Source organism: Camelus ferus, chromosome 9, assembly GCF_009834535.1.
Source record: "Camelus ferus isolate YT-003-E chromosome 9, BCGSAC_Cfer_1.0, whole genome shotgun sequence".
Taxonomy (NCBI): Eukaryota; Metazoa; Chordata; class Mammalia; order Artiodactyla; family Camelidae; genus Camelus; species Camelus ferus.
Window position 1 is genome coordinate 47729707 of NC_045704.1, and position 281032 is coordinate 48010738.

Here is a 281032-nt window from a genome sequence, read left to right on the forward strand (position 1 = left end):
AGTGCTCATGATAATCTTTTGCCCATTTTCCTAATGGAACAGGCAAATTTTTAGAAATAATTTTTTAAGTAATGCATAATTTTTAAGTAATAATACACACAGAGCTGAAAAAGATGTACAGTGAAAATTGTCTCCTTCTGACCCTGAGTCCTTCAGTCCTTTGCTCTAGAAATAGAGTAACCTCGTTACCAGATGCTTGTGCCTTTGAGCAGTTACTTAATTTCTCTGTGCCTCACCTGTAAAATGGGAATGTTACCTCCCTTAATAAAGTTGTTATGAGAATTAAATGTTAATTACTGACAATGTTTAATATTATTGAAATCCTTCCAGTGATATTATATGTTTGTAAAACCACATGTGTCTATATATGCTTTATTTTTTACACACATAGTAGCTACTGTACATACTACAGTTTTCCCTTGGTATCAAGAGGGGATTCATTCCCTGAACCCCCAAGGATGTGAAAATCTCAAGTCCCTACATAAAATGTAGTATTTGCATATAACCTACACACATCCTCCAGTATACTTGAAATCATCTCTAGATTACTTATAATACTTAATAAATGTAAACACTATATAAATAGTTGCCAATGTGCAGAAAATTCCATTTTTGCTTTTTGGAACTTTCTGGAATTTTTTTTCCAATGGTTTCCACCTGAGTTTGGTTGAATGAATCCATGGATGCAGAACTTTTGGATAAGGAGGACTAACTATATACTGTAACTTGTTTAGTACTATACCTTGCTTTAGGACATACATCTTAGAGATTGTTCTGTATCAGTAGTTATCAATAATTCTCATTCTTTTAAAGGACTGCATAATATTCCACTATATATGTGTACCATATTTTTAAAATACTGCTCTATTGCTGGGCATTTAGGTTATTTCCAGTATGTTGCCTCTATAAACAATGCTGCAATGATATTTGCCTGTGTGGGTTGTAATTACTGGGCAAATTCTCAGAAGCAGAAGAACTGGGGCAAAGGGTAGGTATATTTTTAATGTTGGCAGATATTTCCAAATCACCCTTCAAAGAGGAAGTATCAATTTACACCACTACCACTAATGTATAAGAATTTCTATTTCATCCTGCCGTCAGTAGCACAGTGTGTTTAGATAACTTTTGGAATCCTTATCATCATTGCAACTTTAAAGAAACCATGAAAATAAAGATGAGCAAAAAGTGTCATTGAGCCCATGTCTTTCTAAAAATGATATGATTCATTTTTAAAAACTGCTTCCTACTTGGCAGTTGCTTGGATTCAGCAATCATCACTTGTGTCCTGTCCTGTCTATTTTGATCCTGTAATATATCAATGTGAATTGTACTACAACCAGCCAGTTACTCAAAACAGTATCTGTACCCCTGGCTGGACAGACCAGTTTCAATCAGAGACTAAACATAATCCAAGAAAACAAACTGACTCACACTGTTTCAATTGAAAGTCCTGTTTTGCTGTACTGTTAGGATAAAAATTAACACATAACATTTCTTTGGCTAAGTAACCAGTAACTCTTTTTTATGTACAGGACTGTAACTAGTGGATGTAACTAAAACCTGATATAGTGCTAAATAAACTCAATAAAATAAAAGTCCACAACAGGCTTACAGACCAAAATCAGTCAGACCTGTCTTTTTACAGCCCTTCCAGCTAAGAATGGTTTTTACATACTTAATGGATTGTAAAAAAAAAAAACACGAAACAAAACAAAAAAGGGAAGAAGAACCCTTATGTTGCCCACAAAGCCTAAAATATTTACTATCTGGCCCTTTACAGAAAAGGTTGCTGACTCCTGCAATAGAGGTACTGCACATTGTGTGAGACAGAAGGGAAAGATGTTTTACTTTTTTGCATTTTTTTCCTAAGTACTAAATTTAGAAAGGGGAAAGTCTCAGAAAGCTTTTAGGCCAAAAAATATAAAATGAAATAAAAACAACTCTGGAAATCTTTCTAAGGCCTAGGGAAAAAAATGAAGAGCATTTTTTAGAGCACCTATGAAAAGATCTTCCAGAGAACTAATTAATATCAATAATTAGGGCTGTGTACAGCAATTAAATATCTCCATGACATTTTACAGTTTACAGGGTACTTACAAGCACATTAGCTCAATTTGAGGCTCACAACATTCCTGTGAAGCAGCTATAGGTCAGAAATGTCTTAGTTTTTATAGGACGAAAGTGAAGCTTAGAGCTACAAAGTGACCAATCCAAGATCAACAGCAGTAAGTGCCAGAATCTTGAACCCAGACTTTGAGACTTGACATCATATAATTTTTGTAATCCATATTTCCATAACAATATAATGAGTTTAGTCAACATAAAGAAAAATACATTAGATCACAGTTATTACTCTGATTTGGGTTCAAATATCAGATCAAAAGAGAGTTCTCAAATCAGATTGTTTTCATGATATTTATCATGACGACAATTATCTTAGAAAACTTATTTTTTCCTTAAATGAATTCAAAGGAGTGAAAACTTATACCTCTAGATTCTAAATGTAAACTTACAAGTTTAAACAATCTCCTTAAAATATGAGGTTCTTCTCAAGACTACAAATCTGGCATCTAGATTTGTAGAAGAGACATATAGGTCAATGGAATAGAACTGTAAATCCAGAAATAAACCCGTAGACTTTTTGTCACTTGATTTTGAACAGGGATAACAAGACAGTTAAATGGGGAAAGAATAGGCTTTTCAACAAACAGTGCTAGGAAAACTGGATATTGCATGCAAAAGAATAAAGTTGAAACTCCCTACCTCAGATCTATACAAAAATTAACTCAAAATGAATCAAAGACTTAAATATAAGAGCTAAAGCTATAAAACTCTTAGAAGAAAATACAGGTGTAAATCTTTATCACTGTGGACTAGGAGATGGTTTCCTAGATATGACACCTAAGTCAAAGCAACCAAATTAGAAATATACAAATTGGACCTTATATATTTAAAAACTTTGGTGCTTTAAAGGACACTATCAAGGAAGTGAAAAGAGCCTACAGAATGGAAGAAAAAAATTTGCTAATCACATATGTTATAATGGTCTAGTGTCCAGAATATTAAAAAACAAGTAACTCTTATAAGACAACAATAAAAAGACAAATAACCCAATTTAAAAATGAAGAAAGGATTTGTATAGATCTTATCCAAATGGTCAATAATAAACACATGAGAAGATGTTCAACATCTTTAGTCATCAGGGAAATGCAAATCAAAACCACAGGGAGAGATCACCTCACACCCACTACAATGACTATAATGAAAAAGACAGACAACAAGCATAGCACAGCATGTAGAGAAACTGGAACCATCATACATTGCTGGTAGAAATATAAAATGATACAGGGTCTTTGGCTAAAAGTTTGGCAGTTCCTCAAAATGTTAAACACAGAGTTACCATATGAGTCAGCAATTCCACTCCTGAGGATACACTTGAGAGAACTGAAAAATATATGTTCACACAGAAATTGCATACGAATGTTCACAGCAACATTATTCAGAATAGCCAAAAAGTGGTGGAAACAATATAAATATCCATTAACTGATGAATGGAAGTAAAATGTGGCGTATCTATACAATGGGATATTATTTGGCCATAAAAAGGAAAGAAGTTTTGACATACACTGCTCAAACCTTGAAAACATCATGCTAAGTGGAAGGAGCCAGAAACAAAGGCCCCATATTGCATGATTCCATTTATGAGAAATGTTCAGAATAGGCAAATCCATAGAGAAAGAAAGATTAGTGACTGCCAAGGGCTGGAAGGAGGGAGAATGGGCAGTAACTGCTAATGGGAACTGGGTTTCTTTTTGGGGTGATGGAAATGTTTTGGAATTAGACATTGATGATGTTGCATAACCTTGTGAATATAGTGAAAACTGATGATTCATACACTTTAAAAGGGTGAATTTCAGGGTATGTGAATTATATCACAATAAATTTTTAAATGAAGTTCTTTAAATTATCCTGCCAATAATGTAGTGTGAAGCCCTAATGAGGTCTTTGTAGGAGCCAATAAATAAAAACCAGAAGAAACTTCAAGGGAAAGTTAATATTGTTAAAGTGGCAAAATAATTGCGTAACTCCTTGAGTAGATTGGGAAAGTAGAAATAAAAGATGAAGCTGAAAAAAAAAATCCCTGATTAACAAAAAAGTCTTTCAAATCCAGAAGAAGTTTAGGTGAGAGCAGAGGAAAAATAAACTAATTCTTTATTTAATAATCTTTCCCTTATTTGACCATAACCCTGAATCACAGCCCCTCAGAGGTACTGCAGGGCACATGAAGGTTTTAAGAATAGCATTATTATGATCCCATTTTATTTGCAGCTCAAGGAGATGAAACAAACCACCTAGTATTACACAGTAATTTGAGGAAGCCAAGAAATTTCGCTGGAAGCTCTCTCCTAATGCTTTACCTGCCAGCTATTTTTCATGTTGAAAATATCAACTTGAAAGTAACATTATAAAGCCATATTTGTATCCCTCAGTCTAAACTAATCAAGAATTACTGTTAAGTATAAAAGCCAATGTTTATTCCAGCTTGTATTCTAAACACTACCTAAAAACCTTCTGGTTGGATGAGAATATTCCATTTTCTGGCTACCCGGGAATTAAAATTTTAAGTGAAATTTTAAAGTTTTCTTAACTGAAGTTAAAGAACAATAATTCCTATCTCATATCCCAGCCACAAAGAATGAATAATGAATGAATGAATGAATTTTTCCACAGAATTGTGAAGGACCAAGATCCTCTCACATTAAACACAAGATGCAGACAATGAAATTATCTCGTTGGAGATTTCGGGAAAGGACATTTTGCAAGAGCATGTTATGCAAACAACAGGACTTGTGGCTTTATAGGCAAGGGTCAGCAGCCTCATTAGCTTCACCTTTGTGGGGCCAGTGATCATAAGGAATATTTGCATAATGATTTCATATATTCATTTTACTTAATCAGCACAACAACCCTACAAGAGTAGATCAGGAATTATTACATTATTATCCATTTTACATCTTACGAAGCGAGGGTTCAGAATAGGGAAGTGACTTGCCGAAAGTAACCAGGCTGGTCAGCCACAGAGCTGAGACTCCAACCTGGATCTTCTAATGTGAGATCCCATCTTCTTTCCACCGCATGCCCCACTTCTCAGCTGAGCTATGTCAAAGACAGGCTTAGATATTCTACGACACGACAGAATAAGAGGAAAGGAAGGAAAGTGGTGAGGAAATAAAAGGGGACGATGTGTGGGGAAGGAGGTATTTTATTAGGAAGTGAGTCTAACCACCCTCAATTGCCCCAAACGCCCCTCAAGTGGTAACAGTGCCACAAATTACCCTTCTCTAAATTAATCCCATTTCCCTAGGTCTACACTTATTTTATTAGTTGAGAATCATGTTGGAGACAATGTCTAAAAGAAATCTGAAGATTTTTCTCCTCTGAGGTTCTAGCAGCTGAATTTAGCCCCTCCCACAAAGGCCGATGGCCCCTAGGTCTCGGTCAGATTAAACGCCGCGGGGGCCGAAGAAACCATAAGGTGTGGAGAAATGAAGGGAAGAGGGTTTGGGTTCGGGGAAAGGGGGAAGCTACGGTTGGGCTAAGGAGAGGGGGAGCCTGCGGTGCAGCTGTGGTTGAGGGATGTGGGTTTTGTGGCTGAACTCGAAGGTGGGGTAGGAAACCAGGATCAGAGCTGACAGTCAGGGTAGAGTTTATAGGTTCAGGAGAGGTTAGGGTAGTTGAGGGGCTCACAGGGCCAGAGAAAGACCTTAGAGGGTGCGAGGCTGGGTGGTCGCCGGCGCGAGGATGGAAGCGAGGCCCCTCTCGAATGTCTGTGATTGGATGCTCCCTTAAGTCCCGCCTTCCCGGACCCCTTTTCCCTCAAGCCCCGCCTACACTGCCGGGCGCGCGCCTGAGGAGCGGGGAGGGGGACTAAGCTGGAGAAGGGGGGAGGGGGAGAGGAGAGGTTCGTGCACGCGCTCCACTGGTTGCGGGTGCGCGAGCAGCGCGCTCCCGCCGCCCGAGTCGCCATCTTTTTCCCCCTCCGTCTGTCTGTCTGCCGTTGGCTTTGTCCGTCTGCAGCGCCGCCCCTCGGCTCCCTGCCACCGGCTAGGCTCGGAGCGCCCTCCGCCCGCCGGGGTCCAGTCTTGGAGAGCCCCGGCCCGGCCGGCCCAAGCTGCGGCCCGGGGCCCATTGTCCGGCGGTCCGTCTGTCCGGAGGCGGGGCCCAGGAACCCGGAGCGCCGTAGAGCGCCGAGGCGCCGGGTAAAAAGACCCCCGACTCCTTCCCTTCCAAGCCAGGCTGAGGATGCAAGGGCTCCTCACCCACCCACACTCTTTGGTCGCCAGGTGTTGGTCCTTTTGTCTGTCTGCGTCTGGGGAGGGGGCTAGGGGCTTGTTCTGGCCTTGGGGGCGGGGGCAGTCCAAGCTCTGACCCTCCGCCCTGCCCGGGTTCCCGCGACGAGGCCAGACCAGGCTGGCTCTCCACGGCGGCCGTTCCTCTTCCCGTCCCCCTGGCGGTCTCGGCCGCAGGAGGAGCGTCCGCGCCGCCGCCCTCCCCGCGTGGGCCCGGGTCCGGCTCGGCCGGGCACCGCCGGGACGGCCCGGGCTTCTGACAGGCTGGGCTAGAGCTGGGGGAGGGGGGAGGATGGGCGTGGGAGTGCAGACCGGGGTATCAGTCCCGCGTCGCGGTCTTACAGAAAAGCTTCTAAATTTAGATTTCTGAGAAGACTATGTCGTCTGAGGGGCTGTCTGAGCCGCCTCGAAAGACCTCTGGCTCTTGTCTGATTATTTCTGGGATTCTACCTGTGCTCCTGTTGGAAGAAGCCAGAGAGACCATCTCGGCTGATTATACACACACTCCAGATCAAACATAAGTGGGAAAAGGGTGAACAGTGAGGCGGCTACGTGACCAGCTTTCTTGTCCTCTCCTTTTTGGCAGATACAAATCACTGAGATTCAGGAGAGTTTACTTTGCTCCGTGGGAACTGCACCAGAGCTGGAGGTGGGAGTGCACCCTCTTTTCTTAAAGCTTGGATTTCACCTTTTTTTTTTTTTTTTTCTTGCTAAAGACTGTGGTGTGTCCTGGAAGCTGCAACCTAACACCTGTGGGAGAGCAGGGACAGTGTTAAGGGGAGACGTTTCCCCCCTCCTCCCAAGGATTCTTAACCTCGTTCTAAAGACAAAACTGCCTTCATTTTAAAGTAGAATCCCTTGTAGACCTGAATCTCACCGGTTACCTTTCTTCCCATCCTGTTTTTCTTCCAGATGGTGATATTCGGGCAGCTGTCTATTTACATTTTCGTGTTGGTTTCGGATTCAGGCTTGGGAACTGAGGCAGTGTTAAAAGTAAAACTGAGATAGTGAACTTTGGGGCAATGTGTCTGTGGATTTTATTAGCTTTTATTGCCTATAAAACAATTTCTGACCTCTGAGATCTTGCTGTGTGATCAAGAATGTACTTCCACTGCTAGTTATTTATCGTTAATTAATTAGTTAATTAATTAATTGTCTTATTTATTTTCAAGATTCCATGACGCCACAGGCTTTTGTTTTGTTTTGTTTAGGGAGGGAAGAGTATTTGCTTATGTTTTCCCCTTAATACCTCAGGTATGAAGTCCCATTGGGTACCATCTGGTGGGTTCCCCATTTGGCCACTAGGAGGATTGTGGACACTGGCAATTTAAATACGCAGATACTGATCTGTTTCTGACTTGTAGCTTTAGTATTGAACTGTTGTCTCACCAAGATGATCTGAATAGAGCCCGTCTCAAATTATTTGGCCTTCCTTCAGAAGAATTTTTATTACCTTTATCTCACAGTTTCAATTTCTGATCTCAATGGAAAGAAAATTTAAAGGTTATTTAAGATTTCTAAGATTTCATTTTTTTCCTTCTACAGTCGAGGTGTAGCTCTGCAAATTTTAGAAAAAAATGATAGGCAATCTGCATTTCATTCAACTTTCCACTTTGTGACTCCACAGACTTACAGGAAAAGATCCAACTTGTAATATTTATTCACTCCTTCCATTAATAAAATAACTACTTGATTAGAAAGAAATGATTTACACAGACAAAACTTAGAGAACACATTTCATTAGCATGAGCACTCAGCATACTGCCCTCTAAATAGTTGAAACTGATTTTTACTGTATACATTTAGAGTTGTTTTTTTTTAATTAAAGGTCTGAAAAAGAATTGTGTTTGATATGCAGATATGATAGAAGACTGCCTGAAAGCTGCTTCCTTTGCCACTTCCTGTGGAGGCCTGTCTTTGCCATTTGCGGTTTCTTTCTTCTCTTGGTAAGGGGAGGCAGGATCTGATTACAGGTCTGAGGTCCTTTCTAGCTACATTGAGGAGTTAGTTGGCATAACAGAAGGCGAGTCTTCACTAACTGGAGTGCAAAGTATAGCTAGTAGTAAGTAGCCTCTTAAGGCAATAAACTACAATTTTATATTTGCATATTCAGTGTGAGTACAGTTTGAGAAAGCAGGAACTGAAGGAAAAGTTAGAGGGTACCCAGATCCATACTCTTATCTTTGCTAGGAAACAAAATATCTTTCTTTTTGATCTGTGTCTGTTTTTTCACTCTGTCTTTCAAAAAAAAATGCACAGTTTCCACTACTAATCCATTTCAGACTCTAACAACACTTAATGCTGGGAAAGTCTTCCTTATAACTAATCAGGAACCTCCAGGCTGAAGTATCTGTTCCCTCCTCTTTCAGGGAAGTAAGTGCATGTCTCTGCAGCACTTCTCATTTGGGGACCTTTTCTCTTTGTTCTTCCCATGGATCTCTTTGCTACATAGCGGCTGGATTGAGAAGAGGCACCAAAGTTATTAACTGTGATGACTGCTCAGAAGCATGTGAGCAGGGCCAGGTTGAAGTTTCACATTGGGGAGTTGAATTAGTACTCCACAATGTGCATGGGACCTGGCTCTTCTGGTGTGAAAGCCCATCTTCAACACTGGAAGTCTGATTTGCTTTAGTGCCCTGTCATCCACAGTGCCCAGCACTGTGCCTGCATCACTAGGTAGAAACTCTATTTCCCATGTTTTCCTTTACAAATGCCTAAGCGTTTTGAGATGCTCCCTGTCTCATAGGGATGTGATGCCTTTGTCACCTCCAGGTGAGATATCTTCTTGGAAAAAAAAAAAAATCTGGAGGTTCCCATTGGTGCAGACTGCAGGGCTTGACTTCCAGAGGGCATGTGACATGTGAGCTGCCACCCTCTTTAGCTTCCTTTTGCTTCCTTTTATGATTCATAGGGGTTATCCCTTTGACCCCACGGTGCTTCTAATGCTGGCTGCCTGAATTTTTTGCTTCCTTTTCTACTCTGTGACCTTGATCATGATCATGTAACAGTATTCTGGATGCCACAGATGGATTTAAAGTGGAATTCTCTAAATCCTCTGGAGTCTCCTCTCAGACTTCTTGGGACCTTGATGTTGTGCTAGAGATTTATTCATTTCTTTCTTTCTTTCTTTAAGTAGTTCAGTGATTTATAACTGGTGAGTTTTATATGCTCAAGAACCATTTTTAAGTCTTTTTATCTTTTAATGTTGTATAATTTCTGGGCAAAATGACATGTGCTAACATTATCCTTTTTATTGTAGGTCAGCACCTTGCAAGGAGGTAGTATCATCCAGTCGTGAAACTGGGAAAAGCCAGAGCTCTTGGATCAGGGAAACATGTCCCGTCGGAAACAGACAAATCCAAATAAAGTTCACTGTGAGTACTGGGCTTTGTTTCTGAAACCTGGGAACGTTGAGGGTTAGAATGGAAGAGTAATCTGAATTTAGGTGAGAGGCTCACACTAATTTGTGGAGAAAAAAGGGTTAAAGATTTTGAACATAATGGATTTAAAGTGTGTCCGTGCTGGAGGAGGTGTTAGAAAACTGTCTTAGGAACAGGTGCACTTGATTCATCCTTAGTATTCACATTAAAAAATCCTTTATAGGATTCCTACTCTGTGCAAAGCCTTGTGCTAGATGCCAAGGATATAAATGAATATAAGGAATATATAAAGGAGATATATATATATATATATATGCACATAGGTACAGATATAGATACAGCAAGATAGTATATGCTAAGTTCCAAATAGGGATGCTGCAGACTGTAGGTACTACAGGAGTTAAGAGGAGGGGCAGAGCTCCATGGACTGAAGTAGCAAGGGAATGCTTGATGGAAGAGGCCCTAGACCATGAACTTGAACTGGACCTTAGAAAGTAGAAAGTCCATTCTTTAAAAAAGAGGAAAGGAGAGGTAAAATCAGGTAGGGAAAATTACATGAGCAAAAATACAAAGAGGGAATGCACATGATATGTTCAGGGGAGACTGATTAATTAAGGAGACTTTGTATGAATCAGAAGTTTCATTTGTCCAGAAGTCATAGAACATGAGGTTGGAGATGTTTAACTCTACATTGTACTGGCCTGAAAGCCAGGCCAAGTTCAAACTTCATTCTGTAGACTGTAAGGAGCTACAGAAGGTTTTTAAGCAGGGAGTGTGGAGTGACATTTAGAATGCAGTGTTCTGGGACTGTGAAATAGTGTGTGGGACGGATCATGAAGGGGAGACTGGTTACAGGAAGACCAACTGTGCACTATTGCCTTGCATTATTAGCAGTTTCATATGTATGTTTTATTTCAGTAATTAGATTGTAAACTTCTAGAGGACAGGCACTGTGTCCCGTATATATTTCCTGCTTTCCCTCTCTACTTCTGACACTGCTTATAGGGGGTGTTCAAAAGTGCCATACTAAATTAACATTAATATATCTATGCAGATTTGAGACAATTAATCAGTTTCCTATGATCTGGAGAGAAAAGCATTCTCATCCAAATGTTTATAAAAGAGTCCCTGTTATTATGGAGGGATTGCACTAACTAAAGTACAGCAGTATTTGGAGGGAATTCAGTGGTCTAACATAGGAAAGTTTTTTTTTTAAGGAAAAAATTCTACATTTGACAGGATAGATTAGTCAAGGAGTTTAGAGAAGAGGACTAAAATTTATTAAACAATGTACAATATACCATGCACTATGTACCTTATCTTACTGGGTAATTTCAAGAGTAGGAGAGAAAACGGTAGGAACAGAGGAATTAAGAAGACTTTAGCATTTTATAGATTAATGAGATTAGGATAGTAAACCTTCATATACAATTAATTCTTCAATTTAAGTCCCAGGAGATTTTTATAAAACAGAGCAATCTGAATGCTTCTAGGAGTGTATTCTTAGGGGGATATGGAAGGCTACTTAATATAAAGGTGAATGATTCAGGAAGAATTTAGAAATTGCTGCTAACACAGTAAAATTTACTGGGCCTGAATGTGAGGATTGTCAAGAGAGAGAAAATGAAGTGTCTTTAGTGTAGGTAATCGAACCTGGGAGTTCAGGAGGATTGTCTTCTCTCTGGTTGAGGATGAATATTGATAAAAGACACAGATATGACCCCAAGAAGGCAGGGCAGGAAAGGAACTCTTAGTAGAGATGATGAGGTCACAAATAAGGCAGTCTTAAGAGTTGGACATTTACCTATCAAATACCTGCCCAAAGAGACTTTGAAGAAAGTAGCTGGCAGGGATGACACCATGATTGTGGTAAGTCCAGAGGAGCCAGAGAAGGCTTGTGCGGCCCATCTCTGTGCCCACATAGCATAAATCCATCAAGCTGCATCTCCTCCCACTGTGGTCAGTCAAAGCCAGGAGAAGCTGGTATTGGAGGTGGACAACAGATGCACAAACAGGCCACAGGGAAGAAGAGAATATCATATCCACAGCTGCAGAAATGCAGTGTCCAGAGTTGAGCAAGTGCTGATTATAGTACTGTGGTGGAGCGGGTGGGACTTTGCAGGCTCTATGGTGGTGACCAGTAAGAGGGCTGTAAACAGTAATGTTCAGATGTGACTAAAAAGCAGACCCCCGGGAGGGATGTTTTCAGTGATACACTAGGGCAGGAAACAGTGAGGGCTTCTCAAGTGATGGACTAAGAAAGAAGAAAGACCGTGAGATTTGCTGGTCTCTGAGGACCTTCTGCTTATTTACTACTTGGGGACTGAAGCTGATCCTACCTTTTTTGAAGTCATCTTCTCATTGCCCATGACAATATTGGCAAGTAGGAATAGGTGATTTCAGGCTTCTGATCATGTAAGTCCCCTATCCCCTTGCAGTGAAATGGAACCAATCAAATGTACTGAATTTAATGCTGCTTATCAATTTAAAGTAAATGGAATGGACTCAAGGACTGGGAGGCAGGAAAGCCTGCAGAAGCTTTGCTTAAATGTCAAAGCCAATCAGCATTTGAGCAGAGTAATGGCTGAGCTCCATTAGATCTGCCTTCTGGGAAAAAGAGGATTATGTGGCATGAAGCTCAGAGCCTGCCTAGAAGAATATATTAAGAATCCCATTGCTGTAGTCTGGCAGCATCTGTCAGATCCACTTCAGAAGCCAGTGTGCAGGCTGCTCTGGCATGTCCTGGGCTTTCCTCAGGACTGTCTCTGTGTCTAAATTACCACCACAATCTCTCCTTTTCCCCCAGAAACATCCAGACAAGACTCTGGTATTTTGCCCAGTTCATTAGTAGATTTAATGCAGAGCTTTCGGAATTAAAGTCTAAAATTGTTAGTCACAGAGGAACTGCTGATGGGTTGAAATCTGTTAGACCTCTTCCCTTCGTCCTTCCTCATCTCACTTTCTTCTGAGTACAAATTTCTATAAACTGTTTCTAGAGAGGTTGAAAATACAGTCCTTTGCACACTTTCATTTGGTGTGTTTGTACCAAACAAACCACTAGGTAAAAGAAAACTTTTTCTTAAGAGACTTTTGTTTTCAGATTGTAGAGTATATACAAGCCTAAAAACTTTCAACTTAAATTAAAAGCTTTTCAGCTTTTACAGAGACTTAGGAAAACAAGCCTTTAAAGTCACTCCTCTTCTAAAAAGTGCAACTTGTTTTGTCTGCATTCATTCTGTCAGCATCCTGATGAGGTAAATGGTTCTGTGCCCAACACGTGATAGCACCTCGGGTTACAGACTGTCAGCTCGAAATGGAATCCTAAGCACCTTCCTCCCAATACTAGCTCCTTTGTTTCTGAAATTGACATCTGCTCACTTAGAGTATGTCTCAGCTGCTTTAATTAATTTTAGTCAGCGAGACATTGCATTTATTTAACTGCACCAAGGACTCAAGAAAGGGAATTGTAAAATCTTTGCCTTTTCAATAACTTTCATCTCAGGCTTCTCATCTATTCTACAGACTTGCTTACATGGCCTTTTTCTTATCTGGTCTAAAAAACGTTAGCCAAATCAGACCAATAGTATCTGGATCTCATACCACAAAAAGGAGAGGTAGCACCTTGTTTTTTACTGTGGAGCTTAGATGACTCTTTCTCAACTATTAACAGACAAATAAATACCCATGTTAAATAAAATGGTTGCCCTACATTAATAACTAGCAACTGGAGGATTTTTTTTAACCTAACTCCAGCAGTCTCAAGATAGAAGGAAACAATAATTCCATGTTATAAAAGCAGGCAATTATATAACACTTCTTAATCACTAGTATCTTTGGATCACATTATATGTAAGTTAATATGATATACTTTTAGCAAGTATCACTACCTTCTTATGAAAGGATAATTCTGGACAGTCAGATTTAGGGATTAGGTAAATAGTGACTATTAGAAGATCATTCACACAGCTTTTTCTATAAGGTCTATCAGAATCACTTCTTTATGGTTTTTATATATTTTGCTTTATGATGATACTTAAAAATAGGAATAGCCTTGAGGAACAAAATTTACCGTTGCCTTTTTCCCAAGTCAGGAGTAGAGTAAAATATAAGAGCATAGCTTTTCTTTCCAAATTACCGAAAAGGAATGACAGAATTAATACATCCTAACTATTGTAGGTGAGACTGCCCCCAAAAGTCCTAGATAGCACAGTTATATTGAACAGACTCTTCTCTGTTCTGTGAAGGCCTAAGTATTTAGACAACTTCAATAGACAGAAATAAGCTTTGAACTCAAGTTGATGGAGACTAGACTGAATTACCATCTGATGTTGAAAGGTACATATCCTTTTAGATGTCCTTCTAATCCAGTGGTGATTCCCCATTAAGAAAAGGGGGGAAAGTGTAGATTCTTAGTATATTATAAACCTAGCTGGTTTCTCGATAGGTTTTTTTAGAGATGTCACTGATGAGAATTGTCTGCCCCTTGGTAATTATATGCTGGTACATAACTTGTTCATTAGTGTCATATCTGCCCCCTGCCACCAGGTCCAAAAATATGCATTTACTGAGAAGAATTCAGTAACTGTTCCAGTTGACCATGGTCTTGTGGTTACAGTGGAGGCAACATGGAGAAATTAAATATTTTACTTCTGCAAAGAGGGAAGAGGAGGTGCTTTAACACAGAATTCAATTTTTGCTCTCCCTAGCAGTAATTTATATCCAGTGTGTCATCTTGAATATTATGGAAATGGGCTTAAAGCAGCTTATTTTTCCTTTACGTGAGGGCTCTAACCACCTCTGCTCCCACTCACGTTATCAGTCAGAGTAGCCATAATATTAATTACTCTGACCCAGGCATGGCAACGCATCACATGCAATCAGAACCATAAAAACGATGGTTTCTTTTGTCAGTACTGGCCCTGAGAACATTACTTTGATATTTGAGTTGTATGTATCAGATTCTCATGGTAGGAAGGTAACACGATAGGATTAGAGATGTTCTTTTCACACAGATACAAGCATCTGTTTTTGGTAAAACTGCTCTAATGAACTGCTTAACCTTATGTTTACATCTCTGCTAGAAAAGCAATTTAAAAATTTGATTATTAGAGTTGGGCATACTGGGATTGAACACTTAGTTCCACCACTGACCTTAGTTTTCTCTTAAGTAAAAATATTGATAGTAATACCCACCACACAATTCTGCAGAGAATTAAGGTGAGGTAGCAACTGTAAAGCACTTAACATAGAGCCTGGAACTAGGAAGTGCCAAATAATCACTATTATTAGTGTTCAGCACTTAGCATATAGTAGATGTTCAGTGAATATTTGCTGAACAAACACCTAAATGAATTGCATGAAGCCTACTTAATGTCAAGTCCTTCATTGCCCAAGGACTTGTACAGGTCAACTGACAGGTTCATTCCTCCTCCATCATGGTATCAGCCTTGGAACCTGAGCCTGTTGACCTTCCTTTCTCTCTCCAGTAAGAAAGCGCCTGGTCTATTGTTAGGCATTTCACTGGGGCATTTTATTATTCTCTCTCTTGGTGGCTGGAGAATGGGGACTGTAGTTTCCACTCTGAGATAATGGAAACCTTGAGAAACTCAATTCTCTTTTCTCCTTATGCCTGGCCTCTTGGAAATAAAAGAACACTTAAATGTTAACCCTTCAATAACCACACAGATGCCAGGCAGAGTTCCTCAGAGTAAATGCATAATTAAGGATGGGTCCAGGGCTTTTGGATACTCCATCCAAAAAGAAAAGAAAAGAAAAGAAAAGAAAAGAAAGGACCACAGTAGACCAAGAAGACTAGATGAAATATTATTTGTTGCAGATTGGTTGGCGTGTTTCAGGAAGTTTGTTCCTCAACAGAAATGAGTTCACATATTATCTGTTTTCCTTTTAAACTATCAACCAATTTTTGATTTGCTTGTGGCTCATTCTGATAGGTGTGAGAAAGAGAGTCAAGGAATAACTTCCAGAGTATGTCCTGGAAGGAGAATGGATGAAGGATGGGATTAGAGATTCTGTTTTTAGATGGATTATTTGAAGCACCTGTTTGTAGTCAGAGGTAGACAGAGTTTATGCAGTATTGCTAGTACACTGAGATTCAGAGATTGTGCCCAGATTTGTTGCCCTGTCTTCATTCCATCACTTTGCCTCTTCTTGCTTCTATCTCCCTGATGCTGATGGAAGGCTATAAATGGAATTTAGATTTTGAAGTTAAATTTGTTAAGTAGCAGTTGATTACCTTTTGAAAGGAAAGATTAGGAGGATTTAAGGAAAGCAAATGATGCTTTCTAGAGCATCTGGCTTACTGCCCAAGAAAAGTAGCTGTGCCCAGAAACCGCTGGAGGCAACAAGCTGACTTGGAGGTGAATGACCGCACCACAGAATACCTACCTGTCTCCTACCTTTGAATGGTCTGACTTTCCAACCAACTTGCCTGGGGATGAGCTGCCCAGCTGGTGGCCTGACTATTTTTCCTTGTGACCACCAGGGGATCAAGTATTTGCTGGGCTAGAAGAGCAAGCCCGCCAGGCGATGATGAAAACTGATTTTCCTGGAGACCTGGGCAGTCAGCGACAAGCTATCCAACAACTAAGAGATCAGGACTCCAGTAGCAGTGAGTTCTGCACCTTCTGGTAATGACTCAGGGCAATGGGAGAAGAATTATCAGAGTGTGTGTGCTCTGGGGATTGTGCATGGGGGTTGGGAGGAAGACATGAAGAAGGAGATTTGTGGATCCTCAGTGTTCCCAAGGTGTTCTAAGGTGTATGCACATATTCCTGTCCAGAGAGAGAACAGATTTGGCATTATGTTTTTTTTTTTAACCCATGGACTGTAGTACTTGGCACACTGCCATACATGGTTATGTTTGTGATGACTGTGATAGATGGGGCATAGGAATAACTAGTGCTCAAGCAGCCCGTGGGTTAGGTCAAAGGGAAAGGGAAAAAAAAATCCCTGTCTCCTAGTATCTATTTATTCATAATTAATAAAATATAAGAGTGGTATTAATGAAAGTTCTGCTTGAGGGCCCAGTTTTATTGTTATACAAGAGGATTTGCTTACTAGTGAGATTATGCAGCATATAAAATGTTAACGTCAAGGTCTTCCCACACCAAGTCCTAAATAGATACCTTGGTTGAGAGATAGAAAAAATAGTGAGGCTCATGGATCTGTTCCATGACTTGCCTGAGCAAATACACTTCGAGATGTGTTATTTCCTAGGATGATTTCCACACACTTACTAATTTCATCCATCTGATACTGGTTATTATTAGTGTCAATTCAGATTGACCTTCCTGATTTTTCTCCATGTTTGGGGTTGAAAAAGAAGAGGGAGAGAGTTCTGCACCCTTCTAGAAACTACATTTTCTACTCAAACTAATACTTTAGCAACCAAAAATAATAAAAATTTAGCAAGTAATTGCTCAGGTACAAAACAGTGAACCCAAATACTTCTAGACAACCTGTGGGAGCTACCAATTTGAGTAATAGGTAGGAATGGCAAAATCTATAAAAGTTGAATAGGTTTCCATCTTGGAGAAGTTGCATCATCCCTCTAGATGGCATTCTTATTTTTTTTAATCTTTCTCATAATGAGATATATTTGGATTTTTGATAAATTACAAAAAGTATTTGATAACAGTATTGTCTTAGACTACAAGTGTTCTGGATAAGCTGGTGAGAAAATATGGTATGATTTAATCTGTGCCAATCCTTTATTACTGAGATACATTCAAACTAAAGCTTTGGACAGGGGAATAAGGTGTACATACTATAGATCTTTCCAGGGCCCAAATCCAGTCCACCAACCAACTGGAGTATCTAACAGAGACACGTGTAACTACCAGCAGATGATTTGGTTAGATTTTCTTATGAAGAAAGGGAATGTAACCAGTTTTGTCCAGTTCATGGTAGATATAGAAATTATTCAAGGGTAAGTAGAGAGAAGATAAGTAGTACTATTAGCTAGGGAAGCTAGGCCTCACTGCTGATGCAGAGAGCTGGTAAAACTCTATCCTGTATTTATTTCTCTTGCTGACACTCAGGCCCAGGAGTCCTGGATCTAGGTGGTGCTGGGATGGGACTGGAGTCTGACAGCTTCCCTAGGCTTGGCTTCCTCTTGTGATCTTCCAATTACTAACACTTTTTTTTTCCTTTCAGAAAGAACTCCCTATATTATTGTGTTTTTTTAATCATTTGTTTCCTATTTTATAAGTAATAAGGGGAAAAAAATAAGCTCACACAAACCTTGCAGACCCCTCAGCCACAGGCAGACCTCCTCACAGCTACATCCTACCCCCTAAACTAAAACAAACTGAATTCTTACTTTAGTCACAAGAAATTATATTTCATCTTAAAGTAAAGAATGGCCTGTTCCTTCCCCCTTAATGCATTCAGTTATCCATCAGATAATCCAAAGAACCAACAGAAACAATGGACTTATTTAGCCTAGAATGCTGAGTTACTAGCAGAGTAAGAACACACTGAGTCAAATACCATTACAAAATGCCCAAGGTTGGTTGCTGTACTAACTTTTCCACTGCACTGAACAGCTTTTTCCCTATAAAGTGATATTTTTACCTAATTTCCTACTGCCTCCTTTATCAATAAGAGGAAAAGAAAAACCTGGTGTTTCTGTAAGTGTGCCTAGGGGTTTGTTGGGAGAGAACAGATTAGTGGGTCTCAGAATAGAATAGTGTATGTGACAACATGGAGAAATTGTGCAGGGAGGTTATGGAGAAAAGTAAGTAATAAAGTCAGTGAGAAGCGTTGGTAAGTCAGGAGTGGTGTGTTGTGGGAACGAGTGTGGAATGAGGTACGTGGGAGGTGTGATTTGAAGTGTGAGATATTTGGGAACCATGTGTAAGACGTTATTATTTTTATGATAATATATAGGGCCTAATAACCATTTTCCAATGCAGTTTTGCCTCAGATTTTCTCTTTAGTGTGTATATGGCATTACAAACAACAGTTGTGGCTTGCTTCTACTTAGCATGATTTGTACCCAAATAAGTACTGGTACAAACTATATTACAGAAGATCTGAAAACGTTTTCCATTATAGCTGCAAACCCTAGTGTACTGGGTTTTGTCAGAATTCATGCAAAAATCAGAACAAGTGACCAGTTTGTGTGTTCCAGGTGACAGTGAGGGTGATGAAGAGGAGACCACACAAGATGAAGTCTCTTCCCACACATCCGAGGAAGATGGAGGGGTGGTCAAAGTGGAAAAAGAGTTAGAAAATGCAGAACAGCCTGTTGGTGGGAACAGAGAGGTAGAGCCTGAGGCAAGTGACAAATGGCTCCTGAGTCTGGGAACCCCTTTACCCTTCTGCTCTGCTCTGATGTGGTTGTCCGCATGTGACACTCTTGCCTCTGAGGGGCTCCTGGGCCTTCATGTGACGCTTTCTCTTTCTTCACAACCAGTTACCCAAACCTCACATACACAATTTTTGTCACACCCAGCTTTCCTTCTCTGCCCACATCACTACACCCACACGCAGCTCTCCTTCCTAAAGCTCCCCACTTCTTTCCAGCAGAGAATCCACCTTTGCAGAACTATTAGCTGACTTCTTGTGGTGTACTCTTGAATATGCTTGCAAATTTAAGTCAGAGTGTTACCTGAGGTGCCATCTTTTCACTAAGTTGTTTCCTGAGGATTCCGGCAAGAGACATGGTGGGAGGGAAGCCAGTCTTCTCTCTACAGAGTTTACCTTAGGGGAAAAAAAATCAATACACTCTCTCTAGATACTTCCTCCTCATAGAAGGAAGCCTTGGAGAAAATGAAAATGGGAGCAAATTTAATTCCCTCTCCCCTATTTTTCCCTCAGTCCACAATGGGAACTTAAGAATAACATGTGATAAGAGGTGGTTTTCCTTTTAACAGGATACCCTTTTAAAAGAAGCTGGGGCAGGAGAGACTGGTAAACAGTCTTAATGAATTGCGTACTTGTTAAATTGCAGGTCACGGAGAATTTGAATTCTGACCCCTTGCTTGGACTCTGCCAGTGTCCCCTCTGCCAGCTTGACTGTGGGAGTCGGGAGCAGCTGATTGCTCATGTGTACCAGGTATGGCGTGGGGAGCTGCGCTGTGGAACACAGGCACCAGCAACTTGGTTAGTCTTTGCCTCCACCTCCTAAGAGAACCTTGAGTTGTTGTTTCAACTAAGGCTCCACTCCACTCTTCAGAACATGTTAGAGAATAAGTGGGATATGTTGGGTGAATATGTTTTGGGTTCCCAGGCAGACACACTGTGAAAATTAAGTATCATTTTTTTTTCTAAATTATTTAATGCATATTTTAAATAGGAAAATAGAAACTAGCATATGTTTAATAATGAGGGTTTTGTTTTAAAGAAGAAAAAATGAGTTAACATAAATGCTCCTGAAATACTAGAGAAGGTTAGTGTAAACCAGGGGGTCAGAACAAAACAAACTCGTGTTTTCTTTTTCTGTCTGATCCAGTCACAGAGCCTTGTGGTCTATCTGTCTTGGAACTGGCATCAACATATATAGCAGCCTGGTTTTACCATAAAGAAAATTGGTTCATGAGGAGAAGCATTTCTTTAGGAGACTGATTTTAAAACATTGAAGGAAAGGCAGTACACTTAAATACCTTCCGGATACTAGTCTTCCCAGCCAACTTCTAGATTTGGCCTTCGACACTCCCTTAAAACTCACTTGTACCTACGCAGTGTGATGCAAGCAGACCATGAGAAATTATCCTGAGCATGATTTCTTCTCAGGCTCTGAAGAGGGCTCTGGAGTCCCATTGTTTGTCAAGCCAGTCACATGTCCCAGAATGTAGTCATAACTCTAACTAATGAAATCTGAGCAGTGGTCTGGACAGCCTAGCCCTTCTGAAGGCCCTTTAACACAAGAGACTCTTACTTTTCCAGGTGCTGAATAGAGAGAATAGTTGCAAGTCCCTTCTTCTGAGACTAAGGAAAGGGGACATTTCTCAGAAAGTAGTTGCTGAGTGGGTGTAGATTGTCCTGGAGATGACATGAGTTCACAGACCAAGGCTCTCTTTTACAGCACACTGCTGCAGTGGTGAGCGCCAAGAGCTACATGTGTCCTGTTTGTGGCCGGGCCCTTAGCTCCCCAGGGTCACTGGGTCGCCACCTCTTAATCCACTCGGAGGACCAGCGGTCTAACTGTGCTGTGTGTGGAGCCCGTTTCACCAGCCATGCCACGTTTAACAGGTTAGCCAGGCACCTAACCCTCTGTGCTGGGAACAGAATTACTGGGTATGAGTTTTGCTTTTCCAAGTCAAAGTGAAGGCTAGCAGTAGGTAATGCAAAGGCAACTGACTCTTGGCTCTTTGGAAATACAAGTAATGAGGCTAATAAATATGCCTGTTCCAAGAGATATCCCCAAAGGGAAATGAATTCCCATTCCTTTCCTCTATCACAGTATATTCATCTGGAAAGAGATGTGGGGAAGTCGAAGAACATTCACAATAAAGCATGGAGTAAGAAGTTACAGGGTGCTGAGAGGACACTCTTGTGAGGATATAGTCTCCATTGTGTCCCATGAAGACTGAAACTGTGTGAATTGTGTTCAAGTCCCATTTGCTAGTGTACAACACAGGGTCCACCAGGGGGAGGTTGAGCCAGTGGACTGGACCTCTCTTGAAAGCAGCCTCCACCTCAAGGAGGACTGCCCTGCACAACTCCTACAAACACCATCCATCTGGCTTGAATGGAACTGCCCGTTGTAAGGGCTCATCTGATTTCCCATGGCTTGCTGCAGTTGTCGGCTCGGTCTCTAACTCTAGGTGAGCATTAAGACTTGATAGACACTGAAGCCCAAAGAAGAGCAAGGATAGAAAGGTAGAGGAGGTCTCCCAGGCACTCAAACTGACCCCGAGTGGTGAACTAGGAGCAACTGACCTGGTAGGACCTGAGCCTTGTGAGATGGTGACACTAACCATGCAAAATTTTTGCTTTCCAGTGAGAAACTTCCTGAAGTACTTAATATGGAATCCCTACCCCCAGCACACAGTGAGGGCCCCTCCAGTGCTGAGGGGAAGGACATTGCCTTTAGTCCTCCAGTGTACCCTGCTGGAATTCTGCTTGTGTGCAACAACTGTGCCGCCTATCGGAAGCTGCTAGAAGCCCAGACCCCCAGTGTACGTAAGTGGGCCCTGCGTCGACAGAACGAGCCTTTGGAAGTCCGGCTGCAGCGGCTGGAACGAGAGCGCACGGCCAAGAAGAGCCGGCGGGACAATGAGACCCCAGAGGAGCGGGAGGTAAGGCGCATGAGGGACCGGGAAGCCAAGCGCCTACAGCGCATGCAGGAGACAGACGAGCAGCGGGCACGCCGGCTGCAGCGAGATCGGGAGGCCATGAGGCTGAAGCGGGCCAATGAAACCCCGGAGAAGCGGCAGGCCCGGCTCATCCGGGAGCGGGAGGCCAAGCGACTCAAGAGGAGGCTGGAGAAAATGGACATGATGTTGCGAGCTCAGTTTGGCCAGGACCCTTCTGCCATGGCAGCCTTAGCAGCCGAAATGAACTTCTTCCAGCTCCCTGTGAGCGGGGTGGAGTTGGACAGCCAGCTCCTGGGCAAGATGGCCTTTGAAGAGCAGAACAGCAGCTCTCTGCACTGAACCACACTCTCCTGCCTGCCTTCCTACTCACCCACCCACCTGAGCTCACATGGATCAGTGCTGCAGCTACCCCAGGGCCCTGTCCTTGCTGCTGGAGGCAGGCCCGGGTTGTGGACCTGTGTACCCCTTGCATGTGGGAGCAGGATGATGGGATCAGGAGGGATCCGGCTCAAGGCAGCTCTGGACAAGGGAGCAGGCACTCCAGAGGACTGGACTCCCTGACCACTGCTGCAGGGCATGCACCTAAGACTTTTGGGCCCCTTTGTGGCCCATGGAGTTGTGAGGGCAAATAAATTAATCTTATCTTTACTGGCCCTTTCCTGCTTTCCTCTTGATTTCATTCTAGCAAACAAAGTGAATTGGGGGAGACCTGGGTGGAAGTTTTCAGGTGGGGACTTCTGGTGGATTGTTCTTTTCCGAGGGCGGGTGCTCCTCAGTGTAGGCTCACCAAGCAGAGATCCCGCATTTGGGCCTTCACATATGATGAAGCACAACTGTGATATTAAAAAAGAACTCAGTTCTTTTTTAGTTTAGTTTCAGAGATATAGCTCAGTGATAGAGTGCGTGCTTGGCGTGCATGAGGTCCTGGGTTCAGTGCCCAGTGCCTTCATTAAAGGAATAAAAATTTAAAAATACACTTTACCCTTAAAAAAAAAAAGAGGACCAATGCTGACTTTACGAGGGTCCATTCCTACAACCCTACTGAAGATCACCTACTGTCCCAAGAGCCAGTTCAACCTAATTTACCTTCTCCAAACTGAGAAGCAGATGTCTTTGCTTATCTCTGGTGTTTGCTAAAGAAGATGCAGTATTTGGACTAAGTGCTGGCTACTTTTCCCAACAGAATTCAGTTTGCCAAACATAAAATTCTACCCCAGACAGCAGTCAGGTGCATTTAGGAATATGGTCATAGAAGCAGCTGCAATATTAAAGTCCATAGTACCAAGGAACTTATGTAGGAGAGAAGAGGTAACCTGTCTTTTCATTTATTCCCTAGAGCCAAGGTAGGATAACAAAACCCATTGAAGGAAAATACAGAACTAAGGTGATAGGAGAGCCCAAGTCAACACTGGTCAAGGCCAGAGCAAAATGACAACTCTGTCAGTTTGTATGGCTGCCAAACCATGGAGTAGACAAGAGCTGAGGTCATTTCTAAAAAGCCTCTGTGATGGTACAGAACAAGCAGAGAACTTTCCTTAGCCTGCACCAAAGGTTGCATACAGTTTAGATAATTATAGATCTTGAGGTCCAGAAGGAAGTGCCCTAGTTAAGTTGTAGCTAGAAAAATAACTATGCCAGGAATGTGGACCTCTTCCAATATCATAACATGGAAATTTGGACTTCTCTCTGACCTCCATAGGTCCAAGGCTATTTAAGAATGTTAACTGGCTCTCCACCAAACGAGGGTTAATTCCTATTAGGCATGCTGAAATATTTGTTTTGAAAAACACTAAAATTTTAATAAGCTTATTACAAAGTACTGGACATTTGAATAAAAAATTAATACCAAATGGCTTTCTCTCACAGCCCTATACTGAAGTCCTACTTGGGATGCTTCAAAATCGCTGAGTACAATGTGTCAAAAGTTGTTCTGAGCACTTCAGTGGATTATCTCATTTAATTTCCACAACAAACTATGAGTTAACAAATTCAGGAATTAGATGCCTGGATTTAACATTCTGTACTCCCAATTAATAGCTGTGAAACTCTCGGCAAGTTACCTAAACCTCTTGGTTTCCCCACCAATAAAATGGAAATAATTGTAAGGACAAATGATTGCTCATAATGCACTTAGGATAGTTTGTGGCACATAACAAGTGCTCATTAAATGGGTCACTATCACGTATCTGAGTGTTTCACCTCTTACTAGTGGTAAGCTTTCTAAGTTAGAAGCAGTAGGTACAATTGGAGCTTACTTATTCCAGAAATTTCTGGCAGTATTCCTGAGAAAAGAATTTGAGAAAACCTAGCAGCAAGGACGTCTACGTGTTCTTGTGACTGACTGTGCTAGTATAGTATCTAAGTCTTTGGGAAGACTCCTGGGCCTCTGAAATACACACAAACAATGTGCAGACCATGCTTCAGGACTAGCTTGTGCAATCTGCCCCCAGCCCACCTCACGAAGATGGGCACCATCTGCTCTCTGTTACAAGCTCTGCCACACAGGGCTTCTATCCCCCACCCAATGGCCACCATCTGAGGCTGGGATAGGAAGAAGGCGCAAACACCAAAAGGAAAAGCTAGTAGTTTATATAGATAGATATATAGATATATATAGATAATGATATATACTGTGTTTACATAGTCCACAAGTTAAATGCAGGTATCCATAAGAAGAGCATTAACAATAAAAAATACAATCTGTATGTGTAGCCAAGTACAGAGACTTAAAATGGTAAAACAGCAAAAAGGATCTCACAAAAGTACAAATATACAGTACAAATTGATTTATTTAAAACAGTTACAAAAAAGCACAACAAAATAGAGATTATCCTTAGAATTATTAATGCTTTGTTAAAGATCAGGTAGGATTAGAGGGTAAGAAATGGTACTGGGTGGGGGGAGCACCTGACTAGTTCTAAGGCTTTAGATACAATGCAGTTGATTACATATTAATTTAGCCATTACATACTGGGGATAGTAGTTGGGGGATCAATAATTTTATCTACAGGGAACTCCTACACAAATCAGATCCAACCATCAGACCTCCCCAGTGCCGTCCTTCTCTACTCCTCAGGACCCTAAAGCCACCTGGATGACAACATTCCCAACCTCCTTTCTCCACCCCATTCCCTATCCATAGATTCTTCCCTCCCCTAAGGTGCTGTGCAAGCTGAGAGCAATCTGCTCTCTGCAGCTGGAACATATACTGTTTTGGCTACAGGGATCCTGTGTGTGACTAGGAAGGTTGTAGGGGACAGCTTTATTTTTAATACTTCAAGTTTGCCATGAGTACAGCCTCTTCCCCAACACAAGCTTCTCTTGAATGTGACTGTCAAGCAAATGAGGGATGAACCCTGCCTTCAGCAACACCAGCGATGCACTAACCACTCACAGCTCACAACTACGTGCAAACTCCCTGTCCGGGGAGTGGGTGTAAAACCACTGTCATCAGCTTGCTCGCGCCCACTCTCTCTCTCTCTCTCTCTCTCTCTCTCAAGAACCTCAGTCCCCATGACAGTCATAAAGACAGAAATAAATGCTTGCAAGTTTGACAACAGGTAAAGGCACATGGGCTGCTGCCACACACACTGCAGACAGGAACCCAATTTGAGACCATCTTCACTGCTGGGCATTTGCAGTTGAATGGCTTGGGGATCACACAGATTTTTGAGTTTGCAACCTACCAGGGAAGGATCTAGACTTAACAGGAGAACTAATAAAGAAATCTTAGTGTGAAAAGTGCATTTATTACTACTGTTCCTGCTGGGGAGGCTCAGCAGGGCAAACCACACCACCACCTCTCCTCCTTCCACCCCAGGCACTGTGCATAGTCTGCAGGTAAGGAGAGAGTGCAGTCGACTCTAGCATCTCAAGGGCCAGAGTCATCCTAAGCCCAAATCAGGCTTCTGGCCCAAAGATGGATCCTAGAGTTGAAAGAGCACTGACAGCTGCAAAGACCCAGATGCTTATTTTATTATTGCATAATGTGGGAGGCCTTCCCTATCCCAGGAAGCTGGAGGGTGAAGGCTTCCCAGCAAAGGGCTAATAGGTTCCTGGTCAACATCCAACCTAGCATGGTTCAGCTCTTCAACTGTAGTGTACACTTTTTCCCATCTGGAAAGTATTGTAGCTTCAGTGTGATTTAGTAAACTTAGCCCTAGGAGGCCATGAAGTCTCCCTAAAACTTGGCCTCTGCCCTATTTACTTTGTTTTTAAGACTGTGACCTAATCTCCCACGGCCAATTCAATCAATCAGGTTATCTTTACTCCAATGGACCCAGGCCCTTTCCCAGTCAACCCATGTTCACCCTTTATCTCCAGTGTGATCACTCAACTCTTCAACATGCCTGCTTGTTACAGGTTTAAATCATACCACCACCCTGTGCATCCTCTATGATGCCCAGGGGTGAAAATAAAGTTAAACCCTACTTGAGGGGCTATTTCAAACTTCAAACCCTCTCCCAACCCCAGAATCCATATAACTGGAGCCATATGAACTTCCCTGGGATGCTGACACAGGCCCTAACCTGGTTCCCCATCATTTAGTTTTTAAATCAGGATACAAAATATCACAAAGGAAAGAAGTTAACACACAGAAAACACCCACTAACAGGACCTGCTTGTCTCTCTCTCAAGAGAGTCAGATATTTGGAGCCAAAGGGCTCCCAACAAGCACTGAAGCCATATCCCTTTGGATTCACCAGCCCACCAGCAGCATTTCATACTATCCCTACTCAACACTACTTAGCTATAATGTAACACTTGCACATGTAAGAATGGACAGAAAGCCTGGATTTCATCTATATGGCCAAAGACATAGAAAGACAGGGAGCTACAAAGGGCAGCAGGCAAGACAGAGAGCAGACAGCAGCAGTGGCAAAGCAGCACAGACCAAAGCCCTTGGCGTTCCGACCACCTGGGACCAAGAGTGTAGAAGGGTCAGTCCAGATCCACTGAGGTCCCTCCCCTTGGGTACAAGTGCCCAGCTCTGAACCCCCAGTTTCCCCTTTCCCACCGCCACGCCACCCCCGCCTCCTTTGTGCACACTAGTCTTGATAGGAATGGTAATCCAAGATTCGGATGTATTACCTGTCCTTTACATGGTTCCCCTACTCCCAAATTGGTACAGTCATTTCTGTTTAGTGCCAGACTCAGCAGTCTTCCTTTCTATCCCTAAACTCGGGACTGTCCTACCACTGGAATTGGCCTTCTTCAATTGTCGATTCCCTAAATGCTTCTCACCAAATGCTTACCCTCTCAAAACTGCTTAGGTCTCTTATAATAAAACTTAGGAAATCTTTGTAAGGAAGAATGGACACATACTCTCATTCCTTATGCCTGGAAGAAAAGACTGAACAAGAGGGAAAAGGTAAGGGAAATGCCATAGCTCTGACCAAGATTTCAAGCACAGAGCTTCTTTCCCTAGGAGACCATACTTTACCAGACACCCCTGCAGCTCAGCAAAATCAAGTATTAACATAATACATATGCATGGCACAGTATTAGGGGAGCTTCTGGAATTGCTTCACCAGCAAGAGACAGAAGAGGAACAGCAGCAGGAAGTTCAGGGCCCAATTTACCAAGGTGCACAAGATTTTCTCTTTTCAGGATTAAGTGGGACTTACCAGGCTGGGAAGTGGAGGGTTATTTGATTTAAACTACTTGGCCTGTATCTGGTTAGATATAGGTTTGCTCCCATAAGGAGGAAGCTCAGTTAGTATCCTCGGTGGGTATTTCTTGAGTGCCTACTGTGTGCCTGTCACCAAATTTAGTTGATGAGCCTTCCTAATGAGGAAGGATTTCTGAGAAACCCATGTAGGAGAAACTAGGAATGAGTTGTTTACGGAAAAGCCAGAAATGAGGCTTTCTCCCAGGGCCATCATCTGAGAGGATTCCTCAAGACTCAGCCCCACAGGCCCCCACTGTAGGAAATAAGCCAGAGAAAGCAGCATTCAGAGAGAATGGGGACAGAGAAGGGAGAGGACATGATCCCAAATGCATACACGGTTGAGTGTTCACCAGACAGGGCTGCTGTCTGGTTCTGAGGTGAACCAGAGACTTAAGTACTGGTGGTCAGGTCAGCAGCTTCCTTTGGACAGGCCTTTCAACGCTGACAGGTAACTGTTCTCAAGGAATTGAACAGTGGAGTGCAGGGCTTGTAGCAAACAAGCCATTCTCAGTCATTTTGTTCCCCCAGGAGAACAACCTTTAGCACCTGAACACTAAGAATGACTCCATTCTCAGAACTTCCCCTCCCCCCAGGAGGTAGGTAAGATTATTTATCCCCATTTGGCAGCTGGGGAGGAAGTGAAAGAGCGAGAGGTCACAAGACTTGCAGAGTCTTTGACAGAGAAGAGATCAGATCTCAGAGGTTTGGGACTCGTGATGACAGGCCTTGGCCAGTCCATCTCGAAAGGAAATGCCAGGGTTATACCCTGGGAGAAGCCTCACCAGAGAGCTGAGTGGACAATACCCTGAGTTGCTTCAAGAGTCTAAAGACCCCCGAAAAACAAACAAAAAACCCACCCACCCACCTGAAAGCTGATGGGGGAGCCTCATTCTCAATACCCAGTGGAATCCCACAGTCCCAGCTGACGCTAAAAGCTGTGAAGAAGTGGGCTTAAGACACAGGGGGGCAAATGCAACTAAGATTGAAAATACTCTTTATAGAGAAATACTCCACCATGCAATGAATCTAGACTTTTCAGGTATTGAAACATTATCAAGACTATCCCAGAACCTCAGAGCTGGCTGTGGGAGGGGACAGCTTAGAGAAGCCGGAATGCTGGGAAAGGGACTGTGTAAAAATGAAGGATGGGCACTGCCCATTCAGCTGGACTTGCCCTGACTCAGGGTATAGCTCCCTTCTTGCTCCACCAAGCAGTTCAGCTGCAGAAGAGGAGGGGACATGATTCTGAGTTTTTACAAATAGAGAATATAACTGAAAGGGAGACCAGAGAGCCCCCTACACACCAAAAACTATAGGTCTTGGTCAGAGTGGACAAAACTAGCTTTGCAGAAGGGGAGAGGCAGCACAGCTACAAATTAGGCCCAGGTCAAGACACCATGCAGAGAGGTTAGGGCAGCAGAAGGGTGGGGGCAGCGCAGGCACTTAGGCACAACATAGACAAGACAGAGGAGGGGCTGTAGGGACCTGGGGAAAAGGGTCCACTGGTTCTTTCAAAAGTCACCATTACCAACTAGAGATTCATATAATTTCAACATGGGTCTGGCATGCTGAGTAGGAGGAGCTTTGTTAGGTCAGCTACCTTTGCAGAAGCCCTGCCTAGAGCCATCGGATTTTTCTTCCATAGTTCCCCAACTGGGCCCCTGCCAAGGCAATACTTCACTCTGAACCCTGGAGGGGCTGCTCTATTCTGGTGCTAGAAGCCTTGTGGGAGGAACGGTAGGGAGAGACAGGAAAGGGCTGAAGCAGAGGATGAAGCAGAGTCCCCCACAAACCCAGCCACAGACATCTGTAACAAAATCACCCTTTAAAGTGCACAGCTCTCAAAAGAAGAGTTCTGGGTGGGAACCCTCTTATTTCCAACCACGGGGCCTCCTGCCCTCCCATCACAAAAAGGAAAGAAAAAACTTCAGACAGTTGAACTGCTACTATAAGCTGTGGATCATCATTTTTGGCTCTTTCTTTGCTCCCTCCCTCTGCCACCTGCTCCCAAAGCCTGACTCTCCCCTTGCAGGAGCTGGGGATGGGGAGGAAAGAACAGGGAGGCCCAGATATTTGGAATGTTTCTTATCCTGCATGCAACCTCTTCCTTCCTTGGCCCAGGCCTGCTGCTGCCCGTCACAGCATCCTTTGGGGCTGTCCTGAAAGGATGCCATGGGGTAATGGGCAACAGACCCTGCCTTGGGAGGCTGCCTTCGTGCCTCCTCTTCCCCCCAGCCTCACTGCCAAGAGAGCCATTCCCTGCTCGGCATGTGCAAATCCTCTGCCTGCTCACGGTGAGGCCCAGCTCTGGGGTAAACCCCAGTCTGGGTCTGGGAGAGGTTCATTTTCCCGCATTGGAACGCCCTTCGATGGACAGCTTTACCTCCTGTGAAATGAAAGAGGGACGGAGCAGCGCAGCCCGTGCCTCCTCCCCTTGCATGCTGTATCTTTGGAAGCTCGGGGCTGGCCAGCAGGCCTGAGCACCAGGCTCCGGCTGTGAGGGCTCTACCATTCGGGAGCCCTCTCCTGACGGTTGGCTTTTCCCATCACTGTCACATTGCTCTCGGGGTCCCAAGACTGTCCTCTCAGGCCTTTCTTGGGGAAGACCCAGCTGGCCTGGGGGAGCACAGCTGGCCTGAGAAACTGAGTTACTGTTCAAGCTCTGTAAACTGATAGAGATGCAGACATCTCCCACCTGTAGCCGATGGCAGGGCAGAGAGAAGAGCTGTGCAGTCCGTCCAGGGCTGCAGGAGGACCAACCCTGGCCATATACAAAGAAGGGGTGCTCGGGGGGCACCTCGATGCTCACTTTGCTCTGCTGCTCACCAACCACAAAATGCAGCATGACAAATCCAGGCCACTGGCTCTCCTGAATGTCCACGACTGTGCTAGAGTCAATCTTCAGCCCCCCGCTCACTTCGGCACTGCGCACAAAATCCTGGGTCTGGAGGTCCTCCACCCGCTTCAGCTCCCCTGTAGCCAGCTGGATGATGGCGCCTTTCATGAAATGGGAGGGCAAGTGGGAGGAGGTAATGGGGGGTGGCGTTGACTCCTTGTCTGGGAAGGTGGTTCTGGCCTGCATGTCCAAATTTGATGCCACCAGGATCTCCGAGCCCATGGGCAGCAGGCCTGGGTCAGTTCCAGTGGGCACCAGGTTGCCATTGGCTACAACCATTGCTTTGGGTAAAGGTCTATGTTTCATGGGTTCCTGATGGGACTGAGGGTAAAACCCTCGGGCCTGATTTTTCTCGGCCATCTCTGCTGGGTTCCTGGCTGACCCTCGCCCTTCACCCTGATGGTCGGGGTTATGATGGGACAGGTTGAGGGGGCTGGACTCATCCTTTCTCTGAGCTGCCACCACATGATAGTCCTGAGAAGCTAAAGCGCCAACCACCCGCTGGACCTCGAGGTCGGTGTCTGGGGTCCCTCGATGTGCTGGCACTGCCACCTCCACCCGTGCAGACTGAGAACCTGAAAATAACTGTCCATCCACCACACATTCTACCACTGGCACCAGTCCCTGGCCTTCACCCTTGCTGTTGGAGGAGTCAAGGGCTTCACTTTCCCGTCTTACTAAATTTCGCTCTCGCTGTCTCTGTCCATTGGCAGAAGCTGCCTCCAGAGCAGACTGGCCCTCCTGAGGAGTAAGAACTGGGCTGGCACCTGCTGTTGGGGTTTCATGCAAGGTGTACCCAGCAGGAAGCCTGGACATCTGATAATATATGGGCATCCGGCCTGGAGCAAGGTCCAGTGGCTGAGTACTCGAGTGATGCGGCAACTGCCCAGGTGGGGAAGTGGCAGAGGGGGCTTTGTTGAATGAATGCGCCGGGGAGGAAGCCTGGGGGGGAGGAGTGGCTCCTTCTGCCAGGAGCGAGGCATATGGCACAAAGTGTGGAAGGTGAGAGGTGGCGAGGTTGGCAGAAGGAGAAAGGAGGGGACTCGGTAGGAAATTAGGTGGCACAGCATAGGGAAGGCTATAAGGAGACCCAATAAACTGCAGAGAAGTGGACGGAAGCTGAGCATAGTGGATTGGGGGATAGTGGATTCCTGGATGTTGAATCAGTGAAGACGCTACATTAAATGTGGGGGCCAAGGGGCTCATGTTCACCACAGATGGGAGGCCAGTTGGGGAGAAGGTGGCAGGTGGCACAGCCACCTTATACAACATGCCATACTGGTCCACTGTCAGACCAGTGATGGCCTCAGCTCCATCACCCCCCAGGCTGACTCTGGCTCCTGACTGGCTCTGCCCGGCCACCACAACCCCGCGGGACCATTCAGAGGCATCACTGGAGGGTGTGTGGTTAGTTGAGCAGCTGGTAGTTCTCCCCATATCCTCGCTGGTCACGGGGAGGTCTCGTTTCTTTGGTGGAAGGCATTCCTGACTCCTCTCATGAACAGGTTTCATATTGCTTTGTGGTGTTCCTGGAGCCTCCTGGAAGGGGTTGGCTTGCTCCTTGGGGCATCAGAAGGGGCTTCTTTGTGGCTCCCCTGCACCCCTCTCTGCTGCTGGCTGGGGCGCCCACATCTGCTAGGGAACAAATCAGAGGCAAAGAAAAGTAACCTAGGGATAAACCAAGTCAAAGGAAAGAGTAAGGAACTGTGCCCCTGGAGGAAGATGTAACAAATGGGAATGCTGGGGCAAAAAGAGGAATGAGAAAGGGGCAGACAAGGATGCTACCCTCTCACTTATCCAGCCTAGGACATGAAAGAAAGAATCACGGAAACCACAAAGAGCTACAAGGACAAGCACTCAACAATTCATAAATAACCTGTGGATTCCACAACCCCCAAAAGACCAACAGTTTCATGATTAGTTGTGCCAGTGATGGGAAGCTTAACTATTCTAAGCCTTCTCCCCAAGGGGGATTTGAACACATAGTCTTTGCTGCTAGCTCCTTTTCCTAAGTTTTTTCTTTTGTACCAGACTACTGTGTTATCTTCTTTCCTGAACGTATGACCTCATCCTTGATTCTCTTCCCCAGCCTAATTTGGGTTATGATCTCACCTATCCACATCCTCCCCACCCCAGGCCTAGCTAAACTCCTTTGCCTCCTATTACCACTACCTCAAGGACCAAGGTGTCAATAGGTCCTGAGGTCTGCTTGTCTTGTTTTTATAAACCTTGTTCCCTAAACATATTACGAAAATCAGTATCTTCTTCGCCCCATGAAATACTACATTCAAACTTGGGCACTAGGAGAGAGTGACTGTATTAGTGTTTTCTACAATTTATTTGTTTCTCCTCCTCCTCAAAGAGCAACAAAACTCTTCCGACCTCACATAAACTTTGTGTTCGCTAGTCCGGCAAGACTTCTTTTTTTCTCACTGATCACCTTTAATTTGCCTTCTTCACTCATTCCCTTTCTTTTCTCCTTTGTGTTTTTCTTTGCCAGTGGCTCCTTTTCCATTGTAGGTCTGCTCTAGGTACTACTTCTTAAAATTCTCATTCCACTCCTCCAAACAAACCAGTTTACTGCCATCTTAGTCTGTATGATTCATAAGAAAGTTCTCTGTCCCCTTTCCTTCACTGTCACCTTTCATCCATTTGCTTTTATCCATTGTCATAAAGTATCTTTTTGGTCTGAACACTTCAGTGAATATGAAATATGTCACCTATTTCTTCCAATCAGGTTTCAGTTCTTTGGATCTGAAAAGAGATTTCTATGCTATTACACTCTGTTCTGTTTTTCCAGGGTTGAATTTCAGATATTTCTCTGAAACAAGGTATCCAAAATGCCTTTATTACCTGAGCTTCCGGTGGTGATTCTGAGCAGCTGTATTAAGAAGCAGTGTCCTCCCCACTGGTTTGGGAGCCTAGAAGGAATAGGAATACAGTAAGCAGAAGCCTAGCTTCTGACCTTCCCCAGGATAATCAAAAAAGGTAATTCCAAAACCACAAAGACATTGAAGTCCAGGAGTCCCCCCCTCATGCTGTTCTCCAGAAATAACAGCACATTTATCCAGGGTACCCAGGCAGCTGAACAGAGAAAAAACCCTATCTTAAGCTCTAATTTGTAGGAATACATCTCAGGAAAAAAATTTTTTTAAAATATATTTTTATTGAAATATAGTCAGTTTACAATGTTGTGTCTGGAAAAATTTTTTATGTGTCAAACTTCATTGTTTTCCTTACATCGCATTCTTCATTCTCTACCTGTACCTATTCCCCAAAGACTAATAAATTTACTTCCAATCCCAATTTCAGGTAAATGCACAAATAAAAATGAAGACTCAACACTGTCCCCAGGTGAACAGAGAAGCACGAAAAATCAACCTTACAGATTTCACTTTTATTCAGGACTGATTAAAACACAGATGTGGAGGTTATTTAAATGAGAAAAGCAGCACTAGAGGAAAAAAAACGATTATTTGTTTCTGGGGCAGAAAAAGAGGTCAAGGGGAGTCACTCAAGGGGAAGCCTTATTAACAGACTTCCAGGGGAAAAAACAACAACAACAAAAACAGGCTCCTGTTTGTGTGTGTGTGTGTAAAATCTTCTAAGTGGCAGCTCTGTATCATGTGCTAAATCAGGTGTGACAGAACTGAAAGCACTACTTTGTCCTTACAAAGCTACCAATGGAAAAACAAAACTCATGCTAAACTGTCAATATCGGAATCTACACACACCAGAAACATTTGGCACAGAACAGAGCCTTAACCTCTGAAAACAAAAAGTTGCACTGACCAATGCTGGGAGAAACTACCCACTGTGGTGTATCAGTCCTCTAGAACACTGCAAGCCTCAAACCAAATGAAAAGATTGTTTCTCTCAAGATCAGCAAGGTGTGAATGTACAAAAAAAGTGACAAGACAGAAAAACAAGGTGGAAAACCAAATTCTTGGTCCCATAAACACAGATTTACAGAGTGGGCACAAGTTGTGCATCCCTTCTTTGCCAGCAGTTCCAGTAACTGAAAAGCAGTTAGCTTTCTCCCTCACTCCCAACAGTAACTGGGGTCACATTTTCAATCCCAGAATGATCCTTGCTCCTTGCAGCTAAAACATTAAAGAAAAACTGAGTCTAGGTCACTGAGAGGTTAGCCAATCACAGGATAATAAAAGGACTGAAAGAGGCAAAAGGTCTGCGGGAATGACAACAAAGAGCCAAACCTGTGCACTAGGTTCCTACAACGCAAAACACATTTCGGAAATCTTAACCTCGGCCTCTGGAGGAGCTCAATGAGGATTTCTCCAGGAGAAGAAGCAGTTTGTGACCCCAACAGAGCTAACAGAGAACGGTTACAATTCCGGAGAGCTGCTAGCGCTGCCATCAGAGCCCGGGATCAAGAGGTTGAACCCAGCTGGAGTCCCGAATGCGCTGAGGGCGAGAGGTGCGCCCGCCAGAAAGAGACTAGGGATAATGGCTTTCCGTGATCCCGCAATCCTTGCCCCAACAGGAGTAGGGCCCGAAATTGGGAATTCCTCGTTTAGAGAGTAGGAGGTCGATCTTTCAAGCAGAGGGGCATGAGCGAGGCCCCGCAGGCGATGCTTCCTTGTTTGGGGGCCCTTTCCCGCCCGGGGGAGTTGGACACCCCGGCCCGCGAGGACACAGCCGCGGGGGCGAAGGAGCCTGAGGCCACTCTCTGGGCCAAGCCGGTGAGAAGAGATAGAGGGTCTAGGCGCGGCCTCTTTCGCTCCCTCGTTCAGCGGAGCAACGGGCTCCGGGGGGCCACTTCCTCCAGAGCTCGGAGCCCAGGCCTGCTTGGCTTCAGTGAGTCTGACTCTGCGGCCCCCAATCCCGGCGACACTCACCGGCCCATCTCACGTCGCTCTCCGGGCTCCTCCCGCTCGTCCCGGAGCCGCCGCAACCGCGGGCGCCGCCATCCCCGGCCCCGGAGCCGCCCCACACCCAGCGCCCCCCAAGCCGGGCGCCCGAAGATGGCGTCAAGCGCTTACCACCCCCGGCGCGGGAAGATTACGTCACGGCCGGGGCCGAATAGCTACGCCCAGGAGTACCCAAGATGGGAAGGGGCTGGCTACCCGCCGGTCACCCACAGCGCCCCCTGTGGTGGGAAAACGAACTCCTCCCTCTGGGGCCGGTCACGTGAATAGGGCTGGGCCCAGCCCCTCACCCTGACCCCACAATGACCCTGCAATCTCTCCAGTAAATTCTGCGGGTACCCAAACAGAGCCCTGACGCGTGGCCATCAGAGACCCTCTTTTCCTGGACTTCGGGGCCTCACTTGTGAAGCTTCCTCTTGGGAACCTCGGGGAACCCAGAGGCGACCCCGGCCACGGAGCGTAAGGAGATTCCCTCTAGAGACCCAGGGTGGAGATGGGGGCTTTTTAAGAGTTGAGAAATGGCTCAGAGGGGGATGAGAATGGGCGGACCCAGAATCTAGGGGCAGGTGAAGCTAGCGACTTGAAAGCCTGTGAGGAATGAGAGGAAGGTGTTTAGTACAATGGTGAAGCAGCTTAGTTTAGTGAGAATAGGGCTTGACCATTCATTGCCAATTACCTAGTCGACTTTATAGTAATATGAATATCTGATTAAGTGGAAAAAATGAACCCCAGTTGAATTTGTGCTTTTGTCTATGTTAAAACTTCCTGCATACAAAACTAAACTGAGAAAAATGAACTGTTGGAGACAGTGGGTTTTTCCCTTTTCAGTTTGTGCAGATTTTGTTCAATACATAGTAATTGATTTTTGTTTGATTTTGAAAGTACTTCTGGCTGGGCTCTAGCTCTCCAGCCTTTGGAAAATCATTTTACTACTTTAGACTTGGGTTTCCATTTCTGCAAAATGAGGAGCTTGAACCAGATGAAGGGATGGGTGTAAAATGTAGATCGAAGAGCTCTCAAAACATTTTAAGTGAAAAAAAAAAAAAAAAAGCAAATACGTACAGTGTGAGATCACGTGTTTAATGGTAAAAAACATATAATGTTATAGTTGCATGTATTTATGTATTAGTACAGAAAAAGAGTGGAAAGCTATGTGACAACTAGTGTTAACTAGTTGGTTATCTCAGGGAAGGAAGGTGGAATCGGGTGATGGCCAAAAGGAACAGAAGGGATTTATGCTATTGTTTGGAATTTTTATGAGAATGTTACCTTAGAAACATTAAAATGAGTAAGTTAAAATACAAATAAAGTGTATGATTGCTAAGATTCTTTCTAGGGAAACCTTAGATCTCAACTTTGATTTTTCTCCCCAGATGGACATAAAGAATTATCAAAATTATTGAACACCACACACACAGGCACACACACTCTCACACACACCTTGCACCAGTGGGTAAAACATAGGAAAACACTACTGATTTGTAGCCATCTAAATCAAGAGAGGGCTTTGCTTTGTGAATATTAATATGATTCATGACGGTTGTCTTCGCTTTCGGTTTGGCCAAGAAGGAAGTCCTGTGGTCGCTCAGTGATTCCATTTTAATGCTAACTAGCAGAATGTTTTCTGGTTTGTTGCTTAGGTCACTCAACTGGCATTAAAACTGCCAAGATAGAGACTTTTGGACTATCCAAGTGTATTCAAGGATAGTCCATTTCTCCCAGATCAAGATATGCACCCAGAGACCTGATTTTCAGGCAAAGTTGAAAGAGCCAACCCTAGTAGTTGCAAACAGTTTTTTGGCTACCAGTCATTAACATAATAATGTGGTGCAAAGGCGTGTCTAATTTTTTTTTTAAAAGGATGTTCTGATTGGTGAAACAGGTGATTTCCTGGTTTGGTGCTGCTGTCCCAAAAGGGTGGGTCATGTCTGCTGTATCCTTTTCTAGAACTCTTTACCCCAAGCAATCCTCATTTCTTTAGTGGTACATATTGACGGTAGGAAGCCCAGTAGTGACAGTTTGACAAGAATGTTAGTGATAAGTAGACTAATAGAGTTTTTAGATTTAAGACACTGAAATAACCAAAAGTTTCCTCATTTCTCTAAAAATCTGTATTAGTCTCTGGAATCTGCATAATGCTCTATTTAAGTTATTTATATCAAGTAAGCCCAGAGTTCTAAATATTGTGACTGGCTTAATAGATAGTTGTTGAATGAAATTTCACAAAGATATCCCAAACTGGGAGACTTTCCTTTGCTAACTCTTTTCCTCCCATTTCCTCATTTCTACTCTCCTCTATTTTGTCTATTTGTTAGTTATCTGTTTTCAATCTTATCTGAAAACCTTTCGTTTTCTTTCACTGAGTTTTTCTTAAATTCCCGCGGAGTTTTAAGAACTGATGAAATGAAAAGAGAATTTTTAAGGTATGGGGTATTTGGGGACTGAAAAGTTAAACTGCCATCTGTTCCCTTTCCATGGATTCCTATTAAATGCCTTTGATATGTGTAGATTGAATTTCTGTGATGAGAGAGCTTGAACTACTCTGTTAGTAGGAAATATATTACAAGGAAAAACCGTGCCACACTGGTTACTCTCCCTAAAAGCAGGCAGGAGTTTCAAAACAGCTCTCAGTGTTTACTTAGTTCCTGGTTGGTGATTTTTCTAGACCTGTAGTTCAGGCAGAGTAAACTCAGACAACCATCCCAACTCTTTCTGACATTAAGGGATCAAACCACAGAGAAGTACTGATAAGTTGGGAAAGCATGTGTGTCATAACCAGAGGAGTAGGTGGCTTTTCCTATATTGCCATGTCTTCCTGCTTGTATGCTTCTGCATGTCAAGGTGTCATTCTGGGGAAGGAACTTTTATCTCCATATCCAATACTAGAAACAACAACAACTAATCTCAAGGATACATTGAAATTATAGAAACAGCTTATTTAGCTTTCCCTACAGATGTGGTGGTACCTGGTATTAGATTATTTTTCAAAAGCTTTTCTAGATGCCCAAATGTAGGAATGTGCAATTTTCGAGCTTCTGTTTTATTTACTTCTCTGAACCATTCACGTTCTTATTTCCATTTGCTTTTAATGTTACACAACCTCTCCAGATTCCAATGGAGATTCCCCTTTCAAATTAATATTTTATTTAGAAGGAGGTCATATTATTTCTCTGTAAGTGACTAATATGTCCTTGAGGGAGGGGAATCTCCCTCTATTGTCTACTTCCTCAGACACTTGCCAAAGGCTTTCATTTTTGTCAGAGACTTCCTGCAGAACTCTCAAAAGTTGCAGTAAAAACACTGACAATTAGAATAAACAAGAAAATCTAACCCTTACTTGAATTGAAAGAGTCATATCTGGGGAAGTGGTCCACAGAGAAGCAAGTGCATTCAGGCCAGTACTGAGCAGCCAGGAATTCCTTACACAGGGTTTGTTGAATGAATAAAGTGGATATGGAAAAATTAGAGCCTTAGATAACTCTCTCTTTGGCTGAGAAACTTGCTCAGCAAGGTGATTTGTGAGTCGCTGTGCCCTTTGTAAAATCATATTCAGCTCTGCCTTCAAAGCTGATCCCCTTCGTGTCAACTTGTAATGGTTTTCAATCACCTAAAATTACCGGAAAAAAAGAGACAAGTGAGTAAATGCTCCAGACAGTACAGCAAGCTGCTTCTCAGGTCACTGTGCATTCTTCCATGCCACCTACCACCCCCCACCCACATGAGGTGACATATCTCTTAAGACCTAACTGAGCAACTCTGGAATTTAAGGAAATGTTTGTGACTTGTGGCAACTTGGGAATGATTATTATAGTCATCAAATCATTTAAAAGTTTCCAAACACTGTTCTGTATCTTGCCTGTGTCAATAGCAATATCTTGATTTTGCAAGATTTTACCATCAGAGAAAACTGAGTAAAGGGTACCCTGGGTGCTTCTTTATTACTTTTTACAAACTGCATGTGAATCTGTAATTACCTCAAAATAAACAGTTTAATTAGGAAAAAAGTTTCCAAAGATTTAAAATGTAATGTTAAGTCCAGATTACTGGACTTCTCACCACCAAAATAGAGAAATTTAGTCAAACCTTTCCAGATGTGCAGTAGGTATTACGTTTGAGCTCCTGGGCAAATTTTTCTGGGAGAGCTGCTTTAGCTTTTTTCAAACACACACACAAAATCCTATTTCTTCAATCAAGCAACAGCTCAAGTAGTGTTACACCAAGGAGTAGGAGTAGTAGCTGATGCATGCTGTCTTCTTTCTTGAAGTCTAACTTATTAATGTTGCCTTTTGCTCTTTCCTTATTCCAGTGAGTCACATGGGCTATTAACCTCTCAATAAACTGAGAAACTGATGATCACTGAGGATGAGGAGAGTTCCAGTGATATTAATATTGCATCTAAGTGCAATTTTCTGAGTGTTCCGTAAATAGCAGTATTTAGTATTGAATAATTATAATCAACTAGATTACAGTCGTAGAGAGGCAGATGTTGTTCAAACTTCCAAACTGACTTTGGGGCATTCTTTAGCCAAGTCTTGCAGAGGGTGCTTGGGCATTAGTTAGATAATAGAGACCTAAGGAACCAAAATAAATGAAATTTAGGGAAACCCATTATTATCACCAGGAACAAAGAGGATGACATTGATGGCGTATACAGAATTTGTGAATTTTAAACTGCATGCCCACATGTTGTTTTATTTGATCCTGACAATGAGTGATACATATTATTCAGATAAATTTTATCCTCTTCTTACAAATGAAGAAATTTAAACGTGGACTGCCTGAGTAGTTTGAGATAAATAAAGCAAACGAGCCCTGGCTTACCTAAAAATACTCCTTTTGAAAGGGATATAATAATCTTGACCTTCTGTCACTCCAGGGTTCTATTTGTAACACAAACTATACAAACACTAAAATGTAATGTTAAGTCCAAATTACTGGACTTCTTGCCACCAAAATAGAGAACTCTTATCTACTCAAACCTTTTCAGATGTACAAAGACCATTTTCCTACTTTGGGACTTAGCTAAGCAACCTTCCAAGCACTGAGCTTTGCATTTATTTCAGATTCAAATTCAGTCTCATGTCAAGATTTTTTGCAAGGACAGAGCAACTCTATTCATGATCAGAAGGTGAGCATTGCTTTTAGGGTATGGTGTCGGACAGACATAATTTGGAGGCTCAGGTTTTCCTGACTTGTGAAAAGCCTATTTCCCCAGGCTCAGTCATCAGTTGAGAACTCAAGGGAGTAAGACTTTCCTTATTGCAGTGGATTAGCCTGCCACAGGTTACATTGGTTATGTCTCCAGCAGTGATTCTACTTGTTTATTCCATGGCATAATGTGGGGAAAAGCATAGGAATTTGCAGCCTGAAGATTTGGCCTTGAGTTCCAATTTAACCAGTTACTTCTAATCATGTGAATATGAGCAAGCCAAATAACCTCTCAAAATCTCTATTTCCTCAGCTGTAAAATTCAAATGACATACAGATCTCACACAGATGTTAATCAGATCAAATGGAACTGTATATATGAAAACATTTTTTCAATGCAAACCATGACATGCACTCTCTTTTTTTAAATAACTAATCTCCTTGTTACAAAAATAATAAATATTCACTATGGAACATTTTAGAACACAAAGGTAAGCTGAAAGGGTAAAATAAAGATCACCTGTTGAAGGACCCCACCAGAGCAGTAACCCATTGTAACAGTCGTCAGAATCCGGAGGCCTTGTTCAAACACAGATCATTGGGCTCCACTTCCAGTTTCTGATTTAGTATTTCTGGGGTGGGCCCAAGAATCTGCATTTCTAGCAAGTTCCCAGATGCTGCTGCTGTTGCTGATCTAGGGATGACACTTTGAGAACGACCAACCTAGTTGGAAACACTGATAACTTTATGCATATATGCTATATCACGTGTATTTTTGTTTGTTTTTATAAAAACATTATCTCATACTATCTGGTAATGTGCACCTTTTTATTCAACAAACTCCTCTTTGCCTGCTAGTCATTCTATATGTGTTCTTTGTGTGGCAGTCCAGCAGGCCCAGAAAACAAGGAAGGAGGTGACTGACCATCTGGCTGCTGGGAAAGATGAACGAGCTTGGGTCCGAGTGGAGCAAATTATCCGAGAAGACTACCTCGTGGAGGCCGTGGAGATCCTCTAGCTGTGCTGTGACCTGCTGCTGGCTCGGGTTAGCTTGATCCAGGCCACAAAGTGAGACCTGCTGAACTGGCATCATTTGTCAGACTCAAAGGAGCAATAAGACATCCCTGCCACTAGTGGTGGGGTGGGTGGGCTCTAACTTGTTGGGACTGTGTCAATGGGTTAGTTTGATCCAGGCCACAACAAACTCTCTCTCTACTTAATAGAGAGAATTCGCCCTGCTTGATAAGAATATGTCAGTCCAAAGGCCCTTTTTAAAACCAAACAGTTGTCTTTTCCCCCCCTGAGCTGTAAAAATACAGTATAGATTTGTAGAAAAGTTGGAAACAGAGACAAAAAAAAAAAAAAGTTGCAAACAGAGTCACGGCCTGTGCCATGACTGTAGGTGAGGGTATCACTAGTGTTACCAGTGAGGTAACACGAAAGTGATTTTTGCTGCTTTGGTGGTTCTTCATCTAAAGCAAAGTTGCTGTGACTTGATGAATTTTTGCTTTTCTTTCTTCCTTGGTGATGGTTTGCTGCAGGTATCTAATCAGCTGGGTGAAAAGTACCTCTGAGAAGATGGTCAGCTGTGTCAAACCAGTGAGATTGGAACTGTCATCTCTCAGGTAGTACCATTTCCAGAGACACACATTTTTTCCTAAACTAAGAAGTCCGGGAAAAGCAAGTATGAGCTAACTCAGAACATATAATTTTCTGCAGACTGAAAGATGTTTAGAAGTAAGTTTTGCATTGGAGGCAGAGCAACTTTGAATAAAGATTTTGGACTAGAGAACTCAGATCTTTATCAAAAAGCTAGAGTCAAGAAAACTGAGCTGATCTCTTTCTGAAGAAAGCATACATTTTCCTAAATGTAACTGGCCTAGTTTTATGAAGACAGTTAATCCAACTTAGAAGTTTCAACTTTTGAACATCTTACATCATCACCACATACATAATTCAGGACTGACATTCAGCTGGGACACAGGAATGTGGCCTCAGTAGTTGTTTCAGGCTGGTAGACGTTATCATTCAGGGTGTCCATTCTGATTGGGTAGTGCTCCTTGCTGAATATGTTGACTATTATCTCTGACATAATTCAAAACACTTATCATAAAATCAGAATTCTTGATTAAAAATATTTTTTCTTATGTGTATTTTCTTCCTCTTATTCTACTTGGTTCCTTCACTCCAGGATAGGGCTCTCTTAAGATATAAGCTGGGCCCTTCCTTGTTGTTGCTAAATTATACATCTTTTAAAAATTATACATCTTACATAACAGAGACTAGAAAAATGAAGAACAATTATTCAAAAGTGAAAGGCCTCTTAAACTCTTTTTGTTTTTTATTCTGTAGGTATGTGTATGACCAAACTTATTATGTTCCTTATTTTGCAGCTAATGTGTAAATTGAATGTGAACCCCAGATTCTAGTGGAACAGTACCTGATAGAAATTGCTAAAAACTGTAGTGTGCCATTTAATCCAAAGCAAGCTTACTGTGAGTACTTTCAAGAAGGGAAAATTGACATAAAGCTGAGATTTTTTACTGTGCACCAAAAGGTTTTTTTTGTTTGTTTTTTTGTTGTTGTTTTTGTTTTTTTTTTTTTAGGAATATGACTTTCAGAGTAGCTCTGGCAGGATTATAAACAAGTGACATTTGCACCTTTTCTCAACTCACATATTTTTCCTAGCAGATGACCCTTTTAAGTTGTTAACAATAGAGTGGAAAGCAAAGATGTCAGTACCTAAAGTGTTATACCTAGAAGTGTATAAAACATTTTTAGTTCTTAAGATTGCAGCTTTATCCTGGGGTTGTTTTGCATTTTAATAAAGAGCTCTTGGAATAAAAGCACAAGGCACTATCATTTAGCCTTGGTTCAGAGTGTAAGTTCAGTAGTGAAACAACCCACGTTCAGATCCTAGCTCCACCATTTATTAACTGTGAGACTTCAGGCAAATGACTTACCTTCTAAAAGTCTCAACTCTCTGGACTGTAAGAAGGAGGCTAATAAGAGTTATTAACAAATCTCATAAGTTTCTTGAGGTGATGAAGTGAGCTAACACATATAAGGAACTTAAATGCAATGCCTGGCACATAGCAAACATAATCAAGTTTTGCTTTTCATCCTCATCATTGTTATCACAGAGGATGGATTAAGCTTCCAAAAGGAGGTCATGAACTGATTCAGGGCAAGAGAAATTTCTCCCTAATGCCTTTGAATTGGCAGCATGTACCATATTGGATTGTGGTTAGGGAGCACACATGTCTTTTCTGATGCTTTGCTCCTCATGGTTTCCTGAAAGGGACTCTTTGACTTTTTTTTTTCTCTCTTCCAAAGAATTGTAGGGTTTGTTGAAAAATAACACATTGTAAAAATTTAGACAATATAGAAAAGGACTATGAAGAAGTAAAAGCCACATGAAATGCCACCAGAGATGTGCCCAAGGGCTCAGTTTCTGGACCTCTTCTTCTTCCCTATTCCCTAGGTGATTTCATCTAACATTGTGGGTTTCCATCCCATCTTTATGTCAGGCTTAGCTAATGACATGGCTAAGGACTCCAGGCTGATGTACTCTTCTGGCTTCTTGATATCTTCACTTGGATGTTTCAGAGGCATCTCAAATGTTAACATGTCCAAAAATACCCTCACCCCTTCCAAGAATCTACTCATTCTATAGTTAATGGTAATTCTATGCTAGGGAAAAATCTTGATATCTTCCTTCACTCTTCCCTTTCTCTCAACCCCTAGCCCAACTGATAATCACCAAATCCTGGTTACTCTACCTTCCAGAATTCTGCCACTTCTCATCATCTCCACTTGAGACAGGCTGGGACCTGGGCCCTGGGCGCCCTTCATTGCACCTGGGCAAACGTCTCCTTGAGCAAAAACATATAAGAGACTAACAGTAACTTGTGCATGTATAGTTGGGACAAATTATGAGCAACAAGATACAACAAGATCAAAACCCAACTGCTACTACTGGGGTGTTGGGGGGAAAAGCAGGGTACTGTGTGTGATCCCTGCACATGCATCAACAAGGGGATGGGCATACCACCTCTGGCTTGACCCACGGATCAGCCCCTACCCTCACCCCATTTAAGGAACCACACACACACCCACCCCACCTCCCTCAGGGAGCAAGGGAACCTGTTACTTGTTTTCATTCTTTTGTGCTGCAACACCAGTCCCAATAAAGCCTTGCCTTAATTTCTTGTCTGGCTGCTTATCAATTTCTATTAATTAAAGAGTACCGACAAGAATCCAAGTCGGTAGAACGCTGACAATACCTGATCTAACCTATAGTAATCTCTGGCCTGCGTGACTGCAATACCCTCCTCACTGGTTTTCCTTTTTCTCCTCCTCTTCCCCAGTAACTGATGTTCAGTGTAGCAGTGACCTGGTTAGTACCTAGGTCAGATCATTACCACCTCTGCTTTTGAAACTATCCAATGGCTTTTTATTTCCCTTAGAATGACAGGGGATGGCTTTCCTATGACTGAGGAGGCCGCCCACACCAACTCTCACCTCTTCTCCCTGGCCTCATTCCCTCTGCTCTCCTTTTGTTTACTCTGCCTCAGCCACAGTGGCCTCCCCACGCTTCTTCAAACACACACTGGTTTCCACCTCAGGACCTTTGTACTTCCGGGACTCTGTTCTCTAGCTGTCTGCCTGGTCCCTCCCTCACTTCCTTCAGGTCTGTCCTTGAGTGTTCTCTTCCCTGAGAGGCCGTTCCCAGCTACCTTCTCTTTCCTTTTCTCTGCTTTATATTTTTTCTCTGTTGCTCTAATCTCTAACACCCTTAGCAATCTTAGTGATCTTGTTTCCTACCTGTCTCTCCTACTGCAATACCAGCTCCACGAGTACAGGGACTTTTGTCTGTTTTGTTCACTGTGGCACCCCCAGCACTGTGCCTGGTTTACATTAAGTTTAGGTCAATAAATTTTGTCAAATGAACGAATAAATCCAAAGTTTCCCACTGCTACAGTATGATAAGCTTTCTTGCAGACATATCTATGGATATTTAGGCCTAATCACCAGTGCATCGCAGTGTCTGACCTCATAAGCACTCAAAACATAAGTCACTGAAACAGAGAAAGAAGTATGTGGGCCAGAAAACCTGAAGTTTGCTGTAACTGTCATTGACTTACACTAGACTCTAAGCTTCATAAGGGTGGAAACCATGCCTCCTTGCTCTCTTGTTTCTTACCCCGGGGTTCTGAGAGTGATTGGCGAGTAGTAGGTATGCAACAAACAAACGTGTAATAAATTGAGCAGCCAATGTGATTCTTGGCTTCAAGCTGAAGCCCCAGCCGACCTGGTCAGTATGGGATTTGCTGAGGATGTCAAGAAAGGTGCTCTTGGCAGTGGAGGTGAAACTGGAGCAGGAACTGGTGATCCAATTGTGGCATTGCCAGTGTTAGCACCAGGGCCTTCACCTGTGCCACCTCCAGCCCCTTATTTCTCATCCCTTCCTCCTGAGAGACAGGTCAGGCTGATTAGGGAAACTGAATCTGGAATGGGACAAGTAGTGCTAGAATATATTTCTAAATGAGCCTTTTGAATGATAAAATGATCTTTGTGAAGTCTTTTTTAAGACCAGGGCATATTTGCAAACATTCAGCTGATAGTTGATGTGTTTTTATGATGAATTCATGAGAAAATAGGACTGTAGTCTTTGATCAACCTCTTGACAAACACAAAACATGTTTTCTAACCACTACCACACTAGTTTATCCTGGCACATGCTTTGAAAAATTGTGCCCTTTTAAAAAGTCCGGATTGCCCTTGAAGAAGATTGCCAACCAAATGTAACCACCACCACCATTTGCATAACAGGGGAATTGTCCAGTTTTCCAAACATCTTATATGCTGCACTCTTAGAAGCAATTGTAGCCTACTTTCTTTGAGGCTGGTATTTTTTTTCTGGAGGACTGTTCTGCTGTGACTTTTAATTACATTTAGAAGTGAACAGGTGCAGGACTCAACCCCCAAACTTCTCCAAAGCCAGAATCTCCAAGAGCCAATATTGGTTTTGATAATTTTATACTGCCTGATTTCCCGTTGTAAAATTTCATGCGACCCTATCCATTGACCCGTACAGTTCTGAGGAAGTTGATTTTCAAGGTCTTAACTGGAGACTTCAAATGTTGATGAAAATCACATAACTCCTTAGTCCTGGACTGACCGTTTGGCAATCAGGGCTCCTGGCACAAATTATAATATGGCCACCTGTGTGTGGGTTCACAGTTTTTCAACTTACAACTCGTTCCATCTCTTAAAGTTTATGGTTCTCTGTCAATCTCTCCAGATAAGGTGCCTCACCCTGGCACCTGTGTGAGTCCATGATTGTCCTCTGGAGTGTGTGAGTGGCTTGGCTGAGGAGTCTGGCATTCTCTGAACTGGGTACCAGGAACTGGCTGCCCCAGTTACTGTGGATGTCCTAACACTTCTTGGACTTCACAGGCTAATGTTAAAGCAACTTGTAGAACTAACTGATTTTAGAGGAACAGGGATGGGGCTATGCACCTAAGGGAAAACAAAACCATTTTTCTTTGTACTGTTTTCCACAATGGCTGCACCAAACTGTTGGGTTATAATTGACATAAGTACTGTATAAGATTAAGGTATACAGTGTAAGGATTTGATTTACATACATCATGAAGTGATGATCACAGTAAATTTAGTGAACATCCATCCTCATATAGATACAAAATTAATTTTTTTCTTGTGATAACTGTTAGGATTATTCTCTTAACAACTTTTATTATCATGTTGTAAATAACATCTCTACTACTGATTCATCTTATAACTGGAAATTTGTATCTTTTGACTGCTTTCAACCCCCCACCTCCCCGCTCCCCCTCCCCTTAAAAAAAAATCTCTGAAGAGCTAAAAGGAAGCTTGGCTGAGCCTTGTATTCTCCAGGCTTTGGTCTTTACTTTGAAGGAACATACAGCAGATTTCCTAATGCTTTTGGTAGGAGGTCAAAGAATGTATGGAGTTGGCTGTTGGAATACTAATTTTTACATCATTTCTGGCTTTTGTCATAACTATAGGATTGATTCCTAAAATCTTTTCTCAGGCCAGGATAAATTGTGATTAGGGACCACCCTTAAAAGAGTTGTAAAAATGCTTTTTGTGAAAATATTACATAAACAACAGAGGGACTAATTTCACTGCGACTTGCAGGCTTATTTATAGATTCGAGTGACTCAAACGATACCAAACAGACCAGTGGCGCTGCCTCTTTGACTCACGTCATTGTATTTCCTACAAGGTTGCGTCCTCTCTTCAGTCTTCTTTCTAGGCTGAGGTCTCTGGCACTTGGAGAAGCAAGAAGAATTCCTTGTGAAAGAAGCTGACCACTTATCTGTAGAGAAAGCTTTCCTCATCTGCTGTAAAGGTCATATGGCTTCAGCTACAATACTGAGTCATTTAAAAACCCTGCTGCATCTAAGTCCAAGAGAGAGGGTCCCCTTCTAGTACCACAGCTTCCAACTGACATGCCATGTCTTCCAAAAGCCTTCTTTCACTGCTCTGGCACCCAGTAGCCTCTCATTTTTCTGCTTTTTTGGGAACTAGGACTTTTCTGCTTAGTAATAATATCACTGATATTTTTATGGAATAAAAAAAATCCAGTTTTCCTCAATGAGATTATAAATATCTGGAGGGTAAGGACTGTCTCTTTTGAAATGTCTATTACAAATTCTGTGCACCCACGGCAGTGTGGTGTCAGTGGAAAGACTCAGGCAGCACATTCATTGAATGATTACTATACAGACTAAAAAATATATCCAAAGTTGGCAAATCTAGATTTGAATCTGGTCTCTGCTGTATGACACAACAAATTATTTGATTTCCCTGAGCTTCTGTTTCCTCATATCTCAGATAGGTATGATAATATTTATCTTAAAGAGAGCTAATATTGATTAAGTCTTTGCTCTATGCCAGCTGCTGTTTCTAAGTACTTTAAATGTATCAGCTCATTTAATGAGTACATCAGCCTACGACAATGAAGCTATTGATTCCATTTTACAGGTGGGTACACTGAGGTTCAGAAATGCTCAGAGATGTTAGATAACTTGCTGTAGGCCACAGAACAAAGAAAGGAAGAGCAAGTTTAAACCTAGGCAGTCTAGTGCCAGAAACTAACACTTTTAACCACTATGTATAATGCCTTCATGGTTCACAAGCTCATGGTGGGTGAGGGAAAAATGAATCAATATAATTTGAAAATATTTTTGTAAATTGTAAGACACAACACATTACTGCTACTTGTATTGGGAGGTCAATAAATGCTTTAGTTCAATTGTGAGGTGTCTCGAGACACTTGATACTTTTCAAAGTGTTTACACACATTTGATCCCTCTGGGGGATTCTGACTCCTGGCTGATGCCTCTTCAGTTTCGTTTTGTTGTTGTTGTTTTTGTTGTTATTATAATTTGTTAAATTGAAGCATACAAGTTATCAATAATAAACAAAACCACAAAAATAATAATCTTTTCTCCCAACCATTATCTCTTCCTAGAAGTTTATTTAATCCTTTCAGGCTGCTGCTGTTTTAAAAACAAAAATCGCCTTTGGCATTTGGATCCATAAAATCATATTATCTTATTAAGGACTTTCCCCTCTACCCTAAATATAAGAGTCTTTTTTCCCTAAATAAAAGTACAATATGTTTATTGCAAAAATAAAATATAATAAAGAAAGTCTTCTATAATCCCACCATCCAAAGGTAATTATTTTTAATTTTAGTTTTATCCAACCTTTTTCTAAGTGTATATACATTTTTTACAAGCTCACTTTATAATACTATTTTGTGATACTTTTTTTTAATTTTAATTTTTTAAATGAAGTTACTGGTTGTGATATGTTTTTAAAATCTGCCATACCCTGCTAATAAAGATAGAGCTATAGCTTCATTTTTTGTTTGTTTGTTTTATGAGGGGGATAATTAGGTTTAGTTATTTATTTCTATTTGTAGGAGGTACTGGGGATTGAACCAGGACCTCATGTATGCTAAGCATGTACTCTACCACTTGAGCTATACCCTCCCCCTATAGCTTTATTTTTACTGGCAGCAAAGTATTCCACTTTACTGATGTGCTATAATTTCTTTATCTGAAATTAGAGATTACGTTTGAACAGATGGGGAATAAGTCTTCCTAAATTTTACCTAGCCACAGAAACCAAAGATCCCAGGATAATGATGATCATGCTGTATATTGAGTCAATTGTTTTTAATTTCCAGTTGCATTAGGAAAGGTGTTTGGTAATTATAAAGATGTATATAGATAAAAAAATATGAAGGGGATTTACATTTTATAATGTCTGTCATTTTCTCTCTAATGTTCTGCTACTTCACATGGTAGAATAGAAGCTCCTTTTTTAAGAAGATAGTTTAACTTTTCTTTTGTGGTTTGCAGCCGTAAACATTTAAAGTCGTCTTCTAAGCAAATTTTTGTGACTTGCAAACATAATACTTTAGTTAACTGCTCTGCAACCTGCAAACTCCCTACTTTTATGGGAACCCCACACTGTATTTTACCATGTGTTCATGCATAGGTATAACTCAGAGGAACCTGTGTAATGGCATTATTCTGATGTTCTAGTTTTACACTACTCTTTACTTGCCCGTGAGCCAGGGCTGCACTGTACAGTTATACATGGAGGGGGTATGAGGCGACTAAATTCCATAAGCATTCTGACCCCAAACCCTTAGTGTGCAGGAAGGAGGGTTGTATATACCTTTTCTAATTTGCAAGTTTGCACCATATAGAAGAACCTCAGTGGAAGAGGGGAAAGGGAGGATCATTGAGCCTGTCTCCTTATTTGTACAACTGAGTTTACTTATGTTTGTCTAGTCTGACTCAGGTGGTTGTCGCAAGGGTGATATTAGATTATACATATTAAGATGCTTTTATAAACAATGTGATATCAGTATTTAATACTAAAATGGTAATTACTATTATTATGCCCTTGCCTTTTTTCTTTCCAGCTACTTAGCATGACCCAGTAGTTCAAGAACAAGATAGTACATGCAGGTCTACTCAACGCAATTTTTGTAAAATCTCTTGAAATCCCTGCATGAAAATGGCTAAGGAAAAAGTGCAACCTCCTGCCCATGGCAGGTCCTAAACTTAAGATGTGTGATTAGTTCTATTTGTCATCCAGCTAGATGCTTTGTTTATTATTCACTTTCTGGGATACTTTATTGCCATTCCACCCAAAGAATGGTAGGTCAAATTTTTCCTTTAAACAGGCCAAGGTACGTAAATGGCCCTCTTTACGTTGACATGGAAAACATTCGTGTCAGGTGTTAGAAATTACTTATCAAGCCAGGTTGGACTGTCTTTGGCTTAGGTCATTAGCAAATAAAGTCACAGTCAGAAAGCCTGCTCTGGAAGGATTTTAGCAATCACTAGTCCAAATCCTCTCTTTTTACGTATGAGGAACTTGAGGCCCACTGAGTTTAAATGTCTTGTTCAATGCAGGAGGTTGAGAGGCGATACTGAACTTGGAATCTATCCTTTTGTGTTATCCTCTCTTTTGATTTTTACAAAATACGTTGAAAAGATACCATAAAAATCCAAGACCATTTGGAGCATGTTCCTGAAGTTAACCTAAAGAGAAAGCTAAGGTCTCAATGGTGAGAGGAAGAATGGTGGGGTTCTAGAGGATCGAGACGGGCTCAGCCTGGCTCAGCATTCTCCGCCCCCACCTGCTTCGTCTCTCCCACTTCCTTCGCTACCTTGTTAGCCCCACCCTTTTCAGGTGGCCCCGCCACTTCCTGGTAACCCAGTCCCACCGCCACCCCCACCCCAAGCGGAACCAATGTCGGTGGGCTCCGGGGTCGACCGGATGTTTCTCGCTCAGACTCTTCGCAGCGGTGACTCGGCAGCTGCGTCTCGCGTCATCAGTGACAGCCCCGGTCCCTTACTACGCTTTGCGTCGCTCTGCCAGGAGCAGTCACCTCCTCCTTGGCAAATAGTCCTCGGCGGGGTCCGAGTACTTGGATAATACGAGAGGGGAGGCACGAGAAGTTGCAGTCAGGGGACGCGCAATCGACAAGCAGAGTGAAACGGGCCGAAGTTTCTGCGATAGTGTGCTAAGTTAGTTAAAAGCTCCCTCTATCCTAAAGATCCCTCCGCCTGCAGTAGCGGTGGTGAGGCTGAGGGAGCCGCCATTTTGGATGTTCGGTTCCTGCTGCCACTGCTGCCGCCGCCCCCGGAGCTGCTGGTTTCAGTCGAGGTTTCGGGCCGGTGAGTGTCACTCGCGGCGCTAAGAACATATTGCTTCTTTTGCCCCGCGCCTGCTGGGAGCGCGCGGCCGGAAGCTTCCTGTCAATCCCCGAGGTCCGATTCCAGGCCTTGAAGGGTGAGAAGAGAGGACAGAGGCTGGGCCAGAAGGGGCCCTGAGCCCCAAGGGCTGCTCTCACTCCTTGAGGGCGACCCGAGGCCTTGGACGCGGAGGCTCTGCGCGCGCCTGCGTTCCGTGCTGTGGCGTTGCCCGCCGGTGCGGGCCTTCTTGGACCCATTGACTTTCTCAGGCGGCTTCTTCCTTTGAGGGCTCATTCAGAGAGCCTGGGGTTAGCGGGGCGGGTCCCACCCCCGCGTGTCTTCTCTGTGCCACGTATCTTGTATCTTATAGCCGGGTCAGGTCTTTTGTAGAACTCTCTTCAGCATTTCCAGATGCTCAGAGAATCGCTGTCTGCACCTGCATTGCCGTTCTCTCAGAACTGGACATCGGCCTCGCCTCTAACCTTCCGACCAACTTCTTTCCCAATTTTCCGGGTTTTTCTTTTTTCTATTTTTCCTTAAATTCACCTGCGAATGCACTGCTTACCTTTTCCTCAAACTCCTGATACTGCAGGCGTCAATTTCTAATAATTCTCCCGATTTTCCTGACTGACGGAGTCGGGACGGTTGGTTGTATTTCCCTGTTAGGGTTTATTCTAAGAGAGCCGTCGAAGCGTTCGCTCAGTGTACTTAAGCAGTAAATGTTTATAAAGCTGATTAAATGGCTTTTGTGGGGTCGAGGGAGGTGGTAGGGAGAGGCTGTCAAATGTTTTCTCGTTTGTAGATTCCCTTCCTGTGCTGAACACAGCTTTGGGGTACTTTTTGACACATGTATTTTTCTTGATGATATATATGCCTGCTCATGGACATCTGTGAAGAAGCATCTTAATCTGACATTGAAAAGAAAGTAACTTTTTTGGCTGCTCTAGCGATTAGTTAACAGAAGAGTGGAGTGAATGAAGATTTTTCAGTGATCTTAAATTTCAGATGGTTTGTACAGTAATGATCTTTGTTGACTGATTATAAAAAATAGTTGGATTGACTTCGTGTATTGAAAGTCAAATCTGGGGATAGTTGGATTTTAAATGATCATTTTAACTGTTCCCCATAAAACTTATCAGACTGTACACCTTAATTTTTAGTTTAAAAATATTCTTACCGTATGTTTGCAATGTAGCATGCTTGAATTAAAAGCATTTCACAACAGTTTACTGATTATTTCCTACATTTCAAGTTCGATGGGTGTGATTGAATCATCTCTATTTCACCTCAGCCTGAAGTTTTACAACTGCAAAAGAAAAATAACTTATTTGAGATTGTAGCCTAGTGGCTGCTGATGCTTATTTTTCTGTCTTGAACTGGATCAAATCTTTTAATACTTCTAATCCACGTGAGAGTGCATTATTCTTATCATCAGGTTATTAGGTGGATAAATTCCTGTTCTAGTCATATGATGTCTCAGTAGAATATTGAATATTTTTATTGTAAATAGTCAGTGTTCTTGTTACTCGTTTTAAGGAGACTTTTCAGAAATATATTAGTTACTATTTGTGTGTTTATTCTGAAGTTAAGGAGTCGTCTTTTTTGAAGAACTGTCAAACACGGAACATCTGAGGAATCCTCGCTCATTTACTAAGTATCCCCTTGAAATTGCTACTGAAATGTTCTATTTATGAGTTACACTTTTAAGACAGGGTATTAGAGGAGCTGTTCAGATAGGTGTTATTTACTCATTTCATTTCATGGTATAATGTAATGGTGTTTAAATGTCATTCATTCTTAGACGGTTTGCATTCAATTGGAGAAAATGTCCTTTTGCCTTACAAATGATAAACAAACTGCTGTTTATTGTAGTGCACCGTTGATTGAGCAGCACGTATTTGAGTGTCTACTTTGTCTAGGGTGGTTAGGTTTATACTTGAAATTCACATTGTTTAGGAAACTTAAGTTTTTTTTTTGGGAACAGTTGCTTGTTCTTTGATATGTTTCACTGACAGCAGTTCTAGATTTGAAGGTGAATTTGAGAGTGAAACTGTATAGTAACAAAAATTGTCAGCAGTGCCTTGGTGATATTTCATCCCACTATTTTAAAAAATAGACTTGAAATCAGTGGTGTATAAAAACAAAAGCCCAAGGGTTTGTTTTTGTGTGTGTGTGTGATTTGTAAAAATTGTGCAGATTGAAAAAGTTGAATGAGCATTTTCCAAAAGATTATTTTTAATTAAAAAAATTTAATTGGGAAACTACATACCAAAACAGATTTTCAAAATGCTTAATCCCCTTATATGCATTTGCTGAGGATTTAAAATTTTTCTGTATACAACAGGATTTAATAGATATCAAAACTTTAAAATTCTTATTTAGATTTAGCTTCAGAAAATCTAAAACTTATCTTTCTTCAAACTGCAAGCGACTCGTTTAGCTGTTTTCTGTGCTGGTAATTTAGTCTTTCTTTGCTGTATGAATTGTTTTCAGTTCTTCATTTTGATTTTCTTTTATCCTTTTGTTACTTTTATTCAGTTTCTTTAATGCAGGATGGTATTTAAAGTAGCAAGCAATTTTAAAATTAAGAGAACATGTAGATTTATCTAAGCTCTTATGTTTCTTAGCTTGTAAGTTTTGAAAATCATCTTTGTCAAAAAGTATTAGGATTTTTTTCATTAGGCTTTTTGTATGGGAAATTTTATTTCAATAAATGTGCCATTTCTACCTTGAAAGTATGTGTAAGGTTTTTCTTCATTGAAGAAGTAACACAAAACACTTTTTTTTCTTTTGCCAGGAGTTCTGGTTACTAGACAATCTCTTGTCAAAGTTTGAAGGGTCCAGAAGTGGGGGGGGGGGGGGACTTACCACACTTGCCAAACTTGTTGAGTCAGTATTACAGTATTAACTAACACTTTTGTAGAAAAGGGCAAGGCTTGGGATAATATGATTAAGAAGAGAAATGCCTTTTCACTAGGTGCCCCTTTTTTTGGTTTTGTTTTGGCTTACTCAGACCACCGGAGAGAGAAAATTAATGAGTTATAAATGTCATGAAAAACAGGTTTAGAAGGAAAAAAAAAATCATTGTTTCTTTAAAAGATGGAGAAAACATACGTGACCTTTGTACTTTATTAATAATTAAAGACATCTTAAAGGCAGGTAGTTTTTGCCCTCCTTTCTCTGTTATTACAGTGCAACAGTCACAGTGTAACCTGATAGGCAGTTGCTTTGCTCACTCCAGCTTTCTTCTTATAGCTGATTGTATTTGTGTTATGCTGAGCATCCTAGGCTTTTAGATTGTCTGGCTTTGAGGTTAATGTTATGGATTCTTGGGAAGAGCAAATGTGAAAAAGACATGAACTTAGAGCTTTGGACCTGAGAAATACTTGCACTCCCCTCCTTACGAGCCTTTGGGTTAAAATTAAGACTGTCATAGCATAGATAATGTACACTATTTGGTTATAAGATCTAACCTTTATAAATGATCACACAGTTGTACAACTCAAAGTAAAAGGAGTTCCATTAGTGTTTTTACAGCTAAATTTAGTGAAGCTATTTACTAAACCTCATAATTGGGAAATTGTTCAGTTTCAAGCTGAAGAAAAGGAAAGGAAGTTACTTTTTTTTTTTTTTATTCCTTTTTAAAGTCTGCACAGAAGAGTTGATTTCCTTCCAACTTCTTGAAATTTTTGAAACCATGATACTTTTAAACTGTGATGAGGGGAGGAGGGTATAGCTCAGTGGTAGAGTGCATGCTTAGCATGCATAAGGTCCTGGGTTCAGTCTCCAGTACCTCCATTAAAATAAATAAGAAGTGAATAAACCTAATTACCTCTCCCCAAAATAAGCTAAATAAAAAATAAATTTAAAAAAATGTGAAAATACTGGTTTGAGATGAATAAGGAAACTAGCTGAAAATAATAGACACACTGTATAAGAGTTCATTGAATCTTTGTAGATAATTAGGGGTTTTTTTTTGGTATGATTATTGAAGGAAAACTATTGTAGAGAAGAAAGAGCCCCCTTTTCTGATTGTACTCAATAATGTGATTTTTTTAAATGTATATTTCTATCAGTGAAGGAATGGACTCTATTTTCTTTAGAAACTTTACATGATGAAAGCTTAATAAATGGTGTTGATTATTTAAGAATATAGAATGAAGAAATAGCTTACAATTTGGTTCTACTAGCATTTGGTTGTATTTTTATTTACACATACTGAACTATTTGCTATTTCTTGAATACTCCATGTTCTTTCATTCTCACTGTACCTGTTCTGCTTATACCTGGAATGCTTTCCTTTCTCCCATCCACCTAATGAACCTATTCTTCCTTCCTCTCTACCCCAGGCAAAGAAGTGTAGTACTTTTTTCAGTACTTGTTGAATTGTTTACTTTTCTTTGGACTTCCAGAGGACAAAAACTATCCAATTTATGACATCCTTAGTACATGGCACAGTGGTTTAGTAGCTTCTCTGTGGAATAGATGATGTGAATGGACATGGAAAAATTGGGAACTTTGGAAAAATTGTTCAGGTACTCAGATATATGGTCGTTGGTCAAGCCAAAAATAATTAGGGTCCTGAGTGAGTTACAGGAATCTGCTGCAGGTCATTTACTTGTGATTGCTACCATTGATGTCAGTGAAGTTTATTTACAGGTTTAGAAAACATACAGTAAACCTTATCTTTGTTTTTGAAAATATTTAGATGTTTAATTCCAAAATTGATATTATCCTTTTTTTTTTTTTTTGGTAATCTACTCAGACTCTTTCTTATGTAAAAGCTTCAAGTGACAGCAAAGAAATCTATTCCTGCCATCTTTTTCTTTCTTTTGAATACCTGTTATGTAATTCATTATACTGGGGAAACTAATAGTAAGTTGAGAACTTCGATCTTTTCCCTCAAAATGGAAATATGTTAATAGTTCAGTGCTTTGTTACTGACTTCTGCCTTGTGTTTGAATAATCTACTTTAATAGTGTTGAGGATTTTTTTTTAAGGTTTTGAAAAAGGACACAAAAGAACTTACTTACAAAACAGAGACAGACTCACAGACATAGAAAACAGATTTATGGTTACAGGGTTGGGGGAAGGAGGGTGGGGAGGGATAAATTGAGATTTCGGGATTTGTAGATACTAACTACTGTATATAAAGTAGATAAACAACAAGGTTGTCCTATATAGCACAGGGAACTGTATTCAACGCCTTGTAATGGCTTATAATGAAAAAGTACATGAAAAGTAATATATATGTTTAAATGAATCACTATGCTGTACACCAGAAATTAACACATTGTAAATCAACTATACTTCAATTTATAAAAGAAAGAAGAAAGTTCTTAAATCTATTTAATTTACAAAGTAATAAATGTCCATTGTAGTAAGTGAAAAAAATCTAAAGACATAGTTCTAAAAAAGCTATTCATTTCCCTAACCCTTTCATTATTACTTCCCAACCTTTTTACCAGGTTATGGGTATACTTCAATATTTCTCTCCATGCTTGGTCACGTACTGTATATACAACATAAATGTACATATATAGGGGTTCTTTGTTTTTACAAAAGGTAGATCATACTTTTTATATTACTATGTAACAAGCTTTTCTTAAGACATCATGGTCAGTAAATATAATTCTGTCTTGTTCTTTTAAATATCCCTGTTATGTCTCAAGTATGGATATACTGTTCATAATTTATTCAGTTGTTTTTCTGTGGACATTTATAGGCTGTTTCTAGATTTTGCCACCACAAACAGTGCTACGGTAAACATCCTATATATGTCACCTTATTTGCTCATTCTTTTATTTCTACAGGCTGATGTTTTCAAGGTGAGATTTCTGAGTTAAAGGAATTATATTTTAAATTTTATTATTGCCAGATTACTCTCTAAACAGGTTGTCATAATTTCCACCTCCACTAGGAGTGGGTTCTCCATAACATCACATCATTGGATGTAATTACTTAATTTTTGCTGGTTTGCTAGTTGAGAAATGGAATGGTTTCTCAGTTTTGTCTTAAGTTTAATTTCCCTGACCATTGCTGGAACTACCTTCTTTTGATTTTTTTTTTTTTGCCATCTGGACTTCCTTTACTGAGAATTGTCTGTTCATGTTCTTGGTTCATTTTTCTTTTAAGTTGTTTTTCTCATTATCTTGTGGGAACATCTTATAGTATATTAATTTTTTGTCCTAAGACACATGTATTTATTAATCTGGAGTTAACTTTTATATGGTGTGAAGTAGGGGTCTTAGGGTTTTCCTTTGTTGAGGGTCAGCTATGTCTGGACTAAATAAACCATCATTTCCTCAATGAATTAAATGCTACCTTATCATATGTTAAGTTCCCATATATGTTTGCTCTATTTCTGGATATTCCGTTTTACTCTTCCTGTACCATTATTTTACTGCTTTGAGTATTATAGCCTATAGAAAGTTACACTCTGCTAAGAAAAACTCTTGTCATTGTACTTTTTCATTTTCTTGACTATTCTTAAACATTTATTCTTACATCTATATTGGTTGAAAATAATTATATTGATTTCAGAAAACCTCAAAAAAGTTCAGTGCTTGAAATTGCACTATGTTCGTATATTAATTTTGGGAGGCCTGATATTTTTCAGTGATGATAATTTTATGATGAATTTCCATTTATTGAGGTCTTGTTTTAGTTTTAAGTCCTTCAGTAAAGGCTTTATAGATTTAATAGTTATCTTCATCTAGTTCATATATCTTTCTTGCTAAATTTATTCCAAATATTTTATAGTTTTTGACACTTGTCATTGGGACTTTTCCCCCATTTCTAACTAATGTCAGAAACATAGGTTAAAAATGAATCTTTAACTCCCTATGAACCAATGCCCCCACCCCCAACCCCTTCTGTTTCCTTCTTGCTGTCCCAAATTAACAGAACTTGGATTTGTGAAGAATATGCTAGCGAAAATTTATTACCTTAGTATTAAATCACTTTCTCATAACTTTCTAATCCTGTAGAAAAGTGCCCTTAGATAACTGTGACTCTGTCCTTTTATGATGAATGCCGTCTTACTATTTTGAAAGTTGCAGTTTTGCTTTATTTACTCACTCTGTGGTTTTTGTTACTGTGTTTGAATCCTCAAAACAAGAATTGTTTCTCAGATTATACATGTTCATTATTTGAAAGATATCAGAAAATACACAGAGATTAAAAAGGCACCTGTATTCATACAAGGCACAGATAATCCCCTTTAACATTTATTATATCCTTTGGGGCATATTTTTTAAACAATTAAGATTTTATTTGGAGAATTTTGTGACAATTTTTGATAGTTGAGGACTCTTTAGGATATTTTTGCTAATATTAAGGTTGGGAGAGTAAAACTTTGCTTTTTACTGTCAAACTAGATGTTGATCATGTTCATCTATTGTTTGTTTGGCCTTAATTGTTTTTCATATGTCTTAGTGTGATTGAATTGTTCAGTAGACATTTACATTTACATACATCTGTTTTTAAAATCTCAAGTTTTGCTGAATTTTGGTTATAGATAATTAAGCATAAAAGAAGATTCCTGTAATACTGTGGCATATTAGGGAGAATTGAGCTGAAGTCCTCTTAAAGGGATGCCACCTGATTGCCTAGACAGGGTGTGATGGTATCTTAATGTGCTCACACATTTCACAGCCTTAGCCTTGAAAATCCAGAAATTCCATTTTAGTATTTCACCTAGGGATGATTCATCCTAATCAAATGCACTGATGTGTAAGGTGGAAGAACAGTGTTGTAATTCACAAGGGACTATGCTTTTCTACTGAATTACCTGTATCTACTTTCCAGGGCACTCTGTTCCTTGTATGGAGGTATTTGGGAGGCAAGGTACTTGAGAAAGGTGATTAATAATCAGAAAGTTGCATTGTGAACCTGAAACCACAGCATATAAAGTTGGATGGTCTTGAGGGTTTCATCATTCTAGGCCATGGTGAAACTTGATGAAAGAACTGTCCTTGTCCCACAATGGTGTTTGCTTCTCCAGTGACCAAAATACTTATCCCCAGATTTAATCTCTCTTGTTCAAACAATGAGATAGTAGCACTGGTCTCCCCTTTTTCTTCACTCTGTAGAGCATTTCTCTTCTATGAACACATTTCTTCATACAGAAGAAATAGATATGCGCTGCCTCCTCCTCCCTGTCCCCTTCCCCCAAAAGAAAGAAAAGCACAAAGACACAGTGAAAAAACTCAGCTAAGTCAGATTAATGACAGGTAGTATCTATAAGATGTATTAGAAAGTAAAAGTCTGATTGAAGCATAATACTGCTAATCAGTTTGATTTAAGTTTCTTAAGTCCCTTATATCAAGCTTTCTTACTATTTTGGTCATAGTATTTTGTAAGTTTTACGTGCATTAAAGCAATTCAGGTATACATATGAGATAAAAATCTAAAGTAGTGATTCTGTGTGGAGCAAAACATGAAAGAATGGAGAGTGTGAGAGAGAAAGCATAGTAATTTCTTCTGGAGGGTTTTGCTCAGTGTTAACTTAGGTCCCTTTAGCATTCTGATCCATACTTACAAATCTATGACTGGATGTTACACAGTAGTTAGTGGTAAAAGTTAACTGAAATCTAACTTCTTATTGTTTAGCAAGAAAGATTTCAAGTATAATGTGTGGATAGAAAGGGAGATAATCTTAATATTGGAAAATTGCTCTTAATTTAGGATCTCTTTTTAGATTTAGACCTCAAAGGATCACATAGGAGGAGGAGCCCCAGCTTTTTCGTTATATGTTTTTGACTGTTGGCTGTCAGCTCAGAGCTCACAGCCAGGGAGTGTGAGCACAGGAGTAAGGGAGAACATTAACTGAGTAGATTAGAGGACTGGGTTGAGTCTTGATGCCTTTCGCATAGCTGTTAGTGAGCAGCCGGTGCACTTTATTTTGTATGCTTTGGAAAGGACAAGTATATTTTCTTTAGATAAGACTGTTCTAGCCTTTAGAATTCAGTAAATACAATGTTTATTGAGTTCCTACTCTTTTAGGCAAGGGGACTACAAGGATAAATAAAACAAACATGGATCAGGCTTTAGGGAGCTTATAATTGAGTGGGAAAAATAAGTATTTTAAAGAAAAAAAATAATCGTGGCTTGGGGGTGGTATTGATGTATGAGGAAAATCTTTATCCCCCAAGGGATTTATAGAAATTTTGGAAAATAACCATTTTCTCCATTTCAGGGATAAAATTTATTTATAAAATTGTAACATACGCAGTCTTTTTTTTTTTTTTTTTCCCCTGACTCTTCTACTGTTGAAAATTTTCTTCCTAAAGAAGCATTTATAATTCTGACTGCTTTGGGTATGTACTCTAGTTTAAGTTCCTGAAACCTAATTTTGTTTAACCATTTTGGATAGAAATTTTTTCAAAATGAATTTCACATTTTCTTTTTTTCCTCTATATTTTCACCATTATTTATCAAATAACCATTAATGAAATAGAATACATTTAGCCACAGCCCTATACCTTAACAAGTCAGACGTTTAAGTTTTCTGTTTTCCCTTTCCATTCTTGTCCTAATAAGTGTTTTTTTTTTTTTTTATTATTAGTTTGAAAAAAGATGGCAGAGAGAGGGACATTTTAGTTTGATAACAAGAATGTAAACATAAAACATACGGACACTTAGGTATTGACTAAAACCACTGACATACTAAATGTAAGTGGTTAGGTATAAAAGGAGAAATTGATAGAAACACAGCCATAGTCATAGACTTTAACATACCTTTCTCGGTATTTGATGGGTTAGGGCGTTAATAAGAGCAAGCAGTATCTGAACTATATAATTTTTAGAAATTGGTTATTCCACAGATAATATTTTATTTTATTTTTGTGTAATTGTTATCTTTATTTTTAAAAAATAACTTTATTGAGATAAAATATACCAGAAATTGCATATATTTAATGTATATAGTTTGATGGGTTAGGATATAATTTTATGTTCATTTTTTTCTATTTTTTACGTTACATGTTGAATGTTGATCTTACTGAACCATTTCTTGATGAGCCAAGGTCTTATCATGAAAACTAATTATGGTACCCGTTTGTAACTTTTTAATACTCTTAGGATTTTAGGGAGAGTTGAATGCTTTTTGCTAGCACACTAAGTAACCTCAGACTTTTTTATGCTCTGTGCGTGAGATAAATAATTTTGGATTTTTTTTTAAATTGTAAATTAAGATAATTATGGCGGAAGTCAAAGGCAGAGATTTACCAGTGATTTGATCTTTTCCTTTTTGATTAATCATTAAAATTTTTTTAATAGGATAGAAATCCATGAAGTAAGGACATAAACTTTAATTTTTAAATTGTGGTAAGAATACAAGATCTATCCTCTTCACAGATTTCAGTTGTACAGTGTAGTATATTATATAGGCACAGTGTTCTTATAGCACATACCTAGAATTTATTAGTCTTGCTACTATGCTTTTGAATGTTTGTTTCTGTTATATATAGGTCTTTTTTCTTTGTTTTATGACCATTTTTGTTTCTTCCATTCCTGTTAGGTGACATTTTAACTACCATAAATGTCCTTTCCTAAAACAACTTCTTTCTCCTCTCACCCTTTTCACTTTCCCTGCCAGTTTTCTAATTTGTTCTGTTCTGGAACAAGCTGAATAAGAATCTGCAAATAGAGTAAAGTAGATGTTTTGTGTATATGTATGTTAATGTGATGCTTTCTGTTGGCTACACAAGATTATAAAAATGTGTTTTGGATTTTCAGCTATGTTCTAGATAGCTAAGTCTCACTATACCTTAAAATATTCATACCAATTTTTTTTAAAAGGATAGAGTGTTATTATTTATGATAGGTGTTAAAGCCTTTGTTTTTTAAGGAATCTTGTGGTCTTTGAATATTTTGAAAAGCAAATAAAAACTTTCAGAAAATAAGGAAATCCTCAACATTGTAATAAAAGCAAAAAGGTTATATACTCCACAACATTCACTGCATGTATTTGAGTCTAATTTTTAATATGAAATATTTTAGATATAAAACATATGGAAAATAATAATAATAAACATTCACTTACCTACCACTGTGTAGTCTAAGAAATAAAACATCACCAACATAGCTGAAACTTCCTGTGTATCACTGTCCCTGATCATTCCCTTCCCTCCCAGATGTGCCACTGTGTTGGATTTGATTGTTATCTTTCACATGCACGTTCTTATTCTCTTAACTGCGTTTTGTAGTATCTCTAAAGAACAGATACCTCCATGTGTTTTAAACCTTTATAAATATTAATACTGTATATCTTTCTGCAGTTTGTTTTTGCTCAAAATTAATGCAAGTATAATTTGTTCATATAGCCAACATTATGGCCAACATTTGTTTAGTGCTTACTATGTGCCAGATACTTTGCTAAGAAATTTATGTGCATTCCGATTTAATTCTTTTAACTGTCCATTGAGGTAGGTACTTTCCTCATTTTACAGATGAGGAAACTGAACCTCTGAGAGGTTAGGCTAATTACACAAGGACACACACACACACACACACACACACACACACACAGAGCTAATACGTGGTGGAACTGGGATTCAAACCTAGGTAATTTTACCCCAGGGTCATCATTTTAAACAATGATAAGAGTCATTGGATAAGGAGAAGGGTACACAATCCCTTATCTGAAATCCCCCAAATAAAAACACGAGTTCTTCATAATTCTTTTGGTGTTAAAATCTGACCGGACCAGACGTGAGGCTGTGTGTAATATTTATTTCTCTCATTAGATGTGACTATTCTTATGTGTTACTGCAGAAATATTATTTGATAATGAACTGCTGCAGACATGGTAGGCAAATTATGACATATAGTTTATGTGCTGTATTTACTTTTCTAAAATTCAGAAAATTCTCAGTTCTCCCCTGAGGGTTTTAGATGAGTAATTGTGCACTGGTACTGTGCTACAGATCTCTTTCTATATGAGATTTTGGATTTGTTGGGCTGATCCAGAAATCACTTAATTTCACAAAAGAAAAAATTTCTAAATACATTGACTTAGTTTGGCCATGACAAAATTTGGCTTACCATAAACATAATTTTCTGTTCTGTCATTGATCAACAGTTTCTGTATCTTTTTATTATATGGCTGGAATTTAAAAATCTGTTGCCCTCAGTAGATTTTGACTTCTTAAGGATAGAGACCATGTCCTTGCCAGTCCCCAGCACCTTTTGCAATGCTTAGCATAGAGAAGGCTCAGCAAATATTTGTTGAATGAGTGATTGACATTTTCTTGTATAACATGTTTCCCTATTACTTAGGTCATCTACAGGGTAGTGTGACTAATTGAATTGGAGGAAAAAGAAGAGGTACATGAAGCTAACTTCCGATTCCATATTTTTTACATTCTTCCTTTACATTTTAAAGTAGATTTAAATGATGGTTATGCTGACATAACTTACGATACAGTATTCTCTGTTTTAAAACTAGTCTAGACCAGAACTGTTTTTGTTTCTTTGTTTTTTTTTTCAGTTTCTGGTTAAAGACCTTGATTCTGCTGGTTTCTGAATTTAAGATTCTCAAACTTAATGGCTATATTTCAGTTAAGTATAGTATATGATGCATTTGCTCCTTATTGCAGTTTGGTTTATTTTTTTCCTTGTACAGATTTAATTGACTATAAAAGCTGTCAAGGGAAGGGGCTACATTTGATTTATGGCAAATGATACTTTTAAAATTAACAAACTGAAAATAGAATATTATGGTAATCAGTATTTTTCCTCAAAGATTTTTATAGCTGATTCTGTACCTTATTTTTCAGTTGATGGAACAGAGTGTTGGAGAAGTCTGGCAACTTGCTCTAGGCAGCTTGACTGACGTGGTTGATTATTAGGATCTTCCTTTTATTGTTTTGACTCTACTGTTTCTTTTAAATGTGTTCTTTTCTTTATAGAAATTGTGTCTGAAGAATATTTAATATGTTTTTAAGAGTATGTATTTGGAAGATTTAAGAACTTTGACTTGTCATTCAAAACTGTACTCAAAATATAAAACCATAATCTTCAAGGTTTATTAATGTAGGAGGACTTGGGGAGGAGCCAGGACTAGCTTACTAAGCCCAATTCTATATACCCCAGTAGTTTTTTCACCCACATAATTCTTTTACTTCAGTTGCTACTACTTCAGTGCATAGTTTGTGTAGTGTGCCTTCTTCCTTTCAGTGCTTTGACCAAAATAGACACAAAATTTTTGTTTTTCTCTTTTGCAGGATTTGAAATGGCTAGAATTTTTAGAATAGGCTTTCTTACATATCTATGGTAGAAAGTAAAGAGAAATATATGTCTCAAAGATTTCTCATTGTCTCTCTCCATGTGTTTAAAGCATTATCGTCTCTTTCAGTCTCAGTTCACTTGTTCAGAAGTCCAAAAGGGACATAACTTAACAGGCAAGTTTTCTGAGCTGTCTGTGTTGTGAAGGCACTTCCTATCAACCTGCCACTCGGGAACTCCTTTCTAGACAACTTGTTGCCTTTGTAGTTCAGATAAGTAGAGCCCTTTTTAGTTCCTTTTTCCACCATAGGTCTCATCCCTTGTTTATTGGCGAAGAAAATGACTTCCATCTTTCAGGTGAGGCCTGACTTCAGCCATCCCTTAAATAAGGGTTTGGTGTTATCTTTTATAGGCTGAACAGTTTTGTTTCACTAGTGGTTAAATGTGCCTTAAAGCAGGTTGGACCAGTTAGTAACTTTTCCCCTCGTCCATTTAGTATCCCAAGTGTGTATTACTATAGTGATTTCAAATAGGTCTAAATTGTTTTAATTGAAGGCTTTTTTGTTTACTTCTTTAAAACTCTTTAGTTTTTAAGTTAACATACAGTAAAATTGACCTTTTTGAGGGTGTACAATTCTGTGAATTTTATCATATGTACAAATTTATGTAATAACCACCACAATTAGCATAGAATTCTGTCATCTCAGAAAAACTTCATTCTTTCCCTTTTTAGTCCCCCCAGCCTTAACCTCTGGCAACCATTGTTCTGTTGTCCATCACTAGTTTTGTCTTCTTAAGAATTTCGTATAAATGGAATCATTCAATATGTAATCTTTTGAGACAGTTTTCTTTCACTGGGCATAATGCCTTAGAGCTCTCTGTGTTATGCCATGTAGCAATAGTTTGTTCCTTTTTTATTGCTACATAGTGTTCCATTTTATGGATTTACCACATTTTATCTCCAGCTTTTGGCAATTATGAACAGAACTGCTATTAACATTCATGTATGGGTTTTTGTGTGAACAAAAGTTTTCATTTTTCTACAATAAATTCCTGGATGTGGGGTTGATTGCCTGGTCATATGGTAAGTGTATGTTTTAAATTCATAAGAAACTGCCAAACTTTTCCAGAGTGGTAGTACCATTTTGTATCCCCACTAGCAGTGTATGAGTTCCAGTTGCTCTGCCTCCTGCCCAGCATTTGGTATTTTAGCCATTCTGTTGGGTGTGTAGCGGTATCTTATTATGGTTTTAATTTGCATTTCTAATACTGTATATACTTGAGCATCTTTTAAATGTGCCTATTTATTATCCTTATACCTTTTTGGTGAAGTATCCATTTTAGTCTTTTGCCTTTAAAAAAAAAATTGAGTTGGCCTGTTTTAACTTTTTTTTTAATTAACTTTTTTTTTTTAAATTGAAGTATAATCAGTTACAATATGTTAGTTTCTGGTGTATAACTGTTGTGTTTTGAGAGTTCCTTTTATTCTCTTTATACAAGTCCTTTTTTGATACATGGTTCGCAAATATCCCAGTCTGTAACTTGTTTTTTCATTTTCTTAATAGTGTTTTTCGTAGCATAAAAGTTTGTACTTTTTGTCCAGTTTTATCATTTTTTTCTTTTATGGGTTGTATCTTTGGTATAATGTCCAAGAACTCTTTGCCTAACCCCAGATCATGAAGGTTTTCTCCTACATCTTCTTCTAAAAGTTGTATAGTTGTATATTTTACACTTAGGTCTATGATACATTTTAAATTAATAAGGTGTGAGGTTCAGCTTTTTTTGGTATGAATGTCCAGTTGTGATGTGCACCCCGTTGTTCATAGTATTACCTAATTATCCTTTTAATGTTTATGGTGCTATCCTCTCTTTCATTCTTTCATTCTTAATGTTTGTAATTTGTGTTGTTTCTCTCATCGTCTGGCCAGAGGTTTATCAATTTTATCGGTCTTTTCAAAGAACCACCTTTTGGTTTCATTGACTTGATGTACCTTTTTTTGTTGTTCTTAATTGATTTGTATTTTTCATTATTTGCTTTTTTCTAGTTCTTTTTGGTTTATTTTTCTAATTTCTAAGTTTCCTAAGGTAGAAGCTTAGATTGTTAGATTGTTAGATTGTTGAGATGTCTGTTCTGTTCTAATACAAGCATTTAATGCTATACATTGTCTACTAAGCAGTGCTTTTGTGTATGTACCTCAAATTTTGATGTTTCTATGCTTTTGTTCAGTTTCAATATATTATTAATTTCCCTTGATATTTCCTTTTTCACCCATGGATTATTGGGAATGCATTATTTAATTTCCAAGTACATAGAAAGTTTTCCAGTTAGTTTTCTGTTACTGATTTCTAGTTTAATTCCATTGTAGTCAGGGACCATACTTTGTATGATTTCTATATATTTAAATTTGTTAACTTTTTTTGTTGTTGTTAACTTTTTTTAATGGCCCAGGACATGGTCTATCTTGGTGAATGTTCTGCAGTTGAGAAGAATGTGTATTCTGCTGTTGTTGGTTGGAGTGTTCTATAAATGTTGGTTAGATTCAGTTAGTTGATGATGACATTCAAGTCTTTTATATCTTTGCTGATACTCTGTAGTTTTGTCATTTACTTAGAGGGCAGGTTGAAGTCTCTAGCTTTAACTGGGGAGTTGTTTATTTTTCCTTTCGTATCTATAAATTTTTGCCTCATTTATTTTTTAGCACTATTGTCATGTATGTTTACAGTTAGGATTATTGTATTTTCTGGATGAATTCACTCTTTTATCAAGCAGTACAAAAGCAGGAAGTGATTTACTCCATTCTCTTAGGATCACAGCTCCTCTGGTCAGCGAGAAGAGTTCCTCTTCCCCAGTTTTTAGGTACCTGCTTGGCTGTTACTGCCATTGCTGTTCTTCTACAGCCACCACCATTGCAGCCACCTGTCTAGGGGCAAGGGTGGAGGGAAGGAAAAAACAAAACAAAAGAGAATTTCCTCCATTGTCCTTTATCTTCCTTTTACTGCTCCTTGGACCAGAAAGAGAGGCTTTTTCTTAGAACTTCTTTTCTGTACACAGTGAGCACTTGGTTTTGGTCTGCCCTTGGGTCTAGGCTGGGCAACACTGGAGGAAAATGATAACTTCTTTCCAGTTTGACCAAACTTCAAGTTCTGCTCTCTTTCTCCAATTTGCTCACTGTTATTTACTTTTCAGAGTCCTCAGGTAGCTGTGGCATGCATTTTGTCCAGAATTTATAGTTGCATTCAGAGGTTGAGAGAGGCAGGAGTCTCCATAGAGTGTGTTTACTCCCATCTTCATTGGAACCAGAACTTTTTGTTTAATTTTGATCTTGGAATGTATTCTGAAATACTCTAAACTCTTTCCTATGTAAATAAACTTTTTTTTTTCAATCCATGCCTATGTGGACAGAAAAAATGTTGCTTGCCGTTTCAGTAAACAAAGAATGTTGCTCGCCATCAAGCATATGCAACTGCATCAGTCTTGTGTCCTGAGGGGAATTCAAGATGGAGAAAAATAGGGTACTGGCCCTAGATAGTTAAGATGCATTTCAAAGGAATAATTTCAATGAGCCCAGACACTTGCATTTTTCCCATACATAGAAAAGTGCTGAAATCATTAACTTAAGATGTCTGGGTTTTCTCTGTGTATGTATATGTGTGTGTGTGTGTGTGTTTAAAAAGAGTAATCTTTTGATGTTTGCATGTTTTTACCCCCAGCAAAAATTTCTATACATCCTGGCTCCTCAGGAACCATCCTCAGAGCGCTAAGAGGCTATAATTCTCAGTAATGCCCTAAGTGAAACCTAATTCTCAACTTTTAAGTTGTGCAATTTTTTCAGTCAACAGTTTTATCTTCTGAGATTGGTTTATTATTTTTTTCCTCATCACGTTTTCAAAAAGTACCACCAGGTACTGAGATGATTATGTTTCTTGGGAAGTTGTTTAAATCTGATAGTTGGTCTTTTCTCCTGATCTCTCATTCTCTTGAGGAGCTTTGATTGTGATCATATTCAGTATTCATCTCATACTTTTTTGAGCTATGTTGAGTTTAACAACAGTTGAGCAGAAAATATCTTTTTTAAGGTTAGGCATAGGCTTTTCTTTAATTACTTTAAGGACTGACTAAAGATTTGGGTTGAGTTAGTTCCTGAAATATTTTGATATTAATGTTAGGCTTTACATCATTGGTGTATTCTGTGTCTATTTTGCTTTAGTTAATACCTAATATTTTAATTTATATTCTTTTCAGAAGTTTACTGAATTGAGGGGTTTGTATGTAATAGTTTTGCTGAAGCTTTGTATTACTGGGCTTAGCAAGTCCTGAATTCTTAAAAATCAGAAATGTTTGTGGGAAGTTGTATGAATGGTTTTGGTAGTAAAAAATATGAACATCTTTATTTAATGTTTTTCCATATCCAGAGGATGCCAGCCCCCATCAGATTGCGGGAGCTGATCCGGACCATCCGGACAGCCCGAACCCAAGCCGAAGAACGAGAAATGATCCAGAAAGAATGTGCTGCAATCCGGTCATCTTTTAGAGAAGAAGACAATACATACCGGTGTCGGAATGTGGCAAAATTACTATATATGCACATGCTGGGCTACCCTGCTCACTTTGGACAGGTAGGCTGGGCTGAGACCATATCTAGCAAGGGTACTCTTGTTTGAGTATCAGTAAGTCAAGGACTGTCAATCTTTTCCTGTCAGGGAGAACAGGACATTTTTGATACCCTTGTAGTCTGATTATTGTGGAACTGAGAGAGCAAGCTGCAGACCTGGGAAGGCATGATATTGCCATCAGTTTTCCTTTCCATTGGGAATCTCTCATTATGTGGGTTATAATACGTTTTGAAGGTGGCAGTAAGTTTAAAGATTGACCAGGATTAACCAGTTGTAGGTTGTGATTGTTCTGTCAGAGAGCCTGGACTATAATAAGTATATATTTAAGAAAAGTTTGCTAAATGTTTTCTTAATTATTTTCTTAGTGCATGATATTGTAAGGAAGAACACTCATGACGTGTTTTTAAGTAAAAGGAATTAGGTGGTTGCCAAGTAATGGCATTTAAGGATTTTGTCCTAATTACCTCATTCCTTGATAAGTAGAGCCACTGTGCAGGTCTGCCTCTTGATTCGCTCCATATCACATATTATTTGATGTAGCCAGTCTGGGCATGATATTCTCGCTGATAAGTGCTTCTTTTCATGTTTATACATGTTAAGGGAGATTAAGTCACAGAGAAGGGTATAGTGGGTTTTTTAATTCTTATTAATGCTATTAGATTTTATTTCACTTAAGAATTGTATGCTAAGTAGTCTTGTTAAGAAAAAGACTGCAAAATTAAAAGAAAGAATGTATGATACTAGGTACAAGGAGAAAAAATACCACCCATATTTACATTATTCAGAGATGTTAATGTTTTAATATATTTATCAGGAAAAATCGCCATCAGTTTATCTTCTATTCAGCTTAGTAATTTCAGTGGAAGAAAATTCCTCCACCTCTGAGTTGAAACAAAAAAGTAATGGGATTGAATCTTAGTAGGCTGACTTAAGTTACTTTTATGCTCTTTTTGTGGTTGGAAATGAGATCAGCCTCTCTAGAAATACATGATTGAGAGTATTAATTCCCCAAAGGAAAAATTGAGATGTTAATATCAGAGAAAAGAAAGACCAGATACTAGGCAGGCAAAAACATTAGCTGTCTCCTGTAAGTAAACATGCTGTATGCCTTTAGCATATCAAGAATTGATCCTGGTGGTTATCTGAATAGTGCGTGACATACTTAGTAAAAGCAAATAAATGTTCATGTAGTCTCTTGGTTGATTTTAAGCAGGCACAGTAGGTAAGATAGTCAAGTAGGGGGAAGACTCTTAATCCTTCCACGCAGTTATTACTCCTGTTAACATTGTGGAAACAGCAGATTTACATACTCCCAAGGGAGTTCTTTAAAAACAAGCTCTCCATTCATTCATTCATTCATTCTCCCTGCCGGCCCTCTCCCAGCCTGCTCCCCAGCCTTCTAAACTCTTGAATTTAAAATCATAGAATAGGTTTAAGACTTTGGTGATATTTCATTTTGTAAAAGAGCTTTCTTTCTCTATGTTTATTTCCAAGATTTACTTCTATAACATGTTTAAAGAAGATAGGCTTTCCAGGTCTGTCTAGGTGGCATTTTTGGGGTGTTTTGGAACTTAATTAGATAAAATGTTTAACTCTTAGGTGGAAAGTGTTACTACTAAAGGAAACTGTACTAAAATTTTGATATTAAAAAATAGCTTTTTCTGAGTGGGAATAGAAATCCTAATTTTAAGGCCCTTATTCTATTTCCTCTATTTGAATAAGTTATGGCCCTATCCATATCAGTAATTTGGTACCCTGCCCACTGGAATTTCCTTTATAAGGACCCACAAAAAGGTTTGTATCTGGATTCTCTCACCTGCATGTATGAATTGCAGTGCTATTTTCATTTAATTATGTGTAAAAACAGCCACCCTTTCATTGCATTCTATTTGTTAGACCTACACTGTTCATTTTGATAGCCAGTAGCTTTGTAGTCATTGGCCTTTGGAAATGTGGCTAGTTCAACTGAGGCGAATATTAAAGGAAAATAAATTTTGGTGGGGGGTTACTTTATGGGGTTATTGGAAAACTTTTGAATATGTTTTGAATAATATGGGTATGTGAATCTATTTTATCAACTGTAAATTTTATGAAATCTAAATACAGTTCAAATATTTCTGGTGGATATGTAGTATGTAAATTGAGATGTGCGGTAAGTGTAAAATACATACTGTATTTAGAAGCCTCAGTACAAAAGAAAGACGTAAAATAGCTGACTAATAATTTTTATGTTGATTATATGTTGAAATGATAATATTTTAGATATATTGGGTTAAATAAAATGTATTATTAAAACTAATTTCACCTGTTTCTTTTTATTTTTTGCTGCAGTATCTAGTATGATGCTGTCCAATAGAAATGTGAATCAGATGTTTAATTTAAAAATTTCTAGTAGCCAAATTTTAAAAGTCTTATTTAAATTTTACAATAAAACCAATAAGGTAGATAGTATCCTTATGGTATAGATGAGGGAACTGAAATTCAGAGTTTAAGTAACTTGTTTAAATTCGCTCAGCTAGTAAATACTCGGGAGGGGATTACAATTCAATCTTGTATAACTCTGAAACCTATTCGTTCTTTGGGTTTAGTTTAAATCTGTAAATAGCTATTTGCATTAAGTTAAGTTAATTAATTAATTGTTCAATTATTTTAGCTCTGCCTTGTTGTTACAAAGGAGTTGAGATGGCATAAGCTACCAGCATCTATTTAAAGAGAAAAAGAATAGTAGACAGTAAGAGGTAAGAGAAGGAAGAATTCAGAACATAAAGTCAGTATAGTTGCTGTTGATGAGGCAGCTCAAGCAAGAAAAATAAAAACATTGTTATGTGGTTGTTATTACTAGAATTTAAGAGCACAGCTGCAGGAACCAGACCGCCTGGATGTGAATTCTGGCCTTGTTAACTTTACTATCTGTATGTTTTTGAGCAAGATCTTTAATCTTTCTTGTCTCCGTTTCCTTGGCTGTAAAATGGGGATGATCCTAATACTTTATAGGGTCATTCTGAAGATTAATTAAATTAAAAGTGTTAAATGATTATGTTTTGTACAGAAAGAACTGTCAGACATTACCGATTTTACCATTTCCTCAGGGACAGCAAACAAAAATTTTTTAAAAAGCATTGAACTCTAAAAGAGATCTCCTTTCATGGGTCTTTTGTTTAGGAGTCTCTTAGTAATGGAAGAGACAGTATCCTCAACATTTTTACAACAAAAGCAGTGATAGATTTCCTATAGAGTTTGTAACCTTTCAAGTGTCTGGTTTAAACACAACCCAGAAATAAAGTTGAGAATCTGAAGAAGTGGGTAGATTGCAAGGGTAGAAAATGGTGGCTCAGGGACCATATTCTTCCACAGATGTGTTTTGTTTGCCTTGCACCGTGCTTAAAATGGTTTTGATTTTGCTGCCAATGTATAAAAATTAAAGAACTTCTCATAGAAATCTGGATTTTTAGTTTCCCTTAGAAAGTCAGGATTTGGCAACACTGGAGCCACATTTTCACATCGCAGTAGTAGCCTGGGGATCTTCTCCAGGCTGGGCATGTGTTCTCTGTTTCTTCTCATTTCCAGCTTGGCCTGCTGTACCCAACTACCTGTCTACAGTAGTCTTCCCCTCCATCAATATAGCAGTCTACTTCCTTCGGTTCTCTGAAGTTTTACAGTGTTCTCCATAAGGTCTTACACATCCTTGGTGAAATTTATGCATAGATTCATTGGAGCTCTTGTTCCTGTTGTAAATAGCATTCTTTAAAAATTTCTATAAGTATGTTGTAGGTATAAAGAAATATAATTGACTTTTGTCTATTTATCTGCCTAACAGCATTTCTGATCTTGGTTCTATGAGTCCCTGTAAGCTCTATTATTTCCATATAGTCAATACTATACTACTAATATATACTAATAGTACTGCAATAATGGCAGTTCCCTTCCTTTTCCATCCTTAAACGCTTTCTTATTTCCTTACTATACTGTGCATATAGTACAATATTGTAAAGAAGTGGTGATAGTAAGCACCCTGGTCTTGAGTACCCTTAAGCTCAGATTGTGGTCTCCAAATACCGTTTCACTCTAAAAGGGTCAGGTCCTTTGGAAAGATGGCTGATCCCAAATTGGGGGGCAGGAAATGTACAAAATAAGTTTGGGCTGTTGTACTGTGTCAAATCTATAAGGACTACAGAGGTCCTATTAAAAGGATTCGGTAGCCACCAGAAGAGGCTGTCATGCCTCAAGATGAGAAAGTTGGAGATTAAATAAAAGAAGAGTAATTGTAATTGTAATTGTAATTGAAACGTACCGAGTAAGTTTATATCGGTGAGTTCATCATAAAATTTTTTAAACTTCATTGGTCATCTTTGAAGGATACTAGGGGACTGACTCATTAATTTGAAAACTGGCAAATAAAAGGAAAGAAACAAACATTTATCCTGCCTTTCCTTACTAGTAGTTCCTTCTAAAGAAATTATTGCCAAGTTCCTCGTGAAGGAACTATTGATAATCCAGTGCTACGTATAAAGAACTTGCTCCTTAGAGGAGTAGTTCAGCTAACAAATGAACAATGGAGGAAATAGAGTATTGCCATTTTGCAACCCCAGATGATCATCAATGCTGCTGATGTCACAAGAGAGACGACCACCAGAAATAATTACATGTCTCCTGATGAAAGTTCATACCACCATCTATGAAGTGTATTTGCTAAATCAAAAGAAAATAGAAAGTGATAAATCTGAATCTGATCAAGCCTCCTTGTCTGTTTAAAAAAAGAGACACGGATAATTGTTCACTGCAGTATTATTTCTAATAGAAAAATATTGGAGAGAATCTGTCCACAAAAAGAGTAGGTAAGTTGTAGTATATTCATATGTGGGATTCTATATAGCAATGAATATGACTTAATTAGAGCTTCTTGTCTGGATGTAATACTCAAATGATGTTATGTGAAAAGAACAGGAACACAATATGATAACTTTATGTATAAAGTTTAAACTGTTGTCTCTACATGTGTAGTTAAGGACCTAAAACATGGCAATGATGAATAGGAATTTTGAGTTTGGGTTATTCCTAGGATGGAGAGAGGGAAATGGGATTGAGGCAGAGTATGCAGAAGGATTCAATTGAATTAGTAATATTAAAAAATTTTAATAAAATAAACAGGGCAAAATGTTACCATTTGGTAAAGCTTGTTCATGGGTCAAATGAGTGTTTCGTGATTTTTGTGTATTTTTGAGTGAAATATTTCATAATAAATTTCCTCAAGAGGAAAAAAAAATGGGGTGCAATAGGAATGTTAATCTTTTTTCCCTCTGCCAAAGAATGAAAAACAGGTTCTTGTCTATATAGATTTTATGTTGCCGGGCTACATAGTAGTAAAGCAATTACAATCTTCCTCTTCAAAAATGTGTATGTGTATAAACTAGAAAGTTATTTCTGAATATTAAAATGAAACAAAAGTAACTTTTTTGGTGGAGAGTCAGGGGAGGTACTGGAAATTGAACTCAGGACCTCCTGCATACTAAGCACCCACTCTACCACTGATCCACATACCCCATGCCCTGCCAAAAGTAACTTTTTAAAAGACCTAACCAATCAGTTGCAGATCCATTAATGTTTATAATATTTTCATTGCATCTTTTCATCAGGGTGATTGTTCACATCATAAAGCTCAAATGTTAAATTTAAAAGAAGTAAATGTATATGTGCATTTGACCTTTTTGGGAAATTCTAAAAGCTAGCAAAATGGGTACAGCTTTTTTCGAAAGGGTAACCAAATTAAATGCTGATAAAAGGCAATGTTTGGGTGGGGGGGAAGGCAGTGCTTGTACTTGCTTTGGAAAAATATAACAAGGCCAGAAACTTGGTAAAGTTTTCTTTTTAAAAAATTCTTTGAAATTGAAACTGAAACAGTAAGAGTCATCTAGAAAAAATATGTAAAAATTTAAATTGTCAGGCATTCCCTCAAATCTACTTCATCAGAATATCCTGGAGGTGACTTATACTTTCTAGAACTCTCCGAGGTGATTTTGGTTAGGTTAGGGAATCGCTTTTTAAGGCACTGTATTTGTTCTAAAAGGGGCTGATAATTTTAGTCCCTGAGGCTTGTTGCTTATGTCTGTCTAGAATGCTTCTGTTGTGAAAAATTCTAAGGCTGCTTCAGGGATCAGCTGGAGAGAATTAGTGACTATTGCCTCGTAGGTAGGGAGTGTAGGACAGCTGTTAGAGCTCTGTCTCCCATGATGTGGCTCAGTTACCTTAGTGATGAGGAAACTAGGCCCAAGTTGTTGAAATGCCAACTTGCTTTGTTCTCTTAGCTAGAACCGTGATTAGAGAGGTATAGCTTCTAACTGATTGGTTTCTTTCTATTCCACTATGTGTTACATGAAGAGGTAGGAACCTCTCTCTGATGTTCTGTTGCTGTTTCTAACCTGAATTCGGTGCCCTTCCTAATTTGTTTTCACAGTAGCTTGTGTATAACTGTCACAGTATATATATCATACTTTATGATAAATACCCAAATGTTGTTTTTCTTTTATGTCCCCTTCTATCTATCAGTGAGAATGACGAACACATCACGTTGTTACACAGTAGTAGCTTGCTAAATTAAAGCAAAACCACACTGTCTCAAATCACTTGGAAAGTAAATATAAAAAAATCAGTGAGTAGCAAAGAGTTACCACAGTCTGCTCTTTGGGATGATAGTTGAGGGGACAGGGAGAAGGTTGCTGTGGATAAGCAAGTATATTAAGAGTGTTGCTAAGGGAAAAATTGATAGTAGGTGAAGAATACAAAATAACTGTTAGCAGAAAAAGGCATAGCCATCAGGGGGATTAGAAATAAAGAAGGAATGTATTTCTTAACAAACTCCTGCAGCATCACAGGTACGTAGAATAGCACAGTAAATGTGTATTCTGAATTTAAGTTATCTTAAAAAGACTGTTTCCATTTACTGAGTTATATTTCATAAGATTCTAGTCTTAAAATTTTCAGAGTCTTTTTCATGAAATGATTCCAAGACTCAAATGCTGTTTTGTTGTTTTTTTGGTGTATATGTTGTTCAGTTTGAAGGGGGAACAAATGATTTCAGTTTTTTCCATTTTAATAATATTATTGTATTAACTTTTCTAACCTCAATTTAGGTATAAATTCCCTTTATTCTGCAGTTTTTCCCCTCCTAGCTCAGTATTATTTATCTTTGAGATAAATAACAGTTCACTGATGCAAAATTTAATAGATTAAAAAAAACTCTTCTTCAAATCACGTAGTTTCCCTCCTTATAAGCAGCTTATGGTGTCCATTTCTTGGCTGTCCTTCCAGAGGCATTTTATACATCTTCAGGCAATGTGTATATATATATATATATATATATATTTCTCGCCACTTCCCAAAATATATTACAACATACTGTTTGCACTGTCCAGTTATTAATCTGTCTTGAAGATTAGCCCATACCAGTATATAAAGAGCTTCCTCATTGTTCTTTTTTCCAGCTTTATTGATATGCTCATGGTAGTGTATCCAGGGTAGTATTCCATTATATGTATGAATCATAATTTATTAAACTGATGTTTTATTAATGGAATCTTACTGTTTAAAGTAATACTACAATTGAATGTTATCCATTATTTTGCGTGTGAATATAAATTCAGTGTAAATTCCTAAAAGTGGTTTTGTTGAGTCAAAGGGTATGTGTATTTGTAATTTAGGTAGATCAAATCTTTCTCACTACATCTTGTGCTAGTTTATACTCCCATTACTGATGTCCCCCCACCGTTATAACACTTTATCTTTGCTAACATAATAGGTTAAAAAGTGTATCAGTATGGTTTTGATTTGCATTTCTTTTTCTTTTTTAATAACTTCATTGAGGCATATTTTGCATATCGTATAATCCACCCTTTTCAGGTGTATGGTTCAATGATTTTTTTAAAATAAATTTACCTAGTTGGGTTTGCATTTGTTTTATGAGGAAATTGAACTTCATTTCATGTTTGAATTATTTTTGTTTTCTTTGAACTGTCTATTCATATTCTTTGTCCATTTTTACATTGGTTGTTGGTCTTTTTAAAAATCAATTTGTAGAATCCTGTTGTATAGGATTTCATATCTGTGAAATGAGTTGCAGATATTTTTCCCAAATTTGGCCTGCAGAGTTTGGGGAAAAAGCAAAAGTTTTCTGTTACTTGATAGTGGACTGTTCATGGTGGATTTAAAACTAAGTTTGTGGGTTAGCAAGTTTTCAAGTAGTTTAAGTGAGGAGTAGTACTGAGATGAATTTGAGGTTGTTATCTAAGGAGTGAATACATTTAATTGGTTCCATGTTTCTCTTCTGTAACTCATGTAAGTGTTGAGTTGTGTTTTTAGCGATTGCTGCTCAAAAATGGTTGCCTGCTCCTCACATTTACGCACACCCCATTGTACTTCCCTCCGATCATCTTTTTAAACATTTGAAAACTTTGATAAAACTCTGAATGATGACACGTGGTACATTCTGAGCACTATTGCTGGCCACTGCTACGTAAGTGTAACTAACGTTTGATCAGAGTTAGTTAATCCTTCACTGGAGGATATATTTCAGATGCATTTCCAGTCATACAGTCTTGTATTTCCCCTCAAATTTGTTGCCCTCAAAAAAAAAATGCTCAGCCTAGAAACAAAACCACTGTACTTTGGGAAATATTAAAAAAGAATTAATTTAGTATCTGTCTCTTTACTTTTAGCTTTTCTTTTTGCTATTTAGTTTTTAGGTAAGTTTTAACAACTGTTGCAAAAAAACAACAAATTATACTCACCAATAACTGATAACTTTAATGTGACTATCTTAAAACTTGACCTCTAAAAATATGAAGTAATAGTAATGCCTAAGAGTATGTCCTTGTCACTAGTTCATCTTACTAAAAAAATTTTGGGTAGTTTATCTGTGTAATGCTTGGTGTTTGCTAGGAGCATGATTCAATAAGGATGATAAAATTTCAGTGATACCTGATTCTTAGAACATTGTCTTTCACTGCTAAAATATTTATTTATAGAATGATTAAATAGGAATACTAGAAGATCTTTCTAATAACATTTTAACTCCTGATTTTCTCATTCACCTCAGCTGTACTTTTTCTGCTGACATTGCAAGAATGACTATAATCATCTTGTATTTCAGAAAATTTTTTTTTGAAATTTAAATTAAATGTGTAGAAGGAAGGGAAAGATTGTTACATAATCTTTGTCGATCTGAGAGGCATTTTAGTTTTCCTCTGGATCCTGGTTATTCTCCCTTGGATGCTTCTTTGACTTTCTCATGATAGAATAGTCATCTCACAACCTTTAGGTATTGTAGGTACATTGAGAGAGCAATTTTTAAATAGCTCGAAACAATTTTATTTGTAAACTCTTTTACCTTCCTCAATTTGACTTTCAAACTCATAGGCAAATTTATATGGGAAGTAGTCTCACATGATCTTGCATTCCTGTGTACACTGGTCTGTGTTTGAGCCCCTTTCCTTGGAATGCAGTGATTCTAAATGGGAGCATAGTTTGAAAAACTCTTGAGGAGTCCAACATGTGTACACCCTTTGAAATCCACTGCCCTGGAGGGACTATTTGGCCTCTTCCATGTTAGTCAAGATGTAGTGATAAAGTATATTAAAGTGATTGTGATGTTCAAGAAAGGCTAAGTAGAGACACAAACTGTTTAACTACAAGGACTTTATTTTTTATTGAAGTACAGTTGATTTACAATGTGTGTTAGTTTCTGGTGTACAACATATTAATTCAGTTACACATATATATACTTGTTCATATTCTTTTTTTTTTGTTACAGGTTATTTCAAGCTATTGAATATAGTTCCCTGTGCTATATATACAGTAGGACCTTGTTGTTTATCTATTTTATGTATAGTAGTTTGTATCTGCTAATTCTCAACTCCTATTTTATCCCCACCCGCTTTCCCTTGGTAACCATAAGTTTGTTTTCTATGTCTGTGAGTCTGTTTCTGTTTTGTAAATAAGTTCATTTGTGTCATTTTTTTTTTAGATTCCACATATAAGTGATATCATATATTTGTCTTTCTCAGTCTGACTTATGTCACTTAGTATAATAATCTCTAGGTCTATACATGTTGCTACAGATGGCATTATTTCATTCTTTTTTATGGCTGAGTCATATTCCATTGTATAATACCACTTCTTTATCCAGTCATCTGTTGATGGACTTTTAGGTTGCTGCCATATCTTGGCTGTTGTAAATAGTGCTGCTATGAACATCAGGGTGCGTGTATTTTTTCAAATTAGAGTGTTCACTGGATATATGCCCAGGAGTGGGACTGCTGGATCGTACGGTAACTCTGTTTTTAGTATTTAAGGAATCTCCATACTATTTTCCATAGTGGCTGCACCAAATTACATTCCTACCAACTGTGTGAGAGGGTTCCTTTTTTTCCACACCCTCTCCAGCATTTATTGTTCGTGGACTTTTTAAAGATGGCCATTCTGACCAGTGTGAGGTGATACTTCGTTGTAGTTTTGATTTGCGTTTCTTCAGTGATTAGCAATATTGAACATCATTTCATGTGCCTGTTGGCCATCTGTATGTCTTCATTGGAGAAATGTCTGTTTAGGTCTTCTGCCCATTTTTGATTGGGTTGTTTGGTTTTTTTGTTACTGAGTTGTATGAGCTGTTTGTATATTCTAGAAATTAAGCCTTTGTCAGTTGTATTGTTTGCAAATATTTTCTTCCATTCTGTAGGTTGTCTTTTTGTTTTGTTTATGGTTTCCTTTGCTGTGCAAAAGCTTTTAAGTTTAATTCGGTCCTATTTATTTATTTTTGCTTTTATTTCTATTGCCTTGCATACCTGCATCTTCTTAAATCAGTCATCTGTTGATGGGCACTTGGGTTGTTTCCATGTCTTGGCTATTGTTAAAAAAAACCCAAAAAACTGCAGGGACTCTTAAGCTTTGAGGATTGTGTAAAGAAGAATTATGTAAAGAAGAAATCATATAAAACACTTTAGTTTAATTTCACTACCGAGTTTTCCTCTGGCTTTTTTCGTTTGTTTATTTCCTTCTGTATTTGATTCCTAAAACCTCATTGTACACTTCCTCATTGTACTTGGTTCAAGCCCTAAATGTAGCACTTTCCACATTCTGTTGATGTTGGTTATTGTCTGTCTTCTCTTCAATTGTACATTCCTGATGTTTAGGACTGTGTTTGGCACTTTGGTATATTTTCAGTTATTGAGTTTTTGATATTCAAAATAGGAACTAGACCTTAAATATACACATAACCTCTGTGCTCATTTAACATAACCTGGGAGGTAATTTAGGAATAGAGTTTATTAATATCTTATTCTAATACTTTAGTAGTTTATGTTTATATGAATCTGTATATCTAACATAAACATCACAGAATACTTGGGTGGCAAATACCATAGGACTGTTGACAAGATGATCTATTCCAGAACTTGATTACTACTATCAAGATAGCAAAAGATTTTAAAATCTTTGCCTTTTATTTAGGTGGTTTGATGATACAGGTTTTATCTATTTACTTTAGTTATCCATTGACTGTGGGTTAAAAACATTGCTTTCCTGATTGTGGTAGCAGATTTTTAATTTCTTTTTTCTTTTCCTTTTAAAAAAATTTATAGTTGGAGTGCCTCAAGCTTATTGCCTCTCAAAAATTCACAGACAAACGCATTGGGTATTTAGGGGCAATGCTGCTGTTAGATGAAAGACAAGATGTCCATCTTCTCATGACCAACTGTATCAAGAAGTAAGTCTTACCTTTCTTTCTTCTAATAACTAGTTTGTACCTTTAGATCTTTTTTATAATATGACATCAAAAGCTTTTATTTGTTGATTTTTGTATTTGCTGTCTAGAATATATTTGAATTACTTTTGATTCTGTAGCTTATATGTAAAGAGGCTAAGCACAGGATTAAAACTTTGGTAGGGGTTAGTTTAACTAAATGAAGATATTGCTGTACATCTTGAGTCATAGGAACAATTTAGCAATGAAATAAGTATTTGAGTTTTCATATTATGGAAAAAGCATTGGTAAATCTGAGTTTCCTTATATGTTTTTTGAATACCATGAATAGTGAAACATTGTATTTGTTAAGTAATTACCAGTGTATATTCTGAACAAATCCATTTAAAGGTGAAAAGGAGAGGTCTTGTTTGTCAACAGTCTAATCCCTGATTTCAGCTGTGTGGAATTATATTTAGCCCTGTGAATTTTTGTAAGTCCTTTTTTCTCTAACAGGTGCTTCACTGATCTACTAGTCCAGTTTTGCATTTAACTTAGAAACTGAGGAATACTTGCTGTTCGGGAGGAATTAGAGGACCTACAAGTAGGGCATTAACAGTTCTTCTCAGCATCCCTCTTATAATGAATTTCTGTTAGAAAGTTATGGAAGTTCTGATGGCCTTATTGGTTAAAGGTACTTTTTGATTTGTTTTGATTTGGTTTTGGTTTGTCAGTTTAATTTCCTTTTTTAGATTTCTTTTTCACTTATAGTATTTCTGTATTTGACAGAAAGAAGCAGTAGGGAGATATAGGTGATTAGATTTGTAGACATTAAACTGATATTTTGCTGTGGTTAAATAGTGTTCTTATTGGAAATTTCCTGATGGATAATGAAAAATTCCAAAATGAGAATTATGATTTGGTTGTAACTATAGAGAGTACCATGTAATACATTGAGTCTCTGACTTAATTTGGGAGAATCTTGGTTTCTTTGGCCTTGAAATAAATGTTGATAATGAAAATACTGTTTATTGATTTATTCAACAAATATTTATTGTATGCATATTCTATGTCAGGAGCTGTTGGAAGCTCTGGGGATGGAGAATGAACAAAAATGGACAGAAATCCTTGGTGTCATGGAGGTTACATTCTAGATGTTTAGCGTGGTTTTGTACATTTACTCTGGACAGGCCTCTGAGAGTTTGACTTATGTTCTTGTATGCTCTGCTGCCCTTATTACTCAAGCCTTCAGTCACATGCTGATAATTTGGCAGTTCTGCCTAACAGCAAGTTCATACTAGAGAGTTAATACCAAACTCAAGCATAGGTTTGTAACTTGATAAAAATTGAAAAATGAGGTATGTAGGCAAAGAAGAAATATTTGTGTTTAATTTTAATGAGATCCAATCAAGCCCTAAGTGAATTTAGGAGAGAACTACTAATAGTTGGGAATTGATCTGGCACTTCAGTATAAGCTCCATTAAAGGACTTCGGATCATTCGGGTTTTTTTGTTTGTTTGTTTTCAGTTTTGTTTTTTTTTTAAATCTGTTAATGAATGGAATTTTTTGTTTATTCGTGGTTTTTTAAAATTTTGTTTGTGTTATAGGGTATTATAGTGTACCAGCAGTTTTTATGTTTAATAACAAATGTTTATCTTGTTGTTCATTGGCCTAGAAGAACCCTAAGATTTTATATCTTGGAATTAAATCTTTAAAAATTGTATATGATATTTTAAGAGCTTACATTATGCAAATATTCTTAATCATTGAAAAATGAATGAAAAGCCAACTAAATATTCTTAGGAAGTAGGACCCTAACTGGTAAAGCCATAGTTAAGTTTTGTTTTACCAGTAATTCTTGTCTTAAATATGCACATTGGTGGAAAGTAGCAAACCCGACTGATTTACACTTTACCTTCTGTTCCTTTCTTTGTTTTATAGGGAAGACTAAAACCATTTATTCAATTGAAATTACCATTAACGAACCTTTTACATGTTAACATAAATAAAATTTTTAATGAAAAATGTACTGTTTTCCAGAACAAAAAACAAAACAAAACAATTCAGTGAGAAGAATGGCATTATTTTACATCAAAAAAAACTCTTTAATGTCTAGCTCAATGGAAGACATTAAGACATATTTGCTTCTGCATTCAGCTTCTTATATTATGTTTTTATTGAAGTCTGTGAAGAAAGTCTAGCCTTTCACAGATAATGTAGTTAGAAAAAGTAAGAAGACTTTAACAGCCTTTCAGATAATTACGGGCAGTCTTCTGTGTACTATACCAAAACGCCACAGGTGGTAGTTTCTTAAGGGTTAATTATAACATGGTGTCAGAAACCGTATCAGTGAAATTTGGTACTTTGTTACATTAAAACCGATTAGTCTGTCTTACTCTTTGAATGGATCTTTTACCCTTGCATGTTTTTTAAACATCTTGCCTAAGGTTCATGATGGCAATGCAAATATTCCAAAATTCTAATTTTCACTTCAAAGCTTGGATTTTATCATTGGCAACACGTATTGCCACTTGTTGCTCTTGAAGTGATAGGCTTACTTGGCTCTTCTTCCAGAAAATGTCTGTCAAAAACCCGTATCTTAATAATTATCTTGTCTGTCAGTTATTTTTCAAATAAAAATGATGTTTATTTTAAAAGCAGCTAGTTCATAGTTTAGCTTGCAAATAAAACAAATACACAAGTGCTTTTCTCTGAGATTGCCACTTCAGTATGCATCAGAAGTACTTTATGCATACTTTCCATTTCATCACACAATATTAAAAAATATGCCCTCAAGAGTCAAGATATGATAAAACTAATCATTTTACTGCTTTGTCATGGACAGTATTAAATGAAATTCCCTTCCACCCTCCCTCACTTCCTTCTTTCACTTTAAGTGTGTGGCAGTGAATTCAGTGACTCCTAGTACAATTTGGTGCCACTGCCCTGATTTGTGCTAATGTGCTAGTGTGGGTTTTCTCCATCACTGCCTTTGTACCATCAGTGCAAATAGTGATAAAGCTGACAAACAATGAGTTAGTACTGTGAAAATAGTTTCTATCTCATGGACTCCCTAATACAATGTTGGGAACTTCCAGAGATTCATTAAGCACAGTTTGAGAACCACTGAACTAAAGCAGTCTAAAATGCTCTTAAAACTTGTAGAAGTAACATAACTCAAATAATAATTCAGCTTCTGAATAGTAAGAGTTGATTATAATATACAGATGAATTTACTGGTTCAAGCTTTTAATATTTCAGCTTTTCTGAAAGTGTACTTTCTGGCTGGTTTAGAAATAATTTTGTGAGTAATCAGTGTCTGTTAGAAATAAGTTTTGTATATCTGTATCCCTAGATAATAAGCCTCACTGTAAACATTTAGCTTAGTTTGTTAAAGCTAGTTTAATTAGCTATTTTTTAGTTACTGTTTTTCTTCTTTTGAATAAATAAAAACGTAAGTTAATATAACATCAAAGTTAATACTATACCGTAAGATCAAAGATTTTTGAGTGTTTCTGTTAAGATGTTTAAGTCATCTTAAATGCTCTAGCAGTAGAGCTTGTATTTTCTGATTTTTTTTTAAGGTTTTGATTAATGTCTTTTTGTGTGTGGTTAGTAGTAGTGCATATTATAGGTCTTTTAAAGGGACAGTTGTGCTTCATATTTCTATCATTGCTAGTTTTTACTTTCAGTGGTTTACTGAGTTTTCTAAAGAGAGTTGTCTTTTGACATCCAACCAATAGCATGCTGTCCAGTTTCTGTTGCTTTGGTATTTGGAAACATTGAGTTGCAAGCATGTAGGATAGACTGTCAGTCAGTTTATTGTATTATAATTTGTAATAAAGTGAGAATAAACACTTTTTCAAAACTAATCCTGTTATTCTCCTTATTGAAGTGACCATGAATCATTCAGAGCTACCTCATTAGATTGTGAAGCTTCTTTATGGGAGCACCAGGCAGGGCATTTTCATGTCTACCTTCTTTTTTCTTTTGTAGTGATCTAAATCATAGCACGCAATATGTACAGGGGCTAGCACTGTGTACCCTCGGCTGCATGGGCTCCTCAGAGATGTGCAGAGATCTTGCAGGAGAGGTAGAGAAACTCCTAAAAACCTCCAACTCTTACTTAAGAAAAAAGGTAACTTTCAGTGAAATCAGATGTCTGCGATTGAATTAGGGACTTTATGGAGATGAGAAGGCAAATTGTTCATTTTTGAAATCTCTAATGATAATGTAACTTATCTTTCTCTGTGCAGTAAATGTATGTTAAATGATTATATATGAACCAACTGTTTATAAATCAAAATCTCTTTTTTTGGTGAGGGGAGGTGTGATTAGGTTTATTTATTTAACAGAGGTACTGGGGATTGAACCCAGGACCTCGTGCATGCTAAGCATGCACTCTACCACTGAGCTATACCCTCCTGCCAAAATCTGTTTTTATACTAATTTTGGAGGTGATTTTTTAAATTGCTGTTTAACTCTCCAATTTATAAGTAATTGTGAACACTTTAATTCTCTTAATTTCTCATTTTTCAAGGAAATGATTTATAAACAAATGTTACTGGGTCCTAGATGGCATACCTAATTACTTCCTAAATTACCTGATTCTAAACAATATTGAACAAAGTGATAATGAACAGATCTTTCCGAATTTTTTTTTAGTGCCCATGTCTTTGTATTAGTGCCTTTGGATCTTGGAAGTGCAGTTCCATTGGGACCTAGATAATTATTAGGGAATGATTTAGAACATACTTTCTAAAATTGGTGTATCTAAATGGAATAGTAATGGAAGACAGTGATCTTATTCTCTTATCTGCTTTTATGTGTTGATATAAACATTTTGTTATTTTATTGTGCTTGATTCCTAAAACCTTCATAAACAAAGGGTATAAAATTTAGAACTCTAAGAAGTGAATACATAATATCGTCCAGTTGGCATTTATTGTGCCTCTGTATTAATGGTGTGAAACAGGGCTGTTGAAAGGGCTAGGCTGTTTTCTAGGATCACACACTGTTAGTGATAGCTACAGGCTGAAGCCAGTTCTTTCTTTTAAAGAATGTGTGGGCTGCTCTTGTTCAGAAAGTAATTATTTCATTAAATAAAATAACCCTGCAGATTAGGGGGAAAAACTGTTTTCCCCAACTGTAGCATGAGAAGAATTAGCTAAAATCTTTTCTTGTTAATGTATCTAAACTTTCATGATATTCCTCCAACAAATAGTAGTTATGGTTCCTTCGGGCGGGTAACCTAAATCAGTCTTTGAATGTCCCTTTCTTTTCTGTGAACAAGCTAAGACCATCTTTTCTTCATTAGAGACTAGCTAAATAAGTAAGATACTAGCTAAGTATCTTTCAGGTGATTTTCTTAATGTCAGTGAGTGAAGTGGGGAAAGTATGGTATTATTAAAAGTAACAGCAGATTTAAAGCATCTGCAGTATATATCTTTCAATTGCGTAATTTTTCTGTAAAACCTTTTGGACTTCTTATTCAGAAGAATGATTATCACAGACGAAAATTTTTTACTTAGCAAAACTCCACATAAGTTATGTTTAACATATTTGATAAATTCATATTAACCATGGCCTAGTCTAGAAAGTTTTTGTCCACTTATTTGGCAGTATATGACCGAAGAGACAGGTGAACTAGAAGTTCTCATTAATGCAATACAATAAATTGGAAAGCCCTAACCAGTTAATAAATAATAAATCTGGTAATAATAAATAATAAATCTGATGTCTGACTCCTTTCTTTTTTCATGTAGATGAACTAGTTGATAAAATTTTGTTGTTTTTAAGATTGGTTGCCCTCACTTAATTGAAATAAATCTTGTCTTTTTTATGTTTTTTATAGGCAGCACTGTGTGCTGTTCATGTCATCAGGAAGGTTCCTGAACTTATGGAGATGTTTTTACCAGCAACAAAAAATTTATTGAATGAAAAGAACCATGGTAATGTGATTTGGATGCACCCATGAAGTACTGAGGTAGAAGGGAGGAGAGAAAAGGCTTCAGGCAGTGTTGGCCTTCTGTCTCATGAAGCGGACTTGCCTTTTTACTGTGCTTGGGACTTTTTCCAGGAAGGGCCAATGGGTTGAATCTCTCATCTACTCTAATATCCTACTTTTATAATTAGAGATTGATTCCTTTATAGGAAACTTATTTTTCACTTTTGGCCTTTTTTTACCACATTAAAAGTATTATATTAAGTAAATATTCATTGTAATTAGAAATGATCCTAGCCTTGATTTTCATGTGTAAAACCTTTTTTATATTAGAAGGAAAAGTTATGTTTTTATTGCCTGCTACAGTACTGTAAGATTTGTGTAACTCCTTTTAGGTTACTTGTAATAGGAATTTGTAAGGTGTGCTCAGATGTATTTATATAAAATTTGAGAGGAATTAAATGGAATGTAGCTGTTCTTTCATGAACATTTTATTCTTATTTTAAAGTCAGTGAAACAAGTTCTGAGTGAAGAAAATTCATGTGTCCTAAATGCTAAGAGAGAAAATGATAATGTGTTTTTAATTTGATTAATGCAGTTCTGTGCCTAGAAGCCTCAAAATATACTTACTGAACAAGTGAATGTTTAGAGTACTTATTTATTATTTAGTGAAAACTACTGTGAGATTCTTCTCACTCACTTTTTAAAAAAAATTGAATTATATAGTCAGTTACAATGTGTCAATTTCTGGTGTACAACACAATGTCCCAATCATGCATATACATACATATGTTTGTTTTCATATTCTTTTTCATTAAAGGGTATTGCAAAATATTGAATATATAGTACCCTGTGCTATACAGAAGAAATTTTAATCCCTTTTTATATATAGTGGCTAACATTTGCAAATCTCGAACTCCCAAATTTATCCCTTCCCACCCCTTTTCCCCCATTAACCATAAGATTGTTTACTATATCTGCAAGTCTGTTTCTGTTTTGTAGATGAATTCAGTAGTGTCCTCTTCACTCACTCTTGAACAAGCAAATTCACTTTGTCATTCACAATTACCTTTTGATATATTTTGATATATTGTATCTGGAAATTTAAAATATTAATAAGATTTTTGCCTCTTGAAATATCTATCAAAACTCATCTAAGAGCTTATTAAGTATGGAGCAGATAATGCCCAGTTTATATTGACTCTGAGCATGTCTTTGTGGATGTTCTCAGAGGCGTATATTAGTTATCATTTTTTAACACTTATTTTGGTCACATAACTGTTTAGAATATTTGGATTTGACTGACTCTACCAGTGTTAAATCAGTAGGCGTCTATTAATACCTTCTTTGTATTCACCTCAATGCTTAGATTCTTTGGGAGATTAAAAAATAAAAGTAGCAGTTACCCTTTTGGAATTGACCTTCAGAACTCAAAGCCCTGTTCTATGAGGTTGAGTAATATAGCCTCATTTTTAGTTTTCATTGGCTCTTTTCTTTCAGGTGTCCTTCACACATCTGTAGTCCTCCTCACAGAAATGTGTGAGCGAAGCCCAGACATGCTTGCGCATTTCAGAAAGGTAGGTGCCATTCTGTACATCTGAGCCTTTTTTGATTGAAAATGATTTTCCTGAAAAATTCACTTATGAATTTTCTCTTGAAAGGAGGCTATGTAGCTGAATAAAGGACTTAACCAGCCCTGCTGTGTGGTAGGGCTGGAAGCCAGAGTTAGTCATATAAGACGGGCAATAGTACAGTGTTTTTTCCCTTTCATAATAGAAGTCCTCTCTCATTGCTGGCAGACATTCCAATCTCTCATGTGCTTTGTCTGCTGTTTTCACAGTGAACTTAAGAAATGTAACCTGAGGTCAGATTACAAACAGGAATTGTGTGTGTGTGTTTAAGGCAGGTAATTTCACTTTTTTCAAAGGTGAAACCTGCAAACTGAAATTTGACATTACTTTTACCCAAACCAGGGTCCACCATTATTCATTTTAGGCTGTGGTGACTCTGGTGATGGAAGTCTCTAGCTTTATTAAGTCCCTCCCTCCCTTTCTTATAGCATTCTAAAGCATTCTAAAACAAAAATTTTCTCCACTTACTTTTAGAAGGCACTAGTAAGGAGAACTCAGAGAAAGACTATTCTTTGGGTAATTACATGCATTTAATTCCTTTTATAGGGTGCTGATTGCTCCATAAATGGGCTTACTTTGTACTTTAGACCTGATGAAGCTCTAATAGCAGCTCTATTTTGGGGCTCTCCCCCACCCTTAGATGTTCGTGTCTTGATTAAATTATTATAAAATAGTATGAGGCCCGTATCTGTCCCTAATGCTTGCTTTGTATGTTTTGTTCCTGTTGTCTGTTTGGAATCCTGCTGTATGTTAGAATGAAAAGGTAAGAATTAACCCTCTTTTAGATGGTGCATGCTGGCATTAGGTCTTTAGTAGCTTTTGTGTATCCATCCACAAATGTGGCTTTTAAAAAATATACTAATGCTGAAGCTGTGCTTAATACTATGAGTTATTTGTCCTAGCATTTTTGGCTAACTCCCTAGTCCAGTTTTTGTCTTGTCACTTAAACTCCTGACTCCAAAGTCAGCCTTGGATTTCAGTTGCAGCCTTTCCTGATTTGTAAGCCTCCTTCTCTGCCTTTCCTTGAGAAACTTAGAGCAGTTTCCCAGTGACACTGGTGATGGCAATTCCAGATCAGTTTGGAGCCTTGACACCAAACACTGCTTCTTTTTGAAGTAGATGTTTTAGAGCCACATGTGCTTAACCTCCTTTAAAGAACCCTATGTGTACTTCTGAGCTTTCCGTTCAGACTTAGAGCTTTTATTTGCCCCTAACTTGCACTCAATCTTGCCTTGAAGTTTTGGAATATTAAAAGTTTTTTGAGGTAGAGTGGGTGGGCATCAACTGATTTTCATGGCTGCAGCCTTTCCCTTTGTCATCTTATTTTGTTTGTCTTGTCACCAGTTGTAGTAACTTGCATTTTTGTCTGAAAGATAAAACTGGATTCCAAGAGTTTGTATGCTGAACACTTAGACATTTGTACTTTTTGTCGCAGGGTGATCTTATGTGGTGTGCTGGTCTTTTTGGCAGTGTATAAAACAATTTCTGAATTTAGTAGCTGAAGAAAGAAAGACTTCTCCAAGAAAGAAACCAGATTTTTAAAAATTATTAAAGATACATACATGTAGTACAAAAAAGTAGACCATTGGGAAGTATACAAGGCAAGCTACTTTTTGTGTAGAGCTTGGTAACTAGATTATCCAGGTTTTATTACATTTTAATGCAGTTTATACCGTTATATTACTCTGACCTCTAATATGAATCTGCCCACAGTTGACAGATTTAATGAGGATTCTGTTTAGAATTTACAGGTCTTTATAACTTAGATTTGTTTTAATCTTGGAGTTGTCCAAATCAGATTTTTGTTTAAGTGATTTAGGAATCCCTTAGTTCTGAAGTGTTGTGGCCAATCTTATTTAAATTCACACAGATTCTATTGTTTTGTATTTGGCAGTAGACTTAATGTTGTGAATGTTTTGAGTGCATACCTTGGGCACAGCTTGGCTTTTATTTCAGTCTTGATCCCCTTTTAGAACTGGAGAGTGGGGAGGGGACAGAGTCCCAATACGATGAGAAAAAAGTAATTGGGTTGCAACAAAGTTGGGACTGTTCTGATTGCCTCCAAAGGAGATGTGTTTCAGTTTGCTTTGGACACTTCTTTTTTTAATTTTAGGTGATTAGAGTTGTTTATAAAGCTAAAGTGAGTTTGTAGTTGGAGACTGGAGAAGTTCCTATTGTGGCAAACATTTTGAAATAAGTTTTAAAAATTAAATGATTAATCAGCAGAATGAAATGAATGACAATATTTAAAGTGTCTTTAAGTTCTGCTTGTTAATAAAATTGCCTCGACTATGTGTTGTGACTCTAATCGGGAGAGTAAAGGAAGGAGAAGGGAATTCTGACCATAAGGAATGTATAATTTCCTCAGTTAAAATAAGACAAGCAACAACTGTATAATTAGGTGCTGAAATTAAATTTTACCAAAAATTGTGTCATATGCATTAAGTGTAGGGAAAAGAGATTATTAATGCCCTGGCAATCTTCCTACGGTGAAAGATACAATTTTTCATATGTCTTTTCCATTGATCAGTGTTGGAGGCTTTTGTATTCTTTGTTGTTTGTTAGAGAATGATATGACTAGTTATGTCTTAAGAGGAGAGAATTTTTTTCTCTATTTGAGATAGTTTGTTTTAAAACTATAATTTTAATAAAATAACCAGTATTTTGGGTGTGATAACATTTTGTATCTACATGTTTTAGATAAAACATGGATAAAAACTGAACATGTTTTGCCACCTTAGAATGTCAAGTTCTGTGGAAGTAGGAATGCCCCATAGGCATCTGTTTTACTTGGTTCTCATAGGCTTTCTTACCTACTGTTATTTGTGGTATCTTTGCATATATAACTCTGTAGTAAAAATGTCTGGTTTGCTTTTAATTCAAATAACATACATATTCCTTCTTGAGTTCTTGGCCAAAATACTCCTAAGTTATATTTAGCAAACATCAACAATGTACTAGTATATTGTGTCAGTAGAATTTGCTTGGACTCAGACCCTTGCACCCCTTTTCTAAGCCAAATTACCTGCCTATTCATGAGAAATTCTTTGATGTTCACTGTTTTTTGATGCATCTTTCTTCCCTGCAGCTCGTGCCCCAATTAGTTCGTATTCTAAAGAACCTCATCATGTCCGGATATTCACCAGAACATGATGTTTCTGGTATCAGTGACCCCTTTTTGCAGGTGAGGATGAAAGAAAAGTTTGCATGTATGATATATTTTGAAATAAATGGTTTCCTTCCTCTTATGTTTGTGTTGGGTAGACTTGTGGTAATTAATTGATTAAACTAATTGCATTAATAAATGTATAGTGATGCAATTCTATATTTGATTAATAGGATAAAATTGTAGTTGTAATAGAATCATATACTGCATAGAAACTTGTTTTAGCAGTATAATACAGCTCTGGAGGTGTTGCTATCCTTTGGCTGTGGGATATTGAAGTGTGGGTTGTCTAGTAACTTCATTGAGACATAGAACCATATATAACTTCTCTAAAGATAATGTTTAAAATTCTTCTGTTTGAATTTTGACCATTTCTAATGGGATCTAAGACTTCATTTAAGTTATTTGAATTTCATACCAAGCAAAGTTCCTATGTGCCAGACAGAATTTGTTGACATTTGTCATATTTTGTACATTAGGTACGAATTTTGCGGTTATTAAGAATTTTAGGACGAAATGATGATGACTCAAGTGAAGCTATGAATGATATATTAGCACAGGTGAGTAGACCAAAGCTTGCATTATAGTAAGTGTTCATTTTAGTACAGCAGAGAGTAGAATGATTGTGGTTATATGGAGCAGTTTTTATTTGTTTTCTCATTGGTGGTTGTAATCAATCATAAAATGTCTCTTGTTACCTCCAGATATTTTGGGGGGAACATTGTTTTATCATTTATGTAACACCCTTTGTGTCTTTTCAGGTTGCCACTAATACGGAGACTAGTAAAAATGTAGGAAATGCTATTCTTTATGAAACGGTTTTGACTATCATGGATATTAAGTCAGAGAGTGGACTGCGAGTAAGTCATTTTAATCTTTTCTTCTCTCTAAACATTTTATTTAAAATAATTGACTTGGATTTTGCAAATGAATTCCATTTGGAAATTAACTTTAGGAAAGAATGATGCAGAATGTATACATACATATATGCTGTATTTTCGGTATCTGAAGTATTTCTTCCTCCACTGAAAGCTTCATATTGATTATAATGAAATTTGGAAGATCTTAGGTATAGTTAGATATATAAATAATGTTGAGTGAAGGATATATTTCTGAATAAGCTTTTATTAGAACCATGATTTGAGTTGGGCTCATCACTTCAAACAAGACAAGACATCATATATGTTCAGTACAATTAGCAAGTTTGCTGTTATTAATGGACACTTAGATGTCTCCTATCATTTGTGATTACAGATAATGTTGCAGCAGATTTTTGTACATATGTACAAGTATATTTGTCAACTAAATTCCTAGAAGTGAAATTGTTTAAGTAGAGGACATATTTTCATTTTAAGTGTTTATAATTATTGCCAGATTTTCCTCCAATGAGGCTGTACCAGTATTATTTTTCTACTAACAATATATAATCACTTTAAAACAACCTTTCAGCAATTACTGTTGAAATAGCATATGGTTATGAGTTTGCCTTCAGAAAAAAATTTTTTTTTTACTAGCAATCTATAGAGGTACCAACTACCACTTCTATATAGTTTTCACCCATCAGAGGCCAGGAAATGATCCTTAAACAATATAGATATTTAATTTTCCTAAATTTTTAACATGTTATTTCTCTATAGGTCCTAGCCATAAATATCCTGGGTCGTTTCTTATTGAACAATGACAAGAACATTAGGTAAGTCAACTGAAAAATATCTTGTATCTTGGTATTATAAACTCACTGTTTTTAAGAGTGATTTTGCTCAAGATCACACATGTATTGAGTGACATATCTAGAACTTCAGCTCAGGATTTTTATTTTTAGTCTAATCTTAAAACTGTTTTGATAAGAATGTGAGGATTTACCTCATGACTTAATTTTTAGTCCTATTTATATTGTTAGCATTAGTAGTCAGCAAACTTTTTCTATGAAGGACCATATGGTCAGTATTTTAGACTTCATGTGTCTTAGAGTTTCTGGCAACTACTCAACTCTGCCTCTTGGTGTAAAAGCAACCATAGACTATGTAAATGATGAGTGTGGCTGTATTCCAATAAAGATTAGTTTACATAACCAGACAGCAGAGAGCTGAGTTTTGTAGGTAGGCTGTAGTTTGCTGACACCTGCTCTAAATTAAAAAGAAAAAGGTAGCATTTCAGTTGCAAACCTGGAACATGTGTGTGAACTCCAGCTAGGTTTTTTTTTTAAGTAGATGAACTTAATAGTATTATCTTTTAATCTTATTGTGTTAAACTTGAAAAAATGTGGAAATAATCATTATGTTACACTGAATTATCTTCTCCAGAAGAAAATACTTGGATCTTAAACTTGTATTTTTTAGGGGCAGTTTTGGTACTGGTATCAAACAAAAGCAGAGAAAATACAAATGGTAAAATTGAAATCATTTCCTCTTACATTTTGGGGCTCAGGCAGCCTGAAAAGACATAAAGAAGTATGCTTATTTTGTTGTACTATTTGAAAGGGTTTGAAAGAATTGAGTTTATCACTTTTAGAAATTTAAATGGACTTGACCATGAATGCAAATCTAAATCCAAGGCTTCTGGTCACCACTGCTGTAGATTATAATGTTTTTTATGCCTTTAAAATGTTTTGATTTTACTCACTATCTCTGTCTTGTCTTTTAAATATTTAAAAATATATGCTTTTCCTTAGTTATTGGACATCTTCTTTGTCATTAAGCTGAGAACTATCCTGAATTTTATATTTTAATTCTGTTCTTCTGCAACTTTGTTTCATCCAGATATGTAGCTTTGACATCTTTGTTGAAGACTGTGCAGACAGATCATAATGCAGTACAGAGGCACAGAAGCACAATTGTGGACTGTCTAAAAGATTTGGATGTCTCAATAAAACGGTAAAAGATTATTGAAAGTTCTGCAATGCCCCCTGCACTCTGCCTGATAAGTTTATATAGTTTTGAGAGGGAGAATCTTGACATTTATGTATTTAGTCATTATTTTCACAGATGAACACTGCAGAATGAATCCTGTTTAAGGAAGGACTGACAGGGAGTTTAGGTCATTGAAGGAGGCCAATAAGGAATGCTTAAGTGCACACCGAAGCTGTCCTTGGTTCTTTGATAAATAAAACAGGCACAGATAAGCTGGGCAAATGTTTATTTAACAGAGGTACTGTGTTCTGTGTGTTGGAGGATGAAGATACAGAGTGATCCATCGGCTGAGTGTTTTATCACAATGCTGAAACTCAAATTGCTGACAGCACACGTTTTCTCACAGTACTTATGCCCCAGGATACTGGAGGCGGCCATGTTTCTTAGAACAGTGCATCTAGTAATGACTCTTAGGCAGCACATAGCACCTTCAAAGAGCAGATAGAGTAACTCTACCATTTCTCTTTTTAGAATAACTGTAGGTGTTTGTAAAAGTTATAGTTGGCCTCAGTGAACTTTTGGTTATATGTTCAAATCCAGAAAAAGTTAAATTTGAAATGATCTCTGAAACCATTCACTTAACAAACATTTATCGATAATTGAGTTCCTTTTATTTACAGAGAACAGGTGCTAAGTGCTTTGGCAAGCTACAGATAAGACCTAGACTCAGTAACAACTTTCACATAGTGCTTTGCAAAGGATTTATAAGTACCCTCTCAGTTGGTTCTCAGAGCAAGCCAGTAAGAGACAAGGCAGTTACTTCTATTATCAATTAACAGATTAGTTACAGTACAGTCCCAAAGGAATCAAATGACTTACGCTAAACCTTAACCCTTGTACATGGCAGACCTGGGAATAGAAATCAGACTTTTCCTGACTTCTGTTGTATTGTTTCTCATGGCTCATTGCTGGGCTTTGCATTTCAAAAGTAAAACCTGGGTCTGTTTGACAGGTTATATCATAGTAGAAACTTAGACTCTGGAGCCAGAAGGCCTCATTTCAAATCCTGCCCTTAATAAACTTGGTCTGGTTACTTAGCCTTTCTATGCGTAAATTGTCCCATGTGTAAAATGTGGTTATAAGAGCACCCACTTCAAAGGTTATGCAGGATTAACTGGAAATGTAAAGTACTTAAGCACTAATAAGAATTAGCTATTACTGCATTTCTATAAGGATTGAATTTTTGTTCCTTATAGATTAACTAAGATGAAAGTATCTTTTACTCATTGAGTTGGTATTTTTGAAAGTCAGTTTGTATGCACGTTTGACGTTATTGACCAAATATAAAAAGATGTATATAGTAACCTTACAAGTTTTATATGTTAAATGTGTCAAATTTGCCAAATTTGATAGGCAGCTATAGAAACTCCTGTTTTCTCATAGCACATACCCTTTTTTCCTTTTCATGGCCCTTAATTCCCTTTCAGTTTTTTTTCCAGCTTTATTGAAATATAATTGTGTAAGTTTAAGATGTACGCTTATCTATAGTGCAAAATGATTGTTACCATAGCATTAGTTAACACCTGCATCATACCACATAATTACTATTTCTTTTTTGTAGTGAGAGTATTTAAGATCAACTCTCTTAGCAACTTAAAGTATATAATACAACTGTAGTCATCATGCTTGTATATTAGATCTCCAGAACTTATTCATCTTATAGGTGGAAGTTTGTGCTCTTTGACTCACATCTTCCCATTTCTCCCACCCCAAGACTCTGGTTACCACCATTCTAGTCTCTGTTTCTGTGCATTTAGCTTTTTTAACTTCCACATATGAATAATACCATACTGTATTTGTCTTTCTCTGTCTGATTTATTTCACTTAGCTCTGAATGTTTTTATTCTGATTTCCTATATACCTTTTGATGTGAACTATGTTACATGATCTTTGGACTGAAGTGGATGTAGAAGAGTATGGTGACTTTATATCACATTTTTAAGGAATGATGCAGAGAGGTATTATCATTGGATAATAAGTTTCTTGCCTCTCTTTTTGAGCCTTTTAAGTATTCTAAATTGCAGCTTCATAGAATAGACTGTTGACCCCAAACTGCATTTTTGGTTGTTAGTAGTGTATCTCTTGACGGTTTTTGAAGAAAAGTATTGAATGAAGATTCAAATAACTGATAACTTTGGTTATCTTGTGTGCAAAGATTGGGATCAGAAGATCATGCAAGGACATCAATACATCCACTAGTGCTTGGTGTTCAGAGACAACGTATCTGGGTATTTGCTTCATTCCCACTCTATATATCATAACTTTTTTTTCCCTCCCCCATCCTGTAAGGCGTGCAATGGAATTAAGTTTTGCCCTGGTAAATGGGAATAATATACGAGGAATGATGAAGGAATTACTTTATTTTCTGGATTCATGTGAGCCAGAATTTAAAGCAGACTGTGCATCTGGAATCTTCCTTGCTGCCGAAAAGTAAGATTAAATTTTACATTTATTGATTAAAAAGCTTGGAACTTTTTTGAGAGCATCTTTAAAACATGGGGAAAATGTTATAAATATGTTTAAACATGTAATGTTTGTTTCAGACTTCCCATTAGAAATGAGCTTTGAGAAGGCCATTCTAGTCAGTCTTTATGTTAAGCATTATGCTAAAACCAAAAAAAATCTCCCTTTTATAAGATCTCCTTCTTGATCTATTTTTTAACCTCTCTTCTATGACACTTTTTTAATGAAGACAATAGAAAGTTAAAGCATCTGAATTGTGGGTCTGTAAAACTTTTAGGGAGAAATACCTGAAGGTTTTGGTTGTATGATTATTTCTTCTACTGTGAATTTAAGGGAATAAGTTTCTAGTCCTGGTGTTGCCTGGGTCTGGGAACAGTCCCTTTATTTCCCTATCTTCTCTCTCCTCTCCTATCCTGACTTTATGGGTTATTTTTCTGAGTTTGCAGTTCTCAACTCAGCAACTCGTATTTATTATGTGAAACATCTGAATTTGACTAAGTACCATTTCATTACCCTTTGAAATGAGATGCTGCTAGTTTTGAAAATGAAATATATCCATATATAAGTACTTAACCAGTAAACCTGAAAAAGACTGTAGGACAGGATTTTTGAAAGTCTCTGAGCAGAGCTTAGTTTATGGGTTCCAGTTTTTTCACCTGCTGCCATTATTTTCTCAGGTATGCACCTTCCAAACGGTGGCATATAGACACAATTATGCGTGTTCTGACAACGGTAAGTAGTTTTTTTAAGTCACCGTGTATTAACTGCTGGATGTGTCTGTTAATGAGGCAGACAAAGCCCTCGTTCTCATGAAGCTTCTGTTCCAGTGGGGATGATAGGAAAGTCATGGGGAAATATGTACTATCCTGTAAGGCAGGAGAAAATGCTATGAACAATACTAAAGCAGCATAAGGGACTATAATGATGGCAAAGGAGGAAAGGAGATGGGGCAATGGGCCAGGTATCCTAGAGTAGTCAGGGCAGGTCACTCAGAGGAGGTAACATTTGAGTAGAGAACTTAGTGAAATGAGGAGCCATGCAAAGATATGGGGGAAGAGTATTCAAATCAGGGGGAACAGCAAGTGTTGCAAAGTCCTAAGGTAGCAACAAGCTTGACCTGCGTGGAGAGCAACAAGAAGGCCAGCGAAGCCAGTAGAGAGAGGTGGAAAATGGTAGGCTTGATGCAGGGACTAGGTTATATAAGGCCTCACAGGAGTTTGGGTTTTATTTTGAATATGGTATCATTGGAAAGTTTTCTTTTCTTTTCTTTTGTTGAAGTATGGTCAGTTTACAATGTTGTGTCAATTTTTGGTGTGCAACATAACGTTTCAAGCATATATACGTACATACATAAATATATCTCTTCACATACATATATCCTTTTTCATATTCTTTTTCATTTTAGGTTACTGCGAGATATTGAATATGGGTCCCTGTGCTATACAGTATAAACTTGTTGTTTTATATATAGTATTTTATATATAGTGGTTTGTATTTGTATATCTTGAACTGCCAGTTTATCCCTTCCCACTCTCTTCCCCTCCAAACTATAAGTTTTGAGGAATGAGGCTCAGAAGCGTCAAGATAATTACATGCATTCATAGCACTGTGGGTGACAGGCCAAAAATTGAAATTTAGACATTCCATTTTTGAGGTTTATTTGTTTTTGTTTTTGTTTTTTACTTTCAAGTAACATTGTTCTTCTAATTAGAGATCAGGAAATCATTGGGAAGTTTTGAATGACTAAATTTATTCTGGTTTTTAAATTCTGTTTTTATATTCTTTCTTTGGTAGCCTTCCAGAGTTTTGGAGCTTCTTCACTTATCATTCAATTAATAGACAGGGATTAGAGATTTAAGAATAAAAATGAAGATAGAGTGGCATATAAAGAAAACATAATTATTTATGTCTAATTATGTCACCAGAAGCAAAAAACATTGACAAATTTGACCACATTAAGTTTAAAACTTGTATAGCAGAAGGAAAAAAAATCTACCGAGTTAAATGGCAAATGACAATTAGGGGAAAAACATTGCAACATATGACAGCATGTAAGTACTTTTAACATATAAATAATTTACAATTAATAGGGAAAATCAAACACTCTAATGGAAAAATTTGAACAGGCATTTCACAAAAGAAGAAGAAATGGCTAGTTAACATTGAAGAATACCCTTACTATTAAAAAGATAGTAAATAAAGTGAAAATGAGGTGTCACTTTTCACTTGTCATATTTTTAAATCTAATTCCTAGTGCTAATTACAAAATAGAGAAACAGGCAGTACTTTTCACTTTATGTGGGTTTAAATGGAGCTATTTTTCCAGAATATAGTTCGCAGACTAAACAAAGGTCTTAGTTTATACCTTTTAATTTATAGTTCTGTTTTTAGGACTTTCTCTTGGAAAAAATAAAAGGACAGTTGTACAAAAGTGTGTATACAAAGGTGCTTGTCTTAATCTTATTTACAACATGGGAAAACTGTAAACAACTAGGAGTGTCCAAACACTAGCAGTATTCTATGTGAGCTTGAAAAGAATGTCTGTTGTGTTGTTGAATGAAGTGGTCTACAAATGTCAGTTAGATCATGTTGATACTTTATCTTGTTTAAAGCACTATGCTTTTTCCCATTAGGTAAGAATGTAAATATACAAGTCATACCACTAATTACCTGCTTTCCTGCTTTTTAGTTTCTCACCTTTCCTTTTTGACTATTTCCCTAAGCTTTTCCCTCTGTCTTTGTGTTTCTTAACAGGAGTGGGTATCCCAGTCACATGGGATTTTTTTTTCCTTTTTTTGCTCTTTGCAAAGTACATATGGTTAGGCTTGGTCTCAGTCTTGTAAATCAGATCAACTCTTCTGTCCAGTAATGGGAGATTGACTAAGGTGGGCTGATAGGAGGCACAGGTTCCACTGTTTGTATGTCCTGTGCAGCCTGGTTATCATAATGCTCTGACAAGGTCAAAATTTAATTTCCTCATAGGTTAAATAGCTTTACTTTGTTTCTGTGGTTATAAATCTCAGATTCCACTAGTCACAAGGACATTAAAGTGATCAAGTTTCTAAAAAATGTGGATAATTAAAATATGAAATACTTCCCATTCCTGGGACTAATTGTTGGTTCTATAATATTTTTAAACTCTAGTTTTTAAAGGACAGTGTGATATTTTAAACTCAGGTTTTTAAAAAGTTGCTATTTATTTCCGTCTTACCTTATTTGACAAGCTGTTTGAACTGTTCACATACACTCCTTTCTCCATCCTCCAGAATATTGTGTCTACTAGAGCTAACATACCATTTACACCTATGTTGGGGAGTTGTGAGAAGGGAGAGGTTGTTGTAATTAAGTTCCCAGTGAATTTACTTCTTAAATTTTTGCAGTGGTAGATCTTCCCTGTCTTGAGTAGAAAAGGCCTTTCTTGAAATTTTAAACCTTTATTTTTTTATTCTTACTTTGGAGAAAGAGTATTTTTTTTATTTTTTATTAAATTTAAGAACTTCAAATATTCACTTAAATAAGTAAGACTTTGAAGTTTGAGCTGCTTAGGAACATAAGAATTGGAAACAGCCTTATCTTTGAGGGTGTTTTGTAGTAGTCTCCTTTGAACAACTATGTTACTAGCTAATGTTTCTTATCATTACTGTATGTTTCTAGGGGTAACTGTCTACGTTTCCTTTTAGGCAGGAAGCTATGTTCGTGATGATGCAGTTCCCAACTTGATCCAGTTAATAACCAATAGTGTGGAGATGCATGCCTATACTGTCCAGCGCTTGTACAAAGCAATTCTTGGTGATTATTCTCAAGTAAGTACTTTTACTGTAGTGGGGAAATTGTCCTTTATTTTCCTGATAAGCTCTTATTATTGTCACTCTAGATGTGCCAGTTTTGACCTTTATGACTAGATGACCTGTGAGTTGCATTTATCCTTTCAGGGATTGAAATCTTTGACAAACAGTGGTTTTCTTTTGACAGCAACCTTTGGTACAAGTAGCTGCCTGGTGTATAGGTGAATATGGAGATCTTCTTGTATCTGGTCAGTGTGAAGAGGAAGAGCCTATTCAGGTACCCTTTGTCACTCTGGGTTAAGGAAGGGAGGAAATAGTGTTTTTGGTGTTTAATGAGTTGAAGTTGATTCCTTGAAAAACCTTTTAAAGAATAATCCCAGAATTACATAGAGTAACCTGTCAGTTTTTGAGTTGAAACTTTTTGGGCTGTTGTGAGATTTTAGAACCTCCTTTTTCTCTCTTTCTTTCTTCCTTCTTTTCTGTAGGGGGTCATAATTAGTTTTACTTATTTATTCTTTTAATGGAGGTACTGGGGATTGAACCCAGGACCCCGTGCATGTTAGGCATGCACTCTACCACTGAGCTATACCCTCCCCTCTAGAACCATCTGTAATAACCACTCCCCATCGCTTCAGACTGATTTACATTGTTTCTCTTACCCTCTGCTGACAAGAAGTAATGAGAGGTGTATCCATGTTTCCATTTGCTCATTAAAGGACTAGATTTCAGAGAAGTTGTGGCAATAACAGTTGAACTTTGTGTATCATTTTCCTTTCTTCCTCTACTTCTGCCACTTGAAGTTATAAAATTCCGCTTAGCCCCTAATAGATATTTTCCACTCTTTTTTACCTCCCTCCTACCTGCTTGTGGTTGATGGGTTAACTTAGACAGTTACCCTGACAAAGCACAGATTGTGTTAGAAGCTTTGATAATGGTGGTAGGATTGTCTTTCTGGTGGCATCCTGTGACTTGATACTGGATTTAGATATCTACTGTTAAAATTCATCTTACATTGCCTTTTTTTTTTTTCTCCCCAGGTAACAGAGGATGAAGTGTTGGATATTTTAGAAGGTGTCTTAATCTCTAATATGTCCACCTCTGTGACACGAGGTTATGCCCTCACTGCCATTATGAAGCTTTCTACTCGATTCACCTGTACTGTAAAGTGAGTATGGAGAAAAAGCAGGGTGAACATGTTGTTTTGTAATTTTAAAAACTTATTATGGGAAATTTCAAGCAAAGGCAAAAGTAGAGAGAATACTAAAATGAATTCCATATACCTATTACTCCACAGAAACAATCATCAATTCATGGTTAATCCTTATTTTGCCTATACTTTGTGCCCTCTCATTCTCCTACCCCACCATTGACTTTTGAAGGTAAAAGGTAGTGTTTTTAGAATTAGATTTTTGATGATTTTTTTTTTTTTAAAGTAGTTACTTTCTCATATAAGCATTCTGGTTTATTATGGTATTTTGAAATGTCTGAATAGGAAGAAAGGTTTTGGTGTTTAAATCTTTAAATTTTGCTTTTTTTTAAATACTATTTTGAATGGAAGTCAATTAATTCTTGGAGCAGTTTCCTAGCCGAGCACATTTAAGACAAACTTAGTTCTCTTAGACTTTCTACTTTAGTCTTTAATGTAAGGCCTCATGAAAAATGATATTAAAATTATTAAGAGAAAGAGCACTGTAAATTTATTCTTTTATAGCAGATTAATTATTAGTACTTTTACCTAGCAAATTTTAATATATGGGATATTTAACAGACAAAATCTAGCATTACAATTAGAGTAAGTATAATGGTAATTGATGGCCTTGAGCTGTATGTCTGATGACCGAAGATAAAGGAACGGTGTTTTGTTTTTGAAAATTTATGTACATTAAGAAAAGATGAGCATTTCAAAATTTTAATGAGGAGGCTCTGTTTTAAGCATTATTTTCTCTGCTTGAGAGAGAACTTTCTTTTAGGTATTTGAGTTTGTTTGTCATTTTATCCCAAAGCCGAATTAAGAAAGTGGTTTCCATCTATGGAAGCAGCATTGATGTGGAGCTCCAGCAGAGGGCAGTAGAATATAATGCACTTTTTAAGAAATATGACCATATGAGGTAAGTAAAAGAAACTAAGCAATGCCTGTGTCTTTTAACATCCCAAATTGTCATAATAACCCATAAGGAGAGTCATTCCTCATGCTTTATTAACTGGACTTCACAACCCTGTTTAGTTCTAATTGTTTGGCTCCTTCATGTTCTGTCCATCTTCTATTCTGTCTAGCCTCTAAAGAAATAAGTGAACTGTGTTCTTTCATTTCTCCTTCTCTTTATTTTGGTATGGAAAGTTTTCTTCATTTTCCATTTTATTTGGTGAGGAAGTGGGAGTTGTTTTTCCTCAAGAGAAACTCGTTCAACTATAATCACTATTAACATTTTGGTGTGTCATCTTTTTTTTACCTTCTGTTACGTAGTATCTTCTTAATTGGGGACTGCTAATACCTACTTATTTACCTTTCTTTCATTCCAACTTCTGTGTCACTGAAAAGTCCCAGTCTCTCCGAATTTAGGTGGACAGTTTGTCCATTCAAGGTTTCTTGCCTGCCCTTAATCCCGCCAAGAATTTAGGTCATATATTCTTGTAATCCAGCTTCTATTTTAGTGTATGTGTTGGGAAATGGGGAGGGGAGAGATGTCTCCATTTTTGGCTTCAGTATAGTTACAGAAATTGTTTTGGGTAGGGAATCTAGGTTAACTGCCTAGAATTTAACCACTTCAGATTCTTCCAGGTCTGCCCTGCTTGAGAGAATGCCTGTCATGGAAAAAGTGACCACAAATGGCCCTACTGAGATTGTGCAGACAAATGGAGAGACAGAACCAGCTCCTTTAGAGACCAAACCACCACCCTCTGGGCCACAGCCCACCAGCCAGGTAGCTTGTTACTCACTTACTGGGGATCCTCAAAACCGTATAGTTCCTTAGAACCTATCTCTTAGCTTATTTTCTTCAGTGTTGCTGGATTGATTGGTGGCTCTCTTCTTTGTATTTTTGTTTGTCTCTTTCTTGTTTTTAAGTGTTCTAAGGGCTTTGCATTAGATATAGATTAGACTAATGACTGAGATACTATTTCCTTGTTTAGGCCAATGATTTATTGGATTTGTTGGGAGGAAATGACATAACACCTGTTATTCCAACTGCACCTACAAGCAAACCAGCTTCTGCTGGTGGAGAACTTCTTGATTTGCTGGGAGACATCAACCTTACAGGTGAGGACAGACTAGAGTTATTTAGTGCTTGACTAGGGATAAGGCCTTACGGAAAAATTACACTGAACATAGACTTTCTAGCATATGGAACAGTTGAAGATGGGAGAGGCTAAGTGAAAAATAAGAATCTCACATAAGCTGCCATACTAATGCTCTAGATATAATTCATAGGGATTCCTTCAAGTCCAGTTTTTAATTTGGGGAGAATAAATTACTCATAGCATTATAAGATAGAAAGGACTGTCTCAGGCTAGAAAATAAATAGATCCCAAGTCACTTCTGCTTTTAGTTAGTGTCCTAAGACATCACTTTTTCTAGTTTTCTTTCTGCTTATGGTTAGTTTTCAAAAGCTATGGCCTTTTGTGGAGAGTGGAGAGATGTTCACCTGTTTTCCTTCTTCCCTCTCCCTCTCTCTTCCTTTTATTAGAGCAGTGGAAGGAGAAAATCATACTCCATGATTCCAGTATTCAAACATAATTTTTCATCTGTGAATATCTTTTCTTATCTATACTTATATGTAGTAGACATTTGTAATTAATGTGTTCAGAAATATTGTGAACATAAGAGTTGAAGAAGAGTCCAGGAGTATCATTGTATCTTAAGTGTCTTCTTTTAAAGTATAACAGAGAGTGACAGCATGCACGACCTTAAGTAGAAGATAGCCGTAGGTTAAGGATGTTTGATGGTCCTGTGGACTGGCGATCACAGGCTAAATGATTTTTTCCTAACATAGCAGCCTCCCAAAACTTACGGTTTGTGTTTGTGTCTTAACAAAATTTCAAAACGTTATTTGTCATGTACTTAGAGTCATTCACAAAGAGTCAATTTCAAATCCTGAGATGCCAGAGCTATCCTGGATATTTGGAAAAGCAAAAACAACCCCATAGTTAAAACATAGTGTGAAGAGGCTATGCACTACTTACTAACATATTAGCATTTCCATGTTAGTACATAATCTTCACAATTGCCTAATATTTCATTAAGAAGTTTGCACCATTATTTACTCAGTTCCTTATTTACTATTAGGCTTTTTTGTTGTTTGTTTCCATATTTTTCTCATTATAACTAATGCCTTAACGAATATCATTATTACATAAATTTGTCCAGATTTATTTTGGGTTTACATCTTAGGCTAAGTTAAGTTAGGCTTAATCTTTTTGAATCTGTTTTTAAAAGGATGATAAATACTTATCATAGGGTATTTTTGAGGGATGGTGACTTTTCAGTGCATGCATGACACATAGTAAACACTTGGTGTTACTTATCTTTTCCTCAATGTATGTGGCCATGAGTTTCACTGTATAGTCATAAATAGTATATATTATCATTGTTAAAAAGCCCTAACAGGTGAAGAAAGATAGGTTCTATTATTTTGTTAATTCCTATTTTTTCAATCACAGGGAATGTTTTATGTTTATGCATATTTGCATTACACATGGATTTCCTTTTTGCATATTCCTTTTGTATCCTTTAACTTATTTATCGTGAGGACTTAATGTTTTGTTTTTGCTCTTGACTTTCTTGTTTTTCTAGTGTTACATGAAAAAGTGACATGATAAAATGTTAAAAAGCCTAGATTTGCCTTTCCTTATAATGTGTTTTAAACACGCTTTCCCATTTTCTTACATTTTTAAGTAAAAAAAAAAAATTGAATTCTAGACTCCTTAAGCCATCATTACAGTCATATCTTAATGTACACTCATTTACATCAGTACAAATTAGGAAATAAATTTAGTGTGTGCTTTTAGAGGAACTGGAGCAGTGAGTTTCTTTTGTCTCCCCAAACTACCTATTGTACCTTTAGGAGGAAAAAGCTAAAATTTGAGGGGCTTAGGGATCCGTATGTTGCCCATATGTCTCAGTTAGTCTGTGACTTTCCATGGAAACACATTTCTAAGGTTTTTTTGAAAACAGAAATTGTGGGAAAATGACTAGATTAGATTTATAAAACTAAGATAACTATGAGTATTTATTTGTATTCTTCATTGGTAATTTGCTTGACTGCACATTCTGTGGTGCTTGCATTTGTTTTCACTCCTTATGCTTTGCTTAGCCATATATATTTCTACCTTGCTAATTTTTAGTATGTCAGTTTTTTCTAGTGTACTTGAGTATTTTTTTTAAAGCTAATCCAGCCTTTATTTCACTTTGTTAATGCTTTTTTAAATGGTATAATTTCAGCTAATTTCATAAGTAGTTTGAAATCTATTTAAACATAAAATGCATTTCCATCTTCCTCCTGAATTTTCTTATGCTGCTTCTTAGAATTTTGGTTTCTCTCAGTTCACGATACTTCATCACTTGCCCCCCTTAACTTTTCTTATTTGGAAAGATCAAATAAAAATGGTAATCTGGTGATTTCTTTCCCCCATTCCATACTACCTCTCCCAGGGTGTGTGTGTTTGTAAAAATATATTAAAATATTCAACAAATTCAATAAAATTTGAAAATTTATTTTCAAATAAAATAGAATTCAATAAATGCCTTGATCTACTTAGCTCATAAAACAAATACTGTTAAGAAAGTTGACATTGCCTGTATACTTCCCCCCCATCTCCTCCCTCTTGATCCCAGAAGTAACTACTGTCTGTCCTAAAGCAATGTTAGCTTTGGTGTTTACTACTCTTGTGCATTTCTAGAATGTCACAGAGTGTAGTAATATTTTGCCATTTTTTAACCTTCTCAGAACTGGTATGTGACAAAATATGTACTTTTGCACCTTGCTTTTTTGCTAAATCTTGTATTTGTGAATAATTTATGTAAAATGTATTTCTGGTGCATTCACATTTTTACTGTTGCATATGTATAGTATTTCATTTTGTCAGTATTCCACAGTTTACTTACTTGTTATCTTAATGATGGACATTTTGATTGCTTCTAGAATTTCATTTGTTAGAAATTATCTTGCTATGCATACTTTTTGTACTTATCTCCCTGTGTACATATGAAAGAATTAATCAAAAGCATTCCTAAGAAAGGCAGTGATTCTCAAGTAGGGGAGATTTTGCCCACCAAAGTTTGGCAGTGTCTGGAGATATTTTTGGGGAAATATTTGGAGAAGATGCCAGTGGTACTGCTAAATATCCTATGGTGGCTCAACTCTATTACTGCCAGATTGTTCTCTAGTTTGGTTGTACCAGTTTACATCCCTGGGGCAGAGATTAGAAGTCCTCATTGCTCTATATTCTTACCAGTAGCTGGTATTACCAGACATTGAAATGTTTATCATTGTGGGGGATATGAAGTCATATCTCACTGTGGTTTTTAGTATTTTTTTTTAGGTTTTAATTTATTTACTTTTTTTCTTTTGATGAGGAGGTACTGGGGATTGAACCCAGGACTTCGTGCTTGCTAGGCATGCACTCTACCACTGAGCTATACCCTCCCCCATTCACTGTGGTTTTAAATTCCAGTCATTACTTGTAAGAGTGAGCATCTCTTCGTAAGATTACTTTTTCATTCAGGTTCCTTCTATGAATTGCTTGTTCATCTCTCTTACCACTTTTAAATTGGGTTATCATTTTTCTTTATTGATTCGTAGGAGATACAGTTCTAGATAACTCATCCATTTGTTATTTTGTAGCAAACATTTTCTCCTGACTTTAGTCTATTTTTTATTGTATTTTTTTAATGAACAGAAGTTGCTCATTTTAAGGGTGAAGGGTATAGCTCAGTGGTAGAGTGTATGCCTAGGATGCATGAGGTCCTGGGTTCAATTCCCAGTACCTCCATTAAATAAAAAAACAAACCTAATTACCTCCCCCGCCTTTAAAAAAAGTTAGAAGAAAATAAAAAAAGTTACTCATTTTAAAGTACTTGAGTTTTTAGTTCTTTCCTTTTACGGTTTATGCTTTTTGTATCTTGTTTAAGGCATCCATCCCCTAATTTGAGATAGTGGTAATTTTCTCCTGTATTTTCTTAGTGAGCTTTGTCATGCTGGCTAGGGTTGACTTAACTTTGGGATGTTTCATTTAGGTGCTCCATCTGCTGCTCCTGCCCCTGCCTCAGTCCCACAAATATCCCAACCCCCCTTCTTGTTGGATGGGCTTTCATCACAGCCTCTCTTCAATGACATCGCTACAGGTACGTTTACTGGTGTTATCATTAGAGCAACGTGAGGTAGTTTTGAAGAAAGGAAGTGATCATTTTGCAAGCATTAGGCTGACTACAATTAGACTGATCTTCCTGTGCTTTCCCAGGCATCCCCTCCATCACAGCATACAGTAAGAATGGCTTGAAGATAGAATTCACCTTTGAACGATCAAATACCAACCCCAGTGTCACAGTGATAACGATACAGGCCTCCAACAGCACAGAGCTGGACATGACAGACTTTGTTTTCCAGGCTGCAGTACCAAAGGTACTGTAATTGTCTTCTTGGCATTTATCCTTTGATTAAAAATTGGCTGATTATTTTTTATGCGTTTAGTAAAAGATAAATTTTAATGTTTAGAGATTAAACTAAATTTGCAGATTTAACTCAAAGAGCAAATAATGTAACAGTTTTCATGGTTCATTGAAGCAAATCATTTTTAGTGAATACTTTTTACTTGTTGATAATATTCTTACAGTTAGTATTGTAGGATAAAAGGAGGACATTCTAATAGTAGTTAATGAGAGAGCAGACTTCTACAGGGTGGTTTGTTAATTAATGCTCAGGGCATTGAGGATAGGTTGGGGTTCAGTAAAGACCAAAAAAACACAAATTCTAACACGGACTTAAAGTTAAATCTAGATAAAGGACTTTATGTGTTTGGTATTCTCTTCTAGTCATTGGATCAGAATGAAAACTTTTTGTCTCTTGGTAATATAAGTGAGAGAAACATTCCTCCTTCACTAACATCTAGTTTACTATTGATATAATGACAGCTTGTTTTTATAAACTGGTGTTTTGTTTATATTAAATCTTAGTTTAAGAAGTGTTTATGTCTATCTTTGAATGATGAAAGGTTTTGAAAAAGAAAAATTTAGAATGAGAAGTGGGCAGAATTTTTCTGTAAAAGACGAGATAGTAAGTATTTTAGGCTATATCCTGTCATAGTGCCAAAACTGCAACAGGCGATGTATAGATAAGGGTGTGGCTCTGTTCCAGTAGAATACTTGCAAAAAAACAGTTGTCGAGTCATTCTTGGCCCATGGGCCATATTTCGTCAACCCCTGGGATAGGTTAAGGTAATCTTTGAAGTGACATGTGAAATACAATATTCAGACAACACAGTTTCGTAAATTAAAGACCTTTTATTTGTGGTTGCTGCTGACTTTGCAATCTTCTTTACTTGCATATTTTAGGAGCCAAAATAATGTAGATGCTTTATAAGCAATAGAACGTAATGGTTTCAATACCAGTTATATGACATTAAGCAAGTTACTTAATCTCTATGCCTCAGTTTCTTCATTTGCAAAGGAAGGGTGTCATCATGATATTTACTTCATAGGGCTCCTTTGAGGAGTAAATGAGTTTTATGTGCCAGGTACTGTTTTAAGCACTTTCTGTGTGTTCAGTGCTTAGTAAATGTTAGCTGCTACCACTTAGGATTTTATACTTACTACTTTAGGCTGCTGTTACAGCAACATACTGTCCCTGCTTTAAAGCATGGCCTTGTTCTTGGTGCTGTCCTATACAGTGCCTGTTTGTGTACCATGATGTGTCTTGAACTTCAAGATACCATATTTCATAGATTCTACTACTACTGTTTTTACTTTTTATTATCTCTGAAATTGAGGTGCATTTTAAAACTGATACCCTTGTCATAGTTTAATTGGCAGCCTGTTTCTTTCTCAGTGGTGTATAAAATAATGGTGTGATTTACAATTGATGGCATCTTACATTTAATGAAATAAATGTAAATAAATGAGTGATATTTTAGCTTACATAATTTATTTTGACAATAGAATTATGTATAAGTCCCAATGTAATAAGGCTGTCCATTGAGACTAAATCTCTACTCTTGTGATTTTTGGCCTTAGAGAAAACTAGGTAGACCAACAGACCTCCCTCCCTCCTTTCCTCACCCTGCCCACCTCGGTCCCCCTTGCCCTTTTCTCTTTTCTCTCTCTCCATCCCCTTCTTTCTCTTTTTCTGTCTCTAATATTTTAGAAGACTAAACTTTCAGGAGATACTCTTTTTTTAATTCTAGTATGTAGAGTAGCTGTATTCATACTATATTTTGCTAACTGTGACTTACCTATCTTGCTCACAGCACTTTTATCTCTCTTTCCTGTAAACAAATCCACCAGCATTCAGCAAATTACGGTGTTTGGCTTTTCCAGGTCTTTTACTGTACAGGCTAATTCTGCAGATAATTTTTCTGTGAGGGCTTTGTATCCCCAAAGTAGATATCCGGATGTGTTCCACATATATATTAACAAGCTGGTTCTTTCCAGCTTTTCCTTCACCTCTGTCATGTAGAAGTAACCCCTGACATACTGCAGATTATATAGGCTTTAGAGAACAAAGGTTCAAGCCTTTGATCCCAGCCATCCAAATACACAAAAGCATAAAGGCCTGTAGTTGGTGACTGGTATGCTGGTTTACTATTTTTAGAAAGCTTTTCATTTCTTTCTAGTTGTTTTTAACCATAGGCACCCCCCCCCCATTTTTTTAAACCTGCATAGTTGATCAATTACTATTAAGTGTAGTTGCCAGAACAAGGAAAGTGGTAGGCTAAAGTTCCTTCTGCCAGAAAGGAGAGTAGTGCATTGCTAGAAACAGTGGGGTTTTATAAATACCGTGAAGTGATAGCCCACTTGCCATGAATTGCTGATATCTGGAAAGCAAATAGAATTTAGTAATAGGTAACTCTGTTAATTGTTAATCCTCTGGGTATCTGACTTTTTTATTGACATCTCTGACATAGCATTAAGTGTATTACTTTTTCTGAAGAATACCCTTTGTTCCCACTAGACATTTCAGCTGCAGCTTCTGTCTCCAAGCAGCAGCATTGTCCCAGCATTTAATACGGGGACCATCACACAAGTCATTAAAGTTCTGAACCCACAGAAGGTGAGTAGCACATTTAAAGACATTATCTGAGAAAGGTATAAGCATAGTTCCTGAAATAAAATTTGTTTTGTTTCTGTAGGTTTTCCTGACTTGTAGCAGAAATCTATTAAAATGTCTGGTCTAACTCCTTGTTCTTTTGTAGATAATAAATGGAGCCCAGACACACTAAATGGTTTAGTGCCATCTTATTAAAATACAGCTTTAAAGACTTCTCTATTTAGAGGGCTAAAGGTCTAGTTTTTTCTGGAGTGGGAGGGAGAAAGCGTATATATTTTAATCTTTAACACAAGTTAAAGTCTGGGATTAAGAGCATTTGTTGAACCAAATATCCACATTTACCCCTGAATTATTAAGTCCGTAGCTAAAGTGGAGACATTTTTAATGAAGTCCATACCAAAAGTGGAGACATAATAGCTTTTAGCGACTGAAATTAAGCTATATTTTTATTATATCTTCTCAAAGAAGTAAATTGAGTCCACTTGATAGTAATCAATTGACTAGTTTTCAGCAGTTTTTGAAAATGGTTCAGAGAATTTCTTCACCTTGAAAGATTTTTAGTAGTGTCTCATAAATACCAGTATGATTTCCTCCTCTTAGAACACTTTGCTTCTCCTCTGCTAGTCACTGTATTTTGGATATCTACCTATAGCACAGGTACAAATTCCTTTGACAGCCTGATACATAGAGTAAAAATTTTTTTAGTGCGTTAATATTTGAAATCTGCCACATAAAGTAAAAAGTACTTAAAATCAAGTTCTCTTAAAACTACTGCTGTTATCATAGGTTAACTTTTTTTTAATGCCTTGGGAACCAAACAAGTTAATGCTCACATTTACTATAGGTTTTACAGACAAAGCAACCAGTATCTCTGAATATAGAGTGTAAGATGAGTATATTTACCTCATTTTTCTAGGAAATTGGATACAAGGGTTGAATCTTTGTGAAAAGCACTCAGCAAATATTACTATGAAAATGCTCTGGGGTGGTTATGTCCTATTAATGGGGTGGGAGGATTGAAGCCAACAGTGTGTTCTGAAGATGCATTTTCTCTACTTGACTGCATGATGCTGGCTGATAGCTTGAGTACTAGGTGGTTTTTGTTGTTGTTGTTTGCCTGTGTGTCATTTTTAAGAGACAGTTTTGCTTTAAAATGGTTTGTTTTCTCTAAGATTAAAAGTCTTGTGAACTGTACAGATTCTAGAGGTTTTATTTCAGTGTGGAATTTTTTATTCTCTTCACAGCAACAGCTGCGAATGCGGATCAAGCTTACATATAATCACAAGGGCTCAGCAATGCAAGATCTAGCAGAGGTGAACAACTTTCCCCCTCAGTCCTGGCAGTGAGGGTCCAGCACCATTCTCATTCTTATCCCACTCAATCAAAGGAACTCTGGGAAGGAGGTTGTGATCGCTGGCAAGTCCCCCCCAACTGTACCGTGGGCATGAGGAGCTGAAGAGAACTGTTGAGGAGGATTTTCCTAAAGTTATTGCCGACCTTGAAGCATTGTTAAAGACTAATCTCCTCTCCTCCGCTGTTGAGGCCGGCTGCTTCTGGAGGCTACTTTGCACTCTTCTTCCTCGTCTCCTTTTTTCGCACTTCTCCACCCCTCCCACATTTACATCCAGAATCGACATTCCCTGGGCCCCTGAAGAAATAAGCAGCTGGTCTGGAGGAGAGGACTGGAATCCATGACAAGAAAACACTCACTCTGTCTCTGCAGCAAAGAGTTGCCCCTTCTTTCTACTGTGTTTCTCTGTGGACTGGGCAAGGTGGGGTATTTATTCCTCACTAGCTGGGTTACCATCTTCAGGCGCTTTTTACATCTGGCTTCAGAATGGAAATGTAACGGTGGACATGAGGGAGCCCTGCCTTTTTCTACTGGTTCCCCCAATGTTTGAAAGAGGCATAAGGCTCCTGGTAGCCTTTTCTGTGCATTGCTGTATACACACAGACACACACGTGTATGTATGTTTGTTACCAAGAACTGGTCAGACCTTGAGAGGTTATTTGTAAACACTGGACAGATGCAGTTAAAAAGAGCTTTTGTTGAGATTTGGCATGAAGGATATGGTGCTCTATTTGTAATAGAAACTTCCAAGGCTCTTCCAGCTCCCCTTTCTCTCCATTCTTTAGCTGTAGTCATGAATACTCTGTGATTTTCAAAATTGATTCCCCTTAAAGTGCAAAGTGGACAACTTCTAAAAGATATATTAATAGTTATTAATGCCCCTATTCCCACAACAGATTTTAAAAGTTTCTCGTAAACCCATAACTTGCCTGATGAACTGTGATAAATGGGTGGAAAGAGGAGTTTGCCACTTTTAGAGTACAAACTCCTTGACGAAAGCATCTTTGCCTATAGGAAGAGTATCAGACTCACTCTAGAGCATATTGGAGTCATCTTCTCCATTACTTCAAACCTCCCTTTTTATTTCCTGAGCCTGGCTTGGACCTTGGCATTCCGTTTGAATTCCTTCTTCTAACTGGATCATTTGTGTTGTATCTGTAACACTGGCACTGAAATAAAGACCACACGGTTAAAGAAATCTTTCCTATATTGTACTTTATGGTGTTGGAATGAAGCCTTGTAGCTTCCTTGCCCCCATGTCAGAGGAAGTCTTATGGACACCATAAGGTAGGAATATCCTTTCTTGAGTCTGAGAAATTGGTGTCTTGAAAGAAGCCAGTCTCATGAATATCTGCATAAAGATTTGAGGTCTGGAGCTTCTTAAACTAGTGAGAGCCCAGTACTTTTAGAAAGGACCCCACCATTATCAAACCTTAACGCTAAGTTGCTGGAAGGATGGTAAGGTGACTCTCCTGTGGCACATGTTGAATGTACTGTGTACTTTCAGGTGCACAGGTGCCTGTCTGATACATTAAAGAAAGGAAAAGTCAGGCCCACCTTGCTTAAAATGTTTGTAATCATTACTGTATTGAGTACAGTATAAGGACTACTTTGGCTTTGGTCTTAAACCCGGGTTCAGATATCTATTTTTCCCCCCTCTATTTCACCAAGCCTTGACTTAAAATCTTCAGTGTCTTGTCAAATCTAGCTCTGTATCAGATGCTAGACTATTCCTAATGTTTTACAACCTGGAGTTGAAGTAAAGGCTCCAAAGGGGAATCTTTCTGGTCTTATTTTGGTGTGTAAGAACAAGATTTGCTAAAACTTACTCTACCAGGTAAATGGTTGACTAAATCAGGAACAGGATATTATCTTGTGCATAGTGTTCAGTAAAGACAGTGTGGACTAGTGTATGTTTCAGACAACTGCTCCGCCTGTGCAATGAAAAATAGCCTTTAAGATTTCTTTGCAGACTGATTTCATTGGATGGATACTTAATGCTGTGAAACATGATAGAGTTAACATAATATTGGTGGATTTCTTGAATAGAATTTGTCTAACATTCCTCTTTGTGGCTGAGGCTTATTTTCTCCCTTACATTTATAGTTAACCAGCTCAAGTTTCTTGTTGAACTGAGTTGAATGTCAGAATTCTGAAGACCATGCTATAAGACAGTGCTAGCTAATGGGGCTGGCAAGGGTCTACTCTAGGAACAAAGCGTCTCCTTGGGTGAAGGTGTTTTGAGGTAGTTATGTGATCATCCACAGCTTTGTCTAGACAGAGTAAAAATCATGGCCTTAACACAAAGGGTGCTGTGTAGAATATGAAATGATTCCAGAGAGAGAACCTGAGCACCATGTTCAAGGACTAGCGGCCAGATAACTGCCTACGATACTTACTGATGGTTGTGAAGACTGTTTCCAGTGATTGGCTCTTTGAAAGCTTCAGCGTGCCTTAGTTTCTAGGATCACAATTCGTTCTCTCTCACTTGGCCTTGCTGCCAAAGGAGAATTCTCTTAATTTCTATGAATACTTGCACATTTCACTAATTTCTTTCCCTAGTTATAACCATTCAGGGGAGAGCAAATTTGGATAGATTTACAACTTAAGAGCCATTGTGAGGAAAGGATGATTTCCATGGCTGTTTTAATAACTCCAGGGTGATAAGCAGTGAGCCTACGCACACTTACTTGGACAATTTCACGTGCACTTTTACCTCATTTTTTCCCCCCTTCCAGTAGTTTGTATCCTATACTCCCTCCCCACCCCCACAGTAATCCTAAGGGACAATTCATCTAAGTAATCTCAAAAAATTGTAGGAAGTGTGCTCTTCCCAAGAAGCTTCCCCCACAATGCTCCGGTGCTGTTACCTTGAGGTGATTTGGGCAGTCGTGGAATGTTTCATGCTGTGTATAGTGATCATCTGTTTATTTTAAGGTCTTTTTCACTTAAAGAAACATTCCTCAGTATAACATTTGGGAGGGGATTCTTCCCTCTCATTGAGTTGAAGCTGTGGTCCGCACCCCTTGTTTGTCACATTCATATAAGAAAACTGTCCAGCACTAACAGGTTTGAGTATTTCCATCTACTATATAACATGCTTTCCATTTTCATGTTCTAGAAGAAGTTGGAAGTTGGGGATGACTGTTGTTGAAGTTCAACTTCATTATCTTATCTTCTGCATTGGGAAATATTTGGGCCTTGGGAACTAGGGGAAGGAAAGTTTGAATGTGTATATTTTTTCCTAGTGAATGTACTTTATCCACATTGTCCTAAACAGAGAGCTATAGGGCAAAAAGTGGATATTTATGAACTTTAGTGCTTGGTAGACAGAGGTGGTACATGTCTGTGTACTCAAGTGTTTGGGAATGGGAAGGATCACTGAAGAGAATTGCTCAGAAAGTCCTTAAGTTTAGAACACTTGTTGACCAGCTGTGGCTCAGGAGGGTGGGGCTGCTTGTAGAACTGGAAGTGAATTAACTTTTTCAAGCAATAGCAGTGAGTGGGTCCCATCTACAGGTTTTCAGGACCTGGAACACTTAGAAGAAAAGGCTGAAGGAGCTTTTGCACAGTTGCTTCATGAACTTCCACAAGGCTGATTCTGGCTTCAACATGGAGCATTGGAGGGTTTTTTTTGTTTTTGTTTTTTTGTTTTTGTTTTTGGAACCTGCTGTTGTGCTTTGTGTGTTTAGTTTTTGTTTTCTATTTGGGGGCCTCATGGGAAGGAGCTTCTGAACTCTTTCCTTTGTGAACTCCCCATGTCCCTGTACAGTCCCTTTTCTTTCATGATGTTGTAAGTTACATTTTCATTAAGCCCCATCACATCTTTACTGTAAAAATATTAAAAGGCTGTTTCCAAGTGGGACAGCTAATGAAGTTCTAATTATTGCAGACATATTTTTGAGATGTAAAAAAAATTTAAAATTAAATGATAAGTCTTAGAGGCGAGTGAAGAATAAAATGGATGTAAACATTTACATGGGATGCATTAGAATTCTGCTGTGTGTATTGTCTTTTGGTTGAAACAAATTATGAAGTGACTAATAATAAAAAGTCAATACTTAATGATTTAAATTTTGCTTCTTCACTTCCTACAAGTGGATTAGAGAAGCCTTGGATGAATTCTTATTCCAGAGCTTTGAGCTAAACTTCCTGACCTGTTAATAATCCTTTTACACAGAAATCTCACTAGGAGAGGAATTTGAACACATTTTTTAAAAACTTGCAGTTACAGACAATGAAAAGTGCAATTGGAAATTTTACCTAGTGATTGCTTCCATGCTGATCTTCTCCACGTGGGTGAATTTTCAAACAAGGCAAAGAAATCATGTCAAGATGAAGTTTATATTAGGGGTGGTCATGGGCCTTTATTACAAGCTTCTACTTGTGAATTGTTGAAGTTCATTTGTGACTGGGAAGAGGGAGGCTTGACCAGCCAAAATAAATTCTATTTTACGATCTATTTTATATGAACTCTTCCATAGAAGTGAGCGTGGTTGGAAGTTGGAAGCTTTATGTGTTCTTTTACTCATATGATCCCTGACAATCCCTTGATTGAGAAGCGGGAGTGTGATAGTCCCCTAATTGAGAAGGAGAGGGGTGTAGGCCTTGGCAATTACCTGGTTTATGCAGAAGTGCCCTTTTGTTGCTATCTGATAAGTAACATTTCTATAATCTTTCCTCATATGCAGCTTAGTTAAAATTCATCTTTGTTTCTAATATTAAATTTAGTTGACACCTTCATCTACATGTAATGAGATGAAAATATAAAGGCTACCATAGAAAAGCTTAGCCAGTAATAGACTCCAGACATTTGCTTAACAATACAATGAATAGTGATCAAATTTGAACTTCTATCCAGAAGGACCAAATTAATTTTTACCACTTTTAAGTGTTTTCCATCCTATTTCCTTCCCTAGTTCAATTTTCCTCATTCAAAAACTATAAAAGTTTTCAAGGAAAAAAATTCCTTCAAACCTGGAAGCCAGGTAAATACAGCCTGTTTATTTGGAACTAAAAAAAGGAATATCAATCTGCTCAGTCTATGGTAGCAATAAAGGATTTAGGCCTAAAGGTGACTTGGTGATCATTGAAGGACTGGCAACTAGCTGTAAATAAGTCAACATAGTAAACTCTTATGGCTCCTCTACCAAAAGCTGATAGACAGGAACTCTGCTTCTCCAGACCTTCCTTCTATTTTGTAGTGAGGATTAGGAAAAGCCCCTGGGATAAAGTGTGTGTGTGTGTGTGTGTGTCCCTCCCCCACCCCTTCCAGGTAGAGAAGGAGAGGTATATACAGCTGCTTTGTAGGAAGAATACAGAGAGTAGTGAGTCAAATGACTTCTCTGTCTCTTGTCTTGATCCAAACAGTGATTTTTGTAATGATGAACCTGCGGTGAGGGCAGATGGATTTTTGCACAAAAAATCCCAGAGGAATTTATTTTTAGGGTTAGTCTCAGCTGTTTACCATTTCCAGAAATTGTGGTTACATAACCCTTGGGCATCCATAATGCACACTGCCTTGAACTGGGGGAAAACATGAATATGTGACCTTTGAAACAGTATAAAATGTTAATGGCAGTACATGATTTGAAAACTGAGAATCAACTGGTTGTCACCACTTACTGAATTGGATCTTAAACCATGGAGACCTAAAGAGAGAGGCTGCATCATAAATTACCCACTGTAACACATGGGCTTGTAGCTTTTCTCCTTTTAAAAGAGGACAAGTCCTCTTGTTGAACAAGTAGTAAATATATAAGTTTTAGCATATGCTTATATTCTGAATTGATACTTTAGGTCACTTTACCATTAACTTAAAAACAAAAAAACAAACCCATCCACTACCTCTGCTAATCCCCAGCATGAACTCAAATAATGGTCCTGGGACAAGATTCTTCCCCTTCAGGGGATAAATTAATAAAGAGCTTTTGCTCATGAGATCTGGAACAGGTAATATGTAAAACCTCAAGGAACAGGCTTTTAGGAACACTTAATTCTGAACTGTATTTTCATTCTTTCCACTGCCTGTCTGCCCTTGGTCTAGTCCACGTCTGTCTCCATATCGGTGCCTATCCCTTACATACCAGTGTTCTTGCTGGAAGAAGTTACCCAGGAAGCAATGAAATGGGAATCCAAGTACTTTGAGTAGATTTCTTGAAAGTAATTTCAGGATATAAGGAAAGTCCAGGAGGTAGACAACCTAAAAGCTTTTTTCACCTTACACCACTCACATAGACAAAGCATTTTTTAATTCATTAAAATCAGGCAAAGAAATGAAGATTACTAGAGATTGGAATTTTGGTATATACAAAGTAAGTCATGTGAAGGGAGAAAGCAGTGACCAAACTTTCAGAGAAGAAATAATTTGTACACAGAGTCTTTGTAAGAGTCAAACTTTGTCTTGGAATTTAAAGTATCTATAAATGGATATATATAGTAGAGAGAGGCACAGACTGCACTGTTAGATCTCAAACTCTTACACTAAACCTATAGTTAAAATAGTCTTAACGTATAGTCGGTCTGGACTAGGCAAGCTGAAGCAATGGATAATAGGTGATACCATTTATACCAATTATTCAAAGAGCAAGAAATTCTTGGTTTTTTTCTACTTAATTCTTTACCAGTTGCTTGAAGATTCAACACCTGTGTAAGAGGGGTAGACCTAAAAATCCAGAGGTCTAGAAGGTTTCCTCGGAAAATTTAGAGCAGAATTAACAAGAAGAGGACTCTGAAGAATTGAGCGTATCTTAAATTTGGAAATTCAGAGTTATAATGTCTACTATGAATCACTACTATGTGTTAAGTAAGCACTTTGTATGTATTCGCAACATCACCATAGTAACTCTTAGATACTAATTTCTATTTCACAGCTAAGAACCAAAGGCTTACTTAGATCAAGTAACTTGCACAACGGTATAGATCTAATAAGAGGTAGAGCTGAAATTTGGTATCAGGCTGTCTGACTCCAAATTTGGTCAATTGGTCGGCCACAAAATTATCACTGCAGGAACTCAAAGAAAATAATTAACTTTAAAGATTTTCTTAACTAGCCTTATAGATAATAAAATAGCTCACAAACCACATTACTGCTTGAAGCAGAGAACAGAGTTCTGATAATTCTACAACATGAGGAGAAAGGGAATTAATATGTGGTTTGGAGGCGAGTTGACTTTTTGTACACGAGGTGGGGTCGAATTTGCTGAAGAAGGTCGTGAGCATCTCTAATAAGGAAGAGAAAGGACCTGGCTACGCTGAGTATTCTCAACAATTCGTTCAGTGGCTTTGGAAGTGAGGGTGACAGGCCAGTTTTGAAGTAGAGAGGAAACGTCTGGGAGAGGTAAGTTACAAGAGCCACCCTCTGAGGAGGACAGCGTCCTCCAGTCACTACTAACAGGTGCAGATGCCCCCCTTGCCCCTAACCCAGCCCATACTTCGGAGGCTGGGATAGCAGGAAATAACCCTCCCTGCGCCTCAGTCCTCCAAACCAAGGGCGGCCGACGGCGGAGGCCCAGCCCTGCGGTCGCCTCCGGCTCCGCCCGCGGGGTCCGTGGACGCCAGACCGCCGGTAGGCGGCTCGCAGCGCTGGTGATGCACCGGGCCCACAGCTACGCAGGGACCGCGGGGCTGCGGGCGGGGCGGGGCCCGGGGCGGGGCCGATGGGCCTCGGGGGGCGGGGCCGCGGGTTGCTCGCGCGCGCAGCCGAGGCTCCGCTCGGCGTCGCGCCGGCTGGGCGTCCCTGTGCAGCCTCTGCCAGCCGCCGATGGGGGAGGTGGAGCCGGGGCCCGCGGGCCCGCTGGAGCCCCCGGAGCCGCCCGAAGTGCCCGCGAGCTGCCGGCCGGGCGGGATTAGGGTCCTGAAGGTGAGGCGGGCGGGTGTACGGGATGGGGAGGGAGCGAAAGCAGGGGGAGGCCGCCCCTGCCCCGCGCGGTGGCTGAGGCAGCCGGCGACCCCTGCCTCGCGTCGGTCAGTCAGCTTCACGGCTCGGTCGCCCCGAAAACCGGCTGGAGGGGCCGCGGCACCCGCGGAGGCCTCTTCGCCTGGCGCCCGCCGAGGCCGCGGCCGCGGCCGCAGCCGCCTCTGTCCACACCGCTGCCCATCCCTGGCCGCGCGCCACCCGCCTCACAGGCCCACGCCTTGGGGCCGGCGTCCACCCGGTCGCCGCCGCCCACCCGGTTCCTTCGGGACCTGGAAGCCCGCCTCGGCCTTCCCCCGCCGCGCTCGGGGCCCCGGGCCCGGCGGCTCCTGACCTGAGAGCGGAGCTGGAAGTACGCAGGGCTCTGTCCCCGGACACCTGAAGACATCACCCCTGCGGGAGGATGGCGGCGATGATTGGCCGGGCGCTGCAGTGTGCTCGGGGCTGCGCCGGCTGGAGCTGGCCGACTCTGCTCTCGGGGCTTACCACCGAAGTTAAGACCCGGTCCCCCGCCCCGAAGAGCCGGCCTGCAAGCTCGAACTGCCCCGCCCGGAGAGAGAATCCCCGGAGGAGCTTAATCTCGGGGAATCGCGGGGCGTGTTGCAGAAGGGAGGAGGGGTTGGACAAAAAGGGGCATTCCTGCTGGCGGGAGCGGGGCTGACAATCCAGGGAGACGGTAATGGGGGAGCAGTTATGCAACAGGCAGCTAGTGGGGCTTTTTGGCAGGAATTGGGGGGAGTAGGAGGAAATGAAGGCAGATGCAGGCAGGGCGGGGAGTGGAGTCTTGAAGGTGATGACAAGAAGTTAAAATGCACAAGGAATGTAAGTAGGGTGGGGAGGGGACAGGGAAGGTGGCTAAAAGGAGGGATTGGGGGAGACTCACTGGATGGAGTTTTCTTCTAGCCTTTGAAATAGTTGGAGAGAAATTTTTCTGTAGGTCAAATAAGTAAACTAGGTGTCCTTCTGGAGGTGGAATTCCTTCTAGAGTGCTAGAATAGGAATCAGCAGGATTTAAAACTTGCCAGAGAAAAGGAAGAGAGCAAAGAAAATTTATATTTGACATGTTTCAAAAATACTTGGCAAAACAATGAAAATACGTGATGTTAAAAAGTACATTAAGTAATAGTCATTCTTTGGGATTGAGTGTGGCATTGTATACTTGTTATTAAGGTTATTCGTAGGACATCACAAAGATGGTAGCACGGAGAAAAACAATAGATTTGAAGCACCTGGTGAATCCACGAAGCAACGTAAAATAGAACTCTGTACGATATAAAACATTTTTTCTGCTACCTCCCAATTTCAATGCAGCGACTTAAATAACTTTTCATAGTTTACCTCCACTTCTGCGTAAACCTTGTACATATTTATTGTAAAATACTTAATCAAATTTTAAGTATAATTATTCAAAGGCTTTTAGATACTTACTTATATAAGATCACAAAAATGTAAATTGTGAGTGAACTTAAAAAAGTTCTACTGGTCTGGCTTATCAGGAAAGGGCTGGTCTGAGAGATAGGTAGTGCCCTCTGGCCTAGAAGGTAAACAACCTTGGCTATTTTTACAACTTTTTTTGTGTGTAGGGGGGGAGCGAGTTAAATTGTAGGAGGGAAGGAATTGGGAAATGTGGATCTTTATTGAAGGGTCTGGCCTTACTACACTTCCAGGAAGTGGTCCAGTCTACCACTAGATCCCTGGGGTTCTAATCTGGAGACCATTATCTTGAGTCTAGTACTGAGCTGGTGGTATGGGGAGGGTGACAGTGTCTAGGGCCCTTGCATACTTGTAAATAAATGGGATCGGCTATGAAGAATAAGTGTAGTGTGTTCTACGTACACAAATTCCCTTCAATAACTAAGTGGTTGAATTTTGTGTCAGGTGAAACTGGAAAGGAATATCTAAGTAGAAGACTTTCTGAATTGGGAAGAAAGTCATAATCTCCTTCATGTTCTTCTCTGAAAACCCTTTGAAAAAGGTTTATCATTTTTAGTATCTCTTTTATACTTAATACCAAATCATGAACCTTATTATTGTCAAAGAATATAGATTTTCATAAAGAGGGTAATATAACTAAGCCAGTGCAACTTAGATTAGGCCTAGGTCCATCCGTATGAAGTATTGGAAAATTTGATTCAAAATTTGCCCCCAGGTTTATTTAGCAAATTACTATTTAGAGTGTACCCCTTTATAATTTTAGTTGTAGTGTAAGTATGAGACTTTTAATACTCTTAAGATTACTGGGAGTATCTTTGAAGCAGAAATTTTCCAGATGGTTGCTACAATTTGGAGATTATTTTTTTTACTCAGTCTGCAGAAGAATTGATGTTAAAACTAATCTAGTCAGTGAATGCCATGAGATCCATTTGTTCAATGATAGGTTCTGATTTTTTATCAAAATAATGTGTATATGGTTTTTAAAAATCAGTTGATACCTCAAAGATTTTAATGAATTGAAATGGTCTTCCTGTCCTTAACTTATCCACTCCTTCCAAAATATTTCTTAACATGTATATTGCTAGAGATGAGCCCATGTTTTAAAGTTTTGAATGCAGGAACGTGTACCTTACTTCATATTTCATGGTCTAGTAGAACTCACTGAGTGTGGGGAGTTACTTCTACCAGACCCTGTTCTACCAGGCATATCTTAGAGTTAATTGTATGTGGGCATTTAATAGTTTATCACCTTTGAACTGATCAGAGCCCTCAATATTATCTTCATTTTTTAGAGAATTAAAAGTGTAACACTGAAGTGAGTACTTAATTCATGGCTTATTCTGCTTTCGAGAAATATCTTTAAATCTTAAATGTGCTCTTTATACACTTGTTTGATGTGAGGGTGATTATAGTTGTGTTCTGTTTCAGGTAAGTTTGTCAACTGTTTTTATATAAGAATAAGGGAGGAAATAAAAAGTGTTCTCAATCTAGCAATTCCAGTGGAGTAATGATTCTAAAAGCTGCAAGACATTCTGTGACCAACAGCACATACGTTTCAACAATGTAAAGTTCTTAAGGATTTTATAGTCTTAAGGGAACTAGATCTTTACTTTAAAAAATGACTGTTAAAAATCCTCACAGAGGAAAAGTCATGGTTGAACTAACATAATACTTCCTGGGGTCTGTCTTAATGTTCCTAAGATTGAAAAGATTAGTGGAATATTCTTTGACCTTAATTAAAAAGTTTTTTTAAAGAAACTTTCTGGTGGTTTTGTGGACTAGTGTCTGCTTGGCCCTTTTCTATTAGCAGTGAGCAAGCACAGTTGCTGTCCACTGGGTGCAGAAGGCAGAGCTTCTTTGTAGAAATGTTACTGTAGCATATAGAATACTATTTTCAGATGGATCCATTAATTTTTCCCACAGATTAAAAAATAAAGAATATTTAAAATCAGTGGTTAACTATGCAGTAGTTAAGGTTATTTAGTGGTGCAAATATGATAGTCCCTGTGTTTATAGAGTAAGTGCTGGAAAGCCCTTTGTTAATTCTGAGATATTCAGCTTTGAGAAAATGCTCTTGATGAGAAGGGAGAGACCTAGTTCCCACTTGTAGCAGGAGTTGATCCTACTTATCTAAAGTTAGAATCAGTAATAATCCTCATGGTTTTGAATAGCTATACTTAAATCCCTGAGATCTGTAAAATGATCGATTTAGCTTTGTTAATCCTAAACTTAAACAATGAAGCCATTCTTGTTTCTTCTTTTTCTTTCTCTCCACATGGGAATGCCTTCTAACTTTTCTATCCCCTTTCTTTACTATCTTTAGAGACTGAATTTTAGGTGCTACAGTTATCCTCAAATATTTAATCTCAATAATTACAAATACAATATTTGCTTTAGATATTTCTGTTTCCTATGAGAACAGTAGCAAAAGTATTTTATTTACTTTGCAGCTGATACAAAGAAAAGATTGTACGGTTGCCTATAAAAATGGACATTTTTTTCCCCCAAGTTTGTTCAACATCTTGCCGGAGCTACTTAGGCTACAGTACAAACTGGGAATACATTTCTGTGACTTCAGCTAAGTTTTGCATGCATCTCTGTGCCACCCAGGTGTTAAGGTACTATACTAGGTTATTGCTATGGAAGAGAAGAAGAAATATCAAATAAATAATCAAAAACTCATTGTGTTGTACACAGTGATGGAAGTATCTTCACTTCAAAATGAAGAAGTTCTGCTGAGGAGAGTAGAGTTATTAAATCGTTCTAGACAGGAGGAGAAAGGGAGGATAGGAGACATGGAAGGCTCCATAGAGAGGGGAGCGTCTGAGGAGAGTTCTGAAGAATAACTGTTCAGATGGACAAGATGGAGATGAGCATATCAAACAAGTCACAGACCTGTGGAATAACTGGTGTGTTTGTGGAGTTGGATATGACTGAAACTGTGAAATGCAGTGGGGAGTGGCTCTGGAGAGGTGTGTCAGTGTAACTGTTTGTGGAAGTTCATTTTTTATTAAAGGGAAGAGAAATGGCCTGCTATAAAAATAGAGGTTAAAAAAAATTGAGCAGATAAATGCTGATCTTTAGAAACTTGTTATATTGCTGTAGCAGTTGTTTTTGAGTTAAGGTAAGGTAACTTCACAATATGTCTGGCGTACCTAAGTTAATCAAATGCAACTAGTAATTTTTTTGAAACATGGGACTGGAAAGAATATTTATGCAGTATTGTGTTGATTCTGCACTTGCTTACTTGGGATATGAAGCAGAGGGTCAGGACCCTAGAGAAACTTTTAGTTTGAATATGGAGACATACAGAAAAGTTTATTGCAGCATTATTTCCAACAGTGAAAAATTAGAGACAAACTAAATGCCATCAGCAGGAGAATGGATAAGTTTTGGTGTATTCATATAATAGAATGTTATACAAAAGAATGAGCTGCCACAAGGTCCTAGGTTCAATCCCCAGTACCTCTATTATCAATCAACTAACCAACCAACCAACCTAATTCCCACCCCCCCGAAAAGAATGAGCTGGGTGTATTATCATAGATATATCTCTAAACCTGTGTTGAATTAAATTTGAAAATTACAGTGACGTATATTAGGTTTTAGATAAAGTTTTAAATCATATAAAACAATACTATATAGTTTATAGATATATACATACATGACAAGCCAAAAAACATGGAATGATAAATACTGAATATAGTACAATGTGTATTTCTGGGGAGAAGGGGAAGGAAATGGGATTGTTTTAGATTCCAAGTGGCTTTAGCTATATATGTAAGAATATATATAGATGTTCTTTAGAACAATGATCTGAACTAAAGATGGGAGATTATTAAAATTTGTGAAAGTTGGGCAGTAGGTACATGGTTGTTATTCTTGACACTTTTCTGAAAATATAAGGAAAAAATGGTCAGAAGTTGATGGACAGAAACATGAGCAGCTAGCGATAAAGAAAATTGTTTTCTGGTTGAAGAATGGGTGTGGCAGATGTGGAGGGCGCTGTGGGAGGAGGCAGTTGGGTCGGAGTATTGTTGGATACAGAGGAGAAAGGTAAGGCGAGGACTGAACATGTCCAGTTCAGTTAGACTTTTAAGCTAACAATTTCTTTCTCTTGGCATCCTTTAGAGAAATATGAAACGCAATGGGAGCAGAAACTGTTTGAATAGGAGAAGTAGGTTTGGTTCTCGAGAGCGAGACTGGCTGAGAGAAGATGTGAAGAGAGGCTGTGTTTACCTCTACGGAGCAGACACGACCACTGCCAATACAACCACCACCTCCTCCACCACCTCCGACTTACATCTTGTCCTTTGCACAGTGGAGACACCAGCATCAGAAATATGTGCTGGAGAGGGAAGGGAAAGTCTCTATTTACAGCTTCATGGAGATCTGGTCAGGTGAGATCTGAGTTTTGCCACTCTCGTTCTACTGCAGTGTATGTCACATGTGTTTCTGTTGGAAGTAGACTTCGGGCTGTTGTTCGTACTGCAACTGATGATGACTACTGAGTCACTAGGCTTGGAAAAAAAATTTGTCCTTGGAATGCAGATGTTAGGATTCTTGAGTTTAAAAACTATCAGGGAAATTTGATAGTTACTTCTTTTGGGTTACACCATAAGTTGGATGTCTAAGTTTAAATATTTTCAAAGTTTTTTTTCTTTTGAAAGATAATACGTGTAAATAGGATGAAATAGAAATGTGTAAAAGGAAATAGAATGAGAAGTACATATGCTTTTGCATGATTACATATCTTTATTTACATATAAATTTTAAAACTAATGGTGCTGTGTGCAACACATTGTCGACTTAATGTCTCTGAGAGATCTTTCCATATTAATATTTATATAGTTTTCATTTATTTGATGGCCACGTGGTATTCAATTTTGTGAGTGTACCATAATTTTAGCCAGTCTCCTATTAATGGACATGCAGATTGTTACCAGTTTTTTTTACTACAAGCACTGCTGTGATGAATATCCTTGTACCTGTGATATTTCTCCTATGTGGAAGTCATCTGTAGGGTAAACTAGAAGTGGAACTGCTGGCTCAAAGGATATGTGCATTTATAATTTTGATAGATATTATCAAATGCCTCTTCATAGAAGTTATACTTTGATGAGTAATATCAAAGTATACCTGTTTCCCCCCTTACTTTCTCCAGAACACGTTAGTGTTAAATCTTACGTGTATACACACATACTCATGTATGAGTGCATACTTGACTGTGAATAGAAATGATTGTCAACAGTTTTTAAAGAATCATATATTTAGCATTCCAAACACAAATCTTTTTTCAAAACTGATGACATAGATTTTTGCAGATCTGATAGTTTTGTTATTTTGTTTTAATTTTCATTTATCTTAGTGAGGTTTAGCTTACTTTCATAGGTTTAAGTCATTTGTGTTTTCTTTAAAATTTTTTATATAAACGTGAAGAGGAAAAGTACTCTCATAGTCGTCTTATACTGTGCATATGAACTCTGATTCAGCTTTTTTAAAAAAGTTACTATCTGTTCTTTGAGTTAGACATCAAATAAGAGCTCCTTAAGTACCTGACCATTGACTTTCTTTCCTCCCCCTTCCCTGTTAAAAATAAATGTCTTGAAACAAAATTTAAAACTGTGGACTCAATACTGTTGAAAGTGAGAAGGGGAGCTCCCACTTACACCTAAAAATGTGATAATAATAGTAACACCTTTAGCCGAGCTAAAAATTGATACCATTTAAAAAGTCTAACCTGAGATTTATTATGTGTTCCTTTTAAGATTTGGACTAATTCCTGAAAAAGTAGATTAGCACTTGAATGTTTTCCTTGTTCACCAGTTAACTACATTTCCTAAATCCATTTGTAAAATGAAAGGATCAGACTGGGTGATCCTTAGGCTTTTCTAAATCTTAACACTGATTCGGATCTAATTTTATCAGGTGGAAAGCCTTGACCTACATTACAGCTGGTAGTGATTGATGGAGTTCAAGTATTTAAACCTGACTTACTCGTTTGTATACTAATGTGTATTTGTATCCAAATCTATTAGAATAGTGGAGAAAATCCCACTTGAATTGCCTTGCTGCTACTAGTTGTATAGTTAGTTAAGAATCCAAATGTGATATAATTTACTTTTGTGAATCTAAACTGTACTTAAAATGGAGAGTTTGTCTCTTTTTAGCCTCGTGGCGTTGATCATTTTGTAATGAAGTAGCTCTTTGAAAATAATTGATTGCAAAATAAGGAAAACACTATTGAACTGTAATTTGAAGGTATGAATCTATTTTCATTGCTGGAATTGCTCAAGAAGTCTCAGCCAGCCAAAGAATGATGGTGATGATGATGGCAAATTTTAGCTAACATTAAGTGCTTTCTTTGCTAGTTCGGGGGCTTACTGCTTAATGCACACTTTCTTATTGAATCCTTACAGTAACTCTACGAGAGGTAGGATCATTCATTGCTTTCAGATGAGGAAAACTGAGGCTTTGTGAGAGGTCTGGTAACCTGTTCAAGGCTAGGCACTTACTGCCAAGAAGTTGGAATGCTGAAATCATTCGTGGTAGATGGTGGACTTCCTTCTGAGTAAAGGCCCTCTGGAGGGAAATTGGCACAGCGCTCCTTACTCGGTTTCACTATTTAATCATACTTATTTAAAGGTCTTTTAAAATCTCTTACTCAACTGTTAATTGTTTGAGTTAAATCTTACATTTATCTAATCAGAGGAATAGGTACTTTGTAAGAGCCCTTCATAAGATAGTTAACAGTCTAAGGCATTATCTTTTTCTTTCTTTTTTTAATTAAAAATTTTTTTAAATAATTATTTTTCTTCTTCCAGTTTTATTGAGATATAATTGACATACAGCACTATATACTTGTTGGGGGGTGAGGAGGAGGTAATTAGATTTTTTTTTTAATGGAAGTACTGGGGATTGAATCCAGGACCTTGTGCTTGCTAGGCATGCACTCTACCACTGAGCTATTCCCTCCCCACAAGGCATTATCTTTATTAGTAATTTTTTTTGCTGCTTAGTGAAGTGCAATATGTGTTCATTATAGAAATTTTGGAAAAATGAAGAAGTATAAAGAGAAATAATTATTTTCAATATTTATGCTTTTTGGAGATCATCTCATTTAATCCTGGTAACAGTCTTATGAGGTAAATATTTTCCCCATTTTATAGATGAGGAAAATGAGGCTTAAAAAGGTTAATCATATCACCTAGGATCACTCAGCTAGTAAGTGTAGAGCTGGAATTTGAACTCTGGCATTGACACCAGATTCCATATACTATGTTCCCCCATCCCTGCCATAGTAACATTTTTTTCCAGATCTTTTTTGAAATGAGTGTTTGTATGTAATTTTAAAAAATTGCATATTTGGACCCACACCATATATTCAGTTTTATTTATTGCCTATTTCAATTAATTTCCTTGTGTCATTAAAAATTCCTTAGATACCAGTTTTAATAGCTACAGAATCTTCCATTTTGTACATATACTTTATTTCAGAAACTTGAGAAATAATGTGCAGTAATGGTTTAGAGCTTGGGTTCTGGATTGAGAGTGTGTGGGTTCAGCTTCTGGCTCTGACCATTACTATGCAACTTACCTAATGTTTTGTCCTCAGTTTATAATCTGTAAAATGGAGGATAATAATACTTACATTATAAGGTTGTCATGATGACTAAATTAATTATACATGTTATGAAGCTTAAATGAATTAATGCTTGTAAAGTAGAGCTTCTTAAACTCTAATGCCTACCTGGTGATCTTGTTAAAATACAGAATCTGTTTCAGTAGGTCTGGGATGGGGCCTGTGGTTCTGTATTTCTATTAAGCTCCTAAGTAACGTGCTTGCTACTTTGAGTAGCAAGGACATAAAGTACTTAAAATGATGCCTGGACCTAGCAAGTGCTCAGGAAGTGCTACCTATTTGAGTTGTTGCAGGTCATTCAAGGTTTGGACGATGTGTGTTGGCTAAAGCTTTGTCCATAAATCTATACATTGTTGATTTCCCTGGATTAGGTCCTAAAAATGGGATTACGGGGACTAAAGTTACCCCATGTTATTCCTAAATCATCCATGACTTCCTTCTTTCCTTACTCTTTTTTAATCATGGACTTATCTCTTGAGTATAACCGAGGGCTAACTAACTTATAGAATTCTAGTACTTGAGGGAACTTGAGAGAGATATCTACCAGGGATAAGAACCCAACCTAACAGCCCCACCACCCCCTGCCCTTTCCATCTGGAAACATGTGTTGGGCATGGCTTTTTGGTTATCACATCAACGGGGGAGAGTTAACAGCATTTACAGAACAAAGGCCAGAGAGCCTTAATGTCCTCAAAGTGTGGGACAGTCTTGTACAGCAAAGAATTGCTCTGCCCACAAGGCCAGTAACTTCCCCATGGGAATCGCTGAATCCGTTTTTCCTTCATCTTATAGATGTTAAACAGAGGCTTGGAGAGGTCAGGTCCAAAGCTGCCTGGTGCTAGAGCTGTAGTTGGAACACAAATGTCCTGTCTCCCAGTCCAGTTCTCTTTACGTGATAATATTTAGCCTGTCTGTTTTATTAAACTGTTTGAGTCATAAATGACTCACTAGTGAAGCTTAGTGTAATCATTGCCTTCTATCTGAAAAGTTGTAACAAGATCACTTGTAACAAAATGGAGTGCCCTTTGGCTCATGGTCATATATTTACTTTTATTTTTAGTCATCAAAATGACTAAGATTTCTGTGTAACTATCTTTGATAAACTATCTTTTAAGATAAGCTAAGAAGCAATAGATGTGTATAACAGACAATAATGCCCTTGGGATTTGGAATCCTGAGTTCTAATTCCTTTCCTGTCACTGACTAGCTGGGTAACCTCTTAACAAGTCACTGAATTTTTACTTACCATTTCTTGATATTATAAAAGTGGAATGGAAAGTTCAGTTTCTGATGCATCCTGAGCTGATTACCACTGAGGAAAGAAAAAGATTATTTTTGTTTTATGCTTCATACTTATGTACTACTTTAAAAGAATGTGTTATACATTAAAAATTTGTTTTTATTAAAACTTTTTGTTTTGTTTTTACATTTTACTACTTCTGAAATCAGTTTATATCTTACAGTTGTAGGTAGGTCATAGTCTAATGGGCAGTGTTTTTTGCAAGGCTGTCTGGTTTCCTGCAGTACAGTTCTGATACTAACTACCTGGAGTTCACACAAACTTGAAAAGTTAAAGGACATTGTCTTCAAGAAGACCTTTACTGCCTTGACTTCAGAACCTGGCTGCACTTCTGACCAACTGGATAAAAATCTGGGGGTTCCCATGACCCCTTCAGGGTTCACTAATTCACTAGAATGTCTCACAGAACTCAAGAAAGCGATACGTTAATATAAAGGGTATGTATCTGGACCAGCCAGATGCAGACACACAGAGGATGAGGTCTGGGAGGATCTGTCACCCTCCTGGCATGTTAGTTGTGCACAGACCAGGAAGCTCTACAGAACTTTGGTACAGAGTCTTCATTGAGGTAGTATTGAGCAGGCTGGATTGATTGAATCAGTGACTACGTGCTTGAACTCGGATCTCCAGCCCTCTCCTCCCCAAGGTTGGGCTGACTCCATGCCCCAGCCCTCTCTTCTGGTAGCTACTCTTCCTGGTGACCAGCCCCCATCCTGAGTCAGCTCATCTCTTAGCTTAAACTCGGGCTATCCAGGGGGCTCACGAATAACTAAGACACTCCCATTACCCAGGAAATTCCTAGGATTTAGAACCTCCGTCCTAGGGACAGGGAAGGCTAGTAAGATTCTTATGCAACAATGATGCATAAAAATAGTATATCTTTCAAATGATAATGTATTAGACTAATGAAGTACAATAATTTTAAAACATAATTTTTTTAGGGTTCTTGGTGTAAGTTAACATACTTTGAACTCTCTTCTGCATAAATTATTTTAACTACATCTTTAAAATAATGTGATTTTCCTAAAGGAGGCTAAGCTTTGTCAGGAAACCAACACAGGTTCAGACCCTGATGCCCTTATGTACTAATTGTGTGACTCTGAACCTCATTTTACTTATTTGCAGAAATAGGCCTAGTTTTGTAAAATGTGAAACACTTACATACATTGAAGTATCCTTGTTACTGTTTGTATTATACTCTATTTTGTTGGTCTTAACATTTGCAGGTTTTTATAGGTGGTCAGAGATTGAGCCAGGAAAGACCTGACTTTGAGGTAGAGATTGCTGCTGTGCTTTGTTAGGACCTTGGATACAATACATTGGGTTTTAATAATGTATAATTTGCCTCCCACTATTAACAGGAATTCTTGTGAAATAATACTTGGAATGAAATTTTCTGTTACCAATATCTTAACTGTGGTCACTGTCTAGAATAACTGTTGGCTAAGAGCTATAAATCACTGTTGATAACAGTGTTATGTTGGTTGGCTGTTCTGGAGAGAAAATCAAATGCACATATCTTCAGATTTACAAGGACTATAGTAGCTGCTGGAAGCCTTAGAAGCAAGCCAAAACTATTAACAATAGACTTACTGTTTCTCCGTAAAGCTAGTAGAAGTATTTCAAATGCTGAATGAAACCTTTCATTGCCAGCATTACTCTCTCCTACACCTGTTTGGCACTATATACATTTCTTTTGATTTGTGAGAGATTTAACAAATAGCTAATTAGCCACCTGTTAAACTTTTGGAACTTTGAAACACAAAATTGATCTGTAAGCATATTACAGCTTTTCCCTCCCCCAGTACTCTCTACTCTCTTAAGCAGATGAGTTTAATGAGTAAATGGAATTAGTCTCTTGTTTTACTTGTTTTTGCAGTTCTTGAAATATTTCTTGTTTGCTCATTTATGCTAAATTAATAAGAGCAGATGTTAAGAATCTCTTGATTTTTTTTTTCCTCCCACCAGGGAAAATACTGTCTAGGTAGAAATATATAAAAATGGTTTCCAAAATCGAGAGAGCCTTTTTAGACCAGGAAATTTGATTATGTAAAATATGTCAGAATTAGGATGTTTCCACTTCTCTTGGTTTTCTAGGGAGGAAGAGAAAAATTGAGCTAGTAGGATTTGGCCTGAAAAAACTATTTCTTGGTTTTGAATATGTGATCATTTATGGAATTATATTTACATTGAATTCTGTATCCAGAAATAATAGCACTGTTCAGGTAAAATTTGAATTGTGTTAGGTTGGTGTCTTGGATACCTCACAGACCCTTGAATTCTAAAAGTCCCTAAAGATCATCTGGCCAAACTTGATTCTTCTTTAGAAGAGGAAACTCTTCTAAAATTTCTGTGACAGATGGCTCTCTAGCTCTCTGTGAGTTATTCTAAGAGGCAGTCTGTTTCATTATTGGGCATCTCTAATTATTAAGGTTCTTCCTCATTTTTAATCCAAGTTTACCTGTGCAACTTTTTCTTGTTGGTTCCGGTCCGATTCTTTGGGGCAGTCTAGAGTAACTCTAATCCTTTCCAACATTGGAAGATAGAGACAGCTCTTTATGCCCTTGGTCACCTTGTCTTCAAGTTAATCCTTTAGGCAGTCTTCAGATTACATGGCTAATTGACCCCTCCAGGATGTATTTTATTACAATTCTCTTAAAATGCATCCTTTTTAGAAGAATTCTACCGTTGTACTGGGAAGCTGCCTAATATTGTCACAGCCCTTTGAGAATTTTTATTTTATTTGACTAGAGATTAATTGTAACTGGTATTTTTATTCTGAAGTTTATTTTCTGTTTCTATTAAATTCAATATTTATTGGTCTTTGTAGGGTTTTAGTTCTTTCGTCGTTCCCTATGTAGTAGTTCTGAGTTTATGGAAGCTAAAAGTCAGAACTGAGCAGTCAGGAGGGGCCGGGTGATGGCTTAATTTTTGTTTCTTCATGCTCATCAATATGGTTTCCATTCCTAAACTACCATATTGATACAGTTGTTTATATTCGTCTTTGTAGTGTTCCCATTTCATGTTATTTTTTACTTAAATTTTGTGGCCAACAGTACTTTCAGATTCTTTAACCAGAGAACACAGAGGTCCTTCATATCTTTTTGCCATGATGGGAAGTGTATCGTGTTTCTTTTAGTTAATACAAGTCTTAAATTTTCTAAACAATTCTTTTAAGACATAAAGAATAACGTTCTTCAAGACCTTTTGAACACATAGGTTTTCCTATACTTCTTAATTTATTGTTTTTTTTTTGAGGAGGGGGGAATTAGGTGTATTTATTTATTTAATGGAGGTACTGGGGATTGAACCCAAGACCTTGTACAAGCTAAGCATGCACTCTACCTCTGAGCTATACCCTCTCCCTCTCCTGTACTTGTTTTTTGATTGTTGTTTCAGATGGGGGAGATACTGTATTTTTATTCTAATTAAAATTTTATTCCAGTCCTAAGAGTTTTTTTGAATAATTATCAATGTGTTATTGAACACTACTACGTGGGAAATACTTTGTTAAATAAGCATGTATACTATATGATATCTTATTTTAAACAAATAAATACTTTTAATAACAACTCTGTGAGTTAGGCACTACTGTTATTCTCATTATACTAATGAGGAATTTAAGGCAACCAGGTTAAATAACTTGTCCAGGGGTATGCAGCTAGTAAGTGGCAGAAGTGACACTCAAACCCAGACAGTCTGACTTTTGGAGTTCATACTCTTAGCTGCTATATTTACGACTGTTTGCTTTCTGATAAAATAATTGTAAAAGAGCTATCTTAAGTCTGTGTGATTTAAATTATGTGGTGTCACCAGAGGCCACAAAAGATTTACTGACATTATGGTTTTACCTAGTTTTCAGTCAGGACCATGTAGTAGAGTGATTTCTGGGGAATTATTGGGCAATTCATTCCTGATTTTTATGGAAAAATCATCTATGAAGCCAGAGGAAATATATAGAATGTAGTAGGCAACCCAAAGTCTCCGTCTGTAATTGTGTGTGTAGCTTATATGAAATAATTTATGGCCAGGTATAATCTTTTATATCTCATAATTTCGATGCCTTAAAGTTTGGATGAGAAAGTCTCAAAGGACCTTTTGGGGGATCCCTGGGACTTTTTGAAGAGGTGCATGAAGTCAAAACTATTTCATTATAATAATGAGATATTAATTTTCTTCTAACTCTCAGTCTCATGAGTATACAGTGGAGTTTTCTAGAGGCTACATAACATAATATTACAATAGATTGAATGTAGAAGCAAATCTGAGAATCTAGGTGTCTTCCATTAAACCAGCTATTAAAGAGATTTACAAAAATGTAAAACAGTGTCAATCTTCTCATTAAATTTGTTTTATTTTGAAAATACAGTTTTCAAAAAATACTTGTTAACATATAATGGGTTTATTGTTATTAAAAAATGAGTAAATGTTTAGAAATTCTTAATTTTACCTTCTAACTCAGTAAATATCAATAGATACACCCCATGTAAACAAAAGCTTTTTGGGTGCCTCACAGACTATCGAGAGTTGCCAAGACCAAAAACTTTGAGCACCAATTGTTTGGGTTAGTTGTATCATATGATATTAAAGAAAATCTTGATGTAGAAGTAAAAATGTAGAGCATGTTAAAAGATTTAAAAAATTAAATGAAGCATTTTTATTAATTACCAAATATTTTTCTTTTCACTTGTGTAAGCAGGAGACTGGAACCTACAGAACGACCTCTTCAGATTGTTTACGATTACTTATCCAGGCTGGGGTTTGACGACCCTGTGCGCATACAGGAGGAGGCTGCCAATCCTGACCTCGGCTGCATGCTTCGTTTTTATGGTGGTAAGAATTTATCAATGGCTTTGTGAATGTGTTAACTGCTTTTAATTGATCATTTGTACCTCTGTCTTCAACCTTTTAAAAGTTTTTTTTTTTGTCAAAAGCTGTTTTTAAGCCAATCAACGAATTAATTAAAAAACAACAGCAAAAACAATTTTCCCTTTTTATTTTTACTCTTTTTATTCTAGTGTTTTGCTAACTTACGGGATTATTGTATACTTTTGCCAGCATCTTGATCAAATCATGCTTTAGTATCAGTTATATTTTAAGGTTCCTTATAAAGTCCATGAACTTTTGGATATTTGAAGAATATTGAGAAGTAGGTGGTTATTGTCATATATGACTTAATATTTAATGAACACATCTGCTAAATGTGTATATTGTTGAATCTAGGATTTTTTACTTTCTCTTCTCTTTTGGTGCATTTTTCTCCTATTGACTATTTTTCACCTCATCACTTTAGTAATAAATTTATATTTAATGAAATCAGATACTTTCTGAATGTTACTTTCCAAATATACATAGTCTCCTAATACAACTACTAAGTACCATTTTTTGAGTGCTTACTATATACTTTTATGCTTATGAATTACCCAGTTTACTCATTTATAGTCACCTTATGCTCTAGAAATTGTTACCTCATTTTATAGATTAGCAAACTGAGACAGAGGAATTAAATAACTTGATCAAGATCAGACAGCTAATAAGTGACAGTCATTTAACACCTTACAGTTTTGAGTTAATATGACCCACTTATCAAACAATTGAACTGATAACTAAATAATTAGTGTAGGTAGGCATAACTATTTACTAAGAGTCCCTGCTCTCATTCTTCAAATTATTGATTTAATTTCTGTATGCTTGATACAACTCCTGTGACACAGTGTCACAAGCCAGTTTTATTAACTGTACTTCACATAAGATTTTATGTATAATTTTTCATCACAATAATATTTTCTGACATGTTGTTTCTTGAAAGTTGGTTTCATTTTATTTTATTTCCTTTAATTTCTCTCCTTTGCTAGTTCATGGAAGGAGAATAGTTGCTAGGTTGACGTTAAATCTGAGGAAAATCTTTTAAGACTAATTTGAGGAATACAACCCATCTGTTACTATAAAGCTTGGTTAAAAAAATAAATCTGGGAGAGTAACACGCTCCTTATCTGATTGTAATTGAACAGGCGTTCTTCATTACATGTTTTCATTCTGGGGTGGAAGTTGAGCCTTGGTGTGCCGGCGAGCTCCTTTTTAACCAGTGAGATTGCATATGTAGTCAGTTACACTGCACAATGGTTGGCATGATTCCATTAATTTGTATAACCCCACCCACCAGATAAATAATAGCATGCCCAGGATCTTAATATTCCCTTAAGAGGATACTTTCAGTAGAGTCTAAAAGAGTACCAGTTTGTAGAATTTACTGTATTTTGGGGGGAAGTCTTTTACAGAGAACATTTCCAAAAGTGAGCTCTAATTTAGCGAATCTAATATAATTTGAGTGAGAAAATTATGATTGAGAAAGAGGTTTTTAAAGCTAGTTATTTTTGAAAATAGGCAATATATGTATATGACACCAGAAGTAAAAGGTAAAAAGGAAAAAAAATATGTAGATAAGGATATTATCTTTTGGCTGTGTAACAAATTGCCTCAAAACTTAGTGACTTAAAATGATAATAAATATTTATTATCTCATACAGTTTCTGTGGGTTGGACATCCAGGAGTAATTTAGCTGGATGGTTCTGACTTGGGTCTCATGAGATAGTAGTCTCTATGATGGCTGAAGCTGTAGTCATCTGAAGACTTGAGTGAAGCTGGAATACTCACTCCTAATAACATGCCTCACTCATAGTTCTGTTGGTAGAAGGCCTCAGTTCCTCATCAGCTTTTAGCAGGAGACCTCAGTTTCTTGCTATGTGGACCTCTCTATAAGGCTGCCCAAGTATCTTTGTGGTGTGGTAGCTAGCTGCTCCCAGTGATGAGACACATGCACAAGCACACGCACACACGGAGGCCTCAGTGTTTTTTATGACCTAGCCTCATAAGTCTCCATCATCTTTACCACTTTCTGTTTATTAGAACTGAGTCATCAAATATAGCCCACACTATAGGGAGGGGAATTAGGCCCCACCTTTTGAAGAGAGGAGTATTAAAGAATTTGAAGTATTCTCTTTGAAGCAAATAGCTTATAATCCGCTTTCAGTATTTCATGCGTTGAGTTTTTGGTGAGTTAATTTAGTTAGAATATAATGTCAGAAGGGCCCAAGTTCAAACCAGTTAATTTTGCAGTGTTTGCTGGAAAGAAAAAGTACGTGGTACTCCAGGTGGCCCTTATGCAAATGCTAGTTATCAACTTGCTTGGGGGGGTGGGGGTGGCTATGAGTGGAATGACTGGCTCAAGCCGTGGAAATAACATGTGACTAAAGGTGATTGATCACAGAGATTAAGAGAGCCCATTAATCAGCTTCTTACTATGTGTGAGGAAATGGAGTCTAGAAAATGTGATTTGCTAGTGAAGGTGTAGTTCTGGGACTGAATACCTTAGGTAGCATAACACCCAGCCTGAGCATTTCTTTCTGACCTATATTCTCTGTGCATGTTGTTTGAGGCAGTTTCATCCAAGGAGCATAAACACAAACAAAAGAACCCAGATACAGAAGAATCACATAGTATGTTTCTGTTCACTTAAAGTTCAAAAACAGGCAGGCAAAACTCAGCCATGTTGTTCAGAGATGTGTGACTTACTAGTATCTGTCCATCCAGATCTGTCCTTTCCTTCTTCTGTAATAAGACTTAGAGTTGGACAAGTGACTGCCCAGTCATATACCTCATTTCCCAGTCTTTCCTGCGGTTAGGTTTGCACCTGTGACAATGTTTTCTTCAGTGGTTTGGAGTGGAATTGTTGTGTGCCACTTTTACACTTGGATCCTAAAACCTCGTGCATGCTTCTTCGTGCTCTTCTGTAGCTAGAAAGGCAGTCATCACAGCAGTATTTGAAGTCATGTGTTGAAAATGGCAGAGCCGTTAGCCTGAGTTTCTTGACAGAGTTGACCCCAGGTGCAACCCACAGTGCCCACCCCAGCAGAGAATTAAAAATCTGTTGTGTTTGAACCAGTATATTCTTTTTGTTACAAGTAAGCTGCTATAACTAATGCAAAAGTAGCAAATATATAAAGAAAACAAGGAAATGATAATTATGAAAGTCAAGAGAATGGCTGACCTCCAAGGGTAGAGGGAGGAGGATTCCTACAAATAGAACTTTTGAGTCAATACAGGTATATACTAAGTAGTTATCTATTAAGCAGTGATATATAATATGATAATTATGATGTAACAATCAATTTGGTATATACCTTTTCAGAATTTTCTTTTGTTCCTATCTAATATGTATTTGCGGAAATCAGTTTCATTTATATAAGTGGTATCATTTGGTGTTGGTCTTCATGCTTTTTTCTCCCAACAGTGTTTTGGAGATCCTTCCTTTACTGTCTTCTATATGCATTTCTCTAAGTTATGAGGTATTGAGTTATAGTTTATATAACAGTTTTCCTGGTGATGGACATTTACATTATTTCCAGTTTTTTACTTTTACAAACAGCATTGTAGTAAAGTTGCATTTTTGTGCACCTGCATTTCACCAGAGTAGATCACTAAACATGAAATTATTGGGTCATAGGATATTCACATTTAAGATATTAATAAAAATATTAATAGTTACTACTGCAAAACAAATATATATCCGATCAGTATATCAAAGCACCCCTTTGCTGACAATATCACCTTTTAATATTATTAGCATTTAAAATTTTTACTAATCTGATGGATAAAATGATGGTCTCATTGTTTTAATTTTGTTTCCTTGATTACTGCTGTGGTTGAATATTGTTTCATATTTATATTGGATCTTTAGGTTTCTTCTTCTTTGAATTACCCATTGATATTTCTATTGTTTATCTTTTTTCATAGTTATCTAAAGGGCTTTTGTATATATTCTGAATATACATCCTTTGGATACTGTATTTGTGACAAAATTTTTTTGCAGCCTGTAACTTGTTTTTTAATTTTGTTTCCTTTTTTTGTGTGCAGAAGTTTTATTTAATCAGATTTAGTCAATCTTTTCCTTTAATGCATTTACATTCCTTCCTATCCTAAGTCATAAACATCCTCTGTATTTTCTTCCAGTACATTTTTTTCTTCCAGTACTTTTTTTTCTTCTAGTACTTTTATATTTTTAAAATGTGGTAAGAGGTAAGGATTTAACTTTTCTTCTTTCTCTATTGATAGCTAATTGTCCCAACATTTAGGAATAGCTCATCCTTTTCCTGCTGATTTGAAGCATCATCTTTATTAAGTTGCTATGCAGACAGGGGTCTGTTTTTGAACTCTATCCTGTTACATTGATCTATTTGTCTTATACTAATACCAATACTGGTTTTATTAGTACACTTATCTGATAGATTTTGATAGCTGATAGGGAAGTTCCCTATCATTGTTCTTCTCTGGAAAATTGGAGATCCCTGGAATCAGAGAAGTCTTTCTGGAGAAGTAGTGTTTGAGTTGGTTCTTTAAAAATTGACAGAATTTCAATAAGCAGAAAGGGAAAGGAGGACAGAGGTGGGGAATTAGGCATTTCAGTGCATGTTCTGTGAGTCACAGATACTTTGAGTCTAGATTGTTCTGGGCCTTGGGCGTAGCATCATGAGTTTAGCCTTCACTTGGCAGATGGTAGCGGGAAGTGATGGGATCCAAGTGGGCCAAAGAAAGATGAATTGGGTGCCGGACTGGATAATAATTTAGGTGTGAATTATCAGGGATCTGAACTAGGGAATGGGAAGGAATTGTTCATATGAGAGTCTTTGAAGGAATAATCAGTCGATGTTGATGGGTGACAGGAAAAGGGAGTTGAGGAGGGGAACTAAGAGGCAAAGCTGACTCTGCAGTTTTGAGCCTGGCGGCTTTGGGAGTGTGACAGGACTTGAGTTGTGAGAAGGATCCGGTTTGCAAGGATGGTGATGACTTGGTTTTAGGCATGTTTAATTTTAAGTTGTGGTAAACATCCAGTGGGAGATACCTGGCAGGTGACTGGAAATGTGGAAATGTGGAAAAAGGTGACTTGGAAATGCAGATCTGGGAGTCAGGTACATGGGAGGGTTAAAGCTGTGGAAGTGGTTAAGATTATCTTGAAAAGAATACTTATATATAGGAAAAGAAGGGGGCTTAATGCAGGACTTTTCATTTTAACAACCAGCATTTGTTTTATACCCTTACTGTGTGCTGAGTACTTCCTAATGTGCCGAGCACACTACATACCTTTTCTCACTTAATCCTTACAGCCATATAGGTGAGTAATACTACTCCAGAGAGATTTTAACTTGCCCCAGTCAAATAGCAGAGCTTGGAGCCGAAAAGCCTATCTGGTTCTAAATCTCATCCTCTCAACCTCTAAGATACTCCACCATTTAGTTGTTGGAGAAAGAGTTTAGAGGAGTAGGAGGAATCCATATAATGTGAGAACTGGTAAAGACTAGGGATCATCCAAGCAGACTCCTCGGTCTTTAACTTGGGAAACTAAGGCATAAAGATAAAAGAAGACTTGTACAGGGTCATGAAACCAGATGGTAGGATTGCTTAGCCACCACTGCTTCACAAATTTTCTGCTGAAATGCTTCAAATAGCAGTGTGTTTTTGTGTTGTGTGTGTGGGGGGAGGCTATTGCAAGTTTGAAATTTGTTTTGAGGTTTCCTGCTTTATTTTTTAAATGTAAGTGAATGTTTCATTTACTTCAGAATATGTCAGCCAATATTTATTTATTTGTCTGTTTAACTTTTTATTTGAACTAGCTTTAGATTTTCACAGCAGTTGGAAAAATAGTACAGAGAGCTCCTGTGCACCCTTCCTGCAGTCACTTAAGCTGTGATTCCGATATATATATAGTATAATGAAGGATATAAAAAGGAATAGTGCTTCTCTGAGTTCTTTCAAGACTTTTTCTTTGTCTTTAATTTTCAGCAGTTTGATTATGAAGTACCTGGGCTTGAATTTCTTTCAGTTTTAGCCTGTTTGGAGTTTGCCGAGCTTCTTGAGTCTGTGTTTATTCATTTCTTTCATTTGGGAAGTTTTCGCCTATTATTTCTTCAGATTATTTTTCAGCCCTGCACTCTTTCTTCTCTCCCTGTGGTTCTGTCCCTTAGTTTCAGTTTCAGAGTTTCTGGCATGCTGCTTGGGATCACATTCACACTTGTGTACTTCAGGGGTGAGCCCAGGAGTTCATGGACAACTTTATGGGATTGTTTTCCTGAGCTCCTTTCTCTTCTCAGTCTCCTGGGGCATTATTTCACCAACTCTGTTGGGCTCTCACCACATCAGTGCCCACACTCCAGGGCCCAGTGGCAGGAGGGGACAGAAAGTGTAGTGGATTTCATCCATTCTCTTGGGACCGCAGATTTTCCAGTCAGAGAGCAAAGGTCACCCCCCTTAGGGTTTTAGGTGCCTGTGTCCCCCACCCTTGTAGCCACTCTTGGGGACTGGGACTTGAAAAAGTGAAGAAAAATGAATAATTTCTCCCATTCTCTCTGAGCATCGAAAGACCCCTTTTCTACTCCTCAAGACAGAACTTGAGGTCTCCTTCTAGAGCTCTCTGTCCGCACCAGGGCCCACTTCTGGGCTTTCTCAAGTCCTGGCTAGGGCATGTCAGAGGAGGGGAAAATTGTAAACTCACCACTGGTCAGGTGGTGTTTTGAATTGTGTTCTTCCCTAATCTGCTTACTGCTCTTTGCTTTTCGAAGTCCTTGTCTAGCTGCTCCAGGTATGCTGTCCAGGTTTTATAGGGGAGTTCAGTGGGAGAGACAGGGTGGAGTGCTTTCTCTGTCTCACTCAGACCAGAACCTTAATGATGTCTTTTGATTAAAAGAAGTACTTCATTTTAATATAGTCCAACATAAATCTTTCCCTTTATTATTTTCTAGAAGCTGTATTGCTTTGCCTTTCAGTTTTTATTCATAATTTATATTATGTGTGACTTCATTTTTTATTGTCTGTTTTGAGTATCATCATGATCTCATGGGCCTGTATATATTTGTTTTAATTCTTTGCAGCCGTTCTTCTTTCTAATGTTCAATTTGTCCCATGTCAGCTAGTGGGAGCTCTTTCAGGTTGACTTCTATGTCCTTCCAACATGAACCCAGTAGTCTTTGATAGCATTCTGGATTTTACATTAATTTCCTGCATAACAATATGTCCTCATCTGATCTTTTCATCTTCTGACTCAGACCTGGAATAGATTATTTTTCTAAGGATTCCTGGTTCATATTAATGAAAAATGATATTTAAAGATTATACTGTGGGCAATAGAAGTACTCATTGCTGCGGGGTTGTCCTTGATTCTTTTTTTAGAAGCTTTTTAATTATAAAAGCAATCCATTTTCTTTAGAGAAATCTAGAAGTATAAATATATAAGGAAATTAAAATTATCCCTTATTTTCCACTTAGAATCTTGGCTTTCAAAATTGTAAATCTGTTTTTTAATTAGAACTATTAGACATTCCAAATACTTACTGGAACTTCCTCATTCTGCTTTTTACCACTTTCAGAAGACTAGAGACATGAGGCACTCTGAATATGTAGAAGAACCTTCAAAATCAATAATAAAACAGCATGTTATCTCATATATAAATAACTTACCTCCTTCAAAATTGAATGTTTTCTTCTGGGAGTGGTGATGGATAGATTTAGGAGTTTTCTCTGTAATAAAATATAAAGAAACAAGGACGAGATAAAAGAGACACAGAGACTTTTACATCAATTGATTTAACAATTGATCTGATCTTTTTACATAAACTTTAAACTGTTTAGACTGTTAGGCAGTGTGGAAGCATGATAAGCTATAATGAAGTCCTATTTTTGTATAATTTAGCCAACTTTAGTAGGTGATGCTGTTAACCAGGATGGGGAATATAAATTGAATAGCAGATTTGGGAAGAATGATGAGATTTATTAAAAAATAACAACTTTATTGGGATATAATTCACATACCATAGAAATACCCTTTAAAAGTGTACAATTCAGTGGTTTTTAGTGTATTTGGAGAGTTGTACAGCCATCTCCACTGTTTAATTTTAGAATATTGTCACCACCGTAAAATGAGACCCCATATCCATGGAAGTTATTCCCCATTCCCTACTCCCACAGCGCCTGGCAACCATGAATCTACATTCTGTCTATAGATTTGCCTGTTCTGAACAGTTCAAATGAATGGAATCATACATACCTGGCTTTCTGTGGCTGGCTTCTTTACTCAGCATGTTTTCAAGGTTCATCCATTTTGTAACATGTATCAGTACTTCATTTCTTTTCATGGCTGTACTTCATTTCTTTTCATGGCTGAATAGTATTCCGTTGTGTTCATATGCAACATTTTGTTTATGCACTCATCAGTTGATGGGCAGACATTTGATTCCGCATTTTGGCTATTAGAAATAATGCTACTATGAACATTCATGTACAAGTTTTGGTATGTACATATGTTTTCGGTTCTCTTGAATATAGATGTAGGAGTGAAATTGCTGGATCATATGGTGACTCTGGGTTTAAATTTTAGGGACCTGTCAGATTGTTTTCCAAAGTGATTGTACCATTTTATAATTCTACCAGCCACAAGGGTTCTAATTTCTCTACTTTTCTACCAGCACTTGTTATTGCTTATCTTTTTTGATTATAGTCATCCTAGTGGGTGTGAACTGGTATCTTGTGGTTTTGATTAACATTTCTCTAATATCTCTTAACTAATGACGTTGAGCGTCTTTTCATGTGCTTTTGGCCTTTTGTGTATCTTCTTTGGAGAAATACCTATTCAAATCCTTTGCCCATTTTTTAATTGGGTTGTCTTTTTATTGCTGAATTGTAATAGTTCTTTATTTTGGATACACATTTCTTTCTAGCTTTATGATTTACAGATATTCTCTCCTGTTTTGTGAGTCATCTTTTTACCTTCTTGATGGTGTCTGTTGACACACAATACTTTATTTTTGATGAAGTCTGATTTATATTTTCTTTTTTGTCACTTGTACTTTTTATGTTGATATCTAAGAAACCATTGCCTAATCTAAAGTCACAAGATTTATTCCTATGTTTTCTTTTAAGAGTTTTATAGTTTTAGTTTTAGTTCTTTGAGAAGAGCCTCAAAAGGGTAAACTTATACAGTTTCTCAAAATATGGTTTGTGGGCCATCTGCATTTAAATCACTTAGGATACTTGTTAAAAAAATATATTTTTCCTGTGTTCCATCTGAATTAGACTCTCTGTGGGTAGATTGAGGCGTCTGCATTTTAAAGTAATTCTCAGATAATCCTTAGGCACATAGAAATTGGAGAATTCCTGAACTAAAGGAGTTCTCCAGTTGAGACTGAGAGGAAGTGGGAGAGAACTTGAATGCCCTTGTAGCTCTGATAGAAACAATAGGGAGGGTGGAGTTGAAGCGTGAGAAAAAAGAAGAACCCACTTCCCCAAGGAAGGTGGAATTTAGAATTTTGGAATTTAGAAAGGATTGGCCTAGAATAGAAGGAGAAGTGGCCCTCCACTACATCTGGTATTAACATACAAAGCTGTAAAGCTTTGAAGAAAACTAGCCCATTTCCTTATTTTTTATATGGGAAACATATAGTTAAAAGGGCAAATTGATGCCCAGGGTTCCATAATCAATTATGTAGTAATACCAAGTACAGCCCATTTCCCCAGTTCCTAGCTTATTGCTGTTTGCATCACCTCGTACTGTTGCTGCTTCTGTTCATTTGTTGAACTTTTCTTTTTTTTTGTTCATTTCTGTGTAGAGTTACTATCTGTTTTCAGTAGTGCTTTAATAAACCAAGAACATCTCTTCTGTCATAATGCTCTGTTCTGCTCACTGTATCTCAGTCATATAAAGATGTTTAATGGAGGTAAGGTGCTAAAAGATAGAAAAGCTCTTGTGTGCACCTATCAGCTTCTGCCACCGTGATTGGGATAGTTGACTAAAATATCAGCCGTAAGCTTTTCCTCACAAAAGAGCCAAAAGATGGAGGATTGTGTAGAGAACTAATTATTAATTTCTTCCTTCTAGAATAGACTAAGCAAAATAATAGCGGCTGTCGTTTATTCCATACTTCTTTTGTATCTAAAACTATGCTTAGTACTTTACATTCATTATCTGAGTTTTTTATAAGAACCCTCTGGAGGTAGGTAGTATTAAGACCCCAGACTGTATAAATGAGAAAAGGCAAGGTCAATGAGATTATGTAGTTCAAAGAAACAAATAAGTGACAGAACCAGGATTCAAACTCATGTTTGAATGTCTGACTCTCAAGTCCATGATCTTAACTACTCTGTCATACTGCGTTTCTCTGTGTTCATGGGAGATAAGGCTGTTGGAAGAAGTTTTAACAATGGCATCCAGAATAACATGTTGCTCTCTAGACCAGAATTCACAGTACTCCCATTATATAACTTCAGTAATGGATGACGTTTTAGGACCAAGATCTTATTTTATAATGTTGACATGTAATACTTTCTTTTTCCCTTTCAGTATTCTTGTACTACTTAATGCTGGCTCCTTAAGTACTGTTCTCTTTCAGAAAAACCATGCCAGATGGATCATCTGGATCGAATCCTTCTGTCTGGCATCTATAATGTACGCAAGGGAAAGACCCAGCTGCATAAGTGGGCTGAACGCCTGGTTGTTCTCTGTGGCACCTGCCTCATCGTTTCCTCGGTGAAGGATTGTCAGACTGGAAAGATGCACATTTTGCCTCTGGTTGGGGGAAAGGTAACACTCACAAAGATGAATTATTCTTCCTTTGAACACCTTTATTAAAAAAAATTACATGTGCTTTTCAGAGCTTTTTTCACATCTTTTCAAAGAAGCCAAATATGAACATTATTGATTACATCACAAAGTTTTTACGTTCATAGGTTTAAACAGAAGAAACCCACTGAGGCTAATATAAGCATGAAACAAGTTTATTTACATCACAGACTCCCTGGGAGGTCCAAAGACTGTCCATACCCCAAACTCTGCTGCAGAGCCCGTCTGTTGAAGAAACATCTACCTCCACTGCTAGGCACTGAATGCATCCCTGGTACCACCAAGAGTAGATGGAGGATGCTACCACTAGAAGCTGCCTTTGGAAACTAGAAGTAGTTGTTAGCATCCGTCATCAAAATAGATTTTTTTCCTGTTTCTCCTTTTTCCTTGTTAAACTGAAATTCAGAGCCTGGAGTGGTCATAAGTCCCTATCCAGCAGCCAGGAAGGCCTGCTGTTTCTTGCATCTGTGCTGGAGAATACCCACCATAGGAAAGGCAGCTGCAAGTCGTCAAACAGAATGATAGATGACTGGAAACAAATAGTATTAATATGAAGCTATACATTGTTTTCTTTCTTTTATTTTGAATCTTTAACATCATAAAACAATCTGAATTTAAGAGATCTTCTAGATAAAATAACTGAATTCCTTCATTGAGACATCCAGTTTGATCCAGATACACAGCAAAATGGATAAAATACATATATAAAAAATAAGTGAATGAAAGGGCACAGCTGGGCTTAGGAATGTAGAATAGAAATGTAAGTGGTGAGGGCCTGCTGGACTCTGGGTATTAAAGTTTGTGACAGCCTATGAGTTTAGCTCCTGTAAGTATTTGGGTCTAAACATACTCTGCTGATGATGGGGACCTGGCCTAAGCTTATTGCTGGAGGCCAGGAGATGAGTGGTGTTCTTTGCTCCTGAAAAAAATCTGGGAAAAAAACACCCCAAAACCCAAACCCAAAAACTTCTGTAAACCACTGGCTGGAATTGAGACTTGTTTCTAGGTGTGGTCCTAAAGAGATGGATGGACCCGATTATCTGGCCTGTGACTGGGAAATGGACAAGCCCTAACTGGCCTAGAGATTGAATGTGTACAATTCCCATATCAACCATGGAGCAGGAACCCCTCACTGCCAGCATGAGACCTGGTTCTGGTCTCAGGGGCTGAGGGACAGAGTGAAGAAAGTGAGTGAAATTGCTCCAAAGGGAGAAGGTGAGTGAGACAGGGTTGGAGGATTGGTAGACAGGAAGTGGGAGGCAGAGGAAGAAAGAGAAAGAATAAAAGAACCTTCCATTCAAGTCATTCTTGTCTGTTCTCTGTCTTCCCTCTCTAATAGAATAGAGTTTTGTTCAGGGTGGCAATATGACCAAAGTCAAAACTCTGTCTCCCCAACCTCCCATGTAGCTAGTGGTGGTGAAGGGATTTAAACATAAGTTTCCAAGTGGGACTTTTGGGAAGGGCCTTTAAAATGGGACAGATGTGGATGGTTTGACCCTTTGCCCTACTTTTCCTTCCTTTAATGGGACACAGTCCCTCAGCATGGGAGGTGGAAGAGTTATATGGTGACTGGGAACTGCAGGCATTTGCTGAATGTGGCCTTCTGGAAAGCAGAAGGTGCCTGGGTCCCTGGTGGTGGTGTGGAGCTGCTGTCCACTCCTGGACTTCCTCTGTCTTTTTAAGCCACGTTTACAGCTGAACGTAATTAACTGATATACGAAGGATTTCACAGATAAAACATATAAAATAGCCTTTAAGGGAGGCTCCAGTATACATCTTATAACAGTTACAGAGAAGAGGGTAGAGAAGAACAGATAAGCAATGTCTGAAGAAATAATGGTTGAAATTTTTCTAGAAGTAAAGACAAACATGAGTGTTCAGATTGGAAAGACACTGGATAATAAGCAGGGTAAATAAAAATAACTACACGTGGACACATTGCAGAACATGAAGAAGAAAATCACAGATACTTCAGAGAGAAAAGATGACCTGCAGCTAATTAACAGATAGACAACAGCCTTCTTTTCATCAACAGTATCTGTAGAAGAGTATTCGCAGAATTGCTGAAAGAAAATAAATGTCAACCTGTGTTTTACATCCAGCCAAATTATTTTGTAAGAGTCAAGGCAAAGTAGGACATTTTCAGACATACAAAGAGTAATGAGCTGGCATATCCTCACTGAAAGAACTAAAGGATATATGTCTAAAACATGACACCCCTCCAAGAAAAAAGAAAACAACAACAAAGGAAAGTAGATTCAAAGGGAAGACATGAGATATAAGAATAGGTGATGAGTGCAGACACTGATAAAATAGGGTGATAAATTTAATATTGATTCTTAAAAGATTTAAAATTTGTAATATTTTAAATACAAGTTTAAACTACTAAAGCTCAAACTATCCTGAACAAAATTCAAGATTTGGTGTGTTTGGTAAAGAAAGTGTGATGCAGTCTTGGGATAAGAGGAAAGGAACACCAAACAGCTTTATACTTTATTAGAAAAATTGTCAAGTATGAATTTAAAAATTTAAGGATAACCACTAGAAGTAGAGAAGGAAAAGAGAATATAAAAAGTTCTGTGATGCTAAAAGAAGGCAGGAAAAAGGTTGAGAAAAAGGAGCAAATAATTAGCTTGGTAAATTATCACAAATTATAGTGGTAGAAATAAGTCCAAATATATCAGTAATCACAGTAATTGTGATTTTGTCATGTTGTTATTTAAAATCCTACTACTTACTGTTTATAGGAGGCATACCTAAAACTTATTACGTTGAATGTGAAATGATAGAAAAATTATACTGGTCAAATAGCAACCAAAAGAAAATTGGTGTGGTTATATTAACATCATACAGAACATTTATATGAGCGTTGTATGCAGTGAAGGACTTGCATCCAGAATATGTAAAGAACATTTACAGCTTGGTGATAGAAAGACAAATAACCTAGTCAAAAGACTGATGAATGTCAAGTTTTGCAAAGGTAGGGGGCAGCTGGAAAGCTCACACATCATTGGTGGGAATGCAGTCACTTTGGAAAACTGATTTTTTTGTTTCTTACAAAGTTAAGGATATGCTTATCAGATGACCCAGCTATTCTCCTAGGTACTGAGAAATGAACCAAAATCTTTATGAAAAGTTTAAGTGAATGTTCATAGCAGCTTTGTTTATAATTGCCCAAACTGAAAGCAACCTGTATGTTCATTGACTGGTGAATTGATGAACAGATGTGGTGTATCCATACAGTGGAATACTATTGAGCCAAAAAAAGGAGTGAACTGCTGTTACACACAAGAACAAGGGTGGGGGAAGGGTATAGCTCAATGGTAAGAGTGTGTGCTTAGCATGTACAAGGTCCTGGGTTTAATCCCCAGTACCTCCGTTAAAATAAGTATATAAATAAATAAACCTAATTAACCCCCCCAAAAAGCAAAAAACAATAAAATGCGGGGGGGGGGGAGAACAAGGGTGAATCTCACAAGCTTTATTTTAAGTGAAAGAAGCCAGGCATAAATACCTATTGTTATGATTCTATTTATGTGAATTTCTAAAAAAAAGACAAAAAACTGTTAGTGATAGAAAACAAATCAGTGATTGCCAGGATATGGAAGGAGACGACTGACTACAAAAGGGCACAAGGGTAGTTTTGGGGGTGATGAGGTTGTACAACTGTATTCATTTATAAAAACTCATCAAATTGTTCACTTCAAATTTGTGAATTAAAAAAACCCCACAACTTTTATAGAATTACACCTCAATAAAACTTGCCTCCCAAAAGACTTAATGTGCAAAAGCATTCATAGGGATAAAGAGGCTCACTGCAAAGTGATGAAGGGAATGCTTCACTGTGAGTATTTAATAATTGTGAAGTTGTACATGTATTAACAGTGTAGTCGCAACATACATAATGCAAGATTTAACATAATTAGAAGTTGAGAAATTAACTACTAGTGGGAGATTTACAAACTATTCTCAGTATTTGACATTATATGACTGTATATTTTTCCTTGTCAAACACTCCATAATAAAATATTTAAAAGAAAAGATTATTCTAAAGAGGTTAGAAATACCTGTTCTTCATTTCGACCAGATCCTTTGTTTTGACATACTCACTGAATTTCAATGATTTATTACTAATAAAAAATATGGTCATGTAAGTATCACAATTGAATGTTATGAATAATATTTAATTGTATTGGATCTTTTTATATGGTTCTTTTTTGTTTAAAGCATCTTATGTTTCTGCCATTTGGCAAAGAAATTTACTTGGCACCAGAAATCTAATGATTTATGAGTATAACTTGGAAGTTTCTAGCTGACTCATCAAGATTCATTAGCTATGACATACCAAAGTGAGATGTCAGACAAAGATGTAAGTGGTTCTATAACTATAAAAAGATTTCATCCTCATCAAAGCTATGTAGGTTGGGTTGTTGGAGTTTGAGGGAGAATTTCGTTGAAGAGAGCTACTGTTGTGCTGTGAACCCTTATCACCACCCTAAGTAGGAATGGAGGAAATTTCTTCCTCTTCCCTCAAGCTTAGTGAAAGGTTTCGGTGGGATTCAAGAGCTTGCTATGGGTCTCCTGCAGTAAAGGGGACATAGTAGACTGGTGTCCTGCCTTCTGACCAGTAAGTCTTAAGGACAAGGGATAGGCTATTAGCTGCTTTGGCGATAGAGCAGAGAGCCTAACTCACGTGTTGGGATCACCATGTACTCCTTGGGTTTGTTAGTATGTGACCCAGATGGGTTGAGATAGAGCAAGAGCCATGGCATGGATGGGTGGATTCTCTTAGAACATGTCCAGTGGGGCCACCTGGAGGGGCAGACGGACTTCCCTGGAGGACAGGCTGTCAGTGGATCAGCAGATTCCTTCAGGTCTGAGGAGGGAGTGATCAGCTGCTGGAATCACGTGCCTTAGCCTGGTCAAAGGATCTGTACATGAGAAGCCACCATTGGTTGTATTGGGCACAGGGTATCCAAAGAATCCTCAAAAGGATCCATTGAGGAAAAGCATCCTCTTTAAAATCTGGTAGGACCAGAGCATGTGAAGTCAAGTTCTGACTTTGCTAGTCTAGTAAGAACCTTTGGGCTTGTGTCTTCCCTGTTCTTCCTCCTGCTCCACTTCAGCCCTGGAGGAGGTCAGAAATGGCTTTTAGCTCCGGCACCTAATATGTAAGGGAGGAGGTGAGTCCAAAAAGCAGGCCAGAGTACCCCTTGCAGGCAGGCAGCTACCTCCAGCATGCGCCCGTGGTTAGGGCAAGAGTTGGCGCAGTCTTACCTTTGAAGTGGAAACTTTGGTTCTTACCCTGTGGGCCTGTAGACTCTCCTGTTCTGAAACAGGCAGGCATTCTTGCATCACAGGGACTTGTACTTGGTGTTGCTGAGCTGGGAATGCTTCTCCCCCAAGAGATTTTCACTCCTTGCTCCCAAACCCCTGTGGGGTCTTTGCTCACATGTTACCTCCTCAGTGAGTCCTTCCTTAACTGCTCTGTTCATAACTCAGACCACCCACCCTGTTCCCCTCCAAGCCTGTGCCCTGCTTTATTTTTCTTTGTAGAACTCATTCGGTATTTTATCATGTTGTGCTACATTATGTCACCGTTTTGGTATTAGAGTGCTTGTCCCTCTCAAATACAAACTCCATTGAGGGCAGAGGGTTGTTTGTTTTTTCCCTGGCTGTGTCCCCAGCACCTACAACAGTAAAATGTATTCATTCAACAGATACTTAATTACCAAGTTGAGACTATCTGGTGAGTAATAAATTTACAATTTATGATTTATGACTGTGCCCTGTGAGTCCTACTCTTTCAACATACCTGTTAAATAAGTATTTCTTTGTTTTTTTTCTAAACAGCTTTATTGGGCTATAATTCATATACCATACAATTAACCCATTTAAAGTGTACAATTCAGTGGCTTTCACTATATTCACAGAGTTGTGCAACTGCCACCACAGTTGATTTTAGAATATTTTCACAACCCTGAAAAGAAACCCTGCACTCCTTAGCCATCATCTCCCCATTCATTCCCCAACCCCAGGCATCCATTACTCTACTTTCTGTCTATGAGTTTGCTGATTCTGGACATTTCATATGAATGGAATCATACAATATATGATTCTTTATGAGTGGCTTCTTTCACTTAGCATACTGTTTTCAAGGTTTGTACATGTTTTTGTGTGTATCAATATTTTATTTCCATTAATGGCTGAATAATATTCCATTGTATGGATATACTGTGTTTTGTTTATACATATCCCTGTTGATGAACATTTAGGTTGTTTCCACTTTTTGGCTCTTATGAATAATGCTGCTATGATTCATGTACAAATTTTTGTACAGATGTGTGTTTTCTTGGGTATATACCTAGGAATGAAATTGCTGGGTCACATGGTTACTCTACGTTTAACCTGTTGAGCAACTGCCAGAGATGTTTTCCAAAGTGGCTTTACCATTTTGCATTCCCTCCAATAGTGTAGGAGCGTTCCAGTTTCTCTGCATCCTTGCTAATACTTGTTAACCATCACTTGTTATTATCCGTGTTTCTGATTTTAGCCATCCTAGTGGATGTGACGTGATTATCTTGTGGCTTTGACTTGCATTTCTCTAATAACTAATGACGTAGAACATCATTTCATGTACTTATTGACCATTCCTCTGTCTTTGGAGAAATATCTATTAAGATCTTTTGCCTGTTTAAAAAATTGTCTTGTTATTGTCCTTTAATTTTTTATTAGAATTTTTTTTTCTGGTTCTGGTTTTCTTCCCACCTCTTCTGTAGGTAGAAGAAGTGAAGCGACGTCAGTACTCCCTTGCGTTCAGCTCAGCTGGAGCCCAAGCTCAGACCTATCATGTCAGCTTTGAGACTTTGGCTGAGTACCAGAGGTGGCAACGGCAAGCATCCAAGGTGATAAGCTGTCAGACGTCCTGATGTGGTGATGAGAGCAGAGAAACTAAAAGGAACATATTTTGAAACTGAACTTACTCCCAGGAGATTGAATTATAATTCTTAGGCACATCACTCCAGGCCTTTCTGAGTACATAGTGAATGAAATGGAATTCCACCGAGTCCTTAACTTATTATTTATATTTGCGTAGTATGGAATGCTTTCAAAAGTGTTTTCAGGTGCATTTACCTTTATACCATCTGTGTGAGGAAGGTAGGGCCTTGAAGGAATTGAGTCATGGTGAGATTCAAATGACTTCCCCTCGACCGTAGTAGTCACTGTTAGATGGAGCCATTCCCTAACTCATAGCCTAGTGCTTCCATATGTATTTATATTTAGCACAGCTTTGATGAGCCACTTTAGATTTGAACTTATTGATGGGACATGACCTGTGATCCTGTCGCAAACCATTCCTGTGTGCTGAAGATAATTGGCTTTCTTAGCCTTTGAAGATGAAGTGCTTTAAGATTGTATTACATTTTCTAAATTCTCTTGTTCTCCTAGCCATCTTTGTAGAATTTCAACATATTTTTCTTTAGGAAGCTAAATAGTTGCATAAAAAATTGTTTCAGTGTAATGACATGCCATCACAATATGAATGAGTTTTGCAGTGATAGTTTGTTTGTTTTAGGCCCATTTTCACAGCACATGTTTTATTAGCATGCTGTTACAGCAATATAAACCTTGTTTTGGTTTTATTGAATTTTCTATACTTGTGGTGGTAATAAAGTCTGTTCCGAATAAAATTAGTTTCAATATTAAGTAGCTATTCCATTCTTCTGCCCTCATAAAGAGAAATTAATATTTTGAGCACCTTTTTGCATGCTAAGCAGTGTTCTGTGTGCTTCCTTATTTAATTTTATCCTCATGGCAGATGAAGAAGCTGCACAAGTAAGGAGCAGAGCTTGTGTGGCTGCAAAAGGCCATATCTTTCAATATCACACTCCCTCCCAAAGTTTTTGAGTACAGTTATTTTGAATCATCTTAACTTGACTTTCTGCATGAAGTGTTAACTTTCTGTCTTAATGATTAGTATGTTTTTACCTTTTACTTTTAGACACTTTACAGTATATACATTTGTGTTTTTCAAGCAGCTTATGGTTTTAGGAAAAAGTGAAAATTAACTGTTTTTTATAAATGTATAATTGGATTTCATGACCTTACTTTCCTCCCCCATCCTTTTAATTGGTGCCTTTTTGTGTAAATGCCGTTCCTTCGCCTGCTGGGTAAGAGATGTTCGGGGCTGACTCAGACGGCTCTTCTCTTTGCCCTTGTCCAGGTGGTGTCTCAGCGCATCAGCACCGTCGACCTCTCGTGTCAAAGCCTTGAGGAGGTTCCTGAGCATCTCTTCTACAGTCAAGATATCACCTACCTCAACTTGCGACACAACTTCATGCAATTAGAAAGACCAGGAGGCCTTGACACTTTCTACAAGTATGTGGGGGATAGGTTTCCAGACGAACTTACTAAAACAGAATCTTAATCAATACCTGTAGATCAGGCATGCTTACCATCATATATATATTTGAAAATTTCCCCTATATTTTGAAGAGGAAGTAAGATTTTTTATTTACACAGTTTTCCCACCCTCTTCTCCCTTCTGTACAAGAGAAGATAGATGCAAAGTTTCTGTTATAGAGGCAATGTTGAGCTGCCCTTGATCTGAGTGGTCTTTTTATGTAATCATTGACAGAGATGCATGACCTGCAGCCAGAGTGAATGAGAGACTCCGTGTATAGGAAGTTTTTGAATCAAAAGTTTCAAACTTAAATAACTTAAGGGAAATAGGCCTAATTTCAAGAATTCTGCTCCAGGGTTGGAACTTTTATCTTTTCTTTGCACCTGCTACCTCCAACTCTCGAGCCTTTTGTCAGCTATGAAACCTCTCTCTTCTAATAAAGGAGCCATTTCAGTCCTAAGGGACTATGACCCTTGTATTTTTCCATCTCCTTTGTTAGAATGTATTCCCCATTTCCACCCTCCACCCATGTCACCTCCTTCCTCCCTTTAAAAATGGGTGGAAGTGAATAAATATGTGGTGTAAGTAATTGTCTGGGCTTCTTGTGGGAAGGGGAGAAATTGGAAATTAAAGCGTTCAAATTACATGGTGATTAATAAGATACACATTTAAATGACATTTTACATATGTCATTAATAACTGATATTTCTAGAATAATCATCAGAAAGCATATGATTTTTACCTCATCTGATACATTTTACAAAGTTTTTCAAGTACGAGCTTTTCAAGATTTTCTGCCTTTCTAAGGAAAAGAGAGAACACCGTCACACTAGACCTGGTTTCCTTAATAACTTGGACCGCGTGTTAGTCATCTTAGTGTCTGTGCCACACAGTGTCTGGCACATGCTGAGTGCTCAGTAAATATTTGCAAAACAAATTCTTTGATGTATGTTTAAAATAGACGGCTTTTTCATTCAGTAGTACGATGTGCCATTGCTTTGTAGATTTTCTCAGCTGAAGGGCCTGAACTTGTCCCATAATAAGCTTGGGCTGTTTCCTGTGTTGTTATGTGAGATTTCTACCCTGACTGAACTCAACCTCTCCTGTAACGGACTCCACGACCTGCCGAGTCAGATTGGCAATCTGCTTAAGTAAGTGTCCGATGTTTACTAGATTCGTCTCTTCCTTTGTTTGCAGAATAAGGAGCTTGTCTGGCATTTGGAATGAAGATAGTTCTGTGAGCTCTTGCAGTGAAATAAATCATGTTCTTATGAGGACGCTTGTCAGCAGCAGTTACTTGCCCACAGCAGGGACTAGTCCTTCAGTTGTAATAGCAGAGGCGCTGACTACTTTTGGTGTTGGAGGGACCATCCGTGTCAGTTATATGTCAGTCTTCGTATTGAGTCTCTGTAGATAGACTTAGGGCATTTTATCGTTATTGGATTCATAATAAATTACTGACATAAGCCAGAATCCATAATTCTAGTTCTCTGCATTCCAGTTAAAACCTTTCATAAAGTAGTTTTCTTTTGTTTTCTTCCTGCAGTCTTCAAACCCTCTGCCTTGACGGCAACCTCCTGACTACTTTACCTGAAGAACTGGGAAATCTGCAGCAGCTTTCCTCCCTGGGAATTTCCTTCAACAACTTTAGTCAAATTCCTGAGGTTTATGAGAAACTCACGATGTTGGATAAAGTGGTTATGGCAGGAAATCTAGTGGAGGTCCTCCACCTTGGGGTGCTGAACCGGATGAGCCACATCAAACATGTCGATCTAAGGTGAGGTCGTTCTTCACTGTTCCTTCCTCTGGCCTGACCCCTGATGGACCCTTGTGGTTTCTTTATAAAGCCTCTATATAAAACATGAGGATTTTAGAACAGTGTATGTTTTCAAAGCTGTAGTAAAGTTTCATTTTCCACTCAATGGCAGAGAGACACGAGTGAGGTAGGTGGACCACGTGGTTGAGACTTGCATTGCCTTTGACAAAGGTTGTTCTGACCTCCCCTCCCGGCAACATTTTATGAGAATTCCGGTTTCCTCATATCCTTTCTATGTTGGACTTTAGCGGTCTTTTTCCTTATTGTCAGTGTAATAGGTAGAAAATAGTATTTCCTTGTTTGAATCAAGATTTATTTCCTTATGAGTGAGGTTGAATATCTTTTTGTATGCTTATTTACTGGTAGTTTGCATTTTTCCATAAACTGGACCATTTTTCTGTTGAATTATTGGGTTTCTTCTTGAAATCCATTGTATTATAATTAAAATGTTAACAATTTTACTACTAATAATTTTTATGAGTTCTGTTCTCTTTTTAAATTATTTATTTATTTATAATATTTTCCTAAGGGAAGCTTATAAAAGATACATATTGGATATTCCATCTTTTACACTAAGGCATTGATGTCCTTTGTAAAGACATAGTAACAGAAGAATTTATTAAAATACAGGAAAATGAGAACAGGCCTGTGTACATCAAATCATATACTTGTGTAGAAGAGAACGAAGAAGTCATCATTTTCTGTGATTTGCCCTTGAACTACTCCATATGGATACAGATTATTTTCCTCTCCATTAATTAACATAATTGGAACCTTAGCATGATGATTCTCTGCTAGGAGAGAGTGGCAGAGCAACGAGAGGGAGCATGGCTGCTTTCTCTTCTCCTGACATGGTGCTCCACGGCTGCCTTGCTGCTCACCAGCCCACAGGGGCATGGTCATCTTCTTGTCCCCTTGTCCTACACCTTCATCCCTACCTAACCTTATTAGGTATTTGGATGTATGTTTTAAACTGTTTGTGGACATGGCCCCTTTTCCTTTCTCTATTTAATTTGTACATGTATTTGCCTGTCTGGATTGTCTCTAACTTAGTTTACAAACACAGAACTCAAGGTACAGATATCTGGGGTTATTTACTTAGTACCTTGCAAAATGAGGTAAGTAGTAAAATTATTAAGTTGTTTAGTAAAGAGACAAAGGGATCATACTTCTCCTGTTTTTCTTTTGGCGAGTGCATTTAGTAGAATTTGTTTCTAATTTCCTTATTTTTGAATATTAAGGATGAACCATCTGAAAACCATGGTTATTGAGAATCTGGAGGGGAATAAATACATCACCCACATGGATTTGCGGGACAATCAACTGACTGACTTAGATCTTAGCTCCTTGTGCAACTTGGAGCAGCTGCATTGTGAGCGGAACCAGCTGAGGGAGCTGACGCTCTGTGGCTTTTCCCTTCGAACTCTCTACGCCAATTCCAACAGTGAGTTCTCTACCCAGCCTCCTGCTTTGCCCCTTGTAGCTCTTGTCTGAGTTTTCAAGGACAGTGGTGTCCTCAGCCACTCTGCGGAGTTTGAGGTTCATTGAGGCCTGGCTTTAAGTTTGCTGTCAGCACTTCAGTGGTTGAGATAATGCATAAAAAGACATTGCAGGGTACTCTGAGATTCACTAAATGCGCATAATAATCGGCATTTTGCAACATGACAGGTGGTTGGTAAGATGGGCAAGCATATTCAGAAGAGAATATCAGTAATAGTCCGAAACACAGGTTAGCCAGCTACAGCCCAGGGGCCAAACTGGCTTCCCATCTGTTTCTGTATGGCCCACAAGGAATGAGCTTTTACATTTTTTAATGGTTGCATTTAAAAAAAAAATCAAAGAAAGAATAATGCTGACTTGGGAAAGTCACATGAGACTCAAACTTCAGTGAATAAAGTTTGCTGGGAACACACCCACGTTCGTTTACATCTTAACCATTCTTATGCTACAGTGGCAACATTGAGAAGTTGTGGCCCACAAACGCCAAAATATTTACTAAATATAGAGCCCTGTACAGAAAAAGCTTGCCAATCTCTAGTCTAAAATCTTGTGCTGCCTCAGTTCCAGAATTAGAAGCCCCTCACTTCAATGGTGGTTTTCCCCAGGGATATTTTTCAGTGTTAGAGGCCTCATATTTGTTGAGGCCAATTCTATTTATAGAGAGTTCTTCTTTACCAAAGGAGTTATGTAATTGACCCTTGAACAACATGGATGAGAGCTGCACAGGTCCACTTATACTTGGACTTTTACAGTTAACCCTTAAACAGCAGGGAGTTTAGGAACTCCAATCCTCCACGCAGTCAAAAATCTGAGTATAACTTTATAGTTAGCCATCTGTATCCGTGATTCTGCATCTGTAGATTCAACCAACCATGGATTGTCTAGTACTGTAGTATTCACACACACACACATACACACACACACACACCTATATTATATGACGATCTTTTTTTTAATGGCGGTACTGGAGATTGAACCCAGGACCTCGTGCACGCTAAGCATGTGCTCTACTGAGCTGTACCCACCCTACAGGAAGATTTTCATCTGCACAGAGTGTTGGTGCCTATAGCTCCCATGTTGTTCAAGGACCGACTATAATTTTTTTGTGTTTAAAGAAGGAAAGTAAAAGATGTTCAACTTTACCAGGTGTCAGAGAAATGTGAATTTAGGTAATACCATTTTATAGTCATCAAATAAAATAATAATGCTAAATGCTTATTGAAGATGTGGAAAAGCAGCAGCCCTCATCCACTGCCAGGGGGAGTAGGTAGAACCACAAACCACCATGGAGAGCAGTATAATGGCGTTAGAGAATTCAAAGATACATGTAGCTCGTACCCTGGCAGTTCCCCTGCTTGGAATATCGCCTAGACACTCACATGTGCACAAAGAGATATGTCCTAGAATGTTTATCACAGCAATATTTATTTTAGTGAAAAGAAGAAGAAAAATATGACTATTAGTAGGAAAATGGGGAAGTAAAGCAGTGATAAATCTCTACAACAGAACATTGCACGGCATTGGAAATGAATGTACTAGAGCTTTGTGTATTCATATGAATAAATCTCAGAGAGTTTTTGAGCAAAAAAAGAAAGTGCATGTTTTGATTTCCTGCAGTTAAAGGAAGGATCCTCTTAAAACAGAAAGGTGCCTATGAAATTTCACATTCTTAAAGCCTATGAATTTAAAATGAGATGCCAAGACCTGTTACCCTTCTATAGCAGTAAATTCCTTTTTGCATTTGGAATCAGATTATCCTTGGTTTTTATGACTTAGTTTTTTTTGTGTGTGTGGGAGGTAGTAATTAGGTGTTTTTTTTTTTTTAACACCTTTATTATGGATGGTATGGTTCCTGTACAGTAACTACACATATTTTGGATGTACAATTTGATGAATTTTGGTAGATGTATACATCCATGAAACCATCACCACAATCAAGATAGCTAACATTTCCATCACTCCCCAAGAGGTGCGATTTTTGAATTAGGTTTTTATTTATCTATTTATTTTAACGGAGGTACTGGGAATTGAACCCTAGACCATGTGCATACTAGGCAACGCACTCTACAACTGAGCTATACCTGCCCCTCCTCCCCCCATATGACTTAGTTTTTAAAATTTTATTCTCTTTTTTGATACTCTTGTAGTGCATATTGGTCTGATTTTTGGAGAGATGTTAAGTGTATTCAGGATTTTATTAACTTCTGTTGTAGTCAAGAGTAGACATAAATGAGGTTTACTTTCTTCATTTGTAACACCATGTCAGGCATTCAGGATTCAGTGATAGAGTACACTGTGGTAGTTACATCAGATTTTAAAACACACAAAAAGGTTGTTTTCTTAGCTGTAAGTATGCCATAACAGTATGAAAGAATCCATGGGAATGATAAAAATCATATTCTAGATGATGTTTGTCTCTTGGTATGTGTAGTGTTTTAAGTCTTAAGAAAAAGGAGTCTGAAGCATATAAGGCAGAATGTGATTTGTTAAAAGCTAGATGATGGGTGAAAAATGTTCATTATTTACTCCCTGTACTTTTCTATATCTCTAAAATATATTATTAGGATAAAAGATAGGTAAGGATTTCCCTTTTCGTTGCCTTTTATATTGTCATAGAAACTTCAATTTGCAGCTTAGATTAATTGCTTCGATCAGAAAAGTGTCAAAGCTGTTTGTTTGTTTGTTTGTTTGTTTTTTCCAAAGCTGTTTGTTGACTTGTGCTGTTTGTAGATATTGTGAGGTGACAGTGGGTCTTTTGTCATAGAAATACTTATTATTGGGCCTAGTCTCTATTCTTAATGTATCTAAAGAATCTGAATAACTGGCCCTCTTGGAAAAGGGCCCCTTGACGTGCACTGCAGTCCTTAGTAGATTCTGTCACAGAATCTGTAAATGGGGCTTGTTTAAAGTTAGCTACTCTATTCAGAATCCTTAAATTTACAACCTGGAAGAATTCACACTAACACTTGAAGTTTTGATGCCTCAAAAGTAAAAAATTCAGCCTTCAGCTTTGCAAAAGAAGTTATCCAAATAGCCAGTTAACATAGGGAAATGCAGTCACTGGTCATCAGTGATATGCAGAGTGAAACTCCAGTGTGACACCACTGCACACCTACCAGAATGACTAGAATGAGAAGGACTGAAAATACCAGTGGCACCTGTTGGGTGTGTAAATTGATGCAACCACTTTGAAAAACCACATGGTAGTATCTACTGAAATCAAACATATGCACCCTCTGCACTCAGCAGTTCCTCTCCTAAGCGTGTATTTAACATAAATGCACAAAAGACATGGATTAAATGTTCACAGAGGCACTATTCATAGTATCCCCAAACTGGACGAGGCTTAAATGCCCATCAACTCTACAATGGGTAAATAAATGGTAGTATATTTAGAGGAAAAAATTTTATGCAGCCATGAGAATGAATCAACTACAACTATATTCAATAATATGGACAAATATCTCACAAGCACAATGTTTAGTGAATGAAACCAGACAAAAAGTTGTATATGCCAAATATGTTTATTTATATAAATAGGCAAAAGTAATCTGTATGTGGGGTGGTGAATAGGGGGAGTGAGGATGAGGAGCAGTATCTGGGCAGCTAGTATGGTTCTGTGTCTTGATCTGGGTACTGGTTATACCAGTATGTTCTCTGTGTAAAAATTCATTGATCTATACATTTAAGATTGTTTCTCTTTTTTGTGTTTATGTGTTACTTTAATTAAAAATTAAAATGTCACTAGTAAAAATCCATTTACTAATTTTTTAAGGTCAAAAGCTAAGTAATTATTGTTAACATTTAACAAGTGCCTGATTGAATGTAAATCCGGGGCAGTACATAAAATCCTTCAATTAGTTGTTGTATTTGGTTTTCAAATTGGAATTGATCAGTAAAAGTCATTGTGAGTTCCCCACTGGTTTTATCTTCAGTTCATCTCAGTAGATGACATCAGTTTTCATCAGTTTTTCCCCCTTGTGTCCTCTCAGTTGCATTCTTCTTTGGAGAATGTCACTAACACCTATTTGTTTTCCGATTAGGGCTGACAGCAGTGAATGTCTATCCAGTACCCAGTCTACTCACTTCTCTAGAACTCTCCCGGTGAGTGTGCCTCATGAGGGTGGTGCTTGTTTGATTCCTAACATTTAAGAGATGTATGTGGGCAGTCAGGCAGTTTTGAGGTACAAGAAATCTAAATATATTGAAATGTTTGGATAACCTGGAGAAGGGTGTAGGATGAGTGGAGGAGTAAGTTTAGTATCCATGCTATCTATTAAAGGAAAGGCCCTCTGGAAACAGAAGGGTGCCTCTCAGTTACTCATTGTTAAAGTCTGTGGATTTAGGATGAGATACTAACAAAGACCTATTACTCCTCCTTGGCAGTGATTGCCTTTTTCCAGATAATTATTGGATTTTAGTGACTTAAACTTATTATCTTACTTTTTTGATACTCTTGTGACCCATGCTGATCTGATTTTCAGAGAGATATTACTTACATTCAAGATTTTATTACTTCTCTTGCTGGTCAAGAATAAACATAAATGAGATTTGCTTTTTTCTCTTCATTCATTTTTAACACTATATTAGGCATTACTATTCAGTGACTGTGTTTTACAGTCTAGTGGAGAGTTTGCAATCACACAAGGAGTAACAGAGTAGTGTCTTAAGTGCTGTGAGTGTAGAGTGCTAGAAGCAAGTAGCAGGGGCAGTGGACAGAAGTGAGACAATAAATGCAAAGTACGTGTCATATGCCTGACATAAAATAGTCTCTCAAGAGTGATAGGTAGGTTCCTTTAGATATTTGTTACTTTGTTGTCATTATTATTAAGCTTTTGTTCTAGTTTCCCTTCTATCCATTTCTTTCTGTCATGTCTTCCCGGCAAAACCCCAGCACAAATCAAGAATAAGATTTACCCTCTCCACTGAGCTTGATCATTACTGAAGAAAATCATGAGTGGACACCACTGTAAATTTGCAGTTTCCAGCCTCATCTGGAGTCTTTCTCTTGTCAGCTCCTCCCAGGACTCTGGGCATCTGTTCCAAATCGCTTGGCTTCTCTCAGCCACAACGCGCCTCATCCCTTCCACTCTAGACATGACTGAGAGAGTGGAGGACATCTGAGTTGGTCTCCCTCCACTCCTGCCCCCTTGCTGACATTTATGTAGAGTCACATCCAACCTCAGCTTCTTCCTCCGTTCCAGGCTGCCTTGCTCCCATCCACTCCCGCTGCCCTGGACCTTGCTCTGTTTGTCTTCCTCCTCTCCTCTCATGCCTGTTCAGGGGTTTTCTTTTTCTCGATCTGTACACACACTCATACCTCTTCTGTCTTAGATGAAAAAACATGCCCTTTATCTTGCAGCCCCTCTAGCTACTGCCTGTTCCCTCATCCCTCTCATCCCCCTTTTGTCCCAATTTCTCAAGAGTTACTTGCATTTGTTGGCTCCATTTCTGTTCCCATTTGTTCATCCCACCGCAGCTGGCTTCAGACCTTCTCTTGTGGAACTTTTCTGTATTGACACTGTTAATCTTGCTCTCTTTTCTTCAGACGTGCTGTTTCCTTGGCTGGCTGATACAGTCTTGATTTTTTTCATGCCACTTTGACCATTCTTTCCATCTCTCGTAGGCACTCCTCTTCCTTAGCCCTTTAAAGGTCAGTTACTCCAGGGTCTGTCCTTGGCCCCCTGTACTTCTCATTGGACATAACCTCATTTACTCCCGTGATTTCAGCTACACTTCAGTGTCACCATCACCCATTTCACCAGTCCAGCCCCTCTTCTCGCAGCCTCAGACCTATGTGTCCAATTTCATAATAGATGTTTCGACCTGCACATTTTCAATTACCTCAAATATACGCAACATTAAATTTATTATCTACCCTTCCAACCCCACTTAAACCCGTTTGTCTTATCTCTGCTTCAGCTTTGGGCATTATCATAAGACAGTCATAGCTAGCTGGACACTACTGAAATTCATGACTCTCAGCCTCATTTGGAGCTTAGCAGTCCTTTCTCTGGATAGAATTTTCTGATTTTATCCTTGGTCTTCTAGGCTAAAGCCTAAATTTCTCCTTTGGATCTACCCTATGCTCTACTCCCATGTCTAATCCACCTCCAAGTCATTTTGATTTTTGCCTCCTAAATATTTCTAGCCCGCCTGCCTTCCCTTCCAGGTGTATTACCACTCACTGAGGTCCTTATCATTTCTTGTCTGGAATTCTGTAACAGCTTCCTGATTATTCTTCTGTTTACTAGTATTAACCACCTCAACCAGACCTCTGTGTAACCATAGCGTGAGCTGTTTAAAGTGCAAAACGGACATTGTCTCCTCACTGCTCACAGCCCCTTCAGGGATCTCCCTGCACTTGCAGGATAAAGTCATGGTTCTAGACATGGTTCAGTCTTTCTAGCCTTGTTTCTTCCCACTCTCCGCTCCTCATTTGCTGCTCTGGCATCACCAAACAGCTTATTATTCTTTTCTTGCCTCTGTACCCTAGCTCACGTCACCACCTCTTGCCTTGGAACATCCTCCTTACTCAGGTCATTTTATAGCTTTCTCCACGCTCTGCCCCAGAGGCTGTATCTCTTCAGGAGCTTGCCTCCATCCATGTCAGGCAGAGTGCTTCCTTCATGAAGCAGTCAGAGCGGTATCTGCGTTTCTCTTACAGCACTTCTTCTGCCTCATCTTATCGATTCATCGATCAATAGCTGCTTTAAGGCTTAGAGAAGCTGAGTAACATCTGGAAATAAAAGTCCTTTTACTGAGTATCTGCCCAGTGCTCTACTAAATTTTTGCGTTCACATTCTAAATGACCTGGAACTTTTCCCCTCACTGGTTATCTTTTGTCTCCACCTCCTCACTTTTATTCATTTGGTTCATTTCCCCCAGAATTTGCTTCTATTCTCCCCCAGTCATTACTTGGGGAAATCCTACTCATCTTTGAAGATTTGTTTAAAATGCCGCTTCTTCCATTCAGTTTTTCCTCCCCTCTCCCTCGTCCCATCCCCCGACTTGTGTGCTTTTCTACTGCTGAGCACGCAGCACAGTCCATCTAGTCTCAGACGTGTTTGTGTGCTTGTCTCTCTCCACCCTTCTATTGCAGCATTCATTGAGCACCTACTGTGTTCCTGGTAGTGTACCAGGATGCCTTGTCGGGGGGTGCTTCTGCCTTCCAGGAGCTCAGGGCCCAGCTGACAGATAAAGAACCTACTAGGGAAATGGAATAAGTTCTACTCATCATCCTAAATGATGCCTTTTAATTATTTATTTTCTGCAGAAACCTGCTGGAGTGTGTCCCTGACTGGGCCTGTGAAACAAAGAAGATAGAAATACTAGATGTGAGCTATAATCTTCTGACAGAGGTTCCAATGAGGTATGCTTGTGTTAATATATATATTTTGTGTGTATTTAATTATTTTCCTAGATTTGAGTTGCCTTTCAAAGGCACTTTGATTCATTTGCTCAATAAATATTGAGTACCCGCTGAGTGGAGGGCAGCGCAAGTGCTGTAAGGAATCCACTATCGCCCAAGGCATAGTCTTGGCCTATAAGCAGATGGTTGAGATGACTTGTGCAGAGATGACTGTGATAAAACATGGAGAGAGTTGTGACATAGGTTGGTGACATGATAGTGATAATAGTTCATTTGTACTGGATGATTTATTTTGAGCTGGGCAGTGTTCCAACAGCTTTACTTTTATTACCTTATTTAATCCCATATCAACTTTATTTTATAGATGCTGTTATCCTCATCTTACAAGTAAGGAAACTAAAGCTTAGAGTGGTTAGGTGACTTGCCCAGGGTCACTTAACTAGGAAGTGATAGGAGCTGGCATCTGAGCGTAGTCATTCTCACTCCAAAGGCTCACTCTTGGTCACTAAGATATATAAATAAAATGTTTTAGAAATTCAGAACTTTGAAAAGAGAATTCTTTCTGGAGAATGCATATTCGAATTGATCTTTATAAGATGGTGGGATTTCGTATGTGGAGGGAAAGATAGAGGTGTTGAGGGGTGGGGGTTGGTATATTAAAAAGATGTAAAATGTGAGGTTATTACTTAGTGGAGTCTTTAAAAGTAAACACATGCAGTGTCGTATTAGTAGGTATGAACACAGCCTTGCAGTCAGACCTTCATTCAAATCTCGACTACACCATTTACTACATTCAATGTGAGATCTTTGGCAAATCAAGGTCACTTAACCCTTCTGAACTTCTTAGTTAAATGACCTGGCCACATTTTAAGCACCGAATAGATAGTAGTTTTTGTTATTAACTTATACTCAGTTGTATTGATGTTAATAAATTCACTGAATTTAGGGTACTGTCTGCCTAGACCTAAAGTCTCAGTTGATTTATTCCAGAAATTGCATTTTTTGTTTAGACGTGTTCTGAGCTGTGTTTTTTCATTAATCACCTTTCCCCAGAATGCTTTGAGTAACTTCCTGGTGGGCGGTGGGTAAACAGATGGTCGAGGCTGCTTTTTTGGCTTAGGCACCTGTTGGTGATGATACTGTCTAGGAGAACATATTTCTATTAGTTTACTGATTTCAGCTAAATAGCCAAGGAGAGTCTCAGGAGGAAAGATTTAAGTCCGTTATCCTGTTGTTGTTTCTTCTGTGTGCTCTTCCTCGTTAGAATCCTTAGTAGCTTGAGTCTCAGAAAGCTGATGGTGGGACACAATCACGTGCAGAACCTTCCAGCGCTGGTGGAACACATCCCTCTCGAGGTGTTGGATATTCAGCATAACTTGCTCACCAGGCTGCCAGATACCCTCTTCTCCAAGGCCTTAAAGTAAGTGCCATAGATTTTAGTTGGGAGAACAGAATCATTTGGCTAAGCAAACTGCCTGGACTTGTCATTAGAGTGACCTTTGGAACTATCTTTACAGAGTGTCCTCCTAGTCTAGCTTTGGATGGAGACTTATTTGCAATTTGTGTGGAATAAAATATGACACTGTCTTATGAGGCAGAAATCCTCAATTCAAAAGTTGAAATAACCATCAAATACTTAGGAAGTTATGGTGTTTTAAACAGGTGTTACCAGGTTGGGAAGGTTCAGGCTTTCATCTCAGGAAAGGAGTACAGTTACGATCTTCAAAGAGAGATTGCAGCATTCTGATACAGCTTTTTGCCGGGGGCGGTTTTCAGCTTTTGCATTAGGGAGAAAGGGACATACCACTGAAGATAATCTAGTTTTTGCTTCCAGCTCTACCAAGCTATCACACAGTTACATTATTTTTTGAAGGGTTTTTTTTTTACTCCCTGCTTTGAAAACTGTGCATTTAAATGTAACATTGTTCCAAAAGTATTTGCTTTCTCAGTTGTAAGTTAACAAATAGATAGTGTGTCTTCCTGTTTTAATACCCATAATCAGGTTTATTTAACATATATGTCACCATTAAATGAAAACTAGTTTCTCTGGCAGTGTGGAGAAGGCAGTATTGTCTTCAGTTTAGACATGGAGAAAGCAGAGATAAGCAGAGGTAAGCAGTAGTAATTTAACATAAGGCTGCAGGAGACATACCAAAAGCATTTCGCCCACAAGTGTCTATCTTGTTCTTTGTTTAGCAGCTTATACATTTCTTCATGTATAATACACTTGGTTGGATTTTCCTAAAAATAAAATCTTTGGAAATTCTAAAAAACGTTTGAGGGAAATTTTCTGTTTGGAAAGTTTATGTAGAGTCTTAATTGTTAATTAACAATACAGTCCATTTCATTCTGATGACAGTCTGAATAAAATTAGTTTACAACTGTAAAGTCCTATAGTAAGGAAGTTACCTAGCAGTTGTAGCAAATTGTCAGTGATATTTAACACTAACCCTGCACAGAACACTTTTGGGCCATACAAAGATACAAACAGACACACTGAATCCTCAACAGCTTAAAAGCTAAACAGTGATGTGGATCACACAGTTTGAAAAAGACTTAAGAACACACAAATTTAATAATATTAGCTGCCTTTTATTGAATATTTCCTACGTGTACCAAACACCGTGCTGGGCAAATTTTTAAAATCATGCCATGTTTTACCTAGGAGACTGGTGATGGTTAAAATGACTTATGATACTCATTGTTGACAAAGGTGTGAACAAATGCATTCTTATATCCTTCTTGTGGAAGTATAGTTTGGTATAGCCTTACTGGAGCTCAGTTTGGAGATATATATATATATAAAAATCGTAAAGACATGTGTAGCCTTTGACCCCACAGATTCTGCTTCTAGGAATGTAGCCTAAAGAAATAATTGGGTAGGGACTCGAAGGTGCTCATTAAAATGTCTATAGTAACAAACACTGGAAACAGCCTGTAAACCCATTATTAGGGGATTATAGAGGGATTGGCTAAATAAATATGATCCTGTTAAAATCAGACAAAAATCTTTCTAAAAGGTGTCTTCAGAGTTCAGATATTGGTGAACATGATACTCAACACCCTTTCCTTTCGGGGGACAAACAACCAGTAAAGCATGAAGCTGGGTTAGAATTGGGCCCTTACAGAATCCTGGAAACACAACTAAGCCCATGTTCTTTCCTCCCTACTTGGCCTGTGTGAGTTGAGTAACAGGAACTTTGGTAGAATCAATCAGAGAAAACTACCTGGTGGAAATTACTTTTGTCATGAGTTTGGGAGCGTGGAAAGTCACTGTTAACGTACTGAGATGGCATGTGGTCTGCATGAAAGAAGGCAACAAATAGCCATAAAGGGAATGATGGTTTGCATGTGTTCCGGCAGTCTCAGATACTTGAATGCATCTGCAAATAGTCTGGAGTCTCTGCCATCTGCTTGCGCTGGGGAGGAGAGTCTTAGTGCGCTGCAGCTGCTCTACCTGACCAACAACCTCCTGACGGATCAGTGTGTGCCGGTCCTGGTAGGGCACCCGCACCTGCGAATCTTGCATCTTGCAAACAACCAACTACAGACTTTTCCCGCAAGGTAAACAAACACAAACTTTGATTATTTCAGACATGTGACATGAATTCTGCTTTTGTCAGACAGCGTCACAGCCATCCGACTAGGTGCTCCTACTTTACGTTGACTGACTTACTGATGCTGTGATTCCACTAATTGAAAGGGAAGATCTGTTTGTACCGGTTGTTAAGTATCAGTAACCACAGAAGTTGTGGTTAAAATGTGTTTAATTCTTAGTTCTATTTACTAAATATTAGTCTGAGGATTTTCAATGTAGAAAGGTACAGGCCTATGAAATAATTTACATATGTTGAATGCCTACTGTATATGAGGTACTATGTAAGTTCTGGGGAAACAGTGGTGATTAAGTTAGTCTCTGTCCTCAAGGAACTTCCCGTCCAATTAGGAAAATAGACAAGTATATAAGCAGTTACAGTGCAGTAGAGGAAATGCAGGATGTCAAAGACACATAAGGGTAACTGCACTGCAAGAGTTGGCCTTCCTGGGGGAAGAGATGAATAGTATTTAGCCAGGCTATGTTCATAAGACTTAAGAGAGACGTTTAATGTTGTCCAAGTTTTAAACAGTATTAGTGGAAAAATAAATATCTTCCAAAATACATTTGATTAAAAGAATTTTTTTTTTTAGAAAATTTAACACCAGAAAAATCTGTGAAGGTAGTCATTAAAAATCATGTTTTCAAAAACTAAGAAGATAGGGAAATGACATTTGATATAATTGGAATGAAATTAATGTATGTATTTCATATATCATGTTTGGATGAAAACAAAACTATATTTTATTCTAATTTTATATATTTTATTCTAATTTTGATTTACAAATTTTCTTATAAATGTATTAAACTCAGAAAACAGAGATTGAAATATTTGGAGCTTATAGAAGACAGGTGGGATAAGCTTGTCCTTGAAAGAATCTGAACAGTGGCTTTCAAAGTGAATGTGGAATCTTAATATCAGGATGTGATAGATCTCTTGAAATCCTATCAGATTAATTCATTTGGCCTCAAATACGTTCATGTAAAGTGAAAATGACACACCACTGACAAGTTATGTTAGCCTAGGAAGCTGTTGGGAAATATCAGATGTAATACTCTGAAACTAATGAATTCTGCCTAATCTGATGGCACTCTTATTGTTGGAGGGGTCAAAAGCAGGCTAATGTAAAACTTAAAATACATCAGAAAATGTGAAACTAAGTAGTTAGAGGTAAAGACAAGAATTAACAGGAGATTACACAACATTAGAGTAATCTGAATACAGATAATAAAAATAAATGGAATTTAGGAGCAGTATATTAAAGAAAATGTATATTGTATACTGAATAATAAATCTACTGTCAAGTCATCTCCTGAACAGTGTTATAATTGCACAGGCACAATCCAAGTCTTCTGTTTCTTTTGGACTATTTTCAGAATCTAACACAGTTCTGGGTGCTCAGTAAGAGACTGATTGCGATACGGACACTTCGTTTCTGTCTGCAAGTTGGAAAGTCAAAAGTCCAAGTTGGGAATAGTGTTTGAGAAAAGTGTGAGATTGGACATGGGACCACTTTTAAAATATATTATTAAGTAACCAAAAAAAGAGCAAGTTATAGAACAGTATGTATAATAAGCATTATGTTTTAATTTGAAAGATAGAGTTTTATGCATTAAAAAGGACAGGAATAATGTCAACCAAAATGTCATCAGAGATTATCAAGGATTAAAAGATTTTTTTTATGTTCATCTCTATTTTTCAATTTTTTTTCAGTGTTACTGTTGAAATAAGAAAGAAACGATTTTACTTAGCTTAATTTTTATAAACTATTGATTTTCTAGCAATAGAAGTTATATGAAAGGGACAGGATATAAATTTCATGTAAACTAGATCTGCATATGAAAAATTTGGCAAGAAATTCGGCAAAATGAAAATAGTAACTTTTTTCAGATTGGTGGTATTACTGTTGATTGATTTTCTTTATTTTCCAAACTTTCTATGTTACAGCAGTTTATTACTTTTATAATTTTTAAAATCAACAGATTAAGAGAAATCAGAGCAGTTTGCAATAATCTAGATAAAGGTGTTAGCCATCTTACTGTGCAGAAAGCTTTGGTTACCTTTTTGGGACAGTGTGAATCCCCTACCTCACAGTCCCCAGCACCATGCTGGGTGTACAGGAGGCACTCGACAACTGTTCATGAAGAGGGGTTATGTTAGGAATACATGACTGTAGAAAATTAAAACCAAAAGGAATCTTAGTTATGATTTAGTACCACTTCTTTATTTTACGGCTGAGGATATTGATGTCCACTGACTTCAGCTTACCCAGTATTTTGCAGCTAGTTAGTGGAAAGCAAATGCCATAACTAGTTGACCAACCCTAGGCTAAGGCTGATTTAGGCACTTCCTGTAAGTCAGGTACAGGAAGGTGTTCACGCCCTGAGACCCAGCATCTGTAAGGGAAGCAGGTGAAGCCACAGCCCTTGAAGTGCACCTAGAGGGGATGAGGCCGAGGCTCAGTAGGAGCCTCATTCACCCGCTCTGGTGACTGTTTCCTTCTGGGCAGGTGTCTGGCAGTGGACCGTTCACCTCTGCTCTAGCCACTGTGGAACTTGCTTGGCAGCTGCTCGTTTGGATGCAGTGTGGGTATTTTGGTGTTTCTTTTTCAGCAAACTAAATAAATTGGAGCAGTTGGAGGAACTGAACCTAAGTGGCAACAAGCTTAAAACCATTCCCACGACCATCGCAAACTGCAGAAGGCTGCACACACTGGTGGCGCACTCCAACAACATCAGCATCTTTCCCGAGATACTGCAGTTGCCTCAGATCCAGGTACTTCGTGTGCTGCAGTGATGTCCTCCCAGGGAAGTGGCAGGAGGGTGACTGGGGTGGTTCTTGTCTCATAAGGAAGAGGAAAGCGGCAGTCTGTGATCACAGTGTATTTAATTGATTCCTGGGAAGAAATTAAGTTTCCTTTCAGGATATAGTAGGAGACTGAGGGTTAGACAGAGTTAAGAATTAACCTAATCTCTTCATTTTCCTCTCAGTTTGTAGACCTAAGTTGCAATGACTTGACAGAAATCCTGATTCCAGAGACTCTGCCTGCTACTTTACAAGACCTGGACCTGACTGGAAATACAAATCTGGTTCTGGAACACAAGACGCTGGACACATTTAGGTAGGATGTGTTTTGAAGTTGAAACCATGTGTGCTCCTAGTCATGCCAGCCTTGTGTGGTTCTTCTTAAGGATTGTGGAGACCTTGGTTCATTAAAGGCATAGAATGAATTTGTTCATAAAGCTCCTCAGATCTCTTCTTTGATTCAGTTTTTGATGGATGTTCTATCTAGTAGTCAGCCCATGTGTAGTAGAGCTCAGCATCATGACTACTGCTCAGCCATCCCCCCAGTATTTTTTTTTTTTTAAGTAAAGGTAGATTTATTTAGAGAGACACATACTACATAGTGTAGGCTGTTTCAGAAGGCGAGAGAAAGGCCATGAGGTGTGGGGTTTGGGTGCTTAGGTTAAGGTAAAAGTAGATACACTGTCCGTAGACAGAGTACGGGCCATCTCTGAAGACAAGAGAGTGAGAGGCGCCATGCACCCAGTACTTTTACAGGGCAGGTGTTGGGCTGTACCCCACAGGCCTGCAGGCCCTGCATTTGCCCAAACTTAAGACCAGAGAAAGAGCCCAGAATCAGCAACAGAGACATCAGTGGTTTAATGGACAGGGGGATCTTACATGTCTGAAGCAAGGTCCTAGAGTGAGACCCGACCATGTGCAGCAGACAGCTGGCAGGACATGACAATCATCTTGGCTATAGGGGTGGTGGGTTGAGTTGTGGGGCTGTTGCCGGTTACAGAGGAAATTGATGTCAGGTTGGCTTATCAGTTACTTGGAAAACCAGCTGAGGAGCATGTGCCTCACTGCTCCTTTGATAAACTTTCATGGTAGAAATAGTTCTGATCTAAAGATTAGAACTATCACTAGCTGGGGTGGGAGTGAGGTGGGGATGGGGCCAGCAAGTATGTAGGCATTTACTGATTAGGTTCTATGATTAAGAAGGAAGGTCAGTCAGGTGGGTCAGGTGTGGGTGAGGCAGGCAGTGGTCGAGCAGGGGATGTACAGAGAGCCAGAGAACAGCCATCTTGTGTGGCCTGATGCAGGCTAGGTGGTTTAGGTGGCACAGATCACATTATATTACAACATCTAAGAGACAATGCCAAGATTTCACTGTATCAAAATACTTAAAATAAGTAGACAGTTGGTTGAAACTTAGAAATCTTTGTTGTGCTTAGTTTTTCATGGAAATGAACAGAATCAATTATAATAAAATTGGCCCCTATTTTTTTCTGCTGCTTCTCTCCTTCCTCTTTCTTGGCCAGTGGTCAGCACACTCCTTTATTTAGTCTTTCTGGAAATGAATCTGGGTCTGTCAACTGGTTATCTTATAAAAACATATGCTGGGATAGTTTTTGTAAAATACAGAAGCGTATACGGTTTAATCTTCCCTTCTTCCACTTCCCACAGCCATATCACTACCCTGAAAATTGATCAGAAACCTTTGCCAACCACTGATTCTACAGTTACATCAACCTTCTGGAGCCATGGACTGGCTGAGATGGCTGGGCAGAGAAACAAGTGAGTATCGTGGCCATGGAAACTGAGAAAGTTCCCCCCGACATCTGGGAACTGATCTAATACTGAAAACTAGCTGCTGTTCTCCTGTTGGATGTAAACAAATCACAAGATTCCAACATCAGATAAGCTCCCTCTGAGACCATGAGCCAGTAAGGCAAAACAAGATGAATGTACGTTCCACAAAATACCCAGCACCCCGTCTCATGACTAAGACGAGTGACTGCTACTTTCTTTACCAATCATAACATTGTCCCCTTGCTAATGTTCTTTCCCATAGATAAGATTTATTGAGATCCCTAACTGTAGAATATTCCTGCCTTCTTACAGCACCAATCTATTATGATCCCACACTTTGTTAGACTCTCCCCAAAATGACACAATCAAAGCCCAGATCCTGTACTAGGTTATTTTCCCAATATCCTCTGACATACCCCAGAGTCCCATGGTGTGCTTTCTCTTGTTGAGAGGTATAATAAACCCAACTTATTTAGCCACAGGTGTGTTGTGCACCTAGGGGTCTTTGGCTGAAAGGTGTTGATGACACTAGTCCTTAATCAAAAACACGTAATCTTTTTAGCCTTCTGCAACAGTGCAAAGCTAATGTGTACTGCCCCTGAATGTGGCTGCATTTCCCCTTCTCTTATGACATCAACTCTTTAAGATGCTGCTTAATTATCTTATGTAACACTTTTTCATGTGTAGATTAAGATTTACTCCTATTCTTCTCCACCCTCAATTAATACGTACTTTTCTAAAGAAGGCTCCCTGGAGAGCGCTTTACCACTAACTCTTTTTGGTGTTTGTCTTTCTCCTGTTTCTGTGATAGGCTATGTGTATCTGCTCTAGCTGTGGATAACTTTGCAGAGGGGGTGGGAGCTGTATATGGCATGTTTGATGGGGACCGAAATGAGGAACTCCCTCGCCTACTCCAGTGTACCATGGCGGATGTGCTCTTGGAAGAGGTACAGCAGTCAACCAATGACACAGTTTTCATGGCTAACACCTTCTTGGTATCTCACAGGTAAGCAGATGGGTTGAATAATTCCTAACTCAGTTCTACGTTTAGAAAATCTCACTAAGCCAGAAGGTCAAGGTCTCAATTATAGGTACCGGAGCAAGGTGAGATCGTGCTCCGTGTTGCGTGACCATTCTTTGCATCAGCATGGAATTTGGGGACTTCGGCTCTTTAAAGAGCCTGTGGAGCCATCTGTTTTCTCTGCTGGAACCAAAGACTGCTGAGAATCTGGAAAGCCCAGAAATCATGCGCAAAACATTGTGTGTGTGCACGCGCGCGCCTTTGGGAAGGAAGAGATAAGCTTTTATGAGATTCTCCAGAGTCAGTGACCTACAAAAGGTTAACCTCTCATCACGTTCTTGTGTTTAGAATACTTATTATTGAGGATTGACCAACTAATCCTCTCACTGAAGTCTAAGCCACTTAAGAGCAAAAACCCTATAAACCAAACTTCTGAAAAAATCTCTTAGCAGCTAATGGAGCATCTTCACAACAGGTGGGCTGCTTAAAGGAGATGTACAGCTGTGAGGTCATAACTTGTATAACTAGGGTTGAAACGGAACAGCATGGAACCCGAGCTGGTTTTATCCATCATTATAACACAAAGCAAACATGGTAGTTAAATGACTCTATTTTTCAGTAATAAAACTGAGCCTAGGGCCTTGGCAAAATAAATGGTTTGAGAAAGGAAACTTAGTTTATGAAGCACCTATCAAGAGCTGGACACTGTACCAAGCATTTTTCATTCTATATCTTTAATTTTTCAAAGCAAGCCAAAGAGGTGAGTATTTTAAGCAGAAAAATTTCTCAGAGCATTAGCATGCTGAGGATTCCATGAGTGGCAGAGCTGGAACCTGAAACCCAATCTTTCCGACAGCATCTGCTCTGTGCTTAGCATTGTATACCAAGTGCTTAGGGGATAGATGCCACGTGTGTGGGAGAAACACAAGGAAAACAGTGGTCCTTCCTTCAGGGAACTGATAACCTAAGCAGGTGGTTCACAGAGTGTGGTTCTAGGACTTGCAGCCTCAGCATTACTGGAAACTTGTTGGAAGTGTAGATTTTTGGGCCAGCCCCTTACCACCTGAATCAGAAACTCTGGGGATGGGCCCAGAGTTGTTTTTAATGAGCTATTCAGGTGATAAAAGTTGGAAGCCACTGAATTAGGTCATTGTAGCTATGATCAGACATGAGCAGAAGCAGCAGAGAAAGCTGCACCTCCATTGTCTCCTTTCCCCTCACCCTTTCTGTAAAATTTCTTAGCTAAGAGTAGAAGGCGAGGCTCTCTTCACCATCATCATGCACAGCAAGAGATACCTTCAGATGGCTGACAGTGAGGCAGGTTCACGGTCATGTTGCAGAAAAACAAGAAAACCAAAGACGCGAAGGACCACTGCTTTTTTGTAAAATTAGCTACCATGTTTTCATTTTCTTTTCTTTCTAAACAGGAAATTAGGAATGGCTGGCCAGAAGCTGGGCTCCTCTGCCCTCCTTTGTTACATTCGCCCTGACACTGCCGATCCAACGAGTAGTTTTAGCTTGACTGTGGCCAATGTTGGCACATGCCAAGCAGTCCTGTGCCGAAGTGGGAAACCGGTGCCTCTCTCTAAAGTCTTTAGCCTGGAACAGGACCCACAGGAGGCTCAAAGGGTGAAGGACCAAAAAGCCATCATAACAGAGGTGAATCTTGCTCTCCACCAGTCACTTCTACCCCCTGAATCTAATGAATGCTGTTCTGCATAGAGGCAGTAGAAGGGCTGTTTGTTCTTCCTATCAAGACTTGTAAATTGTATCCAGTCCAGATAATAGTACTAGAAGAAAATCTAATGAGTTAGTGACTAGCAGAAAGAAAAAGCAAATTAATTAGAAATGAAGTATTCTGATTTGTGATCCGTTAGATGTATAGCTAGCATATGAAATGAATGTAAGTGTTCCCCTTGGGTAATTTCCATCTGGTTTGTTACTCCGAACAGAAGAAAAAGTTCTGTAGTTTGACATCCTGTTCTGAAATGCGAAACTTCACAGTATTTTTCCTGTTTATATTATATATGGCTTAGTATACTCTGGTGTTTTGTTTTGCTTTTCTTTACTAAGGAGGCATCAGTATTTGCTATTTTGTAACTTTTCTCCTTTTTCAGAAGTTAGCATATCATTTTTGCTTTCAAGGAGACTTTAACAATTACATGTGAACATTGTTTACTGCAAAGCAGAACTCTGTTCAGATCTTTTGCCCATTATTATTGGATTGTTTGTTTATTATTGAGTTCTTTGTGTATTTTGGATACAAGTCCTCATCAGATATGTTTTGCAAATTTTTCTTCCAGTCTGTGGCTTGTCTTTCATTCTTTTAACAGTGTCTTTTGCTGAGCAGAAGTTTTTAGTTTAATGAAGCCCCACTTACCAATTTTCTTCATTCATCAATCATGCTTTTGGTATTGTAACTAAACACTCACTGCCAAACCCAAGGTCACGTAGGTTTTCTTTTGTGTTATCTTCTGGAAGTTTCATATTTTGTGTTTAGGTCTGTGATTTATTTTGAATTAATTTTTGTGAAGGTGTAAGCTGTTCATGTGTAAATTCTTTTTCTTTTTTTGTGAATGTCCCAGTTTTCCCAGCCACATGTGTTGAATAGAGTATCCTTTCTCCACTGAACTGCCTTGGCTCCTTTGTCAAAGATCATGGAGTCTCTTTGTGTGGGTTCACTTCTGGGCTGTCTGTTCTCTCAGAATTCTGAAGTAAGGACTAGATTCCATCCAAGGAAGCACAAAACCAAAAAAATAACATTATATTGTGGTTGATACTATGGAGGTTCTAGAACTATGGTCTTAGAAAGGTCTCTCAAACAAATGATAAAAGATAATTTTTATTTGATTAGTCTATTATAAAATTTAAATAATATTTAGATTTTTCTTAGGGGGTCCTAGACAAGTAGGAAATATTTTTATAAATGTATTTTAACTATAGACATTTATTATTTGCTAAGCATTATATTCTAATTATTTTGTTTAATTGTCACAGTAACCCCCATGAAATAAGTGCCTTTATTTTCATTTTATAGGTGAGGAAAATAAAATTTAGAGTTTGTGACAAATTCTGATAAATGAGAGAGCCAGGATTTTCCGCCAGAAGATGACTGCAGCTATGAAATTAATACATTGAGGGCTTTAGAGGTTTTGTTTGTTTTTATCTTGAGAAGAAATCAGTATAAAGCATCTGTCAGATGAACATTCCCAACCTGCAACCAGGGTTATTCCTTTTCCTCTGAGTTTAGAATTGCATCATTCTTGGTACAGCCCTAACAGTAGATGAATTATGCCACAGATTTCAGACTTTCCTCTTCTAGGCTAAACAACTTCAGAGATGATTCAGTGCTTTAGCTATAAAGATTCTCTTAGCCATTTAATATCTTCCTGAATCTTTTCAGTCCCAACTGTGCCTTTAAATGAGAAGTCATTGTTAGTGAGCCATCTGAGCTTTGGCCTCTCAAAGAATACTAGTGATGGGGAATTAATGCTAGTTCTCCTTACTGTTTTCCTAACAGATGTTTCTCTACTTAAGAACATGCGGAGGCCTGTACTTCACGTTAGAGCAGGTATCTTTTGAGATAGAGGTGCCTTTTAGCCACTTAATTTTAATTGGTTTTAACTTGGTCCTCAGAACTATTTGTGGTATAATAAACATTGGATATTTTGTCCTTTTAGAATTCTATACGTTTATTTTGCGTAAGTCCACCTAAAATTACACAGATCCTAGGAAAAACTACCTAATATGTCAGTTCTGTTTTATTGTAGAGCCCTACACATTGTGATCTAGAAAGATATAAAACTATGTCACTGTTGCATTTCTCAGAGTTGGCATTCTACTTGTCTCTAGGACAACAAAGTGAATGGGGTGACCTGCTGTACCCGGATGCTGGGCTGTACGTACCTCTACCCCTGGATCCTCCCCAAGCCCCACATATCTTCCACTCCACTTACCATTCAAGATGAGCTGCTGATTCTGGGAAACAAAGCATTGTGGGAACACTTGTCGTACACAGAAGCTGTCAATGCAGTACGCCGTGTGCAAGACCCATTAGCAGCTTCCAAGAAGCTATGCACATTAGCCCAGAGCTATGGTTGTCAGGACAATGTGGGGGCGATGGTGGTTTATTTGAACATTGGTGAGGAAGGCTGCACGTGCGAAATGAATGGGCTCTCCCTCCCAGGACCTGTGGGATTTGCTCCAACCACCATCATCAAGGACCCGCCCAAGCCAACCACTCCTTCCTCTAGTAGCGGCATTGCCTCCGAGTTCAGCAGCGAGATGTCCACCTCAGAGGTGAGCAGTGAGGTGGGATCCACTGCTTCTGATGAACACAACACAGTTGGCCTGGATGCTGGCTTGCTTCCAAGGCCAGAGAGGCGCTGCAGCCTCCACCCAGTGTCCACCTCGGGGGTTTTTCAGCGTCAACCTTCGTGTGCAACTTTCTCGAGTAACCAGTCTGACAACGGCCTGGACAGTGACGATGACCAGCCTGTTGAAGGGGTCATAACAAATGGCAGCAAGGTGGAAGTAGAAGTGGATATCCACTGCTGTAGGGGAAGGGATCTTGATAACTCTCCCACTCTTATGGAGAACCCTCCTGCCCCATGTCCCGAGGAGCGTGCTAGAGGATTATTTTTTGGGATCCGAAGACAGAACAGTGTGAATAGTGGCATACTTCTACCAGTGAGCAAGGACAAGACGGAGTTACAGAAGTCGCCTTCCACCTCCTGTCTCTATGGAAAGAAACTCTCCAATGGCTCCATCGTGCCCCTGGAAGACAGCCTGAACCTCATTGAAGTGGCCACAGAGGCACCCAAGAAAAAAACTGGCTATTTTGCTGCCCCAACTCAGCTGGAGCCAGAGGACCAGTTTGTTGTACCTCGTGACCTAGAAGAAGAAGTAAAAGAACAGATGAAACACCACCAGGAATGCAGGCCTGAGCCTGAGCCCAGTGAAGAGGATCGGACCGAGCTCCTGGAGGAGTTTGACACAGCGCTGTAGCCCTCCCCTGGGAGCTGCGGCACCGGGGAGGCGGTGGTGTTGGTGAGGGGACCCTGTCAGGGGCATCTTGCCTCTGCATTTCTAAACCATAAATGGGGGAGGGGGGTAGAACTCAGAGCCAAAAATGGTGAAAGCTGTCAGGGTCTTGCTGTGGAAAAGCTAGTAAACACCATCAGTGTTAAGTTTCACATCTGACCCGTGTTGGAATTCCCAGAGTTGCTGGGAAGCAAGCAGACGTTGCTCTGTGTCAGTCCTACCACCTGCCATTAATCCTTTCTCTCCTAGGATAATTTTGAGAATTTGCCTGCCTGGGCAGGAAAGGGACCATTTCTGTGGAGGAAATAACTGAAGATCGATTCCCTTTACTGATTGCTGCTGACGGATCTCTGTGACAGAGAAATCACCTTCTATCTCAACCTAACTGATGGGATGTGATGTGACTAGTCACATGGCTTTTCCTTCTTCTCTACGAGAATACAGCCTATTGAAACGACGTTTATTGGAAATATAGAACCAATCAAACAGATAATTTATGTATGTAATGTAATGAGAGCACTTTTCATTGACTGTGAACTTTTTATTTTTGAATCTGCACTCGAGCCAATCTTCTTAGAGGCAGCCCGGCATGTTTGTCCACAGGCAGGATGACCATCGGGGGTTGGAACCGGCTCTGAGGGTACTAGGACAGGCCCTGGGAGATGGACTCAACTGTTGGCTGTCAGACTGTGAAAGTTCCTGAGAAACTTGGGGGAGTAGGATCTTTTTGGGGGATGAAGATGGGAAGGAGTGAGGACTACTTCCCTCCAGATCACAAAAGAGAATAATTCCTTGCCATATGTGACACCTGCTAGGAATCTCCCAGCAGATCACAGGAGGGGCACTTGGGGGTTGGCCTCTTTCCATAACACGCGGTGGAGTTGGCAGTCGGCCTCGCAGGATGTAGGGCCGAGGCTGATGCTGCTCACATCCAAGAAACCTCGAGTTATAGCAGACGACTCTGAACAGACTGAGGCTGAATGAGAGCAGATGGATGGAGCCTGCAGGTTAGACACATTCCTTCTCTCACTCTCAAGCAGAGGGATGGTTTTCTAAAAAGTGAGTAGAGGGTTCACCTCCTCCAGAGTCCTCTTCCAAAAACTGCTTATCCACCTCACATGGTTTCAGAGTACTGGGCTCAATTACTGAAGGACTTAATTGAGAAAATCCTAAGCTTACAGAAGACCTGGTTTACTGTATTTTTTGCACATTCCATGTAACCCTAGCAAAATGCAGTTCCTTTTATATTTCTGTTCTATGCCTTTTCCATTAGGAGATTTACTTAGGAAAATTAATTCCTTTTTATTCCTACAAAGTTTTGACATTGCTTGATTTTACCCAATGGGGAATGTGCTTTGAATTTTTAGAATACTTTCACAATTAAAAAGAAAATAGAATGGAACCACTTTTGTTTCACGAGAAACAATATTAAAGATAGGGTTGATCTATACATATACATGTAGGGTTTTTTTGTTTTTGTTTTTGTTTTTGTTAAAGCAGTAGTAGCAAACCAGATGACCTGTCCACAAATGATTATGTATCTTCATCTTCTCAGAGGCCCCATGCCCGCGTGTGTGTATCAGTGGGCTACACTCTTAGGGGATTCCATACCAATGGCTGTCTAATTTTCAACCCCTCAAGAATCGGAATTTGAGTCCCCAGATTGTCAGGAACTTCTGTGTCAAACTACTGGTTAGCTACTGAAAAATTTTAGAACTCAGGTCTTGATTTGAAATGGAGAACATAGTGGTTTATGCAAAGTTCAGGTGCTGTTAGAAAGATGGGAACAATAGTGTGTTGCCGCCTTATTTTTATATGGAAAAATGGGGGGGGATGAAGGAAAAATGAAAATGAAGGAAAAACTCAAGATGATAGTGATGGAAATTATTTTGGGAATATACCACTTTAATAGCATAGTTAAAATTGTCTTAAAAATTGTCCTTTATCTGTGAACCCTTTTCTTGTCTTCTCTTTGTTTCCCACCCTACTAATTGGAACCAGCACAAAACCCAGTTACAGAATGACTTTACTAAAAGTAAGTGTATTTATTTACTTTTTAGTCAGAAGAACTCTAAAATTCCAAATGTTCTTTTGTATGGTAGATTTATGTTCAGGAAACATTAAGTTGTATCGAAACCCTTTAATATAGGCCATACCAAAACTGACTATTCTTTTTTACAACTTCCTTTAATTCATTTCCCTCTATAATTGCTCTGTGTTTAGACAGAGGATAAAAGGCCATAGCCCATCACCAAAAATACACAGAACTCTTGACCTATGAAGTCATTTACAGTTATTGTGTGATCTGATTAGATTCTCAGATGGTGAAAGCCAGTAATCTGTCTCCAGGTGAATGTAATCTCCTTCCCAGGACTTTACCCAGAGGATGTGTTCCCCAGGTGGGCAGAGGCCCATTGATCTCTAGCCCAGAGATTCCAGGCCTCTGCATGATTCTCAGGTCCCTGTGTGTATCTCCCATTTAATAGAGATGCTTAAGAGAATTTCTGAAAGGAAAAAAACCAAAAAACAAAAAATTTCTGAAAGGACATCACTTCTTCTTAGGGGAGCAGTCTAGAAGTCCCATGGAAGAAAGAAAAATACACAAGTCTTGGCCACCATGGTATTTTGATTTTTATCCAAGTAGATTGGAAATATATTTGAAAGTTTGAATGCTAGTATGTCATAAAGCTACCATGCTACCATAAGGGTCACTGAATTATCACTCCTCAAACATGTGAGTGAGGGCTTTATTATACTACTGTAGAGTATGTGTGTGCAATAAGTTGATGAATTCATTTTCCTGGTGTATAGAAGAGCCAGCACGAGCAGCTTGGTAATCATTGGGTGCTATTTTAATTGTTTGTAGCGAGTACTGTTTTCTAGAAGATGGAGCCAGTTAGGTTTGGCTGATCTACTGAATATCAAAGGATGCCCTTCTTTTCATGTAGACTTTCAGCAAAAGCAGGTACTTGGAAGCCACAGGCTCACCTTCTCTATCTACTCAATAATTACTAATGAAGAGACCTCCATAAGGGAGCACTTGGCTGTTATTGATAAATGTACCAATTATTAAATAATTAGTCTCCAAGCCATTCGGTGATGTCTGCAGCATCACTGTAGAACTGTCTTGTGTCACTTTTTACTTCCCCCTGGGTGGGGCCTTTCAAGACTCCTCAGTCATGGAGGCAAGTTAATCTTTCTCTCCAGTTAGTGACTTTTGCTCCATAGTTGGGTAAGCACTTACTAGATTGAGAAAAGCAGCTACAGTAAATCCTGCTCTGTTTCCCTCATTTGGTGATCATTCAGTCACACATAAGCTCTTTGTATTCTAAATTTCCATGCACTTCTCCCAGACGCTGTAGGGTTTTCTCTCACTGTTGCCAGTGGATGCCATCCAGACAGTGAGTTCATATCTATTGGTTTTGTGCAATCATTGTCGTATTGTAGTCCTAAGACTCATTATAGTGTATTTTTGATATTTTTGAAATGTGTTAAATTTTTTAATTCAATAATATGAGCCAGAGCATGTTGCAGCAAATCTATTGTTTGTAAAAAATAACAATAACGATAATAAATAAAATAAAATGGAGTATCTTTTTCATGGCTTTGTTTTCAAATGGAATACCTGTTACTTTATAAGTACTTTATTTTAGCATGAAACTGTAATTTTCTCCAACTTGTATATAGAATTAGTTTCCTAACCAAAAGCACCTTTAGGATTTTTCTGTGTTTTCTTGCTTTAGGGGAAGACAACAAATGAAACCACATTCCATGACACTATGAAGCTCTAAGTTAAGGAAAGAATAAATATTTTTGACCACCTTTGAAGCTTAAATAGCAATGAAGATTTTTTACGTTAAGAAATATTATATTCTGACTTGGTTTGTATGTTTAAAGACATCCCCAAGACAGGAAACATGGTCCTTATTTACATGCAGGTTATTAGCTGACTAGAGGGAACTCAACCTGTAAATAATCTACAGCTCCTCTTAAACTGTAGAGCTAACAGTGACACAGGAACTAAGTGGGTAATCAGCCATCATGCCTGTCCTAATGGCTTTGGTGGTAGAACTTAAGACAGTGGTGGGTTGAGGCTCACAAAACAGTTCTAATCCAGGTAAGCCTCTAAACTGTCCACCTCCGTTGGTTGTCTCTCATGATCTCAGGGCTTCCAAGCAAGATTAGCTACCTCACTCCAAATAAAGGCCTAGGTGAAATCATTTTGCAGGTTTCCTCCTCATTTTGCGGAATGAAAACTCACGAACTATTCATTGAGCACCTCCAATGTGCTAGGCTCAAGGCCACCATCTACTTCTTTAATAACTCGGTTCCTGGAATACCTGCCTCTTCCAGGGCTGCAGAAGTGAATTCTCTGAGTGTGTTCTCTGCTTTGTTTGATACTATTTCCCTGGTGCATCACACACCCCGAGGGCATACTCGTCCCTCAGGACACATTCCCCTGTGTGATTCAGAGTCTGAGTTTTGCCTCTGCTACTTCAAGAGATTTGACTTTAGGCACGTTCACCTCTCCAAGGCTCAGTTGTTTTTTCTCTCAATTGCTAAATGGAAATAGTATCTCTCTCGTCAGTTGTGAGCTAAAATGAGATGATGCCAACAAATGCTTCCTTAGCTCAGTACCGGACCTGGCACAGTGAGCAGTCAATGGAACGTCAAGAATTGGGTGAGTCACTTCGCCTTCTTGGTCCTTTGTCTCCTCATCTGTAAAATGTAAGTAAGAACCTGACAGGTGGTGGTAAATAAGACAAGTTTTGCTAAAGGCGTTTTCAATGTTTTGAACCTACAATGGTGGAGTGATTGAGAGGAGCTCAATCTAAGGAGCAGTATCGCAGCTGGGCCTGGGCACAGCCCTGGGGTCAGAGAGGCCAAAGTCCTCATTTTCTCAAGCCCAGGGCCCAGGTATGGGCAAAGATCTACTCAGCCATGTTCAGGTGATAAATCCTAGGTGACGATAGTGTTTGGGGAAGTTTTGGGGGGGGACTAGGGTGGGAAAGTAGGTGAGTTGTTTGATTTCTGTTGCTATTAAACGTCTTGTCTTACCAAACTCAGTGAAAACTGCGGGCCTCTGGCCACAGCCCCAGGGCTAAGGCGGTGGAGCAAAAGGACCTTTCTGTGGCACAAGTGTTTGGGAAATAGTATCAAACAAAGCAGAGAACACACTCAGAGAATTCACTTCTGCAGCCCTGGAAGAGGCAGGTATTCCAGGAACCTAGCAATGAAGATTTCTAGTTGATTATTTTCCTCCAGGCTTTACTTTTTGTAAAAGTATAATCTAGATATTTTCCTATTTCTGTATGAGGTTTAGTTTTGATCCTTCGCCATGACTAGGTTCTATAAGAATTAGCTCTTGGAAGGATTTCAGAGGAGAGAGGAAAGGTAATACATTCCAAGGAGAAGAGTCAGCAAACATGCAGGAGTAAAAATGGCCAACACACATCAAAGGAAAATGATATTGACTTAATTTTTCTTAACAGTCATTTTGGTATACATTGAAACAGACCTGTGTTTGCTGATTTCTTCTTTTTTTTTTAATTGAAGTATAGTTGATTTACAATGTTGTGTTAGTTTCTGGTGTACAGCATAGTGATTCAGTTATACATATATATTCTTTTGCATATTATTCTTCATTATAGGTTTACTACAAGCTATTGAATGTAGTTCCCTATGCTATACAGTAGAACCTTGTTATCTGCCTTGTGTATAGTAGTGTGTGCTGATTTCTTACTAACTGTATAGATTAGAGAATCTGATATTTATGTCAAAATTGCTGTTTTTAGAGGGGAGAGTTTAGCTCAATGGTAGAGTGCATGTTTGGCATGCACAAGGTCCTGGGTTCAGTCCCAAGTACCTCCATTAAATAAAATTTAAACATAGCCCTCCCCCCCCAAAAAAAACAAAAAAAATTTCAATTGCTGTTTTTAGAACTGTACTAAAAATTTGGTTTGTATTTAGTAATAGTTTATTTCATTTATAATAGGAAAATTAAACAATATTATGAAAAAAAGAGGACAACTTGGGAAAAAAAACTACACTTTATAATAAGAACATGTATTTCTAGTTGTATCCAACATGAACTGAAAATCTGAGACTAGTTGTGAAGTGTAAGAACAGCTATAAAATTTTAGGTTAAAATTATTCAAAGAACTTTATTTTTGAGATTCAGTGTTAATGTTATCTTACATTATGGAAACAATTCAGGGTCATGAGAGATTATGACCCACCTTCGAAGGCCTGCCCTCACCCCACTTAGGACCCAGCTGCCCCTCCCTGGGGAGTGAGCAAGGGCACCTGTTACTTACTTTTGCTCCCTCATGCTCCAGCAGGAGCCCAGTGTAATAACTCATTTGGACTTTAACCACACAAATGCTTTAAAATCATTCCACTGGGACCAAATACGGGGGGAAATGGCATGTTTTTCTTAGTGACTTTAGTTAGGACAGGAAAGATCCCTCTACTGTCACACTGGGCCTGCTATCCCTGATGTGTTGTTCTCATCTTCAGAATTTCTCTGGCTATTTAGCTGTTGTGATTATTACCTTACCATTTGGCAAGGGAGCCAAACCAGAAGGGTATACCCAAACTTGGGATGTTGTTCTTTGTAGCAAAGGTGGAGGTATTTTTTTCAAGCTCTTCAGCCAACAAAGACTTACAGAAAAATGGGATGATTATTTAGCTTTGCACTGGTACCAAAGGGAGCATTTATAAAATCAAGTTATGTGAAACCACTGTTGTCTAATGTGCAATTTCAATGGACCCATCTTTTTGAGAGAAATAAGGGAGGTGGGTTGACATTTAGGTTCCAGAAGATCTCAGAGCGTTCCAGACCACAGGTATTCTGGTGCATCACTGTAACTTCTGTGCTGTTCTTGGCTGTCTTGGTAGTGCTTCTGTTCTCGGTAGCTCCGCAGGGCCAGCACCACACTGGCACCGTACATGATCACCAGAAGACAAGCAAAGGTGGCTGCTGCGCCATCAGTGCCTGACAGCTGGCAGTTCATCCAGGTGAGCCCCTTGCGGGCATAGACCCTCTCCCTTGTCCTGCACGTGTCCGTGGAATTGATCTGCAAGGCCGCGTGGAGGTAAACACCGATGCCTACGCAGTAGCCTACCGCTGCGAGAAGGCTGAAGGCAGGCCTCCAGGAGGAGCCACTTCCTTGGCAGTTTGTTCAGACTCTTGGCTCCTTGGAGTAAAACACCCAAGGTGAGGACACCCAGCCCCAGAGAAACAGCCACGCCGCCATATATCAGGGGTGCCCGGAGGACCGTGTACTGCTGGTCCAGCTGCCGAACCTGCTCCAGCTCAGTGCCCTCAAATGGTGAGTAATAGTTGTTCCCAAATCCGCCGCCGCTCGCAAAGCTGGCGCTGAATCCAGCAAGGACAAAGTAAGAGGCCACGATACACATGAGAATCATCCCATTCAGTATCACCTCCACTATCTGTATCACACCTAGGAGGAGAGAGATGGTGGATTTAACACTGATGTCACTCACCCAGGAAACTCTCCAGGTCAGGGAAGAGAAATACCACTGGTGGCCTGATTGTAGGGAACATGGTCAGATTCGTCATTAACACCTTGGTTTGAAAACAAAAAAAATCTTTGTTTTTTTATTTTCAATACTCATGTTTGAAAACTCAAAATGCCACTGTGGAAAAAAATTGGGCAGTTACTTTAGAAATGAAACATATACTTCCCATGTGACCTTGCAATTGTACCCCTGAGCATTCGTCCTAAAGAAATGAAAACTTAGGTCTAATGTCACTGTAGCTTTATTTGTAATTGCTGAGGATTGGAAACCCAAATGCCCTTCAGTGGGTGAATGAATGGTTGAAAATTGTGGTACATCCATCCCGTGGGAAACTACTCAGCAGTGAAAAGGAATGAGCTGTTGATACTCTCAGCAACTCAGATGGATCTCAGGGGATTTATGATGAATGAAAAGAAGCCAGTCTCAAAAGGTTACATACTGTATGATTCCATTTATGTAAGTCTCAAAATGACAAAATGACATAGCTACAGAACAGATCCATGGCTGTCGGGGGATGGGGATGAGTGGGAGTATGGGAGGTGGAGGAGTTTGGGGTAGATATGACTATAAAGGGGAGCACTAGGGATGCCTGATGATGGAACAATTCTGTAGCTGATTGTGGTGATGGTCACACGAGATAAAACCACACGGAACCACACTCACACATCAGGAGTACATGTGAAAGTGGTAAAATCTAAATAAGCCCTGGAGGTTGTCAAGCTTCCTGGTTGCGATATTGTACTATGGTCACTACTGGGGAAAACTGGGTTAAGGTTACACAGGATCTCTGTACTATATTAGCAATGTTTTGTGAATCTATAATTATTTCAAAGTTTAAAGTTTTTTAAAAATCAAAATGACATAATATAAACTGAGAAAAATCACCTATGTCCCTGTCCACCCTGTTCTTTACCTCCAACTACTTCAAGCATTTTCTGATATAACTTTCCAGCATTCCTTTATGCAAATAAAAGCACTCAAATCCGAATTTCATCCCCCGTTCCCGGCTTTTGTCACAAGGGAGCATGCTACACGCATGGCTCTGCATCGCACTTTTCCACTTACTCTTCCTAGAGTTGTTTTCAGATCAGCTCCTACAGTGTCCACATGCACAATTATGTGGCCTCCAACCCCACTGTGTGGATGGACCAGTCTATTCAACCAGGATCCTACTGCTGGATACTTGGCCTGTTCACTTGGGGGTTCACTTGCGTGCCAGAAGGCAGTGGAAGCCAAGAGGTGAATGGAGAATGAAAAGCGTGGTTTCCCAGAAATCAGGAAAACCTAGACATAAGGGGTACCACAATCAGTGTGTCTAACGTACTCAGGCAGCAGCTACTGGGCTTGCTGATTCTATCTCCTGCTGGGCCCACACGAATTCCTGGGAGGTCCCCAAGGGCCCAACAGTTAAGGGCTCTGACAGTTGAAAAGCTACATTCCTCTAATGTAAATCTGAAAATAACATCAGAGCAGAACTGCCCACTCTCCACCCAGGCACCATAAGCTTCTGGCTACTCTCTCCCGACAGCAGAGCAAGCAAATTGACCCAGACATCATTCTGACTCACGGAGAGTAGCTATCTCTGGCACCCCGCACCTTTCTCTGCCTCGCTTTTCCTTCTGTGTGCAGGTTAATGTCTCACTCCCTAAAGGGAAGCAGGGTTCTGTGCTACTACAAGATGGGGACAACCGGAATGTTTCCTTCTGGGACAGATTCTACCAAACAGCACCATGCAGCACGTGTCTGCTAGGCCGAAATGTAATAAATCCATATCTTGTCACTCATTCCATCAACTGCGACAATCAAGAGGAATAACTGTCTGTTGCCGGGTCCAGTGATGAAGGAATGTGGCCACTGAATATTATCAGAGTACCAGCCAGGCCTGACCTGGCCTAGCTAAAAATATCAAAAAGGCTCCAGTATTTCCAAGCGTGCGGTTAGTGCAGAAAGATTCACAGACATCAGAAGAGAGCAGCTTCCTACAGTGGGTGAGACGAGTCTCTGGAGACAGCAGAAGGTTCTGTAGAGGGAAGTGGAGACTGAAACAAGACAGGAGACTTTTGGTTTAAACTAGCATCTTCTTGGGTGAGGCTCCTTTTGTGGCTGATCATTTAATACTCTGCTTCATTATACATCTACAATCTGCCTTTTCACTGTGAATGTGAAAAAAGAACTGAGGAGAGCAAATCAAATTTTTTATTTTTAATTTTTCTAAAGTAAAACTAATACATGTGCAGTCAAGTCCTACATAAAATGAAAAAAAATTGTTTAAATCTCTCTAGGAGCAAAAACTGGTAATACTTTCTCATTATCCTCTAGTTTTCTAATCATATATAAGCAAACATATGTATTTCCTTTTCTAAACCCAAATGGAACTCACTTTTTAAATGTGATAAGTAAGGAAATAACATTATAAACATATTGTAAAGAGAACCATCACCTCCAAATTAAAATTTTTCTTTGGAGTTTTATTGGAGCCACATAAAGCAAAGAACATATTCACCTGTACCAAGAATATATGGGACTGTGCCATAAGTCATCATTTAACAAGCAATAGGAACCCAGGAAGTTGTCTGGCCAAAAGTAGCATTCTTCTGCTGGGAAAGATTTTATATTCTTTAATTTTGGATGGATCCTGAATTCTGGATGTCGGGTTGAATTCTTCCTACAATGGCACATTTACAAGAGGTACAAAACACTTACTGAGCTTTCAAGGCCATTGTTAAGGGGCTTGTTAGAATCGCTTCTTTACAACTCAGTGAATTAATCTGATTCCTCTTTCCCCAGCCCACGCCTCCCTCCAACTTAAATCTTACAGGACTAGTTTCCCCAGGGCCCCACCCCCACCCCTATCCAGAGCATTAAGGAAATGAAGGACTGAGAGTTCAGCGTGGAAAAAATTCAGGGCTAATCTGCTTAAGACAGCTATGTTTGGAGAACTTCAGGCTGAAATGTTGTTTCACGTCTATGTGGCTTTTCATGAACTTTGAAGATAAAAGCCTTCACATTCACTTGGTTGTCTCCCTTTATTTAATCATGAAGTGCATTTTCCTGCAGCACATGCCTTTTCCTTGTTGGTCTTGGGCTCCAGTTTTGGTTGTTTCTGTTTTTGTTTTTTTAAAGTAATTTTGGTTAGTCTCTCACCACAGGACTTCAGAACCAGGACATATTACATCACGGAGTGCTGCACCAGGGAACCTGGAGCTGGGTCCAGCAAGCCAAAATGGCCTGTTACTTTTCAAGGGTTGGCAAGCTCTACAGCCAAGTATTCCATCACAGACAGCAGCTCAGAGTACCTTCCATCACTCAAGTTCAGCAGAATGTTTTAAAAAGCCTAAAACTCCAGCATTTCTGCGGGCTTCTCTTTCAGCTTCCTGACCTTCTGGTAATCCCTGATGGCCTGCACGGCCCCCAGGGCAAAGACCCCAATGCCCAGGGCAGCAAAGATTCCAGCTCCTATGTCTCCCCCATGGAAACTGCAGCTGAAGCCACTGTACCCTTTGCTCTGGTACAGCGCCTCCCTCTCCTTACACACGAGGGAGGCATAGGCCGCAGAGAGGTTGTGGAAGTAGAAGTACAAAGCTGGGATGTACGCCCCGGCAATGAGCACGTCCAATAAGCCTTCGACCACCAGCCACGTGGGGCAATGCCACGGGACCCGCAGGACACCCATGGCAATGAGGAGGCAGCAGAAGGCCATGAGGGCTCCACTGCAGGCCATGGCCGCAGTGACCGTGGGCAGCTTTAGCTGGTAGAACTGGACATCCAGCTGCTGTGCTTTCTCCCCGTCGGCACCATCAAAACCACTGTAAGCCCCTCCGTACTGGTAGTAGTAAATGCCCCCAAGGCTGGTGATGCCCGTGTAGCCCCCCGTGGAATTGTAAGACACAGAGCTGCAGGCCAGGATCAGCAAGTTCAGGAGAACCTCCAGCATTTGGCAGCAGGCTGCAAAAGAAGGGCGTGGTACCATTTTGAGACATGCCACTTTGCACTTGGAGACTTTCACCTTGAGGCTTATCTTCCAATTGGCGGCTCACACCACAGCCAGCTCTTTACTCTGCCCTCTGGGAGGCCTGAGCAGCCAAAGCTGCACTGAGTAGCATTAGATAGTAGCAGGGAACTGTGGTCTCCAGAAATGATGTCAGAAAGACTTTGGACTGAAAAGGGTAACTCTCAAAAGAGCACAGCAACCTGCCCCAGGTGAACTGCAGGACAATGAGGGGCAGAAGGGCAGCTGGTGGTGGTGGAGTAATCAGGTCAGTTAGCAGAAAGAAAGGCATCCCATATGGAAGGCAAGAACATTCTCCGCCTTGGCCTTTCCCTGCCAAAAAGACTAAAAAATAGTTATCTGCTCTTCAGATATGTTCTGTGGCTATCTTCAGTTTGAAAGAAGAAACTTCAAGTTTGAAAGAAGTGATAATACAGTGCTTAAAAAATAGAGTGAAGTTAAGAAAAAGCATGGAAGTTATCCATCAAAATGTAAACTGTGGTTCACATACATTAGATATAAGAAAGACTAAGTTAATTAAACCTACAAGGCTAACTGAATTTAAGAAACATAATTGGTTTTACTGATCCTAGACTTTAACTCAATAAGTATGTTTTAAAGTTTAATTTTGTTTTCTTTTGGTTTCCCTGAAGAGCAAATCCGGGCTGTGATATTTTCCCAGGGCTGGATTCCTCCAGGACCCTTGCTTCTTTACTTGGACAGTGGAAGAGCTCCAGCTCTTCCACCAAAGCTAGCCGCTTTCCTTAAAATCAGCTTTACTGCGAGATAAAGTATACACAACAAAGTGACCAGCATTAAGCACACAGCCTGATGAGTTTTGACGGTATGGGCCATGTAATCGTAATCAAGATACAGACCATTTTCATCCCCAGAAAGTTCCCCAGTAGCCCTCTGTGGTCAGCCCCTCATATTCCTCCTCAGGCAACCACTGATCTTCTTTCTGCCATTATTAGCAATTAGGTTTGTCCTTCTAGAATTCCATGCAAATGCAATCACACACTTAGATATTCTTCTGTTTATGGCTTCTTTGCTCAGCGTAACATACAGCATAACATAAAGCTCCTGAGCTGGGAGCTGCCCAAGCTGGCACAATTCTGAGGGGTCAGCTGGCTGTGGGATCAGGCCGTTGCATCTCCCTGGCTTTTAGGGAACTAGGTTTTGTGTCTGCGTCCAGGTGGCCTAAGCATGAAGGTGTTTTACGCCTGCAAATTCTCTAACTGAAATCAGGCACTCTCAGATAAGATCTTTATACTCTGCATTTCCCCCCACAATGCAAATGGCAGAATTGTTTTCTTTAATTATAAAAGTAGCATACATTGATGGTAAAAAAAAGAAAATCTAGATTCAACAAAAACATGTAATATAAAAATTATGTAAAATCCAATCAATGAAAATAACCACTGTTACCATTACTTTTCCTTCTGGACTTTCCTGCCATGTGTGCCTAATTTTTGCTATTGTTTATTTGCTTTTAGGTAAGAACATAACCTATTTTTTCTCACTTAATACAGTGCGAACATTTTTTCGACCTCAGCAAATGTAAATCTACTTCATAGTTTTAAAGGATGTACAGAATGCCATAATGAATTTAAATAGTCCCAATGTAAAGGACATTCAGGCTTTTCCCCATGTTTTGGGAGCATGTATTTCTTCATAGAGTCTGGGGAGGACAGAGCCCCCATAAGCCCCATATTTCTGTTGTAGCTTTGATCCAATCAGAAAACAAGAACCAGGGCTGGGGGAGACGTCTGGTGACATGTGTTTTTAAAAATAAAGGCCCAGAGCCTCTCCAGGCCTTACCTGCCCCTTGAAGGCATCTGGCTCACTGAGTCAGCGTCCCTCTCTCCTAAGAAGGAGTGCATTTTAGGTCATTTATTCTTCTGACTCTGGCTGAATCCTTCAGATCTGTCTGTTAGTGAGTTAACACTCTTAAAGTCAACAGTGATTTGAAATCTTGACATGAGCTCAGCACTGGGTTAGAGTATTAAATAAGCACATAAAAGAGGGACTGAGAATGGAAGTTGGGGAGGAAAACCCCACAATTGTCCCCCTGCACCTTTTCAGCATCATCACAGGTCAATGCCACTGGCAGTAAGAAGTCATCCAAAACCCAGCCCTCCAGGCTCTGAGTGAGAGACAACACCACTGACTATAGAGATTACAACTCTTGGGGAGAAAACGAAATTAACTTTTTAAGGATGCTTTGCAAGTAACGCTACAAGCTGAATGCAACTTTTCCCCCCCTGCAATTTCCTTGTTACACTGGCCTAACTCTCCTTGTATCATTTTCTCCATAATGATGTGATCACCAAAGATCTAAAGGGAGAGGAAAAGAACAGAAGGGAAAAGAGAAGCTGCTCCGAATGCAAATTGGAGGGAGCCAGGAGGGAGAGCAGGACGTGGACCTTCTTCCCAGGGAATGTGTAACTCATTATCGCCCCTCTTAGTAGTATATCTATACACACCCCCTCCACACACACACACACATACGCACGACCTATACACCTATGGGATTCCTGGTTATCTGATATGCCCAAGTGACATTTGTACTTGCTTTTTATCTGATCTTTAACCTCAGCCTTTAAAGATTTTAGTAGGAGTGGATTCTTGCCCACAAAGGTGAATTCGGGGCTTATCTCTTTTTGTCAGTGTTCCACTGAAACTCCTAAGGATGACTCAGCCCAAACATCAGGGTCTCTGCAGGAAGTTAGAGACAGCCACCGCTGCCTCCCGTTTTTGCCAGTTTGCTGGAAGAGGACATGATCTCATTGATGAGGAAAAGAAGTCACAAAAGATCTGCTCTAAGATGAGCCTGAAAATCTTCAGGTGACCTTTACCCAGGCGTGCATTTCCTGCTTGAGACAAGTTCCCAGCATTTAATGGCTGTTTCTCTCAGCAGAGCACAGCATTGTGTATTTATATGGGTCTCTGCGTACCCAGAGATCTTTATAAGCACTCATTTGTTAGCTTCTGACAGCTGAACCATCCATCCTTTCACTATCTTAACTCAGAACCAACCTCTAGGCCCTAAGCCAAATAGCCTGAGGCAATCAAAGCTAAGTCAAGTAGTGTTTTGGTCCAGAGCCTCAGCTCTGCTCATTCCTCTTGGTAAGTCAATCACAGAAGAATACCTCTGTGGAGAAACCTGTTAACCAGCCTCTGGCTTATTGCTACTATTTACATCATCAAGAAAAGAAGAAAGGTCAAGCACGTAAACCATTTCAGGCTTTAGAGTCAGGCTCTAAGCTTCAATTCCAGCTTTTCCACCTAACAGCTGTGTGTACCTCTCTGAGATTCAGCGGTTGTCGAGTGAATTAAAAGCAATGAAGTGTGCCAACATATGTAAACTAGAGTGAGGATTCTTGTACCTGCATTGCCTAGAGCTCTTCAGTGAAAGTTCTGTATAATCCTATAATCACATATATCATTGTAATCATCCTAAGAGACATTTTCAGGTGTTAAGTCCCGTGATTTATCTACCCTAGGCTGAGAAGTTTCCCTTCATTAGTCACAGGCAGCCTAGGAAAGTTTCTCACGGAATCATGTGAGTCATTAGGCCTCACCCTGACAAACCAGATTTTCTTCATTGCTGGTAAGGCCAGGTCTGGTGCTAGGATGGGAACTCTGGGAAACCACATTTGGAGCTGACACAGGTATTATTTAAGTGTTCTTCAAACTGTGGATTCTAGTAAGTGGCTTTTTGCTTTTGTTTGTTTCAATGAAACAGAATAGGATAGAAATGATCAGTGTACTTGGTACGTAACAGGGTATCATTTCATGATGTGGGGTGTGTGTGTAAGCACATGCACACGAACTTATTCTTAATGTACAATATACTTCTTACTGTGGGTCTCAGCTAACAACGCTTAAAAGTCATGATGGTGTTTTTGGGCATCAGATCTCCTGTCCCGTGGCATGAGCTCAATCTGGCTGCCATCTCCAGGTGATCTTCCCTCTCTATTTTGGCCTGCCTTGCCAGACGACTGCTGGTGGCCAGACCCCAAGCACAAACACAGGAAACCTCACTGCCCCTTTCAGACATTCCTTCCTTTTTTTTTTTTTTTCTTAGATAGCATGAACCTCGTGCAGGTATGGAAACGAAGATACTAGGAAGCCAAAAGGGAAGTCTGCTTGAATTTTTGCTTCACCAGCTTGGACCCCTTGCAGAACCACCAGCAATGGTGAGTAAATGGTCAAACTGCCTTCATAATGGCTCACCTCTTCCGGTGCACAGGTATCTGCACTTGTGGCATTCCAGGAGTCCTTCAGCCTCTGACTGGTAATACTCCACTTCCTCCAGTTCAGGCCTGGGGTTCGAGAGTGGATATCTCCCTGAAGTGGGTTCACTATAAACAAAAACATACATAGCCATTAGTGGGCTTCAAATTCAACAGCCTGTTCAATAAGAGAACTCTGGACACCTCATGCTGGGCCCAGACATTCGAGTGTGCAGAACAGAAACAAAATTTGCCACAGTATTTCATACTCCTCTAGAGCATTTTCTGGTTTAGTGGCTGCCCAGGGCATCCAAACACTGGTCAAGTTCCACTAAGCCCATCATTTATCCCTGTAGCTCTGAGCCCTGCCCCTGATGCTGCTTTGTCAGCCTGCAGGAGCCATCGAAGGAGGTGGCTGGGAGCCACGTTGGGGAGTGTTTCAGTTCAGCGCAGACCAGTCTGCATTCTCAAGACTCTCATGCCCAGGCGGGCATTCTCATCCTTCCTTGTTACTTTGGAAACAGCTGAATCAGCAATAATTCTCCAGGCTGTGAGTGGTACAGTTAACTTTGGACATCTCCATCTCTCTCCCTCTTCCTCTGCCAGCCCTGGCTCATTTATTCTGTTCCTTCTTCTCCCCTGCCCCCCACCCCACCCCCTCCCTACTGCTTTATCCAGCACACCCTGAAGGGGTGGAGGCTGCATTCTACTAGCTAGGCTCCAGGGATCCTTCTAAAACAGAGATCTCATCATGTATCTTTTGGTTTTGAAATCCATAAACTTATCGCCTTGGATAAAGCCCACACTTTGAGCACGGCACAGGAGGGCTCTTGCTCACTTCTCTCTACTTGCAACCTCATGTTCACAGACCCACCCATAGTGAACTGCCCCTCCCCCCCAAAAGGTGACCTGCATTTGCATGCCTCTACGTCACTGTGGAAGGTACAGTTTCCCCTCTTGCTCCTTCTCCAGAACTCAGCTTTGAGGTTATCTCCTCCGGGAAACATTCCAGAGCTCAATCAGGGCCCAGCCTTGTTCTCTCTGAATCTATTCCCTTGGAGTAACACATTTCACATGTTCTGCAATTGGCCCATTTCTTTGTCAGTCTCCTACCAAACCGTGGACACTATGAGTAGGTCCCTGTAGTCCCTGGCCCTAAATCCCACCCATTATATAAATGCTTGTCATTGGAAGAGAGACAGACATAAATTGCTCTTGGTTTCACACCACCAACTGTTGGTGAGCAAAAGAAGCAGAAGTAATCCCTTCACTGACTTTGGGGCTGAGGCGGCAGGGGGATCAGGACACCAGTTTAGAAGGGAACCTAAAAACAAAGCTCTGGATTCTTCCAGGCCAGACAGTTGCAATGCAATGTGGCTTTCAGCAGGGAAACAACAGCCAGTGCCTGTGACTGTATCTGCACACACCCTTTGTCACAGTTTGGCTAGTTAGTTCTAGATAAGGTAACATAAAATCAGGATAGTAGATTTCTCGCTGTGTGGACACAAGTGGGAGAGAGACTGGACATAGGCCTCCAAGACCCACAGCCTGGATTCCCCTGAGGGATGAGGGCAGGTGTCAAAAACCAGAAGGCAGCCATCACTCCAGTACCTGCCTGTCTCCTTCTTGGCCTGGCACCTAATCTGGGCATTTGGTAATATTTGTGGAGTTAAATGGAATGTGTGATGGAAAAAAAGACCAACTTCCCAAAGGGGAAGTGGGGTCTAGGCCCTGCTCCTCGCCTCCCTTCCATCTTCACCCTCTCCCAGCTCACAAAGTCTTCTGGAACATCACATCGCTTTCACCTCACAGGCCTTATGAGAACTGTGTTCTACGAAGTAGGGATGGCAAAATTTGTTCATTCAGGAAGATGGGGTCTGAAATAACCATGGATTTGAATGAGGCTGCCCAGAAAGACCTCACAGACAAAGGGGGAAATATCTCTGTCCTTCTGTGAAGTTTTAGGTACTTTGAGCTCTTTGGCTAAAACTGTAGCTTCTCTCAGCTGTCTGTTTTTAAAATGCATATGCCCCTGGAAGGGCTTACACATTAAACTATTAACTCTCCATTGCTCTGACTTTACTAGGCCCCGGCCTCCAGGAGAAGGGACTTGGGGAGGGCTAGTTTGACAAGGGTCTCAAGCGCCAAAGGGCAGCCCTGTTACCACGTGGGGGGGGGGGGTCAGGGAGGAGCCTCAGATTAACCCCACCTACCCAGTTTCCTTCCCACTCCTTCCCTTTCTTGTCCTGAAATCCTCTCTTCCTCCACTTGGGCCCCGGCCCTGCCACTGCTAACGGTGTGTGTATGGGGGTGGGGGGTTGTCTCTGCTTTGTTAATCGGGTTCAGGTCAAGAAGTGGCGGGGGGACAGGTACTGTAAGGTTTTCCCTCCCTCCAAGATCTCCTCTAAGAGCTCAAAAGGGAGGAATGGCTCTTCTTTTAAACCCGCTTCCTAGGACCAGTAGCCGGGGGCGCAAAGCCGAGGAGAGGGGCCTCAGACACAGGCTTCCTCCGGGCGGAAGTCGAGGGCCCCCCGCAACCCCACCTCACCTTTCTGCTCCGCGGCGTCCGAGGCCCTCCTTCCGCAGGGGCGGCGGCTCCGGGGTTTCCCAGGGCGCGGGCCAGGGGGGCGGGGCAGCGTCCCAGGTCGGCCGCTGGGGTCCGTTCCGCGTCTGCCTCTGGCGGGATTTTTCCCGAACTCTTTGTTCACCAGTGCGATGGTCCCCGGCTCTGTGTCTGTCCTGGCGGGGTTCTCGGTCCCTCTCCCTGTCCCGGTCCCCGTCCCTCCGCCCGCCTCCGTTTCTCTCCCTGCGCCGGTCCCCGGCTCTGTCCCGCTCTCGCTCGGGGTGGCGGTCTCGGTCCGAGCGGAGGTGCCTGTCTGGGTCCCGCTCTCTCGGCTGGGCCCGGGGCTCGCGAGTCCCCGACGGACGTTCCATAGCCCAGTTCCGCGTCCCCGCCCAGAAGCGACCCGAGGGCAACAATCCACAAGTTTCCCCGGCAGGTGGCCAAGCCCGGGGGCAGGGCGGGACGCTCACCTGCGCGCATGCGCACTAATCCTTCTGCCCGCACCCCAGCAGGGGGCGCCGCTGAGCGCGACCCCGAGTCCTGGAGCGCGTGTGCGTGTGTTGGGTGGGAGCGCGTGTGCGTGTGTTGGGTGGGGGCCTAGAGGGTCGTGCTGCTTTACAGACAGGGCAGCTGACTACCGCCTGCCCACTGTGCCCCATCGGTCCTGAAGTAACCCCTCTATGACCCCGCAAGATGGGCATCTTACGGAACCGAGGTCTCAGCACCTTGGGTTTGCTTTCCCAGATTGTAACCACCTACTCCTTCATCCAAAAATCGACGCAGGCAGCCAGCCACCCATCCACCTATCCATCCACCCATCCATCCACCCATCCATTTGCCCATCCATCCACACATCCAGCCGCCCATCCAGCCACACAGCCACTGTCCTTCTCTTCCTCCCTCTCCTGCTATCATTTAATTAACTGTGTTGTAGGGATCATTGAGGCCAGTTCATCTATTACAATAGTCCTCAACTTATAAACGTTTATGTAACATGACAAACCACACAGAATTGACAGACTTTTTCTTTCTTTCTTTCTTTCTTTTTTTGCCAAGTAAGGATATTTAAAAACAGAAAAAAAATCTCTGCCTATTAATAAATTCTTTCAACAAATACGTGTGAGCACCAATAGCAAGTGTGGGAGATCCAGTGGCGAACTCGACTTGTATGGTGCTTCCATGCTAGTGTGTGTGGAAAGGGGAGAACTGCCAATAAACAAAGAAAGAAGACAATCTGACATCTAAATTTTGATCGGTAAGGCAGGTGAGTGGGGCTGAGATGAGGCCGAGAGGTGGAGCAGGAGATGGCATAGGGTCTCCACGGGGAAGCATCTGCATTTTCATTCTAAGAGCAATGGGAAAACATTGACGTGATTTGAGCCAGGAGAGTGACTTGCTCTGATTTATGTTTTTAAAATAAAGATTACACAGAGACACTGCTTTGAGAAAGATCCCTGGTGTTCTCCTTGCTGTAAGTAATAAATCCTTCCTTCTCCCCCCAAAATAAAAAATAAAATAAAGATTGCTCGGCCTTCCGTGAGGAAGATGGACTACAGGGGCCCAAGAGTAGAAGTGAAAGATGAGTTAGAAAGCTACTGAAGCAATCCAGGTGCGGGGTGATGATGGCTGAGTTGATGGTGCGAAGTGGACAGATCTAGGTTGTAGTTTGAAGAACTTATAGGATGGGTAGATGGAGGTACAGTTTACTGAGATGGGCAGAGTGGATAGAACCAGTTTTGGGGAAAATTGGAGCATTCCATTTTGGACATATTAAACTTGAGATGGGTATGATTCATCCAAGTGTGGCTGTGCAGTTGCAATTGGATATATGAATGAATCTGAGGTTGGGGACGGGGATGGCTCTGGGGACACTTCATGATATTTCATTGGAGTAAAAGAACTCTCCGATGGAGGGAGGGAGTTAGAATAGAGAAGGCCTTGGACAGAGCCCCACAGAAATCTCACATTTAGAGCTAAAAAGCAAGAGGGTTAAGAAGTGAGGAGTGATGTAGGAGGAAACCCAGGAGGGTGGGGTCACCAGGCCTATCTGCCCAGACTTCAGCCCCCATCCCACAGAAGCACTACTGTGAGCTCCACCAGCCTTTCTTCCCAGAGTGGAGAGGATGGGGCCAAATCCTAGGATTTTCTGCAAATAATTCTTTGAACAAAGCCCTGTTCCTGGCCTGGGACAAGTGTGGGTATAGAGGAAGCCGCTGAACAAGCAGACACAGGATGGTTTGTGAAGTGGCAAGGTCCTTTCTCTCTCAGACCTTCCTCTGGGCCTCTGGAAACTTATTTTTTGAATAAACAAACCCCTGTACCAGCTTACCTTTTTGTTTCATTTGTTTTGGTTTGGTTTTGTATCTTTACCTTGATCAATTGCTACCATTTTGCCATGTTTGTTCTCTCTCTCTCTCTCTATATATATATAAGCTTTTTTTGATAAAACATTTGAGTGTAGGGGAGGGTATTAGCTCAGTGGTAGAGCACAGGCTTAGCATGCATTAGTGTTACGGAAACGACAGGCCAGTCAAGAAACAAGCACCACTCGGAGGGTTGGAGTACTAAGATGTATTACACCGGCAGGCTCAGAGGGGCTTCTGCTCCGAAGCTCTGAGCACCTTCAAGATGTGCGCATGAGGTTTTATAGGGTAAAGTACAAGCTTGGGGTATTCAGCCAATAGGCATGAAACAGCTTTAGCAGCATTATCATCACAAAAGTGGAGGCAGGGAGGCAGCAAACCAACATTCCAAAGCCAGATATGTATCTTTGAAAACCCAGCTGGCTAGCAAAAAACATGAAAAGCAAACCAACACTAATTAACTTAGATTTACAAGTTAGTCTAGCAGAACTCAGATCAGTATTCCAATACTTAGATTTGTGAGTTATCTTGTTAGCCCAGCACAGCCTCTCCTTCACATTCCTAGACTTGTGAGTTATCTTGTTAGACCAGCCCGGCTTTTCCTTCACATTAGGTCCTGGGTTCAATTCCCAGTACTTCCACTGAAAAAACAACATTTGAGTGTAAGTTTCAGACACCTGCCGCTCCCCACTAAATCCTTAAACTCAACTTATGTTTGATCATTTCCTTATGATTAAATTCTAATTAAACTTTTTTGGCATGAATAGTAAAATAGATGATGTTAGATCCTTCCAGATACATCCTATTAGAAGGCACAAGAGGTCAGTTTTTCCCACCATTGGTGATGTTACATTTGATCGCTTGGATAAGGTGGTGTCCACTAGATTCTCCATTTTAAAGGAAGCCCCCTCCCAACATAAACACCAATTTGTATTTAATAAGTTTGAGATTATATGTAGCTCCTTAACCTTCCTTACTTGAATTAATTATTACAATGGTGGTTGCAAAGTTGTGGTTTCTGATTCTATCAACCCTTCTATATTTATTGACTTACTGGCTTCTCTTATAATGAGAACTTCCCCTTACATCTATTGTGATCACCCTGCAGAAGCAGTTTGGACCCCCCTACCCCAAATTTGCTTCTGATGTCAAGACTGATGATGCCAAAAATGCACCAACAGGGTATGTTTGTTACCCATATAGTGATGCTTTCTGGGGAGGGCAGAACAGATTCCTAAGTAGGTTTGAAAATGGCTTGAGAAAGCAAGAAAGGGTTACTGGCTTGGGGTTTTATTGTGATTAGGGACTAAGACTACTGTGAAGATTCTTATATGTGAACTGGGACCTGCTTGGTACCAACTTCCTGTCGGTGTCAGAGGCGGGTACCTGGGCTTTCTCATTAGCCTGCACAGATGTGGGGAAGAAGGGGAGGGGAGTCGTGGGGCTTGAAAAACATCAGCAGTCAGATGTCAAAAATGGAATCAGACTCTATATATATTAACTTGATTGACTCATCATTTTTTCCCTAATGATGTGTTATAATCTATTAATTTTTTGTATACTTATGTTACCCCAAAAGGTAAAGACCCTGGTTCTTGTCATACCCAAAAGACAAGTTTACAGTCAGGAGAACATGCGTTGTGTAGGGAAAGATTTTAAAAGATTAATTAAAAAAAAAAAGGAAAAGTACACCTCCAAGAATGGGAGGCAGGCTGATCCACGGGAGGAAAAGTGGCAGTTTTTGTCTCCCCTTTCTCTTGTACCCTCGCTTAGAGGTGGTCTCTTGATTGATTGATGGCTCTTGTCCCTAGAATGCTTAATCATGTTTGGTCCCTTTGCACATGTCCTTACCCATGGTGTACACAGAAAAACCCATGGGAGGTGGAGGGGGGGTGGGCTAAACCACGATGTTAATTATAACACAATGAGCACTGTGTTGTGTCTGGTTAAGTCCTTTCTGCTACCACACAGTTGTGGCTGTTGGGTTTTAACCAGTTTCTTGCAGGCACTCATTTAGAAGTAAAGCCCCTTTATGCTGGAAGCGGGCATAATACCATCTTCCAGACCATCCTCCCTCACCTCCACCTATCTGTCAGGTGCCTCCACTTATCTAACTACCTAACACTTAAAATTGTCCAAATTTGGCTGATGGGAGTCCCTTCAAGCTGCCTCTGGTGTGCTTTTGACATCAAAAGAAAGAGCCTGATATGTTGACCTATTTGTGGTTTCATCTTGTGCTTCCTGGCCTGACCTGCCTCATCCCCGAAGATCTCACTTTCCTTGCTGCTCCCTCATTTGCAGAATGCTCGCTCCCGTGCCACACATAGGAACCTCCTGTTAACTTCCATATTCGGGGTATCCCCTGTGCCTTTGAAGCTTGTCAGAGTTAGGTTATAAGATGGGCTGGTTGGGGCAGAGACCCCACGTACAGTATCTTAAATGAGATAGAAAGTTATTTCTCTCTTGGAAGAGTCTGGGCCCATTTGGTGACTCTGCTTTGTGAAATTCTTGGAAGTTCAGGCTCCTTCCAGGTGATTGTTCTGTCACCATTCAGAGGTTGCCCTCACCTGCAAGGTCCAAGATGTCAACACTGTGTTGACATTCCAGCCCACAGGAAGGGAGGAAAATTGGGGACCAGGAAGGGTTCTCCTCATTTCTTTAAGAGTGAGACCCACAAGTTGCAGACATCACTTCTGCTCACCTCTTTCTGGCCAGAAAATAGTCACATGACCATAGGTAACTGCAAAGGAAGCTGGAAAGTGTAGCCATGTACCCAACTAAAAATTTGGGGGTTTTATGCTATGAGAGTGAGGGGGAGAATGGAAAACATGCATTTCAACTATTGGCCTCAAAATTTGAAATTATACATTTATTTGTGCTGTCTGTTCCTCTTTCTAGCCTGGCAGCCCCCTGGGGCAATGTCTTTGCCATTATGCATAGCACATAGTAGATGCTCAATAAGTAATTGTTGTGTAAATAACATTAGTTCTTATAGGTAAATCTGTGTACTCAGAAAGATGATATGGACCTTATATTTTCCATAGCATCTTGAATAAGGTGCAAAATGACATGAAGTGCATTAAAAGTAAAACAATCCTAATGTATGTAATTTTTTTATTGAAGTATAGTCAGTTTACAACGTTGTATCAATTTCTGGTATATAGCATAGTGTTTCAGTCATACATATACATACATATATTTGTTTTCATATTCTTTTTAATTATAGGCCATTATAAGATATTGAATATAGTTCCTTGTGCTATACAATAGGACCTTGTTTATCTAGTTTATATATAGTAGTTAGTATCTACAAATCCCGAACTCCCAATTTATCCTTCCACCACACCTTCCCCCCTCACCCTGATAACCATAAGTTTGGCTTCTATGTCTGTGAATCTGTCTCTGATTTATAAATAAGTTTATTTGTGTCATTTTTAAAAGATTCCACATATAAGTGATATCATATGGAATTTTTACTTCCCTTTGGGTTTACTTCACTTGGTATGACAATCTCTAGGTCCATACATGTTGCTGCAAATGGCATTATTTTATTCTTTTTTATGCCTGAGTAGTATTCCATCACACACACTCACACACACACACACACACACACACACACACACACCCCCACAACTTCTTTATCCAGTCATCTGCTGATGGACATTTAGGTTGTTTCCATGTCTTGGCTATTGTAAATTATAATTTTTAATAAATCCACCAATGACACAAATGAGAAAGGAGCAAGTAAACTAAGGTATTTGAGACTTAGAGTGCAATAAAAATCTGATGTGTTTATTTAATTTTAAGTGTATGTCCTTTTAGTTTTTGTGGAAGGTTAGGAACCAATGCCCTGACCTCTTTTTTTGCCTTAAAAAATATAACATCTTTTGGTCATTTCACTATCCTTCCAGGAACACTTGGATAGACATTATGCATATGGTGGAAGGTCTTAAGGGCAGGAGCCCTTTTCTGAGGAAACCCCCTGAGTTTTCAACTAAAGCAAAGAGCACAAGTAGCAGCTGGCTGAAGAGTAGAGAAAGGAAAGTAGTCACAATTGATGTATTAAAGATAATTTTCCAAAAAAAGATAAAATCACAACTCTCATTCGGATATAAAATGAACACATCCTAAAGATTTTATTTAACTCAATAACCATTGAGAAAACCAGGCAGATGTTATGACAGGTTCAAAACAGAATCTGAAGAACAGACCCATCAGAGATCAGGAACAAGGAAATGAATGTACAAAGGAGGCAAAACTGATTTCTTCCAAAGCGGGAAAGAAAAATCAATTGAACCTCTGTCAGACAGGATAGATGTGGCATGTCTCCATACAAGAATTTTTTTTCGTCACTCTCAATGACCTATAATTTACAGAGTTGTAAAATAGCATAGTTTTCTACTGAAGCACATATGGCAAGGCATTGCCTTTGCTTAAAACTGGCCAAGTAGGGTGTTAAATGGCCTTAGAGATTTAGGGAGTTGGGAAAATGTAGCATGAGGAGAAATTGTATTAACAGGGTTGAAATGGAGCCTGGGCATTTTTATTTCTGAACAGTTCTGTGAGGCAACTCATTTGAGAACCAATCTATTAATATAAGTTAGTGTTCAATTTTCCGTCCTAAGGCAGAACCTACTGTAAGAATAACCCAAACAGTTACCTACTTTTTTCTTTAAAAAATTTATATTGGTTTGGGGTAAATTCTATGGCATTCGGTGGCAGAGAGTTTACTTTCTTAATTCTGTTCTAACTCTAAGAGGTTTCATTCAGCATCCCTACCAGGGAGACGGTCCTTCGGGTGTGTGGATCAGGGGAAATCCCTGTGTTTTCTTCACATGATCTTCCAGCTCCCTCTCCCCTTTGGAATCTGCTGTGCTTGTCAGACCCCAGACTCAAGCTCAGGTGGCAGGGCAGGTACTTCTGAGCCTGTTAAGACAGCAACGAGGGCAGAGCTAGCCAGCAGGGGGCAGCAGAGACTAAGGCTGGGGCGGCCCACACTAGGCACCCCCTTTCTTCAGCCTGAGTATTCCCCCCCACCCCACCTGGGCCTGGGTGACCCTACTGCTCTCATCACAGGTGAATAGAAAGGACACAGTTCAGGTTAGCTAGTACTTCCTGAACTTCGCATACTACCTCTAGAAGTTACTTGCCCTCTCTGAGCCTGTGTCCTCAGGTGCACAAATAGGGATAATTGTACCCATCCCATAGGATTAAATAAAGCAAATGTGTGTAAAACACTTGACGCATAGCTGACATATATTAACACCATGAAACTATTAGCAGTTACTGTTTATCAGATACTGAATGAACAAGAAATTTCGTTAGAGAGCTCACTGCTTACTGAGAGGCACAGAGGTAAACATTGTGTATAACTGCAAAGGGAGAGAAGTGCATGGGGTGTGGGTGGGGTACAAGGCAGAAGTAACCAAAAAACAGCTTCCCAGTGGAAGGAGTGCATGAGGAATAATCATAATTCCTAAAAAGGAATTAATACGTGGAGGGGTTTGGGGCTTGGGGGACAGTATTTCAAACAAAAAAGGCAGTGAATAGAAAGCTGCCAGTTTTGGGAAGCTTTAAGTTCAAATCCTTCCATTCAGACCAAAGCATTTGGATAAGGAGAGGAAGCAAAGGGAAAAGAGACAGGGAGATAGGCAGGCGCCAGATCATGAGAAACCTAGAAAGTCAGCCGGGTGTACTTGCCCTTAACCGCTGTGTGTGTGTGGTTTCTGAGCAACTGCCTCCAACCTCCACTGCAAGGTAGAGGAAGAGGGTATAATTACTGTTTTATCTGCAAATATCATCTCTTTGTGAATTTCTTTTTCTGTATCTGATTTATGATGTAAGAAATATTTTAGTCCAGTGGTACATGGATATAATTTACGAATAAATATTTGTATATTGGCACGCAAGCTAGGTTTGTGACTATGGGCTGTGTGGAGCCCCCAGGGTTGGCTCTTTATCCGGAAAGTACCTCAATCAAATTTTTTTATAGAAATAATCTTCCAGGATGTTTGGGAGGGAGAGCATGTCTGAGCCAATGCCTTGGCATGGAGGATGGAGAAGAAGTGGGAATTAGGCAAAATTAAGGAAGCATATCATTCTGTAAAAAAGGGGGAGAAGTGATTGCTAAGTAGTGCAAAGGCCGAGAGTGTGATCACTGAGCATTAAATGCTCAATGAAAGAGAAATACTCAAAGAACGTTAGATGCTTGATGAATGTCAGATGTTCATAGCTATAAACATCGTAGCTACAAACATTTTTTTATTACAGCAAAGCTAAGTGAATTCAAGATTGTAATGTGTCCGGCATATTTGGATGGTGTGGTGAGTTTGGCTAGATCCTGAGAGGGTTGCTAGGAAGGAACCAGACTGTAGTCTTGGATGAAAAGAGTAGGAGACAGGGCCATTGCCAGGAGGAAGGGAGGTAATTTTTCTAGAAGGAAGAGACTTACTCATCTCTATAAGCTCAGGAGAGAGGGGATCAATAGAGGGATGAAAAATAGAAATGGTGTCTCCGGTAAAATTCCTTGGGGCTTCTTCTCCCAGCAGCACCTCCCCACTTCCTCCTTCACTAGAGAAACCCCATCTCTTGCCAAAGAACCCATTTAAAACCATTGAAAAGCCTATCTCTTATACAAATATGAAGTGAGTCTTTATATTTGTCAAAGATTCGTCTAGTTCATTAATGACAGAACAGCAGTACAAGAAAGCTGATTCAGAGGCATATGGGAGAGACCAAAGTATTTCTGGTTAATGAAAGACAGAATGTTGAAAGAAGATGCCCAGATCAGTCCCCAAACTGGCTAACATCTTGCACGTAGGGTGACCAGCTGCCACAGTTTGCCTGGCAGTAGAAGACACACATCCAAGGAAACCCAGGAATCCTGGGCACATGGCAACAGTTGGTCGCCCCCCACTTCCATGGTAATAAGCTATACACTTTGAAGTTAGAAGTTAGAATTTAGAGGTGAGATATAAGAAATCATTTGCATCTTTACTTTCCAGAAAGCATTTGTCATTGACCAATCTAAAAGAGCATCCAAAGGTAAATATATAAAATAAAAGGGCATCTAACTCTGCAGAGTCTGAGCCTGAATCAAGAGTAAGTCATAAGTCAAACAAAGGCACACTACCCTGGAGAATCAACAGTTACCGAAGAGAATAAACAGTGGTCCATGGGGCATTGAAGACGTATAGTTATGTTTTGCCTTATTTCCAAGTAGTGAATACTTTTTCTTAACACTCTACAAAAATAAAACAAGAAACAATTTCTATACTTCATCCACAAGCACCCATTTCTCTCGAGGGAAAAAAAAGTTGTCAAGGGCAAGCCCAGTCCTCAGAGCCTGGAGGACTCCTCTTGATGTAAACCGTTCACTTGCATAATTCAGAATTATTCCTCCTACTGTATCCACCATTTCCAAAGGTTGCAAGGGCTTTAAGCCCAGGCAGGTTAAAAAAGAGTTCAGGCCCCAAAACCTGGGCCCACACATATAATCCAGCATCATTTCCTTACTTTGAGACTACTAATCATATCTGCAAAGTCACTTTTGCCATATGAGATGACATAGGAGTAGGATGTGGACATTTTTGGGGAGGGCCATCATTCTGTTTATCACACGGTGGGTCAGAAATTCGGGAGTGGGGGCGCTGAATGGCTCATGGGTCTTCCATGAGGTTGTAGCCAAGAGTTTGGCTGGGGCTGTAGTCAGTTAGCCTCTAATCCATCTGCTCCAAAGTTTGTTCACATACATAGTGGGCAAGTTGATTCTGTCGCTGTAAGGAGGCCTCAGTTCCTCTTTAAGGGAGGCTCTCCACAGGGTTGTTCAGGTGTCATTGTGACATGGTAGCTGGCTTTTCCCAGAGCAAGAGATCCAAGAGACAGAGGTGCAAGCTGCAATGCCTTTTTTGACATTTGCCTTGGAAGTCATATGTTATCAATTCCACAGAATTCTATTGGTCGCACAAGTCAGCCCTTATTGAATGTGGAAAGGCCCGAAGGTAGAAAGGAGAATGGGACAATCCCAGAATGGTGGGAAGACCAGGGGGTCTAGAAAATGAAGCTCTACAGTGGAGAGTCAGACAACTCAGGCCCTCGGAAAGGAATTTTTTTTCTCTTTATCTTAAGAGTAATGGGGAATCAGTGCAAGATTGTAAGCAAAGGTAAAGAAGGAGAGTGTGACACGATCAGAAAATACCTTTCGACAATAAGGAGAACACATAAGAATGAGGGTAGATTTCCAAAGAGATGATGCCAAATAGTTCAGTCAAGAGGTGATGGTAGCTGGGGCTAGGAGGAGGTGGTGGAGATAAAGAGAAAAGAAAGGATTCCAGAGATACAGAGCAAGTAGACTTGCTAGGATTGAGTGGTTGAGTACATTTGTGAGCAAGGGGAGTAGGACTTTTGGAATGGCAGAGTGAGAAGCATGGCCAGTGGATTTTTATTCGTTATTATGTATATTTTGGTCTGATTTATTTGGCACTGGTAAATCATACTTGTTTTATGAGTTTAAAAAAATCAGGATGTGTGAATGTGCTCATATCTTACTTCCTCTTGGAAGTAAACATTTAACTCTCGATTAAATTGGATTGTTAAAGTACTCCCTTGTGCGTGGAACTAACACAGTATAAAACAAGTTAAATAGATATGGCCCCTACCCTCAGAAGTGCACAAACATGAAAAGAAACAGAGATACATACCCTTTCCCAGAGCCCACACTTTACCAAAAGCACAAGCCAGGAACACACTGATCAAATATTTACAAGACACAAAAGCATTACAGTTAATAATTTTCATGTTAGGGCTCACTGACATCTAAGTGGGAACTTTGTGGTGGTTAAAAAATCAATAGAGCAGTAAAAATCAGGAACTTTTGTAAGCAATTTTATTTGGTCACTTCGATAGATTAATCATATGTAAAATCTCTTGAGAAACACTGCTGCATATATATGTGTGTGTACTTAAAACTATTGTCTTATTTTTTAAGTTTATTTTAAAGAAAGGAGACAGGGGTTCCTGGAAGAACCCAGGACAACTAGCATTCCCTTGCCTTGTAGTTAGGCATTATTGCTCTGATGTCAGGCAATATTCCATCACCAATTCCACAAGCCCAGGGCCCTTTTGGGTGGGAAACTTTGCAGGATCAATCTTCAATCACTCTTTTGGGTCTTTCCTCACTTCCTATGTCCCTCGGCACCCCCCAGATATACCCCACTGTCATTTATTAGGACTTAGCTCTGCCTTGACTACCAGATTCTCATTTTGGGGCTGGGAGAGCAGGAGGACTGATCTGTCCTGTGGAACATGCAATAAGATGCAACACTGTAGTCACTGAGTCTGCCATTTCTCAATATTTGCCCTGGCAGAGGTAGGCAGCCAGATCTCTTGTTCCAGGGCAGTGAAAACCATTTTGTAAAGAGAAGGGAATGAGTCCACCAGCCTCTGGGCGGGAGGTCAGGAGATTTGCACAGCAGTGGGTCCAGCCTTTCTTGGCTCTTCTACTTGGCTAACTGACTTACCCTTCAAGTTTCAGTTCAAGAGTCCAAAATCCTTGCCCTTCCTCTGGGCTCATCCTGAACCTCCTACAGACCTCCATGGGGTGATCATTGGCTCACCAACCTGTGTCTTATCTGTCCCCATCACCTATGACAGGCTAGTGACATCAAGGGCACTCAACAAATGTCAATAGAACAAAAACCAACCAGGGAAGGTTGGCTCTGTCTCCCTTTTGCCACTTGACAGTCATTGGCCAGAAACCTGAAAGGTCTAATTAAACAGAGGGTAGGGGTTCACTTTGGTCACAAACTGATTCATGATTTTTATTGTTTTGGTGATTTCTTAAATCACTTAAGTACCATCAGTACAGAACAAGATGTTTTAGTTGCTTTGAGGCAGAAGTGGTAATAGATATTTCAAGCAGTGGTGTCTTAGATTTGATGTGATGTGAGAGTATGTGAGATATAATAAGGCAAGGAGAAGGGTAGGGAACTGGGGATGTCTGCAACTTGAATATGGTATATACTCCAGTGTCTTTTTATGTTCACATATTTTAGAAATCAAAGGTCACAACTATTAAATAAAATAATAATTTTAAAACATTATTAGTGCTAAATGCAATGTGGTATCCTGAATAGGATCCTGGAACAGAAGTAGGACATTAGTGGGAAAAGGGAGGAAATCCGAATGAAATCTGAAGTATAGTTAAGTGCTGAACCAATGTTCATTTCTTAGCTTTAATAACTGTACTATGGTTATGTAAAATATTAGCATGAGCCAAAGCTGGGTGGAGAGTATGCAGAAAATATACTTTCTTTGCAACTTTTATGTATATTTATTATTATTCCCAAATAAAAAATTTAACAAATATTATTAGTGTACTTGAATCTGCTCTGTATACCAAAAAATAACTGATTTGTTTGAACACAGTTTCTCTGTAAGATATTTTACCCAGTATGCACACTCATGCATGCAAACAGTTCTGGATTGCAAGACTAAAAGTTGCAAAAGACAAGAGCTTTGGGAACTAGAAATAATAAGAGCTAACATTTATCAAACATTTACTATGTCCCAGCATTAAGGCCTTTACACGTGTTAATTTACCAAATCTCACCAGAGCCCTTTTGATGTTGGTACTATTACTGTTCCCATTTTTACCAATGAGGCATAAGGATTAAGTAAGTTGCCCAACTGAGGCATTTTGGAAATGGTGGAACTGTGATTCAAACCCGGCTGGGGCGATGGTCTTCAGGTGAGGATGAGCTTGGCATGTTCAAGGATCCAAAAGGCCACTGTGTGTTGGGGGAGGGTATAGCTCAGTGGTAGAGTGCATTCTTGGCATGTACGAGGTCCTGGGTTCAATCCCCAATACTTCCATTAAGGGGAAAAAAAGAAAGCCAAAAGGTAAGTGTGGCCGAACTTGAGAGTGGGGGGCATATGGTAGGACATGATGTGTAAGGGGCTGAAGGGGTCAGTTCACATGGGGGCCTTATGAAAAGTCTGGGGGTTTTTTTGTGTGTATGACGGGAAACCATCTGAAGGTTTGGAGGAGAAGCTTGAAGTTTGAGATCTTTCTGGCTGCAAGACAAGGAGAATAGGCCCCAGAAGCAAGCAGTCAGCTGAGGTTTGCTAGTTACAGTCAATGGCCATGAGGACAGGAATTTTACGTCCTCTGATTTGGTTCTGTTCCATGCTGCTTGCAAACATATGCCAAGTACGAGACTCAATGTCAAAACCACTCTGAGCCTGTGTCATCCTGATACTGGATATGCTTTGTCTACAAAGGACACTTATACTTCCTGAGAGGATCAACAAACCACTCTTCCCGTGAAGTCATCGCATCTGTTTCTGCAAAATTACTTTGGAGGATGAGATCCAGAACTGAGATTCAGTGGCACCCTTTTCAGCACAAGTGGTTTGGTTTGGTTTAGTTTGGTTTGTGTTTGCTTATTTGCAGGTAACCTGTTGCTCTTCCTTTTAAAAAATTAAAGTAGAATTTACAAACAGTGAAATTCCCTCTTGGGTATACAGTTCTGCCATCTTTGTCAAATGCCTGCAGTCATATCATGAGCACCACAATCAGAACAGTTCCCTCATCTCCCCAGACTCCCTCATGTAGCCATCCCTTCCCCAACTCCTAGCCCCTAGGAAACCGCTGAGCTGTTTTCTATCTCTGTAATTCTGCCTTTTCCACAATATCCTGTAAATGAAATCATGCTATACGTAGCCTTTTTAGTCTGGCTTCTTTAATTTATCCTGATGCATTTGAGAGTCATTCATGGTGATGTATGTATTGACACTTCATTCCTTTATATGCTGAGTAGTATTCTATTATATGAATGTACTACAATTTGTTTATTCATTCACTAGCTGAAGGACATTTAGGCTGTCTGCCTTTTTTTGACAATTATAAATAGAGCCATAAAAACATTCATGTACAGGTTTTTGTGTGAATGTTAAGTTTTTTTTCTTTTCCTGAGAGTGGGATGTTTTTTCTTAGGGTTGTATGGTTAAGTGTGTGTGACTTTATGAGAAAATTGTTTTTCAGTGCAGAGGACTCGTGTTAAAAAGAACACCGGAGAAAGCTGTTATCTTCATGGTGCTCTCAAGAAGTGGCCACTGGTATCACAGTAATAAAAAAATTTGTGTTAATAGATCATTAAATATCCTCTTGAAGGGGCATCGAGGTGCTTTTCTTTTCCCTTAATCTGTGGCCTCCCTCTGTTTTTCACTCAGAGATCCCCATTTCACAGGGAGGAACAGGACTGTTCACACAGAGGAAGTCTATGCTCCGCTTCCAGGAAGGACTCTCAAAGTCCATTTTATAGACAATAACTGTGAAAGCCACAGCCTTTGGTTGTCTTTGTTTTATGAGAGAATGGAAAAGGCTTCTGGCAAATCAATTGAAGGGGCAGAGTTTATCTATTTGCAATGGACTGGAAAGAGAGGCAAGAGGGAAAAAGCAAACGTCCTTGCCCTGAGGAGTGGGGAAGAGTGGGACGTGAGCAGGGGCGCCAGGAGCCGGACAGAGAGCTCTGTGGTCTTTCCCTAACCCCCCTGCGGAAGACTTCCCACCTGGAGACTGAACTTGGAGGACCAGACCTCCAATAGCTGGAAGCACTCGCTACGCCCTGGATGCAAAAGGTGGGCCCAGTACATGGAGCAGGGAGATGGGAGGCAAGAGGAAGACTGCCTTAGCTTGGGTGGGAGGAGCCCAGCCCCAGCACGTGGCAGGGTGCAGTCCAGGCAGCCCAGATGATGTCCTTCCACGCTGTGACAGTCTATGACTGCCTAATAATTTCTAGAACGAGAGTGAGATATTTAAAAATAAATTAATACATTAATAGCTTTCCAATTCCTCTTATAAAACTTGTCAGAGTCCTACAGCCTTGACCAATGGAATCACTGTTCCCTCAAACCATTGCTGTGCAGGGATCTCAGATGAGGGCCCAGGGAAAGCTGGACTTGAACGCCCTTGGGTGACACGGAACCGAGCGTGTGGGGTGGAATTGCTTCCTGGGAGTAGCTGCAGGGACTTCCCCAGCAGAGCCCCAGTTCTGTACAGACTCAATCAGAAGGACAGCCCCTTAATTTTCATCTGCTGGTTCCCTCTGGTCTGTGCCCAACAGCTACAGGTGGAAGTGACCCAACTGACCCACCGCTAGCAGCATGTATTTTTTTTTTTAAAAAAAACACCTTTATTGTGGTTTAATTCCTATACAATAAACTACACATATTTCAGATGTACAATTTGATGAATTTTGATAGAAACTTCTGAAACCATCACCATAATCAAGATAGCTAAATAACATTTCCATCACTCCCCAGCAGGTGCAAATTTCGAACTCCTGATTTATCCCTTCCCACCCCCTTTACTCGCAGGTAACCATAGTTTGTTCTCTATATTTGTGAGTCTGTTTCTGTTTTATAGATAAGTTCATTTGTGTCCTTTTTTTTTTTTTTTCCACATATAAGCATTATCATATGGTATTTTTTTTCTCTTTCTGGCTCACTTCACTTAGAGTGACAATCTCCAGGTCCATCCATGTCACTGCAAAGGGTATTGTGCTTTTTAATGGAAGCAGCACATGTCTTTTGTAGGTTTTGTTTTGGTTTGAGTGGAGTCGGCCCTGATGCACACACTCCCATCCCCTTGTGTTCGAAGGCATTATAGATGGCCAGTTGGGGCCGTGAAACAAATGTTCCTGTGTTAAACCGAAAGCCCTGGTTAGTCCTCTTGAGAGGAAGACTAAGGCACTTTCTCTCTTACTCCATCTGCTGCCACCCCGCCACTCAGCCCACCAACCTGGCTATGCCCTGAACACACCAGGTGCTGTCCCTCCTCAAGGCTTCAGTCTTGCTGTTCCCTCTGCCTGGAACACTTGTTCTCCCCATAGTCCACTGGACTCATTCTTTCTCTTCATTCCCATTAAATGTCACTGCCTCAGGGAGGGTGTGGGGGGCTATTCTAATGATCATACACTAAATACCACTCCTTTGAATCCCAGCCCCTACCTTATTTTTCTTTATGATATTGATGCCTCCTGACATATGTTTCTTTGTTCATTGCTTCTCTGCCCAGACAGGGATGTCAGTGCCAAGAATGTAGGGGCTTGGTTTGTTTCCTTCACTGCTGTATCCCAGCGCTTAGAAAAGTGCTTGGCTCATAAATACTTGTTGACTGAGTTTATTAATGAACTCTGGCTGTGGAAGAGCTTTAAGGGACAAGTAGGCACAATGCCCCACCAGTCTCCATACTGACTTGGTTCAAACCTGAATCCTATTATTCAGTTTCCTTCTTTTAGAATTTTTTCTCTCCCAGTCCCTTTGCTGAGAGAGCTACGTACCCAGTGGCTCTCTTCTCAAACACTGGAGATCCCATTGTGTCTCTTTGTTTCGTCAGGGTCTGTGGGAACTTGATGTTCCCAGACTGTGTTCACTGTGGTTTGGCCCCCATCGATGGTCTTCTCCCTTCCCTGGATCCTACCAGTGAAACTGGATCAAGTTTGCTGAGTTGCATCACCTCTGGCACTTGTTTCCAGGCAGAAGTGTGAAGGAGTGTCCTTGACGCCTCAGTGGGGGATGGCAGCAGCAAACCCTTTAACCTTTGGAATATTCTGTGCTTCTTGGCTGAAAGACTTTTTCAGAACTGCAGACCCATGGAAATCTACTCAGGACTTTCTGCAGTGCAGAAGCCAGGCTCAGCACCTGCCTTATCTGGGAAGAAGATCCTACGTTACCCACTAAGGCACAGGGCAAAGGATGCTTAAGTGTGTGCGGGGCTCCGAGGAGATGTCTTCCTCATGGAAAGTCCTGTCTTGTGGCTCAGATCTCACACAGCAGGAGGTAATGTAGGCTAAAGGATGGGTCTTGTAGTCTTCAGGGATCCCATTAAAGGTCAGCAAGAGAGAGGAAAGTTTTGTATTTTATGTCATTTGTAAACTACCCTTTTAGTTGTCTGCTCAGAGCTCAGGCTTCATGGAAAGAGAATCCCTTTCTTTCTTTCTCTTTTATATATACATATCTATATAGCCTCATCTTACTTACAGAACTAGGTAGATATTTACAAGAGGAGCTGAGCTCCATTTTGCATACCGCCACTCATGAAATCTTTCTGGAAGGAAAAGAAATAAAATGCAAGAGTTAACCAACCATAGAGCCTTTGAAGAATCTACGAAAACCCAATTTGTTTGACCTGGAAAAGAAAACTTTGACACTTTCTTGAGAGTATAAATAATTCAATGTGCAGCAGAATAACTTGTCCTGCTACATTTGTTCTTGAAAGTGGCTTCTGAAAATCCTGAAACAGGTGACTGTGGTCTTGTGTTTAAAATAAAATCGATAGAGACCCATAGATGCAGGATGACTTCAAACTGATGGCTGCCTATGATTATTCCAGTACCTATCACTCATAGGGTTATGTGATCCAGGTTAGAGTTGCAGTGGGATTTTTGTTCAGACACTTTTGGTTGTCATCTGTGGTCTCCCAGCAGGAAACAGATGGTGCACACAATCTAGGCAATTTGGACAGAGTTTAATAAAGGAACCACATCCAAAGGTGTTCTGGCATAAAATAATTGATTTTGGATGTCTTGTGGTTCTGAGGGTTGACTGGAATAGTTGGGTGAATCTCTTTTGGGATTTCTCATGCAGTTGTAATTATCTTGGTCTGGTGTAATCTGAAGGCTCAGATAGGCTGGACATCCAAATGGCTTCCTCACTTACCTGCCTGGCACCTCCATATGTCCTCTCTCTCCAGCAAAGTAAACAGGATTTCTTACTTGGAGGCTCAGGGTCTTGTCAAAATCAAGAAGCAGAAGTTAGTAAACCAGTTAAGGACTATACCCAGAACTGGCACAGTGCACTTCCTTCAACTTCCCCTGGTCAAAGCTGTTACAGGGTTTGTCCAGAGTCAAGAGGGTGTAGAAATATATTCCACCTCTCAATGGAGAAATGGCAAAGCCACATGGCTGAAGAGTGTGTAGAATAAGAGTATTGTTGCATCTATTTGGAGGGACTACATCTGCCATAAAAGGTATAAATAGAGTTTAGAGAAACCAACAGGGGAGTTGTCCCCACTGAGACCTGAATGGGCAAGGGGAAAAAGTGGTGACAAGAACCCGGAGAGGGTAGCTATGTGGAGATGGCCCCCTGATGGTAGCTATGGTCTTCAGAAGATGCAACCCAACCAGAAAGGAGCCAACCTTGTACACCCCCAACCCCACTTTGAACCTCTTGCCAGTGGCCCACAGTGGCCAAGGGGTCCCACTGATGGGGTCCATGAAAGTCAGCTTCCTGGGGCACAGAGTAGGGGGAAGGGCAAAGAGTGGATCTGAAGAGGCAAAGGGAAGATATCCAGCATTCCAATGGGTAACAAAATGTCTAGGATATGTGACCCATGGACAAGAACAAGATGCAGGACCAGAATTGCTCTTTATAGGACTGGAAGAAAAACTGCCTAGTTATGAGCAGCTTGAAGGATTTCTAAATGCCCTGATGTGTTGAAACAACAACAACAACAACAACAACAACAACAACAACAACAACAACAACAGCTTAAGCCTTTTCCTTTGGCAAGAAGATAATGCTACATTTTGGTGTTTTTATTTGTTTGTTTTCAACAATAGCCATGGTTGGCTATATTTTCATGGGGGCTGGAAGTAAGACTTGAGTGGGAATTAAGAATAGGAAAACAAGATCTGATGCCAGGAGCTGAGTCAATTGGTAAATATTGAGCAGCTTTCAACACACAGTCAATTAAGGAACAACCTCAATACCCATCAGCTGATGAATTGATAAACAAAATGTACTATAGCCATCCAATGAAATATTCAGCCATACAAGGAATGAAGTGCTGATACACTCTACAACATGGATGAAACTTGAGGACATTATGCTAAGTAGAGAAGTAAGGTGAAAAAGACTATGTGTTGCACAATTCTATTTATAGAAAATGTCCATAGAGACAGAAAGTAGATTACCTACCAGGGGCAAGGTAGGATTGAGGAAGTAGGAAGTGACTGCTAATAGGTACAGGATTTCTTTTTGGAGTAATGACAATGTTCTGGAGTTAGATGATAGTTATGATTGTACAATCTCGTGTATATACTAAAAACAAGTGAATTATAAACTTGGAAATGATAAATTTTATGGAATATGAATTATATCTCAAAATTTAAAAACACAACCAAAAATAATATTTTTATTATGACACAAATAATGAGAAATTGTGGTCTAGAGACAGGCTGATGAATTGGAGCATAGTTTAGACTCTAGATTATTCTATACATCAGAAAGGCAAGAACACAGGATGTTTCCCCAAGAATCTTAGTTTATTTGCTTGGTGACTCCCTCTGTAAATCCAAATTACACTCTTTCTTAATGAATGCTAAGAATTGGAGGGGCATTGAGGTTCTAGCCATCCTCAAATGAAAGAACACCAAGTTCTTACTAAAGAGGAATGATGAGTTAATGGGAGAATGGTTGAAATGACTATGCAAAGTGCAAAACAAACAGGATGGTGTTACTTGCTAAACTCCATGAGCTAAGTAGCCAGCAGGTGGTTCAATCAGCAAACAGATACAGGCTTTATTTCCTGTTTAACCTTTAAGGCCGTGATGTGAAGTAACCGGCCTTAGCATTGAAAGGTCAACTAGTCTTCCCTTCTCACCATGGGAAAGACATCAGACAAACCCAAATTGAGGAACATTCTACATCAAAACTGCCAAGGTCATGAAAATCAAGAAAGTCTGAGAAACTGTCCCAGATGAGAGGAAACTGTCTTGGATCAGATTAGACTCACAGGACATGACCATTAAAAGCCATATGGTCTCTGGGTGGGATCCTGGAACAGAAAAATGGTGTTAGTGGGAAAACCTGGTGGAATCCAAATAAAATGTAGAGTTTGGTGAATATGAACAGACCAGTGTTTATTTCTTAGTTGTGACTAAGAATATGCCACAGTAATATAAGATGCTAAAAATAAGGAGAATCTGGATGAGGAGTATGTGGGAACTATTTTTGCAACTTTTTGAGAAATCTAAATCTATTCTTAAAAAAAAGTTTAGTTTAAATTTTAGAAGGTCAACAATGTTGACCTCTCTGTTCTGACAGCCTTTTCCTTGTCTAGCCTACAGTTTTATAGTTTGCTTATGGGTTTTTTTTTTTTTTACATGAGATATTGAACATGGGAACAAACCATTAGCTCCGTCTCTAAATGTCAGATGGACCATAAATTATCAAAGCCCAACATAGCTTCCTAATTCCTCCCAAATCCTCACCTCATCTTCTGTAACTATGCAAAGGCTTGGATTTCCCCTCATCGACCACTCCTTCTGCTATTCCTTTCCCTCTGGTTTGTGTACTGTTCATTTCATTGACAACTGGTGAGCAAGTACTGAATATGGCTAATATAAGTTACCACGCCAGACCTGAAGGAAGATGTGGAGAAGTATGGGGAATGCACCCCACCTTGTACTTCCTTAGGGAGTTTGCAAACCACTAGGGGAGTTAAAACATGCATTCCTTGTACCCAGCAGATGAGTGATGGTTCAGGATGGAAAGATACAAAATAACGAATAATAAGCAACATAAGGCAGGTGAATACTCCATGCTTAGTTCTTCTAGTGGATTCATTATTTTCTTAAAGGTATCCCCAGTTGACTCTCTCTTCATGTGTTTTCTTCTTTTTATTTTTTTTCTACTTAGGGTAGAAAGGACTGTATTTCTCAATTCACTTAGTCCTCTAAAGTGAGGTGGACCTGCGTAGCAGGATCTGGAGCCAGATGGTGAGACTGGGACTCCAACTCATTACTCACTACTGTGGGACTCGTCTTCATCTGTGAAGTGGGGATGTAACAGGCTCCATCCTTCTAGGATGGCCTAGAGGATTATGAGTTGATTTGGGTAGAGTGCATCATACGGTGCTTGGTATGGGACATATGCCCAGTAAGTGTGAGCTCTTATGCCTTGATCGAGAAAAGAAGGGTGTGGAAACATATAAAAATGGGGGGGGGGGGTCCACAATTTTAGGTGATCCCTAAAAAGCAAATTCACAAAAATTTTTATGGTCTTAGGAAAATCACAAAATGTGTATTTGTATGGAATACAAAATCCTGATATATAAAGCCTACGGATGTAGCCCTAAGAAAAAAATGTATTTCAAAATGTTAATTGTGGATGAAATGATTAACAATGGTTATCTCCGGGTGGTGGAACTATTTAAAAATACTGTTCTATCAGAAAATAGAAAGTAGAGAGGTGGTTGTCAAGGGCTGGGGAGGAGATGAGGGGGAATTTATGTTTAATGGGTATAGAATTTCAGATTTGCAAGATGAAAAAGTTCGGAGATCTGTTGTGCAACAATGCAAATGTAGTTAACACTGCTGAACTGTATACTTCAAACCGATGATGATCGCAAATTTAATGTGACGTGGTTTTTTTAACTGCACATGCGCAAAAAATTTCTATGCCAACACAGTAGTTTCAGACTTGAGAACAAAATCAGTGGAAGTTGTTTGATTTTTAAGTGGAAGCCTTAACTGTTGGCTGGCTGGTGTAGCTTTTTGCAGGTGTTTCTAGGTTTATTGGGTGCTGACTGCCCAGTGAAGGTCATTTGGTGGCAATTAGGTTTCCTAAGTAGAGTTGGGTCTTCTCTTTGGTTCCCCACCTCAGCTTTCTATCCAGAGAAAACATGAGCTACAGAGGAGGAAGTATTACCAAAACTTGTTTGCTTTGTCTATTTTTCTTTCTGATCTAGGTTCACTTGCCACCTGCTGAAAGAGGGCGTGCCACGGGGATGACCTCTGATACAGCAGCCCCTGGCCCCTTCACACCCCCTCCGCTCTGCAGGTTCTGCGTCAGCTGCACTATTTGCAGGACCACATGCCAAAGCCCCGTGCTGCTGGCTGTTCTTTGATCTGTAAACCTGTGTCCAAGCCAAGTCGGGTTGAGACAGGAGAGGCTGGGCCAGGGATCCCAGAGCTGCTGTTTTGTTGCCTTGCAGTGGCTTCCTAGGCCCAGGTCTTGCCTAAGAAAAAGATGAGTCCCCCTGCAAGACAGGTGAGGGACGTGAATAGGTAATTCATAAAATGCAAAGAGCTAATAAATATATGGAAAATGACTATCCTCATTAAAATGAAAAGGAACAAAAATAACAGTAACATTTTAATACCTTTTTTTTTCCTGTCAACCAATTTGGCAAAAATTTTTCGAGAAAATAATTCCCAGGGTTGGCAAACAATTACTGATAGGAAGGTAATTGGCCATTCTGAAAGGAAGCTGGCAATGTGTATCAAGAACTGTAAAACTTTTCATTCTAGAATATAATATTCCATAAAAGGTTAGGAAGATATAGGAATTTAGCATAACGTAAAGGTGCATTTCACATTAACGAGGAGAGACTTCCATTTCTGGCCATATTGAGGTCAGGAAGAACTGGAAGATCTCCAGTTATGAAAAAAAAAATCTAGACGTGTTGGGCAAAATATAACAAAATGCCTAAGTGAGCTGCAGAGATAAAAATGGAATACCCTGGAGGCCAACCAATGAAAAGGACTGAAAACCAGAGATGTAGGTGAGCTGACCCTGCTGCCGCCCCAGGGGGGATTATCAATCTGAATAACCTAAGGCTCCTGGTTTAATGACCAGGTGGGGACAGGGCACCAAGCCCACAGGCTGTGTATTGTGTGTTGTGTGGTGGGGGGAGTTGAACCTGCGTCTCCTGTGCAGCTGGGATCCTTGAGAGGTTAAACCTTGAGTGGCAGAAATCAGTCACAATAGCTTCTAATTTTGGGACAATCCCATCCTTGTTTGACTTAATTCTTACAAAGGTCAATATCAAGAGGAAGAGCTTTAACCTCCAAGATCTGTCCACCTGGAGAACCCCTGCTGTAACACTCAGTTGATTCCCTATGTCACCCCTTAAGCAGGCTATGTTGTCCCGACAGGTGGTCTGAATTCTGAGAGGTTGTCAAAATAAGACATATTTGTGTTGTCTCTTCTCCCTGTAGTCCATCAGCTGATCAATTTGGCAGGTCTATCAGTAGCTGAAATGTGATTCCACCTCTAGGAAATTATCCCACAAATTATAGGACACTCCTAAAAATTCCCATTCGTAAATTATAAGTGTATTCAATATGATTTATTTGTAACAGAAAGAAAAATTGGAAGCAGCCCCATCTCCAACAAGAGTAGAATGATTAAATGAACACTGTAAGGGTAGGAGGGGGTGATAGTTCAGTGGTAGAGCACATGCCTAACATACACGAGGTCCTGGATTCAATCTCCGGTACCTCCATTAAAAATGAAAAAAACCACTACAGCCATTAAACAGAATTAAGTTGATCTCTGTGTATGAAAGTGGAAAGAATGCCCACATAACACATTAAGATTTCTTAAAAAAAGAAAGCAATAGGAAAGCAATAGAACAACATTGTTCAGTAGAAACGCACAGTAATTTCAAAAATTTTAATAGAAATATTTTAAGTGTAAAAAGAAATGCATGAAATTAATTTTAATAATATATTTTATCTCATCCAATATATTAAAATATTATTAAGCATATAATCAATATAAAATTATTGATAAGGTATTTTACATTATTTTTGTGTGTCTTCAAAACCTGATATATATATTTTACACCAACAACACATCTCAATTCAGACAAAGCACACTTCAAATGCTTAGTAGCTTCTTACGTCTAGTGGCTACAATAAAAGACAGTGAAGAATAAAACACATAGTATACACATTTTGAACAACTCCAAAACTAGCTATACAAATATTGTGTAGACATAGAAAACACTTGGAAAGATAAACCCAGAAGTGGCTAAACTGGCTATCTCTATGGAATGGAATTATGGGGAAAGAAGGTGTTCAGGGTTTAGTTCATAAACATTAAATTTGAATTTATTATATGATGATACATAATACTTTAATTCCTAAAAAAAGTAAATGAGAAAGAAAAATGTTTATTCTCTTCAATGCAGTAAGTCAGTATATAGTAAAATTTATCTTAAGGATATAATAAAATATTTTATGTACAAAGATACCCTTGACAGCATTACTTTCAATGATAAAAACTAGACTCCACATCATGTCCAACAATAAGAAAATTATTCAATAAATTCTGATACTTCACTATGATGGAATGTTTTTCATAACATGGGAAAATTTCATGATATAATTTAAAAATTCACAATGCAAAAACTATCCATAATATGACCCAGCAGCTCTACTCTAAGCTATATACCCAAGAGAATTAAAAACATATGTTCACACAAAACTTGTATACAAAAGTTAATAGCAGCATTATTTCTAATAGCCAAAAAGTAGAAACAAGCCAAATATCCAACAGCTGGTGAATGGATGAACAAATGATGTATATCCATACAATGGATTCCCATACAATTCAGCCCTAAAAAGGAATGAAATCCTGATACATGCTACAACATGGATGAACCTTGAAAAACATTTGCTAAGTGAAAAACAGCAGACACAAAAGACCATGTATTGTGTAATTCCATTTGCATGAAATGTCAGGAATAGGCAAATCCATAGAGAGAGGAAGTTGATTAGTTGCCAGGAGCTAGGAGGAGGGAAATGGAAGTGGCTAGTTAATGGGTGTGGGGTTTCTCTCTGGAGCAATGAAAATGTTTTGGAATTAGATGGTGGTGATGGTTGCACGATATTGTGAGTGAACTAAAAAAATCACTGAAGCTTACACTTTGAAATGGTCAAAATGGTGAATTTTATGTAACGTGAATTTTATCTCAATTTAGGAAATCTGTATATAGAACAGAATCCCAACTTTGTGGGGGAAAAATAAGACTCATGTATTAAAAGTGGTGGCAGATTATAAATGCTTTTAGTTTTTTCTGATATTGCTCCATTACACATATGTTATATTTTAAAAGGGAGTGGTGGTGAAATTAAAGCGTTTAGAAAAGAATTATCTTCCCTCTTAACAAAATCTATGGACACAATACCGTGTTCTCACTTGTTGGCAGCTTCACCAAGGGCAGTCCATCCAGCCTGTGAAGTATACTCCTATCTATACAAGGTTTAACTGCATTTAGTAACACAAACAAGAAATTTGCCTTCTGCTATAGGGTGCCAAATAGCTGAGCTGATTCAAGCCATTCCTTTTCTGTCTTTTTAGACATTGTCGGCATAGCTTTTTTTTTTTTGTCCTTTTTTTAAGATTCCACATGTAATCAATTATCATATGGTATTTTTCTTTCTCTTTCTGACTTACTTCGCTTAGGATGACAATCTCCAGGTCCATCCATATTGCTCCAAGTGGCATTATTTTATTCTTTTTATGGCTGAATAGTATTCCATTGTGTGTGTGTGTGTGTGTGATATATGTGTATATATATATGTATGTGTGTGTGTATATATATATATATATATATATATATATATATATATATATATCACATCTTCTTTATCCAGTCATCTGTCAATGGACATTTGGGTTGCTTCCATATCTTGGCTATCATGAATAGTGCTGCTGTGTACGTGGGGTACATGTGTCTTTTCAAATTATGTTTTACTCCATATATATGCCCAGGAGTGGGATTTCTGGATCATATGGTAAGTCTATTTTTAGTTTTTTGAGGAATCTCCATATTTAGACATAACTTTTTGAAACAGAGCAGTCTGGGCTATCTATCCCAGGGCTCAGGGCTTCCAGCTTCAGAACCTAAATTCTCTTTTATCTGGCTGGCTTCCTGCCCTTGCCCGGTGCTTCTGCTTCTTCACAGGTGAGATGGAGTGGTAAATGCTTGCTTCACTGGAGTGGGAAAGAGAATGCATTAGGTAAGTTCTTTCTTCAAAGCTCTAAAATATGGAAGGACCAGAAAAATAAAAGGTTATTTAACTCCACTGGAGACTTAAGTCACTGATAAGTAGTTGGAGAAGAGAGAGCTTATGTAACAACCGTCTGTCTTCCAATAAATAAACAGGTAGGATCTGAACCATGGGGTCACTGACGCTTTTCTTAACCCTTGAGTGGGTAGTACTTTCCATAGGCTCACAGGGAGGCCGAGATCTCTGCTGTGTTTGCTTAGCCAAGTGGTTTTGTTTAGATCTCACCTGACATCTTGTTTTTCATGGTAACACTGTAGCAGGTAAATGAAGGGGAGTTCCCAGTATAAGGATAAACTTGCACAGGTTGGGGTTGCCTTAGAGACTCTGCTTTTAAGATATTTATTGAGGGGGCTTTAATTTACTCTAACTGCCCAGTTTGTTCCAGCTGGAGCAGAACTTTGTGGACTGACAAGGAAAGACGTTCAAGATGTAGGAAGAAAATAAGCATGCTGCCCAGCAAGCTGTGGAGCATGAGCCCATGAACGTTTTGAAAAATGTATAAAATTCTGTACCAGTGTATCTACCTACCTACCATCGAATCTATCTACTATCTATCTGTCATCTGTCTATCCATCATTCTTAGATCTACTGATCTATTGTCATCTGTCTCTCTCAGTAAATGGATAGAAACGGCCAAATCATTACCACTCCCCGCCCCTGGGAATGAGAATGGAATGTTCGGACAACAAGTTGCAAGGAAGGATTCTCACTTCTTACTTTACACATTTCTGTGCTGTTAAAATGTTAGTAGGTTGTTTTGTAACAGCAAAGATTTCATAAAAATTCCCAGCTGTAATCCCAACTACCCCTCTGACAGTCCTCTCAAACATCTCACAAACTGCCTGGAAAGAGTTAACACAGAGAACTCCAGATGTCTGAAGTGAGGACAAATTCCTGATTTGTTGGTGGGGGTGGAGGTAGGGTTAGAGGGAAAAAGCAGAAAAAAGTAGGGAGAGGAGGAACAAGGAAGGCTGGCTGCTCAGTTGTCACTCGAACCAATAGCGTGAAATTTTCAGGCCCAACGCCCATTTGTGGGACTATTTCAGGAGTCAGGAATTGCATCTGAATCCACTGTAACTTGTCAAAGAACTGAGACAACTTCCTGGTTTGGTGGCTTGGAGGCTGCTTCTCTTTTACTTGGAAGGTAAAATCTCAAGCACCATCTAATTTGATGGTGGTGACTTGGGTGCATGCTTTTCTCTTTGTGGTGTATTGATTTCTTTTCCCACAAGGTAGTAAGATGCTTATGGGATAGGGCTTATGTTTACTAATGATAATATTAACTAAATTTCTAACAACATGGAGTGATTCTTCCTGGTTCTTCTTGGCACGGGACAAGACACAATCTGTTGAAGTATTAAGGAGACTCTTCTTTGCATAGAAATGAGGGAACACATATGCTTTCACTGTTTAACAATTTTCATGTCATTTTACTATGGTTTCACTGAGAACATGGTTAAGTTTTCACAGGGATTACAGTTGCACATAGCAAATCTCATAGTAGATAAGTATTCAATGGAACATTCTCTGCTAATATTGTAGAATGAGTTTTTGCTTATTTTCCATCTCAGTGAAAAGTCTTAAAACTCCCTTCATTCATAACAGAGCTACTTTATATGAGAAAAGAATTTGGAAAGAGATGTCTGGTGAAATCACCCCAATGTTTAGGTCCAAATGCAGCTCCACCCCTCACCCTTAGGATGGTGTCTGTTTTTAGTGTCACAGGGACCTCTTTCTTTTCCCCATAGTCTCTGCTAGTGATGGACCCATACGTGATTCAGATGCACAGCAAGGGCAACCTCCCCTCAGTTCTGGATGTGCATGTCAACGTCGCTGGGAAAAGCTCCATGCTGGGAAAAATGAAAGGCAAGAAGGCCAGATGGTCCGTGAGACCCTCGGAAATGTCCAACAAAACTTTCAATCCTATTCGGGCCATTGTGGACAGCATGAAAGTGCAGCCAAACCCAAACAAGACCACGATTGCTCTGTCAATTGGTGAGCTGGGGACATGACCAAGAGTCAGTCATTGTTCCTCTTAGCCCCATCCTCACAGTCTGGTTGGAGAGGATGAAGGGGAGGGTGTGTCTGGGCACTGGGCCTGGAAGAATGACCTCTTAGTGGTTCTTTTTTTCTCTCCCATGAAAAGGGGATCCTACTGTGTTTGGAAACCTGCCAACGGACCCCGAAGTTACTCAAGCAATGAAAGATGCCCTCGACTCCGGAAAGTATAATGGCTATGCCCCTTCCGTTGGTAAGTTCCTCCTGAGATTCCTAATCATTAGTGCTTTTCTAGTAGTAATACATTTCTAGAAGTTTTCTTTGCTTTTCTGATGCAGAGTTCCTAAGGAGAGGCTAAGATAAGAAGTCTCAAAATGCTAAACCTCAAGCCATGAGGGTCCAGCTTCTTTCCTGACTTCCTTTGGCATAATGGCACCTCCCCTCTCGAGGCTCCCATTACAAACTTATTTCTCATTGGTGCTCCTAGCCTATCATTGTTCATTCTAAACTAAGGTTTTGAATCTTGCTGCAGCTGCTTCTTTACAGAGTCCTCTAGGTCCTAAATTAACTTACTTATTGCCCCATGTAAATAACTTCTTGGCTTTATTCCTCCTTTTCTATGTATTCAGGATTTATTTTAACTACAGTCCTGATCACACTCCCAGTGTAACTGTGTTTGTTTCAAAGCCAAAACAAAGAACAAAATACAAAAAACCGCAAAGCCCTCAAGAGCAGCAAAGAATGGGCTGTCCAGTTGGAAGGCAGAAGACTGTTTATGAGAAAGAAATTATTCTTATTTAGGTTTAACTTTCTCCATCTATTAAACATTTCTACCCTAAACATTTTGGTAAAATAAGTGATTCCTTGACTTTGTTCCAGTATTGCACATCTCATCCCTTGTGTATATGTGCACATAGAAACATATTCTTAATACAGAATAAAAAGCCAGTTTCATGTTAAAATAGAATTTTTAAAACACTTTAAAGAGATATCAGGGACATGGTTTTTAGGTTGGTTATTTACATGTTATAAAATTTCATAAAGAAAAATCAAAATAAAATAAGAACGAAAGTTAGGTTATAAAAAAGTTTATAATGAATTTTATATCCAAAGTATTAGGAAACGAATTTAAGCTGAAAAACCAGAACCAAGTCTCCATTTGACAAATATTCAAAGGATATAGAACATTTCATGCCAAATGTAACACAGATTATATATCTAGAGAATGTTCTTCTTTATTAATGATCAGGGAAGTGCTAATTTACATAACTTCAAGAGACCCATCTCTACTATTAATTTAACAAATATTACAAAATATTACCTCTTGCCTTGATAACTGAAGACATCTTTTTGAAGGTCAATTTTGTAAAACATAATAATTTGTAGAAACTGCCTATACTTTAAGCTTGTAAGCCAACATTTGGGAATATTGTATGAAAATATAATTTAAAAGGGAAAAAATTGTACAAAAACACTAAGAGGTATACAGTATAATGTGAAAAAGTTAAAATGGACCCAATGTAATGAACTCATTAATTACAAGTTTTCAAAAAATATAGTCCCTAGAAGGGATTTAGGAAAATCTAAATCCTGTATTTTAGATTAAAAAATCTAAAATAAAATAAAACATAATCACAGTAACCAAGATGCTGCAGTGTTTCATAGTTTGGGTTACTCTTTTAAAAATTTTAAAAATTTATTTATTACTGTATTATTTAATTATCTTATTTTGGCAGGGGGTGGAGAAGGTAATTAAGTTTATTTATATTTAGAGGAGGTACTGGGGCTTGAACCCAGAACCTCATGCATGCTAAGTATGTGCTTTACCACTCGAGCTATACCTCCCCCCCAGGGGGCTCTTTCTGGTTATTTATACATTTGTGCTCATTATAAAATTGTAAGATATAAAGATAATCTCCTTTACCTACAGCGACTGAGAGCTAAACTGAATGGTATGTGCTCTGAGCTGGGACAGAAGGTAGCTTGAAGACCTGTTGACTTAAGGGCATAGCTGTCAGTTGTGGAATGAAAACTTCCAGCTTCCTCCTTCTGCTCTTCTCTCCTAGGCTACCTATCCAGTCGGGAGGAGGTTGCTTCTTATTATCACTGCCCCAAGGCACCCCTGGAAGCTAAGGTGAGCCTCAGACAAGGTACCAGCTCTGAAGCAATACTGGGAAACTCGACCCTTTTCCTTATTTCAGTTCCATGAGGAATAAGAGTTTCAAAGGGAACAAAAACTAAGGATAATTTCCCGTTGGCAGTTCAAAGACTTTTTATACAGTTAAGCCACTAATCAAAGATTATATTTAATGTCATTACAGTATGATAATAACATTGTATACAACTTATGTGATGTCTGCTTCAAGGAGGCTCAGGGGACTTAGAGGTTACCCTATATTTGATTCTCTGTAAAATATAATTGAAAAACAATAATCCATAAACACCAAATAATTGAATTTTTAAATTTTACCAACAGGATCTTTTCTTAATCTGTAGCTTCCTTCACTCACCCTAAGGTTGCTCAGGTGGGAGAATAGAGGCACCTTGGTGTATTGGATTGATGGCAGTGCCAAGTTTAAATGCCACCCTCTGCTCTATTGTCTACATTTCTTAACATAAGAGGTGCCCTTCATCTGTATTTCAGAAAAGAGTCAGACTTCAGATCTCTGGTCAAAAGTAAATAAATAACCAGGTGAAAAAGTCCAAGGTCATAATGATCTCTCATGAAGGTCTGCTGAGTCACAGCCAACCTGTCCTTTTTTAAGTGATTTATTTCTTTCAAGTGCCCAACATTTTCAACAACCTTTAGATATGAATATATATATATATATATAAACATATTCATTTCTTTCCATTTTGACTTAGTACAGTCCCCACTACTTTACGTAGAATTTGTAAAGGTTTATTTTTGCCCTCCACTCATTTCTGATAATTTCTTTTCTCCTGTTACTGGTGGAACCTCTAACAAAATGAAACTTTTATTTTCTTCATAGGATGTCATTCTGACAAGTGGCTGCAGTCAGGCTATTGAACTTTGTTTAGCTGTGTTGGCCAACCCAGGGCAAAACATCTTAGTTCCGAGACCTGGTTTCTCTCTCTATAGGACCCTGGCTGAATCTATGGGAATCGAGGTCAAACTCTACAATTTATTGGTAAATAACTTTTAAATTTTAGACCCAAGTGCTCAATTACTATGTTATAAAAATATATGACCATTATCTTAGGAGAGAAAGATCTGGAAGTGGGTGGTCGAGGCCACAGACATGTTTTGTTATTTACATTACACTTCTGAGTGAAGATTCCTCCTAAAGTTTTCAGAATCATTTTAGCCTCACCCTTTTTTCCTCCCCAGCCAGAGAAGTCTTGGGAAATTGACCTGAAACAACTGGAATCTCTGATTGATGAAAAGACAGCTTGTCTTGTTGTCAATAATCCATCAAATCCTTGTGGGTCAGTGTTCAGTAGAAGTCATCTTCGGAAAATTTTGGCAGGTAAGTCCAGCAGACTTCACTTGACAGGGAAGAAGATGGGGATGGAATCCTTTAGGTGTTTCCTGGGATGAGAAATGAAGTCCTTCACTAAGTTCCAAGCCTAGGATGGATGTGAGAGGGCTCCACTGGGGTCCCCAGTGAATGGTGTGCTACTGGAAAGGTAGGACTTGCCTGAAAAAGGAGAAAAAGAGGAAATACTTGCCTCTTCACCACTCCCATCATGTGGAAGAGAGGGTTTGAGATATCTAGTTAATTAAATAGGAAATTCAGGCTCTGTACCCTGGAAGAGTTTAAGAAAGGTCTATAGTTCTTAAAGAGAAAGATGAAACACAGAAATGTGAAGCGTGAAGTGCAGTAAGCCCAGGTGAATACTAAGTGCTAAGGTAATTCACATTGAAAATGATTTCAGCGTGTTTCTCTTATTTTCAGTGGCCGCAAGGCAGTGTGTCCCCATCTTAGCAGATGAGATCTATGGAGACATGGTGAGTCTTGGGCAGGATGCATCACTTCCGTATTTTCAACTCCAAATTATCTCATGAGACCTTTAGAGGTGGCATCCAGAGTAATCAGAAGCAACTCCTAATCATTTCAGTACAGCAGGAATCAGTATCCCTGCACTCTTAAATCCATAGATCTACCATCCCTTAGCCAATTTTCTCCGAAAAACTATGAAAATCTGAAGATTTTTGGAATTCACTTGGTGGCAAAATCTGACTTGGCCTCATATAAAGATATTTGTGGGGCTTCATTTATCTCACTAATAGATCTATAGAAGGCTGGAGGGAAAGGGTGGAGCAGTTACTATGCTCAACACGGAGTGCTGTCCCAGATTTCTGCGGGGCTGTTGCATAATATATAGCATAAGTGCTACATGGCCTTTCTAAAATCCACACCATTCTACATTTTGCAACATACTTGAGCCCAGGAATTTCATATAAGGGGTTATGGACTCATATTCTACTGTGAAATCTGTAACTCCACCCATCATCCATTTCCTAGAGCTGGCTTCCTGGTGTTGTACCTATTACTGGGCTGGGGTCAGTGTCCTCATTTTAGGCTTCCTTTAATCCAGACTGGACATCAGCTTAAATGTTTCTGGATAGTCACCTTGGAAGCCTCTTGGGGGTCCCAATCGTGTTTCAGGGTAGGGATGAGCCTGAAAAGCTGAGGCCCTGTCCCTAGTGATCTAAGGAAGATTTGGGGAGGCATAGGATTTGGAGGAAAGTAAGCCAGAAGACAACACTAACAAGCACCCCCTCTCCTTAGGTGTTTTCGAATTCCAAATTTGAGCCTCTTGCCACCCTGAGTAGCAACGTCCCCATCCTGTCCTGTGGAGGGCTGGCCAAGCGCTGGCTGGTTCCGGGCTGGAGGTTGGGCTGGATCCTCATCCATGACCGAAGAGACATTTTTGGCAATGAGGTCAGAACTGTGTGGTGAAATAGTATGCCTAATTTAGGAGATACACCTAGGTACCCTAGATATTTATTTATTTTGCATGCACAGCAGTAAGGAGGTGAGGAGTTTTTTTCTTTCTTCTTGGACCTGTAGTTCTGTGTGTCTGGAAAGACACTGGGTAAAGATGGTACTAGTGATTCCTCTCCAAAACTCAGTTTTCCTGTACCTGTCTTGCTGAAGAAGTTTCATCTACCTCCAATTTTGGTGCCACAAAAAAGGAAACAATAGCAGAAGTGACACAGTATTATTTGTGGGCTTACTGTGTGCCAGTGCTTTATGTACTTTATTTCAATTTAATCCTCCCAACAACTTGATGAGACCAGACTTGGTACTATCTCCATTTTACAGTTGAGAAAAATGAGACACAGAGAGGTTGTATAACTTGCCCAGAGTCACACAGCCAGTGGGTGGCAGAGTTGGACTACAAACCCAGGGAGTCTGATCTAAGGATGACACTAGGCACCATCACTTCTCCAGAAATTAAAGACTTGATAGTAAGAATGGTCAGAACAAGAATCCCCAGAGTGAGGATGCTTAAGAAGGGCTAAATAATGTGTTTGCTGGTGGGGCTTTTAGATCCGAGATGGGCTGGTGAAGCTGAGTCAGCGGATCCTGGGACCCTGCACTCTTGTCCAGGGAGCTCTGAAAAGCATTCTGCATCGCACACCTCAGGAGTTCTACCACAACACTCTAAGCTTCCTCAAGGTAAGGGCAGCCCATGGCTTTCCACTGTGGGAGTCAGGGACTTCCTCCAGTGGAATTTGGAATCATGGGTCCTCATTCCTGAAGCAATGTTCCATTATGGGGCTTCCAAACTAGGAGGTGGCATCAGTGCACATACCCACATTTCTCTAACTGCTGGCAATCCACTTTGCTCCCAGCCAAAAGCTTTGAGTGGTTGGATTTTTTCCTGGTTACTCCTTATGCCAGCAGAGCAAACTTAGGTTCCCCGTGTTTGACGTGAGCTCTCCTTTCAATGACTTCATTTTTCTTTTGCTTAACTTTTCATCTTTGATGTCTCTGCCTCCTCTCATAGTCCAATGCTGATCTCTGCTATGGGGCATTGGCTGCCATCCCTGGACTCCGGCCCATCCGCCCTTCTGGGGCCATGTACCTTATGGTGAGTATGTGGGTGGCAGGCACTTGGTGGCAAGCAAGGGAAGCCAGTCTGCAGGGCTCGCGAAGACAACCAGATGGGCTCCCGAGCTAGTCAGTTTAGGAATTGTCTTGTTCTGAATTGTCCCACTGATGTGGTTTAACCTCATCACTTAGAAAAAAAAAAGGGAAAACTCTTAAAATGTCTTAATTCTTCAACACAGCGAATCATTTTATATATAGACATAGAGACAATGTAAGACAGAAGTAAGAGGTTTTTCACACCACTGGAGTTCTCAATTGGGAGAGATACTGGTTCCTCAGGAGTGTTTGGGAATATACGGGAATTTTGTTTGTTTTCAGAATGACTGGTGTTCTTGGCATTTTGTGAGCGATGGATGCTAAATTTCTTTCAATAGCTGGGTGAGTTCCATGCAATCAGGAATTGCCTGGCCCACAGGCTAATAGTGCCTTTTTTGAGAAACAATGGCTTCCTATTTCCAGCTTTCATGTGTCAGCATCCAGGAAGGAACCCTTCAATAAACTAAAATATCAATATAAATATATCCTCTCTTCCCTATGAAAAATTCCATGAGCTCATAAGAGCTGTTAACTCTTGGTTATCAGTAGTGGAGTTCCAAGATATTTTTTAGAGCAGTCCTATCTTAATTGCTGGTATAGGGAGTTGTCCTGTTTTCCCTCCTTCTGATAAGTTTGCCTCTCTCTGCGATTGGTATAGGTTGGAATTGAGATGGAACACTTCCCAGAATTTGAGAATGATGTGGCGTTCACAGAGCGGTTAGTTGCTGAGCAATCTGTTCAATGCCTCCCGGCAACGGTGAGTGAGTCTCTCTCAGGACACTCTCAACAGTTTCTGGAGCCTTAGGAGCACTCCCTGAGTGGGTCTTTGGCCTGAATTTTTCTTCCCCTACAAAGCTTAGAGTTGGCGCTCGTATATGTAGGTTCTTCATCCAAGGATTCAACCAACCACGGATGGAAAACATTAGGGGGAAAAGAAGCCCAGAAGGTTCCAAAGTTTGAATTTGCTGCAAACTGGCAATGATTGACATGGCATTTACATTGTCTTTACAATGATTTAAATCGCATTTACACTGTATCAGATATTGTAAGTAATCTGGAGATGATTTAAAGTACACAGAAGGATGTACGTAGATTATACAAATACTATGCCATTTTATACATGGGACTTGAGCATCCTCAGATTTTGGTAGCCTGGGGGGTTCTGGAAACAACACCCCATGGGTTCCAAGAAACTACTGTATTTTCATTTGAAAAGATTCAAACTGATGGGTCTCATGACCTCTATTTAAAATTTGCTTCTCCCCCATCACCATCCCATCCGATCTGGGAAGAAAAGTTGTGGCTGAACATTCTAGGTGAGAAGAAATCAAGCTTGTCCCAAGTTCCTTTTAAGATAAATGAACTCAGTTACTGGCCTAGCACCCCAATGGTGGGAATTGAGTGAACTGATACTCTGGGGTAAATGGTGTCAGTACTCCATGCTGATTAGGACTCTGGCCATATTTGGATGGTCCAGTCCCAGATTTACTTGCTCTAAGAATAATAGGCTCTCATTTTTGCAGTGTTTTGAGTACCCGAATTTCTTCCGAGTGGTAATCACAGTACCTGAAGTGATGATGTTGGAAGCCTGTAGCCGGATCCAGGAGTTCTGTGAGCAGCACTACCACTGTGCTGAAGGGAGCCAGGAGGAATGTGACAAGTAGGCCGGGGTCCATTCTCCTGAGGATGCATCCCATCCAGCAGGGGAGGGCTGGACTGAGCCCTGCTGCCCCTCAGGGAGTCAGGTTCTCCTGCTGGGAGAGGGCCCTCTCAGACCATGCCAAGGATCCAGAATTGCTCCTGCTTTCCCCTGATGATATCCACACACACACTCTGAATCCCAGATTTTCATCTCACTCGGCTCTGCTGCAGTGACTCACTCATTCATTCATCTGCCCCTCACCCACGAGACTTCTTCCTTTTTCTCTTGAGAGTACTAGCTGAACAAAGTTACCCAAAAAACAGTAGAGATAAGAAAATTAACAGTTCAGAATCAGGAGAAACAAAAGGTTGAGGGAACTTGTATCGCCAACCATGTCCTCATACTGTAAGTAAGAACACACTCTCTCCAGGCAGGTCTGAAGCCCAACTCTGTTACTGCCTCACATCAAGTATACCTCACTTTATGCAACAGTGCTATAATGAAAGAAGCTGGGGACATATGTACTTGATTAATTCTAGAAATGAGAGAAATTTGCTAATTTGATGGATTCCTTGCAGAAACTTTTCATTAATTTTTTTGTAGAGAATTATTTTTTGATGCAAATAAATATCCTTTAATTGACTGACTTTTTAACTTTAGATATATGTGTATCACACTTTCTTAAAATGAGGGCACATCTGTAATTTAAAAAAAGGGGGAATCAGAGGACCTTCCAGAAATGCTGCTGTGTAAAGGTCATAAATACCCTCACTTGTCACTGTTATAGAATCATTATTAATTTTGCTGTAACATTGATATTGATTTATTGATATATATATTATCTTTTCCTATGTTTACTAAAAAAATTTATATTAAGATCTTTTATTTTGCCAAGGGTATAAATTATTGTTTTTCTTTTTTTAAAAAATAAAGTTTACTAAGTATTCTCTTCTGTGATGTCGTTTTTCTCCTCGGTGGGGAATTTTTATCCTCAGGTGCTGCTTATTGCTCAGTATGACTGATGTATTACCTGCTAGGTTTCATTTATTTATTCATTTATTTCTTTGTAGATGTGATGCAGGAAAACGGATGTGGGATGTGAGGAGGGCAGAGTCCCAGGTCTCAGTTGAGCCCCTGGGACGTGCCCTGCCAAGTGTGGGTCCTTGGCTTCGTGCAGGAAAGAATTCAAGTGCAAGCCACAGTTGAGTAAAGGTAGATTTGTTTAGAGAGATACATACTGCATAGAGTATAAGGCAATTAAAAGGCAAGGAAAGAGGTGTGGGAATTGAGTGCTCAGGCTGAAGTAAATGTAGGTACACACTCCATAGACAGAGAGCGCGCAAAGGGCCACTAGGCATGGTGTTGTCACTTTTTATGGTCTCAGTAGCTTCACACGCCTACAGGTGGGATCAATCCAACTGCCCTGGGGAAGGGGCTGGGATTCCCAGGAATTGGGCCACCTCCCATTCTTTGGCCTTTTGCGGTTAGCCTTGGGGCTGTCATGGCACCTGTGGGCATGTTATTTGATCACGCTGTTACAATGAGCATATAATGAAGCTCAAGGTCTACTAGAAGTTAAACCTCTTAATCCTCAAGGCCAACTAGGAGGTGAATCTTCCACCATTTTGGTTGCTGTCATTCCTTGAGTGGCTGTGCCCTGCCCCCTTCCCTCCTGTCTCAGCTGTACTGACATTTGGAGTCACTTAAGAAACACTATTCCTAAAATATTTTATTTGGGAGCTCAACTTCTGGCTTGTACTTACAAACAAAAGAAAGTAAGAAGCAATATTATAAACCTCTGGCCTTGGACTTCACACTTTCAACTTCTGGGATCCCCATTCTTCAAATTCCTATGCTAGTCTAGATCCACTAACCACTCACTGGGTAACAAGTTAAACTGGTTCAGCTAACCCTGGGAATGAGAGGTGTCCAGGATCTTCTTTCAGTATGAGCTTTTTGTCTGCAAATCCTTTTAGGCACAATTGCCTAATTTTCTCCTTACTACTTCCCTTGGAGGAGGGAGCCTGAAGTTATCTTGCAAGGTTAGGGGCAGGAATACACCATAATCAACCTGGAGATTCCTCACTAACGGAAGTTTATTTCAAAGAGGAACTTCAAGTCTCAACCCTGCCAGCTGCAACCAATTAATTTCCTTTACAAAAATAAACCTCAAATGTCCCTCCCAATCTATGCTGGATTTCAACTAACTCACACTAAAACTTACCCTTCAATTTTCTTTAGCAAATCCAAGAGGAATATACAATGATTGAGAAAATAAAAATTTGTTTCCTGTATGCCACCTCTGCTGATCAATTTTCCGAAAATGTCTGGCTCCTCTCTTCCCGAACATCCCGCCCCAACTCTGAAAGATCTCTGTCCAGAAATAAACAGGAAAACCGTGGTTTACACAAGACTTTTTATCTTCACACGTATGTGTAAATCTACACAGACTTCTTAAATTTCTTAATTACCTTGATACCTACATTTTGGTATGGGAGTGAAACTAACATTCAAACATAAAAAAATGCACTTTGGACAAACTTCCAAAACAAAAACAAAAACAAATCACTCCTCATGCCCGGCCTTCAGCCACCCAGTTTCTCCTCCCCCTTAAGTAATCACAGTAGCAGCTGCTGGTTCATTCTTCGAGATTATTCTGTGTACATGTAGACGTCTTTGTCTGTGAATTTCTGTTTTTTTTCTTCCCTTATCTTCCAAGTAACTATTTCTCAACTTTATAATTCAACTTCCTATGGAGGGATGGCATTTCTTAAGTGTCCATCACGCCCTGGGTGATTCTAGACAAAAAAGGAACCCCTGGGCGTGGCTGCTTCCAAAGAAGACTGAAATTCCTGAGAGATAACTTCCAGCTGCTTCGAGCAAGGCAGCAGGATAAAACAAAGAATGCGTTAAAACTTTGGAGATAAGAGCTCCCTGCTGTGAATTCACCTTTCTTTCTGAGCCCAAGCACCGCCTACCAGGTAACTGGGGCGTTATCACTCATCTGCTGCCATAAGGTGGTCTACTCTAGTCCCCAGCAGCCATCAACTCCCTTACCCTGCGCTGGGTAGTGGTGGAAGAGGAATGGGAGGAGAACCCACGCGGGTGCAGAAGCAGGCGCGAGTGAGGGGCGTTGCGCTGAGCAGAGCGCATGCGCAGTACTGAGGCTTCGCGATGCCGCTCTAGGCGCAGGCGCAGAACCTGAGACGACAGTGCAAGTGCTTCCTCTCAGGTGGGTACGACTTTTTTGTAGGGTCGTCGGTTTTTGTTTCCTCCTCCAACTTATTTCCCTGACTCGCACCTTTTTGAGAGATTCTCTTCCTCTCGTGCCCCCTATTGGGCCACAACTGACAGGAAACTTCCAGAAAGTCAACGAGTCAACCCTAGGTATTGTAAACACCTGTTAACCTTTTTCTAGCTCTGCGCCGGTCCCGGTAAGTCCAATGAGTTGTGAAACAGAAACAGAAATTCCCAATAGCTGTTGTCAATTCTCAGCTTTTCTCCAAAGAATCGTGTCCTTTACAGTCCCCAGTGCCTGACATGTATGTTCGGATTTATACACGGTCAGAAAAGTGAATACCCCCAACTGTGCTCCGTACACTCCACACGTTACTGTGCTGGAGGGGTTATATTTTAAGTGCCCTAAAGGTTGAATTATTGAATCTATTGGAGAAGAGCTGAATTCCCACTGCATCTTATTTATATTCTTTTATTTACTTAAGACGATTCGGGTATGTTTACAAATGGGCTTCATATGGATGTTCTGTGTGGGTCAGATTGTGGCATAGCACCTTCCAAAGAAGCAGTCACTTTCTGACACTCCAATTGCAGTATACTGTGCAGGAGGTGATGCGAATTTTGTATAGTAAACAATCACCAAACAAGCAAGTATGTCTTAAATTTATGCTGGTGTTGCAGGCATAGAAAATAATTCTTGCTCCTTGTGACATTTATGCATTTGATAACTGAAATGCAAAGTACATTATGAAATGCAAGATATATTATCCTCCACTTAAAAAATAAAGCCACAGAGATTTCTTGCTTTGGCAGCACATATTACTGAAATTGGAACAGTACAGAGAAGATGAGTTCAGTAGTAGCAGTCCGAATTCAACAGCACTTTAAAAGTATTATACGACACGACCAAGTGGGATTTATTCCTGAAATGCAAGAATGGTTCAACATATGAAAAATCAGTGTAATACACCAAAAGAACAGAGTGAAGGACAGAAACAACCTGGCCATCTCAATCGATGCAGACCAAGCATTTGACAATATTCAAAACCTTTTCATGATAAAAACACTCAAACTAGAAATACAAGGAAACTACCTGAACATAACAAAGGCCTAATATCTAATAAAGCACATAGCTAATATCATACTCAATGGTGAAAGACTAAAAGCTTTTCCAAGGATGCCTATTCTTGCCAATCTCATTCAACATAGTATTGGAAGTTCTAGCCAGAACAAATAGGCAAGAAAAATAAATAAAAGGTATCCAAATTAGAAAAGAAGAAGTAAAATTATCTCTATTCTTAGGTGACATGATTATATAGAAATGCCTAAAGGTTACACACACACACACAGACACACCTGTTAGAACTAGTAACCAAATGCAGCAAAGTTGCAGGATACAAAATCAGCACACAAAACTCAGTTGTGTTTCTATGCACTAAAAATGAACAATCTGAAAAGGAGATTAAGAATACGAATTTATTTACAATAGCATCAAAGAAAATAAAATACTTGGAAATAAATTTACTGAGGAGGTGAAAAGTGAAAAGATGCACATCACAAATTATCAGAGAAATGAAAAAAAAAAGTGTTGGTGAGGATGTGGAGAAACTGGAACTCTAGTGCACTGTTGATGAGAATGTAAAATGGTGCAGCCACCATGGAAAACAGAACGGCAGTTCTTCAGAAAATTAAAAATTGAACTACCATATAATGAGCAATAGTGAGACAGGAAGGAAGAGGGTAGAGCACAGCCACTCAAGGAATGACAGCAACTTAACACCAAAATGGTGGAAGATTCAACTCCCAGTTGGCCTTGAGGATTAAGCTGGGGGGAGGTTTGACTTCTAGTAGACTTTGAGCTTCATTACATGCTCATTGTAACAGTGTGATCAAATAACATGCCTGCAGGTGCCATGACAGTCCCAAAGCTAACACAAAAGGCCAAAGAATGGGTGGTGGCCCAATTCCTGGGAATCCCAGCCCCTTCCCCAGGGCAGTTGGAATCGTCCCACCTTTAGGCATGTGAAGCTACTGAGCCCTTAAAAACTGGCAACATCAAGCCTAGCACCCCTTTTTTCACTCCCTCCTTTTCAAAGACTGCCTGCACTCTGTCTATGGAGTGTGTACCTGCTTTCACTTTAACCTGAGCACCCAATTCCCACACCTCTTTCCTTGCCTTTCTCTTGCCTTACACTCTATGCAGTGTGTGTCTCTCTAAACAAATCTACCTTTACTCAACTGTGGCTCGCACTTGAATTCTTTCCTGAGCAAAGCCAAGGACCCGCACCTGGCGGGGCACATCCCAGGAGCTTCACCAAGACCTGGGACACAGCCCTCCTCACGCCCCACATCCAGTTTTTGCGCATCAATAGTACTGCTGGCTGTGTATCTAAAAGAATTGAATACAGGGTCTCAGAGGGATATTTGTACACCCATGTTCCTAGCAGCATTATTCACTATAATTAAGAGGTAGAAGCAACCCACCTGTTCACTGATGGATGAATGGATCAACAAAATGTGATGTAAACATACAATGAAATACTATTCAGTGTCAAAAAAGAAGGAAATACTATAATATGGATGAAACTTGAGGATATTATACTATGAAATAAGCCTGTCATGAAATGACAGCTGCTGTATGATTCCACTTATATGAGGTATCTAAATGAAACAAATTCATAAAAACAGAAAAAAAATTATCAGGGAGTGGGGAAAGAAGGAAAAAGGGAGTTGTTTAGTGGGTATAGTGTTCAGTTGGTAAAGTACTTACAAGGTGAAAAAGTTCTGGAGATTTATTTCACAACAATGGGAATTTACTTAACACTACTGACTGTACTCATAAAAGCAGCCAAGATGGTAAATTTTATGTTTTCTTTTTATCCATTAAAAGAGTAGATTCAAAGAGTTCTCATCACAAGGAAAAATAATTTTTTTCTATCTGTATGAGATGATGGATGCTAACTAAATTTATCATGGTGGTCACTTCACAGTATATGTAAGTCACGTCATTATGCTCTACACTGGAAACCTATACAGTGCTGTATGTCAGTTATATCTCAGTACAACTGGAAAAAATTCTAAGCCATGAAAATGTAAACTTCATGAGGGCAAGTTTTTTTTTTTTTTCTCAATCTGGTTTATTTTCTTTTATATTTTTGGTGACCAGTAGAGCCTCTGGCACATAGTAAACACTGAATCCATTTTTGATGAATGAATGAATGAGAAAATACAAAGACTAATGGGTTGCTGTTACTTCTTACCTTCTTGTTAACTGAATTACAACAAGAAGAAATTAAGTTTAACAGAAGATATTGCTAGTGTAGAAGGAAGATTCAGAGACAAAGGCAGTTAGAAAGTTTATTTTCAAAGAGGTGTAAGGAAATGGTCAATAAGCACTTGAAAAGTTGCTCAACATCTTTAGCCATTAGGAAAATGCAAATCAACATCACAATGGGATATCACTTTACACCTATTGTGATGGCTATTGAAATAAAGACATCAACAAGTGGTGACAAGGCTGTGGAGAAACTGGAATGCTCATACACTGTTGATGGGAATGTAAAATGTTCAGCCACTTTTGAAAATAGTTTGGCAATTTCTTATAAAGTTAAGCCATCAATTACACTCCTAGAGAAAAGAAAACAAGAGAAACGAAAACTTACATCCACATAAAACTTTCCCAAGAATGTCTATAGCTGCATTATTCATAATAGCCAGAGAATGGAAAACCCAAATGTCCATCAACTGGTGAATGGATAATAAAATGTGATATATCCATACCGTGGAATATTATCTGAGAGTAAAAAGGAATGAAGTACTGATACATGCTACAACATGGATGAACCTTGGAAACATTGTGCTAAGGGAAAGAAGCCAGTGGAAAAGACTATATTTTATGTAATTTCATTTATATCAAATGTCCAGACTAGGCAAATTTATAGAGACAGAAAATAGATGAGTAGTTACCTAGAGTTGAAGGTGAGGGTGTATATGTTGATGGTGGGCAGTGGGTGTGGAGATCGACTACTTAAAGATATAGTTTTTTGAGGGGAAATGATCATATTTTAAAATTGATTGTGTTGGTAGTGGCATGACTGTGAATATACTAAATACTATCAAATTGTACACTTAAATGGGTGAATTGTATGTGACCTATATCCCAATAATGCTGTTTTTCTTTCTTTAAAGGTGCAAAGGAGTCAGACTTCAGGAAGACCAGCTCAAATATTTTTTTTGGCATTGAAAGGAATTTAAAGGTTTTAAAAGAAAGGTAAGAAGCCCAAGAAATGACCAGTTTCATTCATCTGTCCATGATAGGAAACAGTAACTTTTTCTCATGCTAGTCATATCCGCAAAGATTGTGACATTATTTCAGACATTAGCATTCTAAAAGTTAGAGATGACATCATTTTTTATACAGAGTCCACACTTGTAGGAATTATTTAGTTTTTAATTTTTCTTCAGGACTGAAACTAGATGGGATGACTTCATCGCCATTTCAACTCAAGGTACAAAGTGCTTATTTTTCCTGATTCTGGCATTTCATTTCATGGAAGCAGGGCAAAACATCAGTGGGGCTTCCACTCTGGGAAGAATAAGAAATTTCTAGAAAAATATCTGAGATATTTCTGTAAATAGCTCATATGTTCCAGTAGTGATTTTTTTTGTTCAAGTGTGTTATAAAATAATTTTTAATTCTGACTATGAATATGTTAAATGTATATAAGAGTAGAAATAATAGTATAATTCATATCCATGTATCCATCACTCATTATCAAGATTTTGCCATATTTCTTCTTTCCTTCTTTTCTTTTGTTTTCTGTGTTGAAGGATTTATGAAGCAAATTCTAGGTGCTTTTCATTTCCTCTCATACCTCACAGTATACATCTCTAAAAACATAATTTCTTTTCTTTCTTTTTTTTTTAAATTGAAGTATAGTCAGTTATAATGTGTCAATTTCTGGTGTACAGCATAATGTCCCAGTTATGAATATATGTACACATATTCATTTTCATATTCTTTTTTATTAATGGTTATTATAAAATATTGAATATAGTTCCCTGTGCTATACAAAATAAATTTTGTTTTTTATCTATTTTTATGTATAGTTAACATCTGCAAATCTCAAACTCCCACATTTATCCCTTCCCACCCCCTTTCCCCTGGTAACAATAAAACTGTAAAAACATAATTTCTTAATCACAATGCTAGTTGTACCAAATAATCAGATCTCTTCAGTTTTATCCAAAATATCTTTTAAGAATAAAGTAATGACATTTGCAGCAACATAGATGGACCTAGAGAGTGTCATTCTAAGTGAAGTAAGCCAGAAAGGGAAAGAAAAATACCATATAATATCATTCATATGTGGAATCTAAAAAAAAAAAGACACTATGAGTTTGTTTACAAAATAGAAACAGACTTGCAGACATAGTAAACAATCTTATGGTACAGGGAAAGGGGGTGGGAAGGGAAAAATTTGGGACTTTGAGATTTATAGATGTTAGCCACTATATATAAAAACAGATTTTTAAAAGTTTTTTCTGTATAGCACAGGGAACTATGTTCAATATCTTCTAATAACCTTTAATGAAAAAGAATATGAAAACAAATATATGTATGTATATGTATGACTGGGACATTGTGCTGTACCCCAGAAATCGACACATTGTATCTGACTGTACTTCAATAAAAAATATTATAATTAAAAAAAACACCAAAAAACCCCACCAAAATATCTTTTTATAGTTAGTTCATTTGGGTTAGAATCCACACATGGTTCAAATATTACTTTTAGTTTTATGTCTCTTAAGTTTCTCTTCATCTTTTCATGCCATTGACTTATTGTAGAAACAGTTGTCCTGTGAAATGTCTCACATTCTGGATGTGATGGACATTCTTGTGGTATCATTTAACTTGTTCCTTTAAACTCCAAACATCCATTAAATGGAATTTAGCTCTAGAGCATGTGTTTTCAATAACGGACAATATTGGAAATTTTACATTGTTCCTTTTCCCTCCTGATCTTGTATTTCTAGTCTATACTTCCCCCCAGTTTTACGTTAACATAATGCTTTTTATCCTTGAAAGTATTTTAGTGATCAAAAATATGGACCGATATGGCAGACTGCTAGGCATTCCCCAATACCCATTCTCCCCTTCTTTTCCGATATTAAAACTCCTGGCCTGGGGCCACATTTCACGTGAATTTCTCAGCTTGGAATCCCAGACCATTCAGGTAGAATGCATTTGAACACCAAATCCATGTGAAGGAATGCCTGTGGTTATAAGTTCTCATGGGGGAGATTTTTCCCTTCCCAGAGGCCAGACCAAGAGAGATTTCTTTTTAATCCAGCCTTTCATTCAGGCTTAGCATTTGGAGGGTCCTGACTTCATGCAGAGTTTAAATTCCAGCTCCCTGCCTTCCTTGAGCCTGAGGCCTTCTCTGCTAGTCAAAAAATCCAAACCCCTTGGTGACTGAGATAGCACCAGCATAAACATACTCTTTTTTCCCTAGTTTTCAGTCACCTCTTTATTTGCACTCCTTGAAAGGTATCCTTACCCTCTTGCAAGATTAGCTCTAATCTGAAAATGTATCTGTTAGGTTTGCTCTGACAGGTGTTTTGAAGTCCAGATGTTTTCTTGTTATCTCATCTGTGATACTGCTATAGTAGTAGACGTTCCCATACTTTTAGCTCCCTCCAACCTGATGCTTCCTCCATCCATTCTTTCCCCATAGCAGATAAAATTCTCTGCCATTCCCAAATTCTTTAGAGTAGTTCTTTTACCTCTTTGCTTTAACTGTGAATTGCTATTCCCCCAAAGACACTGCTACCCCCACAGCCAGTTCGAAACAGCTGTTTTTCACATAGTCTAGAAACGTTTGTCTTTTCTGGATCTCTGTTCTCTCAGAGTCATGGAATAACTCTCCTCCTTTAAAACAGAGGCTATCTTACTTTATACCCTTTCTCTGCACTCTCCTTTATTTACTAAGGGCCTTGACATGTGGGAAATTTTAGTATTTCTGCGGCTGGCCTGACCAACACCTATCATGGCCTCCTGCCTATCTCGAATTTGAGAAGCTATAAATCCTCCCCCAGTATGGCCACCCACTCCCATGGCCACACCTTTGTTCTTTATCATGATCTTGAACTACATTATTTTAGGGTTTGAACGTCAATATATAATTAACTCATCCCAGCTGCTTGCTCCCTATCTCGCTCACAAATTTACACCTGGACACTATTCAGCCCTCTAATCTTTCCACATTTTCCTCCTAAATTCATTAATTCCCTTGTATTGTTACTCTTCTGTTTGTTTCCAGCGTACACCCCATGGTGCAACACTCGGCCACATTCTTAACAGCCATTCAAACTTCTCAGCTTCCTTATCTTTGTATAGCATCTACCGTGGAAGTTCTCTTAACCCTGAATCTTCTCCATTACTATTCTTAAAAAAAAAAAAAAAAGATAATTTGGTGCTCTTGGTGCATGGTCTCCAGCCTCTCTTTGAAAACCCTTTTACAAATAAATGCTAGGCCAGTGCTGCCTTAGTAGCCTTGAGTTGAAGATGGCAGAGCCACATGATGGAAGGAGCCCAAGTGCCTGCATTTCTGCTTAGAGGAGAGCCGTGTTACTGAACATGTTGGGCTTTATTCGTGCAAGAAAGAAACTTCAGTTGTGTTTGAGCCATCAGACATTTGGGGATTTGTTTGTTAGAGCACCTCCCATTGCCTTAACAAATGCAATGAGATACCATTTTGAAATTTTAATTTTCATCAGCAATAAGAGAAAATTCTATTTAGAAGCTGTAATATAAAATTTAATACCTTTGTTTTAAAATTTATCATCAATGATACAATTTCCTTCCAGGCTTTTTTTTTTAATGTGGGATTGATTAAACACGCTGATTTGTAAAACATGTTATTTTATGTAATAGGTCACCCATTTTCAAGATTTAAGAAATAGCACACAGTAGTGGTGGAAATTGTCTGTATCACAACTGTGTGAATGTTAATATCCTGGTTGCGATGTTGTACTATATGTCTGCAAAATGTCACCTTTGAGGGTGGGAGCACTGGGTGAAGGGTATACTGGACTCCTGTTGTTTCTCACAACTTCCCTTGAATCTATAATTATCTTTAAAAATTATTAAAAAATCACACTAGGCAAAATCATTTTCATTAAAAATATGAAATACATAACTCATGAAACATACTTTGGAAAATAACATTTTCCCATATTTTAAAATTTACTTTTTTGAATAGGCAATATAGTCACAAGGTTCAGAAAATTTTAAGTTGAAAGAGTCATTTAGTAAAAGTCCTCCTTTCATCCTTACTTCTCCTCTCCCCAGTCCAACCTGCCTTATACCCTGTGGGGTCACTGTTTTTGGTGTCTCGTATATCCTTCCACATTTTCTCCAGGTGTATACAAGCAAATTGGAATACAGATTTATATTCCCCCCTCAATACAAAAGGTAGCATGAAGCCACAGTTTTGTACTTTCCTTTTTTGTTTATACAATGTATATGTATTGGAGAATTAGGGATCATTCTATACATGCACACAGAGAAATCTCCTCTTTCTCTAGTGCTCCACTGTATTCAGAGTATGGTTATACCATAATTTTTGCCCATAAATTTTGCTTATCACTAAGGCATTGGTGTACACATTAGTTGTTTGCTTAATGGATAAATTATGGTGGTTCAGAGGGCACCAGGAGAGAAGCCTGGGGCAGAGCGGCTTCTTCCAGGAAGCAGTGGCAGCAGGCAGAGTGGGTGAGTGGTAGAGCCCGCCAGGTGGAGAAACGCATGAGCCATCCTTCGGCAATTGTGAAGATGACCCCACTGCTGGCAGGAACGCAGTGCTTCTGGAAGCAGTGAGAATGACACTAAGGCTCTCTCCCAGCCCACACTTCTCCCTCGGGCTCATAACTCAGCCCCTCTACTGCTCCCTTCCAGTATTTCTGCATCAATGTTCTGTTTGACTAAATCCTCCCTTCCTGAGGCCATCTAACCCATGCTTCAGTAGCCATAAGTTGATGACTCCCAAATGTGCATCACTAGTCTAGATTTCTCTTCTGAACTTCAGACTTGCGTGTCCAACTGCCTTCTCCCATCTCCACTTGGCGATCTCAAAAGCACCACCAATTCTTCATTTCCAAGACATTGGTCACATTACATCTTCCCAAATCTGACCTTCTTCCAGTGTTCCCTCTCCCAGAGAATGGCACTTCCATCCAACTGCACAAGCTACAAACCTAAGACTCATCTTCAACACCTTCTTCTTCTCTTGCATTTTCCCACGTCCAGTCCTCTCAAATATTCCTTAGATCTGGACCCTTCCATCTCCACTGCTCACTTTAATACAAGTTACCACAGGCTATCATAATCTCTTACTAGTATGTCGCAGCCAAAGTGGTTTTTTTTTTTTTTTTTGTAACTTGAAATCTAATTTTGTCACCTGCTTAAATCTTTTAATAACTTTCTATTGCTTTTAAAATTGAACGAGGCCATCGGAGGATGGTCTTCAAGATCCTACATAGTCTGACCCTGCCTATTTCCTCCATTCTCACCTTGTACTATGTACCTGCTAGCTCTTGGGGCTTTTTTACCCCAAGACCGTGCTCCCTCCTGCCATGGGCCTTTTGCTCACACTCTTCCTTCTGTCTGGATCATTAACTTCTGTTTATTCTTCAAAGCACAACTCATAGAAGTGTTCTACTGATCTTTTGCTTTGGTCAGCTTCCTTTTCTTTATTTCTGTGATCTCCTTTTGTTATTAGATATTCCTTTGAGTGGTTCCAACCTTTGATTACCATCTGTCTCCTCCACTAGGCTGTAAGCAACCTGAGTCTAGGAACTGCCTGTTTTTGCTTATCATTGTTACACAGCAATTAAATTTTATATAAATGAATGATTGCTTGTGGCATAACAGTACTGTTTGCTACTCTTACCCCCTACCATCCCCTTGGAGACACAGCCCTATCTCTTGCTTCCTGGGGATACCATGGAACAAGAAGCATCCACCAGTGGAGAGCTCATGCTCTGGAAGCACGGAGATCCGGGCCTGTTTTGGTGCTGCCGTTTATCAGCTGTGGATTCTTGAGCAAATCCCTTTATCACTCTGAACTTCAGTTCCCCATTCTCTAAAAGAGGGTTACCACTTACCTCATTAGGTGGTTGTTGATGTTTTTTACAGTCACACCCAATACTTTATATATATATATATATATATATTTAAATCATCTAATCCATTTTCAAAATTCCTAATTGTCCCACAATGCCTTTTTTCATATATATTTTTATTTAAGTATAGTCAGTTTACAATGTTGTGTCAGTTTCTGGTTCACAGCACAATGCTTCAATCATACATGAACACACATATGTTCATTTTCATATCCTTTTTAAACATTTTTTATTGATTTATAATCATTTTACAATGTTGTGTCAAATTCGAGTGTTCAGCACAATTTTTCAGTCATACATGGACATATACACACTCATTGTCACATTTTTTTCTCTGTGAGCTACCATAACATTTTGTGTATATTTCCCCGTGCTATACAGTATAATCGTGTTTATCTATTCTACAATGGGAATTTTGAAATCCCAGTCTATCCCTTCCCACCCTCTGCCGCCCTGGCAACTACAAGTCTATATTCTCTGTCTATGAGTCTATTTCTGTCCTGTATTTACGCTTTGTTTTTGTTTGTTTGTTTGTTTTTGTTTTTGTTTTTTTTTGATTCCACATATGAGCGATCTCATATGGTATTTCTCTTTCTCTTTCTGGCTTACTTCACTTAGAATGACATTCTCTAGGAGCATCCGTGTTGCTGCAAATGGCGTTATGTTGTCAGTTTTTATGGCTGAGTAGTATTCCATTGTATAAATATACCACTGCTTCTTTATCCAGTCATCTGTTGATGGACATTTAGGCTGTTTCCATGTTTTGGCTATTGTAAATAGTGCTGCTATGAACATTGGGGTGCAGGTGTCATCCTGAAGTAGGGATACAAGCCCAGGAGTGGGATTCCTGGGTCATAAGGTAAGTCTATTCCTAGTCTTTTGAGGAATCTCCACACTGTTTTCCATAGTGGCTGCCCCAAACTGCATTCCCACCAGCAGTATAGGAGGGTTCCCCTTTCTCCACAGCCTCTCCAGCATTTGTCATTTGTGGATTTTTGAATGACGGCCATTCTGACTGGTGTGAGGTGATACCTCATTGTAGTTTTGATTTGCATTTCTCTGATAATTAGTAATACTGAGCATTTTTTCATGTGCCTTTTGATCATTTGTATGTCTTCCTTGGAGAACTGCTTGTTTAGGCCTTTTTCACCGTAAGTTAATACAAGATATTGAATATAGTTCCCTGTGCTAGACAGTATGAACTTGTGTTCATATTTATTTTATATATAGTAGTTAGTATCTGCAGATCTCGAACTCCCAATTTATCCCTTCCCGCAATGACTTTTTTCAGCTTTTCTTTTTTGAAACTAGGATCCAATCAAAGTTCACTCATTGCATTTAGATGTCATACCTCTTGTCTTTCATGATATTGACACTTTTGAAGAGTTCAGGCCCATTGTCTCATAGAATGTCCCATGTTCAGCATTTGGCTGCTGCCTCATGTTTAGAGTCAGGTGAAGCATTTTTGGTGAAAGGACCCCATCAACCATGATGTGTACTTCCCCATACTCTCCACCAGGGGGCATACAATACAAGTTTGTCCCATGATTGGTGATGCTAAATTCAATCCTTAAATTTTTTTTTAATTTTAATTTTTTTTAATTTTTAATGATTAAGGTGGCATTACCTAACAGAGCTGTGACGGGAGATTAAATGAAGGCATGTACCCAAGGGGTCTGGTCTATAAACCTTACTTCTTCCCCATTCCCCTTCAGCCTTCACTTTGGGGCAAATACACAACATTGCTGACTCCACTTTCCTAGCACAGGTGCCTCTTGGTGGGACTGGTAGCCTCACTAACTTGAGACTACTTTTTAAAAATAATTTTTATTATGAAACATTCAAACATACACAAAAGTAGAGAGAGTAATATAATGAATCTCAATGTATTCATCACCCTGTTCGAAAAAAAAAAAATTACCACCATTTTGTTGGTAAGTTTTGTAATTACTTTTGAGTTTTATCCTTTGAGCCTCTCTTTTCTTTCCCAAACACACAGATCCCTGAATTCTGCAGGGGACATTTGGGAAAACTTTTCACCCATGAATTCTCCTTGTTCCATTGGCCCAGCTTGGCAAGTAAGTGCTCATGATAAATGCACGTTGCTGGAGATGGCAGGTGCTGGTTCAGCACGTCCAGAAATTGCTCCGATGCTTCTCAGACTGTGCACAAATCACCTGGGGTTCGTGTGAAATTACAGATGCTGATTCTGTAGCTCTGGACTGGGGTCTGAAACTCTGCATCTCCGAACAAACTTCTAGGCAATGCCAGTGATCCTGCTCTGAGAAAATGCTTTGAGTAGCTGAGTGCTCTTAGAGGGAAAAGTCTAGATACTTTGGATACAGATGATTAGAAGGAAACATCTGATAAGAAGGAAACAAGTTAAGTAATACCTGAAGTTCCTTCCGGCCCTTAAATTGTTTCTTCATGTCTTTGTTCCTAACCTCTAGCAACTGCAGGAGTAACTAAGCACAAGGATTCCACCCCCTGCTTCTGGGAAGAAGAAAAGCAAGCTTGAATTAAAAACTTGAGCCCCTTCCCTCAGTCTGGCAAAGAATTGCACTTGGTTTGTTCCAGTTCCTCCTATATAATCAACAATCCTAGGGGCTAGTTAGAGGCAATGGAAGCACTGCCGAGTCTGTCACACAGACTTTTCCTTACCTTTTTTTTTTTTTAAAGAAGCCATAACTTTATTAATGATAGAAACAGTACAAATTTCAAACCAAGCTGCAGTTACTCTTCTGAACCCCCCCCCCCCCAAAAGTCCTGTTTTCAGGAGATTACATTGCTAATTTTTTAATAGCATTTACAATATCATTACTGTTGTTCTGCAGGGCTCGGACTGCCTTTGCTCTCGACATGTTTGCTTGTGACATGACCAGTTCTACGTCTTAAATTCCACGCCTGTTTCATCAACTTCATTCTCTTCACTCTCCTCTTGTACAGTTGGAGTCTGTGTGTTTTCTGGAATATTTGAGACAGCTTCACCTTGAACTTTGAATTTCTCAGCAGCTGCTAGATGTGCTTGCTGAGATAAATCCTCGATCTTGGCTTCCCCAAAAACTATGTAGGTATCTGAAGCTGGGTTCTTGTAGACATCTGGTTTTGTGATGACGAAGAAATATTCTTAGATTTCCGGACAGTGACTCTGGTAACCCCTGTAACCTGTTGAAGACCCAGTTTGGACATAGCCTTCCGTGCCTTCTCTTCACTCCTGCTCTGTTTTGCTTTACTGACTGGTTCTTCATCTATTTCAGCTGCCGCTGTCCGCTGGGCTTTTTGTGTGGTTGTCTGTGTGGAATCCTGTTCCTCGAGCTCTGGTACTGATTCGTCACTGTCACATTCTGTTCCAGACCCTGTCCCAGCCTGGGGCTGTGGCAACTCCTGCTCTGTAGCAGGGATGGGAGGGTTTCTGTGACTTCACCGGGCATTTTGTGTGGGGAACACAGAACCAAGATGGTGGCAGAAAGAGAGCGAGTGAGAGCGTGACCCACGCCTGTTGCAGGAGCCCTTACCTTTTAAAGTATTTGTTTCTCTAGGCAGGCAGATGTGTAGTTAAATGCACAGATGACCCAGTCTAGGCAGGTGTAGCCCAAGAATTTGTAATTTTAATAAGCACCCAGGTGATGAAGACTAGGTGCAGTTTCTTGTAGTCATGAGAAATGGGAGGAGTGGTTGGAAAATTTCAAACAGTTTGCTCATACTTTAATCTTAGATTATCATACTGGCGTGGAATTTGCTCAGTCAGCCATCACATATTAAGCATATGGACAAACAAGACAGAAACAGTGCTAGGAGACCCACAAAAAATAAACATGCAAACGAAAACTAAGACAATTTCAGGTACTGAGAAGTGTTCTAAAGAATTGAAATGGACCTTGGTTTTTCTTGTTTCAGTCTTTACCTCCTTGTTTTTCTCTGTCTCTCCTTTCCTTTCCTTTTCCCCCCTTCCTATCTGTCTTCCCTTGAACCTTAATTAACATTGGATAACCAGCAAGATTGGCAAAGATAACTCAAAAGAACCATTTCAACTTCTACCAAAGTAAGATTGCATCAGCAATCACCAGAAAGAGACCTGAATTCCCCAACATATCCCAGCCTTTTAAACTGCAGTTTTGCTGCAGTAACAGGTAAAGAAAACTTACAGCTTGGGGCAGTCCCATAGCCACATACACTGTCTCTTCTCCTTGCCCTATAAAAACTCTAATCCTGCTTCAATTCTGGGAGTTACCTAATTTTGAGGGGGTACCTGATACTCATCAGCTGAGTATCTGAATTACTTTAACTATTTTTTGTTCTTTGACAGAATATAGAAGAGATCATTTTAAGGGGGAGAGACTGCTTTAGTTGGGATGAACAGGGAAAATGTTTCTTGGGAGGATTCATTTGAATTGAGACTAATAATAAGAAGGTCATCTTGAGATAATTTGGGAGTAGAAAGTTCTAAGTAGGAGCCACACATACAAAGTTTAGGGAATTGGTAGAAAGAAGAGAACTTGGATGCAGGTGAGTGGCTGAGGAGAGAAGGGCCACGTAGGTTGGAAACCCCCGGAGGTTTCTGTTTTGTTTGTGTTAACAGCTTTATTAAGATATAATTCATAGACAGTTCACCCATTTAAAGTGTTCACTTCAGTGGTTTTTAATATATTCAGAGTTGTGCAACCGTCACCACCATAAATTTTAGAACATTTTCATCACCCCCAAAAGAAATCTCATACCTGTTGTGGGCACAATGTGGTGGCCCATTGGTGACATGGTGACATGTGGGTTGGTAAAAGAATTTAACAGAGATAAAGCATGAGAATAGAAATGGGGTTTATAGACAACAGCGGGCCACACAGGAAAGAGATGCCTGTGTGAGTGCCAAGGGCTAGTTGTTGGGGTGTTTTATAAGGTAGGTCACAAGATGCCTGATCAGCTTGTGCACAAGTCTCTGATTGATTGTAGGTGAGGTAAGGAGTTTAGGGTCCATGAAGGGTAGTGGGGTTTATGACTGATAGGGTGGGTTGAAACTAGCCAGCATGAGCTGTTGTGAGATTAGGCATTACCCAGGGCTATTGGTTTGTTAGGGGAAACAAGCCCGGTAAAGAAGGTACTTTATCTGCTGAGAGATCACAGCTGAGAGCCCAGAAATGGGGGTAGCTGGACGTTGAAGGACGTCAGTTGGCCCAACAGTATCCCTTAATATTCACTCCACCTTCAAACCCCACTCTCACCCCCAGCCCTTGGCAACTGCAAATCTATGTTCTGTCTGTATGAATATGCCTGTTCTGGCCATTTCACGTAAATGGAATAATACAATATGTAGTCTTTAGTGGCTGGCTTTTTTCGCTCAGCCGAGTTTGCAAGGTTCATCCATGCTGTAGCATGTATCAGTATTTCATTCCTTTTTATGGCAGAATATTATGCTGTATAAACTTACTACTTGTGTTTATCCATTCATCAGTTGAACATTTGGGGTGTTTCCACTTCTTGGCTATTATAGATAATGTTGCTATGAACATTCACGTACAAGTTTTGTGCACAAGTGTGGGTAAATGTTTTTATTTCTCTTGGGTATATACCTAGGGGTGAAATTGCTAGTTCATATGGTTAATTTATGTTTAATCTTTGGCAATTTCTGCAGATAAGCCAGCTGGAGTTTTAATAGGGATTATATTTACTAAATCTATAGATCAGCTTGGGGAGTATTGCCATTTTAACAATGTTAAGTCTTCTGACCTATGAACATAGGGTGTCTTTCCATTTATTTAGATCTTTTTATTTCTTTTAACAATGTCTTATACTTTTCAGTGTACAGGTTTTGTACTTTTTTTTGGTTAAATTTATTACCAGGTACTTTATTTTTGATGCTATTGTTACCGAAAAATTGGCCTCTGCATCCTGAAAAGTGAATTCAAGCTCAGGGGTGGGGCAGAGTTTGGGGGCAAAGAAGTGCCACTTTATTGCTTTGCCCGGCAAAGGGAGTCACAGCAGGTTAGTGCCTTAAAGACTGTGAGCCCATCTTGGGGTTGCGGTCTTGAGGTTTTTATAGGAAAACTGAATGGAACAGAAAAGGTGATCGTAGTCAGGGTGCTTTACAGGGTGCTACATTCCTCTTAGCCTCAATGAATCTTTAGGAGAAACTCCAGAGGGTCTGTGCATCCTTCTTGAGATCATCAGCCTGTTGCCTCTTCCTGGAGTGCAGCCTCTGGGTTAAAGTTATTCACAGTAAAGAATGAATCAGCAAACAGTTTCACATCAGGGCAGTCAGTCAGTTAGTTTGCTTTATACTCCTTCACTATTGTAAATGAAATTGTTTTTTAAATTTTATCTCTGGATTATTCGCTAGTATGCAGAAGTAGAATTGCTGTTTGTTGGTTTATCTTGTATCCTACAACCTCCTTTATTAGTTCTAATTGTATTTTTGGTGGACTCCTTAGGATTTCCTATATATAAGATCATGTTATCTGTCTTTTTTGTTTAAGTTGGCATTTTAGCTAAAAATATCCCTATAAGCATTGTTTTAGCTCTATCCTATAAATTTTGGTATTTTGTGCCTTATTTTTATGTGTTTATTTTTTAACACTTTCTATCTCCTTATTGATATTCTCTGTTGGATGAGATGTTGTCAATATACCTTCCTTTAATTTCTTAAACATGTTGCCTTTTAGTTCTTTGAACATATTTACAATAGGGGCTTTGAAATTTTCGTTAAGTCCAACATCTAAACCTCTGTTGCCAAAAGATTGGCCCCCATCCCTGACGAACCAAATTGGAACTAAGAGACAGGGTCTTGGAGCTTAGAAGAAAAGAGACAGCTTTATTATTTTGTTAGGCAAAGGGGACTCACAGCAGGCTCATGCCTTCAAAACTGTGAAACCACCTTGGGGATGGGTGATTATGTGGACATAGCTCAAACAATAAGCAATCAACAGAATCATTTTCTAAGTCATAATAATGCGGCAAAACGGATGTGGGTCATGAGGAGGGCCATGTCCCAGGTCTCGGTTGAGCCCCTGGTATTTGCCCTGCTAAGTGCCAGTCCTTGGCTTCGTGCAGGAAAGAATTCAAGTGCCAGGCCACAGCTGAGTAAAGGTAGATTTATTTAGAGAGACACACACTGCATAGAGTTTAAGGCAAGAGAACGGTAAGGAAAGAGGTGTGGGAATTGGTTGCTCAGGTTAAAGTGAAAGCAGGTACACACTCCATGGACAGAGTGTGGGCCATCTCTAAAGAGGAGGGATCGAGAAAGGGTGGCTAGTCATGGTGTTGCCAGTTTTTATCATCTCAGTAGCTTGACACACCTAAAGGTGGGACCATTCCAACTACCCTGGGGAAGAGGCTGGGATTCCCAGGAATTGGGCCACTGCCCATTCTTTGGCCTTTTGCGGTTAGCCTTGGGATTGTCGTGGTGCCTGTGAGCATGTTATTTATCACGCTGTTACAATGAGCATTTAATGAAGTTCAAGGTCTACTGGAAGTCAAACCTCCTGCCAACTTAATCCTCAAGGCCAACTGGGAGTTGAATCTTCCACCATTTTGGTGTTAAATTGCTTTCATTCCTTGAGTGGCTGTGCCCTGCCCCCTCCCATCCTGTTTCAATAAGACTTACTAGAATGGCATCATGATGCCTCCAGGAGGCCAATTCTATAGAGGCTAGCAGTCGTCACTTTTTCAATCTGTTTATCTCGTAAGCACCCAAGGTGTGGTCTTCTTGGCATTGAGCCTACTTTGTAAGAGTACAGTTCAGTGACCTTCTCCCTGGAGAATAACTCAGAAACCAAGGATGATTATTACTTTCGATTACTGTAATAAAGCAGATACAATAAATTTAATAGCTTTAGTTTTAATAATGGGCCTGGTGTTGTGAATAGCAACCGGTCTGTTGGGTCAGTTGACCATTTTAAGAGCAAGCATAAGAATAAGCAATCTGTTAGTCTAAATGTGGCCATTTTATTAATCCTCCTTCGCCTCCTCCAAGGCAGTTTCCGGTGCCCGCTTTCTTTTTCTTCTTGTTATGGGTCATACTACCTGTTTCTTTGCATGTCTCATAATTTTTTGTTGAAAACTAGACATTGCTACAATAACATATTGTACAATAACATATTGTAGCAATTCTGGATGTTGATCCCTCTATCACTCAGGGCTTATTTTCTTATTGTCTTATTTTTTCAATGACTTCGCTAGATTAGTTTATGGAAGTCTATTTTCCCTACCTTTTTCAGTGTTTAATGTTTCTCCTCAAAGAGTGAAACTTTGACCACATGCAAAGTTTCTCTGACCACCAGGGATTATTGTAGTTTTAGCATACTGTCTTTATCTGTCTCTTTTATCTGTCCCTTTCCCAGGTCTCCCAGCTAAGCTTTTGGTTAATCTGACTTTATTGTAACACTCACAGCCGTTAACCTTCAGCAACTGCTAGCTGATTGCTCTATTATTTTTGGCAAAGTCTGGGGTATAATTGCTCCACAGTCTGATCCAACTAAAGTCAGGCCCCTTTGTGGGGACAGTCTTTGAGGCTCAGGAAGACTCTTCCTAGCTGTCTCTTTCTCCCGGTACATCCTGTTAAACTTCTAGCTGGTCTGCCATTTTATTTATTGTTACTACTTTAAAGGAGCTAAGAGCCTCCTCTTAACTTTTTTACCACCACAGTCTCCATTGTTGTGACAACACCCTTATGCATGGACTTCTTCACTTTGTCTTCCCAATAAAGAATGTCCCTGAGGGAGAGCCACTGATCTCTCTGTTCTTATGGCCTCCGTCTCCCCCTTCCTCAACAGAATGTCTGTGCTACTGCATCAGAGTGGGGCGGGGGCAGGGACTGTGGTCTGTGTCTTCTGAAGTGACACATCTGCATTGCTCCACAAGTGGGACATTGGATATGAATGGTAGCCCCTAGTCTTTTCAGCTCATCCTCCTGGCATGGAACTTACGAGTGAGGTGGAGTGGGAGCATTTGGGACGCAATATTCTCAGCTTTCTGTGCCTAGGTAAAGTTTCCACCTCTGAGTGGGAACTGGAAGTCCAGTCCCCTGCCTAAGAAAGAGATGGTGTGCTGGCCTCCTGCCCCTCCTTGGGCAAAACCATACTCCCAGACTAGGAGCTGAGGGGAAGGGGAGCCTTATCTCCTTTGACCTCCCTGCTTGGAGTAGAATTTCTGTCACACAGAGCTGGAGATGGTATCAGATAGTAGCTCTAATGCCATAAACTCTTACTGTTCTCATCAAGATTTACTAAATTTTCTTGAATAAATGTTTATCCATTTACTGTGTATTTTTAAAGACAATGTCCAGAGACTTTAAATAGTTGTTTATATAAAAAGTAACTTTCAGTAATTAAATGTTTGTTTCTGTGGGGAGAGCATCAGACGAGCATCTCACACCACCATTCCAGAAGTGTGGTCACATTAGGGGTTTTATTTCCTCATCATTTTAATACAAAAAATTCTAAACAGCAAAGTTGGAAGAATTTCACACTAAATATCAATATTCCCCTTTCCAAAATCCTACCATTAACATTTTGTTATAGTTGTATAGTATGTCTATCCATTTATCTATCATTCACTCTGGTGTATTTTTGGATGCAATGCTAAGTAAGTGGGAGACATCAGTAAAGTCTTCTAAAATTTCCAGCATGTGTGTTGTTAACTAGAATTCAATTTTGGTTTTCAATCTTTTTTCTTTTGAAGTAAATCTGCATGCAGTGAAGTACATAAATCTTCAGTGTACAGTCATTGAGTTTTGACAAATTCATGCACTTGTACAACCCAAACTCCCATCAGGATATGAAACATTTTCATCTCCCAACAAAGTTCCCTTATATCCCTTCCCAGTCAGTCACCTCCCCCCACCCCCCAGCTCCCAGAGGCAACCACTGTTAGGATTTTCCCCCACCATATATTAGTTTTTTCCTGGTCTAGAACTGTGTATATTAAGAAATCATACAGTATGAATTCTTTCATGTAAAACTTCTTTCACTTAGCCTAATGCTTTTGAGAGGCATCCATGTTACATATATGATATATGTAGTTTATTCCTTTTTATTCCTGCATAGTATTGCATGCTATGAATAGACCAACTTGTTTATCCATTCTCCTACTTATAGTCAGCTGGGCTACTTACTGGAGGACTTTAGGCAGTGAATTGACATCTGCTTTATCCTTTAGATAGGTCATTCTGATTAGTAAATGGGAGGTGAACTATGAAGGCAGGGAAGAAGAGACCTGTTCAGGTGGGATTTGAGGTTGGTTTGGATGAACACTGTAGCAGTGGAGATGGTGAGAAGTGATCTGATTCAGGGTATATTTTGGAAGTTGAATTGATGGGATTTGCTGATGGATAGGATGTGAAAGGTGAAAGAAAAGAAAGAATCAAAGATCACTCTGTTCCTCCAAGCCATTATGAGGGTGGAGAAGCAACAAAAACTTTGCCATTATGAGAGTGGAGAGCCGATAAAAAGCCAAGCCAGTGGATATTTGTTGGAGATTTGTCTAGAAACCAATTGGATGGCAATTAGTAAACATGTATTTGCCAAATGCTTCTATGTGGCAATCGATTAGTTCATAGGCTACATCCTGTGAACACATGCAACTCTTTAGACAACCAGCATAATATGCAGCTTCTTTTGCCATGGTCATACCACTATTAGAAATACAAGCCAACTTAATTTTTGAATCTCTGAGGGATACACCACCCTCCCACCTGCCACCCCACTTGACCTAGCACTTCAGAGCCATTGGCTTTAAGATTCAACTTCCCTCATTTCTCTGAGACAGGAAGCTCTTAAATGGTGGTTATTTCTTATCTGATTCTTTAAACATGTCACTGTGTTCTTCAGAATAGAAGGTTCTATGATTGGCCTTTAAAAAAGAAGTATTGCAAAAAGAATGAGCCCTTTATATATAATGCAGATGAGATCAAGGTTTCATTCATTAAACAAATATTTATTGAGTGTTTTCTAGATACCAGGAACTGTGCTTAGCTTTGGTTATACCACAGCAAATAATACAGACTCCGCCTTCAGAGAGCTCAAAGAACACATAAATTGGGTGGTTTTATTACAGTGTGATAAATGCTAAAATAGAAAGAAAGCCTATACAATTGGCACTCAACAGAGGGTTAAGGATCAAGACAGGAAGAACTTCCAGAGGATATGTTTTAGTTGAGAACTGAGGATCAAAAGCATGAGTCAGAGAACTTGGATGTGGGACAGAACAAGGTGTTCCAGGAGGGAGAAGCAGCATGATGTAAGATCTGGACCTGTACATGGTATATTGTTAGAACTTCAGATTTGAGAATTAGAGTCTAAGAGGGTGTTGTAAGAGAGAGATGCAAGGGCCAGATCATGAAAGACTTTCTAAACTGTATTAAGAAAACTGGACTTTCTGAATTTTTAATCCAGTGTAGATATTGGATTGATGCAGGCAGCATGGAGACAGGAAGACCAGTCAGTGGTTCAGGAAAGAGGTGATGGTGGCATGAACAAGGCAGGGGGAGAAGCCTGGTGGGTGGGGAAAGGAGAAATACAGGAACTTAGGAAATGTTGATGAGGTACCACTGATTGACAGAAGAAGTCAAGGGCACACTCCAGGTTTTTCCTACAACAACAGGTTGAAAAGGTGGGAAAGAGACCCAGGAGTAATGAAGATGTTTGTCACGGTCGAGGGTAGAGGAAGGGAAAATCATGAATGCAGTGTTTGGACATGTTGTGCCTGAGGTGTGTTTTGAGATGTTCAAGATATGTTAAATTAATGGTTGGACTTATAGATCTAGACCTCAGAGAAGTCTGGGCTGGAGATATACATTTGTCGGTCATCTCTATCTAGGTGATTTTTTAAATTGTGGGCATGGACGAGACAGTCTAGAGAGAAAGCATACTATGAAAAGAAGAGGATCTACGCTGAACCTTAAGTAATTCCAATGTTTAACAGCTAGATAGAGGAGAATCATTCTACAGAAAACTGAGAAGCGGCCAGACGAAGAGGAGGAAACCCAGGATACAATGTTTCAAGAAGGAGGAAGTGCTCAGTGAAGTCAGTTGTTGCTGAGAGTTCAGATCAAATGAGAATTGGGAAACGTCCACTGGTATGAGTGACGATTTAATTTTCGTGGTTAGAGCTGTTTAGAGACGGGGGGTAAAATCCAGATTGAAGTGAGTTAAGCGGGAAGTAGAAGGTGAGAGAATAAAGCCAGTGAATATAAGGCAATGAATCTTTAGAGCAATTTGGCTGTGAAGGTGCAGAGAAAGAGGCTAGTAGTTGGATAAGGATAGGGGAGTGAGGGAGAGTTTTTTCAAGAAGGGAGAGAATTGAGTAAGGTAAAAAGTCAAAGAGAGGGATTCAGCTGAAGAGAAGTTGAGTTCAGAAGAGAGGCAATGAGTAATAAAAACATATAGTTCTTGAAAAGGATTTGAGAGGGATGGAATCCAAAGCTCTGATGGTCTTAAACAGAAGATAGAACCACGTCTGTATTGTAACAAAATATGTGAAGGTGGACAGGATGCTAAGGGAGGTTTGGATGTTTGCACGGAGTTCAGAAGTCCATATTTGATGGCTTTTCTTTTCTCTGGGAAGGAGGGAAAGGTATGTGATCAGAAGATGATAGGGGAAAGTTCTTGCAGAGAGGGGAAAAGGGTTGCAGGTGAGGGTTGACGTGATCATAAGCTGATGCAGGTGGTCATAATTCTATGTGAATTAATCTGCCCTCGTGTGATTTTCTCCATTCAACATCTGTCTGCTTGGGCTTGGGAGAAGGCAAGGAGAAACCAGATGGGCCATCCACACAACTCAGTGTTTCTCCAAGTGGTCTTCTCAAAACACTTTCCTGACAAATATTAAAAGATATATCAAGGGAAAAAATGTCCTTGGTCAAAGAAGTTTGGGAGAACTGCTATACACCTTAATCCCTTCTTAATATGTAGGTTAACATATTTGAAGTTCTGAGGGTTTTACATTTGAAAACCTAGTTAAATTTGGTGTAGTGGACTTTTTCAAGCTTATTTGCATCTAGAGTGTTGTGCGTGTGTGTGCGTGCTTGTGTGTGTTGCATCTGCTAAGATCTCATAGTTTGGTTTATGATGGATCAGATAATCACTCACCTTACTGCTATATAGAAGGACAGGAGCCTTTCTTTTCATTCATGTTTAAATTATTTGTAGTTAGCCGCTTATATCCACATTGGTTTAGTGTAGAGCAGTAACTGACTTTTCCTGAAATGTATGTCATTCTTTCTGAGCCTATTCCATGTACTTGTTCCATTTGTCATCAGTTCTTGTCATAAACTTAGAAAACAAACAAGCCATAAACTAGCTTCCTTATTGTTCTTCCAGGATGATAAGGAGTAGACATGAAAACTGACAATGAGTCAGACCATTCCAAATGGTTAGGATTAGGGCTGGCAAGGAGGGCAGCAGTCAAAGTGACTTGCAGTATTTTTACCACCGCTAACCAACATTTTCATGGCCTTTACAGTTTACAAGTTGCTCTCGTATGTGTTATTTTACATAATCACTTTCAATTATTGTTGAGCAAGGAACACAGTTTGGAGAGATAATGAATAAAAAGACATGTTAAGGAAAAAAACAGAGGAGCTGGGTGGAAAACGAGCTTAAAAAATATGAGGAACTGTGGTCTAAATCTTGCATCAGTGGAGGAGGTATTACCACCAAGGGGGTAAAAAGCAGTTCTTGGGAGGCCAAAAAAAAAAAAAAAAAAAGTAGATACCAGAATGGATTGTGACCCTCCAAAGGGCCACCATACAAAAACAGATATGCAGTTTATTTGTGGTATTAACATTTCATGGTATTGTAAACTGACTATTATTCAATAAAAAATAATTGTAAACTGACTACACTTCAATAAAAAAAAAATTCACAATGGGGGAGCAACCAGGGAAAAAATACCTAAGAAGGCTTTTTGAGGGTCGGGGGTGATATTGAAAAAAAAGTTTGACAACTGTGGTTTAAATCCCGTGGTGCCTATGGAACTTTCTGATATCTGTAAATGATTCTTCTGTTCCTAGATGTGTTTGACAACTCTTTTGTTTAGCTCAGTGTCTGTTTCTGGCTTCATTTGTCCTTCCCATCTTCCCCGAGGCCCTAAATGACCATGTTTTGCCCCTTTAAAGTCTTTTCTTCAAGCTATAGTTAACTGAATGAGGATGAACATAAGCCAGGACCTGTTAAGGCATACATTGGCCAGTGAGCGACTGGTCCTGGGAAGCCTGGTTGCACTCACTTCCTCTCATCAGACCTCTGTGATGCTGCTCTGTGTCTTTATAATGTGTCCTCTGTTCCCTTTGAGATGACTTGAGTGCATATCAAAAGAGTTCAGGCTATGACATCTTGCCAGTCAAGATGTTTGGCCTAGTGGGATACCATTTGAATGAGGTTGAATGTAACTGAGGATGGAAGAGAAATTTATTGGAATTATCAGCTCTTTGTCCGTCATGTATTAGTCCAGGGAGGGCTTTCCTGTACATTGTAGGACGTTTAGCAGCATCCCAGGCCCCTCCCTACTAGATACCAGTAACAACCCACCCCTCCAAGTGTGACAACCAAAAATGTCTCTAGACATTGCCAAATGTCCCCTGCGGGACAAAATCACTGCTGCTTGAGAACTACTGGTGCTGAGAAACTAGAATATCAGAAAATTGTCAATCTTCTAATGGTATCAGTATGGGCAGAAATGCCATGAAAGGATTGTGATCTTCTGTTAAATATCACTATGAGAAAGATGTTACCAGAAAGGATGGAAGACAGTCCTTGAGAGCTGAGATCAGCATTGTTACCAAGAGAGTCACAGCTGCCGTTAGTGAGCACCACATGCTTTCTAAGGGTGTTCCGTACACTCACTCGTTATCATGCCCTCCTAGCAACTCCAAGGAGTCAGTACTGCTATTATCCTGCCCGCCCTACAGTTAAGGGAACTGAGACATGGAGGTGTTAAGGGACTTGCTCAGGTCACCCAGGTGGTAAAGCAAAGTCACCCAGGCATCCTGGTTCCAGACCTCGCGTGCTCATGAACGCACAACCTCTGTGTCATGCTGTCCTTGCTGTAAAGTCTGCACTGCTGTATCCTCCACAATACTCAGCCTAGTGCCGGGCATGTAGCAGGTTCTCACTAGACCCTTACTGATTCTTCCCATATTGACATTGACGTTTACTACGGCACTTTGTCCCAGATCTCTGCTTCACGAGGGAGGCATTCAAATAGCACTTTCTCAGCAAAGATATCCCTTATTACCCTCTTTAAAAAAGTTTCCCACCCCTTACCCAGCTTTATCCTTCCCCATAGTTCTTATCATCACCTGACACGTTTATTGTTTGTTCCTTTACTCCCAACAGACTCAATATAAGCTGCATGAAGGGAGGGGTTTTGCCTGCTGTGTTTGCTGCTGTATTCATAGCACCTAGAACATTCTTTGGCATATAGCAGATGCCCAGTAAATGTATGGAATGAAGGAAGAAACCCTTTAACTGATTCAAGCTCCTTGCTCTGGCTTTTTGTCCTTACTTTTTCCTCAATACTGCTTTTAAAAAATAATCTTTCTCTGAATGATCAGGAACATTTATGCAGAAGAGGGGCATAGCCCTCGACAGAAATGCCAGGGTACTGGGGATCTCCAGCTAGTGCCTACCGGAGGTTTGTTAACTGGCCTGTGTTACTCAACTATGCTTATTTTTAATTTTGCTTTGCTGGTCTGTGAAGCAATTTAATAGAGTCATGATAAGATGCATAGTCAGATAAATTAATTTATATTTAGCTCAGGTCTAAACCACATAGTAAATTATAAACTTTTATTTTGAAAGAAACATGTTACAGACAATACAATGGCAGATTTTTGCACAAAAATAATCAGAAATTGAGTCTACCTTCTCATCTTTCCCCATAACTACTATTCATAAGGTGAGAAGAATATAATTTTAATTAAAAGTTATTAAAAACTTAACAATTGCTCTCATTATGTAGAAAATGAAGGCACATAAATAACACAGTTAAATTACAATCAAAGCCCCTTTGTTTCAAAACTAGCCTTTTCTTACCCTCTGAAAAAAATATTTTAAAAATTGGGGCTCCCTTCTCTCCCCAAAGTGGAGGGCTTAGTGCACTTGCCCAGAGTGGCTTTTTGTAAAAGCAGCCATTGCTCTCCTGTAATTAGGCATTTCAGGCCATTATGTTTTCTCTAGACATGAAAGAGCTCATTCCCCAAACTTGAATACTACCCGTGAGAAATTGAGATCAAATTCATCCCTTATCTGTGGTCAAACTCATCCTTAGACCCCATGCAGCTGAATCAATAAGGGTCTAGTGAGAGCCTGCTATGTGCCTGGCACTAGGCTGACCCCAAACAAATGCCTTCCTGCTGTTGGGGTTGAGGGCTGCAAGCGATGTCTCCAAAGTAGAAAGGACGTTTAGCAGAACACAGTCCTCTACACTTGTCATGGGCTCTCAGCTCCTCAGATTCCCCGTGTTCCGTAGTTGAGTATACTGCCTCTCACATCACTGAATTCCAGCGCCAGCCGCCTGAATGCTTCAATAGGAGACGTTTGATTGCTCTCTAAGCCTCACTCAACACTAGGTCAGAGTTTTAGATGTTGCATAGCATGATTTTATACTATGCAGTCTTATGTAAGAATGCTGTTATAGTATTATCATATATTTTCCAAAATTTTTCGGGTGGTGGTGAGGTTTGAGGTTAAAGATAAGATGCTACACACAAATAGAAATAAATTTAGACCAGAGCTGTCCAATAGAACTTTTGCAATGATGGATATGATCTATATCTATGCTGTCTAATATAGTAGCCACTAACCACATGTGGCTACTGATCACTAGAAACATCGCTAGTGCAACTGAGGAACTGAATTTTTATTTAATTTTTATTAATTTAAATCTAAACAACTACCAGTGGCTCATATAGGATAGTGTATAGACTGTCCTTCAAGAGGATGGCTACTAGCTGTCTGGACCTCATCTGACGTTAAGACTTAAAATATAGGAAATTTAAAACTGTTGTAAAGTAGACTTAAGATTCTGAGATTTCCACATGGCTAATCTCTTTCCTTGTCTTTGGATGGGGCGATTCTTTTGGAGATGGAAAAGCAAACAGCTCTGTACTCCAGCATCCCATAGAGATTAGAACTTAGGTTCCTAAGTTCCTAACTTTAAGACAATGCAGGTAGAAGGCTGGAATTTCAAAGGACACATCAGAGATGGTTGAGTCTATCACTGTCTCTTCCCCTCACTGACCCTCTTCAATGTGTTTGCACTGTTACATACTGCCCTGGCCTCATTTTCAATATTGGGGAAATTTTACTCTTTCATAGTTTTGGAAGGTTTGTAGAGGCAAGAAGCATTTTCCTGGGAGATCCCAGGCTCTCAAGAGGGTCTAGAGTGGCTTGGATCTGGATATTAGAATAAATTCACTCCTCTAAAGCCCGTATAAATTAACTTTAAAGACCCAGCTGGCAAAGGTAGCTACTCAGGTGTCTCAGGCAGTGGCGCAGCCCTAGAGCTACTCAGCAGAATTGAGTGGCAGAATGCCCGTATGACACTGAGGGAACTTTGTGACGTGAGGACCATGTCAGAAGTGGGAGTGAGAACGAAAGGAAAGATGAAATGATGGCTATTTCTCAGATGTGAATAAAGTGAAATATTTAAAAAGTCAGGACTCAGAAGTCCACGGATTTCCAGACATATATAGACCTTCCTCCTATTCCTTGTAACCTAAGGACAGCACCCAGGTCAGGAGTGAATGGCAGAGATACGCAGCATGGCTGAAAAATCACGTGTCATGAAGCAAGAAGGCAAACAGTGCTGCTGCCCAGGGCAGGGTGTACTGTGTATTATCAGGCTGGCTGTGGAAGAGTCACCCAGGGTCACTTGGTAAACATACAGAGTCCCAGCCTCCCCTGGGAGATTCCAGTTCCAGCAGATCTGAGGTCGGGCACAGCAAAACATATTTTTAACAGGTGATTCTGATACACAAGTAGATCTGGGGAATGCTGCAAAGACTGTGAGAAATAACTTTTCTTGTTAGGGGAGGGGATCAGGAAGAGATGAATAGAACCAATCGTAGTATAACCAAGGTCCTGTGACCGAGGGGTGGTATTCAAAGAACTCTAGAACCTTGAGTGATGACTCTGGTATTATTACAACTTCTGCCTCACACAAGAAAGGGCTTAGCCCCTGGCTGTCTACTTTCTATTCTCCATTTAAATTCTTAAGAGGGCAATGTATCGATTAGTATTGATCAGTTAAGACCTAGTCCATCATCTGAACCAAACACTATCCTAGCAATTTTTTCTGTATGTGGGTGATAGATAATAACAATTATTTTTTAAAATCTATAAAGATGATTATGCTCTTAGTTAGGAACCCATACGAATGAGCATTTACTACTAAGTAATTAGAAAACATAAAAAGGTACACTCCAAACAGAATCTTATTTTGGAATTTTAGTGTTAACAGATTTTAGTATTAACAGATGGCAGCTTCACAGGTAAACACTGAGGGGAACTCAGACGTCCAAATCAGGCCCAGTCATGCCATGAACTTAAAAGCTTGCTGTTGCGCAGAGATTTTGTTTCATATTTGTGGTAACTGGTAGCTGTGATGGCCAAGCTCACAGGTAAGCATCCAGCCCTGTTCCCCATTCCCTTTTGAATCCATAGGGAGCTCTGAGGGCTCAGAGTTCACATGTCTGTTGAATGTGCTGATGGGCCCTTTGGTGACAGACCCATTTCCCTGGTCTTTCCCGTCTCTGTCCTGTCCTGCTGGGCAAGATGTGAACCAAGAGGTCTATGGATTTACTCCAGTGATACTGTAAGGTGCCACAGAGGACCCAGGCCACGAAGTCTCTGAGGTATACACAGATAAGAAGGTCAAGAAGAGAGGAAAGGCATTACTCCCATTTTGATGGTGGAATGTGCCACTCACATAAGTGAGTCCTGAGTCTCTTTTCTAGACATGAGCAAAGATTTCTCGAGTTGAACATGGGTGGGCACAACTCATACTCACGCATACACTGACACACACAATCAAGACTCAGAAGCAGCCTTCAGTTAATGTGACTGAAGCTGGTGCCAGGTGGAGACAGAACCTCCTCAACCCTCTTGGTAGATTTGCTGGTAGGGACTCCAAGTAGACAAAAGATCCAGTGATAGGTTTTTCTGCTCTTGCTCAGATGTGGCAAGGTGGTAGCCCAGCAAATTCATGGTATTCCCACAGACTTTCTGAAGTCGAGAAACCTTTTCGTAAGGCAGGGACCAGCGCCAGGCCTGAGAGACACTGAGGGCGTTCCTGGCATTTGTCTGGAAGGCGTGCCCCCCCATGCCCTTGCCTCGAGTGATGTTGTACACCCAGGTCTGGAGCTGGGGCAAGAATTTCAACCCCACATATTCATACATTCGGGCAGTCTGGGCCAGGGGGTCCCGGGCCAAGTCCTCATAGCGCATGAGCAGGTAGCGCTGCCTTAGGACTTTGGGCAAGGACTGCACAGCCTTGTAGATCTCCAGCTGGCTTTGGCAGATGACTTGCATTGCATAGTATGGTTGATCCTCCTTCTTGAGTTTCTGCCAGTCCTGCCCCATCACAATGTGGCTGTCAATCATGAGATCCTGCGTGGTGCGTTCTCGGGAACGGAATACCGCCCGGGGGTCCCGGACTAGATGTACAACGTGCAGATTAAGGGAAGGGTCTCTCAGCAGTGGGTAGAGCACCTGCAGGTTGAAGAAGCGCACCTCCTTGAGCACAACGTGGCTGTGGGAGTGGCAGGCCTTCTCTACCACCTCAAAGGGCTCTTGATGGCACAGGATCCTGCAGTCAGACTGGGATATGGTCTCATCTTGTGGCAAGACGTTGCAGGCAGGTGGGGAACACAGGGCACGGCTGGTGTACCACTGGAAGAGGCTGGACTGTTTTCGGGGCCCAGGTTTCATGTAGGCGTCAAAGACACTCATGTCACACAGAAAGACAGCCCGTATCAGATCCCGCACTGCCATGTGCAGCCTTTGGGCAGTGCTTTGTGTGAAGGTCATCCAGACGTGCCAGGCAGGCTCCATCAGGTAGAAGACATCTGGGTGCTGTGCAAAAAGCTGCCCCACAAAAGAAGAGCCAGAGCGCCACGAAGACAGGACCAGCACGTGCATGTGTGTGGGGTTGGGTTCCTCCTTCATATTCTGGGAGTTGAAGTTGTAGCTGTAGAGATGGATGAATAGGATAAAGATGGCCATCTGGGAAGACAGGAACAGCAGTAGCTTCAATTTTGGGGGTAGTATCATGCTGAAGTGGAAGACCTTCAAGGGACAAGCAGAGGGGGTAGGTAAGCCTGCTGTTTTGGTATCTGTCTTCCATCCCCTTTCTAGCCAAAGCCATCTTCTCCCTGACCCTCACCAAAGAGCAGTGTAGACTGTTGGAACTTTTTTGCAGCCAATTGCACAAATCCTTCTTCAGATCACTTCCTGTCCCTTCTAGTTAGTATGTCAATAAGTTCTGTTTATTTTAGGCTCTTTACTTCCTCCTGGTCTTTCTTGTGCATTGAGCTCTCAAATATGTGTGAATTCAGCCATATTTCATGAATATAGGGAAATAGTTCCAACCTGGCACCCTGGTGACATGCATGTCTTCACATAGGCCTTGGAGGCAAAGCTTAACCACAGCCTTATCCAACTTTGGGGTGAATGCCTTGTGATTCCTTTTGAAACTAAGGGAGGTACGCTGACTTGTGAGGAACTGCCCTGAGGCCATTGCCCAGCCACCCATCCCCATCCTGAGGGAGAGTGCCAAGGCCATTTTTCACTACCCTCCTTCAACTCAGTTAAATACAGAACTTTCAGTACCTTGAAGGATATGGCTGCAGGCTATAAAACTGCTTGGCTGTAGTTTGGAGTTTTTTCCTCAGTGGCAGAGCTAAGTGCCCGTGGGAACCTATCATCCGGTCCCCTCTGCTTTGGTCTCATCCTTTGGGACATGAGGAGCTGAGCCACTGCTGACCTTGCATCTGTGTAGGTAATCAACTATCTGCATCTATTTGGATTGAATCATTGTCTCCTTAACAGCCAACTCTGTGTCATTGTCTCCTTGACAGCCGAACTAAGAGCTGCAGTAGTGATACTTGTGGCCTGTTGGCCACCGTGTTGCTGCTTGGGGGAATGCTTGACTACTTGACACAGCCTACTCAGGGCTGCTCAGTATGGTTGGACATGTTGTCTACTGCCCAGCCCTAGGGAATGCCTTCTTATCAAGGATTTGAGATGTTTATTATAAAAAACGTCTGGTAGGTGACAGTAAAACATCTTGGTCCAACAGAATAAGTATATGAGAATGGTTTTGCAGTTGTTAGATGTTAAATATCTAGAGAAAGGAATTACACTTTGTAATTTACAGTAAGGCTCAAACAGACTGGTGGCAAACCTGAACTTAACTTCCTTCACAATCAGGATTTGTTTTGTGTGAAAAGACCATGGTACCCAGTGCCATGCTAGAATATTATTCTGAGGGCGATCTTAACCCTCTTTAAGAGTTGAGATGACTCTGGGTTATTCTAGGTGACTTCCTGGCTTAAATAACTACCGAGAGATAAAATAGATAACCTCACATAATGTAAAATATCAGTAGTAGCAAGGTGCTAATTTGCATACCACTCTATACTCAAGAAATTACTCCTTCAAGCTTTAATAAAGACGAGAAAGTGTATTTCTCAATAGCAATTGGAGCTGGATTTAGAATATGCTCTTCTCCTAGTGATAAGCTTATCACCAATTTTTAAAAAGGTTTTTAATAGGTAACAGTCTCATGGTTCAAATTGTTTTTCAAAGTATCCTTATCATGGACATTAACTGCACAGACTCAGAATTTAAAAGAAGGCTTCCTAAGATTCCGAATGCAGGAAAGGAATAAGGGGAGTGCTTGCCGGCCTGTGGCCAGCCTGTCACACTTCTGGTCTTTCACATATTAAATGATAGGCAAGGGGAAATCCTGTAACAACAGTTATGTCTCTGGAGGAGGCCTATAGTCATAAATAAGAAAATTTCTAGCTACTTATAAACAGGGCTAATGACATAAACAGGGCTAATGACATACTTTTTAAAGGGGTCACAGTGTTTTTTGAGAGGAAGAACAACTAAGAATTTTACCAGCTGCTGAATCACTAACCTCTTCTCCATTTACTAACAGCCAGTATTTATCCACTAGCTGATGCTTCAGCATCACTGTGCAGTGAGAAGCCTACTTCCAGCACCTGTCCTCTATCTGCCCATTTCCCAGCTTGCCCCCAAACAGCAACTGGGTTCATTCTTTAATGTGTCCTGTCAGTTGCTTTATGCATATGCAAGAAAATTCAAATGTATGTGTATTCTTAATTTTCTCCTTTTTATTACACAGAAGGCTGCAAGTTATCCATGCTGTGCGGTACCTTGCTTTGTTAACAATATGTCTTTGAGAGCTTCCATGGCAGTACATCAAGCATTTCCTTATTCCTTTTCCCCCACTACCTAGAATTTATTGTATAGATGTACCACAACTTATTTATAACCAGTTTCCCCACTGATGAGCTTCTGGGTTGTTTTCAGTCTTTTGCCATTTCAAAAACTTAAGTAATGACCTTTAGGTTCATACATCACTATACAAGTATGTAAGCTAACACCCCAGAAGTGCAATCACTGAGTCAAAGAGTGTAGGTATGTCTATCTTTGGTGTCTTGTTGTCCAGATAGCCTGTATACTGGTCAATAAACCACTATCTACATCTAGAGCTCCAGGGATTCTAGGAAGCAGATATTAGAGGATAAATTGGACAGCCACAGATGTGACTCTTGGAGTTTATAGCCTGCTTCCTGAAGAGATAGAGCACACTAGGCCAGCTCATAGGTTCCCCATGGAAGTCCCCTGAACCTTCTGGGAAGTGTGTGATGACCTCAGCCAAATCTTGTGTGGCAGTGGCCCAGAAACCCCTCTCTTCCATTCGTTACAACAATGCACTTCCTCTATATGTGCCAAAAGGATCCAGTGAGGATCATCTCTCCTTGACGCCAAAAAACATTCTTGCTGTATGCTAGGAAAATGTCAGTAAATGGTAATCCCTGTCATGGTCCTGAAATTTAGAACAGGACCAGCTAAGATATGAGCCCAAGAGGAAATGATTAGAAACTATGCCATTTTTGATAAATGGCTCAAGAATTACCTCCCCCCAACCAAGGACTGAGGAAATGACTAGCAAGAAATCTTCTCCCAAAGGCAATATGAGTATGAGGAAAAGTTTGGAACAAAGATAAGAAATAATGGAACAAAAGAAAGGAAAGGAAAGAACTTGACCTATGTAAAATTATATTGAAACTGTGGTAGAATTTTATATGCAGGGCCTATAATCAGCTGGGGAAAAAGCTAACATTTCCTAGGGATTAACAATGTAGACCTTTCACAGTTCCACCATCCCTCCCCTATCTGGCTTCGGGCCAACTCAGTGTCCTGAATGGGCTCGAGTGCTCTGAGCCCTCCTTGCCTGCCACTACCTCCTGGCCTCATGCCCATTCTCTCCCAGAGCTGGAGCCTAGCCTTCTAGCTTGTCCCCAGTCATCCTCAGGCTTTAGCTGACCCACGGTTCTCAGGAATTCCTGTGGAAACCCTCTGACTTCTTTTCTTTTTCTTTCCATAAGCAATTTCCCCGGCTAGAAGGAAAGTATGATTTTGTAAAGTGAGTCCCATCTCTTGTCACTGGGATCTAGACACATCCTGGATCTAGCAACCCTTGATGGGGGTGATCAGAACAGCCAGGGAATACTTTAGAACGTGCCTCAGGGGAAAGCTCCCCTCTGCAGTGACTGGAGTCAGTGCTAGAGGTGGCTCTGTAAAGAAAAGAACACTCATGGCTTTTTATGGTAACCCCTTCTAATCTAACCACCACTCTTCCCACCAGTCCTGTACTAACCTCCTCTGTTAAATCCTTGGGGTTAGTAAACATTTATGAGAGGTCTGTGACTTAACTTTCATCTCAGAGTCCCAAGACCACCTTCCTGTGTGTTCTTTTCTGGCTGTTTTGATTGCACGCTTGAACCCCCGCCTGCCCTCCCTGTTATGAAATCCTGAATCTGCTCATCTCTAGTCTGGCCTTGATAATAAGTAGCCTCTCCCAACAGCCTGTCAGCTCTCCTTCTCACCCACTGCTGCCAAAACCTATCTTTTTAAAGCACAAGCCTATCACTCCCCTCCTTAAAATCCTTCAATAACTTTCTGACACATCCAGGAGTAAATCCCCAATTCTTGTGCCCAGGGCCCTCCATAATCTGATCTTTGATCTCCTGTCACTCCCCTCCCTTTCGGTTCCCTAGGACCCAGATTTTACGTTCGGTTCTTCCCCACTTTCCCTGTTATTGAGAAGCCCTGAGACATTAGCAAGATAACTGCTTTTTCCTCAAGATGCTGCCCACCTGTCAGCCGTCTCCCTGAAAGGTATCTCGCTTCCTCCAAAGATTTAGTTTTTTTCCTAAACTTTACATTTACATCCGTCTCTCACGCTGTAGTAAACAGCGGTAGATCAATGTCTCTCCCACTGGGCTGCTGTAAAGGCTGTGTCTTAACTTGTGTACAGGCACATAAAATGTACAAGTGATTAGGTATCATTAAACACGTGTTGAATAAATGAATAAATAAAAAGTTAAGTATGGAAGGAGCCATAGTTATTACTAGAAATCAGATACCTGAATGAGATCCACGAAGAAACTGAAACTTGTCTTTTTCTAAAATGCACACAACTGTCTCTTTTCTTCTAGTATCAGTTTCTAAAATTCAGGTGATTTCATTGGGCATTGAGCATAAGAAGTGAAGTCTCAACTGAATGAAGCAAGAGATTAATAAAGTCAGAGGCATAGTTTGGAAGCAATATGACACAGTTAACCTCACTCCAAAAAAAATAGTTTCTATCCTAAGCATGTATTAATTAGAACTAGGGGAATAAACCATGAACATTATTTAAAAAAATACTTATTAGTAAGAAATAAAAGACCCATTGCAGGGCAGCAGTCTACTCACAATACTTCCCTTGCTCTAACCAGTTCAGTTAGAAAAAGAAGAAAAATAGAAGGAAAAAGCCCTCAGCACATGCCATCATTTCCACCCAAAAACCTAAATTAAAAACACATTGCCCTAATTATGGGTAAGTGGTATCATCTTAGCACACAAAGGACAGTCCATCATTGAAAGTCATGAGAACTTTAGGATCTTGAAAAACATCACCCAAGGGTAATACTGACATAGCACCTAAGTCAGGACCGTGAGGCACCAGGATGGGCGACCTCACCCAGCAGTCTGATTACAGAGGGCTGAATTATAAATGACCTCCAAGTCCATAATTTTTGTAGCCTTAAAAAAAAAAAAACAGGAATTCTGAGAAAAAAACCAAACAGACATCAATTTAAGAGCCCTGGATTCCAGCTGCTGACACATTCATAACTTAGATTTCCCAGTGAGATTGCCCCCAAAACCAGAATTGGAAATGGCAGAAGACATTTATGCAGAGAGAGAGAACAGAGCTGGGTTGGGGAAACCTATATCCATACATACAGCTGCAGAACCTGGAAACCTGTGAGATAAGCCCCTGCGCAAAGGATTTCCACATAACAACACGCTCTAACTAGACTGAAAGGTGTTCGCAATTGCTGTGTCCCTGGTAACAACGATAGTGCCTATCACCTAGTATAGGACTTAAGAAACATCTGTTGAGTGTATGACTGAATGAACAAACATTTGTAGAGCGTTTTTTTTCACTGTTTGAGGGGTGACCTGCATAAGAAAGGCAGGACAAGATATTTTTATTTGTACATATAAAAGTATCTCTCTTCCAGTTAGAAGTTCCAGACTTGTCCAGGGCCATACAAGACAGAATTCTCTTCTACCTCGGTTGACTTGCTGACCTCATAATTTAATCTGATTTTACATCTGAATGGCGCTCCACAACTTTGAAAGCCTTTTTTAGCCACAGTAATGACAGCAGTCTGATTAAATGTATAAAATAGTGATGATCAACACCTCCCATTTTTCAGAATAAGTAAAATGAACTTTAATAAATTGACTCAATGATAGAAATAGCCCTGACTGATCAGACCCAGGTCTTTTGGGTCCCAAGTCTGAGAGTGTTAATTATCACACTAAATCTCACCTGAGCTAGAGAAAACCTGTAGTTCCATCACCTCTGGTCCCCACTCCCCAACACCTGAGCAGAGAAGCTACAGAGACTTGAAGTCCAAAGCCAGCATCCGAATGAAAAGATGCATCAAGGAGACCAGCTACAAAATACACATCAGAATAGCCCTACTCACACTCTAGGCTCTTTCTGACTCTTTTAGAGATGGAGCTGGGTGGGGATAGGGAGCTGCTGGCAGGCAGCTTGTGCTTTTGGGGGGAAATTGTCCAGGTTATTCTGATTCACTCTCCTCCACGACCTCCCCCCCCCCCCAAGTCCCCAGTTTAGTTGCCCCAGGTTCTGTGATACTCTGCTCCAATAGCCAGGGGAAAATAGCCCTACTTTGGAGTTATACCCAGAGAATATTGTCTCCTTACCTTGTTAGTGGCTTAGGCTTCCTCACTGCTCTAAAGGCTCGCTGCTAGCCAAGCTGTGCAGCTTCTCTCTTCTGACTCACCAACTCCCCTCTCAGCTTCCTCCTCCTGGCATGTTGCATAACCATCCGGACTCAGAGCAAATTCCAATGCCCTCTCCCTCCTGCGAAAAATGACCTACCTTCCAAGACAAGGTAAAGGAAGGACTCACTCCAAGGGAGCCTTGATATTAGCAGCTTTAACTCAGAGACTCAAGGGGTGGGGAGTCTCGGCTGGAATGGGCCCAATGGGCCGGGCCAGAAGAAGCAAATGAGGAAGGAAAGGAGGAATCATTGTCTCCCACAACTGGGAGGTGATCCTAGAATGTAGACTTCTTGCAGACAACTGAAAAAGTTAACACCCTTAGGGCAAAATGGAAACAGAAAAGAGACCCCAGGAGCAGATGAGGTTGATAGGGAAAGCGAGAGACAGTGAGAGCCGAAATGGTCAATGTGTGAAACCTTACTCATCCCTGTTTCAAAAAGAGGAGAAAACCTGGAAGCTACTTCTGAATTGCACCTTCCTGCTCACCCCACTGGATTTAGGGAGATAGCATTTTAATTTTTTTTTTTGGCCTCTGTGTCTTTTAAAAAAATTATTTATATATTTATTTTATAATATCATATTTTAAAAATTGAAGTATAGTTGATGTACAATATTATATGTTATAGGTATACAATAGAGTAATTCACAATTTTTAAAGGTTATACTCCATTTATAGTTATTATAAAATCTTGGCTATATTCCCCATGTTGTACAATACATCCTTGCAGCTTATTTTATACCTGATGTTTTGTACCTCTTAATACTCCACCTCCATCTCACCCCTTCCCTTTCCCTCTCCCCACTGGTAATCACTACTTCCTTCTCTACATCTGTGAGTCTGTTTCTTTTTTTTATATTCACTGGTTTGTTGTATTGTTTTAGATTCCATATGTAAGTGATATCTTACAGTATTTGTTTTTCTCTGTCTGACTTATTTCACTTAGCATAATGCCCTCCAAGTCCATCCATGCTGTACACCAGAAACTAATACAACATTTTAAATCAACCGTACTTCAGTTAAAAAGCAAACAGCCAACCAACCCATTTAAAATATGGGCAGGAGAGCTGAACATACATTTTTCCAAAAGAGGAATTGCAAATGGCTGACAGGAACATGAAAAGTTGCTCAAAATCACTAATACATCTATATCCTCCCATACAATGAATTATTACATCTGGGTACTGCAACTAGTTATTACCTTCTGCAAGAAGGATGAAGATGCTAAATAAGACACAAAAGCGAAGAACAGAGAGTTCCACACACGATCAACCCAAAGAAGAAGAAGAGTACAGGAAAAGAAATTTCCTCCTCAAGAAAAAAAGAAACAAGTTATCATTAAAGAGTATATCATTAAAGAGTATAGCTTTTTACTAGTTCTGAGTACTTGGGCAAATCACAACTACTCTGAGCTACTTTACATGATTGTTACAAGTATAAAATAGTAGATGAATTTTTTATTCAATTTAATCTCAAAAACCCCAGCCACCCAAGTTATTAAATTAATATAAATTAATTTTAATTAGTTAATTACAGTTAACTGATTCAATTTATTAAGTAAACTGAATAAATTTTTTTTTTAAACATGGCCCCCAATGTGTAGTAACCACCAACATTTTTCTCTGAAAGGGGCTGGGAGGTGGTGAGCATTCATAGGTCATTAGACTTCCTTCCAAAAACAATGTTAGTGATCTGACAGCTTGGGCAATAATTTTTTGTGTCCTTTTTTTTTTAAAACCAGGATGTTTATAGGTGATTCTTAAAAGTGAGTTTTAGTTACCATTTACAAAATATTCTTAAGAGAAAAACTATAAAATGTCCAAAAATAACTGAATAAAGAATGCTTTGGGAAGTTACAGGCTTGTCATGAAGGCCTGTTATCTAATCATAGATGCTGAGTTCAGTCATCCCTCCTTATACCTGGTTCTGCATCCAAGGTTTCAGCCAGCCTAGATCAAAAATAATTCAGAAAAAAAATTTTTTTCCAGAAAGCTCCAAATACCAAAACTTGAATTTGACAGGGACCAGCAACTATTTACATAGCATTTACATTGTATTTATATTTACATAGTATTTACATTGTATTAGGTATTACAAGTAATCTAGAGATAATTTAAAGTATACAGGAGGATGTGTGTCGGGTTATATGCAAATACTACACCATTTTGTATAACAGACTTGAGCATGGTATCAGCAAGGGTCCTGGAGCCAAGTTAGGCTTCCCCACTGCTCTAAGTCTCGCTGTGGATACCGAGAGAGGAATGACTGTACAGGCAAGCGTACATAGATCACTAAAGGGAAGTCTTCAAGGTTGTCAAAGGCCAAGTTATATAGAGTAACATACTGGAATTCCCAAGCCTTGGGTCCTTCATGAAAAAGAGCCCATATGGCTTCCAGGACACTCAGTTTAATTAAAAAACCATTTGATAAATGTTTACTCCCTTTCATAGAGGAGATCTAGAAAAGAAGTCATATGTAGTGTAGCTCAGGCACGAACTGACTTCTCTTTAATGGAAGGCAGAGAGCCTTTTACAGTGTATATTCTTGGATTATGTCAGATAATCAGACTCAGCCACTGGATTTGTCTCATTATGAATTACACTGTGTAACTGACACAGACCTCATTTTCCAAGGCCCTGAAAGAGAGAGAACAGGCAGAGAGTTGTATGAGTTCTGAGATAATCTGGAAAGTATCTTTGCTGGGTTCCATCAGCTGAAACCCTTAAGGCCTTATCGTTAGCACAATAACCAGGCCTGTGGTGGTGCCTTGTATTGATTTCACTTATATGGTCCTCTCTGTCTCCCTATTTCTCTTTGGCAGATAGAAGAGAAATTTCTCTCCCCCGGAGTGACTCCATTAAATAGATATAAATTGAGGAGAAAAACTGGGCAGTTGGTAGTTCTGTTTTCATTCTTATTATAAAAATTAATACTTGTTAATTATAAAAAAATTTGAAATTTTGAAATCCCAGTCTGAAAAAGTCTGTATAAAGAAGACAGTATAAATCTCTTTATATTTTGCTGCCCAGAGAATAGCACTGTTGTTCGTTTTCCCATGCATGCAGAAAACTGTATAGTTGAGATAACAATGAAAATATAGTTTTGTACTTACTTTCCCTTTGACTCTATTTTATTTTAAAACATTTTAAATTATGAAATTAAAATTAGGGTATAAGATACAATTTAACAATTGAGGGCAGGGTTAGCTCAGTGGTAGAGTACATGCTTAGCATGCACGAGGTCCTGGGTTCAATTCCCCAGTACTTCCATTAAAATAAATAAATAAACCTAATTACCTCCCAAATTAAAAAAAAATTAAAATAAACAAATAAATAAACCTAATTACTTCCCCCCTCCCCCCAAAAAAGGAAAAAACAAGTGTGTGGTAGGGAGAAAGGGTATATGTGTCAGTGGCAGAGTGTGTGCTTAGCACGCACTAGGTGCTGGGTTCAATCCCTGGTACCTCCATTAAAGATAATAAACAAATCGATAAACTTAATTACTTCCCCCTCAAAAATTTTTTTAAAAACCCAATTAATATAAAGGAACTATCACTCACCACCTCTGCCAACCAAAAAACAGAACACTGCCAAAGCTGCCTCAGTATCCTTCCTGCTCATGTCCTTCCCTACCCTCTTCTCTCGGAGGTGACCACTTTCATGGTACGCAAGTCCATGTTCTTCCTTATAGTTTATCACCTTAAGCAGTACTATTGACTTTTCCCCAGTTTGGCCTCCATATAAGTAGAATCATACCACATTTATTCTTTCGAGTTTTGCTTTTTAAATTTCATATTATCTTTTTAAGATTCATCATGCTGTTGCATACAGTTATGGGCTTTTTGTTTTTATTACTGTGTGTATTCCATGTGTATATATACCTATCACAATCTGTCCATGGTCTTGTTAATGGACATTTGATTTGTTTATAGTTTGGAGCTATGACTGAATATTCTTGACATGTTTAAACATGGCATACATATACAAGTGTCTTAGGTGGATGCTGGGTCATGGGGCAGAAGGATCTGTTTTTTTTTTTTCACTTCATGCTATATCATGAGCATTTAACCAACAAATATTTATGAAAGTATATTACTTTGAAAGGATTTATCATATGCCAGTATTCCAGTGCTCTATTGACAGACATTTAGATTGTTTCCAATTTTTTCTTATTGTATTTAACACTGTGATAAATATGGTGATCCTAATAATTAATGAAGCACCTTGCACAGTCCTCGATACAAGTAGCCGTCCCACCTCCGTCCTTACATGTAATACCACAGATCTTAGCCTCTTTAGTTTGTGATTCATAAATCAGTTAGAAAGAATTTTTGAAAAGGCTGGCTGGAAGCAGTCAAGGAATAGGTACTTATAGTAATTAGTCAAAAGCCCCAGTTACCCAAAACAGAGGACATTCCCATTAAGGAATTATGGAGCATGAATTATGAGAAAGATTATAGCTACTGCTTGTTCAGTTGTTCAGAGCTTGCTATAATACAGGTACTGCACTTCACACTTATTTGGGTTATTCAGTTTTTGCCATGGCCTTAGGAGGTAAATTTCATATTTCCCAGATGATAGAATAGAGCCTTGGAGAAGCTAAATAATGTACCCACAGTTAAAATGATTTATAGTGGCAAAGTCTAGATTCAACTCCAGGTGTGAGTTCAAAGCCCAGCCTTACTCATCAGGTAATGTTATCTCCCTGCATTACTGTGATCACTTCTTTAAGGCAACACTGTCCAATAGAACTGTCTGTTATGAGGAAATGTTATGTATGGCCACTACCGCACGTGGATATTGACTAACCACTTGTGTAGTTAATCTTTTACAGATCCAGTCTCTTTCTTTTTGAGTCTCAGAAAATCAGATGAAGATAAAGACCATCTCTCTAGAAAAGGCACATTTGCTCATCATACAAACACAAATCATATCTGATTTCAAGGGGTCCCAAGTTAAGAATCCCTGCAAAATGCTGTGTGCACTTTAGGTGCTTCTCAAAGTGTGATTTTTTGGAGACAGTTGTCTCCAGGGACCACTGTTCAGCAGAGCTTTGAGCTCTGTCCCTTGTCCTTGGATCTTTACAGTCTGGGGAACAATGTGAATGGTGAAGGTACCTCGGGTCAGCCATTGAGCCAGAGCCTGATTTTTCATAGGTCAAGAAGGATCTGTCTGCTGGTTACACTACCCTCTGCTGCTATCTTCACCCAGACCATTGCTCCTTGGGTACTAGGATTGGAGTTTCTTCACTGCCATACTTGGCTTCGTGTCTTTCCTGTGTCCTCAGTGACCCTAAAAGAACAGTGAGGCTTTCCTTGCGTTCCTTTTCATGTGGTGGCTCAGCGTTCCTCATTTCACTCAGTATGTATCTGCCTGCAATGTGGATGTCAAGGCCTGACACTTGAGTGATGTTACACTCTCCATTGGTCACCAGCCCTATGTGGCTTACCAAAGCCTGTTGTCAGGCCTGACTAGGGTAATGGCTAAGCAACTGGATTTGAAGAATGAATTTTGGAGGACTAGAGCTTTCTGTTTGGGCTAAGCATCCATAGGTTGTAGCAGTTGGACCTTAGCATCTTAGGAGCCAAGACCTTCTGAAGAAGTACTCCAGGAAGGGAATCTTGGTTGCTGTAAATCCAGTTATCAAATGGACAGCTTCCCTCAATAGAAACTATTTCCTTGAGCTGGGCTCTGGGGGAGGACATATGAGTAGGGATCCCCTGGCAAGGATGGCGCTTCTTTCTGTGTTACAAGTATCTATTTCAACAGTGGGAAAACAGGCTTGATTAAGGTGGGTCAGGACGAGGTGAAAGGTAAACATGGTTTTAAGTTTCTTGTTGCTTCTTGCTTTCTTTCCTGAGTCTCTTTAACAGGTCAGATTGGGTGAGAAAATGGAACACAGAGCCAGGAATTCCTTGTAAAGCCCAAACTTGTAAGTCCTTGGTGTTTCAGGAGGACATTGTTGGACAATGGATACCTTATCTGGAATCAGGCCAGGATATAATCTGAGAATTCTATCTCCAGGCTTTCAGAAATCCCAGAGATTGCTGCAGGTGATCCACAATGGCCCAGTCAAGGAGTCTCTGGGGAGAATAAAAGGGTGTTTCTGGTGGGCTGTACCCCATGGTATTCCATTGATTACCAAGGTCTGTCTATTCTACTCCTTAAAAAACTATCAGATTTGCTCCCTTTCTCTTTATTTGTTCCACAGCCATTGTCTTTGCTCAGGCTTTCAAATTTTCTTGCTTGAATTTCTGCCGACAACCCCTCAACCATTCCTCTACCTCCAATCCTAACTGCTCCAACCCTGCAGCTGGACTGATCTTTCCCTGTACGGATCGGATCTGACCCCTGTCACTTCTGATGGAAACACTGCAATCGCGCTCAGTATAGA

General features: G+C 39.5%; 7 protein-coding genes, 3 non-coding genes and 1 pseudogene across 22 annotated transcripts; 6 read left to right on the plus strand and 5 right to left on the minus strand.

Annotated features, from left to right (window-relative positions):
• Window positions 1-6028: 6028 nt before the first annotated feature.
• Window positions 6029-22662, plus strand: ZNF821 (zinc finger protein 821). Of its 5 annotated transcripts, none has more exons than XM_032486670.1 (9): window positions 6126-6260; window positions 6937-6999; window positions 8179-8296; window positions 9610-9724; window positions 16233-16358; window positions 18885-19030; window positions 19707-19811; window positions 20781-20947; window positions 21699-22662. In XM_032486670.1, exons 4-9 carry the CDS (start codon window positions 9685-9687, stop codon window positions 22351-22353), a joined length of 1239 nt encoding a protein of 412 aa, XP_032342561.1. In that variant the 5' UTR covers window positions 6126-6260; window positions 6937-6999; window positions 8179-8296; window positions 9610-9684; the 3' UTR covers window positions 22354-22662. The 5 variants fall into 5 exon arrangements, with proteins under 5 accessions (XP_032342562.1, XP_032342561.1, XP_032342560.1 ...); XM_032486669.1 differs by having other exon boundaries at window positions 8209-8296; XM_032486671.1 differs by lacking the exon at window positions 8179-8296 and having other exon boundaries at window positions 6029-6260.
• Window positions 22663-24587: 1925 nt separating this feature from the next.
• Window positions 24588-35578, minus strand: ATXN1L (ataxin 1 like). Of its 2 annotated transcripts, none has more exons than XM_032486667.1 (3): window positions 35441-35578; window positions 33435-33502; window positions 24588-32213 (listed from the first exon to the last, which is right to left on the minus strand). In XM_032486667.1, the coding sequence occupies exon 3, from the start codon at window positions 32091-32093 to the stop codon at window positions 30027-30029; it is 2067 nt and encodes a 688-aa protein (XP_032342558.1). In that variant the 5' UTR covers window positions 32094-32213; window positions 33435-33502; window positions 35441-35578; the 3' UTR covers window positions 24588-30026. The 2 variants fall into 2 exon arrangements, with proteins under 2 accessions (XP_032342558.1, XP_032342559.1); XM_032486668.1 differs by having other exon boundaries at window positions 24588-32216.
• Window positions 35579-35746: 168 nt separating this feature from the next.
• Window positions 35747-117432, plus strand: AP1G1 (adaptor related protein complex 1 subunit gamma 1). 4 transcript variants are annotated; one of them, XM_032486664.1, is made up of 26 exons: window positions 35747-35929; window positions 41506-41686; window positions 42160-42243; window positions 69541-69744; window positions 81369-81493; window positions 85466-85607; window positions 87324-87420; window positions 88914-88990; window positions 89799-89807; window positions 92133-92228; window positions 92690-92770; window positions 92972-93070; window positions 93848-93903; window positions 94970-95083; window positions 97409-97549; window positions 98260-98314; window positions 101263-101385; window positions 101555-101644; window positions 102405-102532; window positions 103371-103475; window positions 104147-104288; window positions 104497-104623; window positions 108599-108706; window positions 108823-108983; window positions 111528-111626; window positions 112868-117432. In XM_032486664.1, the coding sequence occupies exons 4-26, from the start codon at window positions 69544-69546 to the stop codon at window positions 112967-112969; spliced, it is 2478 nt and encodes an 825-aa protein (XP_032342555.1). In that variant the 5' UTR covers window positions 35747-35929; window positions 41506-41686; window positions 42160-42243; window positions 69541-69543; the 3' UTR covers window positions 112970-117432. The 4 variants fall into 4 exon arrangements, with proteins under 4 accessions (XP_032342555.1, XP_006183760.1, XP_006183761.1 ...); XM_006183698.3 differs by lacking the exons at window positions 35747-35929; window positions 41506-41686; window positions 42160-42243 and adding an exon at window positions 51518-51879; XM_032486665.1 differs by lacking the exons at window positions 35747-35929; window positions 41506-41686; window positions 42160-42243 and adding an exon at window positions 51863-51994 and having other exon boundaries at window positions 112868-117048.
• Window positions 95369-95454, plus strand: LOC116666140. The gene has a single exon (XR_004322988.1). It is a non-coding gene; the product is annotated as a small nucleolar RNA SNORD71 (small nucleolar RNA).
• Window positions 101889-101960, minus strand: TRNAV-AAC. The gene has a single exon. It is a non-coding gene; the product is annotated as a tRNA-Val (tRNA).
• Window positions 108283-108354, plus strand: TRNAP-AGG. Its single transcript has one exon. It is a non-coding gene; the product is annotated as a tRNA-Pro (tRNA).
• Window positions 117433-120579: 3147 nt separating the features above from the next.
• PHLPP2 (PH domain and leucine rich repeat protein phosphatase 2) lies at window positions 120580-183867 on the plus strand. Its single transcript, XM_032486674.1, has 19 exons — window positions 120580-120835; window positions 126455-126723; window positions 135965-136098; window positions 146698-146888; window positions 153707-153832; window positions 155152-155306; window positions 156336-156482; window positions 156878-157108; window positions 158389-158591; window positions 162691-162751; window positions 165924-166019; window positions 167284-167439; window positions 169383-169583; window positions 172228-172390; window positions 172606-172736; window positions 174089-174199; window positions 175026-175220; window positions 176663-176894; window positions 179088-183867. The coding sequence occupies exons 1-19, from the start codon at window positions 120737-120739 to the stop codon at window positions 180240-180242; spliced, it is 4056 nt and encodes a 1351-aa protein (XP_032342565.1). The 5' UTR covers window positions 120580-120736; the 3' UTR covers window positions 180243-183867.
• A 3926-nt stretch (window positions 183868-187793) lies between these two features.
• Window positions 187794-199075, minus strand: MARVELD3 (MARVEL domain containing 3). The gene is made up of 3 exons (XM_032486675.1): window positions 198598-199075; window positions 196051-196178; window positions 187794-191768 (listed from the first exon to the last, which is right to left on the minus strand). The coding sequence occupies exons 1-3, from the start codon at window positions 198981-198983 to the stop codon at window positions 191158-191160; spliced, it is 1125 nt and encodes a 374-aa protein (XP_032342566.1). The 5' UTR covers window positions 198984-199075; the 3' UTR covers window positions 187794-191157.
• A 26727-nt stretch (window positions 199076-225802) lies between these two features.
• Window positions 225803-235550, plus strand: TAT (tyrosine aminotransferase). 2 transcript variants are annotated; one of them, XR_004322490.1, is made up of 13 exons: window positions 225803-225986; window positions 226591-226837; window positions 226989-227093; window positions 228907-228974; window positions 229834-229992; window positions 230193-230331; window positions 230761-230813; window positions 231598-231750; window positions 232363-232491; window positions 232823-232906; window positions 233245-233304; window positions 233621-233719; window positions 234486-234503. XR_004322490.1 is itself a non-coding variant. In XM_006183702.3 (12 exons), the coding sequence occupies exons 2-12, from the start codon at window positions 226603-226605 to the stop codon at window positions 234624-234626; spliced, it is 1365 nt and encodes a 454-aa protein (XP_006183764.1). In that variant the 5' UTR covers window positions 225805-225986; window positions 226591-226602; the 3' UTR covers window positions 234627-235550. The 2 variants fall into 2 exon arrangements, 1 of the variants encoding a protein (XP_006183764.1); XM_006183702.3 differs by lacking the exon at window positions 233245-233304 and having other exon boundaries at window positions 225805-225986; window positions 234486-235550.
• Window positions 235551-250794: 15244 nt separating this feature from the next.
• Window positions 250795-251460, minus strand: LOC102519950 (annotated as a pseudogene).
• A 15329-nt stretch (window positions 251461-266789) lies between these two features.
• Window positions 266790-274663, minus strand: LOC102520196 (carbohydrate sulfotransferase 4). 4 transcript variants are annotated; one of them, XM_032486678.1, is made up of 3 exons: window positions 274561-274629; window positions 272703-272835; window positions 266790-268242 (listed from the first exon to the last, which is right to left on the minus strand). In XM_032486678.1, exon 3 carries the CDS (start codon window positions 268240-268242, stop codon window positions 267115-267117), a length of 1128 nt encoding a protein of 375 aa, XP_032342569.1. In that variant the 5' UTR covers window positions 272703-272835; window positions 274561-274629; the 3' UTR covers window positions 266790-267114. The 4 variants fall into 4 exon arrangements, with proteins under 4 accessions (XP_032342569.1, XP_032342570.1, XP_032342568.1 ...); XM_032486676.1 differs by having other exon boundaries at window positions 266805-268305; XM_032486679.1 differs by lacking the exon at window positions 272703-272835 and having other exon boundaries at window positions 274561-274663.
• Window positions 274664-281032: the final 6369 nt, after the last annotated feature.

What these genes read in the sequence shown, in the direction of transcription:
- ZNF821 (XM_032486671.1), top strand. Translation starts at nt 9,685, where the DNA reads ATGTCCCGTCGGAAACAGACAAATCCAAATAAAGTTCACT. An exon ending in AAATCCAAATAAAGTTCACT is followed by an intron (nt 9,725 to 16,232) that starts GTGAGTACTGGG and finishes TGTGACCACCAG; the next exon opens with GGGATCAAGTATTTGCTGGG. An exon ending in TGATTGCTCATGTGTACCAG is followed by an intron (nt 19,812 to 20,780) that starts GTATGGCGTGGG and finishes TCTCTTTTACAG; the next exon opens with CACACTGCTGCAGTGGTGAG.
- ATXN1L (XM_032486667.1), bottom strand. Translation starts at nt 32,093, where the DNA reads ATGAAACCTGTTCATGAGAGGAGTCAGGAATGCCTTCCACCAAAGAAA.
- AP1G1 (XM_032486664.1), top strand. Translation starts at nt 69,544, where the DNA reads ATGCCAGCCCCCATCAGATTGCGGGAGCTGATCCGGACCATCCGGACA. An exon ending in ATCTTCCTTGCTGCCGAAAA is followed by an intron (nt 97,550 to 98,259) that starts GTAAGATTAAAT and finishes TTATTTTCTCAG; the next exon opens with GTATGCACCTTCCAAACGGT. An exon ending in GGCCACAGCCCACCAGCCAG is followed by an intron (nt 104,289 to 104,496) that starts GTAGCTTGTTAC and finishes TTCCTTGTTTAG; the next exon opens with GCCAATGATTTATTGGATTT.
- PHLPP2 (XM_032486674.1), top strand. Translation starts at nt 120,737, where the DNA reads ATGGGGGAGGTGGAGCCGGGGCCCGCGGGCCCGCTGGAGCCCCCGGAG. An exon ending in ATCAAACATGTCGATCTAAG is followed by an intron (nt 157,109 to 158,388) that starts GTGAGGTCGTTC and finishes TTGAATATTAAG; the next exon opens with GATGAACCATCTGAAAACCA. An exon ending in CTGACAGAGGTTCCAATGAG is followed by an intron (nt 166,020 to 167,283) that starts GTATGCTTGTGT and finishes CTTCCTCGTTAG; the next exon opens with AATCCTTAGTAGCTTGAGTC.
- MARVELD3 (XM_032486675.1), bottom strand. Translation starts at nt 198,983, where the DNA reads ATGGAACGTCCGTCGGGGACTCGCGAGCCCCGGGCCCAGCCGAGAGAG. An exon ending in GGACGCCGCGGAGCAGAAAG is followed by an intron (nt 196,179 to 198,597) that starts GTGAGGTGGGGT and finishes TTTTGTTTATAG; the next exon opens with TGAACCCACTTCAGGGAGAT. An exon ending in ATACCTGTGCACCGGAAGAG is followed by an intron (nt 191,769 to 196,050) that starts GTGAGCCATTAT and finishes CTTCTTTTGCAG; the next exon opens with CCTGCTGCCAAATGCTGGAG.
- TAT (XM_006183702.3), top strand. Translation starts at nt 226,603, where the DNA reads ATGGACCCATACGTGATTCAGATGCACAGCAAGGGCAACCTCCCCTCA. An exon ending in ACACTCTAAGCTTCCTCAAG is followed by an intron (nt 232,492 to 232,822) that starts GTAAGGGCAGCC and finishes CTCCTCTCATAG; the next exon opens with TCCAATGCTGATCTCTGCTA. An exon ending in CTGGGGCCATGTACCTTATG is followed by an intron (nt 232,907 to 233,620) that starts GTGAGTATGTGG and finishes CGATTGGTATAG; the next exon opens with GTTGGAATTGAGATGGAACA.
- LOC102520196 (XM_032486677.1), bottom strand. Translation starts at nt 268,290, where the DNA reads ATGATACTACCCCCAAAATTGAAGCTACTGCTGTTCCTGTCTTCCCAG.